Source organism: Misgurnus anguillicaudatus, chromosome 13 (genome assembly GCF_027580225.2).
Source record: "Misgurnus anguillicaudatus chromosome 13, ASM2758022v2, whole genome shotgun sequence".
NCBI lineage: Eukaryota > Metazoa > Chordata > Actinopteri > Cypriniformes > Cobitidae > Misgurnus > Misgurnus anguillicaudatus.
The window spans coordinates 34,573,693-34,862,050 of record NC_073349.2 but is presented as its reverse complement, the minus strand read 5'-3'; the positions used below and the strand labels follow the sequence as shown (position 1 = coordinate 34,862,050).

At 43.3% G+C, this 288,358-nt stretch overlaps 5 protein-coding genes and 1 pseudogene across 7 annotated transcripts; 2 read left to right on the top strand and 4 right to left on the bottom strand.

The window, feature by feature from the left end:
* Positions 1-433: 433 nt before the first annotated feature.
* Positions 434-3,610, bottom strand: LOC129434987 (uncharacterized). Its single transcript, XM_055193528.2, has 9 exons — positions 3,336-3,610; positions 3,022-3,226; positions 2,822-2,929; positions 2,602-2,735; positions 2,323-2,496; positions 2,006-2,208; positions 1,673-1,891; positions 1,242-1,523; positions 434-1,116 (listed from the first exon to the last, which is right to left on the bottom strand). Exons 1-8 carry the CDS (start codon positions 3,593-3,595, stop codon positions 1,348-1,350), a joined length of 1,479 nt encoding a protein of 492 aa, XP_055049503.2. The 5' UTR covers positions 3,596-3,610; the 3' UTR covers positions 434-1,116; positions 1,242-1,347.
* A 408-nt stretch (positions 3,611-4,018) lies between these two features.
* LOC129434989 (uncharacterized) lies at positions 4,019-7,439 on the top strand. The gene is made up of 4 exons (XM_073875679.1): positions 4,019-4,951; positions 5,925-5,969; positions 6,432-6,590; positions 6,666-7,439. The coding sequence occupies exons 1-4, from the start codon at positions 4,936-4,938 to the stop codon at positions 7,436-7,438; spliced, it is 993 nt and encodes a 330-aa protein (XP_073731780.1). The 5' UTR covers positions 4,019-4,935; the 3' UTR covers position 7,439.
* A 6,691-nt stretch (positions 7,440-14,130) lies between these two features.
* Positions 14,131-15,195, bottom strand: LOC141369260 (uncharacterized protein F54H12.2-like). Its single transcript, XM_073874852.1, has one exon. The coding sequence runs from the start codon at positions 15,193-15,195 to the stop codon at positions 14,131-14,133; it is 1,065 nt and encodes a 354-aa protein (XP_073730953.1).
* A 55,372-nt stretch (positions 15,196-70,567) lies between these two features.
* LOC129416684 (uncharacterized) lies at positions 70,568-73,656 on the bottom strand. Of its 3 annotated transcripts, none has more exons than XM_055171049.2 (7): positions 73,410-73,656; positions 73,142-73,316; positions 72,756-73,051; positions 72,513-72,676; positions 72,120-72,374; positions 71,712-72,041; positions 70,568-71,621 (listed from the first exon to the last, which is right to left on the bottom strand). In XM_055171049.2, exons 1-7 carry the CDS (start codon positions 73,516-73,518, stop codon positions 71,076-71,078), a joined length of 1,875 nt encoding a protein of 624 aa, XP_055027024.2. In that variant the 5' UTR covers positions 73,519-73,656; the 3' UTR covers positions 70,568-71,075. The 3 variants fall into 3 exon arrangements, with proteins under 3 accessions (XP_055027024.2, XP_073731778.1, XP_073731779.1); XM_073875677.1 differs by having other exon boundaries at positions 70,568-71,603; XM_073875678.1 differs by lacking the exon at positions 72,120-72,374.
* Positions 73,657-134,789: 61,133 nt separating this feature from the next.
* LOC129434960 (cell division cycle protein 20 homolog) lies at positions 134,790-151,045 on the top strand. Its single transcript, XM_073875676.1, has 11 exons — positions 134,790-134,875; positions 145,779-145,990; positions 146,068-146,207; positions 146,297-146,393; positions 147,617-147,718; positions 147,809-148,005; positions 149,457-149,551; positions 149,637-149,862; positions 149,953-150,078; positions 150,158-150,275; positions 150,385-151,045. The coding sequence occupies exons 2-11, from the start codon at positions 145,801-145,803 to the stop codon at positions 150,543-150,545; spliced, it is 1,452 nt and encodes a 483-aa protein (XP_073731777.1). The 5' UTR covers positions 134,790-134,875; positions 145,779-145,800; the 3' UTR covers positions 150,546-151,045.
* A 1,748-nt stretch (positions 151,046-152,793) lies between these two features.
* On the bottom strand, positions 152,794-227,806 carry LOC141349243 (very long chain fatty acid elongase 1-like; annotated as a pseudogene).
* Between the last annotated feature and the right edge of the window lie 60,552 nt (positions 227,807-288,358).

Genomic DNA, 288,358 nt, shown 5'->3' with positions numbered 1-288,358 from the left:
TTTTGGCCCCTGGGCCTGGCCCCCTTGGGGCCCCCAAGTTATGTTGCCCACTGTCAGTTTATTTTGCCCACTGCCAATTTATGCATTGACCATTTGCCCACTATTTTGCCCATTAGCCCATTAAACTGCCCATCTGCCATTTATGGCTCTTGAGGGCCCCTGGGGGCCAAATGACACGAAGGGCCCCAGGCTCTGGGGGCCCCAAGTGCCAAATTACTCCAAGCCCACTGGGTGCCTCAATTACTTTGTATGTCATTGAGGAACACAACTTTTGGCCCCTGTATAACAATACTACAATTGTGTGTTATACACACACACACACACACACACACACAAAGAGAGAGACCATTGCAATGCACAAAAAGTATACAATTTATTAGGGTAAAACTAGCAGGTGAATTCCTTTTTAGAACACAACTGTATTGTATGAAAAATGTATAACATTTATTAAAGTGCACAACAGAAAAACACACAAATGTAAACAGTGGTAAAAAATTAAGCACAGGTGTTGTAGAGGCCCTCTAAAATATGACATATTTTATATATCATTATGGTTAATTGTTTAAAAAAAAAAATATTTCCAACATAGCCAATATACACACACAAAGGGAGAGACCATTGCTATGCTATTTTAGTGTCCCTGCTAAAAGCTGCTGCTAGTTAAACTTTATAACAACTGTGTTTCAGTAAAAAAGTATTCGATTTATTAGAGTGGGCATCAGAAATACACAAACCATACAAGAAACACACAGAATGGTTTAAGGCTATTAATACTTCTGAGCAAGTTAAACATTAAAGTAATTAAAGCAATTCACAAGCTTAAAACTCTCACTTTTTTAAAGAACACAACTGTATTTTATGAAAAGTGTATAAAATGTATTAAAGTGCAAAACAAAAATACACCAAAAAATTATAAACAGAAGTACAAGAAATTAAGCACAGGTGTTGGCGAGGAAGTGCACGACACATGTCTCTGAAAGACCAAGACCAAGCCTAATCATCCAGCCAGTCCAGGTCCAGGCCCTCTCCACGGAAGGACTTCCGTTTCACTCCGTAGTTGAAACACAACTCTGTGCCCACACTGATGTCCTGCAGTGCCCTGAAGAGAATGGTGTCCTTAGAAATATAGAAATATATATACTTTATTAATAATTTGCAGGAAATTAGTGTGATGGCAGCTTCAAGATACACTCAACACCATACATGCACTTAGAACATAGCCATAAATTAGGTTAAAATACCTTTTCCTCTCCATTCACACGCAGCCTGCAGTGAAAGGGCTTCAGGTTAGGCGCCCTCGCAGAGTGGTTAATCCGCCTGCCCACAGTGTCTGTAGCAGGGTGGCATTCACAGGGGAAGGTCTGGGCATCCACGCACAGGTCTCTCTGTCCAGCCTTGAAGAAAAACAGGTACCCGGTCATTCAGTCCTTCCATCTTGGCCCTCCCTTCAGCCCCTGAGATGACCCTGCCATGGTAGTCACAGACAATGTCGTGCTGGGAGAACTGCCGGGTCGCAACGACTCCTATAAAAAAGAGTTTTATTTTTTGAGTTAATGAATAAACACTACATGTAGACAAACAGTTCATAATTTAAATTCAGGTCTTGATGAAGTTCATGGCTGCTAAAATGAAATTTTACATTATGTCCTGCACAAATGAAAGGTTTCCGTACCTAAACCTTGCTTGGCACCGAAGTCTTTGATGGCCAGGCCTGACCAGGTCTGCTGAGATACACAGCTGAGGATGAACTTGTCATCTTCAACTGCTACCTTCGTGGGTGGCACCCACAGCCGTTCGATGTCCTCCGGCTTAGGACAGTTGACCTTCCAGCCCTCCTGCATGATAAGGCGTGCCACCTTTGCTGCCGAAGGCTTGCGGACTGTGAAATGTGCTGAAAGACAGAATTAAAACATGTTACTCTTGCGAGTCACTTGTAACTGTAAATTAATGGCATAGTTTTGAGTTAATTAGTGACAATGCTCTAATGATGGATTCGGAGACTTACACAGCAGATATTCCTGTCTCTGGGCATACTGGGTGATCCTCCACTTGTCATAAAAAACGCGGTCATCTGGAAAACCAGATTCGACCCGCTTCTTCTTGGATGGTGGCTGACCCTCGATGGAAACAGGAAATCTGGCCACAAACTCAATAAAGTCCTTCTGTGCTGTACCGCTGGAGGTCAAAGATGTCTCATCCACGGAAGTCCTGTAAATGTAAGGAATACAAGGTTTATAATATTACATTTTGCACATGAAATTTAGCAAGATGTCATTCACTTTTTTTGTATGAGTTATGCCCTGGTTGAATAAAGAGACATACCTGGACAATGACTCAAGCAGCAGAGCTGCGTCGACGACATCCTGAGGCTGAAATGCACCAGCGCTGAGGCCCAGGTAATGCTGCAATGCTCCCTGTTGTTGCACCGGGAGCTTTTCTGCAGCCGCCTCAACAGCCCCTCGCACACACTGGGAAGAGAAAGGAGCCAGCTTGTACCTGCAGGGGAAAAAAAGTAAATGTTAATTGTGATGTGACTGTGATGAGGTAAGAAGCACTTAAGTGTATCACACACATGCACATGGACCTGTGTTGGGCACTTACAATTTATGGAACCGATTCATGTCCCGTGAGACACTGTGAACATCCACGCCGGACGACGAGACAAAGAAGGTCTTGCAAAGCTTTTCAGACTGAACGCTCTCAGGCCTGATGGTGGTGAAGTACAGCTCCAAGCACTACAAAAAAGTTATTAGTTATTAAAGTTATTAAATGTAAAACAATGGTGATAAGCCATCAACAGTTCGATCGTTGTAAAACTTACAGCTTGCTCTTCTTGGGTCAGAGCGATCTGCATACTCGAGGTTGTGCCCCTTTGTACGCCAATCACAACCCTGTCACCCAGCTCGGTCCTGTTCACCCACTCTGAATCCTGGAAAATATTGAAAAGGTGTTATTTACACATGCATAAGTGTGCCATTATTACAGCTTAAAGGGTAAACCAGTTAAAATGTATGAACTTACAGTCAAGGCTTCCACAGCTCGTGGACGCTGCATGTGGACAAACACCAACAGCGCCTCGCAGTAGTAACGGTACAGCGTCTTGTGGGTGCTGGAGAGCTCTCTGCCCACCTGGACGTCCCTCTGGATCCTGAGCACGTCTGACTTTGCCACTCGCAAAATCTTCTGGCAGTCTGTTATGGCAGGAGCCCACCTTTTAACGACCCGGCTGTTTGGAGCATAGCAGACAAGACAATTAAAGTTATTGAAAAAATGCTAAGTTAGAAAAGCATTTAAATTAAAGCATTTCAGCTAAAGCATTTAAGTATTGCCCTTACGTTTGAGGAAGATCAGACGGACCAGCAACAGCAGCTTCTTCTTCCAGGTCACCGTCAGACTCAGAGTCCCGGGGCTGGTTCATGATGAAAAAACCACGTCTAAGAAGCTCCTTGACCATGGTGACCCGAGAGCGTCTGTCAGGCAGGAGAACACAGAGCTGGTTGAAGTCCCAGGTCCTGTTGTTGTAGACCCAGTCTCTGCCCGAAGCTTTGGCTCTCTGAACTTCAGCTGCTCTTTCCTCAGGCGTGCTGTTCTTCATGCACACCTTGGCCAGATGAACAGAGAGATGGTCCTGGGGTTTGTGGCACAGCAAGCAGTGCACAAAGGTGCGGTCAACAGACCTTCAAGACAAAATGACATGATATAGATTATTCTCCTTCTTTTACATTTTTAACATTAGATTTTTACTGAGTTTAAAAGAAAAAAAAACAAGTTTTTTATGTTTTTTGTTATCAAAATAAAGCTCACCCTTACGAAAATTATGAATAGTTTTTCAACCATGGTTAGTGTAGTAAAACCATGGTTTTGTTAATTTGTAATCAATACACCAAAAAACATGGTTACTATGCTTTTAACACAATAAAACCATGGTTAGGGCACTTAAAAGGCAACATAAATAGTTATGTTTATACTCTCTAAATGGTTTAGATAAAGGGTTTAGACTATGAGGTCTAACATTCGTTATGGCTGTGCCCTGTGGCTGGTTGGGTTATTTGAACAAAGATGAAATGTTTTCACGCAGATTCACCCCCAATAAATGACGCGCTAATGGTACTCATTCATAATGAGTTAATTAAAAGCAGGCTTTTCAGAACAATGCACAAATGTTCAACTAATAAATCAATGACAAGCTAACGGTCATCTGTAGGTCTTCTAACCTCTACTCATTTGTCACGGTCTCCGTGGATCGCTAGTCTCATCAAGTTTCGACACCCATTGTAAGCCCGCGCCTGTCGTTCCGTGGCACGTTGCTGCCATCTGCCGGGCATCTAATAGCCTAAAATGATCTGTAAATCGCCTTCAGATACCCCCTATGACCGCTACTCAGGCTGGACCGTCATCCTTCTTTGCTGAGTGTGCTTAAAGTCAGCGGGGTACCGCGTACCGCATATGGTTTTAATGTTTAACGCATACATCAGTACCGGCCTTACGGGCAATTGGAAGCCCTTTTTCATTAGTCACGGTCTCCATCGATCACCGATGTCAAGTTTCAACAGACCATTGTATGCCAGAGTCGGTATTTACGCGGTGCGTTGCCGCCATCTATCGGCCATCTAATCGCCTAAAAATTCATCGTTAAATCACACATATTTATTTATTTATTATATTATTAATATTATATTATTTGCCATAGCTACGATCGGCTGTTTTAGTTATACCTATTATAAGAGTCAGGTATATCCATAAACCGCTTTCATTTAACATTTTAAAACTCGTATAATCCAACATTACAAAGCATCCGCCCCTCTGATGCGTCTATGACGTCACCTGCCTATCCTTTGATATAAAAACACAAAGACCCGCTTTCCGGCCTTTTAAAACTACGGGACTACATTGCTTTTTACTACTTTTGGGCCTTTTAAGTCTGCGTCGGCAAAAATGGATCGTTCTACAGGTAAGACAAGTTAATTAAATTTCTGCTGGCGATTTCAACATTTTATTTAGCTTTTTTTTTATTTTAATTTTATTTTCTCATTTCTTATTAATTAAAACACCGCCATACATGTGATTTTCTGATTGTGTTTTTACTACGTCTATGGGTATACAATTAAGTTAAGCTGTCTCTAACTTAATGGCCGACTGAGTTAAACCGGACGTAAACATATGAGCTTTTATTATGGCATATTCCGGCCTTGCTATTAACTTATGTTGTACACTCGAGGGTATATTTGTGAAAACTACGATTTTCTCCCATATCGCTCATCATTTGCAATATCGCTAAAATTATCAGCACACGGGCTATTTTCCGATGTGTGTTTTAATGCTGGCAATATTATAAAATTAAGCTTCTGAAAACTCATGTCTCTTAACTTAGCGTTAGGCTAAGCTAAACCGGCTATGTCGCGCAACAATGACGTAGCATGAGGCTGATGACGCCGATATCATAGGACGCTTGACTATTGCTACAATTTTAGATAAGCTAGTTGTTAACGGTCGTTAATTTTACCGGAAATTGTTTTATTCATTTAGAAATCATTTAGATTTTTGGTGGCAGTCGGTATAGGGCTTCGCTAGCGCGTTAGCCATTTGTTGTGAAGCGGGGCCGCCATGCGGTCGCCATTTTGGAATGAAGCGTGGCTGCCATGCGTAGCGACCATTTTGGAATGAATATTCTCAGTCACAATGTGGTGCTATGGTCAAAGTTGGCCGGTAGAGGGAGACATGGGACTTCATATGCCACCTTTTCATCTTGTAGATGAGCTCGGTGTTAAGCTGCAGGTCGCCCGCTCTGCATATGTAAAAGTCTATATTAAGCTGCCTAGATCTCTTCGCGTCTCTATGCATCGCGAGATATCTCTCTGTAAACCCAACTATATTAATTATATAATTATTTTAAATGTTTTAATGATAACACGCGTGTTTCTTAGGTAACGCTACATGCCACGGCGCCCTTATTGACTTTCAAGGTGTTTGTAAGTATCTAATTGTCTTAATATCTTTTTGCAGAAAATAAAATGTAATTATTTGCAGTAGTCAATTATGCTTGAAAAATCTAATTTAAATCTCTTTTAAAATTCAGAGACTGCTATTTTAATAGTGTAATACTAATTATTTATTTGAAATGGTGACTATACCTCTACACATCAATTTAAATTTTTTATTTATTTATCTTTGCTTATTTTTATTTTATATATTTATTATTATTAAATTATTTTAATTTATTTTAAATTTTAATTTATATTTTTATTTTATTTTTATTTATTTATTTATTTATTTATTTATTTATTTATTTATTTAAATTTACATTTTAAATTTAATTTATAGTTTACATTTTTTAAATTTTTTATTTTTATTTTATTTTTAATTTTTTTTTTTTTTTTTTTTTTTTTTTTTTTTTTTTTTTTAATTTTTATGGTAAAATGCTTGATTATCAGGTTTTGCCGATTCGACCACGGATGATGTTCCCCGCGAACCGAGTGATGATCAGATCATAGACCTGACCATCGAACACGAGGAGGAAGTGATAGAACTTTCAGATCCCTTGTGGGAGGAGGGGTTCAACGGCGACGAGGCAGAGGTCCTACCGCTATACGGTGAGCCATCTTTTGACTCTTTGAATATAAACGGTAGTCACAGCTCACTTATTTCTGTCATGTTTACTCACGCAGAAAACTGTCTTGGGTGTAACGAATGTGAGCCCGGCTGTAGCACCTCGCAGCAGAACGGTTGGGATCGGACATCTGGGGCTAGCGAGCATAGCGCGAATGTTGACGATGATGATGATGAGGCGGACTGGTCCAGGTCGCAGATAAACGCTTGGGATCAAGCCTCGTGGTCCAGCTACAACGGGTTACCGGCTAGTGGTCAACAGACTCCGAACAGTATCCGGCATTCCGTTGACGAAAATAACGAATGGGATCAAGCCTCCTGGTCCAGCTACATCGGGTCACCGGCTAGTGGTCAACAGACACCGAACAGTATCCGGCCTTCCGTTGACGAAAATAACTCGTGGGATCAAGCCTCGTGGTCCAGCTACATCGGGTCACCGGCTAGTGGTCAACAGACTCCGAACAGTATCCAGCCTTCCGATGACGAAAATAACGATGAAAGCTTAGAACAGGTTGAAAATCCTCAACGGTTTCATGAATTTGAGAACAGAATACTGGCTCGAATTGAAGAGCTTAGTAACCAGCTTCATAGCAGATTAGACACTTTCGACCACCAACTACGACAGATTTATGGGCAGCATGATTCTCATGGTGCCGGGCTAGATAGACAACATGCAACCATAGAGGAAATAGCTCATGATTTACGCCACCAAATTCAGGCTGCAGAAAATTCATTCAGGCGTTTGCACGACTTAACATTTGAGCAGATGAGAGAAAGACAGCTAATGTTTGAAGCCGTTTGTGCTATGTTTTTCCCAATATTTTATCCATAGTACAATTTTTATATGATAAACATACCATTTTTACTCTTTTCTATATCCATTGCTATTTTTACGCATGTTTAGCTATTTTTATACCCTCCTGTTTAAGAAATAAGCATTAATCTACCTCAGGTTTTACTGTTTATTCTGTTTTAGCATTTATTTTGTTTTTATCTAGCATATATCTACATCATGTTTTAACATTTATTTTGTTTTTATCTACCTCATGTTTTACCATTTTACCGTTTATCTGCTTTTTGTAACATCTGAAAATTAATGTACAATGGATGATAAAAATTGTTCAGACGTTGCACATGGCAGTCATTCTCTTTCAGATCAGTCACAGAGTACAGCGCCCGAAGAGTCCGGTAGGTCGCCACATCAATTGTTAAATGCTTATGCAAATTCCGAGTCGTCGCAGCAAATCATACATTTTGATTCGGACCCTCAACTACGAGAACTGCTAAATACACTTTACACATACACACACCAAGATGGCGGCGCGCTACCAAGCACCTCAGGTCCATCTACTACCTCAGCTCCCCCTACAGACGCTATCGATCCCATACAGACCCCCCCTTCCGATACGCCGCCGCTGAGCAGAGCCGATATCGAGGCATTGATACGAGATGGCGGAATCGTAAACGACTTTCACGTTTATCCGAGACCTCGTTTCAATAGCGTGGAATTGCAAAGATCGATGAATCTGAGAGAGATTAGAGCCGCAGATTTAGCGTCGTTTCACATACGCCTGCATGACACCATGAACGAATTGGTAACATTCGCTAGACGAATCGGTGGCGACGGTAGTGTAATCAATTTGTCCCTAAGGGGGCCTAGTCTCAAATCCGACGTATCTGTAATTTTATCCCAGGGGAATAATTACGACGTCACGTTATTTACAGATCAAATTGAAAAAATTTTACAAAGCGACGAGCGGCTATTGTGTGACGATATGGTCGAGATAGGCGCTACCGTGGCGATGAACAGACAGGGGGGCGTTCGACGCAAACTTACGGATTTGGCTCTGGACCAGGTGGTCAAAAGAAAAAAGACGAGTTTGTTTTGTCCTATGAATATCTCTAATAATTTGTGCTTCTCTATCTGTCTCGCACATTTTCTCGATCCCGCGCTACCTGAGAGCGAACTGGAAAGACGTGCCGCGGTTATTCAGAACGACGCGGGGTTCTCTATTCAAGACAAGATCAGCCTTTGCGACATAGAGAAGTTTGAAAGACTGTTTGACATCAAAATAGTAGTTTTTTACAGAACGTCCGATGGACCTGTAGAAACATTCGCAAATCAGAGCGAGCCGCATCCAAAAACGTTGCACCTCTATTTACACGACGAACACTTTTACACGATTCTCAATCTAAAGGCGTTCATCGGTTCCGACTACGTATGCGAGTTCTGTTATAAAGGCTACAGCAACCTTAAGCACCATCACTGTAGTCGCGTCTGCAACGTGTGTTTCGACCCCGATTGCCACAAACACCGTGCAAGAACAGTGCATTGCGTCGATTGTTTGCGATTTTGCAAATCCGATTACTGTTACAAAGCTCACAAAAAGATACCCCAGGGTAGAGATCGCGTGCCGTGCGATATGACGAAATACTGTAAATTGTGCAACAGACGGTACGATGTCCCAGGGGCTGTAGATAAGCACCAATGCAAGCCTTTCCAATGCGTCCATTGCGGCGAAGATCTTGGGACCGAGGGGATGCATCAGTGCTTTATTCGCCCTATAAATCCCAAGGATACTAGCGAGAAATACATCTTCTACGATTTTGAAACCCGTTACGAAAACGGAAAACACGTCGCCAACTTTGTATGCGCGATCACTTTTCAAGGTGAGCAATTTGTAGCGGAAGGGCCGTACTGCGTATCGTACCTAATCAACCATTTCAGGCAGCGTCGGTACAAAGGCTACACTTTCATAGCCCACTATGCGTCCAAATTCGATTCTTTTCTCATTTTGGAATATTTTTGCAAAGCGGGGCTTACGTTGGACATCATCATGCAAGGGTGTAAATTAATCTACATGTACGATGATGCGTATGCTCAGAGATATATCGACAGCTACTCTTTCATACCAATGGCTTTGTCTAAGATGCCAGCAGCTCTAAACTTGACTACGACGGAAAAAGGGTACTTTCCCCATCATTTCAACAGGGTGGAAAACGAAAGCTATGTAGGCCCCTACCCAGATAAAAAGTTCTACGGCTACGATAACATGACCGACAAAAACCAGGCAAAGTTTGACGAGTGGTACGCCACCGTTACGGGGAAACTCTTTGACTTTAAGAAAGAGCTTAAAGAGTACGGCGTGAACGACGTGGTCTTATTACGCGAAGGTTGTATGAAATACCGCGAAGCATTCATCGCATGCACCAAGCTCGATCCCTTCAACTTTACAACGCTGGCTAGTTGTTGTATGGGCGTGTTTAAAACGCATTATCTCGACAGTAAGACGTTGGCTCTTACGCACAATAACGCGTACGTTCAAAAGAGTAAGACTTACTCGAACGCTTCGATCGAATGGCTCGAGTATGTTAAAAAGACTCGAAACTTGGACATTCACCATGCCCTGAATCACGGCGAAGTGTCTATCGGCAAATATTACCTGGACGGGTTTGCTGAAATCCAAGGTGCGCGATACGGTTTCGAATTCGCTGGATGCATCCATCACGGGCATTGCTGCCGCTATCCCGAGCATTACACGCATCCCATGTCGGGCGTGCCCTACGCCGTTCTCAGGAGACAGTTTGACGAAAAAGTCGATATTCTGCAGAACGCGTACGGGTTAAAAATTGAGGTAATGTGGGAGTGCGAATGGACTAAAATGAAACGCCACGATCCCTCGGTAAAAGAATTTATGAGCACCTACTCTGCTCCAGAGAGACTGAAGCCCAGGGACGCCCTTTTTGGCGGTCGTACGAACGCCTACAAACTCTATCACAAAACGGCGGAAGGTGAAAAAATAAGCTACGTCGATTTCACCAGCTTGTATCCCTTCTGTCAGTCTACGAAAACCTACCCCATCGGTCACCCCGAAATCATTTTCAATGATTTCGAGCCGATTGAAAACTACTACGGCCTTATTAAGGCCGTCGTGTACCCTCCCCGTAAATTGCTGCACCCCGTACTCCCGTATAGATGCAATGGAAAATAATTTTTTCCGCTGTGTCATACTTGCGCGCATGCTGAAAATCAGACGTCGTGCTGCGGTCACACGGATGAAGAAAGGGCGCTTTCAGGTTGCTGGGTCAGTATTGAGCTTCTGAAGGCCGTCGAGAAGGGATACGTGATCGCTAGGATCGACGAAGTATGCCATTTCCCCCAACGCTCCGATACGTTGTTTCGTGATTACGTGAAAACGTTTTTGCAATTGAAACAACAAGCGTCCGGTTACCCCTCGAACGTCGTCACGGACGCGGACAAAGCAAAGTACATTCGAGATTATTACAAAAAAGAGGGGATTCATCTCGACCCTGAAAAGATCAGTTACAACCCCGCTCAGAGATCCATCAATAAACTACTGCTGAACTCTCTTTGGGGTCGCTTTTCTATGCGCGAGAACCTCCCCAAAACGCTACTCGTGAAAAAACCCGCAGAATTCACCAGAATTGTCTTCAACGGAATCGCAGGGTTGAAATATTTCACGTTCGTCTCGGACGACGTAGCGCTCGTTCAGTTTCAAAAACCCGAAGGCGATTTGTGTAAAACAAACGACATTAACGTGTTCGTAGGGGCATTTACGACCGCTCACGCGCGACTGGAGTTGTACGACCTCATGGATAAACTCGGCGATCGTTTGTTATACTCCGACACAGACAGCGTTATATTCGTTTCTAGGGACGGTGACTGGGATCCTCCGCTGGGGGATTATCTGGGGGAGCTGACGAACGAATTGGACGATGGTGATTTCATAACAGAGTTCTGCTCTAGCGGACCAAAGTCTTACGGCTATCGTACCGCTAAAGGAAAGGTAACCATGAAGGCTAAGGGAATAACATTAAATGCCAAAAATTCTCAAACGATCCGATTAGACACTCTGATTGATCTGGTTGACGGGTATGCTAAATCGCGCGATAACTCGAGTTGCCTCCTGGCACACACTGAAAACATTGTGAGAGATAAAAAGCATCTCACGCTGCACAACAAATCAGTCGTCAAAAGGTTCAGGCCTGTATATACCAAACGAAGACTCTTGGCCGACTTCAACACTCTTCCTTATGGCTACTGATCACAGGGGGACGCGGGAGGCCTCTAATTTTGATTTCAGACTCCAACACCCTTTCTCATGCGTCATCAGTGGCCCATCGAATTCAGGAAAGTCTTTTTTTGTTAAACTGTTGTTGGAAAATGCAACGAATGTGATTTCTAAAAAGATTGACCGCATTGTGTTTTTGTACGATTGTTGGCAACCTCTGTATGATGAACTGCTTAAAATGTACAACATTAAATTTATCGAAGGAATACCGCAGAGTCTGAATGATGATGATTTATTCCCAAATGATCAGAATTCGTTACTCGTGCTAGACGACTGTATGGACGAGGCAAGCGCAAACAAGGAGGTCCAAAAGGTTTTTACTCAGTATGTCCACCATCGAAATCTCAGCGCTATATATATTGTCCAGAATTTATTTGCTCAAGGGAAATCCAGTAGAACCATCAGCTTGAACACCAATTATTTGATTCTGTTTAAAAACCCCCGCGACGCCAATCAGGTCGCGGTGCTGGGACGTCAAATGTATCCCGGTAATGCAAAATATTTTATGGAGTGTTATCACGACGCGACCAGCCAGCCCTTTGGATATTTATTGATAGACTATAAAGCGAAAACTCCTGAACAATATCGTCTCAGAACCGGGTTGCTTTCCGACAGCCAAGTGGTTTCTCTCCCGAAAAAAAGAAGACCGTAATCGATCGTCATGTCTGCCCGACTTTGCAAACATTTGCCCCTGTTGAAGCTGATACATAAGGCTACGCCTAAACAGAGGCTACTTATTTTACAATCGGCGTCCGACGAGCTCATTTTAACGCTGTGCGAAGTAGCTCTTAACATCTTATACGGCACGATTCCTATTAGACCCAAAGACTATTGCAAGCTGAAAAAGAGAAAAGCGGAAATTAAATTGGTAGCCGATAAAAAAATCAGCCTGTCTACCAAGAAGCGCGTTTTCAACCAGAAGGGCGGATTTCTTTTGCCTCTCCTCAGTGTGGCGGTGCCCTTTATTTCCAGCTTAATAGCTTCTAGAACGGGGTGAATATGGAGTATGCTGAGAAAATGTATTTAGTGCCACGCCATCAGCTGGACAAGCTGAAATCTGAAAACGTTCGAGAGAACATTCAGCAAGTTGTCGAAAATGATCTGGACGCTTCCATACGAAACATTTTACTAAGGTCTGATTTGGATCAATATGAGAAAGTCAAACTTTACTCCAACATCCTGACGAGGTATTTAGCGGTTGTTAAACAAGGAGACCAAGAGAGCGCCGCTTTAACGCTGTCCTTACCGCAAACCACCAGCGCCAGCGACGATCACAAAGACGCCAAAGACGATGCAACGATGGACGCGGTTGCTGACGAAGTGGTGAAGAACGTGCCCTCTAGAAGCGTGAAAAACAGTCGCTACATATTAGAAAAAATGACCAAAGCTAAAGATTTGTCTACGTGGAACACATCGGGGGAGTTTGTGTTTAAGGGCCGCGCTATTCCGGGGTCACACATGCTCGATTTGATAAAAAGCGTCACTAACCCCCAAAAGGTCAGAGACGAGCGAAGACCGTTGGGATGGAGCGAGTTTCTACAAGCCTTTGCCGAATTAAACATACCGTTTTCTACAGTTCCGAGTCAACATGTTAGACGAGCGATTCATTCCTTAAGAGGAACGCCTTCGCGGTCTACCTCTACGATAACTCATTCTAAAAAAGCTTTGAAGCGTTTACACGCGTCTACGCCTCGATCCGATGTTTCAGAATTAATGTTTAAATCACCTTCTATCGAACGAAGAACATGGATGGAATTTTAATGTACTATTGCAGAATTTTATAATAAAAACAGTAAACATAGAATGTCTTTGAGTCTTAATTTAAATACGCCATAATCTCATTAATTGAAAAAGCATGCACATGAATTACAAGTCTGGATGCACATATTCATTTTGTCCTTATCATATTTTTCATTCCTACGTAAGCGTTTCACAAAAAGCGAAACCATTCTATCATTTTTAATATAATCATTGCTATAAAACTTCATCACATCGCTATAGTCACGACCTCTGATTAAATGATAGAGAAAAAACACACAGTGCTGGCCGCAAACATCCGTTGTGAGATCTTGAACTTGTCTCCCCGAAAAGAATATATTTGAGCTGTTGAGCGCTAAAAAGTTTTTGATGGTGTATGGGAATCGCTCATCCTCGGGCGGGTTTCCGAAGCTGTCGAAAAAATACGATGAGCCCTCTCGATCGAAATAAACGGCTATCCAGTGTTCGCCCGGCAGCTCCGACGGGTGAGTGTTGATTATAGCCATCGAGGGTAAGATCCTTAGTGGTCTTTCGGGAAGTTGATCGCACGGGAGCACTCCGAGGAAATGAGTGTTACATGAAATTTTGTCCATGATGGCCGTGAGCTGTAAAGTATTCATTTCGCTCAATAATAATCGACCATGACCTGTCTGCGGTTTGAAATTTGTATGATCTAATCAAACACTGCATAAATAATCATGGTGATGGTGCGGGGTAGCGGATTTTTAAATCGTGCTTCCAGCCTGATGTTCCCGGACTTGACCAGCGATAGATGTTGTCCGCACTCTTCGTCGGGGGTGAGATTAAATGCAAACAGCGTGTATCCGGCCAGAAATTCGTCTCTATCGATCGCGAGAGCGTGGTTTTTCAGATGTCTCCCCGTGGACATTACCAGCTGGTAATATTCACGCGCTGCGGAGCCCGATTCGAAATCAGGTTGCAGCGGTTTTGATGGTATTTGTTTACCGTCGACGTAGATGGCTAGAAACTCCAAATCGTAATGATTGAAAGTGAATGGGTTTTTATCATAAGCTCCGGATAAAGCGTCGTTATCAACCATCCCCAGGACGATTGATTTCGGTAGTGTTCCTAAAAACAGATTTTCTTGATTCGAAACGCGCGATCCTGTAGGTAGAGAGATGGTTTTGAGACATACTCTGTCGACAGGGTACTTGGCCGTCGTGCTGAGCAGTGCCTGGGCGTGCCCCAGTCTGACTGATGGCGACACGCTTACTTTCTTGACAAATAGGGATGCCGACAAGATTTTTACTTTGTAGGCCACGTCATCGCTCCTCATCAGACAGAATTCGTCCTTCCCCCTGATCAGGCGTATTTTAACGTCGACGCCATTTATCAGTAATTTTTCTTGAAAGAAAATGTCGCCGTGAATAGGCACTAGCAGCTCTACCGGTTGACTGCCGTGCGAGAAGGTCGATCTCTTTAGCAGTCCCCTGTTTCGCCCAACGGGGTCGTGGACGTCCGTGTGTCCCGCGGTGTCCTTGTAAAACAAACCGGCCGTGAAAAGAGATTCCAGAGTGTCTTTACTGTAGTTCATGAGACACTCTATGATGCATCTGTAAGGGTACGTGCTTGAGCTCTGAGAGATCAAGCGGTCGCCGAGGCTTAAATCCAGCTGTGAAAAAACGGTCGCCCCTGCATAGTTTATTAGCCCTACAGGCGCGGGGTCAGCGATGTCACCGCCGTTAGGTCTCGTGATTTTAAGGCGGAGATAGAGCATCGTGTTATTTAGGTCCAGATAATTTTCACCCGTGCCGGCGATAAAAAAACTCTAGAGGCGCAGAGTCGGATATAGCCGATAAGGGCGGAACCTCTAAATAAGCATTTTTCTCAAGAGACGTCTGCGTCGGCGGAACTGTAAATATATCCAGCTCCGACTTGATACATTCTCCAGACATGTCGTGCAGTAACGCCATGTTAGAATATGGTCTTTAGGGATCTCTTCACCGTTGCACTTCGTTTAGCAGGCTTCTTGCGCTTTCTTTGCGCTACTGAGCGGTTCTTCCGACCGCTATTTGTTTTCTTTATCGAATGACCACGCCTCCTCGCTCCCGGGGGTTTATACAGACGCTTGCGTGCCATAACCATCAGACCGGACCCGTCTTGAGGTTTATCGGTATGAAAGCTCGATAGAGCGTTTGAGACGACGTCCGAAACTATGTGTTTAGCAGCCGTTTTCAGGTGAGGTTTCGCGATGCTGAATCCTTTTTTTAGCAGCGGAACAGCCATTCTGAACAGACCTCTGAAAAGACCTCCTAGACCGGCTCCATACATGACGGTACCTCCGGCATATCCTGGTAGTCCAGACCCTGCCTGGTCACGGTAATAGGCGACGTAATCGTCAGCGTTCATCGCGCGATGATTGTAATAGCTCATTTTCAAAGCACTGATTGTTTAGCCGACAGAAAAACTTTGTTTGTTATATGATCGTGAGCCAGCAGCCCTGATGACTTCAGCGCAGCATTGATCGCTTTAATCACGGTCTGAACATTACCATAGTACCCGGGGTGTATATTTAATTCCTTTGAAACAAGCCATCTCGATAGTTGGTCAACCTTAGGGTTGTCGGGATTTTGGGTCGCATCTATCTTACGGCCTGGGTACATGTTTAGCAAGAAAGCGCCGTCTTCCTGGTTAAAGTTGTACCAGCTTCTAGAGTATTCAATCTCACACAGTCCGACCATCCATCGGCCTTTCAAGTCGATGGGCGTCGCTAGTTTTGTTCTGTAGCTAGATATTCGATTGTCGGGGTAAACTGACAAAGAAGCGTTGCACGGTAGTGCGACGTAGAAGCCGTCGTCGTCCATGCTAGCTTTTGGTTCAAATGGTTTGACGTTTCGCGATCGACACGTTTTAAGCCGGTTGCAAGTCCACCAGAGCTTTTTTGTCTACATAGCTATTAAATTTAGCGGGCCAACCTAGCCATTTGACTAAAACGAGAGTATTTCGGCCTTGTTTTTTCTCGCCTAAAATCTTTTCTACCTTAAACGCCTTGTCTTTGCACACGATAATTTTTTGTAGCTCTTCTTCGTAAAAAACACCGTCGATGATTTCGCCATCATAATCGGAAAGTCTGTAGACCGGAGGCTGTCTCGGCACACGCGCGGCCACGGTGAAATATTCTTCTGTGTAGTTCTGCTCGTAACCTTTGGCGAAAGTGCCTCTGACTTTAGAAATTCTCACAACGTCGCCTAATTTAAATTTAAACGCCCGTGTCTCGTTCTTCATACCGGCGTACAGGTTTTGAAACACCAGGGGTTCGTTTTCCTTATTGACATCGACCGGTCGCATTTTAATACTCGTGTGATAACCGGTGTTGTATCCTTGCGTAATGTCTTGTAAAACATCGATGTATCGCCGTGAATTAGTGGCCGTTAAAAGCCGCCACATCCTGCTTTTCAATGTCCTGTTAAATCTCTCTACGACGCTCGCTTTCAAATCGGTGGCGGTAGCGAAATGGTAAATGTCGTGCTTTTTCATCAAATTTTGAAAATGCTTGTTGAAAAATTCCTTGCCTTGGTCCGTCTGCAATTTCTGTGGAACGCGCCCCTCGTTGAGTATAGATTCAAAGGCTCTAGTGACCTCGGCCCCGCTCTTATTCTTTAGCACACGCGTCCACGCGTATTTACTAAACACGTCTATGCATGTCAGTAAAAATTTTATATTATCATTATCGCCGGAATAAGCGGACATGTCGACGAGATCCGCCTGGAACTGTGTATCCACGCCATAAACGACGACTCTATTGCGTTTGTATTTTATAGGAGCGGTTCTATGTAATGTGTAGGCGTCCTCCCCTGACAGCCACTCTGAAACCTGCTGATCGGTAAGTCGAACGCCCGTGTCCTTTAAAACGGCATCTTTTAAACGTTTTTTACCTCCTAACGATCCGGGGTTAGACGGTGTGTAATATGTTTTCTTCATGAGCTCTGCCATGTTAGCTTATTCCCCGCTCGCAAAGAATGGATGACAAAAGTTTTATGCTTCAGACTTTATTTAAATGATTACATAGGCGTTAAAAACTGGTTACATAAGTATATAAAAGGGGTTACATATGACAGATGTTAAAATAAAAGGTTAGATAAGTATATAAAAGGGTTACATAATGATGATGATGATTACAAATCGAATGGTAACAAGTAGGATAGATAGTGACTTTTGATATGACTTTATATTATATCAAGCCAGTTGAGAAAATGTACGCAAGACATCATGTTTCGGTCGAGCATGTAGTCGACCAGAGTTTCTACAATTTTGTCAATCTCGTGTTTCTCGTCTTTTGAAATCAGGGTCTGACAGATCTCGGATACATATGTACACATAGTCATGATTTCTGTTATACCCATCTCATCTCTACAATTACACACAACGTCCAAAACTTTTTTGAGGCTAGCACAGACCGACGATCGGTCTTTAATGCAGAAGTTACTCATATCGGCCCATGAATTTGACAGTCCTCTCACAACAGTCATTTTTTCCTTGAAATTTGTAAGACGAACGCTTTCCGCGGTCGAATCATTCTTCGTCTCGATAGCCTTATGCATCAAGTCCATCAGCTGCCTTTTGTAATACCCATTAAACAAAGAGGGTATGATGATTCGCGTTCTGCAGAAGTTCCCCATCTTTTGATGGCTACTCTTTAACGGCGTTCGTTTTCCAAAAATCGACGATGTCAAAAATTAGGGCGTCTGTGTCGTCACCCTGCAGGTTTTCTGAGATTTCTTCTAGTTTCGAGATGATGTTCGGTTCGTCTTTTAACTCGTGGAGAATAGCTCCTGCGGCCCCTTGAATAGCCCGAGGATCAGCCTTTAGTCCGCTGCGCTGTAGAGCGTAGTTGACGATGGGATGTAGGATGGGTTGAAACAGCTTGTCCGCAAACTCTCCAAAGTGTGCGTCGAAAAAGTATGAGGGCGGTTCATACAGACAGGAATGGCGACGCTGACTAGGATGGTTTATCTCGCACCCCAGACACTCTTGCTTGATCTTGTTGTTGACGAGGTGGTTTAGCAGCACTCCGATCACTCCTTTAATGATTTTTAATCCGACGTCTGTAAGGCAGCCGTCTGTGCTGTCGAGTGCGTTATCGGTAGCATTAGCGTACAGTTCTTTTAGACGCCTTAGCCCCTCCTCCGAGGGGCGTCTGAATTCTTCAGTAGGTTCGTCGTCGTCGTCATCGGGTAAGTGCTGGTTGGCGTTATCGTCGTAAGAGTCGTCATCGATGTAGAGAGAAGGCTCGGACATGTTATCTGAATAGCTGTGTTGAGACATTGTTGGCGAAGACGGACCACCTACCGCCTTATAGCTGCCGTGACGAATGGGCGTAGTTAATGGGCGGAGACGGACCTAGCGAGTATTGACCGCGCACGCACTTCTCAGGGTGAAACAGCTGTACTTTAACTCTGCAATAACCGTCATGCATGTCGCACCACTTGAACATTTTGTTTATGGTTGAAAAAATGTTTTCCATGCCTCGCAAATCGCGCCACTTGAACAAAAATTGCATCTCATAGAGACTGTGGTGCTCGTCGCGTAGAACTCCCACCAGCGGCTCGCGAAGCTTTGTGTTGTCCTTGCAGAAGAAAAAGTAGATGCAGTCTCCCGGCCTCTTTTTAGAATGGTCGCCCACCACTCTGTACCGTCCTTTGGGTGTTATGGCGTCCCATTCTGCGATGTACAATGGCTCTTCGCGACAATCATTCAGATCTTTCCAGACATTGTTGTAAAACAACGTCCAGTCCTTGTCACCGAAAACTATGCGCGAGTCCAGCCCTGGTGTATATTCACCTTTTTTCTCAGTGTTGTAGAGTATTACAGTACGAGTCTCTTTGTTAAACTTGTAACCGACGACTATGTTACTTTCTAGCAAAATTTCCTCCTCAACGATGTTCTTATTTTCATGAAGAAACTTTGTCAGACAGATATGCCCACGCGGCTTTTTAGGAGCCATACCAAGATGATTCAAGTCAATTTGCCATTCACCCGCCGGTGTACTGAGCGAGCTGCATGGCGTATCCATGGTATCCATGTTTTGTGATTTTCGTAGCTGAGGTATTTTCCCGGCTTTTATTACATCGCGGCCCCGCCTTATATCATTTATGATGGGAGCACGGTATGCGGTTTTAACGATGACCACCTGCGTAAACACTGTTTTTATTGTTTCATCGTAGGAAGACATGATGATTTATTGTCCCCCCGGAGCTAACCCCGGTCATTGATGATTTATCATCGCCTGTCAAAGGTTAGTCCCTCCAGAGGTTAAAGGGGCGTCATCAATCATGTTTGTGTCAAAGGTTACCCCTCCCTAAGGTCAAGGGTCGTCATCAATCATTCGGAGGTCAAAGGTTACCCCTCCCTAAGGTCAAAGGTCATCATCAATCATTCGGGGGTCAAAGGTCACCCCTCCCTAAGGTCAAAGGTCACCCCTCCTGAGGTCAAAGGTCAAAGTCATCAATCATTTTGACAGTATGTGCCGTATATTTACTACTCACAGAGTCCACAATTGAACACCTACGTGGTTGCTCCTCAATCTTCCCCACATCACAAGGGATTCCTTCAATAAAACAAAGCAATGGTTTAATTTTTGGAACATTGTACCCTCACTAAGATTACACTTGTCACGTAAGACTTACCCAACAGCTCCTCGATTAGTTCAGCCTCCCTCCCTTGTTATAGGGGAGGGGGTTCTTTCCATATAATAGTCACATGGTGACAAGTTGATAGAGTCTGGGTTAAAGGGGGGGGGGGGTTGGAGGAGGAGGCGAGAAGGTGGGAAGGAATTCAGAGAAGGGGGAGAAAGACATGGGGAAATCAGGGCTAGTTGAGGTGGCAGGGGGGGAGGTGACAGTGGGGCTGAGGGAAAAGGTGGCAGGTGGGGAGGTGACTGTGGGGCTGAGGGAAAAGTTGGCAGGTGGGGAGATGATTGTGGGGCTGAGGGAAAAGGTGGCAGGTGGGGAGGTGACATTAGGCGTGGCAGGGATTTCACATGGAGGGGGAGATGGAGTGGTGGAGGCAGCGGAGGCAGCGGAGGCAGCGGAGGCATCATTTCGCTCAACTGGAAAAGCAAGAGAGAAACAGATCAGTTTAATTGCATGTGATAGGAGAGTTGTGGAGCAGCATTAAGACATCAGTAAAAAACTAGGACCTACTTCCACTTTCCTGCAGCTCCACCAAGGTCACCAAGGGGATGGCAGGTTTGCTAGATGCCAGCTCCGCCAAGGCCCTCATGGTGACCTCCCACTTCTTCTGCTTGATAATTTTGTTCTTCTCATCGCTCTGAAAAATAACCTTGTTGAGTAACAGTTTCATTGAGCACAAATAATTAATTAAATGTCTAACACAAATTACTTACGGACATATCTTCGTGGCGTTTCATTAGATGGGCTTCGAAACACTTATAAAAGTGGTTGCACAAGGGGCAGGTTTGTCCACCAAGGACAACCCTGCCCCTTGCCAACTTTTGCCACAACTGGCGCTCCTCCAGGTTTTTAATATAATGTGTCACCTGCAGGTGCTGCTTGAAATTTACTATGTGCTTGTGGCACAGTGGGCACTCAGATTTAGGTGTCTGGTAAAGAAAACAAAAGAGAAAGGAAATCACTTGACATTGTCAATTGAGCATGTAAAAGCAGTACAAGGACAGTGTAGATGCGTCTGCCTTAAAAATGCACAGCTAAAAGGTGAAATTCAGCTCACAAGCACATAGTTACAATGCAAAGGCCAGAGGTCAAAGTAAGCTCACCTGGATGCAGGCCTACCACAGACGATGTAAAAGACAAGCGTGAGACTACAAACCCACAGGCTTTAACATCTGAGAGTGTTAAATTTGAATGGCACATGCAAAAGACACAATTATATACTTACACTTGTTTTTTACATCGTCTGTGGTAGGCCCCGCATCCAGGTGAGCTGACTTTGACCTCTGACCTTTGCATTGTGAGACTGCAAATCCACATCTGAGAGTGTTAAATGTGGATGGCACATGCAAAAGACACAAGCACATAGGTACAATGCAAAGGTCAAAGGTCAAAGTCAGTTAACATGGATTCAGGCCTGCCAACGATGCTGTAAAATACAAAAGTAAGACTGCAAACACACATGCATTAACATCTGAGAGTGTTAAATGTGAATGGCACATGCAAAAGACACAAGCACATAGTTAATTGTGGATGGCACATGTACATGCACATTACATGATGTTCTTAGATGATTAATAGTTTGATTTTGCACTAATTATAGTCTTTTTACATTACATTTGAAAGAGATTTAAAAGAGACTTACATGTGGCATGACTCATTCAAATGACCATGTGCTTCTACACAAGTCTGTTACGTCTGCCAGAGGGAGTATATTTACAAACATCTTGCTCAGAGAAACTTTTAACTCTTTCCGGACTCTAGTGCATCAGAAAACCATGCATTTTACATGGGTTTATATATGTAATGTACTTTTCTAATGTCTTATGTGCATTATAATACTTTATGATTAGACATATGACAAAGATTGTGTACACACGCTTTGTGTAATAACATTATTAACATTATTAATGTGTGTCATGTGTGCATAATGTGCATACATTGTTAAAGGTCACAGTGTGCTCACAGGCCCTGTCTGCACATTAACCACATATGACACACAGTGTGAACACAGGCCCTGTCTGCACATTAAGCACATATGACACACAGTGTGAACACAGGCCCTGCATGCACATTGTGCACATATGACACACAGTGTGAACACAGGCCCTGCATGCACATTGTGCACATATGACACACTTTAACCTCTATGACCTAAAGGGTTTAAAGCATTGTTAAAGGTCACAGTGTGCTCATAGGCCCTGTCTGCACATTAACCACATATGACACACAGTGTGAACACAGGCCCTGCATGCACATTAAGCACATATGACACACAGTGTGAACACATGTGCTTAATGTGCAGACAGGGCCTATGACACACAGTGTGAACACAGGCCCTGTCTGCACATTAAGCACATATGACACACAGTGTGAACACAGGCCCTGCATGCACATTAAGCACATATGACACACAGTGTGAACACAGGCCCTGCATGCACATTGTGCACATATGACACACTTTAACCTCTATGACCTAAAGGGTTTAAAGCATTGTTAAAGGTCACAATGTACTTTTCTAATGTCTTATGTGCATTATAATACTTTATGATTAGCACATATGACAAAGATTGTGTACACACGCTTTGTGTAATAACATTATTAACATTATTAATGTGTGTCATGTGTGCATTAATGTGCATACATATGACAGGTCACAGTGTGCAACACAGGCCCTGTCTGCACATTAAGCACATATGACACACAGTGTGAACACAGGCCCTGTCTGCACATTAAGCACATATGACACACAGTGTGAACACAGGCCCTGCATGCACATTAAGCACATATGACACACAGTGTGAACACAGGCCCTGCATGCACATTAAGCACATATGACACACTTTAACCTCTATGACCTAAAGGGTTTAAAGCATTGTTAAAGGTCACAGTGTGCTCACAAGCCCTGTCTGCACATTAAGCACATATGACACACAGTGTGAACACAGGCCCTGCATGCACATTAAGCACATATGACACACAGTGTGAACACAGGCCCTGCATGCACATTAAGCACATATGACACACAGTGTGAACACAGGCCCTGCATGCACATTAAGCACATATGACACACAGTGTGAACACAGGCCCTGTCTGCACATTAAGCACATATGACACACAGTGTGAACACAGGCCCTGCATGCACATTAAGCACATATGACACACAGTGTGAACACAGGCCCTGCATGCACATTAAGCACATATGACACACAGTGTGAACACAGGCCCTGCATGCACATTGTGCACATATGACACACTTTAACCTCTATGACCTAAAGGGTTTAAAGCATTGTTAAAGGTCACAGTGTGCTCATAGGCCCTGTCTGCACATTAACCACATATGACACACAGTGTGCTCATAGGCCCTGTCTGCACATTAAGCACATATGACACACAGTGTGAACACAGGCCCTGTCTGCACATTAAGCACATATGACACACAGTGTGAACACAGGCCCTGCATGCACATTGTGCACATATGACACACTTTAACCTCTATGACCTAAAGGGTTTAAAGCATTGTTAAAGGTCACAGTGTGCTCATAGGCCCTGTCTGCACATTAACCACATATGACACACAGTGTGCTCATAGGCCCTGTCTGCACATTAAGCACATATGACACACAGTGTCAACACAGGCCCTGCATGCACATTAAGCACATATGACACACAGTGTGAACACAGGCCCTGCATGCACATTAAGCACATATGACACACAGTGTGAACACAGGCCCTGCATGCACATTAAGCACATATGACACACAGTGTGAACACAGGCCCTGCATGCACATTGTGCACATATTGTCACAAGCCAGGGGCTGGCCGCTAAAGGTTAAGCCGCGCCCCTTCTAAACTTCCACCTCGAGGAGGTCCCCAAAACCAACCCAATGACCAGACAACAACGAGTACAAGGTAAGTATAAAATATTCTTTATTTATTTAAATAGTTAAAATATACGGGGAGTTGGGGAAAAGGGGAATTAAAACTAAAGTCAGGATCTGTCCTCCAGGGGGGGGGGGGGGTTTGCGTCGGGGAACGGGCTCCCGCCTCTGGTTCCCTCTGCCCGTGGCGCGCTCCTCTTCCTTCCTGGAGGCAGAATGAAATCACAATGAGTGTTGGTATAAACTTTTCCTGTCAGTGTACCTTTAACAGCGCACGGCGGTTCGCCGCCTATCTCCCACGGCTCCTTGCTCGTTGACTCACTCTTCTTCCTTATTCTCTCTCTCTCCACAGACTCTGCTGGGACACAGGGACACAGTGAATCGGTTCCAAGGTTTTCCCTCACCTCTATGCTGGTTACAGCTTCTGGGTAGGTATGGCTCTCTTCACAGCTCAATATCTCAGTGTTCACGCTGGCTCTCTTTCTCTCCACAGACGACTGCTGGGATACAAGGATACAGTGAATCGACTTCAAGGTTTTCTCTCACCTCTGTGCCGGTTACAGCTTCTAGGTAGGTATGGCTCTCTTCACAGCTCAATATCTCAGTGTTCACGCTGGCTCTCTTTCTCTCCACAGACGACTGCTGGGATACAAGGATACAGTGAATCGACTTCAAGGTTTTCTCTCACCTCTGTGCTGGTTACAGCTTTTAGGTAGGTGTGGCTCTCTTCACAGCTCAATATCTCAGTGTTCACGATGGCGCTCTTTCTCTCCACAGACGACTGCTGGGATACAAGGATACAGTGAATCGCCTTCCAGGTTTTCTCTCACCTCTGTGCTGGTTACAGCTTCTAGGTAGGTATGGCTCTCTTCACAGCTCAATATCTCAGAAACGGCTACGGGTGGCGGGCTTAACGCTGGCTAGCTATGCAATGCGTCGATTGGACAGTAGCTTACAATGGGACGCCGGGGACCAAGACCCACTCGGCGAACTTGTTGGTTGACAGAGGGGCGAGGACGTCACACCGGCACACCGGGTCGAGCGCTGCCCTTTCCTCGAGACCCGTTGGTCAATCGAAAACCGGACCGGGGCGCCCTTTCGTCGAGACCTCGGGCCGGCGGATCTCGTTCGCCTCTACTCTGTAGTGATGAAAAAGACACAGATAAAGTAACAACAGCAAATGTAGTACTCACGCACACCGCCACTCGCACAGTTCTTCACCGCCACTCTATAATACCGTCAGACTGAAGCACACTACAGCATAATTGTACATATGTTCTCTAGCGCCGTTTTTCCTCTTCGTCGTCCCGGGACGAGTGGCTGAAGGCAGGATTACGTCAGACGAGACACAGCACTCTCACTGCAATACACAGCATTACACAGCACCACTTCAAGTGAAAATTTCTACATCCAAAAGACTCACCCACCACGCTCAGTGCACACAATGACACCCGCCTTCTTCCACTTTGCTCCGGGCGAGAATAGGGAGATGGTAGACGGCCTAGTGTTTGTTTATTGTCGTCACTGTAGCTGCTTACACAAAAACCCTTCGGCTCACCCACCACGCTGGTACAGGGGTAGGGCCCTCGTTCTCTCTTGAAAACACTCCAAACGATTGTATAAATCAACTGCATATAAAACACCTACTTCAAGTGATGTATTTACTCACAACCTCAGTCTCCCTTCGTCCTAGGTTGACTTCACGCTGTAATGACTCCAGATGTATAAACGAGGCGTTTCCAGCCACCAACACCACTTTTCCACAGGAGTGTACTCACAACAGTAAGGTTTCCTCTTCCTCCGTTTCTCTCACCCAACGTCGGTATCTGTCTAATATTCCACCTATAAGGTCGTCGATATCCTCCTTTGTATAGATCTATAATCCAAGCGAGAGAGAGAGAGAGCAATACAGCGATCCAAAACAGCGTATCCGGCGAGCCCAACTCAGCGCTACGATACACAACCACACACCGCAACAACAACGACCAAGACGGTGATTTACGTTGTTCTAAAATACTCTCCTGGTGTCGCTTTCGTCCAATCACCCGGCGCTCCTCTTAATAATTCCCAGCTGTGTGTAATTTGGCTGATTTCAGCGTTCGCGACGCTACCGGATGTCCGGTGTTTTCTCTTACCGGTCCGGGCGGAAACATCCGGGCGGAACCAAACTTTCCCAATTTTTGGTTCCGCCTAAAAGATCGTCACTCCTGTGACATCCTCCCCCGCCAATGCATTCTAGTCCCTGGAATGCCTCGGCGTTGTCCACTCACCGTACCGGGCAGGGGGGCGTCCTCGGCTCTCCCGTTGGGAGCGTCTCACGGGTGAATCCGGCTCGGCTGGCTCGGGTACTACCTCTGGTTGCATCCGGGCCGCCGGAGGTTCAACCGGCTCAGGTGCCAGCTCAGGCTGTATCTGGGCCACAGGGGGTTCAGCTAGCTCGGGTGCTATCTCCGGCTGTCTCTGGGTGGCCGGGGGTGGCGCTCTCGCGGGTCGACCTGGTACCATAGCCCATCCTTCCATCCAGGGGGCCTCCGGTACTGGCTCGGTGGGCCCCTCCATCACGGCCTCAGGGTAGTTCGGACAGGGGCGAAGCATGTTTCGATGTACCACACGTTCGGGGCCGGGTTTTCCCTCCGGCCGGATGGTGTACACCGGTTGTCCCGACCTCTGCTGCTTGCAGATGACATACGGGATAGCCTCCCAGCGGTCGCTTAACTTGCCTTTTCCTTGCCGCCGGTTATCTCTCGCCAGGACCCTCTCACCTGGTAACAGGGGGGCCTCTCGGGCAGTCCGGTCATACAACCGTTTGTTCCTTTCACCTGCCGTCTGTATTCTCCTTGAAACCTGTTTGTACGCAAAGTGTAAGCGCTGGTGATGGCGCCCCACCCACTCCGTCACGCTCACTTCTTCCCGGTCTGCTGCTACTCCCAAGACCAGGTCAGTGGGCATCCGTACGTGCCTGCCGAACATCAGGTAAGTAGGGGCATACCCCGTCGTGCTATGAACACTGTTGTTATAGGCTTGCAAAAGGTTTGGTAAAGCGCTCACCCAATCGCTCTGCTGTCGTTGGTCTAAGGTCCCCAGTAGCCCCAATAGGGTCTGATTAAACCTCTCACAGCTTCCGTTCCCCTGGGGATGATACGACGTCGTGTGGGTCTTGGTACAACCATACAGCTGGCATAACTCACGGATTACCTTGGATTCAAAATTTGCCCCTTGGTCGGAGTGCAGAAACTCGGGGCATCCAAATGTCTGGAACACATTTCGCCATAGAGCTGTGGCGGTGGTGTTGGCCGTCTGATCGAGCGTCGGGACTGCCCAGGCGTATTTGGTAAATAAGTCAGTAATTACCAGAATGTTTTGATAACGGTCCCGAGGGCGACCCAGCGTCAGGAAGTCCATTGCCATTATATGGAGGGGGGCTTTCGCGTGAATGGGTACCATCGGTGCTCGGGCCTCTCGTCTAGATTTAAACAACATGCACCGGGGGCAAGCTTGAATTAGGTTGTGCACAGACGCCTCCAGTCCCGGCCAGTAGAAGAATCTACGCAGTAGAGATACAGTCCTCTCCTGTCCCTGATGTCCCAACTGGTCATGATAGGCTGAGACCAATGCGTTTACCTGGTCGGCGGGCACTACGATCTGGCACACCTCTTCGCCCACTTTCGGATCACGGGTCTTCCTGCAAAGTACCCCCTCCTGTAGCTCCAGCTTCTCCCACTGTCCCAGCAACTTCTTCCCAGTCTCTGTCTGGGCTAGCCTTTCCGCCGGCGTGGGCCGTTGGCCCTGCTCCACCCACGTCTTCACCTGACGCACGTCCCGGTCCTGGGCCTGCCTTTCCATCCAACGGCGGGGGTCCCACCCCCAGTTCCCTGGTGCGGCTTCCTGCTGGTCTCCTGGCGCCTCTACAGCCCCTATCATGTAGCCCTCCTCTTGGCTATCCTCCCTTCGATACTCCTGGTATCTGGGGCTCTTTACCTCTGGCAGTCTTGAGAGGACGTCCGCGTTCGTATGCTCTCGTCCGGGCCGATACTGCAACTTGTAATCAAAGTTGGCCAGCTGAGCCACCCATCGCTGTTCCACGGCCCCCAGCTTCGCCGTCTGTAAATGTACTAAAGGGTTGTTATCTGTGATGACTGTTACCTTAGCTCCCCAAAGGTAGTCCTTGAACTTTTCGCTCAGGGCCCACTTCAGGGCCAGCAGTTCCAGCTTGAAGGAGCTGTAATTTGCGTCGTTCCTCTCTGCCGGATGAAGGCTCCGGCTCGCATAAGCGATCACCCGCTCTGTTCCCTCTTGTCGTTGGGCCAATACTGCCCCCAATCCCAGGTTGCTCGCATCTGTATATAAGACAAAAGGTTTAGAAAAATCAGCATACGCCAAGATGGGGGCCTGTAACAACTCCTGCTTCAGCCTCTGAAAAGCCATCTCGCACTCACTACCCCAGTTAATAGAGGGCGATCCACGGCCCCGGCTTCGTCCCGTGCCAACCAGCAACTGGTTAAGGGGCTTGGCAATCTTCGAGAAATCCTTAATAAAACGTCTGTAATATCCCACGAATCCCAGAAAGGATCGTACTTGCCTCACAGTCTTAGGCGCATTCCAATCCTTCACTGCAGAGACTTTCTCGGGGTCCACGGCCACCCCTGCTGCGCTGACAACATGGCCCAGAAATTTCACCTCTCGCCGCAGCAGGTGGCATTTGTCCGGCTGCAGCTTCAGCCCGTATCTCTCCATGGCTCGAAAGACTTACTCTAGGTGCCGGAGGTGAGAGTCGAAATCTGGGGAATACACAATCACATCATCCAAGTATACCAGTACTGACTCCATCAACTGACCTCCAAGGCAACGTTGCATCAGGCGTTGGAAGGTGGCCGGAGCGTTGCAAAGCCCGAAAGGCATCCGGTCCCATTCAAATAGTCCAAACGGGGTCGTAAAGGCAGTCTTCTCCCGGTCTACCTCGGCTACTTGCACCTGCCAATATCCACTGGCCAGATCTAGGGTGGAGTACCAGGCTGACTGCGTGAGGCCAGCGAGGGAGTCTTCAATACGTGGCAAAGGGAAAGCATCTTTCTTTGTTACCAGGTTCAACTTGCGATAGTCCACACAGAACCTCCAGGCTCCCGTCTTCTTTTGTACGAGCACAATGGGGGCTGCCCAGGGGCTACTACTCTCTCTGACGATGCCCCGGCTCAACAGGCCCTGCAGAAGTGTACGCACTTCTGCATACAAGGTAGGTGGAATCGGTCGGTACCTCTCCCTGCTGGGCCCTGCATCCCCAGTGGGGATGTGATGTTCCACCACCCGGGTGCACCCATAGTCCTCATCGTGCCTCGCAAACACATGTTGCCACTTTCGAAGGAGTGTCTGTAGTTTCTGGGTCTGTGCCTGTCCCAGGTCATCCCCTTGCAGTGACTCACCCGCCAGATGTCTTGGCACACCTCTCCCCTGGCTACTCGCCGGGGCCTCCATCTGAGTCAGGGCCACCTCGATCACAGTGGGGCACACCTGACGGAAACTGACGTCCCTCTCTTCTCTCACCTGGTGGGGTGTGACCATCGTCAACCGGGCCAGTCGTTGATGTCGGTACAATTGTACTGCATAGGGGTGCTCGTTTCGTACCCTCACAGGGATCCTCCCCCGGTGGACCGCAGCTAATCCTCGTGCTACCTCCACTTGTGGACAATCTGTGTGTGGCTCTACCAACACCCACTCCTCAGGGCTCGCTTCCCGAAGGGGCACTCTTGCCCATACGATAGCCTCACTCCTAGGGGGAATAGACAAAGCAAAACGACACATTACTCTTCCCACTTCCTCCCGATCTCTACGAACCTGGTTCATCTGGACCCGGCGGCAGTCGGCCACTACGCGCTCCCACTTGGGCCTCTCGGTAGGTGAGATCCTTGGACCAGGCCTAGCCCGGAATATCTCCTCCCAGCACTCAGAGAGGACATTCATGCCCAACAGGGCCCTGTGGGCACCCAAACACTTATCTTCAACAATGATCACACCTTTTTGAGGGACAACTACTCCATGCACTTCCAGATCCGTCAGGCGATAGCCAATGTAGGGGATTTCCAGGCCGTTAGCGCCCTTCAAAGTCAGCCAGGGGGCCTCCGCTCCTTGTGTTCCCCCTCGTCCGAATATCTCCTTGGAGAGGCTTTCTGCAAACATCGTTACCTGTGAGCCCGTATCTACCAGGCACTGAATCCACTTGCCACACACTTTTACTACTGCCACCGGGCTATGCCCGATCATCTGTTGCCTTGAACTGTCCCTTCTTCCCGGGTCTTCTCGAGGGGTCCCGGCCACACGACCCACTGTGGCCGGTCGTCCTAAAAACCCCCTTCCGATGCCCTGCGGGGCCCACACTGACGGCTATAATGTCCTGGCTCACCACAACGGTTGCAAATCGGCCGCCCCTGGTCATCCCATTCGAAACGGGGCCGATTGTAGCGGCTTGGGCGTCCAGGTGGCTCTCGGCTCCTCTCCGAGTACACTCGCTCTCGGGGTGCCGGCCTTGGTTCCTCCCGCGCCCTACCTTGGCGTAGCTCTCCCAGGAGGGTCTTAGATATTTCTGACATCTGTTCCCGGACGTCTTTCAAGAGTTCTGCCTTCATAGCCTGCCTCCAATCCGTGCGCTCAGGTGGTGGTGGCACGCTTTCATTTACAGCCGCGCACACTGGGGTCTCACTCACCTCAACCTCGTCGCCCTCCAACGCCAGCGCCTCTTTCCTTAAATCTTCAAATGTGAGGTCGGGATGTCTCCAAAACTGGACCCTCAGACTCTGTCTCACGGGGCCCTCTTTCATCCCCAAAAGGAATTGGTCGCGCAGCAAAGTCTCTCCATCTCCCAATCCGTGATCGCGGCGGGTCTGTTACCGGGTGAACTGCTCTCGCAGTCTCAGGGCAAAAGCTCTAATGGGTTGTCGGGGGCCTTGTTTACTATTAAAAAATTGGGAACGGAGGACGGCTACGGGGGTGTGATCACCATATTGCTCGGTGAGAAACTGGAATATAGTTTGGGCGCTGGTTCGGACAGCTTCAGGGGCGGCCTGTACTTCTCGCCGCGCTTCTCCCTCTAGGTAGTTCAGCACGAACTGGAGCCGCTGGGCTACACTAAGGCCTTGCAGGTCGGCTAGATACTCCAACTGGGCCTTCCATTCTGTAAGTCGTACTCCCGACTCCGTCCCTCCATACTTTTGGACCCAAGGGCTGCCCATAAAGACAGGCACCGCACGGGGTTGGGCTGCGGGCCCCGCGTTGTCGGTCATTGGGCTAGTCTGGTTACTCAACTCGAGGTGGAATCCTGCCGACTACGCCAAATCCTAAGCCAGGGGCTGGCCGCTAATGGTTAAGCCGCGCCCCTTCTAAACTTCCACCTCGAGGAGGTCCCCAAAACCAACCCAATGACCAGACAACAACGAGTACAAGGTAAGTATAAAATATTCTTTATTTATTTAAATAGTTAAAATATACGGGGAGTTGGGGAAAGGGAAATTAAAACTAAAGTCAGGATCTGTCCTCCAGGGGGGGGGGGGGTTTGCGTCGGGGAACGGGCTCCCGCCTCTGGTTCCCTCTGCCCGTGGCGCGCTCCTCTTCCTTCCTGGAGGCAGAATGAAATCACAATGAGTGTTGGTATAAACTTTTCCTGTCAGTGTACCTTTAACAGCGCACGGCGGTTCGCCGCCTATCTCCCACGGCTCCTTGCTCGTTGACTCACTCTTCTTCCTTATTCTCTCTCTCTCCACAGACTCTGCTGGGACACAGGGACACAGTGAATCGGTTCCAAGGTTTTCCCTCACCTCTATGCTGGTTACAGCTTCTGGGTAGGTATGGCTCTCTTCACAGCTCAATATCTCAGTGTTCACGCTGGCTCTCTTTCTCTCCACAGACGACTGCTGGGATACAAGGATACAGTGAATCGACTTCAAGGTTTTCTCTCACCTCTGTGCTGGTTACAGCTTCTAGGTAGGTATGGCTCTCTTCACAGCTCAATATCTCAGTGTTCACGCTGGCTCTCTTTCTCTCCACAGACGACTGCTGGGATACAAGGATACAGTGAATCGACTTCAAGGTTTTCTCTCACCTCTGTGCTGGTTACAGCTTCTAGGTAGGTGTGGCTCTCTTTACAGCTCAATATCTCAGAAACGGCTACGGGTGGCGGGCTTAACGCTGGCTAGCTATGCAATGCGTCGATTGGACAGTAGCTTACAATGGGACGCCGGGGACCAAGACCCACTCGGCGAACTTGTTGGTTGACAGAGGGGCGAGGACGTCACACCGGCACACCGGGTCGAGCGCTGCCCTTTCCTCGAGACCCGTTGGTCAATCGAAAACCGGACCGGGGCGCCCTTTCGTCGAGACCTCGGGCCGGCGGATCTCGTTCGCCTCTACTCTGTAGTGATGAAAAAGACACAGATAAAGTAACAACAGCAAATGTAGTACTCACGCACACCGCCACTCGCACAGTTCTTCACCGCCACTCTATAATACCGTCAGACTGAAGCACACTACAGCATAATCGTACAGATGTTCTCTAGCGCCGTTTTTCCTCTTCGTCGGCCCGGGCCGAGTGCCGGAAGGCAGGATTACGTCAGACAAGACACAGCACTCTCACTGCAATACACAGCATTACACAGCACCACTTCAAGTGAAAATTTCTACATCCAAAAGACTCACCCACCACGCTTAGTGCACACAATGACACCCGCCTTCTTCCACTTTGCTCTGGGCGAGAATAGGGAGATGGTAGACGGCCTAGTGTTTGTTTATTGTCGTCACTGTAGCTGCTTACACAAAAACCCTTCGGCTCACCCACCACGCTGGTACAGGGGTAGGGCCCTCGTTCTCTCTTGAAAACACTCCAAACGATTGTATAAATCAACTGCATATAAAACACCTACTTCAAGTGATGTATTTACTCACAACCTCAGTCTCCCTTCGTCCTAGGTTGACTTCACGCTGTAATGACTCCAGATGTATAAACGAGGCGTTTCCAGCCACCAACACCACTTTTCCACAGGAGTGTACTCACAACAGTAAGGTTTCCTCTTCCTCCGTTTCTCTCACCCAACGTCGGTATCTGTCTAATATTCCACCTATAAGGTCGTCGATATCCTCCTTTGTATAGATCTATAATCCAAGCGAGAGAGAGAGAGAGCAATACAGCGATCCAAAACAGCGTATCCGGCGAGCCCAACTCAGCGCTACGATACACAACCACACACCGCAACAACAACGACCAAGACGGTGATTTACGTTGTTCTAAAATACTCTCCTGGTGTCGCTTTCGTCCAATCACCCGGCGCTCCTCTTAATAATTCCCAGCTGTGTGTAATTTGGCTGATTTCAGCGTTCGCGACGCTACCGGATGTCCGGTGTTTTCTCTTACCGGTCCGGGCGGAAACATCCGGGCGGAACCAAACTTTCCCAATTTTTGGTTCCGCCTAAAAGATTGTCACTCCTGTGACAATATGACACACTTTAACCTCTATGACCTAAAGGGTTTAAAGCATTGTTAAAGGTCACAGTGTGCTCATAGGCCCTGTCTGCACATTAACCACATATGACACACAGTGTGCTCATAGGCCCTGTCTGCACATTAAGCACATATGACACACAGTGTGAACACAGGCCCTGTCTGCACATTAAGCACATATGACACACAGTGTCAACACAGGCCCTGCATGCACATTAAGCACATATGACACACAGTGTGAACACAGGCCCTGCATGCACATTGTGCACATATGACACACTTTAACCTCTATGACCTAAAGGGTTTAAAGCATTGTTAAAGGTCACAGTGTGCTCATAGGCCCTGTCTGCACATTAACCACATATGACACACAGTGTGCTCATAGGCCCTGTCTGCACATTAAGCACATATGACACACAGTGTGAACACAGGCCCTGTCTGCACATTAAGCACATATGACACACAGTGTGAACACAGGCCCTGTCTGCACATTAAGCACATATGACACACAGTGTGAACACAGGCCCTGCATGCACATTAAGCACATATGACACACAGTGTGAACACAGGCCCTGCATGCACATTAAGCACATATGACACACAGTGTGAACACAGGCCCTGCATGCACATTGTGCACATATGACACACTTTAACCTCTATGACCTAAAGGGTTTAAAGCATTGTTAAAGGTCACAGTGTGCTCATAGGCCCTGTCTGCACATTAACCACATATGACACACAGTGTGAACACAGGCCCTAAATGCAGATTAAGCACATATGACACACAGTGTGAACACAGGCCCTGCATGCACATTAAGCACATATGACACACAGTGTGAACACAGGCCCTGTCTGCACATTAAGCACATATGACACACAGTGTGAACACAGGCCCTGTCTGCACATTAAGCACATATGACACACAGTGTGAACACAGGCCCTGCATGCACATTAAGCACATATGACACACAGTGTGAACACAGGCCCTGCATGCACATTGTGCACATATGACACACTTTAACCTCTATGACCTAAAGGGTTTAAAGCATTGTTAAAGGTCACAGTGTGCTCATAGGCCCTGTCTGCACATTAAGCACATATGACACACAGTGTGCTCATAGGCCCTGTCTGCACATTAAGCACATATGACACACAGTGTGAACACAGGCCCTGTCTGCACATTAAGCACATATGACACACAGTGTCAACACAGGCCCTGCATGCACATTAAGCACATATGACACACAGTGTGAACACAGGCCCTGTCTGCACATTAAGCACATATGACACACAGTGTGAACACAGGCCCTGCATGCACATTGTGCACATATGACACACTTTAACCTCTATGACCTAAAGGGTTTAAAGCATTGTTAAAGGTCACAGTGTGCTCATAGGCCCTGTCTGCACATTAACCACATATGACACACAATGTGAACACAGGCCCTGTCTGCACATTAAGCACATATGACACACAGTGTGAACACAGGCCCTGCATGCACATTAAGCACATATGACACACAGTGTGAACACAGGCCCTGCATGCACATTAAGCACATATGACACACAGTGTGAACACAGGCCCTGCATGCACATTAAGCACATATGACACACAGTGTGAACACAGGCCCTGCATGCACATTGTGCACATATGACACACTTTAACCTCTATGACCTAAAGGGTTTAAAGCATTGTTAAAGGTCACAGTGTGCTCATAGGCCCTGTCTGCACATTAACCACATATGACACACAGTGTGAACACAGGCCCTGCATGCACATTAAGCACATATGACACACAGTGTGAACACAGGCCCTGCATGCACATTAAGCACATATGACACACAGTGTCAACACAGGCCCTGCATGCACATTAAGCACATATGACACACAGTGTGAACACAGGCCCTGCATGCACATTGTGCACATATGACACACTTTAACCTCTATGACCTAAAGGGTTTAAAGCATTGTTAAAGGTCACAGTGTGCTCATAGGCCCTGTCTGCACATTAACCACATATGACACACAGTGTGCTCATAGGCCCTGTCTGCACATTAAGCACATATGACACACAGTGTGAACACAGGCCCTGTCTGCACATTAAGCACATATGACACACAGTGTCAACACAGGCCCTGCATGCACATTAAGCACATATGACACACAGTGTGAACACAGGCCCTGCATGCACATTAAGCACATATGACACACAGTGTGAACACAGGCCCTGCATGCACATTAAGCACATATGACACACAGTGTGAACACAGGCCCTGCATGCACATTGTGCACATATGACACACTTTAACCTCTATGACCTAAAGGGTTTAAAGCATTGTTAAAGGTCACAGTGTGCTCATAGGCCCTGTCTGCACATTAACCACATATGACACACAGTGTGCTCATAGGCCCTGTCTGCACATTAAGCACATATGACACACAGTGTGAACACAGGCCCTGCATGCACATTGTGCACATATGACACACAGTGTGAACACAGGCCCTGCATGCACATTAAGCACATATGACACACAGTGTGAACACAGGCCCTGCATGCACATTAAGCACATATGACACACAGTGTGAACACAGGCCCTGCATGCACATTAAGCACATATGACACACAGTGTGAACACAGGCCCTGTCTGCACATTAAGCACATATGACACACAGTGTGAACACAGGCCCTGTCTGCACATTAAGCACATATGACACACAGTGTGAACACAGGCCCTGCATGCACATTGTGCACATATGACACACTTTAACCTCTATGACCTAAAGGGTTTAAAGCATTGTTAAAGGTCACAGTGTGCTCATAGGCCCTGTCTGCACATTAACCACATATGACACACAGTGTGCTCATAGGCCCTGTCTGCACATTAAGCACATATGACACACAGTGTGAACACAGGCCCTGTCTGCACATTAAGCACATATGACACACAGTGTGAACACAGGCCCTGCATGCACATTAAGCACATATGACACACAGTGTGAACACAGGCCCTGCATGCACATTAAGCACATATGACACACAGTGTGAACACAGGCCCTGCATGCACATTAAGCACATATGACACACAGTGTGAACACAGGCCCTGCATGCACATTAAGCACATATGACACACAGTGTGAACACAGGCCCTGTCTGCACATTAAGCACATATGACACACAGTGTGAACACAGGCCCTGCATGCACATTGTGCACATATGACACACTTTAACCTCTATGACCTAAAGGGTTTAAAGCATTGTTAAAGGTCACAGTGTGCTCATAGGCCCTGTCTGCACATTAACCACATATGACACACAGTGTGCTCATAGGCCCTGTCTGCACATTAAGCACATATGACACACAGTGTGAACACAGGCCCTGTCTGCACATTAAGCACATATGACACACAGTGTCAACACAGGCCCTGCATGCACATTAAGCACATATGACACACAGTGTGAACACAGGCCCTGCATGCACATTAAGCACATATGACACACAGTGTGAACACAGGCCCTGCATGCACATTAAGCACATATGACACACAGTGTGAACACAGGCCCTGCATGCACATTGTGCACATATGACACACTTTAACCTCTATGACCTAAAGGGTTTAAAGCATTGTTAAAGGTCACAGTGTGCTCATAGGCCCTGTCTGCACATTAACCACATATGACACACAGTGTGCTCATAGGCCCTGTCTGCACATTAAGCACATATGACACACAGTGTGAACACAGGCCCTGTCTGCACATTAAGCACATATGACACACAGTGTGAACACAGGCCCTGCATGCACATTAAGCACATATGACACACTTTAACCTCTATGACCTAAAGGGTTTAAAGCATTGTTAAAGGTCACAGTGTGCTCATAGGCCCTGTCTGCACATTAACCACATATGACACACAGTGTGCTCATAGGCCCTGTCTGCACATTAAGCACATATGACACACAGTGTGAACACAGGCCCTGCATGCACATTAAGCACATATGACACACAGTGTGAACACAGGCCCTGTCTGCACATTAACCACATATGACACACAGTGTGCTCATAGGCCCTGTCTGCACATTAAGCACATATGACACACAGTGTGAACACAGGCCCTGCATGCACATTGTGCACATATGACACACTTTAACCTCTATGACCTAAAGGGTTTAAAGCATTGTTAAAGGTCACAGTGTGCTCATAGGCCCTGTCTGCACATTAAGCACATATGACACACAGTGTGAACACAGGCCCTGTCTGCACATTAAGCACATATGACACACAGTGTCATATGACACACAGTGTGAACACAGGCCCTGCATGCACATTAAGCACATATGACACACAGTGTGAACACAGGCCCTGCATGCACATTGTGCACATATGACACACTTTAACCTCTATGACCTAAAGGGTTTAAAGCATTGTTAAAGGTCACAGTGTGCTCATAGGCCCTGTCTGCACATTAACCACATATGACACACAGTGTGCTCATAGGCCCTGTCTGCACATTAAGCACATATGACACACAGTGTGAACACAGGCCCTGCATGCACATTAAGCACATATGACACACAGTGTGAACACAGGCCCTGCATGCACATTAAGCACATATGACACACAGTGTGAACACAGGCCCTGTCTGCACATTAAGCACATATGACACACAGTGTCAACACAGGCCCTGTCTGCACATTAAGCACATATGACACACAGTGTGAACACAGGCCCTGCATGCACATTAAGCACATATGACACACAGTGTGAACACAGGCCCTGCATGCACATTAAGCACATATGACACACAGTGTGAACACAGGCCCTGCATGCACATTGTGCACATATGACACACTTTAACCTCTATGACCTAAAGGGTTTAAAGCATTGTTAAAGGTCACAGTGTGCTCATAGGCCCTGTCTGCACATTAACCACATATGACACACAGTGTGAACACAGGCCCTGTCTGCACATTAAGCACATATGACACACAGTGTGAACACAGGCCCTGCATGCACATTAAGCACATATGACACACAGTGTGAACACAGGCCCTGCATGCACATTAAGCACATATGACACACAGTGTGAACACAGGCCCTGTCTGCACATTAAGCACATATGACACACAGTGTCAACACAGGCCCTGTCTGCACATTAAGCACATATGACACACAGTGTCAACACAGGCCCTGCATGCACATTAAGCACATATGACACACAGTGTCAACACAGGCCCTGTCTGCACATTAAGCACATATGACACACAGTGTCAACACAGGCCCTGCATGCACATTAAGCACATATGACACACTTTAACCTCTATGACCTAAAGGGTTTAAAGCATTGTTAAAGGTCACAGTGTGCTCATAGGCCCTGTCTGCACATTAACCACATATGACACACAGTGTGAACACAGGCCCTGCATGCACATTAAGCACATATGACACACAGTGTGAACACAGGCCCTGCATGCACATTAAGCACATATGACACACAGTGTGAACACAGGCCCTGCATGCACATTAAGCACATATGACACACAGTGTGAACACAGGCCCTGTCTGCACATTAAGCACATATGACACACAGTGTGAACACAGGCCCTGTCTGCACATTAAGCACATATGACACACAGTGTGAACACAGGCCCTGCATGCACATTAAGCACATATGACACACAGTGTGAACACAGGCCCTGTCTGCACATTAAGCACATATGACACACAGTGTGAACACAGGCCCTGCATGCACATTGTGCACATATGACACACTTTAACCTCTATGACCTAAAGGGTTTAAAGCATTGTTAAAGGTCACAGTGTGCTCATAGGCCCTGTCTGCACATTAACCACATATGACACACAGTGTGCTCATAGGCCCTGTCTGCACATTAAGCACATATGACACACAGTGTGAACACAGGCCCTGTCTGCACATTAAGCACATATGACACACAGTGTCAACACAGGCCCTGCATGCACATTAAGCACATATGACACACAGTGTGAACACAGGCCCTGTCTGCACATTAAGCACATATGACACACAGTGTGAACACAGGCCCTGCATGCACATTGTGCACATATGACACACTTTAACCTCTATGACCTAAAGGGTTTAAAGCATTGTTAAAGGTCACAGTGTGCTCATAGGCCCTGTCTGCACATTAACCACATATGACACACAATGTGAACACAGGCCCTGTCTGCACATTAAGCACATATGACACACAGTGTGAACACAGGCCCTGCATGCACATTAAGCACATATGACACACAGTGTGAACACAGGCCCTGCATGCACATTAAGCACATATGACACACAGTGTGAACACAGGCCCTGCATGCACATTGTGCACATATGACACACTTTAACCTCTATGACCTAAAGGGTTTAAAGCATTGTTAAAGGTCACAGTGTGCTCACAAGCCCTGTCTGCACATTAACCACATATGACACACAGTGTGAACACAGGCCCTGCATGCACATTAAGCACATATGACACACAGTGTGAACACAGGCCCTGCATGCACATTGTGCACATATGACACACTTTAACCTCTATGACCTAAAGGGTTTAAAGCATTGTTAAAGGTCACAGTGTGCTCATAGGCCCTGTCTGCACATTAACCACATATGACACACAGTGTGCTCATAGGCCCTGTCTGCACATTAAGCACATATGACACACAGTGTGAACACAGGCCCTGCATGCACATTAAGCACATATGACACACAGTGTCAACACAGGCCCTGCATGCACATTAAGCACATATGACACACAGTGTGAACACAGGCCCTGCATGCACATTAAGCACATATGACACACAGTGTGAACACAGGCCCTGCATGCACATTGTGCACATATGACACACTTTAACCTCTATGACCTAAAGGGTTTAAAGCATTGTTAAAGGTCACAGTGTGCTCATAGGCCCTGTCTGCACATTAACCACATATGACACACAGTGTGCTCATAGGCCCTGTCTGCACATTAAGCACATATGACACACAGTGTGAACACAGGCCCTGTCTGCACATTAAGCACATATGACACACAGTGTCAACACAGGCCCTGCATGCACATTAAGCACATATGACACACAGTGTGAACACAGGCCCTGCATGCACATTAAGCACATATGACACACAGTGTGAACACAGGCCCTGCATGCACATTAAGCACATATGACACACAGTGTGAACACAGGCCCTGCTGCACATTAAGCACATATGTGTGAACACAGGCCCTGTCTGCACATTAAGCACATATGACACACAGTGTCAACACAGGCCCTGCATGCACATTGTGCACATATGACACACTTTAACCTCTATGACCTAAAGGGTTTAAAGCATTGTTAAAGGTCACAGTGTGCTCATAGGCCCTGTCTGCACATTAACCACATATGACACACAGTGTGCTCATAGGCCCTGTCTGCACATTAAGCACATATGACACACAGTGTGAACACAGGCCCTGTCTGCACATTAAGCACATATGACACACAGTGTCAACACAGGCCCTGCATGCACATTAAGCACATATGACACACAGTGTGAACACAGGCCCTGCATGCACATTAAGCACATATGACACACAGTGTGAACACAGGCCCTGCATGCACATTAAGCACATATGACACACAGTGTGAACACAGGCCCTGCATGCACATTGTGCACATATGACACACTTTAACCTCTATGACCTAAAGGGTTTAAAGCATTGTTAAAGGTCACAGTGTGCTCATAGGCCCTGTCTGCACATTAACCACATATGACACACAGTGTGCTCATAGGCCCTGTCTGCACATTAAGCACATATGACACACAGTGTGAACACAGGCCCTGTCTGCACATTAAGCACATATGACACACAGTGTGAACACAGGCCCTGCACAGGCCCTGCATGCACATTAAGCACATATGACACACAGTGTGAACACAGGCCCTGCATGCACATTGTGCACATATGACACACTTTAACCTCTATGACCTAAAGGGTTTAAAGCATTGTTAAAGGTCACAGTGTGCTCATAGGCCCTGTCTGCACATTAACCACATATGACACACAGTGTGCTCATAGGCCCTGTCTGCACATTAAGCACATATGACACACAGTGTGAACACAGGCCCTGCATGCACATTAAGCACATATGACACACAGTGTGAACACAGGCCCTGCATGCACATTGTGCACATATGACACACTTTAACCTCTATGACCTAAAGGGTTTAAAGCATTGTTAAAGGTCACAGTGTGCTCATAGGCCCTGTCTGCACATTAACCACATATGACACACAGTGTGCTCATAGGCCCTGTCTGCACATTAAGCACATATGACACACAGTGTGAACACAGGCCCTGTCTGCACATTAAGCACATATGACACACAGTGTGAACACAGGCCCTGTCTGCACATTAAGCACATATGACACACAGTGTGAACACAGGCCCTGTCTGCACATTAAGCACATATGACACACAGTGTGAACACAGGCCCTGTCTGCACATTAAGCACATATGACACACAGTGTGAACACAGGCCCTGCATGCACATTAAGCACATATGACACACAGTGTGAACACAGGCCCTGCATGCACATTAAGCACATATGACACACAGTGTGAACACAGGCCCTGCATGCACACTGTGCACATATGACACACTTTAACCTCTATGACCTAAAGGGTTTAAAGCATTGTTAAAGGTCACAGTGTGCTCATAGGCCCTGTCTGCACATTAACCACATATGACACACAGTGTCAACACAGGCCCTGTCTGCACATTAAGCACATATGACACACAGTGTAAACACAGGCCCTGCATGCACATTAAGCACATATGACACACAGTGTGAACACAGGCCCTGCATGCACATTAAGCACATATGACACACAGTGTGAACACAGGCCCTGTCTGCACATTAAGCACATATGACACACAGTGTGAACACAGGCCCTGCATGCACATTGTGCACATATGACACACTTTAACCTCTATGACCTAAAGGGTTTAAAGCATTGTTAAAGGTCACAGTGTGCTCATAGGCCCTGTCTGCACATTAACCACATATGACACACAGTGTGCTCATAGGCCCTGTCTGCACATTAAGCACATATGACACACAGTGTGAACACAGGCCCTGTCTGCACATTAAGCACATATGACACACAGTGTGAACACAGGCCCTGTCTGCACATTAAGCACATATGACACACAGTGTGAACACAGGCCCTGCATGCACATTAAGCACATATGACACACAGTGTGAACACAGGCCCTGCATGCACATTAAGCACATATGACACACAGTGTGAACACAGGCCCTGTCTGCACATTAAGCACATATGACACACAGTGTGAACACAGGCCCTGCATGCACATTGTGCACATATGACACACTTTAACCTCTATGACCTAAAGGGTTTAAAGCATTGTTAAAGGTCACAGTGTGCTCATAGGCCCTGTCTGCACATTAACCACATATGACACACAGTGTGCTCATAGGCCCTGTCTGCACATTAAGCACATATGACACACAGTGTGAACACAGGCCCTGTCTGCACATTAAGCACATATGACACACAGTGTCAACACAGGCCCTGCATGCACATTAAGCACATATGACACACAGTGTGAACACAGGCCCTGTCTGCACATTAAGCACATATGACACACAGTGTGAACACAGGCCCTGCATGCACATTGTGCACATATGACACACTTTAACCTCTATGACCTAAAGGGTTTAAAGCATTGTTAAAGGTCACAGTGTGCTCATAGGCCCTGTCTGCACATTAACCACATATGACACACAGTGTGAACACAGGCCCTGCATGCACATTAAGCACATATGACACACAGTGTGAACACAGGCCCTGCATGCACATTAAGCACATATGACACACAGTGTGAACACAGGCCCTGCATGCACATTAAGCACATATGACACACAGTGTGAACACAGGCCCTGCATGCACATTGTGCACATATGACACACTTTAACCTCTATGACCTAAAGGGTTTAAAGCATTGTTAAAGGTCACAGTGTGCTCATAGGCCCTGTCTGCACATTAACCACATATGACACACAGTGTGCTCATAGGCCCTGTCTGCACATTAAGCACATATGACACACAGTGTGAACACAGGCCCTGTCTGCACATTAAGCACATATGACACACAGTGTGAACACAGGCCCTGCATGCACATTAAGCACATATGACACACAGTGTGAACACAGGCCCTGCATGCACATTAAGCACATATGACACACAGTGTGAACACAGGCCCTGTCTGCACATTAAGCACATATGACACACAGTGTCAACACAGGCCCTGCATGCACATTGTGCACATATGACACACTTTAACCTCTATGACCTAAAGGGTTTAAAGCATTGTTAAAGGTCACAGTGTGCTCATAGGCCCTGTCTGCACATTAACCACATATGACACACAGTGTGCTCATAGGCCCTGTCTGCACATTAAGCACATATGACACACAGTGTGAACACAGGCCCTGTCTGCACATTAAGCACATATGACACACAGTGTGAACACAGGCCCTGCATGCACATTAAGCACATATGACACACAGTGTGAACACAGGCCCTGCATGCACATTAAGCACATATGACACACAGTGTCAACACAGGCCCTGCATGCACATTAAGCACATATGACACACAGTGTGAACACAGGCCCTGCATGCACATTAAGCACATATGACACACAGTGTGAACACAGGCCCTGCATGCACATTGTGCACATATGACACACTTTAACCTCTATGACCTAAAGGGTTTAAAGCATTGTTAAAGGTCACAGTGTGCTCATAGGCCCTGTCTGCACATTAACCACATATGACACACAGTGTGCTCATAGGCCCTGTCTGCACATTAAGCACATATGACACACAGTGTGAACACAGGCCCTGTCTGCACATTAAGCACATATGACACACAGTGTGAACACAGGCCCTGCATGCACATTAAGCACATATGACACACAGTGTGAACACAGGCCCTGCATGCACATTGTGCACATATGACACACTTTAACCTCTATGACCTAAAGGGTTTAAAGCATTGTTAAAGGTCACAGTGTGCTCACAAGCCCTGTCTGCACATTAACCACATATGACACACAGTGTGAACACAGGCCCTGCATGCACATTAAGCACATATGACACACAGTGTGAACACAGGCCCTGCATGCACATTGTGCACATATGACACACTTTAACCTCTATGACCTAAAGGGTTTAAAGCATTGTTAAAGGTCACAGTGTGCTCATAGGCCCTGTCTGCACATTAACCACATATGACACACAGTGTGCTCATAGGCCCTGTCTGCACATTAAGCACATATGACACACAGTGTGAACACAGGCCCTGTCTGCACATTAAGCACATATGACACACAGTGTGAACACAGGCCCTGCATGCACATTAAGCACATATGACACACAGTGTGAACACAGGCCCTGTCTGCACATTAAGCACATATGACACACAGTGTCAACACAGGCCCTGCATGCACATTAAGCACATATGACACACAGTGTGAACACAGGCCCTGCATGCACATTAAGCACATATGACACACAGTGTGAACACAGGCCCTGTCTGCACATTAAGCACATATGACACACAGTGTGAACACAGGCCCTGCATGCACATTGTGCACATATGACACACTTTAACCTCTATGACCTAAAGGGTTTAAAGCATTGTTAAAGGTCACAGTGTGCTCATAGGCCCTGTCTGCACATTAACCACATATGACACACAGTGTGCTCATAGGCCCTGTCTGCACATTAAGCACATATGACACACAGTGTGAACACAGGCCCTGTCTGCACATTAAGCACATATGACACACAGTGTGAACACAGGCCCTGCATGCACATTAAGCACATATGACACACAGTGTCAACACAGGCCCTGCATGCACATTAAGCACATATGACACACACATTAAGCACATATGACACCCAGTGTGAACACAGGCCCTGCATGCACATTAAGCACATATGACACACAGTGTGAACACAGGCCCTGTCTGCACATTAAGCACATATGACACACAGTGTGAACACAGGCCCTGCATGCACATTAAGCACATATGACACACTTTAACCTCTATGACCTAAAGGGTTTAAAGCATTGTTAAAGGTCACAGTGTGCTCATAGGCCCTGTCTGCACATTAACCACATATGACACACAGTGTGCTCATAGGCCCTGTCTGCACATTAAGCACATATGACACACAGTGTGAACACAGGCCCTGCATGCACATTAAGCACATATGACACACAGTGTGAACACAGGCCCTGCATGCACATTAAGCACATATGACACACAGTGTGAACACAGGCCCTGTCTGCACATTAAGCACATATGACACACAGTGTGAACACAGGCCCTGCATGCACATTGTGCACATATGACACACTTTAACCTCTATGACCTAAAGGGTTTAAAGCATTGTTAAAGGTCACAGTGTGCTCATAGGCCCTGTCTGCACATTAACCACATATGACACACAGTGTGCTCATAGGCCCTGTCTGCACATTAAGCACATATGACACACAGTGTGAACACAGGCCCTGTCTGCACATTAAGCACATATGACACACAGTGTGAACACAGGCCCTGCATGCACATTAAGCACATATGACACACTTTAACCTCTATGACCTAAAGGGTTTAAAGCATTGTTAAAGGTCACAGTGTGCTCATAGGCCCTGTCTGCACATTAACCACATATGACACACAGTGTGCTCATAGGCCCTGTCTGCACATTAAGCACATATGACACACAGTGTGAACACAGGCCCTGCATGCACATTAAGCACATATGACACACAGTGTGAACACAGGCCCTGCATGCACATTAAGCACATATGACACACAGTGTGAACACAGGCCCTGCATGCACATTGTGCACATATGACACACTTTAACCTCTATGACCTAAAGGGTTTAAAGCATTGTTAAAGGTCACAGTGTGCTCATAGGCCCTGTCTGCACATTAACCACATATGACACACAGTGTGCTCATAGGCCCTGTCTGCACATTAAGCACATATGACACACAGTGTGAACACAGGCCCTGTCTGCACATTGTGCACATATGACACACTTTAACCTCTATGACCTAAAGGGTTTAAAGCATTGTTAAAGGTCACAGTGTGCTCATAGGCCCTGTCTGCACATTAACCACATATGACACACAGTGTGCTCATAGGCCCTGTCTGCACATTAAGCACATATGACACACAGTGTGAACACAGGCCCTGCACATTAAGCACATATGACACACAGTGTGAACACAGGCCCTGTCTGCACATTAAGCACATATGACACACAGTGTGAACACAGGCCCTGCATGCACATTAAGCACATATGACACACAGTGTGAACACAGGCCCTGCATGCACATTAAGCACATATGACACACAGTGTGAACACAGGCCCTGCATGCACATTGTGCACATATGACACACTTTAACCTCTATGACCTAAAGGGTTTAAAGCATTGTTAAAGGTCACAGTGTGCTCATAGGCCCTGTCTGCACATTAACCACATATGACACACAGTGTGCTCATAGGCCCTGTCTGCACATTAAGCACATATGACACACAGTGTGAACACAGGCCCTGTCTGCACATTAAGCACATATGACACACAGTGTCAACACAGGCCCTGCATGCACATTAAGCACATATGACACACAGTGTCAACACAGGCCCTGCATGCACATTAAGCACATATGACACACAGTGTGAACACAGGCCCTGCATGCACATTAAGCACATATGACACACTTTAACCTCTATGACCTAAAGGGTTTAAAGCATTGTTAAAGGTCACAGTGTGCTCACAAGCCCTGTCTGCACATTAACCACATATGACACACAGTGTGAACACAGGCCCTGCATGCACATTAAGCACATATGACACACAGTGTGAACACAGGCCCTGCATGCACATTAAGCACATATGACACACAGTGTGAACACAGGCCCTGTCTGCACATTAAGCACATATGACACACAGTGTGAACACAGGCCCTGTCTGCACATTAAGCACATATGACACACAGTGTGAACACAGGCCCTGCATGCACATTAAGCACATATGACACACAGTGTGAACACAGGCCCTGCATGCACATTAAGCACATATGACACACAGTGTGAACACAGGCCCTGCATGCACATTGTGCACATATGACACACTTTAACCTCTATGACCTAAAGGGTTTAAAGCATTGTTAAAGGTCACAGTGTGCTCATAGGCCCTGTCTGCACATTAACCACATATGACACACAGTGTGCTCATAGGCCCTGTCTGCACATTAAGCACATATGACACACAGTGTGAACACAGGCCCTGTCTGCACATTAAGCACATATGACACACAGTGTCAACACAGGCCCTGCATGCACATTAAGCACATATGACACACAGTGTGAACACAGGCCCTGTCTGCACATTAAGCACATATGACACACAGTGTGAACACAGGCCCTGCATGCACATTGTGCACATATGACACACTTTAACCTCTATGACCTAAAGGGTTTAAAGCATTGTTAAAGGTCACAGTGTGCTCATAGGCCCTGTCTGCACATTAACCACATATGACACACAGTGTGAACACAGGCCCTGCATGCACATTAAGCACATATGACACACAGTGTGAACACAGGCCCTGCATGCACATTAAGCACATATGACACACAGTGTCAACACAGGCCCTGCATGCACATTAAGCACATATGACACACAGTGTGAACACAGGCCCTGCATGCACATTGTGCACATATGACACACTTTAACCTCTATGACCTAAAGGGTTTAAAGCATTGTTAAAGGTCACAGTGTGCTCATAGGCCCTGTCTGCACATTAACCACATATGACACACAGTGTGCTCATAGGCCCTGTCTGCACATTAAGCACATATGACACACAGTGTGAACACAGGCCCTGTCTGCACATTAAGCACATATGACACACAGTGTCAACACAGGCCCTGCATGCACATTAAGCACATATGACACACAGTGTGAACACAGGCCCTGCATGCACATTAAGCACATATGACACACAGTGTGAACACAGGCCCTGTCATGCACATTAAGCACATATGACACACAGTGTGAACACAGGCCCTGCATGCACATTGTGCACATATGACACACTTTAACCTCTATGACCTAAAGGGTTTAAAGCATTGTTAAAGGTCACAGTGTGCTCATAGGCCCTGTCTGCACATTAACCACATATGACACACAGTGTGCTCATAGGCCCTGTCTGCACATTAAGCACATATGACACACAGTGTGAACACAGGCCCTGTCTGCACATTAAGCACATATGACACACAGTGTCAACACAGGCCCTGCATGCACATTAAGCACATATGACACACAGTGTGAACACAGGCCCTGCATGCACATTGTGCACATATGACACACAGTGTGAACACAGGCCCTGCATGCACATTAAGCACATATGACACACAGTGTCAACACAGGCCCTGCATGCACATTAAGCACATATGACACACAGTGTGAACACAGGCCCTGCATGCACATTGTGCACATATGACACACTTTAACCTCTATGACCTAAAGGGTTTAAAGCATTGTTAAAGGTCACAGTGTGCTCATAGGCCCTGTCTGCACATTAACCACATATGACACACAGTGTGCTCATAGGCCCTGTCTGCACATTAAGCACATATGACACACAGTGTGAACACAGGCCCTGCATGCACATTAAGCACATATGACACACAGTGTGAACACAGGCCCTGCATGCACATTAAGCACATATGACACACAGTGTGAACACAGGCCCTGCATGCACATTGTGCACATATGACACACTTTAACCTCTATGACCTAAAGGGTTTAAAGCATTGTTAAAGGTCACAGTGTGCTCACAAGCCCTGTCTGCACATTAACCACATATGACACACAGTGTGAACACAGGCCCTGCATGCACATTAAGCACATATGACACACAGTGTGAACACAGGCCCTGCATGCACATTGTGCACATATGACACACTTTAACCTCTATGACCTAAAGGGTTTAAAGCATTGTTAAAGGTCACAGTGTGCTCATAGGCCCTGTCTGCACATTAACCACATATGACACACAGTGTGCTCATAGGCCCTGTCTGCACATTAAGCACATATGACACAATGTGCAGACACCTGTCTGACACACAGTGTGAACACAGGCCCTGTCTGCACATTAAGCACATATGACACACAGTGTCAACACAGGCCCTGCATGCACATTAAGCACATATGACACACAGTGTGAACACAGGCCCTGCATGCACATTAAGCACATATGACACACAGTGTGAACACAGGCCCTGTCATGCACATTAAGCACATATGACACACAGTGTGAACACAGGCCCTGCATGCACATTGTGCACATATGACACACTTTAACCTCTATGACCTAAAGGGTTTAAAGCATTGTTAAAGGTCACAGTGTGCTCATAGGCCCTGTCTGCACATTAACCACATATGACACACAGTGTGCTCATAGGCCCTGTCTGCACATTAAGCACATATGACACACAGTGTGAACACAGGCCCTGTCTGCACATTAAGCACATATGACACACAGTGTGAACACAGGCCCTGCATGCACATTAAGCACATATGACACACAGTGTGAACACAGGCCCTGCATGCACATTAAGCACATATGACAGCACATAGACACACAGTGTGAACACAGGCCCTGTCTGCACATTAAGCACATATGACACACAGTGTGAACACAGGCCCTGCATGCACATTAAGCACATATGACACACAGTGTGAACACAGGCCCTGTCTGCACATTAAGCACATATGACACACAGTGTCAACACAGGCCCTGCATGCACATTGTGCACATATGACACACTTTAACCTCTATGACCTAAAGGGTTTAAAGCATTGTTAAAGGTCACAGTGTGCTCATAGGCCCTGTCTGCACATTAACCACATATGACACACAGTGTGCTCATAGGCCCTGTCTGCACATTAAGCACATATGACACACAGTGTGAACACAGGCCCTGTCTGCACATTAAGCACATATGACACACAGTGTCAACACAGGCCCTGCATGCACATTAAGCACATATGACACACAGTGTGAACACAGGCCCTGCATGCACATTAAGCACATATGACACACAGTGTGAACACAGGCCCTGTCTGCACATTAAGCACATATGACACACAGTGTGAACACAGGCCCTGCATGCACATTGTGCACATATGACACACTTTAACCTCTATGACCTAAAGGGTTTAAAGCATTGTTAAAGGTCACAGTGTGCTCATAGGCCCTGTCTGCACATTAACCACATATGACACACAGTGTGCTCATAGGCCCTGTCTGCACATTAAGCACATATGACACACAGTGTGAACACAGGCCCTGTCTGCACATTAAGCACATATGACACACAGTGTGAACACAGGCCCTGTCTGCACATTAAGCACATATGACACACTTTAACCTCTATGACCTAAAGGGTTTAAAGCATTGTTAAAGGTCACAGTGTGCTCATAGGCCCTGTCTGCACATTAACCACATATGACACACAGTGTGCTCATAGGCCCTGTCTGCACATTAAGCACATATGACACACAGTGTGAACACAGGCCCTGCATGCACATTAAGCACATATGACACACAGTGTGAACACAGGCCCTGCATGCACATTAAGCACATATGACACACAGTGTGAACACAGGCCCTGCATGCACATTAAGCACATATGACACACTTTAACCTCTATGACCTAAAGGGTTTAAAGCATTGTTAAAGGTCACAGTGTGCTCACAAGCCCTGTCTGCACATTAACCACATATGACACACAGTGTGCTCATAGGCCCTGTCTGCACATTAAGCACATATGACACACAGTGTGAACACAGGCCCTGTCTGCACATTAAGCACATATGACACACAGTGTGAACACAGGCCCTGCATGCACATTGTGCACATATGACACACTTTAACCTCTATGACCTAAAGGGTTTAAAGCATTGTTAAAGGTCACAGTGTGCTCATAGGCCCTGTCTGCACATTAACCACATATGACACACAGTGTGCTCATAGGCCCTGTCTGCACATTAAGCACATATGACACACAGTGTGAACACAGGCCCTGTCTGCACATTAAGCACATATGACACACAGTGTGAACACAGGCCCTGCATGCACATTAAGCACATATGACACCCAGTGTGAACACAGTCCCTGTCTGCACAATAAGCACATATGACACACAGTGTGAACACAGGCACTGTCTGCACATTAAGCACATATGACACACAGTGTGAACACAGGCCCTGTCTGCACAATAAGCACAGATGACACCGAGTGTGAACACAGTCCCTGCATGCACATTAAGATCTTATGACACTCATTGTGAACACAGTCGCTGGATGCACATTAATCACATATGACACACAGTGTGAACACAGGCCCTGTCTGCACATTAAGCACATATGACACACAGTGTGAACACAGGCCCTGCATGCACATTGTGCACATATGACACACTTTAACCTCTATGACCTAAAGGGTTTAAAGCATTGTTAAAGGTCACAGTGTGCTCATAGGCCCTGTCTGCACATTAACCACATATGACACACAGTGTGCTCACATTAAGCACATATGACACACAGTGCCAACACAGGCCCTGCATGCACATTAAGCACATATGACACACAGTGTGAACACAGGCCCTGTCTGCACATTAAGCACATATGACACACAGTGTGAACACAGGCCCTGCATGCACATTGTGCACATATGACACACTTTAACCTCTATGACCTAAAGGGTTTAAAGCATTGTTAAAGGTCACAGTGTGCTCATAGGCCCTGTCTGCACATTAACCACATATGACACACAGTGTGCTCATAGGCCCTGTCTGCACATTAAGCACATATGACACACAGTGTGAACACAGGCCCTGTCTGCACATTAAGCACATATGACACACAGTGTGAACACAGGCCCTGCATGCACATTAAGCACATATGACACACAGTGTGAACACAGGCCCTGCATGCACATTAAGCACATATGACACACAGTGTGAACACAGGCCCTGCATGCACATTGTGCACATATGACACACTTTAACCTCTATGACCTAAAGGGTTTAAAGCATTGTTAAAGGTCACAGTGTGCTCATAGGCCCTGTCTGCACATTAACCACATATGACACACAGTGTGCTCATAGGCCCTGTCTGCACATTAAGCACATATGACACACAGTGTGAACACAGGCCCTGCATGCACATTAAGCACATATGACACACAGTGTGAACACAGGCCCTGCATGCACATTAAGCACATATGACACACAGTGTGAACACAGGCCCTGCATGCACATTGTGCACATATGACACACTTTAACCTCTATGACCTAAAGGGTTTAAAGCATTGTTAAAGGTCACAGTGTGCTCATAGGCCCTGTCTGCACATTAACCACATATGACACACAGTGTGCTCATAGGCCCTGTCTGCACATTAAGCACATATGACACACAGTGTGAACACAGGCCCTGTCTGCACATTAAGCACATATGACACACAGTGTGAACACAGGCCCTGTCTGCACATTAAGCACATATGACACACAGTGTGAACACAGGCCCTGCATGCACATTAAGCACATATGACACACAGTGTGAACACAGGCCCTGCATGCACATTAAGCACATATGACACACAGTGTGAACACAGGCCCTGTCTGCACATTAAGCACATATGACACACAGTGTGAACACAGGCCCTGTCTGCACATTAAGCACATATGACACACAGTGTGAACACAGGCCCTGTCTGCACATTAAGCACATATGACACACAGTGTCAACACAGGCCCTGCATGCACATTGTGCACATATGACACACTTTAACCTCTATGACCTAAAGGGTTTAAAGCATTGTTAAAGGTCACAGTGTGCTCATAGGCCCTGTCTGCACATTAACCACATATGACACACAGTGTGCTCATAGGCCCTGTCTGCACATTAAGCACATATGACACACAGTGTGAACACAGGCCCTGTCTGCACATTAAGCACATATGACACACAGTGTGAACACAGGCCCTGCATGCACATTAAGCACATATGACACACAGTGTCAACACAGGCCCTGCATGCACATTAAGCACATATGACACACAGTGTGAACACAGGCCCTGCATGCACATTAAGCACATATGACACACAGTGTCAACACAGGCCCTGCATGCACATTAAGCACATATGACACACAGTGTGAACACAGGCCCTTTCTGCACATTAAGCACATATGACACACAGTGTCAACACAGGCCCTGCATGCACATTAAGCACATATGACACACTTTAACCTCTATGACCTAAAGGGTTTAAAGCATTGTTAAAGGTCACAGTGTGCTCATAGGCCCTGTCTGCACATTAACCACATATGACACACAGTGTGCTCATAGGCCCTGTCTGCACATTAAGCACATATGACACACAGTGTGAACACAGGCCCTGTCTGCACATTAAGCACATATGACACACAGTGTCAACACAGGCCCTGCATGCACATTAAGCACATATGACACACAGTGTGAACACAGGCCCTGCATGCACATTAAGCACATATGACACAGAGTGTGAACACAGGCCCTGTCTGCACATTAAGCACATATGACACACAGTGTGAACACAGGCCCTGCATGCACATTGTGCACATATGACACACTTTAACCTCTATGACCTAAAGGGTTTAAAGCATTGTTAAAGGTCACAGTGTGCTCATAGGCCCTGTCTGCACATTAACCACATATGACACACAGTGTGAACACAGGCCCTGTCTGCACATTAAGCACATATGACACACAGTGTGAACACAGGCCCTGTCTGCACATTAAGCACATATGACACACTTTAACCTCTATGACCTAAAGGGTTTAAAGCATTGTTAAAGGTCACAGTGTGCTCACAAGCCCTGTCTGCACATTAACCACATATGACACACAGTGTGCTCATAGGCCCTGTCTGCACATTAAGCACATATGACACACAGTGTGAACACAGGCCCTGCATGCACATTAAGCACATATGACACACAGTGTGAACACAGGCCCTGCATGCACATTAAGCACATATGACACACAGTGTGAACACAGGCCCTGCATGCACATTAAGCACATATGACACACTTTAACCTCTATGACCTAAAGGGTTTAAAGCATTGTTAAAGGTCACAGTGTGCTCACAAGCCCTGTCTGCACATTAACCACATATGACACACAGTGTGCTCATAGGCCCTGTCTGCACATTAAGCACATATGACACACAGTGTGAACACAGGCCCTGTCTGCACATTAAGCACATATGACACACAGTGTCAACACAGGCCCTGCATGCACATTGTGCACATATGACACACTTTAACCTCTATGACCTAAAGGGTTTAAAGCATTGTTAAAGGTCACAGTGTGCTCATAGGCCCTGTCTGCACATTAAGCACATATGACACACAGTGTCAACACAGGCCCTTCATGCACATTAAGCACATATGACACACAGTGTGAACACAGGCCCTGCATGCACATTAAGCACATATGACACACAGTGTCAACACAGGCCCTGTCTGCACATTAAGCACATATGACACACAGTGTGAACACAGGCCCTGTCTGCACATTAAGCACATATGACACACAGTGTGAACACAGGCCCTGCATGCACATTAAGCACATATGACACACAGTGTGAACACAGGCCCTGCATGCACATTAAGCACATATGACACACAGTGTCAACACAGGCCCTGCATGCACATTGTGCACATATGACACACTTTAACCTCTATGACCTAAAGGGTTTAAAGCATTGTTAAAGGTCACAGTGTGCTCATAGGCCCTGTCTGCACATTAACCACATATGACACACAGTGTGAACACAGGCCCTGCATGCACATTAAGCACATATGACACACAGTGTGAACACAGGCCCTGTCTGCACATTAAGCACATATGACACACAGTGTGAACACAGGCCCTGCATGCACATTAAGCACATATGACACACAGTGTGAACACAGGCCCTGCATGCACATTAAGCACATATGACACACAGTGTGAACACAGGCCCTGCATGCACATTGTGCACATATGACACACTTTAACCTCTATGACCTAAAGGGTTTAAAGCATTGTTAAAGGTCACAGTGTGCTCACAAGCCCTGTCTGCACATTAACCACATATGACACACAGTGTGAACACAGGCCCTGCATGCACATTAAGCACATATGACACACAGTGTGAACACAGGCCCTGTCTGCACATTAAGCACATATGACACACAGTGTGAACACAGGCCCTGTCTGCACATTAAGCACATATGACACACAGTGTGAACACAGGCCCTGTCTGCACATTAAGCACATATGACACACAGTGTGAACACAGGCCCTGCATGCACATTAAGCACATATGACACACAGTGTGAACACAGGCCCTGTCTGCACATTAAGCACATATGACACACAGTGTGAACACAGGCCCTGCATGCACATTGTGCACATATGACACACTTTAACCTCTATGACCTAAAGGGTTTAAAGCATTGTTAAAGGTCACAGTGTGCTCATAGGCCCTGTCTGCACATTAACCACATATGACACACAGTGTGGCCCTGTCTGCACATTAAGCACATATGACACACAGTGTGAACACAGGCCCTGTCTGCACATTAAGCACATATGACACACAGTGCCAACACAGGCCCTGCATGCACATTAACCACATATGACACACAGTGTGAACACAGGCCCTGTCTGCACATTAAGCACATATGACACACAGTGTGAACACAGGCCCTGCATGCACATTGTGCACATATGACACACTTTAACCTCTATGACCTAAAGGGTTTAAAGCATTGTTAAAGGTCACAGTGTGCTCATAGGCCCTGTCTGCACATTAACCACATATGACACACAGTGTGCTCATAGGCCCTGTTTTCACATTAAGCACATATGACACACAGTGTGAGCACAGGCCCTGTCTGCACATTAAGCACATATGACACACAGTGTCAACACAGGCCCTGCATGCACATTAAGCACATATGACACACAGTGTGAACACAGGCCCTGCATGCACATTAAGCACATATGACACACAGTGTCAACACAGGCCCTGCATGCACATTAAGCACATATGACACACAGTGTGAACACAGGCCCTGCATGCACATTGTGCACATATGACACACTTTAACCTCTATGACCTAAAGGGTTTAAAGCATTGTTAAAGGTCACAGTGTGCTCATAGGCCCTGTCTGCACATTAACCACATATGACACACAGTGTGCTCATAGGCCCTGTCTGCACATTAAGCACATATGACACACAGTGTGAGCACAGGCCCTGCATGCACATTAAGCACATATGACACACAGTGTGAACACAGGCCCTGCATGCACATTAAGCACATATGACACACAGTGTGAACACAGGCCCTGCATGCACATTGTGCACATATGACACACTTTAACCTCTATGACCTAAAGGGTTTAAAGCATTGTTAAAGGTCACAGTGTGCTCACAAGCCCTGTCTGCACATTAACCACATATGACACACAGTGTGAACACAGGCCCTGCATGCACATTAAGCACATATGACACACAGTGTGAACACAGGCCCTGCATGCACATTGTGCACATATGACACACTTTAACCTCTATGACCTAAAGGGTTTAAAGCATTGTTAAAGGTCACAGTGTGCTCATAGGCCCTGTCTGCACATTAACCACATATGACACACAGTGTGCTCATAGGCCCTGTCTGCACATTAAGCACATATGACACAATGTGCAGACAGGGCCTGTGTTCACACTGTAAGCACATATGACACACAGTGTGAACACAGGCCCTGTCTGCACATTAAGCACATATGACACACAGTGTCAACACAGGCCCTGCATGCACATTAAGCACATATGACACACAGTGTGAACACAGGCCCTGTCTGCACATTAAGCACATATGACACACAGTGTGAACACAGGCCCTGTCTGCACATTAAGCACATATGACACACAGTGTGAACACAGGCCCTGTCTGCACATTAAGCACATATGACACTCAGTGTCAACACAGGCCCTGCATGCACATTGTGCACATATGACACACTTTAACCTCTATGACCTAAAGGGTTTAAAGCATTGTTAAAGGTCACAGTGTGCTCACAAGCCCTGTCTGCACATTAACCACATATGACACACAGTGTGCTCATAGGCCCTGTCTGCACATTAAGCACATATGACACACAGTGTGAACACAGGCCCTGTCTGCACATTAAGCACATATGACACACAGTGTGAACACAGGCCCTGCATGCACATTGTGCACATATGACACACTTTAACCTCTATGACCTAAAGGGTTTAAAGCATTGTTAAAGGTCACAGTGTGCTCATAGGCCCTGTCTGCACATTAACCACATATGACACACAGTGTGCTCATAGGCCCTGTCTGCACATTAAGCACATATGACACACAGTGTGAACACAGGCCCTTCATGCACATTAAGCACATATGACACACAGTGTGAACACAGGCCCTGCATGCACATTAACCACATATGACACACAGTGTCAACACAGGCCCTGTCTGCACATTAAGCACATATGACACACAGTGTGAACACAGGCCCTGTCTTCACATTAAGCACATATGACACACAGTGTGAACACAGGCCCTGCATGCACATTAAGCACATATGACACACAGTGTCAACACAGGCCCTGCATGCACATTAAGCACATATGACACACAGTGTCAACACAGGCCCTGCATGCACATTGTGCACATATGACACACTTTAACCTCTATGACCTAAAGGGTTTAAAGCATTGTTAAAGGTCACAGTGTGCTCATAGGCCCTGTCTGCACATTAACCACATATGACACACAGTGTGAACACAGGCCCTGCATGCACATTAAGCACATATGACACACAGTGTGAACACAGGCCCTGTCTGCACATTAAGCATATATGACACACAGTGTGAACACAGGCCCTGCATGCACATTAAGCACATATGACACACAGTGTGAACACAGGCCCTGCATGCACATTAAGCACATATGACACACAGTGTGAACACAGGCCCTGCATGCACATTGTGCACATATGACACACTTTAACCTCTATGACCTAAAGGGTTTAAAGCATTGTTAAAGGTCACAGTGTGCTCACAAGCCCTGTCTGCACATTAACCACATATGACACACAGTGTGAACACAGGCCCTGCATGCACATTAAGCACATATGACACACAGTGTGAACACAGGCCCTGTCTGCACATTAAGCAAATATGACACACAGTGTGAACACAGGCCCTGTCTGCACATTAAGCACATATGACACACAGTGTGAACACAGGCCCTGTCTGCACATTAAGCACATATGACACACAGTGTGAACACAGGCCCTGCATGCACATTAAGCACATATGACACACAGTGTGAACACAGGCCCTGCATGCACATTAAGCACATATGACACACAGTGTGAACACAGGCCCTGTCTGCACATTAAGCACATATGACACACAGTGTGAACACAGGCCCTGCATGCACATTGTGCACATATGACACACTTTAACCTCTATGACCTAAAGGGTTTAAAGCATTGTTAAAGGTCACAGTGTGCTCATAGGCCCTGTCTGCACATTAACCACATATGACACACAGTGTGCTCATAGGCCCTGTCTGCACATTAAGCACATATGACACACAGTGTGAACACAGGCCCTGTCTGCACATTAAGCACATATGACACACAGTGCCAACACAGGCCCTGCATGCACATTAACCACATATGACACACAGTGTGAACACAGGCCCTGTCTGCACATTAAGCACATATGACACACAGTGTGAACACAGGCCCTGCATGCACATTGTGCACATATGACACACTTTAACCTCTATGACCTAAAGGGTTTAAAGCATTGTTAAAGGTCACAGTGTGCTCACAAGCCCTGTCTGCACATTAACCACATATGACACACAGTGTGAACACAGGCCCTGCATGCACATTAAGCACATATGACACACAGTGTGAACACAGGCCCTGCATGCACATTAAGCACATATGACACACAGTGTCAACACAGGCCCTGCATGCACATTAAGCACATATGACACACAGTGTGAACACAGGCCCTGCATGCACATTGTGCACATATGACACACTTTAACCTCTATGACCTAAAGGGTTTAAAGCATTGTTAAAGGTCACAGTGTGCTCATAGGCCCTGTCTGCACATTAACCACATATGACACACAGTGTGCTCATAGGCCCTGTTTTCACATTAAGCACATATGACACACAGTGTGAGCACAGGCCCTGTCTGCACATTAAGCACATATGACACACAGTGTCAACACAGGCCCTGCATGCACATTAAGCACATATGACACACAGTGTGAACACAGGCCCTGCATGCACATTGTGCACATATGACACACAGTGTGAGCACAGGCCCTGTCTGCACATTAAGCACATATGACACACAGTGTCAACACAGGCCCTGCATGCACATTGTGCACATATGACACACTTTAACCTCTATGACCTAAAGGGTTTAAAGCATTGTTAAAGGTCACAGTGTGCTCATAGGCCCTGTCTGCACATTAACCACATATGACACACAGTGTGCTCATAGGCCCTGTTTTCACATTAAGCACATATGACACACAGTGTGAGCACAGGCCCTGTCTGCACATTAAGCACATATGACACACAGTGTCAACACAGGCCCTGCATGCACATTAAGCACATATGACACACAGTGTGAACACAGGCCCTGCATGCACATTGTGCACATATGACACACAGTGTGAACACAGGCCCTGCATGCACATTAAGCACATATGACACACAGTGTCAACACAGGCCCTGCATGCACATTAAGCACATATGACACACAGTGTGAACACAGGCCCTGCATGCACATTGTGCACATATGACACACTTTAACCTCTATGACCTAAAGGGTTTAAAGCATTGTTAAAGGTCACAGTGTGCTCATAGGCCCTGTCTGCACATTAACCACATATGACACACAGTGTGCTCATAGGCCCTGTTTTCACATTAAGCACATATGACACACAGTGTGAGCACAGGCCCTGCATGCACATTGTGCACATATGACACACAGTGTGAACACAGGCCCTGCATGCACATTAAGCACATATGACACACAGTGTGAACACAGGCCCTGCATGCACATTGTGCACATATGACACACTTTAACCTCTATGACCTAAAGGGTTTAAAGCATTGTTAAAGGTCACAGTGTGCTCACAAGCCCTGTCTGCACATTAACCACATATGACACACAGTGTGAACACAGGCCCTGCATGCACATTAAGCACATATGACACACAGTGTGAACACAGGCCCTGCATGCACATTAAGCACATATGACACACAGTGTGAACACAGGCCCTGCATGCACATTGTGCACATATGACACACTTTAACCTCTATGACCTAAAGGGTTTAAAGCATTGTTAAAGGTCACAGTGTGCTCATAGGCCCTGTCTGCACATTAACCACATATGACACACAGTGTGCTCATAGGCCCTGTCTGCACATTAAGCACATATGACACAATGTGCAGACAGGGCCTGTGTTCACACTGTAAGCACATATGACACACAGTGTGAACACAGGCCCTGTCTGCACATTAAGCACATATGACACACAGTGTCAACACAGGCCCTGCATGCACATTGTGCACATATGACACACAGTGTGAACACAGGCCCTGTCTGCACATTAAGCACATATGACACACAGTGTGAACACAGGCCCTGTCTGCACATTAAGCACATATGACACTCAGTGTCAACACAGGCGCTGCATGCACATTGTGCACATATGACACACTTTAACCTCTATGACCTAAAGGGTTTAAAGCATTGTTAAAGGTCACAGTGTGCTCATAGGCCCTGTCTGCACATTAACCACATATGACACACAGTGTGCTCATAGGCCCTGTCTGCACATTAAGCACATATGACACACAGTGTGAACACAGGCCCTGCATGCACATTAAGCACATATGACACACAGTGTCAACACAGGCCCTGCATGCACATTAAGCACATATGACACAGTGTGAACACAGGCCCTGCATGCACATTAAGCACATATGACACACAGTGTCAACACAGGCCCTGCATGCACATTAAGCACATATGACACACAGTGTGAACACAGGCCCTTTCTGCACATTAAGCACATATGACACACAGTGTCAACACAGGCCCTGCATGCACATTAAGCACATATGACACACTTTAACCTCTATGACCTAAAGGGTTTAAAGCATTGTTAAAGGTCACAGTGTGCTCATAGGCCCTGTCTGCACATTAACCACATATGACACACAGTGTGCTCATAGGCCCTGTCTGCACATTAAGCACATATGACACACAGTGTCAACACAGGCCCTGTCTGCACATTAAGCACATATGACACACAGTGTGAACACAGGCCCTGCATGCACATTAAGCACATATGACACAGAGTGTGAACACAGGCCCTGTCTGCACATTAAGCACATATGACACACAGTGTGAACACAGGCCCTGCATGCACATTGTGCACATATGACACACTTTAACCTCTATGACCTAAAGGGTTTAAAGCATTGTTAAAGGTCACAGTGTGCTCATAGGCCCTGTCTGCACATTAACCACATATGACACACAGTGTGCTCATAGGCCCTGTCTGCACATTAAGCACATATGACACACAGTGTGAACACAGGCCCTGTCTGCACATTAAGCACATATGACACACAGTGTGAACACAGGCCCTGTCTGCACATTTAAAGCATTGACACACAGTGTGCACAAGCCCTGTCTGCACATTAAGCACATATGACACACTAACATAGGCCCTGTCTGCACATTAAGCACATATGACACACAGTGTGAACACAGGCCCTGCATGCACATTGTGCACATATGACACACAGTGTGAACACAGGCCCTGCATGCACATTAAGCACATATGACACACAGTGTGAACACAGGCCCTGCATGCACATTAAGCACATATGACACACTTTAACCCTGCATATGACACACAGTGCACAAGCCCTGTCTGCACATTAACCACATATGACACACAGTGTCAACACAGGCCCTGTCTGCACAGTAAGCACATATGACACACAGTATAAACACAGGCCCTGCCTGCACATTAAGGTCATATGTCACACAGTGTGAACAAAGGCCCTGACTGCACATTAAGCACATATGACACACAGTGTGAACACAGGCCCTGCATGCACATTAAGCACATATGACACACAGTGTGAACACAGGCCCTGTCTGCACATTGTGCACATATGACACACTTTAACACAGGCCCTGTCTTCACATTAAGCATTGTTAAAGGTCACAGTGTGCTCATAGGCCCTGTCTGCACATTAACCACATATGACACACAGTGTGCTCATAGGCCCTGTCATGCACATTAAGCACATATGACACACAGTGTGAACACAGGCCCTGCATGCACATTGTGCACATATGACACACTTTAACCTCTATGACCTAAAGGGTTTAAAGCATTGTTAAAGGTCACAGTGTGCTCATAGGCCCTGTCTGCACATTAAGCACATATGACACACAGTGTGCAACACAGGCCCTGTCTGCACATTAAGCACATATGACACACAGTGTGAACACAGGCCCTGCATGCACATTAAGCACATATGACACACAGTGTGAACACAGGCCCTGCATGCACATTAAGCACATATGACACACAGTGTCAACACAGGCCCTGCATGCACATTGTGCACATATGACACACTTTAACCTCTATGACCTAAAGGGTTTAAAGCATTGTTAAAGGTCACAGTGTGCTCATAGGCCCTGTCTGCACATTAAGCACATATGACACACAGTGTGAACACAGGCCCTGCATGCACATTAAGCACATATGACACACAGTGTGAACACAGGCCCTGCATGCACATTAAGCACATATGACACACAGTGTGAACACAGGCCCTGCATGCACATTGTGCACATATGACACACAGTGTGAACACAGGCCCTGCATGCACATTAAGCACATATGACACACAGTGTGAACACAGGCCCTGCATGCACATTGTGCACATATGACACACTTTAACCTCTATGACCTAAAGGGTTTAAAGCATTGTTAAAGGTCACAGTGTGCTCACAAGCCCTGTCTGCACATTAACCACATATGACACACAGTGTGAACACAGGCCCTAAATGCAGATTAAGCACATATGACACACAGTGTGAACACAGGCCCTGCATGCACATTAAGCACATATGACACACAGTGTGAACACAGGCCCTGTCTGCACATTAAGCAAATATGACACACAGTGTGAACACAGGCCCTGTCTGCACATTAAGCACATATGACACACAGTGTGAACACAGGCCCTGTCTGCACATTAAGCACATATGACACACAGTGTGAACACAGGCCCTGCATGCACATTAAGCACATATGACACACAGTGTGAACACAGGCCCTGCATGCACATTAAGCACATATGACACACAGTGTGAACACAGGCCCTGTCTGCACATTAAGCACATATGACACACAGTGTGAACACAGGCCCTGCATGCACACTGTGCACATATGACACACTTTAACCTCTATGACCTAAAGGGTTTAAAGCATTGTTAAAGGTCACAGTGTGCTCATAGGCCCTGTCTGCACATTAACCACATATGACACACAGTGTGCTCATAGGCCCTGTCTGCACATTAAGCACATATGACACACAGTGTGAACACAGGCCCTGTCTGCACATTAAGCACATATGACACACAGTGTGAACACAGGCCCTGCATGCACATTGTGCACATATGACACACTTTAACCTCTATGACCTAAAGGGTTTAAAGCATTGTTAAAGGTCACAGTGTGCTCACAAGCCCTGTCTGCACATTAACCACATATGACACACAGTGTGAACACAGGCCCTGCATGCACATTAAGCACATATGACACACAGTGTGAACACAGGCCCTGCATGCACATTAAGCACATATGACACACAGTGTGAACACAGGCCCTGCATGCACATTAAGCACATATGACACACAGTGTGAACACAGGCCCTGCATGCACATTGTGCACATATGACACACTTTAACCTCTATGACCTAAAGGGTTTAAAGCATTGTTAAAGGTCACAGTGTGCTCATAGGCCCTGTCTGCACATTAACCACATATGACACACAGTGTGCTCATAGGCCCTGTCTGCACATTAAGCACATATGACACACAGTGTGAACACAGGCCCTGTCTGCACATTAAGCACATATGACACACAGTGTGAACACAGGCCCTGTCTGCACATTAAGCACATATGACACACAGTGTGAACACAGGCCCTGCATGCACATTAAGCACATATGACACACAGTGTGAACACAGGCCCTGTCTGCACATTAAGCACATATGACACACAGTGTGAACACAGGCCCTGCATGCACATTGTGCACATATGACACACTTTAACCTCTATGACCTAAAGGGTTTAAAGCATTGTTAAAGGTCACAGTGTGCTCATAGGCCCTGTCTGCACATTAACCACATATGACACACAGTGTGCTCATAGGCCCTGTCTGCACATTAAGCACATATGACACACAGTGTGAACACAGGCCCTGCATGCACATTAAGCACATATGACACACAGTGTGAACACAGGCCCTGCATGCACATTGTGCACATATGACACACAGTGTGAACACAGGCCCTGCATGCACATTAAGCACATATGACACACAGTGTGAACACAGGCCCTGCATGCACATTAAGCACATATGACACACAGTGTGAACACAGGCCCTGCATGCACATTGTGCACATATGACACACTTTAACCTCTATGACCTAAAGGGTTTAAAGCATTGTTAAAGGTCACAGTGTGCTCATAGGCCCTGTCTGCACATTAACCACATATGACACACAGTGTGCTCATAGGCCCTGTCTGCACATTAAGCACATATGACACACAGTGTGAACACAGGCCCTGTCTGCACATTAAGCACATATGACACACAGTGTGAACACAGGCCCTGCATGCACATTAAGCACATATGACACACAGTGTGAACACAGGCCCTGCATGCACATTGTGCACATATGACACACTTTAACCTCTATGACCTAAAGGGTTTAAAGCATTGTTAAAGGTCACAGTGTGCTCACAAGCCCTGTCTGCACATTAACCACATATGACACACAGTGTGAACACAGGCCCTGCATGCACATTAAGCACATATGACACACAGTGTGAACACAGGCCCTGCATGCACATTGTGCACATATGACACACTTTAACCTCTATGACCTAAAGGGTTTAAAGCATTGTTAAAGGTCACAGTGTGCTCATAGGCCCTGTCTGCACATTAACCACATATGACACACAGTGTGCTCATAGGCCCTGTCTGCACATTAAGCACATATGACACACAGTGTGAACACAGGCCCTGTCTGCACATTAAGCACATATGACACACAGTGTGAACACAGGCCCTGTCTGCACATTAAGCACATATGACACACAGTGTCAACACAGGCCCTGCATGCACATTAAGCACATATGACACACAGTGTGAACACAGGCCCTGTCTGCACATTAAGCACATATGACACACAGTGTGAACACAGGCCCTGTCTGCACATTAAGCACATATGACACACAGTGTGAACACAGGCCCTGTCTGCACATTAAGCACATATGACACACAGTGTCAACACAGGCCCTGCATGCACATTAAGCACATATGACACACAGTGTGAACACAGGCCCTGCATGCACATTAAGCACATATGACACACAGTGTGAACACAGGCCCTGCATGCACATTAAGCACATATGACACACAGTGTGAACACAGGCCCTGCATGCACATTAAGCACATATGACACACAGTGTGAACACAGGCCCTGCATGCACATTGTGCACATATGACACACTTTAACCTCTATGACCTAAAGGGTTTAAAGCATTGTTAAAGGTCACAGTGTGCTCATAGGCCCTGTCTGCACATTAACCACATATGACACACAGTGTGCTCATAGGCCCTGTCTGCACATTAAGCACATATGACACACAGTGTGAACACAGGCCCTGTCATGCACATTAAGCACATATGACACACAGTGTGAACACAGGCCCTGCATGCACATTAAGCACATATGACACACAGTGTGAACACAGGCCCTGCATGCACATTGTGCACATATGACACACTTTAACCTCTATGACCTAAAGGGTTTAAAGCATTGTTAAAGGTCACAGTGTGCTCACAAGCCCTGTCTGCACATTAACCACATATGACACACAGTGTGAACACAGGCCCTGCATGCACATTAAGCACATATGACACACAGTGTGAACACAGGCCCTGCATGCACATTGTGCACATATGACACACTTTAACCTCTATGACCTAAAGGGTTTAAAGCATTGTTAAAGGTCACAGTGTGCTCATAGCCCTGTCTGCACATTAACCACATATGACACACAGTGTGCTCATAGGCCCTGTCTGCACATTAAGCACATATGACACACAGTGTGAACACAGGCCCTGTCTGCACATTAAGCACATATGACACACAGTGTGAACACAGGCCCTGTCTGCACATTAAGCACATATGACACACAGTGTGAACACAGGCCCTGCATGCACATTAAGCACATATGACACACAGTGTGAACACAGGCCCTGTCTGCACATTAAGCACATATGACACACAGTGTGAACACAGGCCCTGTCTGCACATTAAGCACATATGACACACAGTGTGAACACAGGCCCTGTCTGCACATTAAGCACATATGACACACAGTGTGAACACAGGCCCTGCATGCACATTGTGCACATATGACACACTTTAACCTCTATGACCTAAAGGGTTTAAAGCATTGTTAAAGGTCACAGTGTGCTCATAGGCCCTGTCTGCACATTAACCACATATGACACACAGTGTGCTCATAGGCCCTGTCTGCACATTAAGCACATATGACACACAGTGTGAACACAGGCCCTGTCTGCACATTAAGCACATATGACACACAGTGTGAACACAGGCCCTGCATGCACATTAAGCACATATGACACACAGTGTGAACACAGGCCCTGCATGCACATTAAGCACATATGACACACAGTGTGAACACAGGCCCTGCATGCACATTAAGCACATATGACACACAGTGTGAACACAGGCCCTGTCTGCACATTAAGCACATATGACACACAGTGTGAACACAGGCCCTGCATGCACATTAAGCACATATGACACACTTTAACCTCTATGACCTAAAGGGTTTAAAGCATTGTTAAAGGTCACAGTGTGCTCATAGGCCCTGTCTGCACATTAACCACATATGACACACAGTGTGCTCATAGGCCCTGTCTGCACATTAAGCACATATGACACACAGTGTGAACACAGGCCCTGTCTGCACATTAAGCACATATGACACACAGTGTGAACACAGGCCCTGCATGCACATTAAGCACATATGACACACAGTGTCAACACAGGCCCTGCATGCACATTAAGCACATATGACACAGTGTGAACACAGGCCCTGCATGCACATTAAGCACATATGACACACAGTGTGAACACAGGCCCTGTCTGCACATTAAGCACATATGACACACAGTGTGAACACAGGCCCTGCATGCACATTGTGCACATATGACACACTTTAACCTCTATGACCTAAAGGGTTTAAAGCATTGTTAAAGGTCACAGTGTGCTCATAGGCCCTGTCTGCACATTAACCACATATGACACACAGTGTGCTCATAGGCCCTGTCTGCACATTAAGCACATATGACACACAGTGTGAACACAGGCCCTGTCTGCACATTAAGCACATATGACACACAGTGTGAACACAGGCCCTGCATGCACATTAAGCACATATGACACACAGTGTGAACACAGGCCCTGCATGCACATTAAGCACATATGACACAGAGTGTGAACACAGGCCCTGTCTGCACATTAAGCACATATGACACACAGTGTGAACACAGGCCCTGCATGCACATTGTGCACATATGACACACTTTAACCTCTATGACCTAAAGGGTTTAAAGCATTGTTAAAGGTCACAGTGTGCTCATAGGCCCTGTCTGCACATTAACCACATATGACACACAGTGTGCTCATAGGCCCTGTCTGCACATTAAGCACATATGACACACAGTGTGAACACAGGCCCTGTCTGCACATTAAGCACATATGACACACAGTGTGAACACAGGCCCTGCATGCACATTAAGCACATATGACACACTTTAACCTCTATGACCTAAAGGGTTTAAAGCATTGTTAAAGGTCACAGTGTGCTCACAAGCCCTGTCTGCACATTAACCACATATGACACACAGTGTGCTCATAGGCCCTGTCTGCACATTAAGCACATATGACACACAGTGTGAACACAGGCCCTGCATGCACATTAAGCACATATGACACACAGTGTGAACACAGGCCCTGCATGCACATTAAGCACATATGACACACAGTGTGAACACAGGCCCTGCATGCACATTAAGCACATATGACACACTTTAACCTCTATGACCTAAAGGGTTTAAAGCATTGTTAAAGGTCACAGTGTGCTCACAAGCCCTGTCTGCACATTAACCACATATGACACACAGTGTGAACACAGGCCCTGTCTGCACATTAAGCACATATGACACACAGTGTGAACACAGGCCCTGTCTGCACATTAAGCACATATGACACACAGTGTGAACACAGGCCCTGCATGCACATTGTGCACATATGACACACTTTAACCTCTATGACCTAAAGGGTTTAAAGCATTGTTAAAGGTCACAGTGTGCTCATAGGCCCTGTCTGCACATTAACCACATATGACACACAGTGTGCTCATAGGCCCTGTCTGCACATTAAGCACATATGACACACAGTGTCAACACAGGCCCTTCATGCACATTAAGCACATATGACACACAGTGTGAACACAGGCCCTGCATGCACATTAACCACATATGACACACAGTGTGAACACAGGCCCTGTCTGCACATTAAGCACATATGACACACAGTGTGAACACAGGCCCTGTCTTCACATTAAGCACATATGACACACAGTGTGAACACAGGCCCTGCATGCACATTAAGCACATATGACACACAGTGTGAACACAGGCCCTGCATGCACATTAAGCACATATGACACACAGTGTGAACACAGGCCCTGCATGCACATTGTGCACATATGACACACTTTAACCTCTATGACCTAAAGGGTTTAAAGCATTGTTAAAGGTCACAGTGTGCTCATAGGCCCTGTCTGCACATTAAGCACATATGACACACAGTGTGAACACAGGCCCTGCATGCACATTAAGCACATATGACACACAGTGTGAACACAGGCCCTGTCTGCACATTAAGCATATATGACACACAGTGTGAACACAGGCCCTGCATGCACATTAAGCACATATGACACACAGTGTGAACACTGTCATGTGTGCACAATGTGCATGCAGGGCCTGTGTTCACACTGTGTGTCATATGTGCTTAATGTGCAGGCAGGGCCTATGAGCACACTGTGACCTTTAACAATGCTTTAAACCCTTTAGGTCATAGAGGTTAGAGGTCACAGTGTGCTCATAGGCCCTGCCTGCACATTAAGCACATATGACACACCTTAATGATGCTTTTATCCATTTAGATCATAGAGGTTAAAGGTCACAGTGTGAATAATGCTTTATCTTTGGCATAGTGTTTATTGTTCTACAATTTACCATGTTAATAAATAATAATTAATTTTCAATGCCAATTCATAAGTTAAAGATGAGTTGAAGTTTTTAAGTTTTTAACCCAGGTTTATTATCTAAAGATAGGAATCACACATGAGAGGAATGTTCAAATGAACGGGCCATCATTTATTAAAACCAAAAGTTACCAAACAGCAATTTAAAAGAATAAAGTGGATTCAAATTAAACTATTTACAAGTGAATCAAATGAAAAAAGAACACGAAACATCATAGAACAATTGAACATCTGAACAATTTAAAAACACAACATGAGAACATCGACCATTTAGGCAACATCAGGAACAATTGAACATCTGAACAATTTAAAAACACAACATGAGAACATCGACCATTAAGGCAACATCAGGAACAATTGAACATTTGAACAATTTAAAAACACAACATGAGAACATCGACCATTTAGGCAACATCAGGAACAAATGAACATCTGAACAATTTAAACACAGAAAATGAGAACATCAAACATTTAGGCAACATCAGGAACAATTGAACATCTGAACAATTTAAAAACACAACATGAGAACATCGACCATTTAGGCAACATCAGGAACAATTGAACATTTGAACAATTTAAAAACACAACATGAGAACATCGACCATTTAGGCAACATCAGGAACAAATGAACATCTGAACAATTTAAACACAGAAAATGAGAACATCAAACATTTAGGCAACATCAGGAACAATTGAACATCTGAAGAGTTTAAAAACAGAAAACAAGAACATTGAACATTTAGGCAACATCGGGAACAATTGAACATTTTAAAAACACAACTGTTCCTGTCTGAACATGTCTGAACAAATTTCAAAACACAACAATAACCACCGTTACTTGGCTTTTTTTTTTTTTGGGCTCGAGTCTTTAAGGCCTTTTGGACCTTTGCCTTAGCCTTCGTGGCTTTGGCGACGCCCAGCGGTGTGAAAGTTTTTATTATGCGACGCCTGTAAGACGGACCCTTGATGCTGCTGGACGATTTGGTGTGGGGCGAACGGCGGCTGCTCCCGGTGCTGCCGACCGGGGAGGTCAGGATGGCCCGGCGAGGGAACTTTAGCGGTGTGAGGATCACCATGGGCCTCTTGTTCTTCGGCAGCATTCTCCTTGGTGTGGGCCGGGGTTCCTCCAAGTCCTGGGGTTCCTCCAAGTCCTGTGAAAAAGTAAAGAAATGAAAAGTTAGAATGTTTTGCGATGCCAGAGAGATGAAACGCCATAGGAACATGACATGATCGAAACTCACCTCGTCCTCGTCTAGGAACGACACGCCGGACTCCTGGTAAACAGGCTCCTCCTCGTCCGTAGTGGTGCTCCCAGGACTCGAGGAGCGGCAGGGAGAGCTGCGTTTGTGCTTGGAAGAACAAGGAGCTTCGTCCGCCGCCTTTCTCTTCTTGCTGACCACCTTGTCTGGGGAGATGTCTGGTCCCTCCAATGCCGCCTCGAAAAGGCGGCGGTGATCCATAGCTTGAGAGCAGTTTAGGTTAACCGCGTAGAATTTGTCTGCCGTTGATGTGTTGTGGCACATAAACTTGGAGATTTTCAGCCGCGAGTCCGCCCCGTGGGAGTTCCTTGCCTGTAAAAAAGAAAAGACGGATGTGAAACACGTCAAACTGATCAGACCCAATTGAGCTCCCTAGACCGCTCCACTTACGTGCGTGGCAATGGCGCTCCTGAGGTCCGTGAAAGTGGGGGTTCCCGTCAGCCCCATCTCCTTCCACGCCATCTGGAGGTACTTGTTGAGATTCTTGCACGGGTTCTTTTTGGAGGTGTAGAAAAAGAAGACTGCCTCAGTCCCGCCCACCAGTTTGTCTTTGATGCTCAGCAGCCTCTTAAACCACCCATACTCTTCTTTCACAAGCGCCAGCTGTGCCGGTCCAAAGGCCTGGTTGGTTTTGTGCGTGTTCACCTGAAGGAGATGCAGAGAAATCAGAATGTGATGAAGCAGTCTCTAGGACACGGATAAAGAGAGAGAGAGAGAGAGAGAGAGAGAGAGAGAGAGAGAGAGAGAGAGTGAGAGAGAGACATTATAGGACAGAGCACTCACGTTAATCAGGAACACCTCCCCAGAATGGACGGCTTCCTCCACCTCTTTTATCGTTAAATTCTGGTACACGCCGCATCTGTGACCATAAATGGACCCAAGATAGGCGGTTAGATATCCGTAAAGAAGAAACTGAGTCTTCTGAGAGAAGTCTCTCACCAGCTGGTCTGTGGAAACACACAAGAAAAGCAATGCTCAGGTGATGTTCAAAAGCACAAGACGGTTCGTCTAGGTTAAGTTACTTACCGAAAATCCTCGGGATCGCGGCCTTGGCTAATGCCCTGCACCGGATCAGGGTTTGCTTAGAAATTAGCCGCCCGTCCTTCGACCTCTTCACCGCCATTTGGTGGACTGTGACCTGCCGCTTCAACCCTCGAATTAGAGACCGGACCTCCCGACGGACTCCCACCAGCGCCTTTTTCGAAAGCCGACAGGTCACAGTAGGGGTGTCAACCACGTAGTCTATGAATTGCGCCACGTTTTTTAAGTAGTGGTTTATGGTGGTGTCGACGATGACTTTTTTCCTAAGGCTGTGCACCCACCTGCGGACAGACGGACAGACAGACAGACAGTCAGAAAAGAGAACGCACGGGAGACCCGTCACGTGAACGGAATGTGCAGACCATACTCACCCCCGGATCCTGTCCATGTCGTTCAGGAAGGTCAGAGTGTGGAGCTTTGACCTTCCTTTGGCCATGAAGGACAAAAAATTCTTAATGCGATATATCTTCCCCCCTACGTTTTCCCTCAGCTTAGGGGTCGGTTCGGGACCCTCCTGGTGCCTCCTGTACTCGTTTAGCAGCACGTCTAGACAGAGAGGGAGTGGGGAAAAAGGCAGTTAGCTCAACAGAAAGCACGAATCAAACAATGAGAACAAAATGACAAATCTAAAGGGTTTACTCAAGCATGTCACATGCTCGGGGAAGTGCGGCGGGCTCTCGCTCCTGGCTCGATGAGGTCGGCTGTGATGATGAGGTGCCCTCCGTCGGTGGAGTGGGAGGCACAGCATCCTCGTCCTTGTCCTCGTCCTCCCTCTGGAACGATCGCAGGAGCTGCTTGGTCACCCTCTTTAGCTGGTCGGAGGGATTCTTTCCCCTTTGCCGCTGCAGGGATCTGTAGCGCCGGGACACCTCCCTCAGTGTGCTGGCCAGAGTTTCCACCTGGTTTCTCAGATCTGTGTTCTCCTCAGCCAGCCGAGACACCTTGGTCTTGCAGCCCCGGTTCTCACAGACCTCCTCCTCCTCCTCCTCGGCTGGAACCTCCTTCTCCCCTTCAGAATTGGGCTCGTCCAGATCCAGCGAGGAGGCCATTTGGACCTCCGGGTTGGAGGCCCTCAGCTCGGCCAGGTCCTGCAGGATTTTCTTGCGTTTGCAGGCCGCCATCGCGTTCCTCCGCGCTGTCGCCGACAGCTCGGTGTGGCTCTTCAGGTGCCGGTCCAGCCGATTCGACTCCCGGAAGCATCCCGGAACGGGGCAAACGCCGACCCACACGTTCACCCTGCCCGATTCCAGGGCCAGGAGAAGCTTGCGCTCCGTCACGTTCATAACCTTGTGGGTTACCCGCAGGTGCTGGCTGAGCTGTGCGTAGTCCCTGTGGCACAGGGGACACTGGTCGACGGCCATCGTAAATGTAGTCGTAAGATGGAGATTCAGAGTCGTGACGTTGAGCTAATGGGGATATGGTCAAACCTGAGGGAAAATGGCCAATGCTTTATCTAATGGGAAAGTGGGCAGCAAAACATGGTTCGTGGCCTACGTGGTAAAAAAAAATCATTTTCCTGGCCTACGTGGTGTAAGAATTCATTTCATGGCCTACGTGGTAGAAAAATCCTTTTGTGGCCTACATGGTAACAAAAAATCTGTTTGTGGCCTACGTGGTAACAAAAAGTCCTAACATCTGAGAGTGCAAAGGTCAAAGTAAATGTGGTTAAATGTGAATGAAGCCTGCAAAACACACAAGCACATAGCTACAATGCAAAGGCCAAATGTCAAAGTAAGCTCACATGGATGCAAGGCCTACAATAGATGGTGTAAAAGACAAAACTGAGATTGCAAACACACATGCTTCAACATCTGAGAGTGTTACATTTGAATGAAACCTGACAAACACAAAAGCACATAGCTACAATGCAAAGGCCAAAGGTCAAAGTCAGCTCACATGGATGCAAGGCCTACATCAGATGGTTTAAAAGACTGCAAACACACATGTTTCAACATCTGAAACTGTTAAATGTGAATGAAACCTGCAAAACACACATTAAACCAATTAATTTTCAAAAACGGGTCCACGGTCAAGAACACGTTCACTGACATGTCAACCCCTAAACGTGATAGCACACACCCCAAACAGTGTCTGTCGCATGTCAGGACAGAGGCGGTACTCATACGTCAAGCTCGGCCCTACAGAACCTCCCTGAGACATGCGGGGGATCGCCCACGCGCAATCGGAATAAATTGGACATGGACTTAAAACTAGGGTTAGGGCTAGGGTTGGCAACTCGGCTCGGGTGAACCCCGCACCGATGCAATTATGACACGTAGACGGTGGCGTGCCACATTACGGGAGCGTGGAGTTTCGGACTCGAGCGTCCTTTCTCGCCTGCGCGGGAGATCGCCCGACCCCGATTTATCCCAGTATGCTTTCGCGGCCTTTGCCAATCTTTTCGGCCATAGCGGCGCCTAAACGAGGTCGCAGGATAACGCCGTCGCATGGGGCGCGTCAGGGACTATTGACGATAAACATACTCAAAAATCTTAACGATCGGAGCGCGTCACCGTAGCCGCTACGGAAGAGAATGGCCGTAAATTGAACGCGGGCTTTTTCCGGGAAGGTTCCGCAGGCCCCAAATCGCATGACTCGGCACGTCCCGGGCCACCGGGCGACATATTGACGGCAGGTGTCGAAAAGGGGATGTTGCGACGTTTTAGGCAAAAAACATCAAAAACCTCTTCAAAGTTGTCTTGTGCTCTTACGCACCCAGACCATTTCGACGAGGTTCCGAATCGGAGGGTCGTGCGCTTTCGAATCGCGTGGGAGTGCCGAACGTCGCGCGCCGACCCTTCCTCGCTCCCCGCGTGACATACCGAAAGATCGAGACCGTCGGACTTTTCCTTGCCGTGTCCGTTAAGCCGCTAACGTGCCCGATCCCCATTTACACTTGTTTGCCATTAAGAATGCGTCGACTGACATCTCGACCCCTTAACGTGATCGCACGCACCCCAAACTATGTCCGTCACATGCCAGGACAGAGGCGGTACTCATACGTCAAGCTTGTCCCGACAGAACCCCCCTGAACCGCGCGGGGGAGCGCCCGTGCGCAATCGGAATAAAATGCCATTGAAATGAATTGACTGCCATTGGAGTAGGCCACAAAAAAGATGAATGGGCATAAACTGCACACGGGCACTTTCCCGCAAGGCCTCGGAAAGTCCCCGGGGCCCCGAAAATGAACACTGACAGGCACCCCGGGCCCCCGATCCGTACCCGTGACGCGCAAATGCGTGCATCGAAATGCCGTTGCTGTAGCCCCCCAACAAAACTCCTAATTTCTCCCATGCATGGACTCGGCCAAAATTGCATTTTCACAAAAAGTCTGATTTACGAGTTCGCCTCACTGACAATAAAGAGGGACTGCTAATATGCGTGAGTGGCGTGCTGTCCCGGGGCGAAGGTTCCGAGCTCGGGAAATACCCCCCGAGTTCGGAACGTTCGTCCCTTGGGCGGGGAAGGAGCCCCGGGCCTGGGGCGTGCCCTGACCCGGGTTATCCCCGGTGCTGAGCTAAATGTACGTAGTGAGGCGAAGGGGTGGAGGTGGGTTTGCAATAATGTCCCAGAGAATTGAGGGTAAGGACTCTATGATTATTTATAGAGCTGGTACTAAGTTGTTGTGTTGATTAGTGATTGATAACCAGCCGTGTTCATTGCTTAATCATCGAGAGCCAGCCGTGTTCATTGAGAGCCAGCCAAGTTTATTGATTAGTGATTGAAAGCCAGCCGAGTTCATTGACTGATCAGCTCCTCCCAAACCTTGTTTATATAAAACATCATTTTACGAGTTCGCCTCACTGACAATAAAGAGGGACTGCTAATATGCGTGAGTGGCGTGCTGTCCCGGGGCGAAGGTTCCGAGCTCGGGAAATACCCCCCGAGTTCGGAACGTTCGTCCCTTGACCGGGGAAGGAGCCCCGGGCCTGGGGCGTGCCCTGACCCGGGACATGCGGATGCTGGACATGCGGATGCTGGACATGCGGATGCTGGACATGCGGATGCTGGACATGCGGATGCTGGACATGCGGATGCTGGACATGCGGATGCTGGAGTTTAGGATGCTGGAGTTTAGGATGCTGGAGTTTAGGATGCTGGAGTTTAGGATGCTGGACATGCGGATGCTGGACATGCGGATGCTGGAGTTTAGGATGCTGGACATGCGGATGCTGGACTTTTGGATGCTGGACATGCGGATGCTGGACATGCGGATGCTGGACATGCGGATGCTGGACATGCGGATGCTGGACATGCGGATGCTGGAGTTTAGGATGCTGGACATGCGGATGCTGGAGTTTAGGATGCTGGACATGCGGATGCTGGACATGCGGATCCTGGAGTTTAGGATGCTGGAGTTTAGGATGCTGGACATGCGGATGCTGGACATGCGGATGCTGGAGTTTAGGATGCTGGAGTTTAGGATGCTGGAGTTTAGGATGCTGGAGTTTAGGATGCTGGAGTTTAGGATGCTGGAGTTTAGGATGCTGGACATGCGGATGCTGGACATGCGGATGCTGGACATGCGGATGCTGGACATGCGGATGCTGGACATGCGGATGCTGGACATGCGGATGCTGGACATGCGGATGCTGGAGTTTAGGATGCTGGAGTTTAGGATGCTGGACATGCGGATGCTGGACATGCGGATGCTGGAGTTTAGGATGCTGGAGTTTAGGATGCTGGAGTTTAGGATGCTGGAGTTTAGGATGCTGGAGTTTAGGATGCTGGAGTTTAGGATGCTGGAGTTTAGGATGCTGGAGTTTAGGATGCTGGAGTTTAGGATGCTGGAGTTTAGGATGCTGGAGTTTAGGATGCTGGACATGCGGATGCTGGACATGCGGATGCTGGACATGCGGATGCTGGACATGCGGATGCTGGACATGCGGATGCTGGACATGCGGATGCTGGACATGCGGATGCTGGAGTTTAGGATGCTGGAGTTTAGGATGCTGGAGTTTAGGATGCTGGAGTTTAGGATGCTGGACATGCGGATGCTGGACATGCGGATGCTGGAGTTTAGGATGCTGGAGTTTAGGATGCTGGACATGCGGATGCTGGAGTTTAGGATGCTGGAGTTTAGGATGCTGGAGTTTAGGATGCTGGACATGCGGATGCTGGACATGCGGATGCTGGACATGCGGATGCTGGAGTTTAGGATGCTGGACATGCGGATGCTGGACATGCGGATGCTGGACATGCGGATGCTGGACATGCGGATGCTGGAGTTTAGGATGCTGGACATGCGGATGCTGGAGTTTAGGATGCTGGACATGTGGATGCTGGACATGTGGATGCTGGACATGCGGATGCTGGAGTTTAGGATCCTGGAGTTTAGGATGCTGGACATGCGGATGCTGGACATGCGGATGCTGGAGTTTAGGAGCGTGGACGTTTAGGAGCGTGGACGTTTAGGAGCGTGGACGTTTAGGAGCGTGGACGTTTAGGAGCGTGGACGTTTAGGAGCGTGGACGTTTAGGAGCGTGGACGTTTAGGAGCCGTTACGACCCGTGAGGTCTGTGTGTTGTGTTTGTATTGCTGTGGGTGTTTATCTGTCTTTCTCCCACAGGTGTTCCGGGTTTGACGCGGTGAGAACCTCGCAGCTGAAGCTGATCAGTGGCAATTAGTGGGGTGTATAAGTTGAGCCAGTGAAGTGTCTGGCTGTCTCTCACTCTTTCTGATGCTGGAGTTTAGGATGCTGGACATGCGGATGCTGGACATGCGGATGCTGGACATGCGGATGCTGGACATGCGGATGCTGGAGTTTAGGATGCTGGAGTTTAGGATGCTGGAGTTTAGGATGCTGGACATGCGGATGCTGGAGTTTAGGATGCTGGAGTTTAGGATGCTGGAGTTTAGGATGCTGGACATGCGGATGCTGGACATGCGGATGCTGGACATGCGGATGCTGGAGTTTAGGATGCTGGACATGCGGATGCTGGAGTTTAGGATGCTGGACATGCGGATGCTGGACATGCGGATGCTGGACATGCGGATGCTGGACATGCGGATGCTGGACATGCGGATGCTGGACATGCGGATGCTGGAGTTTAGGATGCTGGACATGCGGATGCTGGACATGCGGAAGCTGGACATGCGGATGCTGGAGTTTAGGATCCTGGAGTTTAGGATGCTGGACATGCGGATGCTGGACATGCGGATGCTGGACATGCGGATGCTGGAGTTTAGGATGCTGGAGTTTAGGATGCTGGAGTTTAGGATGCTGGAGTTTAGGATGCTGGAGTTTAGGATGCTGGAGTTTAGGATGCTGGAGTTTAGGATGCTGGAGTTTAGGATGCTGGACATGCGGATGCTGGACATGCGGATGCTGGACATGCGGATGCTGGACATGCGGATGCTGGACATGCGGATGCTGGACATGCGGATGCTGGACATGCGGATGCTGGACATGCGGATGCTGGACATGCGGATGCTGGACATGCGGATGCTGGACATGCGGATGCTGGACATGCGGATGCTGGAGTTTAGGATGCTGGAGTTTAGGATGCTGGAGTTTAGGATGCTGGACATGCGGATGCTGGAGTTTAGGATGCTGGACATGCGGATGCTGGACATGCGGATGCTGGACATGCGGATGCTGGACATGCGGATGCTGGAGTTTAGGATGCTGGACATGCGGATGCTGGAGTTTAGGATGCTGGACATGCGGATGCTGGACATGCGGATGCTGGAGTTTAGGATCCTGGAGTTTAGGATGCTGGACATGCGGATGCTGGACATGCGGATGCTGGAGTTTAGGATGCTGGAGTTTAGGATGCTGGAGTTTAGGATGCTGGAGTTTAGGATGCTGGAGTTTAGGATGCTGGACATGCGGATGCTGGACATGCGGATGCTGGACATGCGGATGCTGGACATGCGGATGCTGGACATGCGGATGCTGGACATGCGGATGCTGGAGTTTAGGATGCTGGAGTTTAGGATCCTGGAGTTTAGGATGCTGGAAATGCGGATGCTGGAGTTTAGGATGCTGGAGTTTAGGATGCTGGAGTTTAGGATGCTGGACATGCGGATGCTGGAGTTTAGGATGCTGGAGTTTAGGATGCTGGAGTTTAGGATGCTGGAGTTTAGGATGCTGGACATGCGGATGCTGGAGTTTAGGATGCTGGAGTTTAGGATCCTGGAGTTTAGGATGCTGGACATGCGGATGCTGGAGTTTAGGATGCTGGACATGCGGATGCTGGACATGCGGATGCTGGACATGCGGATGCTGGAGTTTAGGATGCTGGAGTTTAGGATGCTGGAGTTTAGGATGCTGGACATGCGGATGCTGGAGTTTAGGATGCTGGAGTTTAGGATGCTGGAGTTTAGGATGCTGGACATGCGGATGCTGGACATGCGGATGCTGGAGTTTAGGATGCTGGACATGCGGATGCTGGACATGCGGATGCTGGACATGCGGATGCTGGACATGCGGATGCTGGACATGCGGATGCTGGACATGCGGATGCTGGACATGCGGATGCTGGACATGCGGATGCTGGAGTTTAGGATGCTGGACATGCGGATGCTGGACATGCGGATGCTGGACATGCGGATGCTGGAGTTTAGGATCCTGGAGTTTAGGATGCTGGACATGCGGATGCTGGACATGCGGATGCTGGAGTTTAGGATGCTGGAGTTTAGGATGCTGGAGTTTAGGATGCTGGAGTTTAGGATGCTGGAGTTTAGGATGCTGGAGTTTAGGATGCTGGACATGCGGATGCTGGACATGCGGATGCTGGACATGCGGATGCTGGACATGCGGATGCTGGACATGCGGATGCTGGACATGCGGATGCTGGACATGCGGATGCTGGACATGCGGATGCTGGACATGCGGATGCTGGAGTTTAGGATGCTGGAGTTTAGGATGCTGGAGTTTAGGATGCTGGAGTTTAGGATGCTGGACATGCGGATGCTGGACATGCGGATGCTGGACATGCGGATGCTGGACATGCGGATGCTGGAGTTTAGGATGCTGGACATGCGGATGCTGGAGTTTAGGATGCTGGACATGCGGATGCTGGAGTTTAGGATCCTGGAGTTTAGGATGCTGGACATGCGGATGCTGGACATGCGGATGCTGGAGTTTAGGATGCTGGAGTTTAGGATGCTGGAGTTTAGGATGCTGGAGTTTAGGATGCTGGAGTTTAGGATGCTGGAGTTTAGGATGCTGGAGTTTAGGATGCTGGAGTTTAGGATGCTGGAGTTTAGGATGCTGGAGTTTAGGATGCTGGAGTTTAGGATGCTGGACATGCGGATGCTGGACATGCGGATGCTGGACATGCGGATGCTGGACATGCGGATGCTGGACATGCGGATGCTGGACATGCGGATGCTGGAGTTTAGGATGCTGGAGTTTAGGATCCTGGAGTTTAGGATGCTGGACATGCGGATGCTGGAGTTTAGGATGCTGGAGTTTAGGATGCTGGAGTTTAGGATGCTGGACATGCGGATGCTGGAGTTTAGGATGCTGGAGTTTAGGATGCTGGAGTTTAGGATGCTGGACATGCGGATGCTGGACATGCGGATGCTGGACATGCGGATGCTGGACATGCGGATGCTGGACATGCGGATGCTGGAGTTTAGGATGCTGGAGTTTAGGATCCTGGAGTTTAGGATGCTGGACATGCGGATGCTGGAGTTTAGGATGCTGGAGTTTAGGATGCTGGAGTTTAGGATGCTGGACATGCGGATGCTGGAGTTTAGGATGCTGGAGTTTAGGATGCTGGAGTTTAGGATGCTGGACATGCGGATGCTGGACATGCGGATGCTGGACATGCGGATGCTGGACATGCGGATGCTGGACATGCGGATGCTGGACATGCGGATGCTGGACATGCGGATGCTGGACATGCGGATGCTGGAGTTTAGGATGCTGGACATGCGGATGCTGGACATGCGGATGCTGGACATGCGGATGCTGGAGTTTAGGATCCTGGAGTTTAGGATGCTGGACATGCGGATGCTGGACATGCGGATGCTGGACATGCGGATGCTGGAGTTTAGGATGCTGGAGTTTAGGATGCTGGAGTTTAGGATGCTGGAGTTTAGGATGCTGGAGTTTAGGATGCTGGAGTTTAGGATGCTGGAGTTTAGGATGCTGGAGTTTAGGATGCTGGACATGCGGATGCTGGACATGCGGATGCTGGACATGCGGATGCTGGACATGCGGATGCTGGACATGCGGATGCTGGACATGCGGATGCTGGACATGCGGATGCTGGACATGCGGATGCTGGACATGCGGATGCTGGACATGCGGATGCTGGAGTTTAGGATGCTGGAGTTTAGGATGCTGGAGTTTAGGATGCTGGACATGCGGATGCTGGACATGCGGATGCTGGAGTTTAGGATGCTGGACATGCGGATGCTGGAGTTTAGGATGCTGGACATGCGGATGCTGGACATGCGGATGCTGGAGTTTAGGATCCTGGAGTTTAGGATGCTGGACATGCGGATGCTGGACATGCGGATGCTGGACATGCGGATGCTGGAGTTTAGGATGCTGGAGTTTAGGATGCTGGAGTTTAGGATGCTGGAGTTTAGGATGCTGGAGTTTAGGATGCTGGAGTTTAGGATGCTGGAGTTTAGGATGCTGGAGTTTAGGATGCTGGAGTTTAGGATGCTGGACATGCGGATGCTGGACATGCGGATGCTGGACATGCGGATGCTGGACATGCGGATGCTGGACATGCGGATGCTGGACATGCGGATGCTGGAGTTTAGGATGCTGGAGTTTAGGATCCTGGAGTTTAGGATGCTGGACATGCGGATGCTGGACATGCGGATGCTGGAGTTTAGGATGCTGGAGTTTAGGATGCTGGAGTTTAGGATGCTGGAGTTTAGGATGCTGGAGTTTAGGATGCTGGAGTTTAGGATGCTGGAGTTTAGGATGCTGGAGTTTAGGATGCTGGACATGCGGATGCTGGACATGCGGATGCTGGACATGCGGATGCTGGACATGCGGATGCTGGACATGCGGATGCTGGACATGCGGATGCTGGACATGCGGATGCTGGACATGCGGATGCTGGACATGCGGATGCTGGACATGCGGATGCTGGAGTTTAGGATGCTGGACATGCGGATGCTGGAGTTTAGGATGCTGGACATGCGGATGCTGGAGTTTAGGATGCTGGAGTTTAGGATGCTGGAGTTTAGGATGCTGGACATGCGGATGCTGGAGTTTAGGATGCTGGAGTTTAGGATGCTGGAGTTTAGGATGCTGGACATGCGGATGCTGGACATGCGGATGCTGGACTTGCGGATGCTGGACTTTTGGATGCTGGACTTTTGGATGCTGGACTTTTGGATGCTGGACATGAGGATGCTGGACATGCGGATGCTGGACATGCGGATGCTGGACATGCGGATGCTGGAGTTTAGGATGCTGGACATGCGGATGCTGGAGTTTAGGATGCTGGACATGCGGATGCTGGAGTTTAGGATCCTGGAGTTTAGGATGCTGGACATGCGGATGCTGGACATGCGGATGCTGGACATGCGGATGCTGGAGTTTAGGATGCTGGAGTTTAGGATGCTGGAGTTTAGGATGCTGGAGTTTAGGATGCTGGACATGCGGATGCTGGACATGCGGATGCTGGAGTTTAGGATGCTGGAGTTTAGGATGCTGGAGTTTAGGATGCTGGAGTTTAGGATGCTGGAGTTTAGGATGCTGGACATGCGGATGCTGGACATGCGGATGCTGGACATGCGGATGCTGGACATGCGGATGCTGGACATGCGGATGCTGGACATGCGGATGCTGGACATGCGGATGCTGGACATGCGGATGCTGGACATGCGGATGCTGGACATTAGGATGCTGGACATTCGGATGCTGGAGTTTAGGATGCTGGAGTTTAGGATGCTGGAGTTTAGGATGCTGGACTTTTGGATGCTGGAGTTTAGGATGCTGGAGTTTAGGATGCTGGAGTTTAGGATGCTGGAGTTTAGGATGCTGGACATGCGGATGCTGGAGTTTAGGATGCTGGACATGCGGATGCTGGAGTTTAGGATGCTGGACATGCGGATGCTGGACATGCGGATGCTGGACATGCGGATGCTGGACATGCGGATGCTGGACATGCGGATGCTGGACATGCGGATGCTGGAGTTTAGGATGCTGGACATGCGGATGCTGGAGTTTAGGATGCTGGACATGCGGATGCTGGACATGCGGATGCTGGAGTTTAGGATCCTGGAGTTTAGGATGCTGGACATGCGGATGCTGGACATGCGGATGCTGGACATGCGGATGCTGGAGTTTAGGATGCTGGAGTTTAGGATGCTGGAGTTTAGGATGCTGGAGTTTAGGATGCTGGAGTTTAGGATGCTGGAGTTTAGGATGCTGGAGTTTAGGATGCTGGACATGCGGATGCTGGACATGCGGATGCTGGACATGCGGATGCTGGACATGCGGATGCTGGACATGCGGATGCTGGACATGCGGATGCTGGACATGCGGATGCTGGACATGCGGATGCTGGACATGCGGATGCTGGACATGCGGATGCTGGACATGCGGATGCTGGAGTTTAGGATGCTGGACATGCGGATGCTGGAGTTTAGGATGCTGGACATGCGGATGCTGGACATGCGGATGCTGGAGTTTAGGATGCTGGAGTTTAGGATGCTGGAGTTTAGGATGCTGGACATGCGGATGCTGGAGTTTAGGATGCTGGAGTTTAGGATGCTGGAGTTTAGGATGCTGGACATGCGGATGCTGGACATGCGGATGCTGGAGTTTAGGCTGCTGGACATGCGGATGCTGGACATGCGGATGCTGGACATGCGGATGCTGGACATGCGGATGCTGGAGTTTAGGATGCTGGACATGCGGATGCTGGAGTTTAGGATGCTGGACATGTGGATGCTGGACATGCGGATGCTGGAGTTTAGGATCCTGGAGTTTAGGATGCTGGACATGCGGATGCTGGACATGCGGATGCTGGAGTTTAGGATGCTGGAGTTTAGGAGCGTGGACGTTTAGGAGCGTGGACGTTTAGGAGCGTGGACGTTTAGGAGCGTGGACGTTTAGGAGCGTGGACGTTTAGGAGCGTGGACGTTTAGGAGCGTGGACGTTTAGGAGCGTGGACGTTTAGGAGCGTGGACGTTTAGGAGCCGTTACGACCCGTGAGGTCTGTGTGTTGTGTTTGTATTGCTGTGGGTGTTTTTCTGTCTTTCTCCCACAGGTGTTCCGGGTTTGACGCGGTGAGAACCTCGCAGCTGAAGCTGATCAGTGGCAATTAGTGGGGTGTATAAGTTGAGCCAGTGAAGTGTCTGGCTGTCTCTCACTCTTTCTGGGCGGCCGCGTGGCACTGTGTGACTTGCTGTGTGAACTACTGTGTGGATAGCTGTGTGGTTAAAGATCTGCTGGGTGCTGATCTTAAGTTTTCCCCGCGCCGCCTGTCTGGGGATTCGGTGGAGGCAGCTGTTGGATCAGTGTTCCCGAATCGATCAGCGGAAAGTGGGCGTGGTGAGCGGCGGGTAATCTCCGTGTGGGTTTTCGGTAGCGCGGCGGGAGCCGTGGAGACCGTATTGTGCTGCACATTTTCTATTCACTATATGTTATTAATAAATGAATATATGAACTTGTCACGTGTTTTGAGTTATCCTTGGTTTTTCCATCCTGGGTATTTATTTATTTGTTAGTCCCGTATCCCTAGACAAATTGGGACGTAACAAAAGTGGGGGCGTGTCCGAGATTTCTTTGGAAAACCAGGATGCTTAATTCATGTTTCATGTTCATGTATGTATGGTGATTCAGTTTATATCATAATGGTTATTATTTATATTTATGTGTAAATATATATATATATATATATATTTTGTGTGTTTATGGCAGTATAATCATTGATCTTACCCCGAGTAAATTTCCACTTGAACTGCTTTCTCAGCTTAGCACAGGGTAGTGTCCAGCTGGGCTGAAACAGCCTTTCCATCGGGCACTAGTTTATTATTTTGCCTTTTTTATTTTTGGAAGTAAATCCTGGGCGGAGACTACGTTCTCCAAAGGGGGCTGGCGTTTCAGGGTTTCGACCGCTGATGTATTGCCTGTAAGTCGCCTCGAGCCCGGCACGCTTCTGAAGATAGATAGGTAAGTTTGGTGAGGCAGGTGTTGAGAGGGTTGTTCTGTGGAAGGAGGCAATTTGACTGTTGGAGGGGTTAATATCAATTATTGGTTTTTTTTAGGGGTTTTTTTTTTTCATGTCAGAGTTTAATTTAAATGCTTTTGTGTTTAATCCAGATTTGAACCAGTTTGATAAATGCAAGAAAACTGAACTCCATGACATCGCAAACCATTATGATATCACTGTATCCAAGTCCCTAAGGAAAGCTGAACTTAAAGCTATAATTTTAAATGGACTTATCAGTAGAGGGGTTATCACATTACCAGTAATAATGAGCAATCTTGACCCAGAGCAGAGTGTGGGAGGGGACCAACTTGGTAATGGGACTCCTACTGGTCAACAGGGGGTACCAGTCGGGAAACCCATAACGATACCCCAATTTGTGCCATTCTCAGTTGAGTCAACTCCTGGTTCTAAGCAGGATGGCCGGTTAAAAGTTCGATTATTGAGGCTTCAGATAGAGAAGGAAGAGAGGGAGAGAGAATCCTTTTTGATAGATGGTGCATGGCCTGTAGAGCAGATGATGTGGCCTCGGTACGTGAGCTGATTTTGCTTGAGGATTTTAAAAACTGTTTGCCAGAACGAACTGCTGTATATCTGGGTGAACAAAAGATTACTTCCCTACAACAGGCAGCTATATTCGCAGATGAGTTTGCGCTTCTGCATAAGCCCACCTTTAATAGGCGTGACGCTCCTTTACGAGTAGGTGCTCAAAAAATTGAACCAGTGGTTCATAAGACCCTTGACAGTCGTCACAGTGTAGCTCCCATTCAAAAGGAAGACAGAGTATGTTTTTTTTGTCGTAAGCCGGGACATTTAATTGTGGAGTGTAGAGCTTGGAAGGGTCAGCAACCCAGTTTAAATCAAAAACAACCAAAGGGGGTGGGATTGATTAACATGTCTTCCCAGCTCCAGGGGCTAGAGACTGTGATCCATGAGACTGACGATTGTTTTAAACCTTTTATCTCTGAAGGTTTTGTTTCTTTGACAGGAAAACCAGAAGACCAGCGACGAGTGAGAATACTGCGGGATACAGCCTGTTCGCAGTCACTAATGCTGGCTGGCACTCTCCCTGTGTGTGACAGTTCTGATGTAAGTGCAGTGGTGAGGGGTATTGAGATGGGTTTCGTACCAGTGCCACTGCACCGGATTTATGTCCAGTGTGATCTAGTGACTGGATTTTTAACAGTGGGCGTACGTACAGGGTTTCCGATAGAGGGCATTGAGTTAATAATTGGGAACGATATCGCTGGGGGAAAGGTGTTTCCTGTCCCGAGGGTGGTTAGTAATCCCCTCTTTGAGCCTGAGCAGGATGAGTTGGGGAAAAGTCATCCTCATATTTTTGTAGCCAGTGTTACTACAAGAGCACAATCTCGTGAAAAGTCCCAGGAAATTAATCTGTCTGACTCAATTCTTGCTTCTATTTTCTCTGACCCTGTGGGCTTTAAGGTGGATGAGGCTGAAAAGGCAGTGGACTCTGTGGGTGAATCGGATCTTGCACCTTTGGCGCTCACTCCCAAGGCTCTGATAGAAGCTCAAAGAAGTGACCCTTCATTGATTAAGTGTTTTGATTTAGTGGTCAAGGATAAAACCGAGTGTAACAGCAGACAACCTTTCTTTTTGGATAACGGGGTACTGATGCGCAGGTGGGTTTCTCAGACTGATGATGCAGGTATAGAATCCGACATCGATTGGAAGGTGGTTTGTCAGGTAGTTGCACCTGTTGATTGTCGACAGCAGATATTGTCATTGGCACATGAGCATTTATGGGCAGGTCATTTGGGCATTAGTAAAACTTACAACCGTGTACTAAAACAGTTCTTTTGGCCAGGCCTAAAAAGTGATGTGACCCGGTTTTGTAAAACCTGCAGGACCTGTCAAATTGTCGGCAAACCGAATCAGTGTGTTCCACCGGCCCCGTTACAGCCCATTCCGGTAGTTGGTGAACCATTCGAACATGTCATTGTTGACTGTGTAGGCCCGTTACCAAAAACCAAAGCCGGTAATCAGTTTCTGCTCACCATGATGTGTCTTGCTAGTCGATTTCCAGAAGCTATTCCGCTACGGAGAATCACAGCCGTATCAGTAACCAAGGCACTAGTTAAATTTTTTATTACAAAGGTGGTACAAACTGACCAGGGAACAAATTTCCTTTCCAAGGTGTTCAAACAAACACTTAGCTCATTGGGAATCACTCACTCCATATCTAGTGCCTATCACCCTGAGTCACAGGGAGTTTTGGAGCGCTGGCACCAAACGTTAAAGTCCATGTTAAAAAAATACTGTCATGAAACGTGTAAAGACTGGGATGAAGGAGTCCCTTTTGTACTTTTTGCTGCTTGTGACACAAAACAGGAGTCTTTAGGGTTTAGCCCAGCCGAGCTTGTGTTTGGCCATAATGTGCGTGGTCCGTTAAAGATGCTGAGAGAAAAGATGATGTATGAGGAGTCTCCCAAAACTAATGTGTTGGATTTTGTTTCCCGGTGTAGAGAGCGGTTACATCGTGCCGTGGAGCTGGCAAGGGAGTCACTTTCTTCCACGCAGACCGGTATGAAGAAGCGATTTGACCAAAAAGCAGTCGACCGGCAGTTTAATGCAGGTGACAAGGTGTTGGTCTTGCTGCCCGTTCCTGGGTCTACCCTCACTGCCAAATTCTCAGGGCCATATGAGGTGGAAAGGAAGGTCTCAGAGACAGATTATATCCTTCGTACACCTGACCGTAGACGAAAAACACGCTTATGTCATGTAAACATGTTGAAGCCTTTTCATTCTAGAGATGTTGATCTGATGGAACCGGTGCAGAGTCCAACAGTGGCAGTGGTGGGAGCTACAACTCTCGTGGATGATTGGTCTGAGCATGATCTAGCAACGCCTTGTGAGGATCACATGTGTGGTAGGCTGGCTAACTCTGAGTTTATGGCTACTTTAGTTCAACAATTGTCTTACTTACCCACATCTCACCAGCAGGATGTGATAGCCTTACTTCGTGCTCATCCCTCCATATTGAATGACGTTACATCCAGTACCACTGTGATGGAGCATGATATAGATGTGGGTGATGCAAGACCTATTAAACAGCATGCTTATCGCTCTCCGATAGCCAAACGAGAAGCAATGCAAAGAGAAGTACAGTATCTGGTAAAACACGGCCTAGCCAAGACTAGTTACAGTCCGTGGAGCTCACCCTGTCTGCTAACGCCTAAGTCTGACGGCACCTTTCGGTTCTGCACTGATTTTAGAAAGGTGAATGCAGTTACTGTGTCTGATTCTTTTCCGCTGCCTCGCATGGATGACTTAATTGATAGGGTTGGCCCAGCTAAATGTATCACAAAGTTAGATTTACTAAAAGGATATTGGCAGGTACCTTTGACCCAGCGTGCTTCAGAGATCTCAGCCTTTGTGACGCCAGATGTGTTTATGCAATATACTGTGATGCCCTTTGGGGTGAAAAATGCTCCTGCCACTTTCCAACGCCTAATGCAACTTGTGCTGGGGGAGATACCCAACTGTAGCATCTATCTTGATGATGTAGTTGTGTACTCTGAAGACTGGGATAGCCATATGTCCAGCTTAAAAAACTGTGTGCCAGCAATTAACTGATGCCTCTCTTACACTGAACTTGGCGAAATGTGAATTTGGTAAAGCTACGGTTACCTACCTTGGTAAACAGGTTGGTCAGGGGCAGGTCCGTCCCTTAGATGCCAAGGTGGCTGCTATTCTTGCTTTACCAATTCCTACTACTAGACGTGAGCTTAGGAGATTTTTAGGTATGGCTGGATATTATAGGTGTTTTTGCCAAAACTTTTCGGTCGTGGTTGCTCCACTTACCAGACTATGTAGCCCTTTGGTACCCTTTCTGTGGGATGATGTGTGTAACCAGGCTTTTGAGGCTGCCAAATCTCTTCTTTGCAGTGCACCTGTGCTGGCGGCACCCAATTTTTCCCAATCTTTTTATTTAGAGGTCGATGCTAGTGCCACTGGGGCTGGAGCGGTGTTGATGCAGAAGGGGGATGAAGACATGTGTAAACCTGTGTGTTATTTTTCAGCTAAATTCAAGAAACACCAGCTGAACTATTCCACCATAGAGAAGGAGACATTGGCCATGCTCCTGGCTCTACAACACTTTGAAGTATACAGGGGTTCAAGTTTCTTGCCAATCACTGTTTACACCGATCATAACCCTCTTGTTTTTCTAGCTCGCATGTACAACAGTAATCAGCGTTTGATGCATTGGGCCCTTCTGGCCCAAGGCTACAATCTTCATATCAAACATAAGAGGGGAGTGGACAACATCTTGGCTGATGCCTTGTCTCGTGGGTAAGACCTCCTCTTTAGTGAGCCTCCGATAATTACAAATTTTGAATTGGGTTTTTGATAGTGGTAGACAAACTATGTAATAGGTTTGTTCTTATGGGTGGGGGTGTTACGACCCGTGAGGTCTGTGTGTTGTGTTTGTATTGCTGTGGGTGTTTTTCTGTCTTTCTCCCACAGGTGTTCCGGGTTTGACGCGGTGAGAACCTCGCAGCTGAAGCTGATCAGTGGCAATTAGTGGGGTGTATAAGTTGAGCCAGTGAAGTGTCTGGCTGTCTCTCACTCTTTCTGGGCGGCCGCGTGGCACTGTGTGACTTGCTGTGTGAACTACTGTGTGGATAGCTGTGTGGTTAAAGATCTGCTGGGTGCTGATCTTAAGTTTTCCCCGCGCCGCCTGTCTGGGGATTCGGTGGAGGCAGCTGTTGGATCAGTGTTCCAGGAGCGTGGGCTTTTAGGAGCGTGGGCTTTTAGGAGCGTGGGCTTTTAGGAGCGTGGGCTTTTAGGAGCGTGGGCTTTTAGGAGCGTGGGCTTTTAGGAGCGTGGGCTTTTAGGAGCGTGGGCTTTTAGGAGCGTGGGCTTTTAGGAGCGTGGGCTTTTAGGAGCGTGGGCTTTTAGGAGCGTGGGCTTTTAGGAGCGTGGGCTTTTAGGAGCGTGGGCTTTTAGGAGCGTGGGCTTTTAGGAGCGTGGGCTTTTAGGAGCGTGGGCTTTTAGGAGCGTGGGCTTTTAGGAGCGTGGGCTTTTAGGAGCGTGGGCTTTTAGGAGCGTGGGCTTTTAGGAGCGTGGGCTTTTAGGAGCGTGGGCTTTTAGGAGCGTGGGCTTTTAGGAGCGTGGGCTTTTAGGAGCGTGGGCTTTTAGGAGCGTGGGCTTTTAGGAGCGTGGGCTTTTAGGAGCGTGGACTTTTAGGAGCGTGGACTTTTAGGAGCGTGGACTTTTAGGAGCGTGGACTTTTAGGAGCGTGGACTTTTAGGAGCGTGGACTTTTAGGAGCGTGGACTTTTAGGAGCGTGGACTTTTAGGAGCGTGGACTTTTAGGAGCGTGGACTTTTAGGAGCGTGGACTTTTAGGAGCGTGGACTTTTAGGAGCGTGGACTTTTAGGAGCGTGGACTTTTAGGAGCGTGGACTTTTAGGAGCGTGGACTTTTAGGAGCGTGGACTTTTAGGAGCGTGGACTTTTAGGAGCGTGGACTTTTAGGAGCGTGGACTTTTAGGAGCGTGGACTTTTAGGAGCGTGGACTTTTAGGAGCGTGGACTTTTAGGAGCGTGGACTTTTAGGAGCGTGGACTTTTAGGAGCGTGGACTTTTAGGAGCGTGGACTTTTAGGAGCGTGGACTTTTAGGAGCGTGGACTTTTAGGAGCGTGGACTTTTAGGAGCGTGGACTTTTAGGAGCGTGGACTTTTAGGAGCGTGGACTTTTAGGAGCGTGGACTTTTAGGAGCGTGGACTTTTAGGAGCGTGGACTTTTAGGAGCGTGGACTTTTAGGAGCGTGGACTTTTAGGAGCGTGGACTTTTAGGAGCGTGGACTTTTAGGAGCGTGGACTTTTAGGAGCGTGGACTTTTAGGAGCGTGGACTTTTAGGAGCGTGGACTTTTAGGAGCGTGGACTTTTAGGAGCGTGGACTTTTAGGAGCGTGGACTTTTAGGAGCGTGGACTTTTAGGAGCGTGGACTTTTAGGAGCGTGGACTTTTAGGAGCGTGGACTTTTAGGAGCGTGGACTTTTAGGAGCGTGGACTTTTAGGAGCGTGGACTTTTAGGAGCGTGGACTTTTAGGAGCGTGGACTTTTAGGAGCGTGGACTTTTAGGAGCGTGGACTTTTAGGAGCGTGGACTTTTAGGAGCGTGGACTTTTAGGAGCGTGGACTTTTAGGAGCGTGGACTTTTAGGAGCGTGGACTTTTAGGAGCGTGGACTTTTAGGAGCGTGGACTTTTAGGAGCGTGGACTTTTAGGAGCGTGGACTTTTAGGAGCGTGGACTTTTAGGAGCGTGGACTTTTAGGAGCGTGGACTTTTAGGAGCGTGGACTTTTAGGAGCGTGGACTTTTAGGAGCGTGGACTTTTAGGAGCGTGGACTTTTAGGAGCGTGGACTTTTAGGAGCGTGGACTTTTAGGAGCGTGGACTTTTAGGAGCGTGGACTTTTAGGAGCGTGGACTTTTAGGAGCGTGGACTTTTAGGAGCGTGGACTTTTAGGAGCGTGGACTTTTAGGAGCGTGGACTTTTAGGAGCGTGGACTTTTAGGAGCGTGGACTTTTAGGAGCGTGGACTTTTAGGAGCGTGGACTTTTAGGAGCGTGGACTTTTAGGAGCGTGGACTTTTAGGAGCGTGGACTTTTAGGAGCGTGGACTTTTAGGAGCGTGGACTTTTAGGAGCGTGGACTTTTAGGAGCGTGGACTTTTAGGAGCGTGGACTTTTAGGAGCGTGGACTTTTAGGAGCGTGGACTTTTAGGAGCGTGGACTTTTAGGAGCGTGGACTTTTAGGAGCGTGGACTTTTAGGAGCGTGGACTTTTAGGAGCGTGGACTTTTAGGAGCGTGGACTTTTAGGAGCGTGGACTTTTAGGAGCGTGGACTTTTAGGAGCGTGGACTTTTAGGAGCGTGGACTTTTAGGAGCGTGGACTTTTAGGAGCGTGGACTTTTAGGAGCGTGGACTTTTAGGAGCGTGGACTTTTAGGAGCGTGGACTTTTAGGAGCGTGGACTTTTAGGAGCGTGGACTTTTAGGAGCGTGGACTTTTAGGAGCGTGGACTTTTAGGAGCGTGGACTTTTAGGAGCGTGGACTTTTAGGAGCGTGGACTTTTAGGAGCGTGGACTTTTAGGAGCGTGGACTTTTAGGAGCGTGGACTTTTAGGAGCGTGGACTTTTAGGAGCGTGGACTTTTAGGAGCGTGGACTTTTAGGAGCGTGGACTTTTAGGAGCGTGGACTTTTAGGAGCGTGGACTTTTAGGAGCGTGGACTTTTAGGAGCGTGGACTTTTAGGAGCGTGGACTTTTAGGAGCGTGGACTTTTAGGAGCGTGGACTTTTAGGAGCGTGGACTTTTAGGAGCGTGGACTTTTAGGAGCGTGGACTTTTAGGAGCGTGGACTTTTAGGAGCGTGGACTTTTAGGAGCGTGGACTTTTAGGAGCGTGGACTTTTAGGAGCGTGGACTTTTAGGAGCGTGGACTTTTAGGAGCGTGGACTTTTAGGAGCGTGGACTTTTAGGAGCGTGGACTTTTAGGAGCGTGGACTTTTAGGAGCGTGGACTTTTAGGAGCGTGGACTTTTAGGAGCGTGGACTTTTAGGAGCGTGGACTTTTAGGAGCGTGGACTTTTAGGAGCGTGGACTTTTAGGAGCGTGGACTTTTAGGAGCGTGGACTTTTAGGAGCGTGGACTTTTAGGAGCGTGGACTTTTAGGAGCGTGGACTTTTAGGAGCGTGGACTTTTAGGAGCGTGGACTTTTAGGAGCGTGGACTTTTAGGAGCGTGGACTTTTAGGAGCGTGGACTTTTAGGAGCGTGGACTTTTAGGAGCGTGGACTTTTAGGAGCGTGGACTTTTAGGAGCGTGGACTTTTAGGAGCGTGGACTTTTAGGAGCGTGGACTTTTAGGAGCGTGGACTTTTAGGAGCGTGGACTTTTAGGAGCGTGGACTTTTAGGAGCGTGGACTTTTAGGAGCGTGGACTTTTAGGAGCGTGGACTTTTAGGAGCGTGGACTTTTAGGAGCGTGGACTTTTAGGAGCGTGGACTTTTAGGAGCGTGGACTTTTAGGAGCGTGGACTTTTAGGAGCGTGGACTTTTAGGAGCGTGGACTTTTAGGAGCGTGGACTTTTAGGAGCGTGGACTTTTAGGAGCGTGGACTTTTAGGAGCGTGGACTTTTAGGAGCGTGGACTTTTAGGAGCGTGGACTTTTAGGAGCGTGGACTTTTAGGAGCGTGGACTTTTAGGAGCGTGGACTTTTAGGAGCGTGGACTTTTAGGAGCGTGGACTTTTAGGAGCGTGGACTTTTAGGAGCGTGGACTTTTAGGAGCGTGGACTTTTAGGAGCGTGGACTTTTAGGAGCGTGGACTTTTAGGAGCGTGGACTTTTAGGAGCGTGGACTTTTAGGAGCGTGGACTTTTAGGAGCGTGGACTTTTAGGAGCGTGGACTTTTAGGAGCGTGGACTTTTAGGAGCGTGGACTTTTAGGAGCGTGGACTTTTAGGAGCGTGGACTTTTAGGAGCGTGGACTTTTAGGAGCGTGGACTTTTAGGAGCGTGGACTTTTAGGAGCGTGGACTTTTAGGAGCGTGGACTTTTAGGAGCGTGGACTTTTAGGAGCGTGGACTTTTAGGAGCGTGGACTTTTAGGAGCGTGGACTTTTAGGAGCGTGGACTTTTAGGAGCGTGGACTTTTAGGAGCGTGGACTTTTAGGAGCGTGGACTTTTAGGAGCGTGGACTTTTAGGAGCGTGGACTTTTAGGAGCGTGGACTTTTAGGAGCGTGGACTTTTAGGAGCGTGGACTTTTAGGAGCGTGGACTTTTAGGAGCGTGGACTTTTAGGAGCGTGGACTTTTAGGAGCGTGGACTTTTAGGAGCGTGGACTTTTAGGAGCGTGGACTTTTAGGAGCGTGGACTTTTAGGAGCGTGGACTTTTAGGAGCGTGGACTTTTAGGAGCGTGGACTTTTAGGAGCGTGGACTTTTAGGAGCGTGGACTTTTAGGAGCGTGGACTTTTAGGAGCGTGGACTTTTAGGAGCGTGGACTTTTAGGAGCGTGGACTTTTAGGAGCGTGGACTTTTAGGAGCGTGGACTTTTAGGAGCGTGGACTTTTAGGAGCGTGGACTTTTAGGAGCGTGGACTTTTAGGAGCGTGGACTTTTAGGAGCGTGGACTTTTAGGAGCGTGGACTTTTAGGAGCGTGGACTTTTAGGAGCGTGGACTTTTAGGAGCGTGGACTTTTAGGAGCGTGGACTTTTAGGAGCGTGGACTTTTAGGAGCGTGGACTTTTAGGAGCGTGGACTTTTAGGAGCGTGGACTTTTAGGAGCGTGGACTTTTAGGAGCGTGGACTTTTAGGAGCGTGGACTTTTAGGAGCGTGGACTTTTAGGAGCGTGGACTTTTAGGAGCGTGGACTTTTAGGAGCGTGGACTTTTAGGAGCGTGGACTTTTAGGAGCGTGGACTTTTAGGAGCGTGGACTTTTAGGAGCGTGGACTTTTAGGAGCGTGGACTTTTAGGAGCGTGGACTTTTAGGAGCGTGGACTTTTAGGAGCGTGGACTTTTAGGAGCGTGGACTTTTAGGAGCGTGGACTTTTAGGAGCGTGGACTTTTAGGAGCGTGGACTTTTAGGAGCGTGGACTTTTAGGAGCGTGGACTTTTAGGAGCGTGGACTTTTAGGAGCGTGGACTTTTAGGAGCGTGGACTTTTAGGAGCGTGGACTTTTAGGAGCGTGGACTTTTAGGAGCGTGGACTTTTAGGAGCGTGGACTTTTAGGAGCGTGGACTTTTAGGAGCGTGGACTTTTAGGAGCGTGGACTTTTAGGAGCGTGGACTTTTAGGAGCGTGGACTTTTAGGAGCGTGGACTTTTAGGAGCGTGGACTTTTAGGAGCGTGGACTTTTAGGAGCGTGGACTTTTAGGAGCGTGGACTTTTAGGAGCGTGGACTTTTAGGAGCGTGGACTTTTAGGAGCGTGGACTTTTAGGAGCGTGGACTTTTAGGAGCGTGGACTTTTAGGAGCGTGGACTTTTAGGAGCGTGGACTTTTAGGAGCGTGGACTTTTAGGAGCGTGGACTTTTAGGAGCGTGGACTTTTAGGAGCGTGGACTTTTAGGAGCGTGGACTTTTAGGAGCGTGGACTTTTAGGAGCGTGGACTTTTAGGAGCGTGGACTTTTAGGAGCGTGGACTTTTAGGAGCGTGGACTTTTAGGAGCGTGGACTTTTAGGAGCGTGGACTTTTAGGAGCGTGGACTTTTAGGAGCGTGGACTTTTAGGAGCGTGGACTTTTAGGAGCGTGGACTTTTAGGAGCGTGGACTTTTAGGAGCGTGGACTTTTAGGAGCGTGGACTTTTAGGAGCGTGGACTTTTAGGAGCGTGGACTTTTAGGAGCGTGGACTTTTAGGAGCGTGGACTTTTAGGAGCGTGGACTTTTAGGAGCGTGGACTTTTAGGAGCGTGGACTTTTAGGAGCGTGGACTTTTAGGAGCGTGGACTTTTAGGAGCGTGGACTTTTAGGAGCGTGGACTTTTAGGAGCGTGGACTTTTAGGAGCGTGGACTTTTAGGAGCGTGGACTTTTAGGAGCGTGGACTTTTAGGAGCGTGGACTTTTAGGAGCGTGGACTTTTAGGAGCGTGGACTTTTAGGAGCGTGGACTTTTAGGAGCGTGGACTTTTAGGAGCGTGGACTTTTAGGAGCGTGGACTTTTAGGAGCGTGGACTTTTAGGAGCGTGGACTTTTAGGAGCGTGGACTTTTAGGAGCGTGGACTTTTAGGAGCGTGGACTTTTAGGAGCGTGGACTTTTAGGAGCGTGGACTTTTAGGAGCGTGGACTTTTAGGAGCGTGGACTTTTAGGAGCGTGGACTTTTAGGAGCGTGGACTTTTAGGAGCGTGGACTTTTAGGAGCGTGGACTTTTAGGAGCGTGGACTTTTAGGAGCGTGGACTTTTAGGAGCGTGGACTTTTAGGAGCGTGGACTTTTAGGAGCGTGGACTTTTAGGAGCGTGGACTTTTAGGAGCGTGGACTTTTAGGAGCGTGGACTTTTAGGAGCGTGGACTTTTAGGAGCGTGGACTTTTAGGAGCGTGGACTTTTAGGAGCGTGGACTTTTAGGAGCGTGGACTTTTAGGAGCGTGGACTTTTAGGAGCGTGGACTTTTAGGAGCGTGGACTTTTAGGAGCGTGGACTTTTAGGAGCGTGGACTTTTAGGAGCGTGGACTTTTAGGAGCGTGGACTTTTAGGAGCGTGGACTTTTAGGAGCGTGGACTTTTAGGAGCGTGGACTTTTAGGAGCGTGGACTTTTAGGAGCGTGGACTTTTAGGAGCGTGGACTTTTAGGAGCGTGGACTTTTAGGAGCGTGGACTTTTAGGAGCGTGGACTTTTAGGAGCGTGGACTTTTAGGAGCGTGGACTTTTAGGAGCGTGGACTTTTAGGAGCGTGGACTTTTAGGAGCGTGGACTTTTAGGAGCGTGGACTTTTAGGAGCGTGGACTTTTAGGAGCGTGGACTTTTAGGAGCGTGGACTTTTAGGAGCGTGGACTTTTAGGAGCGTGGACTTTTAGGAGCGTGGACTTTTAGGAGCGTGGACTTTTAGGAGCGTGGACTTTTAGGAGCGTGGACTTTTAGGAGCGTGGACTTTTAGGAGCGTGGACTTTTAGGAGCGTGGACTTTTAGGAGCGTGGACTTTTAGGAGCGTGGACTTTTAGGAGCGTGGACTTTTAGGAGCGTGGACTTTTAGGAGCGTGGACTTTTAGGAGCGTGGACTTTTAGGAGCGTGGACTTTTAGGAGCGTGGACTTTTAGGAGCGTGGACTTTTAGGAGCGTGGACTTTTAGGAGCGTGGACTTTTAGGAGCGTGGACTTTTAGGAGCGTGGACTTTTAGGAGCGTGGACTTTTAGGAGCGTGGACTTTTAGGAGCGTGGACTTTTAGGAGCGTGGACTTTTAGGAGCGTGGACTTTTAGGAGCGTGGACTTTTAGGAGCGTGGACTTTTAGGAGCGTGGACTTTTAGGAGCGTGGACTTTTAGGAGCGTGGACTTTTAGGAGCGTGGACTTTTAGGAGCGTGGACTTTTAGGAGCGTGGACTTTTAGGAGCGTGGACTTTTAGGAGCGTGGACTTTTAGGAGCGTGGACTTTTAGGAGCGTGGACTTTTAGGAGCGTGGACTTTTAGGAGCGTGGACTTTTAGGAGCGTGGACTTTTAGGAGCGTGGACTTTTAGGAGCGTGGACTTTTAGGAGCGTGGACTTTTAGGAGCGTGGACTTTTAGGAGCGTGGACTTTTAGGAGCGTGGACTTTTAGGAGCGTGGACTTTTAGGAGCGTGGACTTTTAGGAGCGTGGACTTTTAGGAGCGTGGACTTTTAGGAGCGTGGACTTTTAGGAGCGTGGACTTTTAGGAGCGTGGACTTTTAGGAGCGTGGACTTTTAGGAGCGTGGACTTTTAGGAGCGTGGACTTTTAGGAGCGTGGACTTTTAGGAGCGTGGACTTTTAGGAGCGTGGACTTTTAGGAGCGTGGACTTTTAGGAGCGTGGACTTTTAGGAGCGTGGACTTTTAGGAGCGTGGACTTTTAGGAGCGTGGACTTTTAGGAGCGTGGACTTTTAGGAGCGTGGACTTTTAGGAGCGTGGACTTTTAGGAGCGTGGACTTTTAGGAGCGTGGACTTTTAGGAGCGTGGACTTTTAGGAGCGTGGACTTTTAGGAGCGTGGACTTTTAGGAGCGTGGACTTTTAGGAGCGTGGACTTTTAGGAGCGTGGACTTTTAGGAGCGTGGACTTTTAGGAGCGTGGACTTTTAGGAGCGTGGACTTTTAGGAGCGTGGACTTTTAGGAGCGTGGACTTTTAGGAGCGTGGACTTTTAGGAGCGTGGACTTTTAGGAGCGTGGACTTTTAGGAGCGTGGACTTTTAGGAGCGTGGACTTTTAGGAGCGTGGACTTTTAGGAGCGTGGACTTTTAGGAGCGTGGACTTTTAGGAGCGTGGACTTTTAGGAGCGTGGACTTTTAGGAGCGTGGACTTTTAGGAGCGTGGACTTTTAGGAGCGTGGACTTTTAGGAGCGTGGACTTTTAGGAGCGTGGACTTTTAGGAGCGTGGACTTTTAGGAGCGTGGACTTTTAGGAGCGTGGACTTTTAGGAGCGTGGACTTTTAGGAGCGTGGACTTTTAGGAGCGTGGACTTTTAGGAGCGTGGACTTTTAGGAGCGTGGACTTTTAGGAGCGTGGACTTTTAGGAGCGTGGACTTTTAGGAGCGTGGACTTTTAGGAGCGTGGACTTTTAGGAGCGTGGACTTTTAGGAGCGTGGACTTTTAGGAGCGTGGACTTTTAGGAGCGTGGACTTTTAGGAGCGTGGACTTTTAGGAGCGTGGACTTTTAGGAGCGTGGACTTTTAGGAGCGTGGACTTTTAGGAGCGTGGACTTTTAGGAGCGTGGACTTTTAGGAGCGTGGACTTTTAGGAGCGTGGACTTTTAGGAGCGTGGACTTTTAGGAGCGTGGACTTTTAGGAGCGTGGACTTTTAGGAGCGTGGACTTTTAGGAGCGTGGACTTTTAGGAGCGTGGACTTTTAGGAGCGTGGACTTTTAGGAGCGTGGACTTTTAGGAGCGTGGACTTTTAGGAGCGTGGACTTTTAGGAGCGTGGACTTTTAGGAGCGTGGACTTTTAGGAGCGTGGACTTTTAGGAGCGTGGACTTTTAGGAGCGTGGACTTTTAGGAGCGTGGACTTTTAGGAGCGTGGACTTTTAGGAGCGTGGACTTTTAGGAGCGTGGACTTTTAGGAGCGTGGACTTTTAGGAGCGTGGACTTTTAGGAGCGTGGACTTTTAGGAGCGTGGACTTTTAGGAGCGTGGACTTTTAGGAGCGTGGACTTTTAGGAGCGTGGACTTTTAGGAGCGTGGACTTTTAGGAGCGTGGACTTTTAGGAGCGTGGACTTTTAGGAGCGTGGACTTTTAGGAGCGTGGACTTTTAGGAGCGTGGACTTTTAGGAGCGTGGACTTTTAGGAGCGTGGACTTTTAGGAGCGTGGACTTTTAGGAGCGTGGACTTTTAGGAGCGTGGACTTTTAGGAGCGTGGACTTTTAGGAGCGTGGACTTTTAGGAGCGTGGACTTTTAGGAGCGTGGACTTTTAGGAGCGTGGACTTTTAGGAGCGTGGACTTTTAGGAGCGTGGACTTTTAGGAGCGTGGACTTTTAGGAGCGTGGACTTTTAGGAGCGTGGACTTTTAGGAGCGTGGACTTTTAGGAGCGTGGACTTTTAGGAGCGTGGACTTTTAGGAGCGTGGACTTTTAGGAGCGTGGACTTTTAGGAGCGTGGACTTTTAGGAGCGTGGACTTTTAGGAGCGTGGACTTTTAGGAGCGTGGACTTTTAGGAGCGTGGACTTTTAGGAGCGTGGACTTTTAGGAGCGTGGACTTTTAGGAGCGTGGACTTTTAGGAGCGTGGACTTTTAGGAGCGTGGACTTTTAGGAGCGTGGACTTTTAGGAGCGTGGACTTTTAGGAGCGTGGACTTTTAGGAGCGTGGACTTTTAGGAGCGTGGACTTTTAGGAGCGTGGACTTTTAGGAGCGTGGACTTTTAGGAGCGTGGACTTTTAGGAGCGTGGACTTTTAGGAGCGTGGACTTTTAGGAGCGTGGACTTTTAGGAGCGTGGACTTTTAGGAGCGTGGACTTTTAGGAGCGTGGACTTTTAGGAGCGTGGACTTTTAGGAGCGTGGACTTTTAGGAGCGTGGACTTTTAGGAGCGTGGACTTTTAGGAGCGTGGACTTTTAGGAGCGTGGACTTTTAGGAGCGTGGACTTTTAGGAGCGTGGACTTTTAGGAGCGTGGACTTTTAGGAGCGTGGACTTTTAGGAGCGTGGACTTTTAGGAGCGTGGACTTTTAGGAGCGTGGACTTTTAGGAGCGTGGACTTTTAGGAGCGTGGACTTTTAGGAGCGTGGACTTTTAGGAGCGTGGACTTTTAGGAGCGTGGACTTTTAGGAGCGTGGACTTTTAGGAGCGTGGACTTTTAGGAGCGTGGACTTTTAGGAGCGTGGACTTTTAGGAGCGTGGACTTTTAGGAGCGTGGACTTTTAGGAGCGTGGACTTTTAGGAGCGTGGACTTTTAGGAGCGTGGACTTTTAGGAGCGTGGACTTTTAGGAGCGTGGACTTTTAGGAGCGTGGACTTTTAGGAGCGTGGACTTTTAGGAGCGTGGACTTTTAGGAGCGTGGACTTTTAGGAGCGTGGACTTTTAGGAGCGTGGACTTTTAGGAGCGTGGACTTTTAGGAGCGTGGACTTTTAGGAGCGTGGACTTTTAGGAGCGTGGACTTTTAGGAGCGTGGACTTTTAGGAGCGTGGACTTTTAGGAGCGTGGACTTTTAGGAGCGTGGACTTTTAGGAGCGTGGACTTTTAGGAGCGTGGACTTTTAGGAGCGTGGACTTTTAGGAGCGTGGACTTTTAGGAGCGTGGACTTTTAGGAGCGTGGACTTTTAGGAGCGTGGACTTTTAGGAGCGTGGACTTTTAGGAGCGTGGACTTTTAGGAGCGTGGACTTTTAGGAGCGTGGACTTTTAGGAGCGTGGACTTTTAGGAGCGTGGACTTTTAGGAGCGTGGACTTTTAGGAGCGTGGACTTTTAGGAGCGTGGACTTTTAGGAGCGTGGACTTTTAGGAGCGTGGACTTTTAGGAGCGTGGACTTTTAGGAGCGTGGACTTTTAGGAGCGTGGACTTTTAGGAGCGTGGACTTTTAGGAGCGTGGACTTTTAGGAGCGTGGACTTTTAGGAGCGTGGACTTTTAGGAGCGTGGACTTTTAGGAGCGTGGACTTTTAGGAGCGTGGACTTTTAGGAGCGTGGACTTTTAGGAGCGTGGACTTTTAGGAGCGTGGACTTTTAGGAGCGTGGACTTTTAGGAGCGTGGACTTTTAGGAGCGTGGACTTTTAGGAGCGTGGACTTTTAGGAGCGTGGACTTTTAGGAGCGTGGACTTTTAGGAGCGTGGACTTTTAGGAGCGTGGACTTTTAGGAGCGTGGACTTTTAGGAGCGTGGACTTTTAGGAGCGTGGACTTTTAGGAGCGTGGACTTTTAGGAGCGTGGACTTTTAGGAGCGTGGACTTTTAGGAGCGTGGACTTTTAGGAGCGTGGACTTTTAGGAGCGTGGACTTTTAGGAGCGTGGACTTTTAGGAGCGTGGACTTTTAGGAGCGTGGACTTTTAGGAGCGTGGACTTTTAGGAGCGTGGACTTTTAGGAGCGTGGACTTTTAGGAGCGTGGACTTTTAGGAGCGTGGACTTTTAGGAGCGTGGACTTTTAGGAGCGTGGACTTTTAGGAGCGTGGACTTTTAGGAGCGTGGACTTTTAGGAGCGTGGACTTTTAGGAGCGTGGACTTTTAGGAGCGTGGACTTTTAGGAGCGTGGACTTTTAGGAGCGTGGACTTTTAGGAGCGTGGACTTTTAGGAGCGTGGACTTTTAGGAGCGTGGACTTTTAGGAGCGTGGACTTTTAGGAGCGTGGACTTTTAGGAGCGTGGACTTTTAGGAGCGTGGACTTTTAGGAGCGTGGACTTTTAGGAGCGTGGACTTTTAGGAGCGTGGACTTTTAGGAGCGTGGACTTTTAGGAGCGTGGACTTTTAGGAGCGTGGACTTTTAGGAGCGTGGACTTTTAGGAGCGTGGACTTTTAGGAGCGTGGACTTTTAGGAGCGTGGACTTTTAGGAGCGTGGACTTTTAGGAGCGTGGACTTTTAGGAGCGTGGACTTTTAGGAGCGTGGACTTTTAGGAGCGTGGACTTTTAGGAGCGTGGACTTTTAGGAGCGTGGACTTTTAGGAGCGTGGACTTTTAGGAGCGTGGACTTTTAGGAGCGTGGACTTTTAGGAGCGTGGACTTTTAGGAGCGTGGACTTTTAGGAGCGTGGACTTTTAGGAGCGTGGACTTTTAGGAGCGTGGACTTTTAGGAGCGTGGACTTTTAGGAGCGTGGACTTTTAGGAGCGTGGACTTTTAGGAGCGTGGACTTTTAGGAGCGTGGACTTTTAGGAGCGTGGACTTTTAGGAGCGTGGACTTTTAGGAGCGTGGACTTTTAGGAGCGTGGACTTTTAGGAGCGTGGACTTTTAGGAGCGTGGACTTTTAGGAGCGTGGACTTTTAGGAGCGTGGACTTTTAGGAGCGTGGACTTTTAGGAGCGTGGACTTTTAGGAGCGTGGACTTTTAGGAGCGTGGACTTTTAGGAGCGTGGACTTTTAGGAGCGTGGACTTTTAGGAGCGTGGACTTTTAGGAGCGTGGACTTTTAGGAGCGTGGACTTTTAGGAGCGTGGACTTTTAGGAGCGTGGACTTTTAGGAGCGTGGACTTTTAGGAGCGTGGACTTTTAGGAGCGTGGACTTTTAGGAGCGTGGACTTTTAGGAGCGTGGACTTTTAGGAGCGTGGACTTTTAGGAGCGTGGACTTTTAGGAGCGTGGACTTTTAGGAGCGTGGACTTTTAGGAGCGTGGACTTTTAGGAGCGTGGACTTTTAGGAGCGTGGACTTTTAGGAGCGTGGACTTTTAGGAGCGTGGACTTTTAGGAGCGTGGACTTTTAGGAGCGTGGACTTTTAGGAGCGTGGACTTTTAGGAGCGTGGACTTTTAGGAGCGTGGACTTTTAGGAGCGTGGACTTTTAGGAGCGTGGACTTTTAGGAGCGTGGACTTTTAGGAGCGTGGACTTTTAGGAGCGTGGACTTTTAGGAGCGTGGACTTTTAGGAGCGTGGACTTTTAGGAGCGTGGACTTTTAGGAGCGTGGACTTTTAGGAGCGTGGACTTTTAGGAGCGTGGACTTTTAGGAGCGTGGACTTTTAGGAGCGTGGACTTTTAGGAGCGTGGACTTTTAGGAGCGTGGACTTTTAGGAGCGTGGACTTTTAGGAGCGTGGACTTTTAGGAGCGTGGACTTTTAGGAGCGTGGACTTTTAGGAGCGTGGACTTTTAGGAGCGTGGACTTTTAGGAGCGTGGACTTTTAGGAGCGTGGACTTTTAGGAGCGTGGACTTTTAGGAGCGTGGACTTTTAGGAGCGTGGACTTTTAGGAGCGTGGACTTTTAGGAGCGTGGACTTTTAGGAGCGTGGACTTTTAGGAGCGTGGACTTTTAGGAGCGTGGACTTTTAGGAGCGTGGACTTTTAGGAGCGTGGACTTTTAGGAGCGTGGACTTTTAGGAGCGTGGACTTTTAGGAGCGTGGACTTTTAGGAGCGTGGACTTTTAGGAGCGTGGACTTTTAGGAGCGTGGACTTTTAGGAGCGTGGACTTTTAGGAGCGTGGACTTTTAGGAGCGTGGACTTTTAGGAGCGTGGACTTTTAGGAGCGTGGACTTTTAGGAGCGTGGACTTTTAGGAGCGTGGACTTTTAGGAGCGTGGACTTTTAGGAGCGTGGACTTTTAGGAGCGTGGACTTTTAGGAGCGTGGACTTTTAGGAGCGTGGACTTTTAGGAGCGTGGACTTTTAGGAGCGTGGACTTTTAGGAGCGTGGACTTTTAGGAGCGTGGACTTTTAGGAGCGTGGACTTTTAGGAGCGTGGACTTTTAGGAGCGTGGACTTTTAGGAGCGTGGACTTTTAGGAGCGTGGACTTTTAGGAGCGTGGACTTTTAGGAGCGTGGACTTTTAGGAGCGTGGACTTTTAGGAGCGTGGACTTTTAGGAGCGTGGACTTTTAGGAGCGTGGACTTTTAGGAGCGTGGACTTTTAGGAGCGTGGACTTTTAGGAGCGTGGACTTTTAGGAGCGTGGACTTTTAGGAGCGTGGACTTTTAGGAGCGTGGACTTTTAGGAGCGTGGACTTTTAGGAGCGTGGACTTTTAGGAGCGTGGACTTTTAGGAGCGTGGACTTTTAGGAGCGTGGACTTTTAGGAGCGTGGACTTTTAGGAGCGTGGACTTTTAGGAGCGTGGACTTTTAGGAGCGTGGACTTTTAGGAGCGTGGACTTTTAGGAGCGTGGACTTTTAGGAGCGTGGACTTTTAGGAGCGTGGACTTTTAGGAGCGTGGACTTTTAGGAGCGTGGACTTTTAGGAGCGTGGACTTTTAGGAGCGTGGACTTTTAGGAGCGTGGACTTTTAGGAGCGTGGACTTTTAGGAGCGTGGACTTTTAGGAGCGTGGACTTTTAGGAGCGTGGACTTTTAGGAGCGTGGACTTTTAGGAGCGTGGACTTTTAGGAGCGTGGACTTTTAGGAGCGTGGACTTTTAGGAGCGTGGACTTTTAGGAGCGTGGACTTTTAGGAGCGTGGACTTTTAGGAGCGTGGACTTTTAGGAGCGTGGACTTTTAGGAGCGTGGACTTTTAGGAGCGTGGACTTTTAGGAGCGTGGACTTTTAGGAGCGTGGACTTTTAGGAGCGTGGACTTTTAGGAGCGTGGACTTTTAGGAGCGTGGACTTTTAGGAGCGTGGACTTTTAGGAGCGTGGACTTTTAGGAGCGTGGACTTTTAGGAGCGTGGACTTTTAGGAGCGTGGACTTTTAGGAGCGTGGACTTTTAGGAGCGTGGACTTTTAGGAGCGTGGACTTTTAGGAGCGTGGACTTTTAGGAGCGTGGACTTTTAGGAGCGTGGACTTTTAGGAGCGTGGACTTTTAGGAGCGTGGACTTTTAGGAGCGTGGACTTTTAGGAGCGTGGACTTTTAGGAGCGTGGACTTTTAGGAGCGTGGACTTTTAGGAGCGTGGACTTTTAGGAGCGTGGACTTTTAGGAGCGTGGACTTTTAGGAGCGTGGACTTTTAGGAGCGTGGACTTTTAGGAGCGTGGACTTTTAGGAGCGTGGACTTTTAGGAGCGTGGACTTTTAGGAGCGTGGACTTTTAGGAGCGTGGACTTTTAGGAGCGTGGACTTTTAGGAGCGTGGACTTTTAGGAGCGTGGACTTTTAGGAGCGTGGACTTTTAGGAGCGTGGACTTTTAGGAGCGTGGACTTTTAGGAGCGTGGACTTTTAGGAGCGTGGACTTTTAGGAGCGTGGACTTTTAGGAGCGTGGACTTTTAGGAGCGTGGACTTTTAGGAGCGTGGACTTTTAGGAGCGTGGACTTTTAGGAGCGTGGACTTTTAGGAGCGTGGACTTTTAGGAGCGTGGACTTTTAGGAGCGTGGACTTTTAGGAGCGTGGACTTTTAGGAGCGTGGACTTTTAGGAGCGTGGACTTTTAGGAGCGTGGACTTTTAGGAGCGTGGACTTTTAGGAGCGTGGACTTTTAGGAGCGTGGACTTTTAGGAGCGTGGACTTTTAGGAGCGTGGACTTTTAGGAGCGTGGACTTTTAGGAGCGTGGACTTTTAGGAGCGTGGACTTTTAGGAGCGTGGACTTTTAGGAGCGTGGACTTTTAGGAGCGTGGACTTTTAGGAGCGTGGACTTTTAGGAGCGTGGACTTTTAGGAGCGTGGACTTTTAGGAGCGTGGACTTTTAGGAGCGTGGACTTTTAGGAGCGTGGACTTTTAGGAGCGTGGACTTTTAGGAGCGTGGACTTTTAGGAGCGTGGACTTTTAGGAGCGTGGACTTTTAGGAGCGTGGACTTTTAGGAGCGTGGACTTTTAGGAGCGTGGACTTTTAGGAGCGTGGACTTTTAGGAGCGTGGACTTTTAGGAGCGTGGACTTTTAGGAGCGTGGACTTTTAGGAGCGTGGACTTTTAGGAGCGTGGACTTTTAGGAGCGTGGACTTTTAGGAGCGTGGACTTTTAGGAGCGTGGACTTTTAGGAGCGTGGACTTTTAGGAGCGTGGACTTTTAGGAGCGTGGACTTTTAGGAGCGTGGACTTTTAGGAGCGTGGACTTTTAGGAGCGTGGACTTTTAGGAGCGTGGACTTTTAGGAGCGTGGACTTTTAGGAGCGTGGACTTTTAGGAGCGTGGACTTTTAGGAGCGTGGACTTTTAGGAGCGTGGACTTTTAGGAGCGTGGACTTTTAGGAGCGTGGACTTTTAGGAGCGTGGACTTTTAGGAGCGTGGACTTTTAGGAGCGTGGACTTTTAGGAGCGTGGACTTTTAGGAGCGTGGACTTTTAGGAGCGTGGACTTTTAGGAGCGTGGACTTTTAGGAGCGTGGACTTTTAGGAGCGTGGACTTTTAGGAGCGTGGACTTTTAGGAGCGTGGACTTTTAGGAGCGTGGACTTTTAGGAGCGTGGACTTTTAGGAGCGTGGACTTTTAGGAGCGTGGACTTTTAGGAGCGTGGACTTTTAGGAGCGTGGACTTTTAGGAGCGTGGACTTTTAGGAGCGTGGACTTTTAGGAGCGTGGACTTTTAGGAGCGTGGACTTTTAGGAGCGTGGACTTTTAGGAGCGTGGACTTTTAGGAGCGTGGACTTTTAGGAGCGTGGACTTTTAGGAGCGTGGACTTTTAGGAGCGTGGACTTTTAGGAGCGTGGACTTTTAGGAGCGTGGACTTTTAGGAGCGTGGACTTTTAGGAGCGTGGACTTTTAGGAGCGTGGACTTTTAGGAGCGTGGACTTTTAGGAGCGTGGACTTTTAGGAGCGTGGACTTTTAGGAGCGTGGACTTTTAGGAGCGTGGACTTTTAGGAGCGTGGACTTTTAGGAGCGTGGACTTTTAGGAGCGTGGACTTTTAGGAGCGTGGACTTTTAGGAGCGTGGACTTTTAGGAGCGTGGACTTTTAGGAGCGTGGACTTTTAGGAGCGTGGACTTTTAGGAGCGTGGACTTTTAGGAGCGTGGACTTTTAGGAGCGTGGACTTTTAGGAGCGTGGACTTTTAGGAGCGTGGACTTTTAGGAGCGTGGACTTTTAGGAGCGTGGACTTTTAGGAGCGTGGACTTTTAGGAGCGTGGACTTTTAGGAGCGTGGACTTTTAGGAGCGTGGACTTTTAGGAGCGTGGACTTTTAGGAGCGTGGACTTTTAGGAGCGTGGACTTTTAGGAGCGTGGACTTTTAGGAGCGTGGACTTTTAGGAGCGTGGACTTTTAGGAGCGTGGACTTTTAGGAGCGTGGACTTTTAGGAGCGTGGACTTTTAGGAGCGTGGACTTTTAGGAGCGTGGACTTTTAGGAGCGTGGACTTTTAGGAGCGTGGACTTTTAGGAGCGTGGACTTTTAGGAGCGTGGACTTTTAGGAGCGTGGACTTTTAGGAGCGTGGACTTTTAGGAGCGTGGACTTTTAGGAGCGTGGACTTTTAGGAGCGTGGACTTTTAGGAGCGTGGACTTTTAGGAGCGTGGACTTTTAGGAGCGTGGACTTTTAGGAGCGTGGACTTTTAGGAGCGTGGACTTTTAGGAGCGTGGACTTTTAGGAGCGTGGACTTTTAGGAGCGTGGACTTTTAGGAGCGTGGACTTTTAGGAGCGTGGACTTTTAGGAGCGTGGACTTTTAGGAGCGTGGACTTTTAGGAGCGTGGACTTTTAGGAGCGTGGACTTTTAGGAGCGTGGACTTTTAGGAGCGTGGACTTTTAGGAGCGTGGACTTTTAGGAGCGTGGACTTTTAGGAGCGTGGACTTTTAGGAGCGTGGACTTTTAGGAGCGTGGACTTTTAGGAGCGTGGACTTTTAGGAGCGTGGACTTTTAGGAGCGTGGACTTTTAGGAGCGTGGACTTTTAGGAGCGTGGACTTTTAGGAGCGTGGACTTTTAGGAGCGTGGACTTTTAGGAGCGTGGACTTTTAGGAGCGTGGACTTTTAGGAGCGTGGACTTTTAGGAGCGTGGACTTTTAGGAGCGTGGACTTTTAGGAGCGTGGACTTTTAGGAGCGTGGACTTTTAGGAGCGTGGACTTTTAGGAGCGTGGACTTTTAGGAGCGTGGACTTTTAGGAGCGTGGACTTTTAGGAGCGTGGACTTTTAGGAGCGTGGACTTTTAGGAGCGTGGACTTTTAGGAGCGTGGACTTTTAGGAGCGTGGACTTTTAGGAGCGTGGACTTTTAGGAGCGTGGACTTTTAGGAGCGTGGACTTTTAGGAGCGTGGACTTTTAGGAGCGTGGACTTTTAGGAGCGTGGACTTTTAGGAGCGTGGACTTTTAGGAGCGTGGACTTTTAGGAGCGTGGACTTTTAGGAGCGTGGACTTTTAGGAGCGTGGACTTTTAGGAGCGTGGACTTTTAGGAGCGTGGACTTTTAGGAGCGTGGACTTTTAGGAGCGTGGACTTTTAGGAGCGTGGACTTTTAGGAGCGTGGACTTTTAGGAGCGTGGACTTTTAGGAGCGTGGACTTTTAGGAGCGTGGACTTTTAGGAGCGTGGACTTTTAGGAGCGTGGACTTTTAGGAGCGTGGACTTTTAGGAGCGTGGACTTTTAGGAGCGTGGACTTTTAGGAGCGTGGACTTTTAGGAGCGTGGACTTTTAGGAGCGTGGACTTTTAGGAGCGTGGACTTTTAGGAGCGTGGACTTTTAGGAGCGTGGACTTTTAGGAGCGTGGACTTTTAGGAGCGTGGACTTTTAGGAGCGTGGACTTTTAGGAGCGTGGACTTTTAGGAGCGTGGACTTTTAGGAGCGTGGACTTTTAGGAGCGTGGACTTTTAGGAGCGTGGACTTTTAGGAGCGTGGACTTTTAGGAGCGTGGACTTTTAGGAGCGTGGACTTTTAGGAGCGTGGACTTTTAGGAGCGTGGACTTTTAGGAGCGTGGACTTTTAGGAGCGTGGACTTTTAGGAGCGTGGACTTTTAGGAGCGTGGACTTTTAGGAGCGTGGACTTTTAGGAGCGTGGACTTTTAGGAGCGTGGACTTTTAGGAGCGTGGACTTTTAGGAGCGTGGACTTTTAGGAGCGTGGACTTTTAGGAGCGTGGACTTTTAGGAGCGTGGACTTTTAGGAGCGTGGACTTTTAGGAGCGTGGACTTTTAGGAGCGTGGACTTTTAGGAGCGTGGACTTTTAGGAGCGTGGACTTTTAGGAGCGTGGACTTTTAGGAGCGTGGACTTTTAGGAGCGTGGACTTTTAGGAGCGTGGACTTTTAGGAGCGTGGACTTTTAGGAGCGTGGACTTTTAGGAGCGTGGACTTTTAGGAGCGTGGACTTTTAGGAGCGTGGACTTTTAGGAGCGTGGACTTTTAGGAGCGTGGACTTTTAGGAGCGTGGACTTTTAGGAGCGTGGACTTTTAGGAGCGTGGACTTTTAGGAGCGTGGACTTTTAGGAGCGTGGACTTTTAGGAGCGTGGACTTTTAGGAGCGTGGACTTTTAGGAGCGTGGACTTTTAGGAGCGTGGACTTTTAGGAGCGTGGACTTTTAGGAGCGTGGACTTTTAGGAGCGTGGACTTTTAGGAGCGTGGACTTTTAGGAGCGTGGACTTTTAGGAGCGTGGACTTTTAGGAGCGTGGACTTTTAGGAGCGTGGACTTTTAGGAGCGTGGACTTTTAGGAGCGTGGACTTTTAGGAGCGTGGACTTTTAGGAGCGTGGACTTTTAGGAGCGTGGACTTTTAGGAGCGTGGACTTTTAGGAGCGTGGACTTTTAGGAGCGTGGACTTTTAGGAGCGTGGACTTTTAGGAGCGTGGACTTTTAGGAGCGTGGACTTTTAGGAGCGTGGACTTTTAGGAGCGTGGACTTTTAGGAGCGTGGACTTTTAGGAGCGTGGACTTTTAGGAGCGTGGACTTTTAGGAGCGTGGACTTTTAGGAGCGTGGACTTTTAGGAGCGTGGACTTTTAGGAGCGTGGACTTTTAGGAGCGTGGACTTTTAGGAGCGTGGACTTTTAGGAGCGTGGACTTTTAGGAGCGTGGACTTTTAGGAGCGTGGACTTTTAGGAGCGTGGACTTTTAGGAGCGTGGACTTTTAGGAGCGTGGACTTTTAGGAGCGTGGACTTTTAGGAGCGTGGACTTTTAGGAGCGTGGACTTTTAGGAGCGTGGACTTTTAGGAGCGTGGACTTTTAGGAGCGTGGACTTTTAGGAGCGTGGACTTTTAGGAGCGTGGACTTTTAGGAGCGTGGACTTTTAGGAGCGTGGACTTTTAGGAGCGTGGACTTTTAGGAGCGTGGACTTTTAGGAGCGTGGACTTTTAGGAGCGTGGACTTTTAGGAGCGTGGACTTTTAGGAGCGTGGACTTTTAGGAGCGTGGACTTTTAGGAGCGTGGACTTTTAGGAGCGTGGACTTTTAGGAGCGTGGACTTTTAGGAGCGTGGACTTTTAGGAGCGTGGACTTTTAGGAGCGTGGACTTTTAGGAGCGTGGACTTTTAGGAGCGTGGACTTTTAGGAGCGTGGACTTTTAGGAGCGTGGACTTTTAGGAGCGTGGACTTTTAGGAGCGTGGACTTTTAGGAGCGTGGACTTTTAGGAGCGTGGACTTTTAGGAGCGTGGACTTTTAGGAGCGTGGACTTTTAGGAGCGTGGACTTTTAGGAGCGTGGACTTTTAGGAGCGTGGACTTTTAGGAGCGTGGACTTTTAGGAGCGTGGACTTTTAGGAGCGTGGACTTTTAGGAGCGTGGACTTTTAGGAGCGTGGACTTTTAGGAGCGTGGACTTTTAGGAGCGTGGACTTTTAGGAGCGTGGACTTTTAGGAGCGTGGACTTTTAGGAGCGTGGACTTTTAGGAGCGTGGACTTTTAGGAGCGTGGACTTTTAGGAGCGTGGACTTTTAGGAGCGTGGACTTTTAGGAGCGTGGACTTTTAGGAGCGTGGACTTTTAGGAGCGTGGACTTTTAGGAGCGTGGACTTTTAGGAGCGTGGACTTTTAGGAGCGTGGACTTTTAGGAGCGTGGACTTTTAGGAGCGTGGACTTTTAGGAGCGTGGACTTTTAGGAGCGTGGACTTTTAGGAGCGTGGACTTTTAGGAGCGTGGACTTTTAGGAGCGTGGACTTTTAGGAGCGTGGACTTTTAGGAGCGTGGACTTTTAGGAGCGTGGACTTTTAGGAGCGTGGACTTTTAGGAGCGTGGACTTTTAGGAGCGTGGACTTTTAGGAGCGTGGACTTTTAGGAGCGTGGACTTTTAGGAGCGTGGACTTTTAGGAGCGTGGACTTTTAGGAGCGTGGACTTTTAGGAGCGTGGACTTTTAGGAGCGTGGACTTTTAGGAGCGTGGACTTTTAGGAGCGTGGACTTTTAGGAGCGTGGACTTTTAGGAGCGTGGACTTTTAGGAGCGTGGACTTTTAGGAGCGTGGACTTTTAGGAGCGTGGACTTTTAGGAGCGTGGACTTTTAGGAGCGTGGACTTTTAGGAGCGTGGACTTTTAGGAGCGTGGACTTTTAGGAGCGTGGACTTTTAGGAGCGTGGACTTTTAGGAGCGTGGACTTTTAGGAGCGTGGACTTTTAGGAGCGTGGACTTTTAGGAGCGTGGACTTTTAGGAGCGTGGACTTTTAGGAGCGTGGACTTTTAGGAGCGTGGACTTTTAGGAGCGTGGACTTTTAGGAGCGTGGACTTTTAGGAGCGTGGACTTTTAGGAGCGTGGACTTTTAGGAGCGTGGACTTTTAGGAGCGTGGACTTTTAGGAGCGTGGACTTTTAGGAGCGTGGACTTTTAGGAGCGTGGACTTTTAGGAGCGTGGACTTTTAGGAGCGTGGACTTTTAGGAGCGTGGACTTTTAGGAGCGTGGACTTTTAGGAGCGTGGACTTTTAGGAGCGTGGACTTTTAGGAGCGTGGACTTTTAGGAGCGTGGACTTTTAGGAGCGTGGACTTTTAGGAGCGTGGACTTTTAGGAGCGTGGACTTTTAGGAGCGTGGACTTTTAGGAGCGTGGACTTTTAGGAGCGTGGACTTTTAGGAGCGTGGACTTTTAGGAGCGTGGACTTTTAGGAGCGTGGACTTTTAGGAGCGTGGACTTTTAGGAGCGTGGACTTTTAGGAGCGTGGACTTTTAGGAGCGTGGACTTTTAGGAGCGTGGACTTTTAGGAGCGTGGACTTTTAGGAGCGTGGACTTTTAGGAGCGTGGACTTTTAGGAGCGTGGACTTTTAGGAGCGTGGACTTTTAGGAGCGTGGACTTTTAGGAGCGTGGACTTTTAGGAGCGTGGACTTTTAGGAGCGTGGACTTTTAGGAGCGTGGACTTTTAGGAGCGTGGACTTTTAGGAGCGTGGACTTTTAGGAGCGTGGACTTTTAGGAGCGTGGACTTTTAGGAGCGTGGACTTTTAGGAGCGTGGACTTTTAGGAGCGTGGACTTTTAGGAGCGTGGACTTTTAGGAGCGTGGACTTTTAGGAGCGTGGACTTTTAGGAGCGTGGACTTTTAGGAGCGTGGACTTTTAGGAGCGTGGACTTTTAGGAGCGTGGACTTTTAGGAGCGTGGACTTTTAGGAGCGTGGACTTTTAGGAGCGTGGACTTTTAGGAGCGTGGACTTTTAGGAGCGTGGACTTTTAGGAGCGTGGACTTTTAGGAGCGTGGACTTTTAGGAGCGTGGACTTTTAGGAGCGTGGACTTTTAGGAGCGTGGACTTTTAGGAGCGTGGACTTTTAGGAGCGTGGACTTTTAGGAGCGTGGACTTTTAGGAGCGTGGACTTTTAGGAGCGTGGACTTTTAGGAGCGTGGACTTTTAGGAGCGTGGACTTTTAGGAGCGTGGACTTTTAGGAGCGTGGACTTTTAGGAGCGTGGACTTTTAGGAGCGTGGACTTTTAGGAGCGTGGACTTTTAGGAGCGTGGACTTTTAGGAGCGTGGACTTTTAGGAGCGTGGACTTTTAGGAGCGTGGACTTTTAGGAGCGTGGACTTTTAGGAGCGTGGACTTTTAGGAGCGTGGACTTTTAGGAGCGTGGACTTTTAGGAGCGTGGACTTTTAGGAGCGTGGACTTTTAGGAGCGTGGACTTTTAGGAGCGTGGACTTTTAGGAGCGTGGACTTTTAGGAGCGTGGACTTTTAGGAGCGTGGACTTTTAGGAGCGTGGACTTTTAGGAGCGTGGACTTTTAGGAGCGTGGACTTTTAGGAGCGTGGACTTTTAGGAGCGTGGACTTTTAGGAGCGTGGACTTTTAGGAGCGTGGACTTTTAGGAGCGTGGACTTTTAGGAGCGTGGACTTTTAGGAGCGTGGACTTTTAGGAGCGTGGACTTTTAGGAGCGTGGACTTTTAGGAGCGTGGACTTTTAGGAGCGTGGACTTTTAGGAGCGTGGACTTTTAGGAGCGTGGACTTTTAGGAGCGTGGACTTTTAGGAGCGTGGACTTTTAGGAGCGTGGACTTTTAGGAGCGTGGACTTTTAGGAGCGTGGACTTTTAGGAGCGTGGACTTTTAGGAGCGTGGACTTTTAGGAGCGTGGACTTTTAGGAGCGTGGACTTTTAGGAGCGTGGACTTTTAGGAGCGTGGACTTTTAGGAGCGTGGACTTTTAGGAGCGTGGACTTTTAGGAGCGTGGACTTTTAGGAGCGTGGACTTTTAGGAGCGTGGACTTTTAGGAGCGTGGACTTTTAGGAGCGTGGACTTTTAGGAGCGTGGACTTTTAGGAGCGTGGACTTTTAGGAGCGTGGACTTTTAGGAGCGTGGACTTTTAGGAGCGTGGACTTTTAGGAGCGTGGACTTTTAGGAGCGTGGACTTTTAGGAGCGTGGACTTTTAGGAGCGTGGACTTTTAGGAGCGTGGACTTTTAGGAGCGTGGACTTTTAGGAGCGTGGACTTTTAGGAGCGTGGACTTTTAGGAGCGTGGACTTTTAGGAGCGTGGACTTTTAGGAGCGTGGACTTTTAGGAGCGTGGACTTTTAGGAGCGTGGACTTTTAGGAGCGTGGACTTTTAGGAGCGTGGACTTTTAGGAGCGTGGACTTTTAGGAGCGTGGACTTTTAGGAGCGTGGACTTTTAGGAGCGTGGACTTTTAGGAGCGTGGACTTTTAGGAGCGTGGACTTTTAGGAGCGTGGACTTTTAGGAGCGTGGACTTTTAGGAGCGTGGACTTTTAGGAGCGTGGACTTTTAGGAGCGTGGACTTTTAGGAGCGTGGACTTTTAGGAGCGTGGACTTTTAGGAGCGTGGACTTTTAGGAGCGTGGACTTTTAGGAGCGTGGACTTTTAGGAGCGTGGACTTTTAGGAGCGTGGACTTTTAGGAGCGTGGACTTTTAGGAGCGTGGACTTTTAGGAGCGTGGACTTTTAGGAGCGTGGACTTTTAGGAGCGTGGACTTTTAGGAGCGTGGACTTTTAGGAGCGTGGACTTTTAGGAGCGTGGACTTTTAGGAGCGTGGACTTTTAGGAGCGTGGACTTTTAGGAGCGTGGACTTTTAGGAGCGTGGACTTTTAGGAGCGTGGACTTTTAGGAGCGTGGACTTTTAGGAGCGTGGACTTTTAGGAGCGTGGACTTTTAGGAGCGTGGACTTTTAGGAGCGTGGACTTTTAGGAGCGTGGACTTTTAGGAGCGTGGACTTTTAGGAGCGTGGACTTTTAGGAGCGTGGACTTTTAGGAGCGTGGACTTTTAGGAGCGTGGACTTTTAGGAGCGTGGACTTTTAGGAGCGTGGACTTTTAGGAGCGTGGACTTTTAGGAGCGTGGACTTTTAGGAGCGTGGACTTTTAGGAGCGTGGACTTTTAGGAGCGTGGACTTTTAGGAGCGTGGACTTTTAGGAGCGTGGACTTTTAGGAGCGTGGACTTTTAGGAGCGTGGACTTTTAGGAGCGTGGACTTTTAGGAGCGTGGACTTTTAGGAGCGTGGACTTTTAGGAGCGTGGACTTTTAGGAGCGTGGACTTTTAGGAGCGTGGACTTTTAGGAGCGTGGACTTTTAGGAGCGTGGACTTTTAGGAGCGTGGACTTTTAGGAGCGTGGACTTTTAGGAGCGTGGACTTTTAGGAGCGTGGACTTTTAGGAGCGTGGACTTTTAGGAGCGTGGACTTTTAGGAGCGTGGACTTTTAGGAGCGTGGACTTTTAGGAGCGTGGACTTTTAGGAGCGTGGACTTTTAGGAGCGTGGACTTTTAGGAGCGTGGACTTTTAGGAGCGTGGACTTTTAGGAGCGTGGACTTTTAGGAGCGTGGACTTTTAGGAGCGTGGACTTTTAGGAGCGTGGACTTTTAGGAGCGTGGACTTTTAGGAGCGTGGACTTTTAGGAGCGTGGACTTTTAGGAGCGTGGACTTTTAGGAGCGTGGACTTTTAGGAGCGTGGACTTTTAGGAGCGTGGACTTTTAGGAGCGTGGACTTTTAGGAGCGTGGACTTTTAGGAGCGTGGACTTTTAGGAGCGTGGACTTTTAGGAGCGTGGACTTTTAGGAGCGTGGACTTTTAGGAGCGTGGACTTTTAGGAGCGTGGACTTTTAGGAGCGTGGACTTTTAGGAGCGTGGACTTTTAGGAGCGTGGACTTTTAGGAGCGTGGACTTTTAGGAGCGTGGACTTTTAGGAGCGTGGACTTTTAGGAGCGTGGACTTTTAGGAGCGTGGACTTTTAGGAGCGTGGACTTTTAGGAGCGTGGACTTTTAGGAGCGTGGACTTTTAGGAGCGTGGACTTTTAGGAGCGTGGACTTTTAGGAGCGTGGACTTTTAGGAGCGTGGACTTTTAGGAGCGTGGACTTTTAGGAGCGTGGACTTTTAGGAGCGTGGACTTTTAGGAGCGTGGACTTTTAGGAGCGTGGACTTTTAGGAGCGTGGACTTTTAGGAGCGTGGACTTTTAGGAGCGTGGACTTTTAGGAGCGTGGACTTTTAGGAGCGTGGACTTTTAGGAGCGTGGACTTTTAGGAGCGTGGACTTTTAGGAGCGTGGACTTTTAGGAGCGTGGACTTTTAGGAGCGTGGACTTTTAGGAGCGTGGACTTTTAGGAGCGTGGACTTTTAGGAGCGTGGACTTTTAGGAGCGTGGACTTTTAGGAGCGTGGACTTTTAGGAGCGTGGACTTTTAGGAGCGTGGACTTTTAGGAGCGTGGACTTTTAGGAGCGTGGACTTTTAGGAGCGTGGACTTTTAGGAGCGTGGACTTTTAGGAGCGTGGACTTTTAGGAGCGTGGACTTTTAGGAGCGTGGACTTTTAGGAGCGTGGACTTTTAGGAGCGTGGACTTTTAGGAGCGTGGACTTTTAGGAGCGTGGACTTTTAGGAGCGTGGACTTTTAGGAGCGTGGACTTTTAGGAGCGTGGACTTTTAGGAGCGTGGACTTTTAGGAGCGTGGACTTTTAGGAGCGTGGACTTTTAGGAGCGTGGACTTTTAGGAGCGTGGACTTTTAGGAGCGTGGACTTTTAGGAGCGTGGACTTTTAGGAGCGTGGACTTTTAGGAGCGTGGACTTTTAGGAGCGTGGACTTTTAGGAGCGTGGACTTTTAGGAGCGTGGACTTTTAGGAGCGTGGACTTTTAGGAGCGTGGACTTTTAGGAGCGTGGACTTTTAGGAGCGTGGACTTTTAGGAGCGTGGACTTTTAGGAGCGTGGACTTTTAGGAGCGTGGACTTTTAGGAGCGTGGACTTTTAGGAGCGTGGACTTTTAGGAGCGTGGACTTTTAGGAGCGTGGACTTTTAGGAGCGTGGACTTTTAGGAGCGTGGACTTTTAGGAGCGTGGACTTTTAGGAGCGTGGACTTTTAGGAGCGTGGACTTTTAGGAGCGTGGACTTTTAGGAGCGTGGACTTTTAGGAGCGTGGACTTTTAGGAGCGTGGACTTTTAGGAGCGTGGACTTTTAGGAGCGTGGACTTTTAGGAGCGTGGACTTTTAGGAGCGTGGACTTTTAGGAGCGTGGACTTTTAGGAGCGTGGACTTTTAGGAGCGTGGACTTTTAGGAGCGTGGACTTTTAGGAGCGTGGACTTTTAGGAGCGTGGACTTTTAGGAGCGTGGACTTTTAGGAGCGTGGACTTTTAGGAGCGTGGACTTTTAGGAGCGTGGACTTTTAGGAGCGTGGACTTTTAGGAGCGTGGACTTTTAGGAGCGTGGACTTTTAGGAGCGTGGACTTTTAGGAGCGTGGACTTTTAGGAGCGTGGACTTTTAGGAGCGTGGACTTTTAGGAGCGTGGACTTTTAGGAGCGTGGACTTTTAGGAGCGTGGACTTTTAGGAGCGTGGACTTTTAGGAGCGTGGACTTTTAGGAGCGTGGACTTTTAGGAGCGTGGACTTTTAGGAGCGTGGACTTTTAGGAGCGTGGACTTTTAGGAGCGTGGACTTTTAGGAGCGTGGACTTTTAGGAGCGTGGACTTTTAGGAGCGTGGACTTTTAGGAGCGTGGACTTTTAGGAGCGTGGACTTTTAGGAGCGTGGACTTTTAGGAGCGTGGACTTTTAGGAGCGTGGACTTTTAGGAGCGTGGACTTTTAGGAGCGTGGACTTTTAGGAGCGTGGACTTTTAGGAGCGTGGACTTTTAGGAGCGTGGACTTTTAGGAGCGTGGACTTTTAGGAGCGTGGACTTTTAGGAGCGTGGACTTTTAGGAGCGTGGACTTTTAGGAGCGTGGACTTTTAGGAGCGTGGACTTTTAGGAGCGTGGACTTTTAGGAGCGTGGACTTTTAGGAGCGTGGACTTTTAGGAGCGTGGACTTTTAGGAGCGTGGACTTTTAGGAGCGTGGACTTTTAGGAGCGTGGACTTTTAGGAGCGTGGACTTTTAGGAGCGTGGACTTTTAGGAGCGTGGACTTTTAGGAGCGTGGACTTTTAGGAGCGTGGACTTTTAGGAGCGTGGACTTTTAGGAGCGTGGACTTTTAGGAGCGTGGACTTTTAGGAGCGTGGACTTTTAGGAGCGTGGACTTTTAGGAGCGTGGACTTTTAGGAGCGTGGACTTTTAGGAGCGTGGACTTTTAGGAGCGTGGACTTTTAGGAGCGTGGACTTTTAGGAGCGTGGACTTTTAGGAGCGTGGACTTTTAGGAGCGTGGACTTTTAGGAGCGTGGACTTTTAGGAGCGTGGACTTTTAGGAGCGTGGACTTTTAGGAGCGTGGACTTTTAGGAGCGTGGACTTTTAGGAGCGTGGACTTTTAGGAGCGTGGACTTTTAGGAGCGTGGACTTTTAGGAGCGTGGACTTTTAGGAGCGTGGACTTTTAGGAGCGTGGACTTTTAGGAGCGTGGACTTTTAGGAGCGTGGACTTTTAGGAGCGTGGACTTTTAGGAGCGTGGACTTTTAGGAGCGTGGACTTTTAGGAGCGTGGACTTTTAGGAGCGTGGACTTTTAGGAGCGTGGACTTTTAGGAGCGTGGACTTTTAGGAGCGTGGACTTTTAGGAGCGTGGACTTTTAGGAGCGTGGACTTTTAGGAGCGTGGACTTTTAGGAGCGTGGACTTTTAGGAGCGTGGACTTTTAGGAGCGTGGACTTTTAGGAGCGTGGACTTTTAGGAGCGTGGACTTTTAGGAGCGTGGACTTTTAGGAGCGTGGACTTTTAGGAGCGTGGACTTTTAGGAGCGTGGACTTTTAGGAGCGTGGACTTTTAGGAGCGTGGACTTTTAGGAGCGTGGACTTTTAGGAGCGTGGACTTTTAGGAGCGTGGACTTTTAGGAGCGTGGACTTTTAGGAGCGTGGACTTTTAGGAGCGTGGACTTTTAGGAGCGTGGACTTTTAGGAGCGTGGACTTTTAGGAGCGTGGACTTTTAGGAGCGTGGACTTTTAGGAGCGTGGACTTTTAGGAGCGTGGACTTTTAGGAGCGTGGACTTTTAGGAGCGTGGACTTTTAGGAGCGTGGACTTTTAGGAGCGTGGACTTTTAGGAGCGTGGACTTTTAGGAGCGTGGACTTTTAGGAGCGTGGACTTTTAGGAGCGTGGACTTTTAGGAGCGTGGACTTTTAGGAGCGTGGACTTTTAGGAGCGTGGACTTTTAGGAGCGTGGACTTTTAGGAGCGTGGACTTTTAGGAGCGTGGACTTTTAGGAGCGTGGACTTTTAGGAGCGTGGACTTTTAGGAGCGTGGACTTTTAGGAGCGTGGACTTTTAGGAGCGTGGACTTTTAGGAGCGTGGACTTTTAGGAGCGTGGACTTTTAGGAGCGTGGACTTTTAGGAGCGTGGACTTTTAGGAGCGTGGACTTTTAGGAGCGTGGACTTTTAGGAGCGTGGACTTTTAGGAGCGTGGACTTTTAGGAGCGTGGACTTTTAGGAGCGTGGACTTTTAGGAGCGTGGACTTTTAGGAGCGTGGACTTTTAGGAGCGTGGACTTTTAGGAGCGTGGACTTTTAGGAGCGTGGACTTTTAGGAGCGTGGACTTTTAGGAGCGTGGACTTTTAGGAGCGTGGACTTTTAGGAGCGTGGACTTTTAGGAGCGTGGACTTTTAGGAGCGTGGACTTTTAGGAGCGTGGACTTTTAGGAGCGTGGACTTTTAGGAGCGTGGACTTTTAGGAGCGTGGACTTTTAGGAGCGTGGACTTTTAGGAGCGTGGACTTTTAGGAGCGTGGACTTTTAGGAGCGTGGACTTTTAGGAGCGTGGACTTTTAGGAGCGTGGACTTTTAGGAGCGTGGACTTTTAGGAGCGTGGACTTTTAGGAGCGTGGACTTTTAGGAGCGTGGACTTTTAGGAGCGTGGACTTTTAGGAGCGTGGACTTTTAGGAGCGTGGACTTTTAGGAGCGTGGACTTTTAGGAGCGTGGACTTTTAGGAGCGTGGACTTTTAGGAGCGTGGACTTTTAGGAGCGTGGACTTTTAGGAGCGTGGACTTTTAGGAGCGTGGACTTTTAGGAGCGTGGACTTTTAGGAGCGTGGACTTTTAGGAGCGTGGACTTTTAGGAGCGTGGACTTTTAGGAGCGTGGACTTTTAGGAGCGTGGACTTTTAGGAGCGTGGACTTTTAGGAGCGTGGACTTTTAGGAGCGTGGACTTTTAGGAGCGTGGACTTTTAGGAGCGTGGACTTTTAGGAGCGTGGACTTTTAGGAGCGTGGACTTTTAGGAGCGTGGACTTTTAGGAGCGTGGACTTTTAGGAGCGTGGACTTTTAGGAGCGTGGACTTTTAGGAGCGTGGACTTTTAGGAGCGTGGACTTTTAGGAGCGTGGACTTTTAGGAGCGTGGACTTTTAGGAGCGTGGACTTTTAGGAGCGTGGACTTTTAGGAGCGTGGACTTTTAGGAGCGTGGACTTTTAGGAGCGTGGACTTTTAGGAGCGTGGACTTTTAGGAGCGTGGACTTTTAGGAGCGTGGACTTTTAGGAGCGTGGACTTTTAGGAGCGTGGACTTTTAGGAGCGTGGACTTTTAGGAGCGTGGACTTTTAGGAGCGTGGACTTTTAGGAGCGTGGACTTTTAGGAGCGTGGACTTTTAGGAGCGTGGACTTTTAGGAGCGTGGACTTTTAGGAGCGTGGACTTTTAGGAGCGTGGACTTTTAGGAGCGTGGACTTTTAGGAGCGTGGACTTTTAGGAGCGTGGACTTTTAGGAGCGTGGACTTTTAGGAGCGTGGACTTTTAGGAGCGTGGACTTTTAGGAGCGTGGACTTTTAGGAGCGTGGACTTTTAGGAGCGTGGACTTTTAGGAGCGTGGACTTTTAGGAGCGTGGACTTTTAGGAGCGTGGACTTTTAGGAGCGTGGACTTTTAGGAGCGTGGACTTTTAGGAGCGTGGACTTTTAGGAGCGTGGACTTTTAGGAGCGTGGACTTTTAGGAGCGTGGACTTTTAGGAGCGTGGACTTTTAGGAGCGTGGACTTTTAGGAGCGTGGACTTTTAGGAGCGTGGACTTTTAGGAGCGTGGACTTTTAGGAGCGTGGACTTTTAGGAGCGTGGACTTTTAGGAGCGTGGACTTTTAGGAGCGTGGACTTTTAGGAGCGTGGACTTTTAGGAGCGTGGACTTTTAGGAGCGTGGACTTTTAGGAGCGTGGACTTTTAGGAGCGTGGACTTTTAGGAGCGTGGACTTTTAGGAGCGTGGACTTTTAGGAGCGTGGACTTTTAGGAGCGTGGACTTTTAGGAGCGTGGACTTTTAGGAGCGTGGACTTTTAGGAGCGTGGACTTTTAGGAGCGTGGACTTTTAGGAGCGTGGACTTTTAGGAGCGTGGACTTTTAGGAGCGTGGACTTTTAGGAGCGTGGACTTTTAGGAGCGTGGACTTTTAGGAGCGTGGACTTTTAGGAGCGTGGACTTTTAGGAGCGTGGACTTTTAGGAGCGTGGACTTTTAGGAGCGTGGACTTTTAGGAGCGTGGACTTTTAGGAGCGTGGACTTTTAGGAGCGTGGACTTTTAGGAGCGTGGACTTTTAGGAGCGTGGACTTTTAGGAGCGTGGACTTTTAGGAGCGTGGACTTTTAGGAGCGTGGACTTTTAGGAGCGTGGACTTTTAGGAGCGTGGACTTTTAGGAGCGTGGACTTTTAGGAGCGTGGACTTTTAGGAGCGTGGACTTTTAGGAGCGTGGACTTTTAGGAGCGTGGACTTTTAGGAGCGTGGACTTTTAGGAGCGTGGACTTTTAGGAGCGTGGACTTTTAGGAGCGTGGACTTTTAGGAGCGTGGACTTTTAGGAGCGTGGACTTTTAGGAGCGTGGACTTTTAGGAGCGTGGACTTTTAGGAGCGTGGACTTTTAGGAGCGTGGACTTTTAGGAGCGTGGACTTTTAGGAGCGTGGACTTTTAGGAGCGTGGACTTTTAGGAGCGTGGACTTTTAGGAGCGTGGACTTTTAGGAGCGTGGACTTTTAGGAGCGTGGACTTTTAGGAGCGTGGACTTTTAGGAGCGTGGACTTTTAGGAGCGTGGACTTTTAGGAGCGTGGACTTTTAGGAGCGTGGACTTTTAGGAGCGTGGACTTTTAGGAGGACTTTTAGTGGAAACGAGGTTAGTGGAAACGAGGTTAGTGGAAACGAGGTTAGTGGAAACGAGGTTAGTGGAAACGAGGTTACTGGAAACGAGGTTACTGGAAACGAGGTTACTGGAAACGAGGAGGAGGGAACTAAGGTTATTGGAACTAAGGTTATTGGAACTAAGGTTACTGGAAACGAGGTTACTGGAAACGAGGTTACTGGAAACGAGGTTACTGGAAACGAGGTTACTGGAAACGAGGTTACTGGAAACGAGGTTACTGGAAACGAGGTTACTGGAAACGAGGTTACTGTAAATGTGGAGGAGGGAACAATGGCTAGTGGAAATGCAGAGGAGGGAACTATTCAATTCAATTGTATTTATATAGCACTTTTCACAATTGTTAATTGTTTCAAAGCAGCATTACATTAAGAGATGTAGGAAGTGCATATCCAGGTGGAAAACTCCTAGAAGGAGAAAAACTCTTGAGATATACATATCAATTTATATATAAACACACACACACACACACACAACACATTACAAACACACACACACATCGGGGGATGTGTACGTGTAAGCGAATTAAACTGGTTACGCCGGTGGTCATTTGTCAGGCATCGACTGGGCATCATGTTGAAGGACGGTCAGCAGATCAGTGTTGTAATGGCCTTCACAGCAGCAGAAACTGGTTCTGTTTGTCTCATTGTCCTCAGGGTAGAGGACGAGACAGGGAAAGAGAAACAAAATCCTATTAGCGTAGGGGTCGTTCACATGTAATGCAAGTGTCATACAGTATTGTTGTTTAAATTAGCTCAGTTCCAGACAGGCTAACTATTCAGCATTAGTATATTACCCAGATGATTTATGTGAATGCTTTGTTCTAGAGAAACTAAATATTGTGGGATAAGTACATTTACTGGACATTTTATGTGAATGCTTTGTTAAAGTAGTATGTCTTAAATTTAGATTTAAATTGATCGACTGTGTCTGATACTCGAACATTATTTGCCAAGTCATTTCATTTCCAGTATCCGAAATTCCCTACTCTGCATTTCCAGTATTCGCATTTATAAATGAGGAACCAACTGCCCATGGTGGCTGACATGCTAACATCGACGGGGCGGGGGCCTGCCCCAGGCGCAGTTAGTTTTCCAAACACTCAGTTTGAGACATTTGTGCCTCATTTGAGGACTCTTGCTGGCCTCAAGAGGTCCTGAGATCTCACTTTTGTCGGCCATACAAAATGGGTCGTGGACCCTAGAAGTGCACGAGCAACCCAACTCGACTTCCATAGCGGTTGCCGACCCTGTCCCGCCCAAGACGAAGCATCTTCGTCTGTACGACATGGAGGGTCATGGACCCTGGAAGTGCGTGAGCAACCCAACTCTACTTCCATAGCGGATCGGGGCTATGTCCTGCCCAGAGACAAAACACCTTCATACGTCATACAGTGAGGGTTCTTAGACCCTGGAAGTAAACTAGTGACCACACTCAACTTCCATAGCCAATGGCAGCCCTGTCCTGCCTAGAGACAAAGCACAGTTGGCGGCCCTGTACCGCCAGAGACAAAGCACCATTTTTGGTCATAAAGAAAGGGTCTTGGACCCTGGAAGCTGCCCCATTTGACTTCCATAGCGCTTGGCGGCCCTGTCCCGCCTTCCATAGCGATTGGCAGCCCTGTCCCGCCTGAGACGAAGCACCATTGTCGGTTATATAGAGAGGGTCTTGGACCCTGGAAGCTGCCCCATTTGACTTCCAAAGCGGTTGGCAGCCCTGTCCCGCGTTCCATAGTGGTTGACGGCCCTGTCCCGCCAGAGACGAAGCACCATTGTCGGTTATATAGAGAGGGTCTTGGACCCTGGAAGCTGCCCCATTTGACTTCCATAGCGGTTGGCGGCCCTGTCCCGCCTGAGACGAAGCACATTCGTCGGTCATACAATGAAGGTCATGGACCCTGGAAGTGCATAAGCAACCTAGCTTGACTTCATATCAGTTGACGGCCCTGTCCCGCCAGAGACGAAGCACCATTGTCTGTCATATAGAGGGTCTTGGACCCTGGAAGCTGCCCCATTTGACTTCCATAGCGGTTGGCAGCCCTGTCCCGCGTTCCATAGTGGTTGACGGCCCTGTCCCGCCAGAGATGAAGCACCATTGTCGGTTATATAGAGAGGGTCTTGGACCCTGGAAGCTGCCCCATTTGACTTCCAAAGCGGTTGGCAGCCCTGTCCCGCGTTCCATAGTGGTTGACGGCCCTGTCCCGCCAGAGACGAAGCACCATTGTCGGTTATATAGAGAGGGTCTTGGACCCTGGAAGCTGCCCCATTTGACTTCCATAGCGGTTGGCGGCCCTGTCCCGCCTGAGACGAAGCACATTCGTCGGTCATACAATGAAGGTCATGGACCCTGGAAGTGCATAAGCAACCTAGCTTGACTTCATATCAGTTGACGGCCCTGTCCCGCCAGAGACGAAGCACCATTGTCTGTCATATAGAGGGTCTTGGACCCTGGAAGCTGCCCCATTTGACTTCCATAGCGGTTGGCGGCCCTGTCCCGCATTCCATAGTGGTGGGTGGCCCTGTCCCACCTTTCATAGCGGTTGGCGGCCCTGTCCCGCCTGAGACGAAGCACATTCATCGGTCATACAATGAAGGTCATGGACCCTGGAAGTGCACAAGCAACCTAACTTGACGGCCCTGTCCCGCCAGAGATGAAACACCATTGTCCGTCATATAGAGAGGGTCTTGGGCCCTGGAAGCTGCCCCATTTGACTTCCATAGCGGTTGGCGGCCCTGTCCCGCGTTCCATAGTGGTTGACGGCCCTGTCCCGCCAGAGATGAAGCACCATTGTCGGTCATATAGAGAGGGTCTTGGACCCTGAAAGCTGCCCCATTTGACTTCCATAGCGGTTGGCGGCCCTGTCCCGCGTTCCATAGTGGTTGACGGCCCTGTCCCGCCAGAGATGAAGCACCATTGTCGGTTATATAGAGAGGGTCTTGGACCCTGGAAGCTGCCCCATTTGACTTCCATAGCGGTTGGCGGCCCTGTCCCGCATTCCATAGTGGTTGGTGGCCCTGTCCCACCTTTCATAGCGGTTGGCGGCCCTGTCCCGCCTGAGACGAAGCACATTCATCGGTCATACAATGAAGGTCATGGACCCTGGAAGTGCACAAGCAACCTAACTTGACGGCCCTGTCCCGCCAGAGATGAAGCACCATTGTCGGTCATATAGAGAGGGTCTTGGGCCCTGGAAGCTGCCCCATTTGACTTCCATAGCGGTTGGCGGCCCTGTCCCGCGTTCCATAGTGGTTGACGGCCCTGTCCCGCCAGAGATGAAGCACCATTGTCGGTCATATAGAGAGGGTCTTGGACCCTGGAAGCTGCCCCATTTGACTTCCATAGCGGTTGGCGGCCCTGTCCCGCATTCCATAGTGGTTGGTGGCCCTGTCCCACCTTTCATAGCGGTTGACAGCCCTGTCCCGCCTGAGACGAAGCACATTCATCGGTCATACAATGAAGGTAGCCTGCTTGGGCTTAATTTAGCTTCTTCTCCTAGACGTTACATTAGTAATACGCTCGTTCATAATGTCGAGTCATAGCCTCAGCAAATTTGACAGCTTATGCTATTGTGTATTATGTTGTGCTATCTGTCATTCTTCTGTGCTTTTACTGCTTCTATTAATGTAAAGCTGCTTTGAAACAATTGAGTATTGTGAAAAGCGCTATATAAATAAAATTGAATTGAAATTGAATTGAAAAAAAGGTCATGGACCCTGGACACCGGAAGTGCAAAGACGGAAATTTGGGACACTGGAAGTGCGGAGACGGAAATTTGGGACACCGGAAGTGTGGAGACGGAAATTTGGGACACCGGAAGTGCGGAGACGGAAATTTGGGCTGAATGATCTACAGAAACGACTTTGACTTACAACCAACTGAATGTTGTTTTTGGACTTTACCAACGTCATGGGACAATCTCCATAATGTTTAGAACATAGAACAGTAAATCACCTGAGAGGCCCAGTTCAGATCAACCACACCATCTGGAGACTGAACCAAACAGATCCAGAAGACATTTGGTGGTCAGATTGAGAGATGTGTTGTAGCGAGACTTCTCTGTGGACAGACTGGACACCACAAAAAAAAACACAAATTAAAACAAATTGAAAAACAATACATTTATGCATAACAAAATGAATAAAAAGACTTTGATAATATAAACACATTTCAGGGTTAAATTTTAACGTACACGTGTAGTTCTCAGAGCATGTGAGCGGTGCGGAGCGGTGTGACGCTCCGCTAAATATTCCGCTCTACTGTTCAAGCGCTCCACTCAGTCGCTCACCGCCCAAGTAAGCGCTCCGTTAACTTTCCGCTCACGCTCGCAAATAAACCAATTCCCGCTCAGATCCCGCTCCGACATAAAAAAAATATTTAGTAAGCCTAATTGTTTTCTGTACTGACGTTCTTGGATAATTGCATTTAATTAAAGTATTAGCTGATAAATAGCAGTTATGTACAGTTGTGTGTTGGCTATTAGACCTAGTTTAACTGATACGGATATAATTCAAATTAACAATTTGTTTCCACGACATCCACATGTTTTACTAATTCACAATTTTAAGTTATAATAAATGTAATAAGTAATTACGAAATATTATAACAATTCGTTTCCCTTACGAGAAAAAGATTAACAAACTATAATATTATATAAATATATTATTTGAAAAAACTAAAATAAATTGAAGAACAATTTCTTAACAAGAAGGTTTTTAAGTGCGAATTTACATTGCATCGGTAAAAACAGAACACAGTGTCTTAAAGAAATTAAAATTAGACAGTATTTATGAACCTGTAAATGTACAAAACGAATGCAATACAGAATATTTATTTATGGCATTTTCAATAGTATATTAGTAGATAAATTAACATGTATCTATGAAAACGAATAAATCATTATTTTGGCTAAATTAATCTGGATAGATCATTTTAGTCAGACTAAACATTTCATCATTTCAGAACAAGAACAAGCTTAAGTGCTATCTATAACAACTTACATTTTATTCCAAATGTTACATGGTCGAAAATATGTAGAAATATAGCCTATACGAGAAAAAATTACAGAACAAAAATGTTTAGGTCACACGGACCGAACGAAAAGTCGTTAATTAAGCGGACTCTCTGTAAAATAGAGGACGTGCTGAATCAGTCGAGTCGGCAGATTATCAATGTTTATAATGTTCCACGCAGATACTGTTGATAAAAAAATTAAATATCTAAATGTCCAGGTAAGTCAAGTGTTCAGTCAGTTAATACTTAATGCACCGGCGTTTTTGGCAAAACCAAACACAACCAACGAGTAGCCGCTGTAAATACACAAAGAACTATAAATGTATTTATTTTAAGTTGTTTTAATGCTGGTAAGCAATCAGTTATATAATGTACAAATATATTTCGTTAATTAAGCGGACTCTCTGTAAAATAGAGGACGTGCTGAATCAGTCGAGTCGGCAGATTATCAATGTTTATAATGTTCCACGCAGATACTGTTGATTAAAGTTATTTTAATCTTTAAAACTGCATCTAGATGCAGACGACGCTACAGTTATTCTGTCATCTTAGTTTCATTTCTTTCATTTATATATAAGGCTGGTGACTTCATTAAAACAATATTTGAACTCCATAACTTATTGCTAGCCATTTTTACAGATTCTCGAACTAGCAAATTACCAAAGGGCATTCTGGGATGAGCGAGCGGTGCTGAGCGGTGCTGAGCGTATTGAGCGAGCGGAGCGGAATTTTCGGAAATGCGCTCTGCGCTCTGATGGAAATATTACCGCACCGCTCAATGCTCCGCTCCCCCTCCGCACCGCTCACATGCTCTGGTAGTACTTAAAGGTCCCGTTTATTTTGATCCAATTTTTCAAACTTTAGTTGCGTAATGTTGTTGTTAAAGCATAAATAATACCTTAATTATAAAGTTCAACACCAAGCGAAATATTTTCCTTTATAGAATTCCTACCAACGGCCTTCTACTTCCTGACTGAATGTTGTCAATATTAGTGTTTTTGACAAAAATCCTCACACAGGAATACATCAGTCATCAGCTAAGCTCAAACGCTCTTGACAGCAGCTAGCCAGTCACAGCACACTACACAAGCTACATAATCACAACACACTACAGTAGCTACACAACCAGAACACACTACAGTAGCTACACAACCAGAACACACTACTACGGGTGTCATGATTTCGATTTTAAATCGAAATCAATCGAAATTAAGGCACAACCTCAAACTTCGAATTAAAAAAATGGGATCGTCGATGCTGCCACACCCCCATGTCACGTCCGGTCAGCTTGCCAAGTGGGGGAAAAAAACTCAGACAGGGACGGATTGGCAATCTGTACTTTCTGGAAAAGTCCAGACCGGCCGTTCAACGGAGGGCCGTTGCCCGGCCGACAGCAAAAAAAGTCTAATAACGCAATATGAACAGCCAACAGCAGAGGCACTAATACAATCACTTATATGCTGCTACGTGTAAAAAAACAAGGAAGAAGAGCCGTGTTTGGTCCACGGATTCCCGGAATTCACCTGGATTAATCAGTTTGTCCAATAATGGCAGACAGGAAACAGGAAGCTGTCTGAAGTTCAGGAAGTAGTGCAGCTGAGCATTATGTTTAAGTTAATTAATGTGTACAGCTGAAAGCGGTATGCATTTGACACAAAAACTATAAAAAAAAACTCATTCCCCTTACGAAAATTAACCATTTTTTGTGGTAAAAGTTTAGTAACCATGTTTTTTTGGTGTATTTATTATTAGCAAAACCATGTTTATTTTGTGGTAAAACACAGTTAATTGGTTTATCCAATGCTTGCCTATAGTGAAGTTAAAGTGTACCTTATTATGTTGATAGTATATTACAAATGTATACATCTACAATATAAAATGTAACTGAACATACTGCTCTCTCGTAATTTTAAGCCTGCGTTATTTCTCCATAAAATAATATACATTTGTACACCCCATATACTTTCAAAATGTACTTAAAATATACTGTTTCTTAAGAATACTAAACAATGTATTTTAGAAATATACTGTCAGTGCATTATTATAATGATAACTTTAAGCATACCGATAAAGTGTATACCTAAAATACATTTTAAAATAAGTTTAAATTTAGTATACTTTAGAAAAATATACTTAAAGTTTTGTGCAATTTTTAAAGTATAATTTTAGAATATATACTAAAGTATAATTATTTTGAAGTATGTTAAAAGTTTAATTGTAAAAAATACGTGCAAATATGTTGTAAGCATACTTTAAATATGTTTAAAGAAATTACATTTCTTTGTAAGTATATTTGTAATGTACTATTGCAAAGTTAAATATACTTGAAATACAATAGAGTATATTTGTTTTTCACCAGGGTATGGGTGAGTCTTTAAAATCAAGACCATATCTGAGTGGAGGTCCTCTTGCAAAACAAAAACCTTACCCTAATACGTTTAAAAAACACGTCATTTTATAAACATAATCCATTTGGCGCATGCGTGATCAGTTCTGCGTTATTGACTCCTTGTTTAAGAAACTGCAATTGAAAATAGCTTATAAATGAGCACCGTATAATATAGTTGCGAAACAACATCTAAAGTGCATTACAACACCAAATAGTTCAGAATAAACCTATATTATTCAATTCTAATATTGTGAAGATGTTTTATAATAAACGGAGAATTTAGATTTATTATATCAGCTTTAGTAAACTTAAGCTGGGCGTATACGGTGCGAATTCTGACAGTCTGAACGTCAGAGCTCTCACACACAACACGAGTGAGTTTATGCGAAAATAATTTGGAAGCAGTAACACACGACAAGATTTTACTGTAGCCTACTACTTCAATTCTGACAAGCATTTTAGGTGTGTGTGGATGAACTATAGGCTACTTTTCGTTGTGGCAGAAATCAAACAAGAATAGATATTGGCAAAGCTATTGGCTTAAGTGCAGAGAACAGCATGGAATTAATGTTCTTTTGCATTTCGGTTTATGCATTTCGACATTGCAATAGGTCTAGAGGGCTGTGGAGGTGAATGAATTTCCTTGCCAACGATTTTTCGTGACTAACTAGCACAGTTTACAAACCTAATAATAGCAATATATTTACTTTGCACTGTACAATCATGATAAATTATGTAACATTGTTGCTTTTTTGATAAATATGATAGTTTAAAAACAAATATAGTGGGCATTATTTATTTGTAAATGCAGGAAGAGCAAGGTACGCTACACATCTTTTCCCTTTATGATTAAAGTATTTAGACAAGAAATCTAAAGCCAAATATTAATGTACAAAAATAATTTAATATAAAGCACATTGTTAAGGCTTGTTAGCTCAAAAATGTATGGACCGTCGGTCAATACGGTGTCACAATATTAAGCCGTATTTGTGCACCTGTAAATACACAAAATAAATGCCACAAACCTCGCATATTAATATATGGCATTTTTCATAGTATATAAATTAACTATACATATTTTAGTCACAACTATAACTATACAAATATAGCATGAAAACAAATGAATCATTATTTAAATGAAGTTTCAGGGATAGCATATACATTTGCAGTCATTTACATTTTGTCAGAAATTGTCAATTTCATTTCAGAACGAGACATAAAAACGACATAATTTACATTATGCTACATAATGTGTTCCTTTGGTCGAAAATATGTATAATGTATAACACACAAAAAATACCAAATATAAAACGTTTAATATAATAAAATATTAATATAACATCTTAACTCTTGTGTTCGTTGACAATTTATTTCACATTATTATACGTTTTTAAAGTGTAAAACAAAGGCATAGCTTAAATTAAACATGGACATTTTTATTCTCTGTGGACAGCCCTTTTACTATCTATTCATTTATGAAACTGTATACTGTACAGCGACTTTGGCACAGTCTGGATTACACAAAAACTCCGACATCCTTTGCACAACCTGTACTGTATATGTCATGGGTCTCCGCACGAAGTCTAAGAATTTTAATATGTATTACATATCTTTAGTTGGCTTTTTTATGCATGTTTACATTGCAATGATAAAACATTAAAACAAAAGTAAATTTTACGTTAAGCCGTTTAATGCGAAAAAACACCTTTCACCGTCTACTTTAAAACAACACGCAGTCAGAAATCATGTCAATTTACTTGTTTTAATTTTGAGATAGCCAAGATTACTCTATACTCCAAACAGTGGAGGAACTAGAATTTTTTTAATGGGGTGGCCAGGGGGTGGCCAAAGCTACTGTAGGGGGTCCATAGTCCACAAAAGAAAATGACATGTAACCAAGTATCAAGAAAGCATAAATGAATCTTTTGACCGCATTAGATGTAAACAATAAGGGTGAATTTTAAATCTTTCTACTGTATTTCTTACATCTTTACTGTCTGTTAAAGGGATTCACCCATAAATGGGAATTCTGTCATCATTTGCTCAGCCTTGTGTTGTTCTAAACCTGTATTTTATTTTAATAAACACAGAAGAGGATATTTTGATGGATGATGGTGGGCACACAATTAATGGTATATCCATTGAATTCCATTATGTTGTTTTTATTCCTACTATGGAAGTCAATGGTTAACAGCTGTGTGCATGCCATCATTTGTCAAAGTATCTTCTTTTGTGTTCATGAGAAAAAATAAATTCGTACGGGTTTGGAACATCATGGGGATGTAAAATGATGACAGAATTTTCATTTTGTGAACTATCCCTTTAATGAAGCAAAAGATCAGGAAATCTAAACTCCATGATAAACCTTAAACTTACTTCAAATAGCACAACACAAAGGATGTTTCGATTAATCGTTATTTACGAAGATACAGAAGATGCAAAGGTTTTCTTTTTTCTTTTGATATTTAATTAACTTTAATGACAGAGAGACTTCAACAGGTTAGGCTAAGACCGAATGCACCAATCAAATGTTTATTCTTTTAAGACGTACAGTAACCAAATGTTTAGTATGAAAATCACCAAGACAGCTATTTTGACATATGAGCATTTGTCCGTTTAATAAGCCAAAAAGACGCGAATATGAAGTCGTTTAAGCTCTGGCTGTGCACGCGCACTATATGCGCGTCGCGCTTTCAAGTTCAATGTGGCAATCCAGCCGAATTAACAATTATACAGTAGCCTATAAAGATCACGTCAAGAATGAAAACATGGTGCTGGGTTTTGTTGTAAAAAAAATTGGCAATCTTAGACTTTATTCAGTCCACAAGACACACTTCTAGCATATACGGTGAAAATAAATCATGTAGTATTAGCAAAATGCACGACTTCACTTACATCATTTTAAAGATTCCAATCATGTTGACATGACATGTATCTTCTGATGGTATGAAAAGTATTCGTTAAGTTACAGTAATTTTTCTGACGCGTTTTTGAAAAGACGTCACTGATGGAGAGATAACAGAACGCGCGTTATGTATATTTTCTTAATTTTGTGAAAATCACAACATTCAGTTTTATAGACACACAAAAAAATGACACTTGAACGTTTTAAATTATGTATAAATCATATCTGTATGTCCAAAATCAGCAGAGTAATCCAAGTCTCTTTGCGCAGTGATTGAAAAATAAAGAGTTTGCGCCGCGACCGCAGGGAGGGTTAATATTCATAATGTTTGTTTTTAACAATGTACTGCGCTGCCGCACGTCGAAAATAAACACAGCGATTAAGTGAAAGTAGCGCATTAAATTTGGGGTGGCACACGGGGTGGCCAGTGACATGTCAAGGGTGTCCAGTGCCACCCTGGACACCCCTCTGGCTCCGCCACTGACTCCAAATACATTTTTAAAATATACAAAAAGGCCAAACAAATATTTGCTGAAATTTATTTTGAAACGTTTACAAAAACATATTTTACATCGATATATTTTTTGGCGATTTTTGTAAATTTTTAAATATTTTAAAAAGAAATACATTTTAAAGCATTAAATATTTTTAACCCTCCATATATTTCAATCCAAGGAAATATATTCACGTCCATTGAAAGAAAAACTGTTACGAACCTGTAAACGTTTTAAAAAGGTTTAAATTAAATATTTTCAACTTCAAAAATGTACTTTATAAAATTAACTTGCATTTAGCGTATACTTAAAATATATTTTGGCAAAGAATACATTTTGTATACAAATGTATTTGCTTGCTTTGGAAAACCTATTTTGAAATATATGTTGATAAATGAAGGTTAAAACTAAATGGGCTATATTTCCAAATTAAAAAATATATTAAACTGACCTTTACTTTCTACAAAATGTATTTAGTATACATCTAAAATTTATTTTTGGCCACAGAATTTTTTTTTTTTTTTGCCGTATGGGTGTAATGGATCCATCTACACACTCAGACCATTTAAACGAGAGTTTACTCGTCTGTGACTCGTAGAAACGTTTGGTCCGTTTGGAAATATTGCCTTGTGAATGCGAACCGAACCAAAATGAAATTACAACATTGTAGCGATTTAATCCCAGGTTTCGGAACAAAGCAACAGGGTCTTCTTTTCGAGTTTATTGGCCGTCGGCAAATCAAACTTAAATGGTGCACCGGAGTTGTTTTGTGAAATAAAAACAAACTGAACATAAAACATGTTATGTTTAAATACCTGTGATAAGCGTTTGTTGGCGTCTGATCAGTTGGTCTTCCGGACGTGTTTCCTCTTCGGCTGGCCAAACTCGAATGCAACCAGCGGCCCGGCTAAATAGTGCCAGTGTCGTTTCACGCAGGCGCAAAGCAGGTGCAGACCGACGAGTCTATTTTTTTGTCATAAGGGGGAGTACAAAACTGTAGATTATTTAAAATAATCCTACTTCTTTGGACCCTTTTAGACGTAACTTTATATATTTGAACCCTTCAATTTTATATGACTCCATCATTCAAAATAATCTCACCTCTGTGCTCCAAGACCTACCTTTTGCAAGTGCTACCTTTTGCAAGTAGACGTCACACTTACGTCACTACAAGCTGCGCGTGCAATGTGGTGGCAGAAAAACCTTGGAAATGAATTATACACGAGTAAAGGAGCATGATAACTCACTAGAAAATGTATTGTTGTGCTGTCCAGTGTCAGAATATGAATGCTAATATAATATTATTTTATAGAACATCGTGGTCGAAGACACATTTGAAAATAAACGTAGGTGTTTATGGTTGCAATACGCCCTTTAAACGGGCAGACTGGAGTGATGAAATCATCTGGAAATCTTTTAAAAACTAGAATAAAAAATAATTAGAGAAGCTGTCCTTCGACAGAAGACCGGACAGCTTCTCTAATTATTTTCTATTCTAGAATGATGGAGTCATATAAAGTTGAAGGGATTAAATATTCTAACAAGTTACGTCTAAAAGGGTCCAAATAAGTAAGATTATTTTAAATAATCTACAGTTTTGTACTCCCCCCTTATGACAAAAAAATAGACTCGTCGGTCTGCACCTGCTTTGCGCCTGCGTGAAACGACACTGGCACTATTTAGCCGGGCCGCTGGTTGCATTCGAGTTTGGCCAGCCGAAGAGGAAACACGTCCGGAAGACCAACTGATCAGACGCCAACAAACGCTTATCACAGGTATTTAAACATAACGTGTTTTATGTTCAGTTTGTTTTTATTTCACAAAACAACTCCGGTGCACCATTTAAGTTTGATTTGCCGACGTCTCGAAAAGAAGACCCTGTTGCTTTGTTCCGAAACCTGGGATTAAATCGCTACAATGTTGTAATTTCATTTTGGTTCGGTTCGCATTCACAAGGCAATATTTCCAAACGGACCAAACGCTTCTACGAGTCACAGACGAGTAAACTCTCGTTTAAATGGTCTGAGTGTGTAGATGGATCCATTACACCCATACGGCAAAAAAAAAAAAAAAAAATTCTGTGGCCAAAAATATATTTTAAATGTATACTAAATACATTTTGTAGAAAGTAATGGTCAGTTTAATATATTTTTTAATTTGGAAATATAGCCCATTTAGTTTTAACCTTCATTTATCAACATATATTTCAAAATATAGGTTTTCCAAGGTAAGCAAATACATTTGTATACAAAATGTATTCTTTGCCAAAATATATTTTAAGTATACGCTACATGCAAGTTAATTTTATAAAGTACATTTTTGAAGTTGAAAATATTTAATTTAAACCTTTTTAAAACGTTTACAGGTTCGTAACAGTTTTTCTTTCAATGGACGTGAATATATTTCCTTGGATTGAAATATATGGAGGGTTAAAAATATTTAATGCTTTAAAATGTATTTATTTTTAAAATATTTAAAAATTTACAAAAATCGCCAAAAAATATATCGATGTAAAATATGTTTTTGTAAACGTTCCAAAATAAATTTCAGCAAATATTTGTTTGGCCTTTTTGTATATTTTAAAATATATTTGGAGTATAGAGTAATCTTGGCTATCTCAAAATTAAAACAAGTAAATTGACATGATTTCTGACTGCGTGTTGTTTTAAAGTAGACGGTGAAAGGTGTTTTTTCGCATTAAACGGCTTAACGTAAAATTTATTTTTGTTTTAATGTTTTATCATTGCAATGTAAACATGCATAAAAAAGCCAACTAAAGATATGTAATACATATTAAAATTCTTAGACTTCGTGCGGAGACCCATGACATATACAGTACAGGTTGTGCAAAGGATGTCGGAGTTTTTGTGTAATCCAGACTGTGCCAAAGTCGCTGTACAGTATACAGTTTCATAAATGAATAGATAGTAAAAGGGCTGTCCACAGAGAATAAAAATGTCCATGTTTAATTTAAGCTATGCCTTTGTTTTACACTTTAAAAACGTATAATAATGTGAAATAAATTGTCAACGAACACAAGAGTTAAGATGTTATATTAATATTTTATTATATTAAACGTTTTATATTTAGTATTTTTTGTGTGTTATACATTATACATATTTTCGACCAAAGGAACACATTATGTAGCATAATGTAAATTATGTCGTTTTTATGTCTCGTTCTGAAATGAAATTGACAATTTCTGACAAAATGTAAATGACTGCAAATGTATATGCTATCCCTGAAACTTCATTTAAATAATGATTCACTTGTTTTCATACTATATTTGTATAGTTGAATAGTTATAGTTGTGACTAAAATATGTATAGTTAATTTATATACTATGAAAAATGCCATATATTAATATGCGATGTTTATGTGGCATTTATTTTGTGTATTTACAGGTGCACCAATTCGGCTTAATATTGTGACACCGTATTGACCGACGGTCCATACATTTTTGAGCTAACAAGCCTTAACAATGTGCTTTATATTAAATTATTTTTGTAAATTAATATTTGGCTTTAGATTTCTTGTCTAAATACTTTAACCCTCTGGGGTCGGACCCTTTTTGGACACAGTCAGAGGTTCTGAGATGCTCTCACATTTGGTCTTTTTTCAGTTGCTTTAAAACACATTAATGGCTAATATCACATAACACTGTATTCAGCACAAACTGTGCTATAATAATATGTAAGATAAATGTATGTACATGTTTGTATTTTTAAGTAAATGATGTTTATGCGTGGTTAGTAAAAAAAAGAAAACAAAAAGTAGATGAAATAAGGCCAAGGAACACATCCTAAACATTTGTTAACAAGCAAAAAAGTTATCTACTCTTATAGAGTAGAGAATTTGCTACAAAAAGATGTAAAAACCATTTAACCCACTCATTCACGTGAAAAAATACATTGATTTAACTTTTGTAAGACACTTTTTGCTGTGTAAAGGCAATATGCATGGGAGGGTCAATGGTCATGAATATTGATGTGTTTTACACCTGAGGAGACCCAACCCCCTAGTGGCTCAGTGAGGAATGTTGGGACAAAAGAACTGTGACTGTGGGGAGACTTAAAGAGAAAAACTTTTGCTTGAGACTTAAAGAGAAAAACTTTTGCTTGAGACTTAAAGAGAAAAACTTTTGCTTGTAGTTAAAAAAAAAAATAGGTTAAAATAAAGTACAAAAGGCCTTTTTAGTAAAATAAAAGTCTTACAGGGTTGCAAAAAATGCTAACAACATGAACAATACAATAGATTTAAGAAGCTTTATTGTAATTATAAATAAAGAAGCTTAATTGTAATTATAAATAATAAAGTAACAATATGTATACATGTAACAATATTCTATATGACCAGTACAATATGGCTCTAATTAAAAGAAAATGATTCTAAATGTCAGCTGTGAAAGTTTGGTGTGCATCTAAAAATACTTCCAAATATAAAAAATAAGGTATACATTTGTAAACCATCACACACTGTAACTCTTTGGGAATGGAGTTAAATGTTGTCGTGCCATTGTTCAAAACGTGCGAGTACCAGACGAAGTTGGTGTTGCAGACACATTCCTGAAAACATATCTTAATTAATATCATGTATTTTCAAAGTACAAAGCAACACATCAGTATTACTAATATTGAGAACTTTTTTTAATAATTAATAGGGGTGACCCCGAATAGTTGAAGATTCGATGCATCGGAGAAGCCGGATTCGACTACCAATCTCACAGTCGAATCGTTGCAGATGTGTTATGAAATGAGGATCATTCAATTTTGGCCGTATATGGGTGCACACATTATCTGATTTCGCACATAACAGCTTTCTCCCAATATATTGATATACAGCATATTATTATAATGCTGCCAATAATGTGATGTAGCAGCTTTCAATAAATATTTTTAAAATGCGTTAATAAATCCAACAATCCCTGTGACAGGGCTACACGTCCAAAAAGAGGTTCCTATGTTAATAAACCATTGCCTCTTTGTTTCTACATTTAAAAGACGAAGCTGGCAATTCTGGCAATACTTTCGTTTTTTTATTAATTTCTTTATTTTATTTATAAATCACTCTGGTTTATCTGATTTATCTATTTGGCTTGTGTTTTGTTTCCGTGCACTTGAGGCATTTTGCACATTTGTTCTGCACGTTGTTACTTCTGACCTTATTTGATTTAAAAAATGTATTTATTATAAACGTAAATTCTGATATAATTTAAGTCTGTACATTTTGGATTGTTTTTCGTTCTATCGATGTTGCGCTATTGCGTTCTGGCCATGTTTGCGCATGCAATTTTGCCGAACGTGCTATAGGTGCTCTGCGTCTCATATTTAGAATTTCATCAAACTAAACATTACAAAACGGATGTTTTGCGGCGGGCATAAGTTTTAAAATGTATTTAAAACCGAGTGGTTATCTATTATGGTCGGTGTTCACTTTCAAATGATAGCAAAGAGATTCCTGAAATAAATAATATCATCAGGTCTTTCTGTATCTAAAGTGAATACAGAGATGATCAAAGTCAAAGCAAGCAAGCAGGTATTTCTGTGCTAAACAATAACGCGGAGTGTCTATAAAATCATTAATTTCAGTGTTTTTCTTGTTATAAATTAACGTTTAATGAATTGTATGCATTATAGCTTATAGTTTTTATCATTTACAGTAACAATCACAAATTATTTGTCATTTGTCTTTTTTTGGTCATGGCTTTGACGCGCTTAATCTCCGAATTAAATAAAAATACTAAATTGTAGCCGGGGTTTCCAAGGCAGGATCACCTTTGTTATTTTTTAGGTTTACTTCTCAAAATGTTTTTTTGTGTGATGTTCTGTAGATCGTGGCATAAAAATGTTATGAGGAATAATTAAACAAATTTTGCCTTACATTTTACCTTAAAAATATATATATAAATTGTATCACTTTATTTATTTCGGGTTCGTTTCTGCATGCCCCCGTGCGAGTAAATGATGATGAAGCCACGTTACTAAAAAAAAATTAAAAACATTATTTGTATCATGTATTTTCGGAAAATACAGATATGTTTATATATATACATCTTGTATTTTCCAAATTACTACGCAAAACATCAGTAAAAGTCTACTAATAAAACAGAAAAGCCCGCAAATGTGACTTACCCTGTATGAATGTCCGTCGCATTTCTGCAAATGCCCGCTGAAGAGGAGAGTGATGCTGCCACACAAAAGTTTTTAATAATTAATATAATGTATTCTCCACAGTAACAAACTTATAAAGCAATACTAAGGCGGTAAAGCATAGTTGAGATAAGATAATTGGGTACATAGATGCGGTATATCTTTGTTAACGGGCCATTACCGGACATATTTATGGCTAAACATTAACACATTACAAATCTCCGGACACATTTACAGCACATCGATACTACATCGATACATTTACACCCGAACAGATAGTCGCGTAAACAAGACTTTTTGAGGCATAAACACTAGTCAAAATATATTCTAAATAGTGATATTGTTTTATGACATATTGAATATTTACACCATACAATCATACTGTTTAACGCATGACATATCTTCGGGCTCATTTACAGCACAATGTTACACCCGAGCAAATAAAGAAGGCTTATTGATAAGTCGGCATGGACACTATAGTTATAGTAGTGATATTGCTTTATAACATTCACATTACACTTATCAGCATACGGTTTAATGTAAGAACTATAATTTTAATGTTAATACAAATGGCCAATTACGAGACGTTTTTTATAAAGTCATTATGAATATATGCTTGCAAACAGTCAGTATACAGTATATAAAAGTTACACAACATTTCAACAAATGTAGGTAAAACTTACTCTTCAGAAATTATATCCTCAGCTGGATCAAGTCGCTCTTCAAAATACAAACGTTCATCGTCGGAGTCCTTCGTCTGAAGAAACAGTGAACTCTTCTTCCTCGCTGTCCAGGAGCATAGAGCTTCCTCACCTGTAAAGCGTGTCATCTTCCGAACGCGTTCATAAGTGGATGAAACTGTCAAAACTCGCTGCTTCTTAAAGCATTGTTTGTGGGCGTTGATCTTGTTTGCATAGCCCGCATCAGGTAATTTCCATATGAATGACGCGCACAAGGGAAGGTGGGATTACATTAGCGCTAATGAGGTCGAGCCAGAAAAACTGTACCTCTCTTTACTTACATGTCGATCACACAAACAGACAATGAGTTCTTCAGATTTTAATTACATCATGTAAAAGTAGACATTTCATGCTTTCTTTAGACATATGTATCATGTTCGTGTGACAAGTATTGGCGGAGTTATCAGTTCATGTTTGAAACGTGTTTGAGGAAAATGGTCAAGGAGACAGAGATGTCGAAATGCACTCCCTGTTTATTTTCTTTATTTGCCAAAAGCACACAGTTTTGTTGTTATTATGAAGGCACTCACATTAAAGTAGAGACTTCACAGTTTCGAATGATGTATTACATGTATGTGTATGATTATGAATGACGGAGTATTTTAAGTGGATGTCACAGGAAACAGGAAAAAATGCGTCAAAACGCGGCCCCGCGTTTTTGGACCCCAGGGGGTTTAATCATAAAGGGAAAAGACGTGTAGCGTACCTTGCTCTTCCTGCATTTACAAATAAATAATGCCACTTAATTTGTTTTTAAACTATCATATTTATCAAAAAAGCAACAATGTTACATAATTTATCATGATTGTACAGTGCAAAGTAAATATATTGCTATTATTAGGTTTGTAAACTGTGCTAGTTAGTCACGAAAAATCGTTGGCAAGGAAATTCATTCACCTCCACAGCCCTCTAGACCTATTGCAATGTCGAAATGCATAAACCGAAATGCAAAAGAACATTAATTCCATGCTGTTCTCTGCACTTAAGCCAATAGCTTTGCCAATATCTATTCTTGTTTGATTTCTGCCACAACGAAAAGTAGCCTATAGTTCATCCACACACACCTAAAATGCTTGTCAGAATTGAAGTAGTAGGCTACAGTAAAATCTTGTCGTGTGTTACTGCTTCCAAATTATTTTCGCATAAACTCACTCGTGTTGTGTGTGAGAGCTCTGACGTTCAGACTGTCAGAATTCGCACCGTATACGCCCAGCTTAAGTTTACTAAAGCTGATATAATAAATCTAAATTCTCCGTTTATTATAAAACATCTTCACAATATTAGAATTGAATAATATAGGTTTATTCTGAACTATTTGGTGTTGTAATGCACTTTAGATGTTGTTTCGCAACTATATTATACGGTGCTCATTTATAAGCTATTTTCAGTTGCAGTTTCTTAAACAAGGAGTCAATAACGCAGAACTGATCAGGCATGCGCCAAATGGATTATATGTTTATAAAATGACGTGTTTTTTAAACGTATTAGGGTAAGGTTTTTGTTTTGCAAGAGGACCTCCACTCAGATATGGTCTTGATTTTAAAGACTCACCCATACCCTGGTGAAAAACAAATATACTCTATTGTATTTCAAGTATATTTAACTTTGCAATAGTACATTACAAATATACTTACAAAGAAATGTAATTTCTTTAAACATATTTAAAGTGTGCTTTCAACATATTCTTTTCTGAAGCTCGCCAACCGAACATCACGTGATCCAACTCAATAAACTGTATGAAATGTTACAGAACTTTTATAAAGACAAACGTTTGTTTTAGTTGTAAATATAAACACTAGTGCTGGGCAAAGATTAATCGCGATTAATCGCATACAAAATAAAAGTGATTTTTGGCATAATATATGAGTATGTGCTGTGTTTAATTATTATGTATAAATAAATGCACACACATTCATGTATGTATTTTAAAAACATTTACATGTTTATATATATATTTATTTAGATTTTTATATATTCTATATAAAAAAAATGAAAAAAATTATATATAAGTAAAACAATTCTGAAATGAATATATGAATGTGTGTGTGGTTAAATATACACAATAATTAGACACACTACCAGTGGCGGAGCCAGAGGGGTGTCCAGGGTGGCACTGGACACCCTTGACATGTCACTGGCCACCCCGTGTGCCACCCCAAATTTAATGCGCTACTTTCACTTAATCGCTGTGTTTATTTTCGACGTGCGGCAGCGCAGTACATTGTTAAAAACAAACATTATGAATATTAACCCTCCCTGCGGTCGCGGCGCAAACTCTTTATTTTTCAATCACTGCGCAAAGAGACTTGGATTACTCTGCTGATTTTGGACATACAGATATGATTTATACATAATTTAAAACGTTCAAGTGTCATTTTTTTGTGTGTCTATAAAACTGAATGTTGTGCTTTTCACAAAATTAAGAAAATATACATAATGCGCGTTCTGTTATCTCTCCATCAGTGACGTCTTTTCAAAAACGCGTCAGAAAAATTACTGTAACTTAACGAATACTTTTCATACCATCAGAAGATACATGTCATGTCAACATGATTGGAATCTTTAAAATGATGTAAGTGAAGTCGTGCATTTTGCTAATACTACATGATTTATTTTCACCGTATATGCTGGAAGTGTGTCTTGTGGACTGAATAAAGTCTAAGATTGCCAATTTTTTTTACAACAAAACCCAGCACCATGTTTTCATTCTTGACGTGATCTTTATAGGCTACTGTATAATTGTTAATTCGGCTGGATTGCCACATTGAACTTGAAAGCGCGACGCGCATATAGTGCGCGTGCACAGCCAGAGCTTAAACGACTTCATATTCGCGTCTTTTTGGCTTATTAAACGGACAAATGCTCATATGTCAAAATAGCTGTCTTGGTGATTTTCATACTAAACATTTGGTTACTGTACGTCTTAAAAGAATAAACATTTGATTGGTGCATTCGGTCTTAGCCTAACCTGTTGAAGTCTCTCTGTCATTAAAGTTAATTAAATATCAAAAGAAAAAAGAAAACCTTTGCATCTTCTGTATCTTCGTAAATAACGATTAATCGAAACATCCTTTGTGTTGTGCTATTTGAAGTAAGTTTAAGGTTTATCATGGAGTTTAGATTTCCTGATCTTTTGCTTCATTAAAGGGATAGTTCACAAAATGAAAATTCTGTCATCATTTTACATCCTTATGTTGTTCTAAACCTGTACGAATTTATTTTTTCTTATGAACACAAAAGAAGATATTTTGATAAATGATGGTATGCACACAGCTGTTAACCATTGACTTCCATAGTAGGAATAAAAACAACATAATGGAATTCAATGGATATACCATTAATTGTGTGCTTACCATCATTTATCAAAATATCTTCTTTTGTGTTTATTAAAATAAAATACAGGTTTAGAACAACATAAGGTTGAGTAAATGATGACAGAATTTTCATTTATGGGTGAATCCCTTTAACAGACAGTAAAGATGTAAGAAATACAGTAGAAAGATTTAAAATTCACCCTTATTGTTTACATCTAATGCGATCAAAAGATTCATTTATGCTTTCTTGATACATGGTTACATGTCATTTTCTTTTGTGGACTATGGACCCCCTAAAGTAGCTTTGGCCACCCCCTGGCCACCCCATTAAAAAAATTCTAGTTCCGCCACTGTTATAAACGTCAAAGATGTACCTATGACACCAAACCAAACTGTTTGAAAATCGGTAAAAAATTAAGCAAGTTATGGTCATTTAAAAGTACCTGCATCATTAAAACTCAATGCTACGAGTGAGCGAGCGCCCTGACGTAAGATGGCCGCCAAAATGCGGACGTGGCACTCAATTGGCCAGCAGCGCGGACGAGCCATCTAGCCTTTATAGACATATCTATGGTCACATTAGCTACAAAAGTGAACGACACCGAGCGACACGCACTCGCTTGATGGGCGTTCCTTGGCTAGTTTCTCAAAGCGGTATCAAAAGTCACTTTAGAGGTATTGTTAAGTTACAAGAATGGTGATTTTGGATTTAAAAGTATTTATTTCTCGATAAAAGTAACAAAATATATGAGAGAAAATGCCAAACTTATCAGATATATACATAAATACGCAGTTTCCGCCATCTTGAATTATTTTCTCAGACTCGACCACAGACCTACGTCACGCTGCTCCTTCACTCTGATTGGCAGTCGCTTTGTCGCATCGCTCAGCATTTGCATAAAATAGCCTGCTTGTCTATTTTGGCCCCGCCTTGCTCGCGCAGCCGCGAGCTTGTCGCTGGCAAACGGCCACTTCCATTGAAAATGAATGGTAGCCTATCGCTCTGTCTCTGTCGCTTGTAGCTAATGTGACTGTAACGCGCTCGCCGTTGCACTATTTTTTTAACCACCAGGCGGCGACGCGAGCAATAAAGTCAAAAACATACACAAAGAAGAGGATAGAAGTCGTCCGCTGGAACAACCCTACTGTTTTTAACATTAGAGTTTGATATATATAAATATGAGAACATGAATAAAACAACAATCTTTAAATATGTCTTTATTAAACATTATCATTTCATTAACGTTTTTACTAAACAAACAGTACAGACATCTTAAGGTTTATATTTTATTCCTCATCCAGTAGTTCATTCAATACAAATATAAGCCAAACATTCTGATTCATGTAATTCGTGTTTTAAACTGCAAAGTTTCCATACTTTACTTCCAGAGTGTCAGATAAATATATACATTGTTTTGCTTGGATTTATCAAAGAGATACGTCACAGGCTTGCCTGCTCGGACAGAATCGCCTCGAGTTCGGTCATTTTCGGATGCGGAGCCGCGCGGAAAGTTACAAAAAATGCCGTGCACAGCGCCACGCGAAATGCACACTCCGCGTTGACGTCATTTTTGCCGCGCGCACCAACGCGCTCTTGCGGACGCGGCGACCATAAACTAGGGCTGTTTCTCAATATGCGTTCTTCAGCGATCTTGCGTCCTCGTGTCCTCGCTCTACGTCATCATTAACGGTCGAAGTTCATTCCAATTCTCAAGAACGCAAGGACAGAGGACGCATGAAAATACCCGGATGTGTTCTTGATATCGAGGATGCATCGAGTGCAGACTTGCTGAAATCGCTTAACGCCCCAGAAGTCATTGCGGCAAAACTTCCGAGTTCGTTCTTCCAAGGTCGCCTGGCAAGACCGATCTCCACGAGGACGCTAGTCCGTTCTTTATGTTCTTGGAATTGAGAAACAGCCTAGGCTTTATTAGGCGTTGCCTGCCGTCGCCATCTTGGCCGCGCGTCCCCGCGAACTCGCGGAAAACCGAAAATGGGTAAAGAGGCGGGACATGGGTGAAGCTGAGGTGAAACCATGCCCGCCTAGCGCGAGTCTAGTGACAGCAGTGGCTGTTCAACCGACACTCAAGCGGCCACGCCCTTAATTATGCAGTAGTTTAAGGCTTAATATAATCTAAACGGTGAGTTACAAAAAAATTCACCCCCCTCACAGTTGTCATGAAGGGCAAAATTAGCTATAGGCCAAAAACACTTTTTGTACCAGGCTGTAAACATATTATTTTCTACTGTAAAGTTGGCCATTTTTAACATGGGAGTCTATGGGAATTGACTCCCTTTTGGAGCCAGCCTCAAGCGGCCAGTCGATGAATTGCAGTTTAAGTCACTTCCGTGTTGGCTTCATTAGAGAGCTTGGAAGGTTGCCCCTTGGTTTAAGTATAACATTTTTAATGTTACTTCAAACTCGTTTGTGTTCGCCATGTGATCAGACTGTATCTTTTTTACCGATGTTTGTAGAGTGGTCACAACTTTAGCAACAATGGCCCACTTTTGCCTTGAAAACGACATCCACAACATCCTAAGATTGGACATGCCGATTACAACGCCCCCGATGGCGAGGTGGCAGTGGAAAGCCAGCACATCCAACTCTACAAACCCAAACTCTCTATCACCCAACAAGAGTGTAAACAGATCAGTAAGCCTTTCCAAAACACCAAGCAAAACGCCAGGTAAGTGGCACGTGCAGGTTGTACTCAATGTAGTCAATCATCAATTTATTTCCTAAATATTCCCTGCCTTTTAACAGGAAAGAACAGCAAAACCCAAAACACCCCTACAGCAGGGGGAGACCGTTTCATCCCCACAAGAAATAACAAACAGCTGGATGTGGCGAGCTTTCTTATTTCAAAAGCGAATGAGCCGGTTGAAGAGACTCCATCCTTGGCAGTAAGTCACTGTTTTGTTGTTGTAACTTTGAGTTAAATCATGATCACAACAAGACACCTTTAGTGATGCGTATCTTATTGTTCTGACAGACAAATCAAAAAGCTTGGTCTGTGACACTAAATGGGTATGACATTGAGGAAGCAAAAATCTTACATTTCGGAGGCAATCCACTAAATGCCCCTGAGGGTGAGTATTGCATTTTCTTTCAAATGTTTTACCCTACCTTACACTTGTTGGACTTTAAGGCGTCCATTGCATGTTCATAATTAGAGGAAAGGCACAGTATTAAAATTAAACTATTTATTGATCAGATATGAAAAAGTTTTACAGCGCGCTGGGTAGTCTCAAGGCCACAATAGGCAATCGACTAACCACCAGCATTTGGGAAAACAGTTATTTATAAAGTATGTGACGTCGATCTTCTTAAAATCTCCACCCACAAAGGACGTTCCCCTCGTACATCTGACTCCATCACCACACCCAGTTTTAGCCTGCAGGAGAAGATAGACACACACAGACAAAGAAAAAACAAACTGTTCTCCGCTCATCCCTGAGAGCCATGCAGTCTGTCACTTTCTCCCCAGTACTCCTCCACTTCACATATGATTGACTTCACATAGAATATTATAATGCTTTCTTAAAAACAAATCATTAATAAAACATTCATTTATTCGTAAAAATCATAAGCTGTAAAATGAAAGTGTTTATGTAAAACACATTTCAATATCATGACATTTCATTATTCGTAAAATTGGTTATATGAATAAGGCACACATTAACTTCTTTAGATAGATAAACACATTACATCTTTTACTGCAATACTACTTCTAAGCAAAACACTTTAATCATTATTAAAAAAAAACATCTGTTAGGGAAGAAAACACACACACACACAAAGAACAAGCGCAGGAGATTCTGTTCTTCTGCTAATCCCCCCATTAGATTATTTTGTATGCAACCTTCATTTCATTGGTTAATACACATTTATCAAAGACAACATCTTATATTTATTACATCAATTATTCACTGATTAATACTGATTAAGTAAGAAATATATTGCATATTTTATCCTGTGAACATTAAAGCATTGGTTAATAACATGGTTGTCTGTTTGCTTTTCCCCCTCAGACCTCTTTTATCTTGACCATTACCAGATGCACATTCCTAGCTAATCCGCGTTACAGCCTCTACACACACACAAGCTGCTCCCCCTCAGTAACAAAAACACCTCATTTTACATAAAAGCTCAGTGCATATATAAAACACACAGTGTTTGTAGAATAAAATGATTAAAGAAATATAAAATGGAACAAAATTAATTTCCACACACTGTACTATAGGTATTGACTGACACCTAATGGTAACATCGATCTAGAATGAGGACTAAAATTTAAACTTATTTTTTACAGGTTATCAGAATAACACCACACCGGCCTCAGTCAAGAAAAGCAGATGCATCTCTTCAGTTACAGAGCAGATTCTACATGCTCCTGGTTTCAGAAATGACTTCTGTGAGTTAATGGTTTTGTTTAACAGTGAATTGTCTAATTTGTAGATCATTAAATATCACAACCACTGGTTTGTATGCGGTTTACCCACAGATCTGAACCTGATGGACTGGGGAAGGCAAAACCTGTTGGCCATTGGCCTTGCCCACCGTGTGTTTTTGTGGGATGCTGCTGTGGAAGACATCATTTTATTGAAGAAAATGGAAGATGAAAACAATTTCATCTGCTCGGTCTCTTGGAGCAAAGATGGCAATTTCCTGGCTGTTGGGACTAGTGATTGTAAAGTCGAGGTAATTACTGATCTGGGGTCTTATTTATAAAACGTATCCTTACTAAAAGTCTACGTATGCACAAAAGTCAAAAATGGCAAAACAAAAAGCAATGTTCCCTTTTTAAGTCACAGATCACCTGCAAGTGTGCGTACATAGCCCTTTTCACACACAAATTCCGTAAAATACACGGCATATGAATCCTGGATTTTTCCGGAATAGTTAGATTTTTTTTCATTCACACTGCCAGGTTTTTCCGGCATGTGTCGGTCCCGGAAAGACACGTGACCTATTGAAAGTCCCGCCCTCTCTTCTACGCAGCGTCTGAAGTTTGCATATTATATATTATTTCTCCGTCCAAGAACTACTCGCGTGCACTTTTGTTTATGATAAGATTATAAAGGAGCGCGTGACGCACCGTTCTAATGCTGGTGAATGATCTCAGCTTCAGAATGGATATTTGACGAGCTCCCTGATTTCTGCTTTAATACAGTTTTCAGACATTTCTCATCGTGATTATTATATATGCGTTTAAAACCCGCATTTTGAGGAGCTGAACGACTTGTTGGGATGACGTGCGGGTATTTTCGTTTATTATAGCTCAAATGAGCACGTGACGCGATATTCTTTTATGCTGCTGAATGATCTCCGTTTCAACGCAGTAAGTAACGAGCTAACTTGCCTGATATCTGCTTCAGTCCAGTTTGCTGACATTTCTCGTAGTGAATGTTGTAAATCCCTCATTTTAAAGAGTTGAACCAACTTCATGTTGCCATGACACGCGCGTCCTCACTACGGCACGTGCGTCATTGTTTATGGGTCTCATTTATCATTTCCTGATTACTGCGTCAATCTAGTTTGCAACATTTCTCGTGATGAATGTTTATATGCATGTTATCTCGTTGTAAGGAGCTGAACCATAACTTGTGTTGTGATGATGACGCGCGCGTCTTCACTCTCACTTCGACACGCCCATTACGGCATTCTTGCGGCTTCTTGTTCACACAGAGGGTTACTCGCGTATCTTACTAGGTCCTCTTTCCGGCAACGATCCCAGAAGATTAACGGAACGAATTTTTGTTTACACAGACGCTTGTCTGGCAATTTTACGGGTATTTTCTGGGACCCGAGGTCTGTGTGAATGAGGTTCATGAATCATCCTCACATCCCACTCTGCAAGCCCATTCTCCCATCAAATAAGTTTTTTATAGATCACCTTTGCGTGGGAACTTGCGTACAGACTTTTCCAGCCCCATTTTGTGTGTACGCACGCTTTATAAATGAGATCCCTTGTGATTTTACTTTGCTGTTGTTTCAATTGTGGCATCTTTGTAGTGTAAAAAATTAGATAATCGCTCAATCACATTACCTGAAGCATCAGACCAGAAGACCTTTACAAAAAAGCAAGCTAGTCTGCTTTTTCTCTGCAAACCATTAACCTTTATATTGTGTTTGTTCTTTTCCTCCTGTAGTTATGGGATGTGCAATGCCAAAAACGTCTTCGCAGCATGGACGGCCATTCAGCAAGGGTTGGATGCTTGAGTTGGAATCATCACATTTTGTCTAGGTAAGACCAATATCATCTAGTGGTATAAAAATTATACATTTCTTGAAACAAGAATTAAGAACTTCTTGCTCCTTTTTCTCCTTAGTGGCTCTCGATCTGGTATGATTCATCAGCATGATGTCCGTGTAGCTGACCATCACATAGACACATACGGGGGGCACAGTGGGGAAGTTTGTGGCCTTTCTTGGTCCCCTGATGGACAATATTTAGCTAGTGGTGGCACTGACGATACTGGGTTTATTTGGCCAATGACAACTGGATCAGGCAATCAAGTTGTCCGTGCACTAACAGAACACCAAGGAGCAGTCAAGGTAATTTCATTTGATTTAGTCAGCTCTGCAAAAAGTGGTTTGATGTGGATCCCCCTTACCATTTGATCTTTGTTTACTTGTGTTCTTAAGGCTTTGGCATGGTGTCCGTGGCAACCTAACATCCTTGCATCTGGAGGAGGTATAGGTGATCACCATATTCGCATTTGGAATGCCAATAGTGGCTCTTGCATCAGTTCTTTGGATACACCCTCACAGGTAGGCTCCGTTTATGTTTATGATTGTTGTCATAATATAGACTGAATCATTTTAGTAATTTTTTATCCGTTCCTTTCAGATATCATCTCTTGTGTTTTCACCAAATTACAAAGAGCTGGTGTCGGGCCATGGTTTTGGTCATGACAAGGTTATCATTTGGAAGTACCCCTCGCTTACTAAAGTTGCTGAACTTGAAGGCAAGTTTGCTCCCTGCCCAATCTATTGTCACTCTTTATTCAGGGTGATCTTTACAATCACACAACTCTAAAAAGATGAGGAGATAAACAACATTGTTTTCTATTTCAGGACATGAAGACCGAATTCTGAACTTGGCACTGAGTCCAGATGGTTCTACGGTGGCTTCTATAGCTGCTGATGAAACCGTTAGACTCTGGAAGTGTTTTGAAAAGGATCCTGTCAAAAAACCCAAACCTACCAGCAGTATCATTCAGCAACACATTCGATAAATATTAAATGCCTATTTTAAAGCAAAGGTGAAGTAGGGAAGTCTTGATGTTTGATAACTCTGGGAGTTAATACTTTTGCTTTCAAAGGGCTGTGAAATTCTATGTACAACCACAGAGGAACTCTATTTAGTTGTTAGGTGCCCTCAGTTATGTGTCACACACATCAGTAATTTCAGTGAAATGAACCATGCCCTTATTTCTGTTTCAACAGCAGGAAGTGTTTTAAGATTGTATCTTGTTCTGTGCTTATGTTGTAAATGTAAATTGAATTTCTAGAAAACTCTACTCCAAAAGTATGTTTTTAATGACTTGTATTTTTTCCTAATGGAGACATGTCTATTTAACCCTAAAAGTGATTAACTTATGTACAAAAAAATGTCTATTTAACCCTAAAAGTGATTAACTTATGTACAAAAATGTCTATTTAACCCTAAAAGTGATTAACTTATGTACAAAAATGTAAATTTCAAATAAAGTTTTTGTAAGGGACAAAACTTCAATCTAGCACAGGTACCTTTTTTGAGACACCAATTTTTTTTGAAAATTTGCTAATTTTCCAGCTCCCATTGAGTTAAACATTTGATTTTTATTGTTTTTATCCATTCAGCTGATATCAGGTCTGGTGTTACAACTTTTAGCATAGCTTAGCACAATCCATTGAATCTGATTAGACCATTAGCATCGTGCTAAAAAATAACCAGAGTTTAGGTTTTTTCCCTATTTAACTTGACTCTTCTGTAGTTAAATCATTTACTAAGTCTGACAGAAAATTTGAAGGTGTTTTTTTTCTTAGCAGATTTGGCTAGGACTATACTCATTCTGGTACAATAATCAAGGACTTTGCTGCTGTAACATGGCTGCAGCAGGCGTAGTGATATTACGCACTGCCCGAAAATAGTCCTGCCATTGAAAGTTACTAAGGGGACTATTTTCGGCTGCTGCGTAATATCATTGCGCCTGCTGCAAGACATGTTGCAGCTGCAAAGTCCTTGATTATTACGCCAGAATGAGAGTAGTTCCTTGCCATAGAAAATCGCAACTTAACTTTCTGTCAGTCTTACTACACTATGTAACTACAAAAGAGTCAAGTTTTAAATGGGAAAAATATCAAAACTCTTTGGTTACTTTTTTAGCGCGATGCTAATGGTCTAATCGGATTTACTGGATTGGGCTAAGATATGCTAAAAGTGGTAGTGCCAGACCCAAAGATAACCTGAATGGATTCCAAAACGGTAAAAATGTTTAACTGTAGGGGAGCTGAAAAATTTGTGTATTTTTTTTAAAGTGTAATGTGTGCCTTTGATATAATTACTGCCCTTATAAAAGAACAGAGTTGACTTTTCAGTACGTGTACAAATTGGTACACATCGTGATATTTTTGGCTTTAAAACAGGTGTTTTGAAACTGGGTTGAGTCACACCGTTGGATAAGATGGGTTACGGAAAGTCACTTGGCTGTTGAAGAGTGGCACAAAAACAATTTAGTCCAACTAATGATTAGCAGTGACTGATTTTGATATGCTATACCATAAGGTATCTTGACGCTGCAACTAAACATTTCATTAATATATACTGACAAGCATAATAAAAACTACTCCATTATACGAGAGAACATGTGTTGGTCGATCCTGGGAAAGATTATACTCATTTAAGTGAGTTGTAAAACAAAAAGTTTGGAAACCCCTGCTTTAAAGGCAAGGCATGTCATAACCTTCAGATCTGATGATTTATTTAGGTTACAGGCAAAAGAATTCTATGAATGAACAACACTTCACAAATTGATGGGCTATGTAATTTTAATGCCACATTCATGTCAGGCTACACATGCTAATAAATACATCAGGTTATAAAACAATAAGCAACACTGGTGAACAACTTGGGTGCAAACAACTATAAATGCATCCAAATCTATCGTTATAAGAAATGCAAGATATGTTTCACAGTAAAAAAAAAATCATGTCTTGCATTTATAAAAAACACATCACTGGTGAACATTTGCATTGCTCAAAATTTAGATGCTCTGCTGGTCTTTCAAGTCTATTAAACACTATTCATCTTAACTTTGTGTGTGTGAATCAACATTTGCTTCGGCCCCGGTTTCACAAATAGAACATACAAAAACCAAAAATACAGTTTCTTATCAGTTAATAAACGTTTTTATAAGTTATGAACAGAATAAAAAACTGACAATTCATACATTTCCAATAAATTGTGAAGAAATATTTATTTACAGTCAAGTTTGCGTTAGATCTGTACAGTGTGCAAACAACTGGAAGAATCATACGCCAGCAAAAGCCGAGGTCAACATAGACAAGCTGTCGGGTTTCAGAGCGACGCCAACAATGCCGATTTCAGTGGACGAATTCTCTTCATGCACAGTGCTCCCCAGCTTGATGCGATTACATAATCGCATCAAGCTGGTGCGATCATAAAAAATAACAAAAACAAAAATTGCAAATATGTCTCTGGTCTAGCGTGGTGTTCCAGTGGAGTCCCCTATGCTATATTTTCATTGGCCTGTTTAGGCCTGCTTCACTTTCCCATTGTGAGCAAATCCAATAGTGTAGTGCACGGTACCATTTTCCAAGTGTTTGCCATTGGGTACCACCACTGGCTCAGTCAGCGTGGTAGTGCCATTCTGTTTGGGTTTGTCTTCGTTGCTAACAGGTAGCCGCTTGCCCCTTATATAAGCTTGGATCCAGAAATTGGAGAATAGGACAAAGAAAAACATGCCATAGATCCAGATAAGATGGATGAAAATGGGAACTTGGTAGTCACACTTTTCCATGAAGAGATAGGGACAGACACCAGCACAAACTGAATCTGTGGAAAATCAAAAGAGAAATAAGAAGTTTCATTTAAATTATATTTTCTTTGATTTAGTTGTCTTTAATGCAAATTTTGGTCACGTTGGAAATCAAGCAATTCTATCCACATAACAGTATAAGAGTTTATTAAGAGTTAACACTAACCAGCTGGATAGCAGTCATGTATTTTTTCCACCACAGATACTTCTGGAAACGTGGCCCTGCAGCTGCCAGACCGTAGTAGCTGTACATGATGACATGGACGCAGGCGTTCACCAAAGCGTGGAACGAACCCATTCCTCCAACTATCATGTACAAATGATTTTAAGAGGATTTATTAGTATATGACAACAGAGAGGACATCAACTCATATAATTACTTTGAAATCATGCAGGCAAGAAACAAATAGTTTATGTTTTTTTTATATTCTAGTATAACGTACAATATAGTGGCCACTGGCCAAAATAGATTGTGTAGTTGAATATCTACAATATTTGCTTTTAATGCCCCCTCATCGTAGCTTAAACCATTAAAGATGAGGTAAACACATGTTTAGCATGTTAAGCATGTTCAAATTGACACTTTGTAGGTGTGAGCAAAAATGTGTAGTTTTTGGGTGTGTCCTTTTAAATGCAAATGAGCTGAACTCTGCACTAAACGGCAGTGCCGTGGTTGGATAGTGCAGATTAAGTGGCGGTATGATCCCCTTCTGACATCACAATGGGAGCCAAATGTCAATGACCTATTTTGGCACATGCTTGCAGAGAATGGTTTACCAAAGTTACTGGGTCGACCTTTTTTCTCATTTTCTAGGTTGATAGAAGCACTGGGGACCCAATAATAGCACTTAAACATGGGAAAAGTCAGATTTTCATGATATGTCTCCTTTAAAGTAATATTTTATAGTCTGTGCCCTGCCAGTCCTGGACTTAATTCTACATCTGAGCTTCAGTTTATACTCCAAACACACCAATGCAACATGCATACGAAATTTTGAATGCATCTTAAAGATATTTAAATACAGAGCTAAGATGTTAATTGTTCAAAGTTGGCTTAAATCAGAGGTGACCAACCCTGTTCCTGGAGATCTACTCTCCTGCAGAGTTCAGCTCGAACCCCAATCAAACACACCTGAACCTGGCAATCAAGCATTTTAGGGCTACCTAAAAATTAGAGTCAGGTGTGTTGAAGCTGGGTTGGAACTAAAATATGCACGAGGGTAAATCTCCAGGAACAGGGTTGGTCACCCCTGGCTTAAATGTTCAAAGTTGCACTTTGGCTATGAAGAAGTTTTATTTTAATCCCAATCTACATTTATATGATGAATATGAGTTTACCATTATAATCACACCATTATAATCACATGCAATTTGTTTTCCATGAAGTTATGCATTATGTCATGTGTTATGCTGTATGCGGATCAGGAGTTTGTTTGCCATGGGATTGCTATTGGACCAGCTGGGTGTATTCGGGTTTCAGGGTAGTTTAGAGAGCCATCTGGACAGGCAGGCACAAAGGATTTTAGTATTAGCAAAGAGCCAAGGGTCAAATAGGTCAAGGAAAGGAGACACTGGTCTGGTCTGGGGACTGTCATGTGATTCTTCAAGTTACAAGCCTGAACAGAAACGTATTGTTAAAGCATATGGAGGGGAGGGACAAAGACCATATATATTTACCAAGCCTGGCTGAGAGCTTGAGACTGGTTTGAAGATTCCTCCCAGGCCGGCCTGACTGGTCCTGGGAGGTTTAATCAGGCAGGCTCGGCTTATTATTTTGTCCGGAAAATAAAAGTCTATCTCTTGAAATCAGAACCTAAGACTGAAGATTGTTTCATTTGAGGGAAAGGAAAACCACAACATTTGGTGCCGAAACCCGGGATAGAAAAGAGCTGGACAGTCACACCACCTGAGCGAATCTGATGAGCAACACAAACAACGTATGGCCATATACAAGGTAAGCACTTTTTCGCTTATTAATTGTGTTGTTTGCCAGAAATTGCTCCAGGTGGTGAGAAATTTAAGCTCTTCTAAATTTAAGAACCATACATGTGAACTGGGTTTTGATTTCAAGGGTACAATCTAATTAAGGCATGCATGCATGAATCTGTATTAAATTACTTTGGCTTTGATGATCAAGGTGAATTGAAACAGATTTTAAGTTAAGGGAACGCGTAAGAGTTTGTATGCAAGGTTGCATATGCTACGTTTGTCGAGGAAGTGTATAACGTAGAGGTTTAATTTGGTTTAATTTGAAGTTAAAATTTTAAATCATTACGTTGATGGAGGTGCAGTAATGATTGTTTAATTGGTCAATGTAAACAAAAAAGAACACGCAAAAGTCGTCACGTCGGGGAAGTGCACTGACGATTGTGTATTTATTTAATAATTTGTGTTTGAGTGTGTATGTATGCAGCTGCAGAATTTTGTTTGTTAGTGAGAGAAATGTGAACGTGAATCTGGTAAAGCAGACAGGGAGACAGTTTCCCTTAGGCAGTCTCTCTGTGGGCTGTTAAGGGGGGTGTAAGTGCTGTCCTTTGTGTGTATGGGGGATGGCTACTGTGTTAGAGTGGGGAAGAATGAGCCCTAAAAAATAAATAAATAAATAAATAAATGCTAATGGGTTATTACTGAAAAATGGTTGGGTTAACAATTTGGTTTATAAGATATCAAACATACATTTGAAATGTAAGGTTTGGTAAAAACAATTGACACCAGATGGGACATCAAAAGGAGCACAGAACCTGAGACCACAGCTGGCTTTCTCAATGGACAATGCAATCAGGTGGCCACCTACAGAGATGAGCAGTTTTGCTTGTTAAAAGATTGTATTGTTCACCTGAGATGGCTCGGGGTGGTCAAATCACAAGTGCTGGTCAAATCACAAATGCTCTTCCAAATTTAAGAATAAAAAGGGGAAATTAAAGATTACTAGATTAATGATAAGAATAAAGGGTTTCATTTTCAAGAGGAATGTGTGCTAGGACAGATGATGGTTTGTTGTGTGAATGAGTTTTATTGTTTTATTTTTGTCGTTGAGTGGCTTGGATAAAGATTTAATGTTAAGTTGAGAAAATGCTTTAGAAGTTTCGCGAACCTGAGTGTTACCGTGTCGGGGCAGACACGTTGGGGTTCGGAGAGAAGAGTTATTAAAGTCCTGCAGGTCAGGTACGGTCTATGTGTTATTTGTCTTGTTGTTTTGGAAGGCCCGGGCTGATAAGAGATATTGTTTTTGTTTTATTTGTCATGTCGGATTGGTAAATTGTGTAAGTGAATTTTTTTCCACGTTGATGGAGGTGTAGTGGAAAGATGAATTTGGCCAGGTAGTCTAGATAGAGTTGTTTTATTTTATTTGTGTGAGAATTCAATGTGTCTGTGATATACAGAGTCTGTGTGTGTGTGTGAAGGTCTGAGATGGAAAGAGTGGGGGCTGAGTGAGCAGTGGGTGTGTCTTTCTCCTGTGGCTCTAAAGAGCCCACAGAGAGTTGTTGTGTTACAGGAGTGAAGATTGTTCAAAACTATAAAAAAGGGGATAAAGTTTGAAAGTATGTGAATAAGACTAAGAATATGATTATGGATAAGAGGCAGTTATAAATGCTGGGTATTAAAGATTAGAGTTGAAGACATTGTGGTTCTGAGGTATTGTAGTCAAAAACCTTTTTAGTTATTACAGTGAAATATACAGCTAATTCTAGAAATTAAATAATTCGTTTAAATGATTGATTAAAATAAAAAAAATTTTGCTCAATAGGAAAAGATTGCTTGTCCAAAAAAGGACAGATGTTGGTGATGGTATTTGATTCTATTCGATAAAACATTATAAAATATTATAAAGGAAATTTTATTTTAAAGACACATTGGAAATCTAAATAACTATTTGGAGAATATATAAATTGGATAAATAAAAACAATAAGTTTGTGAAGTGGTTAAATGAGAAATAACTATAAAATATAAGGTGTGTTATATTGCAAAGGAAAGATTATGGCAGTCACATTAATGGAAAAATAAGGATTAAACAATTGTTGTGTGGAGAATTAGAAAATAAAATAATTGGAGTTCAAATGAGGAAACATTTGATGTGGCATTGTGTGAGGAGAAATGCAATTAAATAAAAATATAAACTAATGAAAGATAAGAGGAGATCATTAACAGACAAAGAAATGCTCAAAGGGAGAAAGAGAGAGAGAGAGAGAGAGAGAGAGAGAGAGAGAGAAAGGGAGGGGGAAAGCCATAGCTCGAGGGAATTGTGAGATTAAAATCTAGCAGGAAGACAGAAGTAAAGCTTTGAAAAGAAAAAAAACAACAAATTAGAGAAAAAAGTAGAGACCAAGTTATTAAAGGTGGAAATAAAGAGAAAAATAAAAAGGACAGGAAAATTATTAAAAGGTGAATGACACAGATAAATTATACAAAGATAAATTATTACAAAATGGAGAGGAGTCTTCATCTGATTATGGAAGGTGGTCACAAAATAAATTTTATTTTAAATCAAAAGGCAATATTTTGCATGGGTCAAGCTAAAACCTTGTGGGCTGATCATTCTGATCCTTTGACATTCAAGAAAGTGAACAAAAGCTGGCGATGAAAAGACAATGGCAAAAACTGTGTGACATCAAAGTGTTGGAGTTGCAAAGAGAGTAGTAACTCATAAACTGGACTGAGAACACATCCTACAGGAATGGGACTAAAACTGAGCTCAAGCAGTGATGGGGGCACTGCACAATGTTCTGAAACATGTTCAGAAAAAAGACTGAGTGGAGTCCAGAAAGACCCACAGAGACAATAATGTTCTTGGAGGCAAGAAAAACTGGACTATACTTTTTCATTTTCATACGAGCCTTTGAGTGAAAGAGGGGAAAGAGTGAAACAGCCGTTCAATGTTTAGCAAAGGACTTTATAACTGTAGGGACACATACAATCTTTAGGTGAAAATCAGCTAGACAAATTTAAAGGCTGATCAAGAACTTATGTTGTTAGGTGTGACTACCTTTTCTGAAATCAAATCAGACTCCTATTAATCTGACAGGAAGAAATGCATAATGAAAATTGGGGGGGTTTGAATTTGGTATCTACAGAGGAAGTTAGAACTCCAATGATGGTACTAAGCTAAAAAGCAAATATATATGGCATCGAACAGCTATGGCAGAAAGGAAAATAAAATAGATAAAAGAAATAAATTGAAAAAACACCATAGGATACTATAAAAGGTAAACAAGAAAAAGCTGTGAGAATAGAAAAAGAAATAACTAATTATTGTAACAAACATACAATTTAAGGAAATAAATCTAAATTGTATCTAGTCACGATTTAAGAGCAATTAATGACAAGAAAAGATTGATGATCCAAAAAAAAAAAAAAAAAAAAAAAAAATTACATACTTTGCTTACAAGTGTTTCTCCATTTGATAAACATTTTTACTGTGACTTATTATTTGCAGAAGTAGATACTTGCATTTACGTATTTAATTATAAGGGAAAATATTATACAGGTTTAGAATGGATGAACTACTATTCCAACATGCGGAAAGTTAATTTGGTTGATTAATGCTAAAAAGTTGATAAAATGATTGGTTGTCATTGAGTTATAGGCACACAGGAGAACAGTTGATTTGCCAGCATGGGCAAACAGATGTGGAAGCTAAAAAGGGTCTCAGAGTGTCAGGAGATCTTTTTAGATTGTATAAGAAGTGAGAAATCTCAGTCATAAATATTATTATCATAGATGTACATGGGGCAAATAAGTGGAATGAAAATGAATTATTTGATTCATGAGAAGAATAAAGATTTTGAGTTGAGATAAGAAGGGAAAAATTGAAGTGACGGAAGAAAATTTGACTATTATCTACATTCACAAGGGATGGTAGATAAAGATGTATAGAAAAGGAATAATCATCAAAGCCATACTTAACAAAATGTGTGAAAATACTAATCATAACAGAACTTATGTTTTACCTAAACTAACAACCGTACACCTTTAACACTGCATGAAATATTCGCCGATAGACCTATGCGTATTGTAAAAACATCTGGAATTAAGTGTTATATGAACAAACTAATTGTCTATGTATTGAGTTATTTGTGTACAGAAAAAGCTGAAAGGAGTGGAGGAGGAGATGAGAAACATGACTCTTGTGCGAGATGATCTAGCTTATCTGAGGTTTGAGAGGTCGGAGGAGGCCAAACACGGCCACAGGGCGCCTAAATGGGGGAGACAAGATGAGACCAGCTCCAGAATGTCCAAGTGGGAGGAGCAGCCACTGTATAGCAGAGCTCGTAGGAAGGAGAGAAGGAGAAAGAATGCCAATGATATGAAAGAAGAAACATCAAAACCAAATCAAAGTTAAAGCAATTCAAGTATACCGACGGATGGAGAGCAAAGTTTTGAACACCGAGAGGAAAAAGTGAAAAAGAGAAATTGTCAAAAGAAATTGAATTGAAAAAAAAACTAAACTGATTACTACAGAAGATTTGCATTGCTACAGTCAATTAAAAAATGAAGCTGATTACTACAGAAGATTTGCATTGCTACAGTCAATTAAACTTCCTGGCGATGGACTTTTGCCTTAAACGAGGCCCAGTGAAATATCTGCAATAATTTCAAAGGAACAGACTCTGAAAGAAAGACTGAAAACATAGAGACATTGAACAGAGAACTTAAGGTGGACATTTTATGGGAAACATCCCAAAGATAACAATGATACAAATGGGGAATATTTACAGTTAAGGAAATATATTTGCAAAACCAGATTTCAATAATGCAATAACATTTTCAAGTCCACATACTTTGGGGTGATAAATTCAACAAGAATTCTTATGGATTACGAGAAAAAGTTTAAGGTCAACTTATCTGGATAATATTTAGGTCTTTTGGGAAATTCTGAGTTTAAAAATACATCTGGTAGGCCACAATTTGGAAATTTGTGTCAATGGAAGTAAATAACAAAACACTAAAAATAAAAAAGGAAGGATAGATTTCAGAATGGTACAGTAAAAATTCTAAATGGTACAGTAAGATTACAATCAAGAAAATATAAGCCTTATGGAATTATAGACTTAAGGAAATTAAATAGGAAATGTTTTATAACAAGAATTTTGAATGAATCAACTAAGAAACCTCTAGATCTATTATGAAGACATCAAAAAGTATAACTTAAGGTGTAAAAGTGAGAAGAGAAATGCTATTAGAAGAATAATATAATCAAATCAGAGCAACATATACAATGAAGGTATTGGAAGATCAAATAATATCGATTGGAGAATTATTTTGGATTGGTAGAAAAAGAAAATGCTTGACCTCATTATCATTAGGAGGGGGAGGAAAAATACTTAAATATGATGGAGACAAGAAATCACTACAAAAGAAGGGTATTTAGAATCCTTACAAAAGGATGAACACAACAATTAATCATCAATTATATGTAGATTCTGTTGATCAACCAAATGGATACCAAATTAGATTAAGGCATGGGATTAAGCTAAATAAGGAATTTAATAAAGTTTTGTCAGAATAAGAATACAGAATAAATAAATTATGTACAGTACTACAATCAAAAAGTAGATTATTAAGTTTATAAATAAGGCATTAATTTATCTTAGGATAACAACTAGATGCAGCCATTAGAAATACATGATAACATATACTGAATCAATTTTAATTAAAGGTTAGTGGGTAAATGAGGCATTGGTGTCTGGTTAAAGAACCAAATGAAATTTAAAATATGATGGAAAAATTTACTTGAAATCAACAAGAATGTTATCAGGAATTACGTTACAAGACAGTAATGAATTTACAAATAGTAAACGAGAATTCAAGCACCTCTGATGAGGATGGAAAAATTTATTTAAATTGTGATCAAGAATTATTATGGATGATTTACTTAGTTATATTATGGGTTATTTCCATTTACTAGTTTTATTTGAATTAATTACATTCATGCGTGTAATATGCAATCTTTAATTAGTTTATTATTGGTTATTTACATTTAATTGTTTTATTTGGAGTAATTTACTTTCATTTGTGTTGAAATCTTTCTTTACCTAGTTTTATTATTGGTTATTGCTCTTTACTTTGTTTATTTGAATTAACTTACATTTATACTTGTTTATTATACTTAATTTTTGAGTTTTTATGCTTCAATTCAGTATCAATTAGTTATATTTACTTGTTTTGAATTTGAACATTGAATCTATAACATTTAATTTGTGTTTATTATGCATACTTTACTTTTGTTTTATTATTTTTTACTTGGATTCATTAACGTTGACTTTACATTTACGATGCTTTATCATATACTCTACATAGCTAAAACGATAACTGTAAGCGTAGAACCAATTGCGCACAAACTGTTTAGGGCTTAAGTACTTTTACTTTTACATTCAAGTCAAAATGAGAATGGAAAGATGTTTGTCTTAATGTCCATAGTTCGAAGTGCTGTGGCATAATTGGGTAATTGGTAATGTATAGTGGCTTTCTTTAGCCACAAGATAGTAATAAGAAGACACTGAATTATGAAACAGCACTCCGGATTAAAATAAACAGGAAAGGTGAGGCTAAATTAAGCCTCAGAGCGGGGATTATGAAGAAGTTTTATTTTAATCCCAATCTACATTTATATGATGAATATGAGTTTACCATTATAATCACACCATTATAATCACATGCAATTTGTTTTCCATGAAGTTATGCATTATGTCATGTGTTATGCTGTATGCGGATCAGGAGTTTGTTTGCCATGGGATTGCTATTGGACCAGCTGGGTGTATTCGGGTTTCAGGGTAGTTTAGAGAGCCATCTGGACAGGCAGGCACAAAGGATTTTAGTATTAGCAAAGAGCCAAGGGTCAAATAGGTCAAGGAAAGGAGACACTGGTCTGGTCTGGGGACTGTCATGTGATTCTTCAAGTTACAAGCCTGAACAGAAACGTATTGTTAAAGCATATGGAGGGGAGGGACAAAGACCATATATATTTACCAAGCCTGGCTGAGAGCTTGAGACTGGTTTGAAGATTCCTCCCAGGCCGGCCTGACTGGTCCTGGGAGGTTTAATCAGGCAGGCTCGGCTTATTATTTTGTCCGGAAAATAAAAGTCTATCTCTTGAAATCAGAACCTAAGACTGAAGATTGTTTCATTTGAGGGAAAAGAAAACCACAACAGCTACTACTGTACCAATGTCACTATACTATACTGGACACAACTTTTAATGATGCCCTTGTTTTACATTTAGGTACATTCTGACGCTTTCATCCCTTAAGCCCAGGATACACTGCAGGATTTTTGCCTGTCCCAGATGAGAGATAGCCATCGTGAAACAATCGTTGCGATTTCTGTGATCGTGGCTCTTTATCGGTGGTCCTATGTCGTACAGCGAGAGAGGTTCAAAGACGGATGTTTTTCCGGTCTTGCGTCCAAAAATAGTCTACGATAGTTTTCTGACAGTGTCAGAAATTCAGCATGATCAACACCAGTGTGTTTGCTGCCACAACCTACGTACAAGTATTTGTTTACCACTAGCGCATGCTGGTGACGTTGTGCTGATTTGTGACGCAGCCATCGAAGCCTCTGTTGAATAGGTGTCATCATCGCACAGTCTACATGTTTGTCGTAACCCAAGTTTAAACAATCCATGTCGCACAGTGTGATAAGGTAATAATCTTATAGGAGTGCAAAAATCCTGCAGCGTATTCCGGGCTTGAAATGTATATTTCTGGTCATTTGAGTCCTGGAATATCTTTAGGCATAATTTTAACTTTATATATATTTTGGCAGCCGTTTAAAGGCGGGGTGCATGATTTTTAAAAACGACTTTGTAAAAGGAAGTCGGGCCAACTACCAAAACACACTTGTAGCCAATCAGCAGTAAGGGGCGTGTCTATTAACCAACATTGTTGCCTGGTTTGCGTATGTGTTGGGTGGGTCTATCAAAAGAAGGTCCAGATTCTATTGGGGTAGGGGCATGTTTGTTTAAGTGTTTTAAAATATCAAAATTGGCTTTCAGAGATCATGCACCCCGCCTTTAATGACAAATAAAATGTCAATATTTTATCATTTTGTAACTGTTAATGAGGTATTATTTTTTTACTAATGAGAACCAAAATGTGTAATAATGTTTGGCAAAAATGTATGCATATAGGCTATGGGTTAAAAAAAGTTTACAAATGTTATGTAGACTAGCAGAAATGATAGACTTACCAGAAGTAAGAGTGATGCCCCACCACAAAGTCCACGGCATGACAGAATGATGGAATATATGCAGGAACGTCACCTGACTGTGCTTCTTTCTCAACACAAAAAACATCTGCATCACAGACACAGTTCTTGTTAATTGAGGTAAGAAAACAAACACCTTAAAGCAATATACACTTAAGTGGGGAAAAACCTTTTAAAAAATTCTTACCGTATCAAGCAGCTCAACATACTTTGAAAAATAGAACAACCAGGCTGCTCGAGCCATCTGAGGAAACAAGGAAAAACAATTATAGATATTTTACAACAAAGACTTATTAAGTTATTGAAAACGGCTGAGATTCACAAAAAATCTTACTCTGAGAGCCTGAGGGCTGCTGGAGGGGTCACAGAGATCACATCTCCAGGTGTATGTTGTTCCCCAACCAGCCATCAAGAACTGTAACAAAAGGAAATGTTAGACAGATCTGAAAAGTTCTGAGTATTTTTCTCCATTGAAATTCTTTGCTCCTGAGTAGTGCTGCCTCACGATTAGTCGTGACTAATCGTTTGCAGAATAAAAGTTTTTGTTTACATAATGTATATGTGTGTGTACTAATAATAATAATTATCTTTATATAAATACACACACAAACATATATATTTATGTAATAAATATTTATATGTATATATAATATAGATTATATACAATATAGATTATATATAATATAGAAATATAAACATGTATATACACATTCAAATGTTTCACAATTATATACATGCGTGTCTGTGTGTGCATTTATACATAATTATTGTACACAGTACACACACATGTGTTGTGTAAGAGAAGCTTTTGTTCTGCAAACGATTAGTCACGACTAATGGTGAGGCAGCACTTCTCCTGAGCTCCTTCGGAAGGATTATCATTTCCACGGTAACAGATCTGAATTGAGGATATGCGATAGTTTCATGTGCGCGTGCGAAAGAACAAAAAAATTCTGCACATGGTTTCGCGTGAGCACATGAAACTAAACTTTCGATTTTTTTTTACTCCAATGTCACCTTAGGGGCTCGGTACATATTCGGGGCTTACACATCTAAAAAAAAAAAAAGGTATGTAGGAGCCATTTATATTCACCTTTAGTTTGGTTAATTTAGTTAGTGCTTATTTTGGCCACTAGGGGGAGTATTGCACTGGGTGTAGCACGTCACTGGAAAGTAGATATATCTACAGGTGTGGTAATTAGTGAGAAAGGTGTGGATGGTGGGGAACACACGGTTCTTACCGTAGCCGTGAGTCTGCCACAATAATTTATTTATCAGCACAACAGCACTTTATCAATCAACACTGGGCAAAGAATGATTTTATGATACCTCTTTTGATATATTTATAATAAACGGGAACACCACCCAAAGAGAGCTAAAGAGTCTGGACTTCTTTCTGCTACGCGTTGAGAACACCATGCCATCCATGCTAAGGCTTAGAGCAAGGGGTCTTCAACTAAGGGTGTTTTCACATATAGTTCATTTTAAAAGAACCAAACCCAGTTCACTTAAAGTGAACCAGAAAAGGAACTAGCTGAATGTGACCTCAGTCCTTTTGGTGTTCACAATAAAGTGGACTCAAAAGAGGACCCAGTTCTTTTTTGGTCCTCTTCAGAACTGAAGTGATCTCAGACCTTTTCTTGTTCACATCACAACTTCATAAGAACTCAGATCCCAGCTTTCTGTGCAGCAGTTTATTTTGATACAATGTCCAAACGACACGCAAAGCGGACCGGGACCTCATTGATTTCACATATCAAAAAGAAATCGAACCACAAAAGAACCCAAAAGCGAACCGTACTCAGACCACCTCCTGACATGGTCTGAGTTCGGTTCACTTCTGGGTCCTTTTAGGGGGGTCTGAGATCACTTGGTCTGTTCACATATACACCCTGAACTGATCTGAGAGCGTCTGGAGGGCTCAAACGAACTAGGTGTGAAAACACCCTAAAATTGGTGGAGGTCCAGTAAATGAACCCTCCGCACCAGCCGAGGTCCAGACATGTACTGCACGTAAAAACATAAATTGACAGCTTTCGCCAGACTAAAGAAATTAGTGTAAATATTTGTTTTATTAAACAAAATATAGTGTTATCAAGTATATTGAATAATGTTTCTTCATATGTACAGTATTGTTCAAAATAATAGCAGTACAATGTGACTAACCAGAATAATCAAGGTTTTTAGTATATTTTTTATTGCTACGTGGCAAACAAGTTACCAGTAGGTTCAGGAGTTTCTCAGAAAACAAACAAGACCCAGCATTCATGATATGCATGCTCTTAAGGCTGTGCAATTGGGCAATTAGTTGAAAGGGGTGTGTTCAAAAAAACAGCAGTGTGGCATTCAATCACTGAGGTCATCAATTTTGTGAAGAAACAGGTGTGAATCAGGTGGCCCCTATTTAAGGATGAAGCCAACACTTGTTGAACATGCATTTGAAAGCTGAGAAAATGGGTCATTCAAGACATTGTTCAAAAGAACAGCGTACTTTGATTAAAAAGTTGATTGGAGAGGGGAAAACCTATAAAGAGGTGCATAAAATGATAGGCTGTTCAGCTAAAATGATCTCCAATGCCTTAAAATAGAGAGCAAAACCAGAGAGACGTGGAAGAAAACGGAAGACAACCATCAAAATGGATAGAAGAATAACCAGAATGGCAAAGGCTCAGCCAATGATCACCTCCAGGATGATCAAAGACAGTCTGGAGTTACCTGTAAGTACTGTGACAGTTAGAAGACGTCTGTGTGAAGCTAATCTATTTTCAAGAATCCCCTGCAAAGTCCCTCTGTTAAAAAAAGGCATGTGCAGAAGAGGTTACAATTTGCCAAAGAACACATAAACTGGCCTAAAGAGAAATGGAGGAACATTTTGTGGACTGATGAGAGTAAAATTTTTCTTTTTGGGTTCAAGGGCCACAGGCAGTTTGTGAGACGACCCCCAAACTCTGAATTCAAGCCACAGTACACAGTGAAGACAGTGAAGCATGGAGGTGCAAGCATCATGATATGGGCATGTTTCTCCTACTATGGTGTTGGGCCTATTTATCGCATACCAGGGATCATGGATCAGTTTGCATATGTTAAAATACTTGAAGAGGTCATGTTGCCCTATGCTGAAGAGGACATGCCCTTGAAATGGTTGTTTCAACAAGACAATGACCCAAAACACACTAGTAAACGGGCAAAGTCTTGGTTCCAAACCAACAAAATTAATGTTATGGAGTGGCCAGCCCAATCTCCAGACCTTAATCCAATTGAGAACTTGTGGGGTGATATCAAAAATGCTGTAAAACCAAGAAATGTGAATGAATTGTGGAATGTTGTTAAAGAATCATGGAGTGGAATAACAGCTGAGAGGTGCCACAAGTTGGTTGACTCCATGCCACACAGATGTCAAGCAGTTTTAACAAACTGTGGTCATACAACTAAATATTAGTTTAGTGATTCACAGGATTGCTAAATCCCAGAAAAAAAAAATGTTTGTACAAAATAGTTTTGAGTTTGTATAGTCAAAGGTAGACCCTGCTATTGTTTTGAACACACCCCTTTCAACTAATTGCCCAATTGCACAGCCTTAAGAGCGTGCGTATCATGAATGCCTGGTCTTGTTTGTTTTCTGAGAATCTACTGAACCTACTGGTAACTTGTTTGCCACGTAGCAATAAAAAATATACTAAAAACCTTGATTATTCTGGTTAGTCACATTGTACTGCTATTATTTTGAACAAGACTGTATAAGCATAAATAATCCTTCACAAAATGGATTTCATTTTAATACTGTTCTGTTACTGTATGTCCTTTCAGTTGCTTGGTACAAAATATCTAAATTTATCCACTAACAATGTCTGACAAAAATATGAAGGGAACAGTGCAAATGCATTCATCTCTAAATCTGCAAAACACACATTCATTTCCACATAACAACTTAAAAGGAAAACTAAAGTGCTATTTTCTGCTAAACTGAGATTAACAATCATAATCAATGAACACAAACCTCTCTGGCTTAATCAAATCATATCACATGTTACCTTCATTCTCATTTATTGTCTTTACTTAACTAAATGTAAATGTTGAACACTCTCTTCTGTGCTTCAAGTTGCACTGGTAAAAGATCATCATCATATCAGTCAGAAACACAAACAGGCAAAACTAAACTGCCAGTGTTGGAAAAATGAAAAAGTGCAGGAAAACATTTCTCTCTTAATTTGTACTGTTCCTTCAAGTATATAGAAATGTAAATAAGCTCAAATGAAAATTAAATAGGCTGAACTAAGTTGAACTTAAAGACGAAAGCATACAGTCCTAGTTTAAAAAAAAAAACAATGTTCATTGATCATTCTTGACATGTATTTACTTTTGATAATGTTAAGTGTTGAGAATCCTGACTCGCAACTATACGCTGAGCCAAAAATGCAGCATCCACGCACTCCTTTACTATTTCCCCATCTGTAAAGGGCTTCTTATTGCTTTCCTAAAATCCACTGTATTATCAGTGAACACTCGATGACTCGTCAAAGCTCGTTGTTGCAGTGAGTGAGTGAGTGAGTGAGAGAGGACCCGTGTGGGTCGCTCATACTGGGCTTAGTTCATTTAGTTCATTTATTCTTCGCACCCTTACCTCGGACCTGAGGGTAAGTTTCTTCGAAGGTAGTTTCGTAATGGTGTTTAATTTCCCCATTTTGACAACCGCAACAGACTCGCGAGCAGATGAGGCTCTCTGCTTTCTTCCCTGCACACCTGTCTGTGACTGTTCGCGCTGGCGCCGCACTCGGAACCTGTGTCGATGTAGGACCCAAATAGCGCTACTGGGCTGACCATATATGTGCCTGATATAAATTGGATTTTATAATAACGTTAAATAGCATTTGCTATTTATGTAGTTTATTGTCTTAAAAGTCTTTGCGGTCAGGATGGACGCATCTCGCGGTCCGGATTCGGACCGGGGTCCGCCAGTTGGGGACCCCTGGCTTAGAGGTTAGCCTCCACAACGTAAGAACCTTTTCCCGATTGTTTGGATCTGGATATTGAAAGGATCGCTTGTCTCACTGGATTGTTTACCCGTTGAGGAGCCTGGGAGTCTTAATCGAAACATCTGTAAGTCTTCACGTTGTTATCTAGTACAGACTGCAACCACGGAAAGCTGGTGGGTACACTTTCATATTTTCTGCGGATTGAATTGAAAAGTAAACTTGGACCTTTGAAATTAAATTGAAATACTGTTTCAGTGCTGTGGCTTTGTAATATTAGGCTACTTGTGCTGTTAGTTGAAAGTCCTGTGTTGTGAGTTCTATAGGCTGTCTCCGCATAAGTAAGGTTATTGTGCTGTTTCATTGAGCGCTTGAATTTAATGCACTTAAACACACAAAGATGAGTGCAGAGGAAGAACAATTGTTTGACAATGCCAAAGGCACTTTGGTGGCTACAGGTGAAAATAATTCTCCTGATAAACCTAGTTCGGTTGTTGATGACTTAGGGAAACGCACAAGAAAATTAACTGCTAAAGGACTTACAATGCTGTTTGAAAACCTGCAGAAAAACCGTAAATCCCAACTTGTGCAAGTTAATAAAATCAAGCAAAGGATTAATGAGCTTGTAACTGGAAAAGTGACATCTCAAACTGTGTCTGATGTGAAGAAATGTTTAAACAAATATACCATGTTGTGTAAAGAGGTTTTAGAAACTCAAACTACATTGTTGGAAATGCCTATGCCAGACCTTGAATATGACAAACAACAAAATTGGTTTGCACAGAAACTAAACGGAATGAATACATTTGAGAATGATGTGAAGCAATGGTTGGCTTATACTGCTGTGAAAAGGGATGATGAGACTCTTGATGTGCTGTCTATAATAAATTCTGATATAAGGCCTGAAGATAGTATATCCAATGTCAAGTAAAGGGTCAAAACATAAAGGTCGCTCTTCTGTTCATTCAAAGGCTTCCAGTCTTAGTTCTGTACATCTAAAGGCAAAGGCTGAAAGGGCTGCACTTTTACAGTGTGCAGCAGCTTTGAGAAAAATGCATGATCTTGATGCTGAAGAAGCAGCCCTTCAAATTGAAAAGGCAAAACTGAGAAGGAAAAGAGAGCAGCTAGAGGTTGAGGCCAAGTTGGCTGCTGCTACAGCTAAATTGACTGTGTTTGAAAATGTATGTGGTGTTAAAGATGTGGATGAGTATGAAGAGGATAATGGAGAAGATGCTATGAATGCCTATCTGCATGCTCATTTGAAATCACAAACATCAAGTTTATTGAACACAGCTTCTGTCTCGCAACTTCCTAAAACTGTCTGTTTCCAACAGGACCATTCTCTGCCATTGACTGTACGACCTAAAGAAAGGCTGCATATTCCACAAGCCCAGCCTTCAGTAAGATCTAGTAACACTTTGTCCTCAGTGTCATATGTGCCATCTTGTTACAGGTCTGAAGTGCAGGGGAATGCCCCAGGACCCAGATCCACCAACGTTGCACCAGGACTTCAGCCGTCAACTTCACAAGGGAGTACAAGTATGCAATTACAGCCGCGTCCTCATTCCTGTCTTGACAATGTTCAACATCCTACTCTGTATGACCTTATGCAACAGCAAACTAACATCACTGCTCAGCTGGTTCAGAACCAAGCTTTAGCTTCTCTTCCTCCACGGGCTATACCAGAGTTTGCTGGTGATCCACTTAAATATGCTGCCTTCATTAGAGCTTTTGAACAAGCTATTGAAAAGAAAACTACAGATAAACAAGAATGTATTTATTATCTCGATCAATACACCAGAGGGCAGCCAAGATAACTTGTTCAGAGTTGCTATAACATGGTTTCTGGCCAGGGCTATGAGAGAACAAAGAATCTATTGAAGGAACACTTTGGCAACGAAATTAAAATTGCTGTAGCTTATATAGAGAAGGCTATGACATGGCCAACAATGAGAGTCGATGACACTAATGCTCTGCAGTCTTTTTCAATCATATGGAGGAGATGAACATTCCATCTAATCTTCGCCTTATAATGATGAAGTTGCCATATAAACTGAGGGAAAAATGGAGATCTGTTGCCTGCGAGCTACAGGAGCATCGTGGTTACACAGCTATGTTCCCAGATTTTGTGGCCTTCATTGAGCGTCAGGTCAAGATCCTGTCTGACCCTCTCTTTGGTGATCTACAGGGTATGCGGTCAGAACCTTACTTTAAATCTAAGGGCAGACATACTGGAAGAGGCCAAGCTACTGTTGCTGCTATTAATACTGCCTCAAGACCAACTACACCAGCAGCTTGGCACCAACAGGCTAGAGGCCCAGCTTCACAGAAAAACAATGAAGAATTGTGCTGTGTGTGTAAGAGCCAACCTACGCTGGAGAAATGTTTACAGCTTTATGAGATGACGCACAGGGAAAAATTGGATGCTCTGAAAGTAGCCAGAATGTGTTTCAGCTGTCTAAGGAGAGGTCATATGAGCAGAGAATGTGACAAGCCTTCAACATGCGATATCTGTTTACGCAAACATCCAACTGTCCTACACCATGACTCTAAGGCTAAAATACAGGACGTGTCAGTCAACAATGCCCTTGTGTCAATGGAGACATGTGGCCATACTGGGGCCGGAAGTGATGAAAGTGTTCTCTCTATTGTGCCTGTACAGGTGAAGGCTAAGTCCGGGAGCACGATTGTGAACACCTATGCCTTTCTAGACCCTGGAAGTTCAGCCTCTTTCTGTACTCAACATCTCACGAGAAAACTGAATCTTTCAGGAGTCAAGACTAACATTCTTCTTCGTACCCTTGGTCAAGAGAGGTCTGTAGACACATTCTTGCTTACTGGTCTCGAGGTTTCCAACTTGAATGAAGAAAACTTCCTGGACTTACCTGAAGTCTATACTCAGAGGACAATGCCTGTGAGCAGGAATAATATTCTCACTCGACAGGACCTAGAGCGATGGAAATACCTTGAAGGCATTAATTTTCCCAGTCTTGAGGCAGAGGTGGAATTATTGACAGGCACCAATGTGCCAAAGCTCATGGAACCATGGGAAATAATAAATAGCCAAGGTAAAGGACCATATGCTGTAAGGACCCTTCTGGGGTGGGTCGTAAATGGTTCATTGAGAGGTGGTGAGCCGTGTAAGGGCAAGTTTGGCCGGCCTGCCGTCACTGCCAATAGGATCTCAGTCGTCAAGCTACATGACTTATTGGTTGCTCAATACAATCAGGAGTTTAATGAAAAATCAGATGATGTGTGTCTTTCCAGAGAGGATCAAAGGTTCATGCAGATAATGGAGTCCTCAATTCAGCTCGACGAAGGACATTATCGCTTTGACTTGCCTTTTAAGGCTGAAGATGTCATCCTGCCAAATAATTACAGCATTGCAGAGCAGCGTCTCCTAAGTTTTTATAGGAAGTTCAAGAGAAACAAAGATTATCATCAGGAGTACACAGCTTTCCTCTCTGGAGTCATTAAAAAGGGTCATGCTGAGCTTGTTCCACACCAGCAGTTGAGGCGAGCTGACGGCAAGGTGTGGTATATTCCTCATCACGGGGTATATCATCCGAAAAAGAAAACCCGTAGAGTTGTTTTTGACTGTGCTACTGTGTTTAAAGGAATTTCATTTAATTCACAGCTGTTGCAGGGGCCTTACCTCACAAGCACCTTACTCGGCGTACTTACCAGGTTTCGAGAGGAACGTGTAGCACTGATGGCAGACATTCAAGCCATGTTCCATCAGGTGAGGGTGTCTCCAGAACACACAGACTTTTTACACTTCTTGTGGTATCCTGATGGCGATATGAGTCAAGCTCCAAGGCAATACAGGATGAGAGTTCACCTTTTTGGGGCCGTGTCTTCGCCCAGCTGTGCGAATTATGCATTGAGGAGAATTGTGCAAGACTATGAAGACAACTTTGAACCTAGCGTTCTGAACACAATACTTCAAAATTTCTACATGGATGATTGTCTAAAGTCTGTGGCATCAGAGGACAAAGCCATAAAAATGGTGCATGAATTGACTGAAGCTTGTGCAAAGGGAGGATTCCGCCTGTTGAAATGGACAAGCAACAGCAGTTCGGTCTTGGCTAGTATTCCTGAGCTACAGCGTTCTAAGACCACTAGGGGGCTCGCCCTGGATCAAAGGGAAAGTTCTGTTGAAACAGCTCTTGGTCTTCACTGGTGCATAGATGCAGACGTTCTGACCTTTAGGATAGCCATAAAAGAGCGTCCACATACAAGGCGTGGCATATTGTCTGTGGTGTCATCTATCTATGATTCTTTGGGTTTTCTTGCACCATTTACTTTACCTGTTAAAAGAATGCTGCAGGAGATGTGCAGGCTGAACATCAGCTGGGATGCTAGCATACCTCGTGTCTTCTCAGAGCAGTGGTCTAAATGGCTGGCTAGTCTCCATCACATCACTAAATTTACAGTGGAACGGTGCATCAAGCCAAAGGATTTTGGAACACCTACTCATCTGCAGATGCATCACTTTTCCGACGCTAGTGAGTATGGCTACGGTACCGTATCATATCTGAGGATGGAAAATGAGAGAAATCATGTGAGTATTGCTTTTAGTTTGGGCAAGGCCAGGGTCGCTCATTTAAAGCAAACAACGATTCCTTGTCTTGAGTTGACTGCTGCTGTCCTGGCTGTCCGAGTGGACAAGATGCTGAAGAGGGAGTTGCAGCTGGATCTACGCCTATCAGTGTTCTGGACAGATAGCACAACTGTTCTGAAGTATATTGGAAATGAGACCAGAAGATTTCATACGTTCGTGGCAAACAGGGTGGCTGTAATCAGAAATGAAACACATGTTGCACAGTGGAGACACATTGGTACAAGACTGAATCCAGCAGATGAAGCATCTAGAGGTTTAAGTGTTGAAGAATTCCTTGCATGTCAGCGGTGGCTGAAGGGACCAGAATTTCTCTTGAGAAGGGAAGCTGAATGGCCTAAGACTATCATGGAACGACCTTTAATTCCTGTGGATGACCCTAAGGTGAAGAAAGACCTGCTGGTGAATGCCTTTGTCTCCCATAGTCCACTGAATCCAACAAAGGTGTTTTTAAATCACTTTTCAGATTTCAGAAGCTGAGAATGTCTGTGGCATGGATGCTTAGACTTAGAAATGTGCTTTTAACATTGTCACAAAGGAGAAAGGTTCTTGAATCCTGTGAAAGAATTGGTCAGAACAATGGAGGCCGAAGAAACAATCACCTTTATGCCGAGATGCAATGGGAAAAATTGACACTTCGTGGACAGTCGTGCCATTATCGGCTTTTTCCAGCAAGAGAGGTTTTCTGTTGAGATTGCGGTTTTGAAAGATGGAGGAACTATTAAACGAAGCAACGACCTCTACAAGCTGGATCCAGTGTTGGAGGACGGATTGCTGCGGGTAGGAGGAAGGCTCAGTAGGGCTGCTATGCCTGAAGTGGAGAAACATCCTGTCATTCTTTCTAAAGAGCAATATGTGTCCAAACTCCTCTTAAAGCATATTCATCAACAGCTGGGTCATGCAGGTAGAAATCACATGCTGTCCTCTTTTAGAAAGCATTACTGGATTACCCATGCCAATTCTGCCTGCAGGAAGGTCATCTCTGAGTGTGTAGTGTGTCGCCGCCTTCAAGGAAAGATGGGGGAACAGAAAATGGCTGACTTACCAGTAGAGAGGATTGTGCCAGATTTACCTGCTTTCACAAATGTGGGCGTTGACTACTTTGGGCCAATAGAGGTAAAGAAAGGCCGGGGCAGAGTGAATCGCTACGGCGTTCTCTTTACCTGTTTGGCAAGTAGGGCAGTTCATCTCGAAGTTGCTTATGCTTTAGACACTGACTCCTGTATAAATGCCATTCGTTGTTTTATGTGTTGCAGGGGTCAGGTGACACATCTGATATCAGACAATGGCACCAACTTTAAAGGAGCTGAAAGGGAGTTAAGGAAAGCCATTGCTGAATTAAACCATCAGAAGATTCAGCATGCCTTACTGCAGAGTGGTCTAACATGGTCCTTTAACCCTCCAGCTGGGTCTCACCATGGGGGGGTTTGGGAACGGCTTATTCGTCTTGTGAGAAAGGTCCTCTCTTTCACACTCAGACTTCAAATATTGGATGATGAGGGATTTCATACTATTCTTTGCGAAGTTGAAGACATTCTTAATAGTCGTCCCATCACAAAGGCCTCTGATGATGCGAATGACCTTGAAGCCCTTACACCCAATCACATATTGCTTTTAAAGTCAAAGCCTTACTTATCGCCTGGGCTCTTTTGTAAGGATGACCTGTACATGAAGAGAAGATGGAGGCAGGTGCAGTTCTTATCAGACCTCTTTTGGAAGCGCTGGGTGAGGGAATACTTACCGCTACTCCAGGAGAGGCAGAAGTGGACGAGACCAAAAAGAAGCTTTTCCATTGGAGATATTGTGGTTGTAATGGATCCTGTTGCCCCACGAGGGTCTTTGTTGATGGGAAGAATTAAACGGACTTATCCCGACAAGAAAGGCTTTGTCCGCTCAGTTCAGCTGAGGACAAAAACGGGTCAGCTGGACCGGCCTGTAACAAAGATCTGCCTATTGATGGAAGCCGAAATCTCATAGATGAGGACCTTGCTAGATGACCTGAATACAGATGTCCTAGGCTTAAGAGAAGATTTTTTTGTTGTTGTTGCATAATGGCTCCTTTAGTTTAAATTAGAGGATTTGGGTAATTGTGGTTAAAGTAAATAGTCACAAATATGGGGCTGGGGTGTAGGAGCCATTTATATTCACCCTTAGTTTGGTTTATTTAGTTATTGCTTATTTTGGTCACTAGGGGGAGTATTGCACTGGGTGTATCACGTCACTGGAAAGTAGATATATCTACAGGTGTGGTAATTAGTGAGAAAGGTGTGGATGATGGGGAACACACGGTTCTTACCGTAGCCGTGAGTCTGCCACAATAATTTATTTATCAGCACAACAGCACTTTATCAATCAACACTGGGCAAAGAATGATTTTATGATACCACTTTTGATATATTTATAATAAACGGGAACACCACCAGAGAGCAAAAGAGTCTAGACTTCTTTCTGCTACGCGTTGAGAACACCATGCCATCCATGCTAAGGCTTAGAGGTTAGCCTCCACAGGTATTTAAAAGGTTCTTCACAGCGATGCCATAGAATAACCTTTCTTGGTTCCTCAAATAGCCATTCAGTTAAAAGACAAGTTCGGTATTTTACACTTAAAGCCCTGTTTTCAGATTGTTTATGATGAAATAGAATGGTTTTGACTGAAGTTTGGACATATGCGGCTGGCCCGAGAATTTTCTGGTGTTTGTTGTATCACCCCCCCACCTCCACAATGGGTCCAATGGTGCACAGGAACAATCCTCGTTTCATTAAACTTTCGTTTACAAAGACGTGAAACTCACAGAGTGGTCGGGGGTGTTCACTGGTGTGCTCACACGGAAATCGCAGCAAAATATGCATTCCAACAGGTTTTATCGTAGTTTTTGTCAACTCCATTGACTTGCATTAGATGTGCTGTGAGGTACGGTATTACTCCACGCCGGGAACTTTGTTTCTATTCTTGCAATTGGATTAGCACCACCACCTGGGCTGGAGTGTCTATTATTCAAGCTCTAAGCGGAAGAATGTACGGGTGTGAAGCGTTTGGAAAAAAAAGGTCCACAAGTTACCAACGAATGCTAAAACAGCTGTTGGAAAGCATCTTTTGCAGCGATTTTTGTGTGAGCATATCAGTGAACACCCCTGACCACTCGCTGAGTTTCACGTCTTTGTAAATGAAAGTTTAATGCATTTTAGGAAGGATTGTTCCAGTGCACCATTAAACCCTTTGTAGAGGTGTGAGGTGAAACACAAACACCCGAAAATTCTCGGGCCAGCCGCATATGTCGAAATTTCAGTCAAAACCGTTCAATTTCCCCATAAACAATCTGAAAACAGGGCTTTAAGTGTAAAATACCGAACTTGTCCTTTAATCTTTAAAGAACCATTCCTTTCATACATTTTTTAATAGTTCTTTGGAAAAAAATGTATAGAACCAATCAGCCAAACATTTTTCTTCTATAGCATCATAAAGCCCTATTTCTAAGGGTGTATACTATTGTTATTTACCTTAAAAATTTCTATATTACTACATCTGATTGGTTTGATAAAGTGTGTGTTGCAGGTTAACCACCACTGTCGATTAATGGGTACATAAATCACTCAAGATATGTGTATAATTTTTTAAATGTCTCAAAAATGGTCTTAAAGACCACTTTTTTTACGTTTTTGGTATTAACGGTTTTTTTTAACGCAATTCTGCGATGACGTCACGTTGGGGAGAAGTGGAGAAAGACTCAGCCAGAGCCATAGAGATAGATGAGACATTTATTGCTATTTAATACTAACGTATATAATTTGGAAATCATATATACATCGTAGGAAATATATAATGTGTTATACTGCAAAGTTACCTTGCTTATTATTATTTATGATATATGTGGAGATAAATAAAACTTCGCAAATCTGCTGATTTGATCCATTCATGTCCTGACCACCAGGCCAGAGATTTTTAAACATCCTTAATCCACACTTACTAGTCTATCAAATAATATCTCAAATATATTGTTTTGTGAAATAAAAGGATGCTTTGTTATATTGTTTATGCCATTATAACGAATCACACGATCATTTTATGCAGCAGCAGTCAGCAGCTGCAGCATACTCGGATCCGACGGCATACATACTGTAATAAACAGGCGTTCGGCGGCTTTTTACATCACGACAGGCTATGCCATTTGAGGAGGAACCGCTCATTGATCACCGTATTTTTATAAATCCTGTACATGTTTGGACCTGCCGAACATGTTGAGCACCTTTATATACTTTGTTGAGCAGAGAGGCTGCCTGCACAGTTTGACCAGCGGGCTGCGGGAACTGGCGCACATCACGCCGCCAGAAGGTGTTGCTAATATAACTCGAAATGTATAGCTATTATCAGGTCGGCCCACCGGGAAAGTCCCGACTCTCTCGATTGCCATTCCGCTACTGGCTGTAAGAAAGTGAGTGCGTTTGGGTCGCTGGTCCCCGCGAACAGACGTGACGTGCTTCACTCACCTTCCAGGATTAGAGACATGCTGCCAAAACCGTTTGTGCTGAAGATCGAATAAAGTTACACCCATTTCAGGCAGGATCATGGACCCCCTCAAGCCAGCATGCACGAGTATGTTAATTGTTTGTTTACTTTCTACACGAAAATATGCTATCTGGCTGTCTGCCTATCTCTCTATACTAGCCTATCCATCTGTCTGTCTGTCTGTCTGTCTGTCTGTCTGTCTGTCTGTCTGTCTATCTATCTATCTATCTATCTATAATCTGCGCTATCAGAACTGTACTTTACTCGTCTTTCTATAGTCATTCTCAATGCTCTCAAGGCAGCTTTGGTCAATTCTCTCCCCAGCGTGATGTCATACAGTGCGTTGTGAGGGAAAGGAGAATCATTGCAAATTGCTGTACTTTTTCATACTTTTTCGGGTTTTGTGATACCCAACAACATAAAATACAATGGATAACAGTTTAAATGTTTATTATCAACAAGCAAATTGCACAAATTCGTTGAAAAATTTTACCTGCAAAATGCCCTTTAATCATCTAAGATTAGTAGGGATGTCCCGATCAGGTTTTTTTGCCCTCGAGTCCGAGTCATTTGATTTTGAGTATCTGACGATACCGAGTCCCGATCCGATACTTCTATAATACATAAAAAAGAATAGAGAAGAGCGAAAAAACAGAACCAGGATGTTCCTTATGTCATGCCGCACGCATTGCTGTTTCTGTGTGGAGTCAAAAGAGTTTAACTCTGTGCCAGCGCATAACTACAGATGTGTTAAAAAATAATGAGAATATATAGTATATGTACAGGTGTTAAATTGGGATTTGTTTTGTGGGGAGGCTCTGTTAGGAGGGAGGGGTAACATGTTTAATCCTGATGACAGCAAAGCCACTGGTGTGTTTCAATGACATTTTGTACCTCTGATAGGATTTTATAAGTTTCAGTTTTAAAGCTGTGCCACATGTTGACCCAAACTTTAAAACCTGAACTTTAAATTATGCAAATCTATGAGTCTGACACCCTATATGCATTTGTTGCACGTGTCATTATGCACAACTGATCAAACTTTGAAGGAAGTTATAAGACTTAACCTCCTTGACTAATTCTAGGCATAAGATAGACTACCCAAAAAGACTCAATTAACAAGAAAAACAACATACTGATTCAGCAATATATCTTATAAAATAGCAGCCATAGAGATTCCCTAAGCTGGTCAGCAGTTAGTTATAAAATACCTATAGTTAGGTCGTAATTAATTTGTATAATCAAAATACATTATTTTATTAAACTATACAATCAGTTGTAGTCTAGTTAACATATTGTAATGAGATGAGTGACATGGCTATACATACTTTAATACTTTGTTTCTAGACTTCTATTAAGTTTTTTCGACATGGGCACCATTCTTACCTCTCCCTCTATCTCTCATCTCTTCAGTAATGTCAAATGATCCTGCGCGAATGCGCGTTCTTGAGGTTCTGAGTGAGACGCGGAGCTGCGTCTGAGCACATGGTGACAAAAACGATCAACGCGTCGTTTAAATGAGTGGTAAAACCCCGGTTTTGTCGTGGGTTCCTTGCACGCAGGAGTGTGAAGCTTATGAATGAAAGCACGTCAATAGGCTTGTTCGACTTCATGCGGCGCCGCAACAATCGACAGCCGGGTGACGTCAAACTACCGCGAGAGTGATCCGCGAAATCATACGGAGGATTTTGCTTTTAAATCATTCTCGTGGAACTTTGACGTCATCCGGCTGCCGGTTCTTGTGGCGCTGCATGAAGTCGAACAAGCCTATTCTCTTCTCATCAGTTCAAACGCACCAACGCAGCGCGTACACTGGCGCGGAGCAGAGCGAGACCTTAATGGATTTTAAACCCTGCATATGTATCCGAGTCCTGATCGGGAGGTAACGTCCGATTCCGATCGAGTCTGAAACCTCGTGATCGGGGCCGATTTCCGATCAAATGATCGGATCGGGACATCCCTAAAGATTAGTATTTATTTTTGTCTAATATGTGACTGGTGGGATTCTTCTAATGTGAACATCAGTTCTGGTCCAACTATGAAGTCCAATAAGTGTAGTCAAAAATCACACATGCAAACCAATGGAACAGTAACTTACCTCATAAACAATGTAGGCATTGTAGGCCACCATAAAGAAGTTGTAGAAAATCATAGCCGTGTTGAGATGGAATGGTTTGCGATTTGCCATGAATCGTGGCCCTACATGTAGAACAAGGAACACGTATCCCAGCAGAATGACCGTCATTTCAACGGGACTCTGCATCAGTGGATAATCCCGTACTCTGGGATCTAAAGAAAATGAGCGTCTATGGTACATACATCCAATGCATTATGTGGTCAAATCCACTCTCAATTATTTGATTTTTGTACACAGTAAGACTATAAACACGCTCTTACCTGTTCTTTTCAGAAAGTAGTCATAGAACTTCAAAACGTTGGACCCCACCTCTGACAACATCTTGACTTTGTCTTCAGACAACCAAAACACTGGAGAACATAAGTAAATGTGTTGAAGCGAGCAGACAATGGTAAAAGCTATAGACAGAGACTGATGGTAATATGCTGTTATCAACAGAACAGTGTGGATTCAGAGTCAACAATGGCAGCCTAGCAAAGCAAACAGAAAACAGCTGGCCATGTGAATCTGTACCCGGGTGGTACCACATATGAAATGATAAACCATAGCATGACCTGTGTATAGGGTTGCCACCCATGTCTGATAAAAAACCTGGACATATCGATGACCCGGCCAATTGGTTTGCTCACAAGCCCCCCCCCCCCCATAGCATAATATTTCTATAGGCCTATGCAATTATTGGCAACACTTTACAATTCTCTTTTTTTCCAATTCTTATTTGTTAACATTAGTTAATGTATTAACTAACATGAACTAACCGTGAGCAGTACATTTGTTACTGTATTTGTTAATCTTTGATAACGTTAGTAAATAAAAATACAGCTGTTCATGGTTTATTCATGTTAGTTCACAGTGCATTAACTAATGTTAACAAGATTTAAAGAAATGTATTATTAACATTAACAAAGATAAAAAAAATGCTTTATGCTATAAGTGCAGTTTATTATTAGTTCATGTGTTAACTAATGAACCTTATTGTAAAGTGTTACTCAATAATTTGTTCATTATGTTAAAATATGTAAATCAGGTTTACAATTTATTAATGCTGCTTATACTATTTATGTAAACTGTTTTTATTTATATTCCATTGCAACTTTAAACAGGTCTAAATAGCAACTAGCAAATATGCACATGAACTCACCTGAACATGTATTTTACAATCATTTAACCCACCATGGGAAAAGCTGAAGTCACTGTTACAAACTCTACACCATGCAAGATTTTAACTCTTTTAAGACAGGGATACACTTTCGTGTAGTCTGGTGTAAAATCTAAAATGTGTCTTATATTTTCGCTTTTGGGGCACTCTCCGTCTGCCATGGCGCTCCTGTTTCTAGATACACTGATTAGTTTGGTTCGGGAGAAGAGATAAAAGCCCGCCCACACTGACAATTGATTGGTTGATGTCCTGAAACAGGCCAATCAGGATGCTCTCTGTCTTACATGCGCTAAATGAGGCAAACACACACACACAGACGCAAGGTCTCCCTTTCTGCAGTGTGCGCTCTAAATTTCATATTAACATAGCTTTTCAAAAACCGGGACATTCAGTTCCCGGGACAGGTTTTTAAAAAGAAGGACAATCCCGGTAAAACCGGGACAGGTGGCAACCCTACCTGTGTATCTTGACTAAACTGCAACTACAATGAGCAAATGCTGCCAATTTTCATATATCGTTGTTAAGCCATTCACAACTGTTTTTGTATAAATAATAACTCAATTTATTATTACGAAGTCTATAACTAAAAAATTTGATTTAACTTATCTGAAAGCAGATGTTTCTATGCTCGCAGACACACAGAACGTCTAGACACACATGCATAACAGACCTATAAAAACCTTACGTCCTTCTCTGTTTTTGTGCGAGTAAATGTGGCAGAGACGTGATCAGATATGATGACAAAAGCACACTTGAAGCTGACACTTCGCTGCCTATCTGTCTACAGATCTCATGCGATGCCATCTTCTTATCAAAAGACTAAAGTATGACCAAAGAGAGACAAAAGGCTCAAAAACGCATGTTTAGATGTGCAAATTGAACTTAAAACTGGGTGTTATGTAATGATGAAACTGTTCTGTTGCCTACTGTGGTACTACAAGGCCTCTAATGACTAATAGTTCAACAGTTCAGAGCAAGTTAAACAGGTGAGGTGGAGAAAGGCAGATATCTCACTGTCCCGTCATAAATTCAGATGAACCAACTAGACAGGAACTGCTAATATAAACATGAACCCAAATGAATCTCAAATAACTTAAGCAGAAAAAACATAAACAGGATCACAAAAAAATCTCAGAGTATATTTTGCTCAGAGCCAAGCAGGTAGCCTACATTAAAGTTGAAGAACAATTTCAACAAGTCAGACTTATTAGTGTTCCCATTCAAAGCACCTCAAGCCTATATCTCACTTTCCTAAGTCACGCCTAAAATGCCTGCTAAATTTAAACTATACAGTGAGCTGACAACTTGACAAGCTTACCTGTTGTCTTTCTTTTGACTCAAACTCTCTAATTGCAGCCAAAAGAAATGAATGAAACAAAATGATATGAATACTGCCCCACAGGGGCAAATAAATGAAGGTTGGACTTTCTTCCTCTCTGTGTCCCAACCAGGGGCGTAGGCAGAAATTGTATTTTGGGCGGGCCGGGGCAAAAGTGAGTGGGCCAATAGTTTATCCTAGAATAAAATGACTTGAATAATAATTAAACCTTAGAGTAGAAAAAAGAATAGACAATCTGCAAAAACAGTGACATCTTTCCTTTGCAATTTTCGGAGAAGGCAATAATAAAACACTGTCTAAACATGTTCAACCAACACATAGCTCAATAAAGGCTGGACAAACCAGGCCAGGCAGTCTTATTTAGGCTAGTCAGTATTGCAAAAACAGTTCACCTGAAATAAAGTAGGCTAAAAGTAACAAGAAATTGAAATAATGAAAACTCTCAGCAGAGCACAGTTTGAAATAAATAACAACACACTGCCTAATTTATATTAAATCAACCATATACAGTGCAATCAGCCTGGTGGAAATTAAGCTTTTGTGCCAAAAAATAGCAACTCGTTTAAATTAAACAATGTAACTTAACCTATAAGGCATACATCTATACACAACACACCACTTAGTTAAATCACTTCCCGAGCAAAAATCAAGGAAATGAGTTAAACAACAGGCTTACCTTTGTTGTTTTCTTTCTACAAGACGCAAACGCCTGGGTTTAATGTTGAAAACAGAAATGATCTCATTATAGTCCAAAGAGTCACAGAGTTATTTTTCAAAAAACAAAAGGCACAGGTTTTTGAGGCGAGTAGTACTCGTGGATTCAAATTGGGTTGTACGTGGTTCATCAATTGCCGTTAGATCGGCGGGTCAACCTGTGTCAGTCTGACCGGGAGAGCGCACTGGAACTGCCGCCAGGGAGCAAGCGGCAACCAGCGCCACCCGCGCGCCTGACTAGCCGCCTTGTGGGTTGATGAGTCTGAAGAACTGGGCTGGTAGGACTCGGCAGATGGAGGCAGTGGCGTATCGTCTTCCTCAACTCTTGCTTTTTTAAATAACACATTAAAGAAACTTTAGCCATTATTGTGGCAATTTTAAAATTAGCTAAAAATGCAGTTAGCAAAGTTAGCTGGCTGGCTGCAGAGCCCGTCGCTCCCCACAGAGTCTACCTGTTAGAACCCTTAGCAACCAATTACGTTCCGAAGGCTTACTACAACTTGCTTTAACAACTTCATTTTATTTAGAAAGCAAATTATACACACCCCGGTCAACAATAAATCCGGATTATATTAATATATTTTCTTAAATACATTTGAATAATAAAAATAAACAAAAAAAAATGTATTTTGATTAAACTTGCCTGGGCGGGCCAGGGAGTTATGTGGGCGGGCCAGTGCCGCCCTGGCCCATTACTGGCTACGCCCCTGGTCCCAACTACCAAAAGTTCCTCTCCTAAGCCAGCTCTCCTGAAACAGAGGAAGATAAAATGTAATCCGGTGGGAGCTTTGGCAAGGCAATGACGCGCCTGCATGGAGAAGTGTTACTCACTGTCCTACATAAACGTGAGCTGTGGATCATTCTAAAGAGAGACAACACCCGCCTGGTTTCAGGATTGCATTCATCTGTCAGGAACCGCCCTCTGGGATATCATTTATGCAAGGCATCACTATTATTATTCTCCATACTTATTTATTTATTCTTATATCTGGACACTTTTTCGGCGCGTAACTCGTCCCGCACGTTTTGTCATAGACCAATGAAACAGGGCTCAAAACGACCAGCTTATTGAGGACACGTCTGCTATGACTTTTATAAGCGATCGGGTGCAAGATTTTCGAAAGGGGGGCGAAAAACCACCCAAAAAATCCCATTGACTTAACATTGCGGCCAACTTTGATGGGTCATAGCTCCGCTCGAGGATTTTATAGAAACATGTGGGTTACAACATTTGGAGAGGGTGGTAGTCTCTGTAAGAACATACATGACATTGGGGTGTAAGTTGTACCCCTGGGGTGTAAGAGGCGCCCGAAAATTCCCATTGACTTATAATGGGGCAGGAAACATGCCCATATAAGGGAATAAAACAGTTCCATATGGAATATCTTTGCTGTACAGTGTCGTAGAGATAAGTGGGTGGGCTCATTTTACTCGGGCATCCAATCAGTCTCTCAGGATCATCCGACACCTATTAAGCCACGCCCCTAGCAACGATTTTGGGCACCCTAGCAACATCTCCCATAGACTGCCATTATAAAATGCCCAGATGGATATCTTTGCGCCACAGTGTCATAGAGACATGGGGGTGGGCTCATTTTACTCAGGCATCCAATCAGTCTCTTAGGATCCTTACATAGGTATTAAGCCACACCCCTAGCAACCACTTTTGAGCACCCTAGCAACATAAAATTCAAACAGTTATATCTCGGCATCCGAACATCGTACAGACACGGGGGTTGGACCATTTGACTCGTGACTCAGAGTGTAATCACTATGGGATGCCAATTTTTTCCCTAGCAACCAAATACAGTACCCTAGCAACAGAGTAAACAAAGCCTTATATCTCCGCATCAGAACATCGTAGAGACATGGGGGTTGGAACGTTTTACTTGTGACTTGGAGTGTAATCACTAGTGGATGCCAATTTTTCCCCTAGCAACCAAATACAGTACCCTAGCAACAGAGTAAACAAAGCCTTATATCTCCGCACCAGAACATCGTAGAGACATGGGGGTTGGACCGTTTTACTTGTGACTTGGAGTGTAATCACTAGTGGATGCCAATTTTTCCCTAGCAACCAACTACAGGACCCTAGCAACAGACTACACAAAGCATTAGATCTCAGCATCAGAACATCGTAGAGACATGGGGGTTGGACCGTTTTACTTGTGACTTGGAGTGTAATCACTAGTGGATGCCAATTTTTTCCCTAGCAACCAAATACAGTACCCTAGCAACCAAATAAACAAAGCCTTATATCTCCGCATCAGAACATCGTAGAGACACGGGGGTTGGATTGTTTTACTTGTGACTCGGAGTGTAATCACTAGTGGATGCCAATTTTTCCCTAGCAACCAAATACAGTACCCTAGCAACAGAGTAAACAAAACCTTATATCTCCGCACCAGAACATCGTAGAGACATGGGGGTTGGACCGTTTTACTTGTGACTTGGAGTGTAATCACTAGTGGATGCCAATTTTTCCCTAGCAACCAAATACAGTACCCTAGCAACCAAATAAACAAAGCATTATATCTCAGCATCAGAACATCGTAGAGACATGGGGGTTGGACCGTTTTACTTGTGACTTGGAGTGTAATCACTAGTGGATGCTGTTTTTTTTCCCTAGCAACCAAATACAGTACCCTAGCAACAGAGTAAACAAAGCCTTATATCTCCGCATCAGAACATCGTAGAGACACGGGGGTTGGACCGGTTGACTCGTGACTCGGAGGGTTATCACTAGTGGATGCCATTTTTTTCCCTAGCAACCCAATACAGTACCCTAGCAACAGAGTAAACAAAGCCTTATATCTCCGCATCAGAACATCGTAGACGTAGAGACACGGGGGTTGGACCGTTTGACTCGTGACTCGTCGGGTAATCACCAGTGGATGCCAATTTTTTCCCTTTTATGATGCCAACTTTTGACAGACTTTCGGTCTGATCTGACGAGGTGTGCTATATCTTTTTTAACTGATGGGACCTTCCGAATTCCTAAACGGGGCGCTCAAACACCCCAAAATTTCCATTGACTTAACATTGAAACAAACTTTGACGGGTCATAGCTGCGAGTGAGAAACTTGTAGAAACTTGTGGCTTACCACATTTAAGGAGGCTGACAGGTATGGAAGCATATGGGTAGCTAAATTCAATTTAGAATGTAATATGCAAAATGACAATGCAATATGTAAAATGACAATGCATTTCTGTATTTAAGTTTACATTTTCCATGCATGTATGTGCAATCCTTGGTGCAAAATAGAAATGAAAATGTTATACTTAAATTTAAATTTTCCATTTTCTACAGCCCTGTAAATACATATTTTAATGCTTTAGAAGTTGCAAAATTAAAATGGAAATGTATTACCCGAACTGATACAATGTGTTTCACATTTTCAAGCAAAAACTGTAGCAAAATTATCATTCAAATGCAAATCTCTCCAAATGCATCCACATCCACGGGTGGGAAACATGGGATTGCATTTTCATTTACACAGCGTGCAATGGATGTAGCAAAATTAAATTGGAAATGTATTCGCTGGATTGATTAGATGTGCTTTACAAAATTCAAATGAAAATGCAATCCGAGTTGACCACGCCCCCGCCCTGCGAATCACTGCGTCAAGGCGGGGCCAACAACTCCCATTGCCTGGCCTCTCACGTGGGAAACATGGCGGCTGCAGGGCTGATTGAGAGTGTTATATTCGCTGACCGAAGCATAAACAGAGAAATATTAGTATTTATGGATAATATTACGTGTCTGTAGGTGACAGAACTACAGCGTTGTTTGATCCTCTCATCGAATAGTTTGCATTATTATTCACCTCGCACTGTGGCTGCCTTCGAATTCAAATAGCCTAACTTTACGGATGTTTCTACCGCGAACATTTCATCACAGTTCAAATAAACACTGACTGTTACATGTATGTGAATGTATTTTTACGTAAAAACATTGTTCATTTTTTTATGATTTTAAAATACAGATAATGATGTTATAACCTCACACGGAGCGAATGATAAAAGGTATAGGCTATAGGCTATAACAGACTACTACTTTTTTTAGTTTGACATGTTTTTGTAGAAGAAGAATAAACATTATCTTTAACAATTATGCAATAATGGATTATCATCTAACAAGAATAACCATGGTTTTACTACAGTAAGGTTTAAGGTTTTTTAAGCTGTTGGGTGGTTGGTTTTTCTAAACCATCTTGTTGAAACCATGATTTTGGCTTTAACTATAGAAAACTATAATTAATGTTTGTAAGGATCTAAGAAGGAGTCATTGCTTGTTTTACTGTTTGCAGCAATCCGGTTCATAAGAGCACCGCATATAATTGTTTTCTAAGTTTCGTTTCATTCTCCGTGTCTGTCTCGGTTAGCTCTCCTGTTTTATCGATAAAAAGAGGCTAATTTCTCATGATGCGGAGCACGACTAAATAACACGCGAGCAAGTGAAATCAGAAAACCCAGAGGCGTTAAATCTCGAACAAGGTTACTGCAAACCGAATGGCCAAAACAATTAGAAATACATACAAAAAAATTTCAGGAATAGGGGAGACCGGGGCTGGTTGTCTCATGGCACTGTGGTACAATTTTGATATTAATTTGTTAGCCTTTAATAACTTACTCATTTGCACTTGAAATTTTGCTGAGCAGACACAAAACATTGACGTTAGGAGACAATTTTTAATTTTTATGGGTCAGAGTAAATTTTCATGTTGGTGTTGTTTTTGTGTTGAGATCTTGTAGGATATTAGTCATTCAAAAACAAAACACTAATTAAAAAGCTAAAAGTAGTAGCTTTATTTTGAGTCATCTTTTAGTGATCAAGTTAAAGCCGTGTGGCAGCTAGCTTAGCATGTTCGTCAAGAAGTCAGTTGGGGATGGTTGTCACACATAGCTTGCGGGGTTGGTTGTCACATAAGAATATTGGACATGTAGACCTTTTAAGACTGTTTGTCTGATTATTTGTTTTTGTTTGCTGTTGAAATAAATAAAGCATTAAATAAAGAGGTTTTAACACTAAAAATTATTTATTTTTATTTCTCAACACAGTAGACAATAGGCTTTATGCCCAGCTGCACTACTTTCTGAACTTCAGCCAGCTTTTTGTTTCCTGTCTGCCATTATTGGACAAACTGATTAATCCAGGAGTGACTGACCTCAGTAGTCACAACAACAATAATCAGACACACCTGGATTAATCAGTTTGTCCAATAATGGCAGACAGGAAACAAGAAGCTGGCTGAAGTTCATAGTGCAGCTGGGCATAAAGCCTATTCAAGTAACTGATCACCCACTTTAATCCCTTTGTTTAAACATAATGGGCATTAATAACAACTATCATAGGGGTGGATTCATATTAAAACTTATTTGCAGTTTCTAGCTTAAAAAAATAAGAAGTTACACATTATCTTTTCAGATCCCAATTTATCATTGAAATCCTATTGAACCTCTATAGGGACAACCAACCCCATACCCTGTGACAACCAACCCAGTGATGGGGTTGGTTGTCACATTGTGTCAGAGTGTCTTTGATGGTTAATTACTTCCTGTTACAATACATTCTAAAAGTAATTAAAACTGCAAGCAGTGATTGAAGGGCCCTCGCACACCTGACACCGCCACGCCGTGGCATGAGAAGAATTAAAGGGAACAGTAGTAAATAGGCATTTAAGCATGTAAACATAGGTGAACCATTTAAAAGTGTAGTATAATGTGCCACATTTCCTGTTGCTAATTACAAATGACAGCGAGGTAGCATCGTGTAAGATAGCATGAGAGAGAGAGAGTGAGTGAGCGAGTGTGTGTGTGTGTGTGTATGAGTGACTACATGTAAATATTGGCACGTAGATGTGTTCTGTCCAGGACTCTTATCAATCATGTGAAGTTTGGGACAAATCTGACATTGCATTATCATTGTAAACATGTTACTTCCTGTTACCAGCTGGTGGCGCTATGACCGTAACTGACTATTGGCATCATAAGTGACTATCAGTGATGGGAGTAACGCGTTACTGTAACTCCACTATTTTTTTAAATCAAGTAACGCAATTACAATTACTGAAATTTAAATTAGTTCGTTACGCGCGTTACTCTATTTTGTAAAAAATAGACAAGACATATCTGACGTCGCAGGACCGTAGTTGGCGGCGCAATGATTTATTACACTTCATCATAGCTGACAGTGCATATAGAATGAACATGAAAAATCTAAACGGGACAACATACCTTTGTTTAAAAATTTTGCGCAAGTCATAATCCATCTGGTCTCATGTTTGTAAATTATCTTCACCAAGCAATCGCAGTATGACATCAACTTGCATTTGTAGTCCACAAAGGTAATAAATCTAAGAAATGATCATATATTCTTAGATGTTTACATCGGCTTCATGGAAGAGAACGATCCGCGATTGTTGTTTCCACTAAAATATTCACACTGCGGTGTACACCCGTGTTAAAACTCCATAGTATGTGTGAGCTCGCTTTTAGTTTTAGTTTCAGTCTCTCCGTATCCGAACAAAAAATCCACTCGCTCTGTGTCCATCTGACAAAACAATCCACTCGCTCTGTGTCCGTCCGACAAAACAATCCACGTAGCCTACTCCGTTTTCTGAGTAAATATCTTCCTTTAATATATGACCAAAGAGCGCAGTCCCTGTGACAAGCTTCACAAGCTGTGTTCCAATTCAAGTGCTGCACCCTACTAAGCATGCAATAAAAGGTGAGCACTTGCCCATTCAAGGCGCTCAGAAGTTCGCGAAGAGAACTGAAATGAGACGGTCTAACCTTCGGAGGACCCATAATTTGCCTCATCTGCTGCACATGCATCGTGCCTGTCAGCAGGACACAGCGGAGACGTTTCTAACTTATTAAAATAAATATGAAATCAGAAAAATTATAATTTATTTTAGAAAATTTGACATGTTGACACAATTGTCTCCAAATTTTTAAAGAGACTACACAATTTTAACACATTTTATATTTTTGTAAACATGCAGAATATTTGTCTAAATGGTCTAAATGATATACATAAATAAACTAAGTTTAAATATTAAGATAATTTCTAACAAAAATATTCAAAGGTTGAATCTAAAGCAAAATAGGCTCCTACAGTATGTGATATATTAGAGTCTTACGTGTAAAATAGCCCATCCATATCATTTTACTGTTTGACTGTTCAGTACTGTTCATATTTACATTTAAAAAGCAGACATAAAAGTAACTTAAAAGTTACTTTTCTAAGTAACTAATTACTTTTGATATACAGTAACCGGTAGAGTAATTCAGTTACTTTTAAAAGAAGTAATTAGTAACTGTAACTAATTACTAATTTTTTAGTAACTTGCCCAACACTGGTGACTATTGACATGTAGATGTGTTCAGTCCAGGACTCTTATTAATCATGTGAAGTTAGGGAAAGATCTGACATTGGATAATCATTGTAAACATGTCACTTCCTGTTGACAGCTGGTGGCGCTATAACCATAAGTGACTATTGACATGTAGATGTGTTCAGTCCAGGACTCTTATTAATCATGTGAAGTTTGGGACAGATCAGACATTGGATAATCATTGTAAACATGTCACTTCCTGTTGCCAGCTGGTGGCGCTATAACCATAAGTGACTATTGACATGTAGATGTGTTCACTCCAGGACTCTTATTAATCATGTGAAGTTTGGGACAGATCAGACATTGGATAATCATTGTAAACATGTCACTTCCTGTTGCCAGCTGGTGGCGCTATAACCATAAGTGACTAATGACATTTAGATGTGTTCACTCCAGGACTCTTATTAATCATGTGAAGTTTGGGACAGATCAGACATTGGATAATCATTGTAAACATGTCACTTCCTGTTGCCAGCTGGTGGCGCTATAACCATAAGTGACTATTGACATGTAGATGTGTTCAGTCCAGGACTCTTATTAATCATGTGAAGTTAGGGAAAGATCGGACATTGCATAATCAGTGTAAACATGTCACTTCCTGTTGCCAGCTGGTGGCGCTATAACCATAAGTGACTATTGACATGTAGATGTGTTCAGGTCAGGACTCTTAGCAATCATGTGAAGTTTGGGACAGATCGGACACTGTATGCCTGAGTTCCAGCAACCTGTTTCATAGCGAAACATCAAACTTTGGCTGGCCGAAATAGACACAAATTTTAATATAGAATCAAATCCTTCGCAATTTAGCATCACAAAGGCCTTAAGATGAGACTCGCCAAATATGATGATGATCCGACGAAAACTGTAGGAGGAGTTAGTTAAAGTATGACTGCTGGAAATGAGAAAAACTGAGCCAAAATCTGAGAAATAATTCAAAATAGCTGACTTCCTGTTTGGTTTAGGGCATTGCTCCAAGATACTTTTTTGTAGGGCTTGTAATAATACATGAGCATACCGAAATTCGTACATGTAAGTTAAACACAGTCCAAGGGCTGCTTCATTCAATATTTGAAAGTGGTGCTAAAACATGTTCCTTCAGGTTGCCAGCTGGTGGCGCTATGGCTATAAAGGAAAATTGTTATGTAGATGTGTTCAGGTCAGGACTCTTAGCAATCATGTGAAATTTGGGACAGATCGGACACTGTATGCATGAGTTTCAGCAACTTCCTGTTTCATTGGAAAACATCAAACTTTGTCGGGCCAGAACCGACACAAATTTTTACGTAGAGTCAAATCCTTCGCAATTTAGCATCACAAAGGCCTTAAGATGACACTCACCAAATATGAAGATGATCCGACGAAAACTGTAGGAGGAGTTAGTTAAAGTATGACACCTGGAAATGACAAAAACTGCGCCCAAATCACAAAAATAACTCAGAATAGCTGACTTCCTGTTTGGTTTACGGCTTCGCTCCAAGAGACTTTTTTGTAGGTCTTGTCATGCTACAGACGCGTACCAAATTTCGTAATTGTACGTCAAACACAGTCCGAGGGCTGCTTCGTTGAAAATTTGTAGGTGGCGCTATAGAGCCATTTTCTCACGCCTAATTCTAAAGCATACACCACATGTAAATTTTCATCACTCTTGACATCTGTGCAAAATTTCATGAGTTTTCGAGTATGTTTAGGCCCTCTAAAGTCCCGCTGAAGTCGGAGAAAAAGAAAAAAAATAATAAATATAGCTGCAAGCAGCGATGGCGGGCCCTCGCACGTTATTTTACCGCTACACGGTGCCTTCGAGAAAACGATGCACGGTAGGCAAGTGCATCAAGTGGGTAAATATCAGTGGACTATTTCATGTTGCTACTGACCCATTTAGGTACAGTAGGTAAAAGAAACCCCATATTTTAGACAAACGGGGGCGCTAGTCAGCCACCAAATAGACACGCCTTTATCTGACGTTTTTGTCAACACTTAACAGACGAAAACTCTGATGTGTGTGCCAAATTTAAAGTTCAACTAAGCACGCCAAGAGCCTTAAACATGCCTGAAATTAAAGTAAAGTTTGACGTGTTGCCATGGGAACAGCGTTCGAGATGTCAAAAATTCCTTCGCAATTTATCATCTCCATTGTCTCAGCATCATGTTGACCCCGTTTGGTGTCAATCGCATGAATATCTTAGAAGGAGTATTGAAAAGTTCACTGCATGCAACTGAAGGGCTTAAATATGCCTTTAAAATGAAAGTAAAGTTTGACGCGTTGTCATGGGAACAACGTTCAAGATATCAAAAATCCCTTCGCAATTTATCATCCACAATGTTTCAGCATCATGTTGACCACTTTTGGTGTCAATCGCATGAATATCCTAGAAGGAGTATTTAAAAGAACATTGGATGGAACTGTCAAAAAAATCCACCTTTGTGACTGACACACTTCCTTGCGCCTGGTGGTGGCGCTATACCCGGGAGTCACAATAGGCACATCGATGCGATCTGAATCTTTAGACGAACAAACACCCCGCGTGTCATCACAATATGACATTTTTTGCCTTAGATATTAGACACTTCCTGTTTCTCTGATTTCGCCATGAATTTGTCGCCTCGCCATGACAAAACCGTTCGAGATATCAAAAATCCCTTCGCAATTTAGCAAGTACAATGTCTCAGCTTCATGATCACCACGTTTGGTGTCAATCCCATTAATCCACTAGGAGGAGTATTTAAAAGTTCACCGCATGCATTTTTTAAACAATCCAAAATGGCCGACTTCCTGTTGGGCGGAGCTAATATGTTAGAGTACGAAAGTTGTTCGGGTCGATGAGCTCTATATGCGTACCAACTTTCGTACATGTGCGTACATGTTTGTCTGATCTGTGCACCAATGTTTTTTTTTTCATTACAGGGGGCGCTACAGAGCCCCCCTGCCACGCCCGTGTTCCAGCCTTTGGTTTTCTGCGATGACGGACGACTCTGACGTCTGTGCCAAATTTCAAGAGTTTTCGAGTATGTTAAGGCACTCAAAATTCCCAAAAGTGTTGAAAAAAATAATAAAAAAAAAAAAAAAAAAAAAAAAAATAATAATAAAAATAATAATCCGAGCAAAATCAATAGGGCTTCGCACCTTTCGGTGCAGGCCATTCTGGCCTGCTCCTCGGTGCTCGGGCCCTAATTAAAGCTGCAAGCAGCGATGGAAGGGCCCTCGCACGCATGTGCACCGCTACCCTATGGCATTAGTAAAGCAGTGTACCAGGGGGATATTAATTAAAGTGGGTAAATATAGGTGGATATTCAAAGAAAAATGTATTTGCCACACCGCCTGTGTGCAGGAGGTGGCGCTATGACTGTACCTGATTATTGTTATATTGACGTGTTCAGGCCGGGACCCTTATGAAACGTGTGAAGTCTAGAGCAGATCAAATAATGTATGCCTGAATTACAACATCTTCCTCTTTCATGGTGAAACATCACACTTTGCCAGGCTGCCACGGACACGCCCTTCAACGAAAAGTCAAGATCTTCGCAATTTATTATCACAAAGGGCTTAAGATCAGTCTGACCAAATATGATGATGATGTGATTAAATCTCTAAGAGCAGTAAATCACAGCGTGAAACATGGCATTTCCTGCTGCCTCTAGGTGGCGCTATGACTGAAGCTGAATATTGGCATTGAAATGTGTTCAGGCCAAGACTCTTATCAAACGTGTGAAGTGTGGGTCAGATTGGACATTGTATGCCTGAGTTAGAACCGCTTCCTGTTTCATGGCGAAAACGCTGAACTTTGTCAGGCCGCCACGGACACACCCTCCAACGAAAAGTCAAAAGCTCCGCAATTTAACATCGCAAAAGCCTTTAGATCAGATTGACCAAATATGATGATGATCGGATTAAATCTCTAGGAGGAGTTCGTTAAAGTACGATGCTTGGAAATGTCAAAAAATGACAGAGAAAATTCAAAATGGCTGACTTCCTGTGGGGTTTAGAGCTTAGCTCCAAGAGACTTTTTTGTAGGTCTTGGGGTGATAGATGATCCTACCAAATTTCTAATCTGTAAGTTTTTCGTAGTGGGGGGGCTGTTCTATTGAAATTTTGCAGGTGGCGCTATCGAGCCATTTCTACACGCCCACTTCTGACGCCTATACTACATGTAAATTTTTGCCACTTCTGACGCGTGTGCAAATTTTCATGAGTTTTCGGGTATGATTAGGCCTTCAAAAATGCGATTCATTTCGGAAAATAATAATAATAATAAATATAGCTGCAAGCAGCGATGGCGGGCCCTCGCACGTTTGTTTACCGCTACACGGTGCCTCCGAGAAAACGATGCACGGTGGGCAAGTGCATCAAGTGGGTAAATATCATGCTGCTACTGACCCATTTAGGTACTGTAGGTAAAAGAAACCCCACATTTTAGACAAACGGGGGCGCTAGTGAGCCACTAAATAGACACGCCTTTATCTGACGTTTTTGTCAACACTTAACAGCCGACAAATCTGATGTGTGTGCCAAATTTAAAGTTAATCTAAGCACGCCAAGAGCCTTAAATATGCCTGACATAAAAATAAAGTTTGACACGTTGCCATGGGAACAGCCTTAGAGATGTCAAAAATTCCTTCGCAATTTAGCGTCTACAATGTCTCAGCATCATGTTGACAACTTCTGGTGTGAATTGCATTATTTCCCTAGAAGGAGTATTAAAAAGAACATTGCATGCGACTGTCAGGCTTAAATAAGCCTTTAAAATGAAAGTAAAAAGTTTGACGCGTTGCCATGGGAACAGCGTTTGAGATATCAAAAATCCCTTCACTTTTTTATCATCTCCAATGTCTCGGCATCATGTTGACCACGTTTGGTGTCAATCGCATGAATATCCTAGAAGGAGTATTGAAAAGTTCACTGCATGGGCTTAAATATGCCTTTAAAATGAAAGTAAAGTTTGACGCGTTGTCATGGGAACAACGTTTGAGATATCAAAAATCCCTTCGCAATTTATCATCTACTATGTCTTGGCATCATGTTGACCACTTTTGGTGTCAATCGCATAAACATTTTAGGACGAGTATTTAAAAGAACATCACATGGAACTGTCAAAAAAATCAACCTTTGTGACTGCAACACTTCCTGGCGCCTGGTGGTGGCGCTATACCCGAGACTTACAATAGGCACATCGATGCGATCGGAATCTTCAGACGAACAAACACCCCGCGTGTCATCACTATAAGACATTTTTTGCCTTAGATATTAGACACTTCCTGTTTCTCTGATTTCACCATGACTTTGCCGCTTCGCCATGGCAACACCGTTCGAGATATCAAAAATCCCTTCGCAATTTAGCAAGTCCAATGTCTTGACATCATGATCACCACATTTGGTGTCATTTGCATGAATCCCCTAGGAGGAGTATTCAAAAGTTCACCGCATGCATTTTTTAAACAATCCAAAATGGCGGACTTCCTGTTGGGCGGAGCTAAAATGTTAGAGGGCGAAAGTTGTTCGGGTCGATGAGATCTATATGCGTACCAACTTTCGTAAATATGCGTACATGTTTGCCCGATCTGTGCACTCCTGTTTGTTTTTGCATTACAGGGGGCGCTACAGAGCCCCCGTGCCACGCCCGTGTTCCAGCCTTTGGCTTTCGGCGATCACGGACGACTCTGATGTCTGTGCCAAATTTCAAGAGTTTTCGAGTATGTTAAGGCCCCCAAAATGTCCAAAAGTGTTGAAAAAAATAAAAAAAATAAAAAAAATAATAAAAAGAATAATCCGAGCAAAAACAATAGGGCTTCGCACCTTTCGGTGCAGGCCATTCTGGCCTGCTCCTCGGTGCTCGGGCCCTAATTAAAACTGCAAGCAGTGATGGAAGGGCCCTCGCACGCATGTGCACCGCCACTCTATGGCCTTAGTAAAGCAATAAACCAGGGGGATTGAAATTTCAGTGGGTAAATATAGGTGGATATTCAAAGGAACTTTGAAGTGCCACAGCTCTTTTTGTGCAGCAGGTGGCGCTATGCTTGTAATTGATCGTTGTAACATTGATGTGTTGAGGCCAGGACCCTTGTCAAACGTATGATGTCTGTGACAGGTCGGACATTGCATGCCTGAGTTACAACAGCTTTCTCATGGCGAAACATCAAACTTTGACAGGCCACCATCGACACACCCCTTTAACGAAATGTCAAGATCCTCACAATTTATCATTGTGAAGTCCCTAAGTTCAGACTGACCAAATATGATGATGATCTGAATACATTTAGATGAGCAGTAAATCACAGTGTTAAACATGTCACTTTCTGCTTCCAGCATGTGGCGCTATAACTTTTACTGAATATTGCCATGTTGATGTGTTCAGGACAGGACAATTATCAAACTTGTGAAGCGTGGGTCAGATTGGACATTTTAAATCCGAGTTAGAACAACTTCCTGTTTCTTTGAGAAACACAGAAATTTGGCAAGCTGCCACGGACACACCCTCCATTGAAATGTCAAGATCTCCGCAATTTAGCATTGCAAAGCCCTTTAAATGACACACACAAAATATGATGATTATCTGATTAAATTTATAGGAGGAGTTTGTTAAAATACGAAGGCAAGAAATGGCAAAATTTGCACTCAAATTACAGAGAAAATTCAAAATGGCTGACTTCCTGTGGGGTTTACAGCTTTGCTCCAAGAGACTTTTTTGTAGGTCTTGGGGTGATACATGATCCTACCGCATTTCGTATCTGTACGATTAACGTTGTGGGGGGGCTGCTCTATTGAATTTTTGTAGGTGGCGCTATAGAGCCATTTTAACACCCCAAGTTCTGAAGCCTATATCACATGAAAATATTTGCCACCTTTGACATGTGTGCAACGTTTCATGACTTTTTGAGCTTATTTAGGCTGTCAAAAATGTGATTCATTTAGCAATACTTTGCGAGGCCGCAACGGACACGCCCTTTAATGAAAAGTCAAGGTCGTTGCTTTTTATCATCACACAAGGTCTTGAGATTAGACTGATGAAATATGATGTTGATATGGTTAAATCTCTAAGAGCAGCAAGTCACAGCATTAAACATGGCATTTCCTGCTGCCTCTAGGTGGCGCTATGACTGTTACTAAATTAAGCCATGTTGATGTGTTCAGGCCAGGACTCTTATCAAACGTGTGAAGTCGGGGGCAGATCGGACAATGTATGCCTGAATTACAACAGCTTCCTGTTTCATGTTGAAACATCACACTTTGACAGGCCGCCACGGACACGCCCTTCAACGAAAAGTCAAGATCTTCCCAATTTATCATCGCAAAGGGCTTAAGAACAGTCTGACCAGATATGATGATGATTTGATTAAATCTCTAAGAGCAGTAAATCCCAGCGTAAAACATGGTATTTTCTACTACCTCTAGGTGGCGCTATGACTGAAGCTGAATATTGGCATTGAAATGTGTTCAGGCCAAGACCCTTATCAAACATGTGAAGCGTGGGGCAGATTGGACATTGTATGCCTGAGTTAGAACAACTTCCTGTTTCATGGCGAAAACGCTGAAATTTGTCAGGCTGCCACGGACACACCCTCCAATGAAAAGTCAAAAGCTCCGCAATTTAACATCGCAAAGGCCTTTAGATGATACTGACCAAATATGATGAGCATCGAATTATATCTCTGGGAGGAGTTCGTTAAAGTACGACGCTTGGAAATGTCAAAAAATGACAGAGAAAATTAAAAATGGCTGACTTCCTGTGGGGTTTAGAGCTTAGTTCCAAGAGACTTTTTTGTAGGTCTTGGGGTCATAGATGATCCTACTAAATTTCGTATCTATATGTTTTTCGTAGCGGGGGGGCTGTTCTCTTGAAATTTTGCAGGTGGCGCTATCGAGCCATTTCTACACGCCCACTTCTGACGCCTATACCACATGTAAATTTTCACCACTTCTGACGCGTGTGCAAAATTTCATGAGTTTTCGGGCATGTTTAGGCCTTCAAAAATGCGATTCATTTCAGAAAATAATAATAATAATAAACGAAGCAAAAACAATAGGGCTTTGCACCCACGGTGCAGGCCATTCTGGCCTGCTCCTCGGTGCTCGGGCCCTAATAAACGAAGCAAAAACAATAGGGCTTTGCACCCACGGTGCAGGCCATTCTGGCCTGCTCCTCGGTGCTCGGGCCCTAATTAAAGCTGCAAGCAGCGATGGAAGGGCCCTCGCATGCACGTGCACCGCTACCCTATGGCATTAGTAAAGCAGTGAACCAGGGGCATACAAATTAAAGTGGGTAAATATAGGTGGATATTCAAAGGAAAATTGATGTGCCACACCGCCTGTGTGCAGCAGGTGGCGCTATGACTGTACCTGATTATTATTTTATTGACGTGTTCAGGACGGGACCCTTAACAAACGTGTGAAGTCTGGGGCAGGTCGAACAATGTATGTCTGAATTACAACAGCTTCCTATTTCATGGTGAAACACCACACTTTGCCAGGCTGCCACGGACACGCCCTTAAACAAAAAGTCAAGATCTTCACAATTTATCACCACAAAGGGCTTAACATCAATCTGACCAAATATGATGATGATTTGATTAAATCTCTAAGAGCAGCAAATCATAGCGTAAAACATGGTATTTCCTGCTACCTCTAGGTGGCGCTATGACTGATGTTGAATATTGGCATTGAAATGTGTTCAGGCAAAGACTCTTATCAAACGTGTGAAGTGTGGGGCAGATTGAACATTGTATGCCTTAGTTATAACAACTTCCTGTTTCATGGCGAAAACGCTGAACTTTGTCAGGCCGCCACGGACACACCCTAAAACGAAAAGTCAAAAGCTCCGCAATTTAACATCGCAAAGGCCTTTAGATGATACTGACCAAATATGATGATGATCTGATAAAATCTCTAGGAGGAGTTCGTTAAAGTACGAAGGCTGGAAATGACAAAATTTGCACAGAAATCACAGCGAATAATCAAAATGGCTGACTTCCTGTGGGGTTTAGAGCTTCGCTCCAAGAGACTTTTTTGTAGGTCTTGGGGGGATAGATGACCCTACCAAATCTCGTATCTGTAGGTTTTTCATAGTGGCGGGGCTGTTCTCTTGAAATTTTGCAGGTGGCGCTATTGAGCCATTTCTAAACGCCCACTTCTGGCGGCTATGCCACATGTAAATTTTCGCCACTTCTGACGTGTGTGCAATGTTTTATGACTTTTTGAGCTTGTTTAGCCTGTCAAAATGCGTTTCATTTAGCGATACTTTGCGAGGCCGCCACGGACACGCCCTTTGATGAAAAGTCAAGGTCGTTGGTTTTTATCATCACACAAGGTCTTGAGATTACACTGGTGAAATATGATGTTGATATGTTTAAATATCTAAGAGCAGTAAGTCACAGCTTAAAACATGGTATTTCCTGCTGCCTCTAGGTGGCGCTATGACTATTACGGAATTATGCCATGTTTATGTGTTCAGGCCAGGACCCTTATCAAACGTGTGAAGTCGGGGGCAGATCGGACAATGTATGCCTGAATTACAACAACTTCATGTTTCATAGCGAAACATCACACTTTGCCAGGCCGCCACGGACACGCCCTCCAACAAAAAGTCAAGATCTTCACAATTTATCATCGCAAAGGGCTTAAGATCAGTCTGACCAGATATGATGATGATTTGATTAAATCTCTAAGAGCAGTAAATCACGGCGTAAAACATGGCATTTCCTGCTACCTCTAGGTGGCGCTATGACTGAAGCTGAATTTTGGCATGGAAATGTGTTCAGGGCAAGACCCTTATCAAACGTGTGAAGTGTGGGGAAGATTGAACATTGTATGCCTTAGTTATAACAACTTCCTGTTTCATGGCGAAAACACTGAACTTTGTCAGGCCGCCACGGACACGCCCTCCAACGAAAAGTCAAAAGCTCCGCAATTTAACATCGCAAAGGCCTTTAGATGATACTGACCAAATATGATGATGATCAGATTAAATCTCTAGGAGGAGTTCTTTAAAGTACGAAGCCTGGAAATGCCAAAATTTGCACAGAAATCACAGCGAAAATTCAAAATGGCCAACTTCCTGTGGGTTTTAGAGCCTGGTTCCAAGGGACTTTTTTGTAGGTCTTGGGGTGATAGACGATCCTACCAAATTTCGTATCTGTACGTTTTTCGTAGCGGGAGGGTTGTTCTTTTGAAATTTTGCAGGTGGCGCTATCGAGCCATTTCTACACGCCCACTTCTGACGCCTATACCACATGTAAATTTTCGTCAATTCCGACGCGTGTGCAACGTTTCATGAGTTTTCGAGCATGTTTAGGCCCTCAAAAATGCGATTCATTTCGGAGAAGAAAAAGCAGAAGAATCTGAGCAAAAACAATAGGGCTTTGCACCTACGGTGCAGGCCATTCTGGCCTGCTCCTCGGTGCTCAGGCCCTAATTAAAGCTGCAAGCAGCGATGGAAGGGCCCTCGCACGGATGTGCACCGCCACCCTATGGCATTAGTTAAGCAGTGAACCAGGGGGATATGAATTAAAGTGGGTAAATATAGGTTGATATTCAAAGGACAAAAAATGTGCCACACCACCTGTGTGCAGCAGGTGGCGCTATAACTGTACCTGATTATTGTTATATTGACGTGTTCAGGCCGGGACCCTTATCAAACGTGTGAAGTCTGGAGCAGATTGGATAATGTATGCCTGAATTACAATAGCTTCCTGTTTCATGTCAAAACATCACACTTTGCCAGGCCGCCACGGACACGCCCTTCAACGAAAAGTCAAGATCTTCGCAATTTATCACGGCAAAGGGCTTAACATCAGTCTGACCAAATATGATGATGATTTGATTAAATCTCTAAGCGCAGTAAATCACAGCGTAAAACATGGCATTTCCTGCTACCTCTAGGTGGCGCTATGACTGAAGCTGAATATTGGCATTAAAATGTGTTCAGGTCGAGACTCTTATCAAACATGTGAAGCGTGGGGCAGATTGGACATTGTATGCCTGAGTTATAACAACTTCCTGTTTCATCGCGAAAATGCCTAACTTTGTCAGGCCGCCACGGACACACCCTCCAACGAAAAGTCAAGATCTCCGCAATTTAACATCACAAAGGCCTTTAGATGAGATTGACCAAATATGATGATGATCGGATTAAATCTCTAGGAGGAGTTCGTTAAAGTACGACGCTTGGAAATGTAAAAAAATGACAGAGAAAATTAAAAATGGCTGACTTCCTGTGGGGTTTAGAGCTTAGTTCCAAGAGACTTTTTTGTAGGTCTTGGGGGGATAGATGATCCTACCAAAATTCGTATCTGTACGTTTTTCGTAGCGGGGGGGCTGTTCTCTTGAAATTTTGCAGGTGGCGCTATCGAGCCATTTCTACACGCCCACTTCTGACGCCTATACCACATGTAAATTTTCACCACTTCTGACGCGTGTGCAAAATTCATGAGTTTTTGAGCATGTTTAGGCCTTCAAAAATGCGATTCATTTCGGAAAATAATAATAATAATAATAATAAACGAAGCAAAAACAATAGGGCTTTGCACCCACGGTGCAGGCCATTCTGGCCTGCTCCTCGGTGCTCGGGCCCTAATTAAAACTGCAAGCAGTGATGGAAGGGCCCTCGCACTCATGTGCACCGCCACTCTATGGCCTTAATAAAGCAATAAACCAGGGGGATTGAAATTTCCGTGGATAAATATAGGTGGATATTCAAAGGAACTTTGAAGTGCCACTACTCCTTTATGCAGCAGGTGGCGCTATGATTGTAATTGATTGTTGTAACATTGATGTGTTGAGGCCAGGACCCTTGTCAAACATATGATGTCTGTGACAGGTCGGACATTGCATGTCTGAGTTACAACAGCTTTCTCATGGCGAAAAATCAAACTTTGACAGGCCACAACGGACACGCCCCTTTAACGAAATGTCAAGATCTTCACAATTTATCATTGTAAAGTCCCTAAGTTCAGACTGACCAAATATGATGATGATCTGAATACATTTCAATGAGCAGTAAATCACAGTGTAAAACATGTCATTTCCTGATTCCAGGAGGTGGCGCTATAACTTTTACTGAATATTGCCATGTTGATGTGTTCAGGACAGGACAATTATCAAACTTGTGAAGCGTGGGTCAGATTGGACATTTTAAACCTGAGTTGGAACAACTTCCTGTTTCATTGAGAAACAGAAATTTGGCAAGCCGCCACATACACACCTTCCATTGAAATGTCAAGATCTCCGCAATTTAGCATTGCAAAGCCCTTTAGATGACACTCACCAAATATGATGATTATCTGATTAAATTTATAGGAGGAGTTTGTTAAAATACGAAGGCCAGAAATGGCAAAATTTGCACTCAAATTACAGAGAAAATTCAAAATGGCTGACTTCCTGTGGGGCTTAGAGCTTAGCTCCAAGAGACTTTTTTGTAGGTCTTGGGGTGATACATGTTCCAACCGCATTTCGTATCTGTGCGATTAACGTAGCGGGGGGGCTGCTCTATTGAATTTTTGTAGGTGGCGCTATAGAGCCATTTTAACACCCCAAGTTCTGAAGCCTATATCACATGAAAATATTCACCACTTTTGACACGTGTGCAACGTTTCATGACTTTTTGAGCTCGTTTAGGCTGTCAAAAATGGGATTCATTTAGCGATACTTTGCGAGGCCGCAACGGACACGCCTTTTAATGAAAAGTCAAGGTCGTTGCTATTTATCATCACACAAGGTCTTGAGATTAGACTGATGAAATATGATGTTGATATGGTTAAATCTCTAAGAGCAGTAAGTCACAGCATAAAATGTGGTATTTCCTGCTGCCTCTAGGTGGCGCTATGACTGATACTGAATTATGCCATGTTGATGTGTTCAGGCCGGGACCCTTATGAAACGTGTGAAGTTGGGGGCAGATCGGACTATGCATGTCTGAATTACAACAGCTTCCTGTTTCATGGTGAAACATCACACTTTGCCAGGCCGCCACGGACACGCCCTTCAACGAAAAGTCAAGATCTTTGCAATTTATCACCGCAACAGGCTTAACATCAGTCAGACCAAATATGATGATGATTTGATTAAATCTCTAAGAGCAGTAAATCACAGCGTAAAACATGGTATTTCCTCCTACCTCTAGGTGGCGCTATGAGTGAAGTTGAATATTGGCATTGAAATGTGTTCAGGCCAAGACCCTTATCAAACGTTTGAAGCGTGGGGCAGATTGGACATTGTATGCCTGAGTTAGAGCCACTTCCTGTTTCATGGCGAAAATGCAGAAATTTGTCAGGCCGCCACGGACACACCCTCTGACGAAAAGTCAAGATCTCCGCATTTTAACATCGCAAAGGCCTTTAGATGAGATTGACCAAATATGACGATGATCGGATTAAATATGTAGGAGGAGTTCGTTAAAGTATGAAGCCTGGAAATGACCAAATTTGCACAAAAATCAAGGCAAAAATTCAAAATGGCGGACTTCCTGTTGGGTTTAGAGCTTAGCTCCAAGAGACTTTTTTGTAGGTCTTGGGGTGATAGATGATCCTACCAAATTTCGTATCTGTACGTTTTTCGTAGCGGGGGGGCTGTTCTCTTGAATTTTTGCAGGTGGCGCTATCGAGCCATTTCTACACGCCCACTTCTGGCGCCTATGCCACATGTAAATTTTCGCCACTCCTGACATGTGTGCAAAATTTCATGAGTTTTCGAGCATGTTTCGCCCCTCAAAAATGCGATTCACTTTGGAGAAGAAGAAGAATAAATAATAATTAAAGCTGCAAGCAGCGATGGAAGGGCCCTCGCACGCATGTGCACCGCCACCCTATGGCATTAGTAAAGCAGTAAACCAGGGGGGTATGAATTAAAGTGGGTAAATACAGGTGGATATGCAAAGGGAAACTGATGTTCCACACCGCCTGTGTGCAGCAGGCGGCGCTATGACGGTACCTGATTATTGTTATATTGACGTGTTCAGGCCGGGACCCTTATCAAACGTGTGAAGTCTGAAGCAGATCGGCTAATGTATGCCTGAATTACAACAGCTTCCTGTTTCATGTCAAAACATCTCACTTTGCCAGGCCGCCACGGACACGCACTTCAACGAAAAGTCAAGATCTTCGCAATTTATCACGGCAAAGGGCTTAACATCAGTCTGACCAAATATGATGATGATTTGATTAAATCTCTAAGAGTAGTATATCACAGCGTAAAACATGGCATTTCCTGCTACCTCTAGGTGGCGCTAGGACTGAAGCTGAATATTGGCATTGAAATGTGTTCAGGCCGAGACTCTTATCAAACATGTGAAGTGTGGGGCAGATTGGACATTGTATGCCTTAGTTAGAACAACTTCCTGTTTCATGGCGAAAACGCTGAATTTTGTCAGGCCGCCACGGACACACCCTCCAACGAAAAGTCAAAAGCTCCGCAATTTAACATCGCAAAGGCCTTTAGATCAGATTGACCAAATATGATGACGATCTGATAAAATCTCTAGGAGGAGTTCGTTAAAGTACGAAGGCTGGAAATGACAAAATTTGCACAGAAATCACAGCGAAAAATCAAAATGGCCGACTTCCTGTGGGGTTTAGAGCTTCGCTCCAAGAGACTTTTTTGTAGGTCTTGGGGTGATACATGATCCTACCAAATTTCGTATCTGTACGTTTTTCGTAGTGGGGGGGCTGTTCTTTTGAAATCTTGCAGGTGGCGCTATTGAGCCATTTCTACACGCCCACTTCTGGCGCCTATGCCACATGTACATTTTCGCCACTTCTGACGTGTTTGCAAAATTTCATGAGTTTTCGAGTATGTTTAGGCCCTCAAAAATGCGATTCACTTTGGAGAAGAAACGGAATAATAATAATAATAATAATAATAATAATAAACCGAGCAAAAACAATAGGGTCCTCACACTGGTGTGCTCGGGCCCTAATTAAAGCTGCAAGCAGCGATGGAAGGGCCCTCGCACGCATGTGCACCGCTACCCTATGGCATTAGTAAAGCAGTGAACCAGGGGGATATGAATTAAAGTGGGTAAAATAGGTGGATATTCAAAGGAAAATTGATGTGCAGTAGGTGGCGCTATGACTGTACCTTATTATTGTTATATTGACGTGTTCAGGCCGGGACCCTTATCAAACTTGTGAAGTCGGGGGCAGATCGAACAATATATGCCTGAATTACAACAGCTTCCTGTTTCATGTCAAAACATCACACTTTGCCAGGCCGCCACGGACCCGCCCTTAAACGAAAAGTCAAGATCTTCGCAATTTATCACCGCAAAGGGCTTAACATCAATCTGACCAAATATGATGATGATTTGATTAAATCTCTAAGAGCAGTAAATCACAGTGTAAAACATGGTATTTCCTGCTACCTCTAGGTGGCGCTATGAGTGAAGCTCAATATTGGCATTGAAATGTCTTCAGGCCAAGACCCTTATCAAACGTATGAAGCGTGGGGCAGATTGTACATTGTATGACTGAGTTAGAGCCACTTCCTTTTTCATGGCGAAAATCGCTGAACTTTGTCAGGCCGCCACGGACACACCCTCTGATGAAAAGTCAAAAGCTCCGCAATTTAACATCGCAAAGGCCTTAAGATGAGATTGACCAAATATGATGACGATCTGATAAAATCTGTAGGAGGAGTTCGTTAAAGTACGAAGCCTGGAAATTACAAAATTTCCACAGAAATCACAGCGAAAAATCTAAATGGCCGACTTCCTGTGGGGTTTAGAGCTTTGCTCCAAGAAACTTTTTTGTAGGTCTTGGGGTGATAGATGACCCTACCAAATATCGTATCTGTAGGTTTTTCATAGCGACGGGGCTGTTCTCTTGAAATTTTGCAGGTGGCGCTTTGGAGCCATTTCTACACGCCCACTTCTGGCGCCTATGCCACATGTAAATTTTCGCCACTTCTGGCGAGTGTGCAACGTTTTATGACTTTTTGAGCTTGTTTCGCCCCTCAAAAATGTGATTCATTTAGCAATACTTTGTGAGGCCGCCACGGACACGCCCTTTAATGAAAAGTCAAGGTCGTTGCTTTTCATCATCACACAAGGTCTTGAGATTACACTGGTGAAATATGATGTTGATATGTTTAAATATCTAAGAGCAGTAAGTCACAGCGTAAAACATGGTATTTCCTGCTGCCTCTAGGTGGCGCTATGACTGTTACTGAATTATGCCATGTCTATGTGTTCAGGCTGGGACCCTTATCAAATGTGTGAAGTTGGGGGCAGATCGGACAATGTATGCCTGAATTACAACAGCTTCCTGTTTCATGGTGAAACATCACACTTTGCCAGGCCGCCACGGACACACCCTTCAACGAAAAGTCAAGATCTTTGCAATTTATCATCGCAAAGGGCTTTAGATCAGTCTGACCAGATATGATGATGATTTGATTAAATCTCTAAGAGCAGTAAATCCCAGCGTAAAACATGGTATTTTCTCCTACCTCTAGGTGGCACTATGACTGAAGCTGAATATTGGCATTGAAATGTGTTCAGGTCAAGACTCTTATCAAACATGTGAAGCGTGGGGCAGATTGGACATTGTATGCCTGAGTTAGAACAACTTCCTGTTTCATGGCGAAAACGCTGAAATTTGTCAGGCTGCCACAGACACACCCTCCAACGAAAAGTCAAAAGCTCCGCAATTTAACATCGCAAAGGCCTTTAGATGATACTGACCAAATATAATGATGATCGGATTAAATCTCTGGGAGGAGTTCGTTAAAGTACGACGCTTGGAAATTTCAAAAAATGACAGAGAAAATTCAAAATGGCGGACTTCCTGTGGGGTTTAGAGCTTAGTTCCAAGAGACTTTTTTGTAGGTCTTGAGGTGATAGATGATCCTACTAAATTTCGTATCTGTACGTTTTTCGTAGCAGGGGGGCTGTTCTTTTGAAATTTTGCAGGTGGCGCTATCGAGCCATTTCTACACGCCCATTTCCAGCGCCTATACCACATGTAAATTTTCACCAATTCTGACGCGTGTGCAAAATTTCATGAGTTTTTGAGCATGTTTAGGCTGTCAAAAATGCGATTCATTTCGGAAAATAATAATAATTAAAGCTGCAAGCAGCGATGGAAGGGCCCTCGCACGCATGTGCACCGCTACCCTATGGCATTAGTAAAACAGTAAACCAGGGGGGTATAAATTAAAGTGGGTAAATACAGGTGGATATTCAAAGGGAAAATGATGTGCCACACCGCCTGTGTGCAGCAGGTGGCGCTATGATGGTACCTGATTATTGTTATATTGACGTGTTCAGGCCGGGACCCTTATCAAGCGTGTGAAGTCTGGAGCAGATCGGATAATGTATGCCTGAATTACAACAGCTTCCTGTTTCATGTCAAAACATCACACTTTGCCAGGCCGCCACGGACACGCCCTTCAACGAAAAGTCAAGATCTTCGCAATTTATCACGGCAAAGGGCTTAACATCAGTCTGACCAAATATGATGATGATTTTATTAAATCTCTAAGAGCAGTAAATCACAACGCAAAACATGGCATTTCCTGCTACCTCTAGGTGGCGCTATGACTGAAGCTGAATATTGGCATTGAAATGTGTTCAGGCCAAGACCCTTATCAAACATGTGAAGCATGTGGGGCAGATTGGACATTGTATCCCTGAGTTATAACAACTTCCTGTTTCATGGCGAAAATGCCTAACTTTGTCAGGCCGCCACGGACACACCCTCCAACGAAAAGTCAAGATCTCCGCAATTTAACATCACAAAGGCCTTTAGATGAGATTGACCAAATATGATGATGATCGGATTAAATCTCTAGGAGGAGTTCGTTAAAGTACGACGCTTGGCAATGTGAAAAAATGACAGAGAAAATTCAAAATGGCTGACTTCCTGTGGGGTTAAGAGCTTAGTTCCAAGAGACTTTTTTGTAGGTCTTGGGGTGATAGACGATCCTACCAAAATTCGTATCTGTATGTTTTTCGTAGCGGGGGGGCTGTTCTTTTGAAATTTTGCAGGTGGCGCTATCGAGCCATTTCAACACGCCCACTTCTGCCGCCTATACCACATGTAAATTTTCACCACTTCTGATGGGTGTGCAAAATTTCATGAGTTTTTGAGCATGTTTAGGCCTTCAAAAATGCGATTCATTTCGGAAAATAATAATAATAATAATAATAATAATAATAATAATAATAATAATAAACGAATCAAAAACAATAGGGCTTTGCACCCACGGTGCAGGCCATTCTGGCCTGCTCCTCGGTGCTCGGGCCCTAATAATAAACGAAGCAAAAACAATAGGGCTTTGCACCCACGGTGCAGGCCATTCTGGCCTGCTCCTCGGTGCTCGGGCCCTAATTAAAGCTGCAAGCAGCGATGGAAGGGCCCTCGCACGCATGTGCACCGCCACCCTATGGCATTAGTTAAGCAGTGAACCAGGGGGATATGAATTAAAGTGGGTAAATATAGGTGGATATTCAAAGGACAAAAAATGTGCCACACCGCTTGTGTGCAACAGGTGGCGCTATGACTGTACCTGATTATTGTTATATTGACGTGTTCAGGCCGGGACCCTTATCAAACTTGTGAAGTCGGGGGCAGATCGGATAATGTATGCCTGAATTACAACAGCTTCCTGTTTCATGGCGAAATATCACACTTTGCCAGGCTGCCACAGACACACCCTTCAACGAAAAGTCAAGATCTTCGCAATTTATCACGGCAAAGGGCTTAACATCAGTCTGACCAAATATGATGATGATTTGATTAAATCTCTAAGAGCAGTAAATCACAGCGTAACACATGGCATTTCCTGCTACCTCTAGGTGGCGCTATGACTGAAGTTGAATATTGGCATTAAAATGTGTTCAGGTCAAGACTCTTATCAAACATGTGAAGCGTGGGGCAGATTGGACATTGTATGCCTGATTTATAACAACTTCCTGTTTCATGGCGAAAATGTCGAACTTTGTCAGGCCGCCACGGACACAGCCTCCCACGAAAAGTCAAGATCTCCGCAATTTAGCATCGCAAAGGCCTTTAGATGAGACTGACCAAATATGTTAATGATCGGATTAAATCGCTAGGAGGAGTTCGTTAAAGTACGAGGCTTGGAAATGTCAAAAAATGACAGAGAAAATTTAAAATGGCCGACTTCCTGTGGGGTTTAGAGCTTCACTCCAAGAGACTTTTTTGTAGGTCTTGGGGTGCTAGATGATCCTACCAAATTTCGTATCTGTATGTTTTTCGTAGTGGGGGGGCTGTTCTCTTGAAATTTTGCAGGTGGCGCTATCGAGCCATTTCTACACGCCCACTTCTGACGTCTATACTTCATGTAAATTTTCGCCACTTCTGACGTGTGTGCAAAATTTCATGAGTTTTCGGGTATGTTTAGGCCCTCAAAAATGCGATCCATTTCGGAGAAGAAGAAGAAGAAGAAGAAGAAGAAGAAGAAAAATAATAATAATTAAAGCTGCAAGCAGCGATGGAAGGGCCCTCGCACACATGTGCACCGCCACCCTATGGCATTAGTAAAGCAGTGAACCAGGGGGATATGAATTAAAGTGGGTACATATAGGTGGCTATTCAAAGAAAAATTGATGTGCCACACCACCTGTGTGCAGCAGGTGGCGCTATGACGGTACCTGATTATTGTTATATTGACGTGTTCAGGCCGGGACCCTTATCAAACGTGTGAAGTCTGGAGCAGATCAAACAATGTATGCCTGAATTACAACAGCTTCCTGTTTCATGGTGAAACATTACACTTTGCCAGGCTGCCACGGACACGCCCTTCAACGAAAAGTCAAGATCTTCGCAATTTATCATTTAGTTACAACAACTTCCTGTTTTATGGCGAAAAACCAACATTTGGCAGGCTGCCACAGACACACCTTCCAATGAAAACTCAAGATCTCCGCAATTTAGCATAGCAAAGGCCTTTAGATGACACGAACGAAATATGGTTTTAATCTAATGAAATCTGTAGGAAGAGTTTATTAAAGTCCGAAGCCCAGAAATAGCAAAATTTGCACTCAAATTAAAGAGGAAATTTAAAATGGCTGACTTCCTGTGGGGTAAAGAGCTTGGCTCCAAGAGACTTTTTTGTATGTCTTGGGGTGATACATGATCCTACCACATGTCGTATCTGTACGTTTAATGTAGCGGGGGGGCTGCTCTCTTGAGTTTTTGTAGGTGGCGCTATAGAGCCATTTTTACCTCCCCCCAGTTCTGAACCCTATATCACATGAACATTTTCACCACCTTTGACATGTGTGCAACGTTTCATGACTTTTTGAGCTTGTTTAGGCTGTCAAAAATGCGATGAATTTAACAATGTTTTGCGAGGCCGCCACGGACACGCCCTTTAACGAAAAGTCAAGGCCTTCGCTATTTATCATCACACAAGGTCTTGAGATTAGACTGATGAAATATGATGTTGATATAATCAAATCTCCAAGAGCAGTAAGTCACAGCATAAAAGGTTGTATTTTCTGCTGCCTCTAGGTGGCGCTATGACTGTTACTGAATTATTCCATGTTTATGTGTTCAGGCCGGGAACTTTATCAAACGTGTGAAGTTAGGGGCAGATCGGACCATGTATGTCTGAATTACAACAGCTTCCTGTTTCATGGTGAAACATCACACTTTGGCAGGACGCCACGGACACACCCTCCAACGAAAAGTCAAGATCTTTGCAATTTATAACCGCAAAGGGCTTAACATCAGTCTGACCAAATATGATGATGATTTGATTAAATCTCTAAGAGTAGTAAATCACAGCATAAAACATGGTATTTCCTCCTACCTCTAGGTGGCGCTATGAGTGAAGCTGAATATTGGCATTGAAATGTGTTCAGGCCAAGACCCTTATCAAACGTGTGAAGCGTGGGGCAGATTGGACATTGTATGCCTGAGTTAGAGCCACTTCCTGCTTCATGGCGAAAATGCCGAAATTTGTCAGGCCGCCACGGACACACCCTCCAACGAAAAGTCAAGATCTCCGCAATTTAACATTGCAAAGGCCTTTAGATGAGACTGACCAAATATGACGATGATCGGATTAAATCTGTAGGAGGAGTTCGTTAAAGTACAAAGCCTGGAAATGCCAAAATTTGGTCAGAAATCACAGTGAAAATTCAAAATGGCCGACTTCCTGTGGGGTTTACAGCTTTGCTCCAAGAGACTTTTTTGTAGGTCTTGGGGTGATAGATGATCCTACCAAATTTCGTATCTGTACGTTTTTCGTAGCGGGGGGGCTGTTATCTTGAAATTTTGCAGGTGGCGCTATCGAGCCATTTCTACACGCCCACTTCTGGCGCCTATGCCACATGTAAATTTTCGCCACTTCTGACATGTGTGCAAAATTTCATGAGTTTTCGAGCATGTTTCGCCCCTCAAAAATGCGATTCACTTTGGAGAAGAAGAAGAATAAATAATAATAATAAACGGAGCAAAAACAATAGGGTCCTCACACCCCGGTGTGCTCGGGCCCTAATAATAATAATAATAATAATAATAATAATAATAATAATAATAATAAACCGAGCAAAAACAATAGGGTCCTCGCACCCCGGTGTGCTCGGGCCCTAATAACTCCTTGAAGAACAATAGGGTCCTCACACCCCGGTGTGCTCGGGCCCTAAAAAGTATACACATTTAAAGCCAAGACTCCAAAGTTTCATTTCATGTAGGAATTACTGCTGAAAGATTTTTTGAAGATGAGCAATTCATGCATGAGTAAAAATTGTGACAACCAACCCCGGTCTCCCCTACTTCTTTACATAAAATAACACAGGTGAAGCGATAACGCATTAAATGACGATTCAATATTATGCCTTAAACCTGCAGTGACACGTAAAAAACTTAAATAGATTTTTTTCTTTCGAATAATTAGTCTTGCACACCCGGACATCAGCATATTGACCCGATCAGACCAAAGTACACTTAACTTTCTGTACCTTATACACTTTCATAGCAGAAGTGTAGTGAAGGGTAGGCTGTATTCTGACCTGTGGCCAGTGACGTCGTCTTATCTTATTCAATACTTTTAATGTTCTTATTTATTTATATCCACAAAAGTTATTAACAAAACATAGATTAAAATTAAGAAACAAATTAAATGAAATGAAATTCGTTTTAGAGAAGCAAACAAAACATATGAAGTAAAATTACGTTTAATTGTGGTGGAGATGGTCGTTTAACAGCAAACAGTAAAACAATTAATGACCCTTACCAAAATGAACCGTTTTACCTTAAAGCAAAATAAAAAAAAACATGTTTACAACAGATTTTCTACAACCATAGTTAAACCTTACTGTAGTAAAACCATGGTTATTCTTGTTAAATGAAAATCCATGCATTATTGTTAAAGAACAGAATTTGACTGGAACAGATAATGATTCTTCTTCTTTATAAAACATGTCAAACTAAAAAGGTATTTATGTCGAAGTTCAGTCTGTCTACCTTTTTTCATTCCGTGAGGGGTTTTAACGCCGTTTTCTGTATTTTAAAATAATTAAAAAAGATTTGAACAATGTTTTCAACGTATAAATACATACATGTAACAGTCAGGGTTTATTTGAACTGTGATGAAATGTTCACGGAAGAAACATCTGTAGGCCCTCGGTGGTCAAAAAAAAAAAAAACTAGAGTAATACAAACCGTAATCAATCTGCCCAATTTTTTTTTACAATAATAAAATCATGGCTAATTATAAGGAACTATACAAAATACCTGTTTGGAAGACAGTGATGCGCACCTAACAGAGCGAAGGCAGAGACAAACATGCTCATAAACAGGAAGTAATAAATGGAATTATGTGTGCATCTTTGAATACTGTAAAACATGGGTCTTCAACCGGGGGTCCGCGGACCCCAGGGGGTCCGTGACGGAACTGCAGGGGGTCCGCCAAATGATGTTTGACCACAAGCTATTTTTTGCTAAAAACGTAAAATACCGTACATGTACAAAAAACGTTACATGTCCCCTTTAAATTGTGCACGTGCGTGACCGCGAATGCGCGCGTTTAGTTTAGCAAGCGGACCAAAATTAAATATCTGAAGATTAAAAATGTACACTCAGGAAGCAGCAGTAGCAGCAGAAAAGGCATCATAAAACAGGTAAATCTTATAGGCATGTGTGTCTTTCTTTCAGAAAGTTATTTTAGAATCAGTGCGACATTGTCTCATCTGAGTTATATTTCTGAAATTGGACGGCTGTTTCACGCGGTTCAGATTTAAAGCGCTAACTCAACAGGCAAATGACGCCACACCGCGTCTGCATTATAAACTTTGACAAAACTATCGCTCGCATTTAAAAATGTATTAAACGCGCACCGTCATGGTGCTTTGTGCAAGATTCATAGTCAGGTTGAAATCCGCCTCTCAAAAAGTTGCCCCAAAGAGATGCGCGCAGACTCGATGCATGTTTTCTTCTGAGTCTGATATGAAGCTATGCAGAAAATTAACCTGCTTTACTCAAACTCATGACAATGATGATACACGAGAAAGGCAACAAACCTCTGAATTATAAAGTAGCACAACCTCTATCCCCACCAGAATAGAGAGTCTTTGTGACATTCACCATCAGTCATCTTTATAAACTGAAAGCCCAGGTTCAGGTGAATTCACAATAAAATGAAAATCTATTACACTGCAAATACCTTAAAATAATATTATATTATATTATTATTATTATTATTATTATTATTATTATTATTATTATTATCATTATTATTATATTCATATAAAAACTAAATCTACCTTATCAAAAAAAATTATGCATGTACAACAACAGCATAATAGTGCCAATGTACTGTCTTAATATATGGCTGTGTGACGATATGGTTTGTTTCTATTTATAAAACAGTTCCAGTCCTTGATTCTGATTGGTCAATAGTTGTACTTTACTCCACTTTGCGTTGTGCCTAATACAAAAAGGCAGCCCCTTGTACCTTACTGATTATTTAAATATCAGTTTTACACATTAAGTATCAGGGGGTCCTTGCTCCATGCCTCTCTCATCTAAGGGGTCCCCGACCCAAAAAACGTTGAAGACCCCTGCTGTAAATCATATATACGTAGGAAATATAATGTGGTATACTTCAAAGTTACACTGCTAATTTTTATTTATGATATGTGGCGATAAATAAACCTTTGCAAATCTGCTGATTTCCATTCATTTCCTGACCACCAGGCTATTTTAAATATCATTAATCCACACTTACTAGTCTATCAAATAATATCTAAAGTATATTGTTTTGTGAAAAAAAGATGATTTGTTGTATTCTTTTTGCGCTTTTCCACAGGAAGTGTCACGATATTTTTATTTTCAAAAGCAGCGGTCAGCAGCTGCAGCGCACTGAAAACGGAGTGTGAAAGCACAAAGCGGCTGCTTGACAAATCTAACCGCATACATACTGCAATAAACACATCAAAGGCCAACAGGCTATGCTATTTGTTGAGGGGTCGTTCACTTATCCCCATATTTTTGTAAATCCTAGACATATTGGACCTGCCGAACGGGTTGAGCACTTTTATATACTGTGTTGAGCAGAAAGGCTGCACAGTTTGACCAGCGGGAATCGGCCGCACATCAGGCTGCCAGATTGTGTTGCTAACTCGCAATGCATAACTATTATCAGACCGGAGTTCGCAGCCTCAAAACACTGCCAGTCCACCGGGAAAAGTCCCGACTCTCCCGATTGCCACTCCGCTACTTGAATGCGAAGGCACGAAAGGCAGCCACAGGACAGTGCGAGGAGAACGACCAAACAGATGTCAGCGTCTGATAATGCAAACAATTCGAGGAAAGGATCAAACAACGCTGTAGTTCTGTAGTCACCTACAGACACGTAATAATCTCCATAAATACTAAAATTTCTCTGTTTATGCTTCGGTCAGCGAATATAACACTCTCAATCAGCCCTGCAGCCGCCATGTTTCCCACGTGAGAGGCCATGCAATGGGACTCATGGGAGTTGTTGGCCCCGCCTTGACGCAAAGATTCACAGGACGGGGGCGTGGTCAACTCGTAATGCATTTTCAATTGAATTTTGCTACACCCATTGCACGCTGTGTAAATGAAAATGCAATCCCAAGTTTCCCACCTGTAAATCAGATTCAGATTCATTCTTTATTGTCCCCGTTAGAGGAAATTTGTTTTCACAGATTGTACCCATCACATTCAACACATAATACACACATATAACACCAACAGGTTACACATTTAATGAATTAAGAGCTTTTATGGTTACAGGAACAAAACTTTTTCCCAGACGCGTTTTTTTGTATGGTAGCTGTCTGTATCTACGGCCTGAAGGAAGGAGAGTAAAACATGAATTGAGAGGGTGACTAAGATTTTGTATTATGGTACGTGCTCTACGAATGATAGCAGTGTCAATTAGAACTGACAAGTTTGAAATAGTGAGACCAATTATTTTTGAGGAAGTGTTGGTGATTCTAAGGAGCTTATTTCTGTTGGTGAGAGAAAGCATAGTATAATAGCAAATGGCACAGTACAGAAGGATTGGTTCAAGGATGCTTCTGTACAAAAGAAGCAGAAGATGTGGTTTAACTGAGAGAGTCCTGAGTTTACGGATGACAAATAGTCTTTGTTGACAGCGTCTCTGAATGTCCATGATGTGATAGTCAAAATTAAGTTTGTTGTCCAAGTTAACACCAAGATATCTGAAATTGCTGACAATTTCTACAAACTGACCATTGATGGAGATTGGGCAGTGAGGGGTGAGAATTTTTTTCCGTGTGTCAATAATAATTTCCTTTGTCTTCATGACGTTGAGATGGAGATGATTGTTTATACACCACTGAGTAAAATAGGCAACAGATTGATGATATGCATCACCTGATTCGGTACCAGTAAGGAGAGCAAGTATGGCTGTGTCATCGAAATATTTGAAATATTTTGTAATATGGAAAGGGCTACAGCAGTCGTTAGTATACAATGTGTATAAAAAGGGGCGTCGTAGAGTGTCGTAGAGACATGGGGGTGGGCTCATTTTACTCAGGCATCCAATTAGTCTCTTAGGATCACCCCAGAGCTATTAAGCCACGCCCCTAGCAACAATTTTGGGTACCCTAGCAACATCTCCCATAGACTACCATTATAAAAAGCCCAGATGGATATCTTTGCACCAGAGTGTCATAGAGACATAGAGGTGGGCTCATTTTACTCAGGCATCCAATCAATCTCTTAGGATTCTTATTGAGGTATTAAGCCACACCCCTAGAAACCAAATATGAACACCCTAGCAACATAATAAACAAAGCCTTATATCTCTGGATCTGAACATCATAGAGACATGGGGGTTGGGTCTTTGGGTCATGTTAGCTTCATGCTAGTCTCGCGTAGCCAGACCTATAATACTGAAGGTCTGGTGTTTTTCGCTGCTTTTTCTGGACAAACCCCGCCTACGAGCTGTTTGACCAACATGTAAAACAACCAATCACAGTTTGTTTCATCTAGCGTCACGTTTCGGACTCCCCGCAATAACGAGCCGGCTGGCAACAAGTCAGTTATTGAAATAACCAGCCGCAACCAAATAGTATCTAAATAAACAACATTACTCACCATAGAACAACGTTGTGCACTTCATCAACAGCTACACCAATGAGATGCTCCCGTTAAACGTCTGTTTGAAGCATATCTCTCCACTTTTAAACACATACAAGCAATTCAGGAGAACCAAACTTTTTGACTCCACTAACTGCCTCAAGCAAAACTCTTGGACGTCTTTTAGAGAGTCGATGCCGCGAACTTTGCATATTTTTGAGAATTCAATGTTTAGCTGATCATGATAACTGGTCATTATTATCCACGTGAACACGACTGATTCTCTTCCTATATATAGCTCTATATCATCACGGCTGTGATTAGGCCAGAGGCACGAGGCCGAGTGCCTGAGGCAATCACAGCAGCTGTGATCGTCAGAGTGAGAGTCAGAGTGAGCGTCGTGCATCAGAGCTCCGTCGAGTTTATCATCCAAATCCTATTTTCTGACTACCTTGTTCCTATTTATATAATATAACATATTCGTTTATCTCAAGAATACTTTACCGTGACGACTATTGAGCAGTACTACCACGTGAAACGATTTATCACTGCTAAACACCCAGTGTTAGCATATAGCCCGCTAGCATCAACAAACAGCCGATCTAATGGCGGACTCATCCACTGTATGCTATTCAGACCTGTCCTCACCTGAGCGGGAAGCTGTGGAGCAGTTGATACCCGGTTATCGCAGATCCTACGCGAAGTACAGCGCCCAGTTCACCCAGGCTCCAGACATCCACAAGCGACCGAGAAGTGCAAAAAGCGGACACCCTACGCGGTGCAGCTTCACGGACCGCGCTCGAGGGAACGGAGACGCCATCGCCCAGAATGAAAGCGATCGGGAAGCCGTGGAGGAGCCGCTGCCCGGCCGTCGCAGATTCAGCTTGCCTCACATCACACTGGCTACAGACGTCCGCAGGCGATCGGGGCGTGCTGCGAGTGAGCTTCCCTCGCGTTGTAGCTTCACGGACCGCGTCCAGGTGACCGAAGACGCCATCACCCAACATGAAAGCGGTAAGACTCCGCTTGTTATTGTAACCTGCATTACTTGCCACATGTACAGTTTAGCTTCTTCAATCAGCACAGAGGGGTTTACTTGTGCTAAGTGTATTGAAGTAGTAAGGCTGACGGAGAAGATTGCAGAACTAGAAGCGCGCATCCAAACGCTAGTTGATGACAGCAATACCGCTAATGCTACAAACGCTAATACCGCTAATTCTACAAACGCTAATACCGCTAATGCTACAAACGCTAATACCGCTAATGCTACAAACGCTAATACCGCTAATGCTACAAACGTTAATACCGCTAATGCTACAAACGCTAATACCGCTAATGCTACAAACACTGTTTCGGGTGCGCCTAGTGTTAAACGTAATACACATAGCTCGGTTCCATCATCTGAGTCAAGGGGGCCGACTAACTGGGTGACTGTCAGGCGGCAAAGTCGTTTCCGGTGCCCACCCAAGACCCCCCTGGTAATTTCAAACAGGTTCGATATTCTAAGCAACACACCGACTGAGACGTCTGTTAAAAGTGCCTTGGTCATTGGAGATTCGATACTTAGGAACGCAAACATTGAGGCACCAGCCACCATAGTTGATTGTATACCGGGAGCCAGGTCTTCAGACATTAGATCAAAACTTAAAGTGCTGGCTAATGCTAAGCGTAAGTTTTCTAAAATTGTTATTCACGCCGGCACGAATGACACCAGACTCCGCCAGTCGGAGATCACCAAAGATAATATTAAAGAGATATGTGAAATTGCTAAAACAATGTCAGACAATGTAAAATGCTCTGGTCCCCTCCCCGCCTACCGGGGGGATGAAACTTACAGTAGATTATTGTCTCTTCACGACTGGATGTCAAAATGGTGCCCTCAGCATAACGTAGGGTTTATAGACAATTGGAAGCATTTTCGGGGGAGACCTGACCTGCTAAAGAGAGATGGCCTCCATCCATCTCAGGAAGGAAGTGCGATTCTCTCTATAAATCTGACCAATAGTCTTACTTCGAATACAGTCTGACTATCCAGGGTACAAGTCAGACAACAGACGGATCGGCTTAACCGTCCATCTGTTAGCTGCCGTGATATGTCAAGATCACTTATATCCCAGCACTTCGAGTCAATCTTACCAGAATATCAACACATTTCAACTGTATCTGTTCCCCGAACAAATAAATACAGAGCACCGCTTGCCACATCTGGTACAAATCTGATTAATATAAAATTAGACAACAATACTTCAACAGATGAACCTCGAATGTTAAAATTCGGCCTTCTTAACATTAGATCGCTTACCAATAAAGAACCTATTGTCAATGAAATAGTTACAGACCAAAACTTAGATGCACTCTGTTTAACAGAAACCTGGCTTAAAGCAGACGACTACATTAGTTTAAACGAATCCACCCCACAAGACTATTATTATAAACACGAACCTCGATTAAAGGGGAGAGGGGGTGGTGTAGCTACAATATACAACAAAATTTTTAAAGTAAACCAAAAATCTGAAGTAAAATTTAAATCATTCGAACTAATGTTGTTAAATATGGAAATAACCGATCGTAACCACAAACAGCTCTCTTTTGCCTTAGCTACAATATATAGACCTCCGGGCCACCATGCAGATTTCCTTAAAGAAATAGCAGATTTCCTGTCTGAGCTTGTAGTCACTGTAGATAAAGCTCTTATCGTTGGTGATTTTAATATTCATGTGGATAACCCAAAAGATGCATTAGGACGTGCATTTATGGATGTTCTAAATTCTCTCAATATTAGACAAAACGTGACAGGGCCAACGCATACTCGTAAGCACACATTAGACTTAATTCTGTCACTCGGGCTCAATATTAATGACATCAAAATATCACCTCAGAGTGATGCAGTTTCTGACCATTACCTTGTGTCATACACTGTACTTCTAGATAGGATCAGTCAATCCACAACATGCTACAGATTAGCCAGAACAATAATTTCCACCACTAAAGATAGATTTATTAGCACTCTTCCAGACCTGTCCCAAATTAAACATGTAGCAGATAACTCTGACGATCTAGATATTGTAATAGAAAACCTAAACAATGTCTGTTCTAACACATTTGATGCCGTTGCTCCCATTCGAAAAAAGAGAATCAAAGAAAAACCGCCAGCTCCATGGTATGATCATCACACCGCAGCACTCAAAAAGGCAACTAGGAAAATGGAAAGAAATTATAGAAGCACAAAGTTAGAGGTATGGCGTGCAGCATGGAAAGAGAGTGTTAAACAATACAGACAGGCTATTAAAACCGCCAGATCTACCTATCTTAGCAGGCTTATAAATGAGAATCATAATAACCCTCGTTTCCTCTTCAGCACGGTTGCAAAACTGATTAGAAATAAAGAACAAACAGAAACCAATAGTAAACTTCAACACAATAGTAACGACTTCATGAACTTCTTTTCTAACAAAATTACGTCTATAATGGAAAACATCGTAGCTACCCAGGCAGCCACCACTCAACCCGTTAGTTCACTTAACACTAGACTACCATACGAACATCTTGATTCATTTAAACCTACTACAATAGATGAGCTCTCTAGACTAGTTACATCATCCAAATCATCATCCTGTATATTAGACCCCGTTCCCACAAAACTGCTTAAAGAGGTATTCCCTGTAGTGTCAACCCCGGTTCTAAATATCTTTAACTCATCGCTAGAAATAGGATACGTTCCAACAGCTTTCAAACTAGCAGTTATTAAACCGCTGATTAAAAAACCACAGCTTGATCAGGGAGAGATTAATAACTTTAGACCAATCTCAAATCTCCCTTTTCTTTCGAAAATATTAGAAAAGGTAGTGGCAAGCCAGTTACGCACATTCTTGACAAATAATAGTACATATGAAAAGTTCCAATCAGGATTCAGGCCCCACCATAGCACAGAGACAGCGTTGCTTAGAGTTACAAATGACCTCCTATTAACATCCGATCGTGGTGAAATCTCAATTCTTATATTATTAGACCTTAGTGCAGCCTTTGACACAATAGATCATACAATCTTACTCAATAGACTAGAAAACTATGTTGGTATCAGTGGTCAGGCGCTAGCCTGGTTTAGGTCGTATCTAACCAATCGCTATCACTTTGTTTATATAAACGAGGAAGAGTCATATCACTCCCTGGTTAAATACGGTGTACCGCAGGGATCGGTTTTAGGTCCTATCCTGTTCTCGTTATACATGTTACCTCTAGGAGACATTATCAGGAAACATAACATAAGTTTTCACTGCTATGCGGATGATACCCAGCTTTACATCTCCTCACATCCCAGCGAAACACACACAGACTGCCTTAGCGATGTTAGTGACTGGATGGCACATAACTTTCTTAAGCTGAACTCCAATAAGACAGAGATACTTATTATTGAACCGAATCGCTACAAACATAATATGTCAGATTACAAGTTAAACATAGATGGCTGCACTGTGGTGCCATCTTCCACGGTTAGGAACTTAGGTGTGATGTTCGACAGCAACTTATCCTTCGATAGTCATATCGCCAACGTCTGCCGCACAGCATTCTTCCATCTTAGAAATATCTCGAAAATACGCCATATACTGTCCACATCTGACGCAGAGAAGCTTATCCATGCTTTTATGACCTCTAGAATAGACTATTGTAACTCGCTACTCGGGGGATGCCATGCAAATCAAGTAAACAAGCTTCAGCTAGTTCAAAACGCTTCCGCAAGGGTACTTACTCGATCTAAAAAGTATGACCACATAAGCCCAATTCTGGCATCTTTACACTGGCTACCAGTTAAATATCGCATACAATTTAAAATATCACTAATCACCTACAAAGCTTTAAATGGCCTAGCACCCTCATATCTTAGAGAATTACTATCAGAATACAATCCATCACGCACACTACGGTCGCAAAACTCTGGTCTCTTGATTATCCCTAGACTATCAAAAGTGTCTAAAAGTGGAAGGTCATTTTCCTACTTAGCCCCTAAGCTCTGGAATGATTTACCAACCGATGTCCGAGAATCAGACACGGTCGATAATTTTAAATCTAGACTTAAAACTTTTCTCTTCAACAAAGCATTCGCATAATTTGTCTAGTAAAAGTACTTAACTCGAAATAGTTATCTGTACGGAACAAAGCACTCGCGGTCATAACACAGACCAACCAAATAAATAAATAAAAATCTTATCTTAACCTATAGTCGGATTGCGATTTTGGAACTTTCGTGTTCTTGTGAATAGTATGCCATATACAAACCCGTTTGCCACTGAACCTGCATTAACGACGACAGTGGGGCCTCCAGCCTTAGTCAAACGGGTTGGCACGTATGGTTGGGTTGTGATTTTGGCGCTTTCTTTGTATTGCAAATAGTATGCCATACAGACCCGTTTGCCACTGAACCTGCATTAACGACGACAGTGGGGCTTTTGGCCTTAGTCAAACGGGTTGGCACGTATGGTTGGGTTGTGATTTTGGCGCTTTCTTTCTATTGCGAATAGTATGCCATACAGACCCGTTTGCCACTGAACCTGCATTAACGACGACAGTGGGGCCTCCAGCCTTAGTCAAACGGGTTGACACGTATGGTCAGGTTGCGATGTTGGCGTTTTTTCGTGATCTTGTAAATAGTATGCAATATAGACCCGTTTGCCACTGAACCTGCATTAACGACGACAGTGGGGTTACGGCCTTAGTCAAACGGGTCGACAGGTTTCATTTTCTCTTAAAAATCGGAAGGTGACCCTTAGTTACCATATATACCGTCGCAGTGGGCCCCCAATTTGCAAAATCCTCAACTGTGGATAATATAATTATGCTGCAATAGTTAGTCTGTCTGAAACTAAGATGATTCAACCACATCACTGTGTGACACTTGCATTACATGTGAACGGCCCCTACGCTAATATGATTTTGTTTTTCTCTCCCTGTCTCGTCCCTGGGTCCCATTGACCCTGAGGACAATGGGACAAACAGACCCAGTTCCGGTAGATGTGAAAGTCGGCACACCTCTGATCTACTGGTCGTCCTTCAATGTGATGCCCAGCTGATGCCTGACCAACGACCACCGGCAGGACCCGCTTAATATCCGCTTAATATCCGCTTAATCTCTGCTTAATCTCTGCTTAAGCTCCTTATCCGTTAATATGTGTGTATATACATGTATATCTCCCAAGGGTTTTTCCCTCCTAGGACTTTTATTTTTATTTCCTCGACTTAACAACCCGGGGTTTTTGTTTTTTTTCTCCTAGGGGGTTTTTTACCCCGGGGAGGTAGCATGCTTGGGCTTAACTTAGCTTCTTCTTCTCGACGTTACATTAGTAATATGCTCGCTCATAATGTCTCGTCATAGCCGCAGCAAATTTGACTGCTTATGCTATTGTGTATTATGTTATGCTATCTGTCGTTTTACTGTGCTTTTACTGCTTTTATTAATGTAAAGCTGCTTTGAAACAATTGAGTATTGTGAAAAGCGCTATATAAATAAAATTGAATTGAATTGAATTGAATTAAATCATGCTACCTTCATACTTAAACAACCAGATAGCCTACTAAACTAAACTTCTGTCCTCAAACTTTAATATCTAGTTTTATCCTGTGACTGTATAAGTGATAACATTTTATATCCTTCATCCTTCTGAGTGACGGTAGCTACAACTTCCATTTTATCTTTTTCATTTGAGCTGTTAATATTAGTCTCAGGTGGCTGTTGAAATTCCACATATTGTTGTAACATATCAGCAGAATTACATTGTTCAACATCTGACAGAGTTGTATTTTTACAAGAGACATCTGGTTCTACTTGAGTGTTTACACAATTTGCAGCTGTTGGGTTTATGAATGATACATAGATCAAATTGTTCCTGGTCACTTATTTGAAGACACCCTTGGAACAAAAGCAGGAGCCTCTCTATCAAGTCTTCTAAATGAAAAAAGGTCAACATCACTGCTGTACCTGTGCTGTCATCAGCAGTCATGCCTTCTGGTGTTCGGCAGTGAGAATCAAAATAACCAAACCTTCCTGAACGATCTCTGAACAGAGCAACACAGTATTCTCCACATAGGAACAGCATATCTCTAACACCACTTATAAGACATTGCAGAGTATTCTCAAGATTTTCATACCCACTTAAAGCAGGTCTATCATTCAGAAATCCAAACCTCTGGGGATGTTTAATAATGTTATACCAGCACAAGTTTGTTTCAATTTGGTTTGGTAGCTCATCAAAATTTAAAAAACTATCCACAAAATGTCCTTTGCTCTGGAGTGATTGTTTGACACTAGTGTAGACTGCATCACCTTTCTGTAAAATACAATCTAGATCGAAACTGTGTAGATCATTATGCTCATTATGTGCTGCTAGGAACATTAAAGAGTTGCATGTACACTGGCGGCCTCTGGAGTAAATGTTGTACCTTGGATCGCTTTGACAAAGAGATGCTACAACAGACCATATGGGTTGGCATCAATCATACCTGATTAGGGCTGTGCCGGTTTCAGAATTGGTGATGACGGTTATGACGTGAGTCAAATGTGACGGTTCATCACATAACCGTCTGGGGGGGGGGTTGCTTGTTTAAATGCTCGTGGATTGACGAGAAAGTGTCATTTTACCATAAAATCATGAATGTGATGCCAAGTGTGTTTTAAACAGTAATGATGAGAAATTTAACAGAAAGCAATTAAATATTTAAAAAACACACTGTTGCCAGAAGACTGAGCTGTCACTCTCTGCCCAGCATAAATGAATCCTCTATCTATCATTATCCTAATAATCTTCAAAGAAACAGATTTGTGCCATGGGCTTTTGATGTCTTGTGTCTATATCTGTCATTACACGGACCAGAACAGCACGAAAACAATGTGGATTAAAAAGCGTCTTTAAGAGGTTTTGCTCATAAATGCATGTAAAATAAAGTAATGTGAACTTGAGATTGTCATACTGTTATTAAACTGCGCCATATGCGCTGCAAACGCAGCCATGTAAAAGCACAATGGCCACGCGCGGCAAACGCTCTCCGAATACGCGCTGCTCAGTGCTCATGCTTGCGATGTGAAACCAGCATTTGAATAAACTAAACACTGATTAGCTACTTGCTCAACGTTTATTTACAATTAACAGCAAGACAACTAGCAGTGAATGTGCTTTCAGGAGAGTTAGTAGATTAACATGGGAGGATTTGAACTTGAAAAGCGGGGCGGAGCCTTTCCGCTGTTAAAACATCTTATGGTCGTTCATGTTTATTTGATTCTATAAATTAAATAGAAGGAAGAGATGATTTGAAAGGTGAGACTTTGTTTAATATGTTTAATCTCAAAAGTAACCAATAAGTGCCCTGGTCTCTCCTGTATGTCAGCGCGTTGTCAGTGTCTGCTCCGCTCTGTATTTTTCATTGTGTGACGTGATAACATGGTGGGGCGTGTAACACAGACTGTTGACAATTGTTTTTAATTAGTATTTAAACATTCTTTATGATATATATTTTTTATATTTTAATAACACGGTTTTGTCGGTTATAGAGTTCTAATGACGGTGTTCAACTATAACCGTCGGTCTCACGGTTATATAATAACCGTCACACCCCTATACCTGATACAGAGTTGGTACGGTTGTTGGTGCCAAATGAAACTTCTAGCTGTCTGCGCTGTTTCTGAGATTCACTTCTCTTTCCCTTCCTTGGCATGGTGAAGTTTCAATACTGACAATTAAGCAAATATGTAGTTTAGTAATAGATACAACTATTATTATATTATATTTACTGATACTTTATATATAGAACACACAGATAATGCGTATAAAATCATATATATATATATATATATATATATATATATATATATATATATATATATATTAGGGCTGTCAAAATTAACGCGTTAATAACGCGTTAACGCAAATTCATTTTAACGCCACTAATTTTATTAACGGAGATTAACGCAACGCGCAATTTCTGTTTGACCCTTGGTCCAGCCCATAGTTGAATGAACAGAGACGCAGACAAATATGACTCTCTCTAAATGAGAGTTTTCATAGAAATAAGAACATTAACCAAATCCAATGCTCTAAATGCTCGTTGGACATCTGATATGATCTTTATATATACGTCTGAGAGGTGTAACCGTCCTCCTAATGCTTAATCTAATACAAAAATGCGTCTCAATTCATTTTGGTTTCGCTTTTATGCATGCCTTATAAAATAGACTGCAGGACTTGCTTGATGTTAGAATAGTCATTAAGAGAGATAAAGTTCGGTACCTGATTAATGTTAAAGAGTTATTAAGAGCGACAAGACTCAAAAGCGACCCCATCACACTGATATCTGAAGCGCGTGCACACAGACGCGCGAGTGCGCGACCCGGATTTATAGACATCTACACAAAATTACTGTTTTACAAATATCTGCTTTGATAAGAATTCACGCAGGTAGGCTCTATAATCTGTTATGTTTTAAGTAAATGTTTGGTTAACTGTTGGGTAAAACTATCTGATGTGTAACATTATATTAGATCACTTAGATTTTAAGCAGTCTGTCTCAATGTCAATCAAACAAAATGAAAAAAAGTTGAACATACATTGATGATGTTTTTGCTTTGTGTGTGCTAAATCTATTAGTTTTACCAGTGATTTTAAGGTATTGATGTGGTAATATAATGTATGGATGTGGAAATTTTTGTGGTAATTTGACTCTTTCAACTTCAAACACGTGTAGTTCTGTCATATTTTGTTATATTTCAACAAATCATGCATTGTTCTATGTTTTAATAGAGAATGTCAAAATATGAACAACAATTTTTTTTAAATTTGCTAATTTCGACTCAACTTGCCAGCACAGGTCACAAATGATGCAGCAGCAAACAAAAATGGAGAAAGAAAAATCTTCTGAAAGGAAAATTCATATACAAAACAATGGCTGGTGATTCTGTTAAAATGTAAACAGGCTGTTGTTAACATACATTTTTATATACATCTATATGTGTATATATGATTAGAATATTAAAAACCTGAAAAGTGTTACATTAGGGTAAATTTTGAATGGATAAAAATGTGCGATTAATTTGCGATTAATCGCAGTTAACTCATGAAATCATGCGATTAATCTAGATTAATTTTTTTAATCTATTGACAGCCATAATATATATATATATATATATATATCTGTATATATATATAAAATCAAGGACAAGAGAACATTATATAAGAGAAACTAAACAAGATAACGAGGAGGGAACAGGTGATGGGAATAAGTAATAATTAACAATAAGCAGGAGGACGAGGGGGCGGGGACAAATGACAAGACACCGGAGGCACATGCCAAACACAAAAACAAGGCATGAACCTCCACACAAGGCCAGAGACTGCCAGAACTCTGCCACCATGACAAAATACAAATATAACAAGACTTCAAGGCAGAGTCCTGACACTGGCGAAATCCAGAAATTTTCCTTTCAGTCTATCTGAATCTGAAATCTGTGGAATCTGAAACTTTTCTTACCTGGGTCTGATGTTTAAGCTTTTTACAGTCAAGCTTTTTACAGTCACGCTTTTCAGAATCAAGCTTTTTTCGAGTTTTTCCAAATAGCTTTTGGGGTTTTAACCTCTCGACGCGCACTAGTTCGTGCACGGAAAAACGTCAGTTTTTTTAATGCTGCTAACACTATATATATAGCCTACTGTGTACAAACAAACAATAATAATAACATTGCTATACATCGTTTAAAAGGTCTAAGGTTTAGCATCAGTGTATGGTGTCCGTTTTGAGATACAATTGCTCTAGCATCATAAATATAGTATTTTGTTACAGAAGTCCAGATGACAACATGCATAAAATAAGCTAACTCCTTACCTTTGTGCTGGTATAAGGAACGCGAATCGAATCCAGTCTGTTTCAGATGTGTGAATGACCCATAAAAACTCTCTTTAACAAAGTACATCCAATGACCGTTTTTGTCCACAAATGCGTATAATCCGTGAAATATTGATATATTGTCCATTGTTTACATCAGATTTCACATGCACGTCTTGTAATAGACTATTTACATCGTAACACTTGTATATGAGATAACACTAGCGTTCAAAACCAGCGCTCAAACTTGTTTGTACAAGTAGGCGGGAGTATAATACATAATATCCAAACAGCGCTGTCAAATATCGTGACGTCATCTGACTCACGCGTTCCTCCAATGACTTCATGGAAAATATTGATAGACAGAACGTGTAGCCAATTAGATAATGAATTCAACGATCTTTGTGTGAAGCTTTATTTCCTGGTGTGGATACGGCATTTTATACACTTATATAAGGATAAACAATAAAAAGAACGAACGTGTATGCATGTAAACAAAAGACTTTTATTTTGTGGCTGACTGGCACTTAGAAAAGGCACTAGTCTTACAAAAACTCTTGCAAGAACCTCATTTTTGGGTCTATTGACTTCAAAAGTGAAACATAACTTCTTTAGACTTGTGGCTTTGGCATCATTGCATTTCTAGGTTCCACAGATATATTTATCATTAAGATTTTTAGTGTTAAAAAAGATGTTATGCAAAAAATTTTTTATTACAATGTACTTCAGCCTCTCTAACTTTTTTAATTTTTATCTTAAAATTATTTTGAAACATGGAAAATAGGGCCCTATAATTTCCGCGATCACGGAATCGCGGACGGAATCGCGGAATTGGCTAATTAACACGGAATCTAGTATGAACGCGTAATTTCGCGGAATTTTACATATTTTGAATAAAATTATGTTTTTGTGTGGGAGACGAACGTATGTCTGGGGGAAATGCAGACCGGGGGAAGTAAATCTGGGCGACACGCCCCCTCCCGTCGTTTCAGACCTCCTCCAAAACACTGAAACCATGGCGAAGCGGCTCTCCACGACTCAGCTTTCGTCAGCGAAAAAATTAAGAAATTCGACGCTAAGCACTTAGTTCCGAGCAGGTCTCACATGACTTTTATGTGACCGGAGAACTGTTAGTTGGGAAGTTTACTCAACACTCTGTTCACGGTGAGCGCAGAAAGATACATGCACTCTCTCATCCATGTCTGTCTCACTGTACCTCTCTCATGTGCACGCGCTCATGCATCTGTCCGAAGTGCGAACACAAATCCTCATGCATTTGTTCAGTTTTATGCATTTCAAGCGAGCTGAGGCAAACTAACTATCCCTCGCATTTAAAATATAATCATCTGCATCATGGCGCCGCTCTCTGTCTCTCTTTCGCTCGCACGTGCAAAGAGCTGCATGCTCATGCTTTCCTAAGTCAGATCACTATCCTGTGTATGTTTCTAAAGTTATATGCATTTCAAGCGATTGTGTATAAAATATGGATCGCGTTCCGCTGGATTGATGTGTTTAAGGCACTTCTGAAGGCACCACTGCTTTGACACCTTGTTGTAGCCTCCTGCAACAACACTAAAAAACCAATGCATTGAATTGAGTTGTGTGTGCGCGTGCGCGCGCGTGTGTATGTGCGTGTGTAAATGCATCTTTTATAGTCATTAAGTAATTCTGTTATCCAGTTTTTCCCCCAAATCATTTACATTTTAATCATTAACATTAAAAGGGACACTCTTTTTATGACTAAAATAAAAGTAAAGGGTAAAAAATATAATTGCCAAAAATTAAAACGGATAAAACGGAATTTGCAAAAATTAAAACGGAGAAAACGGAATTTGGGAAAAAATAAAACGGAATTTGGGAAAAAATAAAACGGATTTTATAGGGCCCTAGGAAAACGAAGCTCAAAGTGTCTTCTATCTAATGATACCATAGTTATGCTTGTACTCTAAATAGTTTAGTAAAAACAGCCCTTTTAGTGAAAGTAGGTATTTTCATGGTTTGGGGCCAGAATGGGGGTGCTTTTCAAGAGGTTAACTGAGGCTCTGTAATTTTTTTTAAAATTTAATTAATGTACGGTACATAAAATAATTTGTAAATGTATACATGGATAGTTTCTTGACTATGTTTGTGTTAATAGCCTACACACGCTGGCTGTTGAGGCATTTTGCACTTCCAGATATCTATGTGCACTTTTGTTCCTTTGCATATGAATTTAAGAAATTATCTTTAATTTATTAGTGTTTATAACATTCGTTTTAACAAAAAATATGCTGTGCATGATTTGTTTATATTATTGGGGCTTTGTGCTGCGCCCTCTTGTGGGCTATTGGGAGTATTTTCTCCAAGATAAAGTAGCTCTTTATAATTCGAATTTTATTATTTTTCAAGGACGAATTTAGAATGTTCTTGTTCAGCCATTTTGACAGCCCTACAAAGCAGTAACCAGTGCAGCAAGCAGTGCAGCAGCATTTGAGGATAGCAGCCAGTTTCTTTTTGGTTTAGGAAGAGAAAGAATAAAATAGGTGAGAGGAAGAGCGAGATTAAATTTTGAGCTAAAATGAATAGATAGGACAGGACAGGACAGTAAAAGACACTACAGAATGCACACACTCTCACACAGACAGAGAGAGAGAGAGAGAGAGACAGAGAGAGAGACAGAGAATTTTTTTTTTGAATTTTCAAAAAACCTTTATTACAAATCAATACATTTTCATAACCTCAAATCAGAAACAACAAAGGAAAGAAAAAAAATATATATAATAATAGTAAAAGAAAAAACAAAAAATTAAGCCAATGTAACCGGTCCTAATCTGACCGCTGCTACAGTAGTAAACTCTGCGTTGTGTATGTATCAACAAAGGATTGGACAACAGGCAGCTCGGCTGAACCAGAGGTTTATTCACTGTGGATATTGAAACCGAAATATCATCAGCATCAGGCATGAAATTTATCTTGTGCATCTCCTCTCTCCAGCACACACAGAGCGAACTGAATCATGTCCAAAACATGTCAATATATATAGCATTTGAATTAACATAACATTTAACAAATTACATTAATGTGAATTGATAGCCAAATTACACATTCAATCACCCACATGAATGCTAACACCAGCATAAACATTTCTCAATGCATCACATTTGCTTTACTGAATTTAAGATTACAATAAATTAAACACAAATGTAAAACAGATAAACAAAATACATTCACAAGACATACCTGTGGATATTGAAACCGAAATAATATCAGCATCAGGCATGAAATTTATCTTGTGCATCTCCTACACAACATAAAACACATTAAAGGGCCTGCATTACCTAAAACACAGCCAACCCATCTAACATGCCTAATATATTTCTTGATGTATGCCATCCACACTTAAAATCAAGATTAAAACATTGTATGTCCCCTTATAACACATATTACTTGAACATTTCAACATATTTTTATATATTGTGCAAATTACTATTAACTTTAAAGACAAGCACAAAACCCTTACCTCTCTCCAGCACACACAGAGCGAACTGAAGAGCAGCGCCAAAACAGCGTCAACTATACACAGGGTAAGTGTCAAAGTAAAAGTCCCCAAAATAATATTTCTCAAACTCTCAAATATTGCACAAATAACCAAAAAGTAAAGCAAATAAATTAACAGAAGGATTTTAGCGGAAAATTAAAATGTTTACATTTCAAATAATTAAACCTGTTACATTCACCCCTTCTGGATTTCGCTAAAATCCACACTGGACTCCAAACAAACAATTAACTGGTACAGGTTTCAAATGACTCATTTATCAGTTCAACTTGTGAGTTACCTGCTAACAGGTTAGGGAAAACTCAAGGGTGATCAGTCCTTAATTTCCCATAGAACAATATGATGCCTTGTACACCATAGCATTACCTGACCTTTACATTTAACTTTTAAGCCCCCAATGTCTTTTCATAACAGATAACAAAAAAAACAAGATTACTCTTCAAAATAGAGAGAGAAATGACACAGATCTTCTCTTTAAGTGGCTTCCCACCCCATGAATAAAAGGAGGTTTCTGAACCATTGATTTGATTAGTCTGTTCACTTTCCTAACAGCTCTGCCTGCTCGTGTTCTAATGCCCTGAGTGTCAGCTGGAACTGGGGCTTGTGTAACAGTCTCATCTGGAATTTGAGCAATACGGTTATCCTGGTCAGCAGTCAGAACCCCCAGTTGAGCCTCTGCACTACAGTCTGGATAACTAGCAGGGGAGGTTGAAACAGGAGCTGAATCACATTGTGGTGGGCTCAGATTAACAGACTTTTCAGCTTGCATCTGATCACTAGACATTTCTCCATCTAGGTTCGGCTTGTCTGAGTCCACTTCATCTGCCTCATTTACTGTCTTTGACTACAACATCATCAGGCATGTCATTAACCCACTCACAGATTCTGTCGTCAACCTCTTCGGGTGAGAAATCCTGTGCACAGAACTCGCTCTCAGTGTCATGGGAATCAACCTCAGAATCTCCAACAGTAGACAAGGTATTCTCAGCATCACATGGCTCGACAGGTAAGAAACTAATGTCCAATATCAGATTTCTGTGTACCACTTTCACATTTTCTTTTTCATCCACTAGCTTGTAAACATGTGTCTGCAGATTTCTGTCTTGCACAGTATACACAGCAGGGTCCCACTTATCAGCCAATTTCTGTTTTCCTCTTTCTCCTTTGTTTGCTATAAGCACACGGTCTCCGATATTGAGGCAAGTTCCCTTGACCTTTCTGTTGTAACCTTTGGCCTGTCGGCTTTGTTCTTTTTCAGAATGCTTTTGTGCAATCTCTGCTGCCTCGTGAAGATGGGACATCAGCGACTTGAGGTAAGTACTGTGATCGACTACCACAGGGTCATGCAGCACTTGTCTGAACATAATATCAACCGGGAGTCTTGGCACACGACCGAACATTAACTGAAACGGTGCATATCCTGTCGTCTCATGAACTGTGGCATTGTATATAAATGTCAGAGTTTGTATTTGTTCAGGCCATTTGTGTTTCTCTTTCAAGGGTAACGTGCGGAGCATGTTTCCTAGGGTTCGGTTAAACCTCTCGGTCCCTCCGTTGCCCATAGGGTGATAGGCGGTGGTGTGAGACTTTGCAACACCTGACAGTCTTAACAGTTCCGCTAAGAGAGCGCTCTCGAAGTTGGCCCCTTGATCGATGTGGATACGACTTGGGAAACCATAGACACAGAACACACGATCCCACAATTTTTTTGCGACTTGTTTTGCTGACTGGTTTGCACAGGGGAAAGCGTGGGCCAGCTTTGTGAAATGGTCTGTTATGACAAGCACGTCTACAGAGCGTTTCTTTGCATCTTCAGCAGTCCAGAAATCTAGACAAACTAGCTCCATGGGCATAGAGGTCTTAATGCTTTCTAGCGGAGCTCTAGCAGATGGTTCTGGAGTCTTAGCTAAAATGCATCTTTGACATTGTCTGATGTATTCACACACATCTCGTCCCATTCCTGGCCAGAAAAAGCGTTGACGGGTGAGATAAACTGTTCGTGCTTGCCCCTGATGACCTGCAAGATCGTGTACACCACTGAGAGCCTTTCCCTTGAGACTGGAAGGTAAGATTAGTTGGTACCGTTTTTTCTTACTGTAGGGGTCTCGTGTGACTCTATACAGTATGCCATCTTGGATCTTTAACTTGTCCCATTGTCTAAAAAGCGTCAGGACTCTGGAACTCATTTTGGTTTTCTCTCGCCTTGATGGTTGACGTTTCAAATTTACAAAGGACATGACTTTCGAAATGACTGGATCAGTCTCCTGGCTTTCTCGAATTTCATCTGCAGAGATTACAGGGAGAGCATCCAACCCAGCTGGTACTGAATCTCGAAAGGACTGAACTAGCTGCACAGCTCTTGCTTGGGATGTCTCTTCCCAGTGATCATGTAAGCCTAAGCAAGCTTTAACAGTAGACAAATCAAGAGGCATGTCAGAACAAGATTGGAGACAGACTTGTAGGTTCTGAAAACCCTGGCGAAAGACATCCTGAATGCCATCTCCAATGATCTTTTCGGCTTCAGCAATCAAGTCACGATAACGTTCAGTCATCAACCTGTTACTCACGGTTTTAACGAAGGGGTCCCTGCTCAAGGTATCAGCCACAATATTCTTCTTCCCTGCTATATGCCTCAACTCAAAGGTATAAGCTGCCAGCTTGGATACCCAACGCTGCTCACATGCATCAAGTCTGGCTTTGGTCAGGATATAAGTGAGCGGATTGTTGTCGGTCCAAATGGTAAATAAATGACCTTTCAACCAGTGGCTGAATTTCTCGCACACACTCCACTTGAGCGCCAAGAACTCGAGCTTGTGGATTGGATAATTCTTCTGTGAGCTGCTTAAGGTCTTGCTGGCGAATGCAATAGGGCGAGCTTGTTCTTCACCTGCAGGAACTTGAGATAATACAGCCCCTAGCCCATCCATTGAAGCATCGATTGCCAATATAAACGGGCGGGTAAAGTCAGGATGTGCTAATACCACACTATGCAGCAATCTCTCCTTAAGATTACTCACTGCATTGTCACATTCCACTGTCCAATCGGTAGGCTTGAGCTTTCTGTAAGTCCCTGCTTTGGCATCCCCTTTGGTTCCTCTCTTTTTCCTCTGTCCAGCTGTCAGTGTGAAGAGTGGCTTTGCTAAAGAAGAACATCCCGGAATAAAATGTTGATAATAGAATATCATACCAAGGACTGATTTAATCCTTCGAACTGACGGAGTACATCCGTCATCTTCCATGAAATCAGATTTAGACAATTTCGAAATGACTTCGACCTTGGCAGGATCAGCAGACACCCCATTACAGTCTATAATGTGACCCAAAAACTTGACAGATGCCCGAAGTAGATGGCATTTCTTTGGGCTCAGCTTCAGATTGTACTGTCTCAGACGACTGAATACAACTTCCAGCCTTTCCAGTGCCTTCTGTTCATTTGGGGCGAATACAAGCAAGTCGTCCAGGTAACACAACAAACTGCTGAAATTCATGTCCCCAAAGATGCTCATCATCATGCGCATGAAGGAGGCAGGGCTATTGCACAAGCCCTGCGGCATCCGGTTATATTCATGCAACCCCACAGGAGTCGTGAATGCAGTGTACTTCTTGTCATCCTCAGCCTTAGGGATGTTATAAAACCCTGATGTCAGGTCCATGGTACTGAAGAGGACATTTCCTCCAAGAGCAGCTAAACAGTCAGACTGGTGTGGGAGTGGGTGTGCATCTTTTATTGTTCTCGCATTTAACCAACGGAAGTCCGTACATATCCTCAAACTGCCATCCTTTTTCCACACTAGCACTAAAGGGGAAGCATATTCACTCACAGACTTCCTGATTATCCCCTGTTCTTCCATCTGGGACAGGACCTGTCGCAACTTTTGGTAATGTGCAGGTGGCACTCTGCGATAAGGGAGACGGAAACGGACGCTCATCCATGAGTCGAATACGATGAACAAATCCTTTAACTTCTCCACAATCCAATGCATGCTTAGAGAACACGTCGTTGTATCTCTCAATTAACTGCACAAGCTTCTCCTTGGTTGAAGGACTGATCGAACAAGATTCAATATCAAGATCAGCAAGGCCCACAGCTTCCAGTCTCTGGTTAAAATCGGGTGGCATATCTGACGAACGCTGACCCTCCTTTTCAGGCACTTCAACTCTTCCCAACCCTTGGAGAAGTTCAAAATCTTCAACAGCAATGCAAGGAGATATGTCTGCTAATATACGATTTCTCTTGAGAGTGACTGGCTTGTCAGAGAGGTTGGTGACTTTGACAGGAACCCAGCGATCCCCCCATAATGGTGTGACAACACGGCCAACCATAATGTTTTCTAACATAGACCTTGAAGTTGTTGGTTCCACCACTACTGTACTGCCAGGGGACATGGGAGCATTCTTCGGCAACTTTCCCCACACTAAATGCTCTTGCTTGGCTTGAAGAGTAACACACTGTTGTAACTTTACTGTTCCTACTTTGTCTGGCAACTCTGAACCCTTCCAGCGACATGTGTTGGCCATTACATCAAGGAACTGCTCACATCATGTAGCTGGTTCTACAAAGTGACTAGAAACGAGCCTCCAGTAATCACTGCTTTCCTTCATGCGATGTGCAAGGAACTTAATTACATTGGTACCAATAATCAGATCATCTCGTTGACCAGGTACGACGAGGACAGGCACTAAGCAGCATACTCCGTAAACCTTCAACTCCACCTCATACATGCATTTCGGCTTTGTAGCTTTCCCCCGCATCCTACTTATATGACTTCCTGCTTAAACGGCGTAGGTGCAGGTAGCACGTTCTCACTTAGCATCTTTTTCTCCACTTCATCACTAAAAGTGCAAGCCATGGAGCCTGTATCTAGCATCCCCTTCATTACAAACTTATTGTTCACACTGACTGGCGCATAGAACAAATCATCAAAGACTTCGACCGTCTGGACATTCTGTGCTATCACATTGACCCCAGCTGGAGCTTGTGCGCATACATTCTCATAAAATTGATGGAAATCAACACTTTCTAGGGGTTGTTCAATTTTGCTCACGCATCCCCCTTCCAAGCGTGAGCCATCTAGTTTAAATCTGACTGGTTGTGGATTGTTGCAGGACTGGGTCTGAATCTATCACTCACACAGTCTCTTTTATTATGTCCAGGCTGAAAGCATGCAAAACAAAGGTGTTCTCGCCGACAGTGGGTTACAGTAGAATGATCACAGGATTTACAGACTCTACAGGGCTTACTCTGTGGCTGCCGAAATGGTGATGGCTGAACAATGCTCTGGGTGTTTTGTGACAGTGCACGATCTAAAAGGCTTACCAAAGTTCTCATACAATTGTTGTCACTTTGTGCAGTACACACATTATTGACTCTGCCCTTGCCATCGAGTTCTGTGGTGGAGCTGTACTCCACTGCATCATCCTCACTGGAAGTCTGAACGTGAGCTGTGGCATGCCTTGAAGCAGCAAGGCGCTTCGGCCTGACAGACATTTGCTCTTTCATATCTCCTTGGTACCGGTCAAGCTGTTCTTGAATCTCCTCAGCAGTCCATTTTTCTGGGGCTTTGAATCTGAACACAGCTGCTAGTGTAGAGTCAGGGCAGTACTTCACAAACATCATAGCCGCTTCTTGACACGGGTTATCCATCTGTCGTCCAAGTCTTTTTAGAGCCTCTTCTGTAACGTCTGCTGCTTTATTTAGCCGAATCCAGTACTCAACAGGATCCTCCCCTGCCAACGGTACAGTGCCGTAGAAATCGGCCAAGGGCATGCATGAATATTTTGTATCACTGAAATGCTGTTTCAGAATGTCAATAATAACCTTTGGGTTCTCAGCTGGTTTCAGGGCTGAATTACAACGAAGTGTTACTCTGACTACGTCTTTAGCTTTTCCCATAAGCCTGCATAGGATCTCTTGATGTTGTTCTGATAATGGTATCCCTCTCTTCCGCAGATATGTGTCCATCATCTCCTCCCATTCATGCACACCAAGTTTGTCAGACCCATCACCACAATATACTGGGGGTTCTTTTGCTTCGGACTGCATGACCAACTTCACTCCAGTCAGGTTTAGTGAGGGTATGTCTGAGAATGTTTGACTGACATTTAAACCCTGTCTCTGTGCATTTATGTTCTCACTTGCCCTAGGACTAGTATCTTTCTGAGATGCCAACATGGTTTGTCCCACTTGTTGAGCAATGTGAGCTATCAACCCCTGCCAATTAGGATCAGTTAGGTCTGGAACAGCTAAGGGCAAGGTGTTAGCTGCAGGGCTGAACCCATGGTCAACTAAACGTGTAGAGCATAATAAAGGTGTTTGGTTAACACTGCTCCGACGTACATTTGGAGTAGTTGGAGTATCACCAAAAAACTTCCCCCTCCCAAGACCTAACCCAGTCATTGTCTCATCAATCTCATCCTCTTTTTGATTAAATGCCATGTTCAGTTACACATGTAAATATATGACAATGAAACAATATATCTGATATTATAGCTGAAATTGTAAATTAAAGTTTTGTCTATTAATGAAAAACCAATAGAATTCTCTTGGAAAATCAATTATCGTGAAATTATATAATCAGATATGAAAACATAGGATTCAAAATGAGATTTGTCAATGTCCAATTGCATTAATGCAAAACCCACAGTCTTTTGCTGATGAAAACGTAAACCTTAATACAGCGTCCCTCGGTGACCCAACTGATGTAGATCCTTCAGATGAAGATCCAAAAGTGACTGACCTTCATCCGGGTCACGGCACCAATGTAACCGGTCCTAATCTGACCGCTGCTACAGTAGTAAACTCTGCGTTGTGTATGTATCAACAAAGGATTGGACAACAGGCAGCTCGGCTGAACCAGAGGTTTATTCACTGTGGATATTGAAACCGAAATATCATCAGCATCAGGCATGAAATTTATCTTGTGCATCTCCTCTCTCCAGCACACACAGAGCGAACTGAATCATGTCCAAAACATGTCAATATATATAGCATTTGAATTAACATAACATTTAACAAATTACATTAATGTGAATTGATAGCCAAATTACACATTCAATCACCCCCATGAATGCTAACACCAGCATAAACATTTCTCAATGCATCACATTTGCTTTACTGAATTTAAGATTACAATAAATTAAACACAAATGTAAAACAGATAAACAAAATACATTCACAAGACATACCTGTGGATATTGAAACCGAAATATCATCAGCATCAGGCATGAAATTTATCTTGTGCATCTCCTACACAACATAAAACACATTAAAGGGCCTGCATTACCTAAAACACAGCCAACCCATCTAACATGCCTAATATATTTCTTGATGTATGCCATCCACACTTAAAATCAAGATTAAAACATTGTATGTCCCCTTATAACACATATTACTTGAACATTTCAACATATTTTTATACATTGTGCAAATTACTATTAACTTTAAAGACGAGCACAAAACCCTTACCTCTCTCCAGCACACACAGAGCGAACTGAAGAGCAGCGCCAAAACAGCGTCAACTATACACAGGGTAAGTGTCAAAATAAAAGTCCCCACAATAATATTTCTCAAACTCTCAAATATTGCACAAATAACCAAAAAGTAAAACAAATAAATTAACAGAAGGATTTTAGCGTAAAGTTAAAATGTTTACATTTCAAATAATTAAACCTGTTACACCAACATAGGAGCAAAAACCAAATCATCTTCAATAACCATACACAGAGCTCCTCCATAACACCAAATCAATCCAAAGGAAAGAAGATCATTCATTGCTTTAAAATATCTAAAGTCAATAAGGATCCTAGATTTAACTGAGTTAAAAAAAACTGATAATATATCATAACTCATATCTCGCTCAATTTTGTGCTATTATAAACAGCCATTTTAGCCTGAAAAAGTTCACAAGTTGACATTTAAAACGCTTTTGCCGAACATATCTAAAACCACAAATAAAAATCCTATTAGAAAAAGTCTCACCAAAACACAGAAATAAATTCTGTAAAACAGTAAACAAAGGCTCAAGTCTAAAACATTGCAAGAATGCATGAAAAACAGTTTCTCTCTGCCGACAAAATGGACAATCGTGACTAACATCAGGGTTTAAAATAGAGATAAAAGCATTTACTGCAATTGCACCCTGTAAAATTCTCCACTGTAAATCTCTAAGATTATATTTCTGATCTCATTAAACAATATACAGCTGTCAGATCATTAAGATCTTGTGATCAGTCACTTTTATCTGTCCCTCAATATCGCTGCAAATCAAAAGGTGACAGGGCTTTTTCTGTAGCCGCCCCAAAGCTCTGGAACAGTTTACCTGTGGGTATTAGGACTTCTCCAACACTGGGTGTTTTTAAAACTAGTTTAAAGACTTACTTTTACACATTAGCATTCGAATGATGTTGGGTATGTATGAGGCTGTTTACACTTGGCATTGACATGTGTTTTCGTCGATCGGATCACAAGTGGACGAGAGAGACACATTACGTTTACACCTGGTATTTAAATCCGTCTCTTTTGTCCACTTTCGACCGCTTCTGTGCTGAATACTATGAGGGGGTGGTCTGTGAGACGGTGGGCGAGTCTCTCTGCTGTCATTCAAACCTGAGCGGGAGTAATTATGAGTTTATATGGACGCGATCTAATATAATGTCAGTGTCCACTGCTTGTTTAGCAAGTAAACATGCTGCACAGTGTTTTGTACATGAGTATGTAAGAGCTTTCTTTGAATTTTCACCGCAATTGATGAAATAGGATCGCGCAACTTTCACCCGCTTTCAAAACGAAACTACGGAGATCAGCCGCTTAGTTTTATCAATGAAAGGCTAAAAATAGCGCTGTTCACCGAATGTTCACGCCAGAAGTCAAAAAAGACGTAAAACTTGTGTTTAATACCTCAGATTAGATAAATGGGCGGAGAGAAGGCGGTCGCGTGTGGCTGTTCGAACGCATTCAACCACATGCGCGTTCCGCAACTCCAAAGCGATCCGATCGAAAGTGGTTTCGACCACCTCTGGAGGTGGTTGAAAGTGGTCGAAAGTGGACGAGCTCAAAACGTTTTGAACACCGTTTACACCTGGCATTAACTTCGTCCACTTGTGATCCGATCGACGAAAACACATCTTAATACCAAGTGTAAACAGCCTCTATATGTAGTTGTGTATGGGTGCGGGGGTGTGTATCTGTATGTCTGTATATGTATGGGTACCTAATTGTGTGCATGTACAAATCTCTTTATATACATGTGCACATCTTTTTATAACTTGGCACTTCCAACTACTGTATGTATTTACAACTTTGTCTGATTGTCTTGATATTTAATTTTATCCTCATTCTTGTTTTTATTCCTTTCTATTTCTATTTCTTTTATTTTATTTATTTATTTTACTCTTTCATTGTAAAGCACTTTGGATCAACTACAGTTGTGTTAAATCTGTGCTATATAAATAAACTTTGACTTGACTTGACTTGACTTGACTTCTTAATTAATGGTGACTTGTACAACACTCTCCATTCAGGGTTTTCACCCTCTTTTAAATTTAAAACAATGCGCCAAGGAGTATCCGCTTTACCATTTAAAAACATTCTGTTCAGAGATTTGACACAACTTCTATACAATTCTTTCCCAGAATCTGGCTTCGACCCAATTAACATCACATCCTTACAGTACAAAAACACACCTTTACAATCCTTTAACTTTGGAAATAATTGTAAATCAGGAAAAGGATCATGGCAGTTTGGAGTAATTAACCCCTTAAAAAAGTCCTCCAACAAATGGATTTCTTCAGCTGTAAGAGCAGCACTCCATAATTCAAGAAGTTTAGCCACTGTACGTTTTGAGCGAATGCCCAGCTGATCAGCAACTAAGTCAACACTTTTAAAACCTTCTCCAGCTAAATGTAGTAGACGCCCAAGAGTTGTTATTTTAGACGAAAGAAGAATTCCATCGAGTGCAGGACAAGGTCCCTCATGAGATATATCCAAGCGCGAACCACAAATTAAAGGTTCTTGTAATAACCAGTGTAGAGAATGTATGCTGCAGGGTCTCTGCACAGTGAACAAGGCCCAAACCTTAAAAACATTACGATAAAACATTGGTAGCTTGGATAAGTCAATTTTTTTAGGGTCCAACCAGAACAAAGACTTGTCCATTTCCAGACCTTCAAAAGACCGCAAAATCAGAAAAGCAATAGACTTCCAGTTCGAGTCTGCTGGTCCAGTCAAAAGTCTCTGCACAAATTGAAGTCGAAAAGCTGCAACCCTACTCTGCAAATGCATGAGTCCATGACCACCCTCCTCTTTGGGTAAATACAAAACTGCTTTTTGAACCCAATGCATTTTGTCCCAAAAAAATCAACCAAAATTGACTGAATTTTAAACAAAAAATTAGGTGGAGGATCTACACACACCAACCGATGCCAGAGAGAGGACCCTAAGAAATTATTAATAATTAAAATGCGTCCCCTATAAGACATTTTTGGGAGTAAAAATTTCCATTTATCAGGGGTGCAAACTCATCAGGGGTGAAAAAGGTGACGAAGACACAAGCGTTCATATATATATATATATTGTATGACATACAAACATACATATTATAATTTGTAATTTATTTATTGTAAATATTATTAATTTTAGCATTTTAATTTGATTTTAGCATTTAAATTTAAATCAAATTTGAAACTGTTAGCAACATCAATTACTAACACCAATTACTGTAATGACCTAAACAAGAATTAATAAATGCTTATATACAATATAATGTTCATTCTTCGTTCATAATGCATTTAGTAATGTGAACAAATACAACCTTTTTGTAAAGTGTTACAGAAATTTGCATTTTTATTATTATTTAGTAGTACACACATAAACAAATAATTTAGTTTTTTTTCTGTTCTACAGTCATAGCTCTAATAGAATATGAACCCTGAACGAGCAACTCGAATCAAACTCGTGTAAAATTCGACGTACAAATGTTATTAATGGTAGAAAAGTGATTTAGTTAAAAGCAGTGAGAGATTTTCTCTCAATACTGTTTGATTAACATGAGTGACAGACAGGAGCAAAATTAGGTAACTTCCCCTTTAAGACTGAAGTCCGACTCCGGATCTAATATACTGTTTCAGATGTGTTTTCTCTTTTAGTTGTTTACTTTCTCTTAAGCCCTGAATTGTCGTGTTTATGAGGACACTTGCAAAAACCGGGAATTTTGACGCATGTGTGTATTAAAGGCTAATACAACGGCAAAAATACTCACAAGCTTGATGAGAAGCGGATACGCGGCTTCCACGCTCCTCTCAAACAGAAACAGGTATATAGCGCATATAGCACTGTTGTTTGTGTTTCAACGGCTTAAAATCACTTAATTTAAAACTGCGGTGTACAAATGTTAAGCTTTTATGACCACACGCACAGCAACGTGACGTGGGCGCGTCACCTCGAATGAGAAAATACTACGAGTTAAGTTTGTGCGCTCAATCTGCAGACTGCTTAAACTTCGGCAGCAAATGAGATGACTATCAATTGTAAAACATAACCCGCCAAAGTGACATCATTACCACAATAGCTGGACATGATTTTCATAATTTCATTTACTGCTACCCTGTCGCAGACCCCCCTCACCCCTCATTTTCAAAAACTCATCGCATCTAGACGAATCACAAGAATGACCTATTTTGGATCAAAAACGGCGAATTTCGCCGAAAGGTGACAAGTTTGCACCCCTGATTTATCCATGCGACCTTTAATTCTTTCTACAGCCCCTTCAAAATTCATCTGTACAATCGTTTCATTACCTAAATATACTCCAAGATATTTAAAACCATCCCTAGTCCATGTTAACCCATCTGGAAGAACTGGTTCTCCATTTAACCATCTCCCAAGCAAAAGGGCTTCACTTTTAACCCAATTTACTTTAGTAGAAGAACACACTTTGAAATCTCTTAACAATTTAAAAAGCAAATCCACATCTTTCTGACAACTAATAAAAATAACAACATCATCAGCATATGCCGATACTTTAAACACATTTAAACATTTTGGAATATGCAAACCATGCAAATCAGTTCTTACCTCATTTAAAAATGTCTCAATTGCTAGGGCATACAGCATACCTGACAAGGCACACCCTTGCCTAACACCTCTAAAAACCTTAAAAGGAGCGCATAAGTCACCATTAATTTTTAAAATACTCTCGACGTCACTGTACAAAACCTTGATCATAGAAATAAACTTAGAACTGAAGCCAAATGCCTCTAACACATTCCATAAATAATTATGCTCGACTCGATCAAAAGCCTTTTCTTGGTCAAGTGACAATAAACCAATATCTAAGTCGAGACTCTTACCAAAATCTAAAACATCCCTAATAAAAGATATGTTATCAAAAATTCGTCTACCAGGTACACAATAGGTCTGGTCAGGATGGATCACCTGCTCCAAAACTTCTCTGAGTCTATTAGCCAACGCCTTAGAGAGCAACTTGTAGTCGTTACACAACAAACTGACTGGTCTCCAATTCTTAATGTCATATAAATCTCCCTTCTTTGGCAGCAAGGTGAGAATCGCTCTACGGAAACTTGTGGGTAGCCGCCCCCGGCTAGGCTTTCCTAGAGCACCTCTAATAAATCGGGCCCGACTTCCAGCCAAAACGACTTATAAAAGTCGATTGACAACCCGTCGATTCCCGGTGCTTTCCCACATTCCATGTCTCCAAGAGCTTTTTCCAACTCCTCCAGAGTTAAGACTTTGCTGAGACCAGCATTAGCTTCTTCAGATAGCTGAGGCAAGTTTTCGAGGAAGACAGTATCAGTTTGTTCATGCAAGAGCTCATTTTTATACAGTTCCTCATAGAAACTGACTGCTCTTTTCCGAATATCAGAGGGGTCTGACAACAGAACTCCCTCATCAGAACGTAGGGCATGTATGAACTAGGGATTGTTAGATTTTCTTGAATTTGGCTGCTCAGTCTTTCATGGCTCGCCAACGTATTAGAATGTATCTAATACGTAAAATAATAAGCAGGACCAAGTGCATGTGGGGAAAAGAGATTTAATGAAGGTTCTTATGTAGCATTGTTCTTCAGGAGCGATGTTGTCGTGTCAACCTTCTACATTCTTAACCCAAAGTTCTGTCTGTGGGACAGAACTTTATACATGATAACAAAAGGCCTACAAACAATAGAAACCTGTTAGGACCTCCTACAGTAGATTGGTCTATCGAGCAGTCTAAACTGAGGAATGGTGATTCTTTGTTATTCACACTGATTAGTTTCTATAGGCCATTTGGTTCACACCTTCACTGCAGACATATATGTTAATTACATCAGGGCACAGTTGCAATGTTACACATCAGACATGATAGCATTAGCGTAGCGGTGCGCAAGTTCTACCAGGAAACTCGAATGTTACGTCATTCATTTCACAAGGTGCAATCAATCACCCCTGATACTGAGAGTATATAAACCTCGTACTCACCTGTCTTTGCGTTCGCAGATACTGATGCCAGCATTTACACGCTCGATGTCCAGTGAATATGCTAATGCTAACTAAAGCGTTAGTTACCCGAATTACGCCGATTCAAATGTTGAGTGATTTTATCGGGCATTCGAACTGGTTTCCTGGGATTTTATTATCTCGTTTCGTTTCACCTGCAACATCGCGAGGAGCTCTCACAAAAGGTTAAAGACTTAAAAAGGGAAGTCTGCAAGCTTCCTTAAGTGTGTAACCCTGCAGTACACAGAGAAGGATACCACATGCGTTTCTTTTTATGAACAGTGCAGGAACATTTGGATGATCTGTAAAGTGTAATATTAATATTGACTGTCGCACACTCTGAACGCCCGCAGCAGATGTCAGTAATCATCATTGATTGGCGAAGCGCTGCACCTGCACGGGTTTGGAAGAATGCCGAAGCTTGTTATCTCCCTCATCACAGGATCTTTGTCTTTCGTCTACAATACCAAATGCTCCGCTTATCACTGGTTTTAAACCGTACGCGAATGTTTTGTGAAGCAAAGACATGGAATCGACTTGGATGAACGACTATTGCTCGCGAAACTTTAACACATTAAATACGGCGTGTATGCTAGTGATGGGCAGTCCGGCTCGTTCCATTGATTCGGTTCTTTCGGCTCAAGCGCTGGCTCTACATTTGAGTGATGGCAGTCCGGCTCTTTTCATAGATTCGGTTCTTCTGGCTCGGCTCCCTTAGAAGAGCCGGCTCCCCTGCATGCGTCTGAAGATTCGGCTCTGCTCGTTCGCTACAAAGAATCAGCTCTTAGAGCCGCTCATCGCGAGCGACCTATCACTAGTGTATGCAGTGCATGACATGCTGCAAACAGGCAAATGACGCGGTCTAATGTTCGTGTGTTTCATTGGAATAAGGAATGCGCAAAGTATACGAGCTTCATCTGAACTGTCCCTTTCAGTGTTTCCCTAAAACATCAATAATATAAGGTACTATTTATTCATGTAACAGGTCTTGCAACGTCCTACCTGCTACGGTACTACAATGCAAGTTGCTTAATGCTTAACAGTATTCATGCAAACTGTTTATATCAAATGCAAATATTCACGTTAGATCTTCACTCACCTGATCCTAATTACAGACTTTAAGGATACGGGGATACGCTATTTTCGAACTTTAAATCTTATGGTAATAGTTTTCAAGCACACATTTTGTTGCTGAGCAAATCGTAAGTGTGTGTGTGGTCGAATGGCAATAGTAATGCATATTGTCAATTTCATTGAGCACGGGGTTCAGCATAAATGTTTCCATCTAAAGCTTTGTGCTTTAAGATCTTCAGTTATGCACATGTATAAAGTACGAGAATGCATCAACTTTTAATTGTACTTTTCAAATGAGACTTTATTCCAGATCTCAGTCAACTTCTTATCCGAGCTCGGTTGCGTTGAACATCCCATCTATTTATCTGGATTATCTTCTCCTACGGTAAGCTATCTTATTCATTATACTGGATTGGCTGATAGTGCACAGTACATGCTTTTACAACCGAAAGATGACTATGTTACAGGTAATATGGAGACGGAGCTGAGGTTGTGTAGTGTATTTAATACAATTAAAACGTGCATTTGTGTTATTCCTGAGGGCTTGCCGTTGTTTTGATCGGTGTGCACTGCATTCTGCGGATGTCTCAACAAAAGTTGAGCCTGTACACCATTTTGAGTGTGTTTGTTAGGCAGTAGACTTCAGTTGAAAAACGCGCGCCTTGCTGCTTAAGAACACAACAGCTTGCTTCAGTTTGAACCATTTAAGCGCATTGTGCTTTGTTTGCGATGCAGGCACCCAGAGCATGCGCATGGGTAGGCTACAGCGGATGTCTGGACACTGGTTTGAAGATGTAATAATGTGACTGCTAGCTTTTATATCACAGCACGTAATCCCAATTTAAAGTGCTGTTGAACGTTGGTAACGTATGTTTCGCCCGAAATGGTGGTGCCACCAGCTATAAACACAGAATACAAACACAATTTCCTTGTTTTAACATGGAACCCAATGGAAATAATGTCTAAATATTTCTTCAAGTGGTGTTATGTTTGAATATGGTGGTGTTCGATTATCTTATATGTTTCAACTATTGAATTTCAATTGTATCATGCTGTTTTAATGACGTCCAACATGACTGGAGAATTGGAATGCAAATAACTTGTTTCTAATTTAATTCTATGTTCTGTTTAAAGCCTGGAATACACTACAGGATTTTTGCACTCCGACAAGATTGTAACAGCAAATGCATTGTGCGGTGATCATGCTGAATTTCTGACACTGTCAGAAAACTATTGTAGCCTATCTTGGACACAAGACCAGGAAAACGTCCATCTTTGAACTTTTCCCATGCACTGTACAACACTTTACCACCGAAGAGCCACGATCATAGAAATCGTGATGATTGTTTCACGATGCAAATCTTCGTCTGGGAAAGCAAAAAATCATGCAGTTATGATTCTAAATGATAACTTTACAAGGAACTTTGTCTGGAATTAGGTGCATACAATCCACTTACTCTGCATCCTCAAGTAAATAGCGAAACATGCATCAACTTTCCATATAACCACATTACACCGGCTGCTAGGATTTAAAACATTATAACAGCGCGGCTGCATACATGAGGCAAGCTATTTTAAAACTATATACATGTTTTTACTCAGACTACGGACATGCAGTTCTATAAGTGCTTTATTTTCAGTGCCTGCATTACCATCAGGCCTCCTTATCGACTTCCAGGAACTCTTATTACAAACGGCTGCAAGGATTTGGCATGCATAATTGCTACATGTACAAGAAATTTGCTTTCGTTAGTATTTGGCCGTGCACACTTGCCGCGTGCACGCAGGTTGTCACGTTTCACGTCCGCAGTCGTGTATGGTGCGGCTTCGATCGTTGCTGGATCGCCAGTGTGGCGGAGGATCTTTCAACAAATAATTTAGAACTTCTTAAGTGCATATCATGTAAGACTATTTGCACAAAATTGTTACGTTTAATCATGCTATTATGGTTAGTCAAAATTTAAGCTGTAAACTTTCATCTAGAAGGCTATTACGTTCGGAGTACGTCCATCTATCAACTGCATAACCCTACTGGTACCGCGCCTCAGTTTTTGGGGGGTCTTAATTTACATCGTAAACGGAGAATTGTATATAATCATCTGTGTGTCATGGCCAAGCAAGCAAGACAAGGCAATGGGTTATTTCTTAAAACCAAAAGTGCACAAAGCAGAACCAGAATGAAGACCAGAATACAGGACCTAAAAGTGATTGACAGCTAACATAATCGACAAAGGACAACTGAAACACAAGGACTGTATATATTCACGTTGGGTAAACAAGATATCAAGACACACCTGGAAAACAATCTAGAACAAGGACCAAATAACTACAAGAACTACAGTCATGGATGACATTACAGAACTTCAAATAAAGAGTACAAGACTGGGGAAACCCAAGTCACGACAGACACTGTGCAATCTTTAGCATCAGTCAGATTTGTTTGTAACCTTCTAATCTTCTCCCTACTTTTATAATGACAATATAAAAGCATGTATACGTCAATTGTCTCTCTTCATCAGGAGCCGCGCTCCTAATTTTACCGTATGCAGGAAAACACTATTACATTCAATTCAATTATGGTAAGCAATAATCAAGGTATGTTTAAGCAAATTACTGGTGATGGTGGTGTATTTAACCTTGCTAAATCATGGCCTTTGCCATTTATATAATTTCTTAATCTGGCATATCGTTGCCTTTCAAAGGTCTACGCGGCCATTTCTCATTAGGCATATCGTTGCTTTCTATTGCCTACGCGGCCAAACTCTGTCTGGCATATCGTTGCCTGCTATGGCCTACGCGGCCTATCTCTCTGGCAGATCGTTGCCTTCAAAAGCCTACGCGGCATTTTTCTACTAGGCATATTGTTGCCTTCTACGGCCTACGCGGCCAATCTCTATATGGTATATCGCTGTTTGCTATGGCCTACGCGGCCTATTTCTCTGGCATATCGTTGCCTTCCAAAGGCCTACGCGGCCTTTTCCCACTAGGCATATCGTTGCTTTCTGTGGCCTGTGCGGCCTATCTCTGTCTGGCATATCGTTGCCTTCTAAAGCCTATGTGGCTTTTCCCACTAGGCATATCGTTGCCTTCTACGGCCTATGCGGCCTATCTCTCCAGCCTATCTCTCTGGGGCATATCGCTGCCTTCTATGGCCTAAGCGGTAATCCCATGGCCTCTTATGGCATCCTTCAATGTCAGTAGATAACAATTTCTCTTATCTGTTTCAGGAACCTCAAAGAAACACTGGTGGGTACCGATCATTGCGATCAATTTTTGGGGATTAGATTCTGGCCTGTCTTCATCTTCAGACAGGAACCGCAAGAATCCGTGACCCCCGGATTTGAACTATGGTCGGGGCCTATGCCAAAGAACTATACTGTGTTACATTCTAACCTTGGTTGCTAACTACTGTTAAATAAACTCATATATCAAGTCTTAACCTATCTTCGAGTCTTTCTGGTAGAAATGATAGCATTAGCGTAGCGGTGCGCAAGTTCTACCAGGAAACTCGAATGTTACGTCATTCATTTCACAAGGTGCAATCAATCACCCCTGATACTGAGAGTATATAAACCTCGTACTCACCTGTCTTTGCGTTCGCAGATACTGATGCCAGCATTTACAAACCCACCCTCCCTACCACCATCACCAGGTTGGTTCCGTCCATACTCAAGGGGGATTAGATTCTGGCCTGTCTTCATCTTCAGACAGGAACCGCAAGAATCCGTGACCCCCGGATTTGAACTATGGTCGGGGCCTATGCCAAAGAACTATACTGTGTTACATTCTAACCTTGGTTGCTAACTACTGTTAAATAAACTCATATATCAAGTCTTAACCTATCTTCGAGTCTTTCTGGTAGAAATTGATTACACATGAAAGAAATATACACAAAATCCTTCAATCCCCCATTTGATCATATTTTGATCACACAAAAAATTAAAATAAAAGATTTTGTAAATCATGCACACATTCAGTATACAGGTTCTTGCTTGCGATCACTGAAAAAGGTTTCAATGCAAAAATGGATGCATTTCTTTGTGAAAATGCATGAGTCCTTTTTAAACTTTCATTTAAAAGTTGTAATCATGTGGACTTGACGGATGTGGTTGCGTTTTGGTCTCTTTGCACTCTGCTGAGTCCTGCACGTTATTTGCAAGTTAGAGTAATGTGGAAATGGCGGACATGGATGTGCTCTGTGGATCTTCCCAGGTTTCTGCTTGGTGGTTGGTGCAATATGGTGAAGGTGCCAAACATCAGAGGACTTTGCTTATTCTCTGAAACACTGGAACACCGGAACACCTGCAATCACACACAAGAGAAAAGGGGAACGTATCTTGCCAAAGAAAACAGATTATTCACAAACAACTTCTACCTGCAATTAAAACTGTCCCTATTTAATGTTGGCAGGACACTACAGTGTTTACCAGTGGTGGTATGTGTACCTCTTCATCCTCAGACGACATGCTAGAGCCTAAAAACTCTAGTCCCGCAATATATGGACTCTAATAAACACTACTGCCATCTATCCCTCATCTCTAGGCAGACTAATTAATTTTCTAATAGAACTTGCTCTTCAGGATCTTATACTGCCAGGCTGAGTCGTTCAGAGTCATTCTGGACTTGGCTGTCATTTAGATGAGCTTTAAGCATGTCTTCTGTTCTGAGTATGGGCATGGGCCTGTCTGTGACATTTTTTTAAAGGGCTTAATCCAGGTTTCTTATGGGCGTAATTGCTGTCTTGCTTATCATCCCTCTGTTTTGCTGAACCTTTCATCAACAACGGGACATAGGTGTGAATAGTTGATTTAGCCTCTATCTAAATCACCACTTTCACAGTGATCATGTGGTAGCTCTCTTAGCAGAGCCATTCGTTGTTGATTTTCAGTAACTTGTTGTTCAGTAACTTGCTTGTTGCAGTTGCTAGTTTCTTTAGTTAATGTCCTTGTTATAAAACAGTCTTTTGATTCCATTTGTTTGCAAATCAAATTCAGCAACTTCTCAATCTGGTTTAACAGATGTTCTTTATCTTTCTTTTCATTTTCCTGTTGTTCAGCTAATGCTCGAACCTTAGCCTTCTCGGCTTTAATCTCACATTGTAGTTTGTCCATCTCACACTTCTGCAGGTGCTGTTGAATTTGTTTGAGCAAAATCACAGACCATCCATCTTTCCTGGTGTTTGTCCTTAAGCGCTGTATCTTTCCATAAGCCCTTTTGATGTCTGGCAAAGCCCACTGTCCACTCTCTGAGTGTATTTCCTACAGATGTCATCATGGCATGTCCTTATCTCCAGTCTTTTGTCCAAATATGCATTCAGATTTTCCATCATCTGATCAATGGTTACATTTGGAGGTTCTGTTCCATGCCTTTCTGTAGTTGGTCTCGGGTAAAGCCGAAAGTATACTAGGGACGTCCGCGTATGCGCGCCGTCCGCATGACGTCATTTTCGTCATCAGGAGTGTCCGCGGCCGGCCGCGCGGACCGTCCGCGTGCAGCCCAAAATTTGAGACCGCGCGGACAGTGCGCGTACAGTCCGCGTACGACAGCGCATGCGCGTGAAAATATTTAGACAGAACACTCCACTATAAACAATTATACAAAGGAAATAGACAGCATTTGCACACACACTATCGTTTTTCTTCTTTAACTTTTACTTCTTCAAAGAACAGAAAGCTGTGGAGCATGTTTGTTTGATTCCTGACTTTGTTGTCTTGTTGTGTGTTCTAAACTGTGTTTGCAATGGTGGATCAGTTACTTTTCTTCACCTATCCTAATGTTTTAATGTACTGTAAATGTCTCCAAATCAGTGCTGCCCTGACAGCCTGTTAGACTAATAATTTGAATAAGAAATCATTTGTATTGGGTATAGTGTCGAACGCGGCCATCCGCGTGTAGCCGCGGGGACTATACTCGGAAAGCTGCGGAAAAAAAGTATACCCGGGCCTTAAGATCCACCATTGTTTTTCATAATAGACTCAGCCATGGCCAGTACAGGAGAAGTGCCCTCAGAGGTGTGAAAACAAAATAAAAGGTGTTAGATCTGTTAAAGGTGCTTATTCAGACTGACCATTTGGAGTATACAGTCAAACCCATTTAAACATACATTTCTAAAATGTACTCTTAATAACAATAATTAGTTTGCGCTAACTTATTGTTTTGTTCTTAATACAACAATTAAGAATAAAATGCATCTACAGTTTGCACACCAATAAACATTAGACTTTACAGTTTAAACTCAAATTCTTTCTGAATCCTACTTCAGAATGTTTGTCACTCAGAACTTTCCATATCTTTCAATGGAAGGCAAATTGACTTAAAGTTCCATAATTTTGGTTCTAGACCATATTTTTCTAACCTTGTTAGAATCTAACCAAATAGTGGCTACTGATTAGCACCCAGTCAAGAATCCTAAAATCTTGCAGCAATATCAGTCCCAAACTATTTCTGTGACTTCTACATTTTCTGGATGAATGGACTAAATTGTTCTTTAACAATTCCTACAGACATTTAGAAAAAGGACCAAGCTTCTACTTCTACAATCTCTAGATGAACGGACTAAATTGTTTCTAAACAATTCCTACAGACATTTAGAGAAAGGGCCAAGCTTCTACTTCTACAATCTCTATATGAACGGACCAAATTGTTTCTAAACAATTCCTACAGACATTTAGAGAAAGGACCAAGCTTCTACTTTTACAATCTCTATATGAACAGACTAAATTGTTTCTAAACAATTCCTACAGACATTTAGAGAAAGGACCAAGCTTCTACTTCTACAATCTCTAGATAAACGGACTAAATTGTTTCTAAACAATTCCTACAGACATTTAGAGAAAGGGCCAAGCTTCTACTTCTACAATCTCTATATGAACGGACTAAATTGTTTCTAAACAATTCCTACAAACATTTAGAGAAAGGACCAAGCTTCTACTTCTACAATCTCTAGATGAACGGACTAAATTGTTTCTTAACAATTCCTACAGACATTTAGAGAAAGGACCAAGTCTGAAATGATTAACAATGCTACACTATGAACATTGGTCTGCTTAATTTCTTAAGTAGTTCTTTAAAAGAGCTGATAAGTTTCACTCACCAAATGAAGATTTTTAAGACAAAGTCATCAAGAAGGTTGCTTCCACAAACAGAGTCCACAAACATAGTCGATTTGTCTTCAATAATCTTCAGAAAGTAGAATCTTCAAAATTCTTCAGTTCTCGTCTTGTTGCAGTCATGAGTGCTCTTCTTATCTGTCTCTCCTGGCTGGCTCGCCAAATTGTTAGATTTTCTTGAATTTGGCTGCTCAGTCTTTCATGGCTCGCCAACGTATTAGAATGTATCTAATACATAAAATAATAAGCAGGACCAAGTGCATGCGGGGAAAAGAGATTTAATGAAGGTTCTTATGTAGCATAGTTCTTCAGGAGCGATGTTGTCGTGTCAACCTTCTACATTCTTAACCCAAAGTTCTGTCTGTGGGACAGAACTTTATACATGATAACAAAAGGCCTACAAACAATAGAAACCTGTTAGGACGTCCTACAGGAGATTGGTCTATCGAGCAGTCTACACTGAGGAATGGTGATTCTTTGTTATTCACACTGATCAGTTTCTATAGGCCATTTGGTTCACACCTTCACTGCAGACATATATGTTAATTACATCAGGGCACAGTTGCAATGTTACACATCAGACATTGATTACACATGAAAGAAATATACACAAAATCCTTCAGGATCGACCGATATGGATTTTTTTGTGCCGATGCCGATACCGATTTTTTTCCATCAGCCTTAGCCGATGACCGATACAGGCTGCCGATTTTCTTTAGCCGATATTTGGAGCCGATACTGCTTTTTCTTATTCAGTTTATATCATAAAAATGACACAATGATAAAACCAAATGTTACAGCTCTTAATTTAAAAAAGGAACATTTACTGAACTATATTTAACAAATAGTAAAAAAAAGGTGAGGTAGAAAATTCAGTGCTGCTTAAAATACATAAATAAAATAATAATTACACCATTGCACACAGTAGCAGCAACCAAGCAGCATAACAAGGCGAACACTTTACTTTATCCATGAAAGTAACCAACTATTTACAACCTATTTAATGCTTAGGTCTTAAGTTTTAGTGCACTTAACTTAATCTCTTGTAGAGCAAATATCTTTAATAAGAAGACAAGGAATAAGGAAGAAGACAGCAATACTGATCAAAAAACAACTTAAAAAGAATTCTGATTAACATGCCAATTGCCCCACTTCTGTACCTCACACACTCTAGTGCCCTATAATAAATGCGAGGGATAGTTAGTTTGCCTCAGCTCGCTTAAAACGCTTAAAACTGAACAAATACATGAGGATTTGTGTACAGACTTCGGTCAGATAGTAGAGCGCGTGCACGTGGGAGAGGTGCAGTGAGACATGGATGAGAGAGTGCATGTATCTTTGCGCTCCCAGTGAACGGAAATGTTGACAAAACTTACAAAACAACACTTCTCTGGTCACATAAAAGTCATGTGGGAACTGTTTGGAACTAAGTGCTTTGGGTCGAATTTCTTAATTTTTTCGCTGACGAAAATTCCGCGAAACTCCGCGTTAACAACCATAAACGTATGCAACCATGAACTGCGCTCTCCACAATGACGAGAAACTATCAGCAATGGATATTGATTTTTAGCCTTTTACTACTACATATATTTATGGAGATGAGGATTAAAAACCCACACTGTCCAGCTATGATCAGCTGTTCGGCTGATCACATGACCTGCGTTCGCTTGCGGCATTATGAGCACGCGTCGCATCCAAACATCAGACTGGTGGTCGCTGAATAAAACTCCTATAAATACCACAAAATCACGGAACAACGTCAGCATTATTTAATCCAATGACCAGTGTTCGTAACAGCTGCCGTATGCATACGGTTAGCCTAAAAGCTATTTGAAGCTCCCTAAATACAATGGCAAGCAGTTTTATAGGCATTCACGTTTTCCATTAGGACCACCAAACTTTCTTAGCTATGGTTGCACGCACATATAGAGCAACGTGTTAACACTTTCAAAGTATATAGCAATATTTCAGTCAAACAGTTAAAAGAGGCTTTGAAGTTTAAAACTTACAAGGCTTGGAGCGCTCCGCTCTGCTAGTGGGGGGATGGGCAATGCACGGGCTGCAGGCAGCCTCCAGCAACACAGAGCTGCCTGTGGGCGCCTGTCTGTAATTAATGCCGGGGAAAAACTATCGGCGAACGCAAGCCGCGAATCGGCCGATGCCGATACACCTAAAACCTGCTAAAATCGGCCCGATGTATCGGCCGGCCGATATATCGGTCGATCACTAGTATGAACCTCTTTTGCCCATTTTTTTTCTCCAAATTAAAGAAAAATTTAGACGGTGCATCCATCAATTCAGCACTCTGGAAGCGTGATCTAACCAGAGCTCCTTGTGCAACTGTGTCTAGCAATTTTCCTTAAACATTTTTCTTCTTATTAAAAGAGTCAATGTAAGTCAAATTACCTGTACTATCAGCAAGGATCTGAAGCTCTACTAGTTCTTTCTCAACTGTTTTCATTAAACGGGTTATGTCTCTGGTGACGTTGAGAGTATATTGTTGGCACAACTGTTTAATTTGCACCTTTGCAACATCCCACCACTGTTGTAAACACTGAAATGAAGATTTTGTGGCTCTAAAATTTTTCCAAAATTCTTTAAAGGGGGGGTTTAATGGTATTTCAAGCATTCTGACTTATTAACACAGTTATAGAGTTGTTTCCTCATGCTAAACGTAGGCAAAGTGTCAAAAATGCAGTTGGGCGTGTTTCAGAGTATTTCTGTGCCGAATGCACTTCGCCAGGGTTCGTACAAGTTTCGGCTAATTTTTTTCGATTACGGTTCTAACTGACGTTTCAGGGGTTTTCGATACGTATCACTTCTTTATATGGGCTTCCGCCGGAAAACTTCCCCCGGAAAACCCCGCCCAGCCGTCAGTCAGCGGGAGACGCTAGAGCTTGCTAACAGCTTATCACGCCACTCAGCCTTGTTTAATTTCAAAAGTCAACAATGGCACAAGAAGAAGTGTGTTTTTGGATGTAAGGAGAAGACATCCAGCCTTATGGAAACAATGGATATAGTTTATTATCCGGATTAGCAGCGGAGTTTTGCGTGTGCGTTTGATGCGGTGGATTTTCAGAACCGGGTCATGACGAGTTACACGTGGTAAGTAAGACTTCTGTCTTATGTTGGAAATAGGCGCGTGTATATTATATAAATCACACGAACATGTAGTGAATCATAAGTTAAAACAGTGTTGTATAGTGTTGTATGACTCGTACTTGCTCCTCCCGTGTTATAACTCCTCCTTCTTCATTTTTTCGTACGTTATCGGAAAGATTCGTTAAATCTAATCTTTCTTTTATAAATCTGATTAAACTAAAGACTCTTCAGAGATATAAAGGATGTCATACTACTCCATATGTACTCCAGATTAATATCAGAAATGCAGAAACAGCGTGTGTTACGTGAGCTTTAAACACATCTTTGAAATGCTTGTCACATAATAAATTACTATTAAAATGCCAGTAGGCACTTTTTGGCTTTAGAGAACTCAGTGATACAGCACACTGTAACAAACTATGATCAGAAAAAAACACTGGACAAATTGAACAATTTCTAAAAAGATTAAGCTGGTGCTTAAAAACATAAAACCTATCCAACCTTGCCAGTGAAATTAATCCATCATACGCATGAGCCCAAGTATATTGCCTTTGAAAACCATGAACATTTCTCCAAACATCAACAATCTCATGAGTTTTTACTAATTGAATAAGACGTTTCTGTGAGGCCATGTGTGGTTCAACATGATTCCTATCAAGGATACTCTCTGTACAATTAAAATCCCCCCCTAAAAATAAATAATACTCAGGATCACAATTACATAACACACTACTCAGAGTATCTAGAAAAATCATTCTTTCCAGAGCATTGACTGGGACATACACACAGATAAAAATAAAAGAATAATTTTCATACTGAGCAACAACTTTCAAAAGCCTGCCTTTTACAATCTCATCAACCTAATAAGAACAGGGAAAAAAACTCTTAGAAAGCAAAATGGCAACCCCACCACTGGTTGAAGTCAAGTGGCTTAAAATAGATAACCCATCAAATTCTCTAGCCCAGACAGTACTATTCACTACATCACTGTGTGTTTCTTGAGCAAACAGTACATCAATTTTCTTTTGTTTCATTAACTCGTATAACTGAAATCTTTTATCAATATCTCTGGCCCCATTCACTTTTAAAGAAGCCACATGAAATTCTCCCATAAAGAAAAAAGAAAAAAAATTAAAAAGAAAAAAACAAAACAAACAAAACCAAAAAAGAAAAAGAAAAAGGGAGATGAAATCTATGTGCTGTCATTACTAGCATTGAGCCTTGATTGAGAGTTAAGTTTGGCAATAATTTTCTTTAGCCGAAACACTTCCTGTTTAGTAAAAACACCATCACTCTTAAAAACTTTTGCCTTTTCAATAAACTGCAAAACATCAGGGAAATATTCCTCAATTCGAACTTTCCTGGCGTTTTTGTCACTTTAAAGCTGTAGTCTACGATGTTGAAAATCAGCCGAGAAAGCCTGAGACGGTTAGTAAGTTTTAAAAAACTCATCCCGCCCCTCTGTGCTACCTGATCCCTCCCACCGGGAAACAAGCTGAACAACGTCACTCATTCAAGCTGTGATAACCGGTAGTAAACATCAGAACAGAGATTTACCGAGCAGTAAACACATTAGGGCTGTCACTTTTCGTTCGAAAATCGATTGCACAATCGATCGGACCAACCAAAAAAAGTTTCGAAAACGAAAATAGGTAATCGATTTTACCAAATATGTACACTATTAATTTTTAAAGAATTAAACAATTAAAAATATAGACGTAATAAAACTCACAAACAAGCAGAAAAATAAAATGAAGAATTCCGAAAGTGCAGTAGGCGTTGCGAAAGCTAGACAGAAAATACCCAGCAATTTTACGCACCTATAGTTTCACGCTTTCAATCCCTGCATCTAGTGTTTTTCAAAGAAAATGGAGGACAAACTCAATGAACCTGCGCAACACGAGAGAGCGACGAAACAGACCTTACATGAGCCACCATTGCCAGCTGACAGCGAACCGCTTTTGTGGTGGAAGATTGACAGTACGACATACCCCCACCTTGCGCAGCTGGCAACGGAATACCCGAGTTTCCCTGGGACATCAGTGCGGTCGGAGCGCGTCTTCTCAACAGATGGACATATAGTGAATAAAAAACGCTCTGGACCCCGAAAATGTTCATGATCAACTTGTTTTCCTCACCAATAATTTGTAATGGCCCTAGCCTTTTTGTGCATTTCATTATGCCTGCCTAGTGCCGCCTAAGTGTCGGTTACGTTTAATAAAAAAATACACAGCATGTTCTCAACTTCAAGTAAGTCTATTTAAAGTTTCGTTTTTGTTTGAAATGGATTGAATCATTATTTAAAATAATTTTTGAATTGCCTAAATCATAAATGCAGCCGGTTTGAAGCCTGCAGTAATGTTTTTTATTTATGTTATGGCAGCAGTCCACTCTGCATATTTTTTTCGAGAATGTTGCACTACTGTTGCTGTTTGTTTTTCTGCACGAAACTTAATGACAAAAAATAAGAAATATTGCTGACTTGTGCGTTTCCAGCGCTCTCTTCACGTTTGTCCGTTATTTGGCGTTGAAAATGGAAACGTCTTTTTAGACATGGAAAATCGATTTTACAATCGATTCAATGAACACTTATATATTAAAAATCGAAAATGATTTTTTCACAAAAGTGACAGCCCTAAAACACATAAAGCCTTGAAGGAATGAACAATTACAATTATGATTGTAATTGACGTTGTTTACTTTCACAACAACGTTTGGCATACGTTTCCCCTCCTGAGCTTCAAGAAATGATTTTGTAAATATAATTACTTTGACCCGTGATACGCGATGCTAAACGGCTAACATTCCAATGCAGACCGGCAGCATTAGCATGATGTTGTCAGACTCAATTCAATTCAATTCAATTCAATTTTATTTATATAGCGCTTTTCACAAGTGTTAATTGTTGCAAAGCAGCTTTACATGAGAAGATGTAGAGGAGAACACAGAAAATCAATAGATAATATAAGAAGTAGAGAAAGCGGTTAAACTGTACAAGCGAGCATATTAATAAAGTAACGTATACTGTAAAGTGCTAAATTAAGCCAAAGTTGGCTGACTCTCCCTGGGATTAAAAACCCTCTAGGAAAAAAAACCCAATGGGAAAAAGTCCTAGAAGGACAAAAACCCTTGGGAGGAATTAATATATATTTATATATATATATATATATAGAAACGGTAGGGATAGGAGGCGGGTAAGCGAATTAAACTGGTTTAGCCGGTGGTCGTTGGTCGGGCATCGGCTGGTCATCACGTTGAAGGACAGCCAGTGGATCAGTGATGCAATGATCTTCACAGCAACCGGAACTGGGTCTGTTTGTCTCATGGTCCTCGTGGTTGAGGACGAGACAGGGAGAGAAAAACAGAATTCTATTAGCGTAGGGGCCGTTCGCATGCAATGCAAGTGTCAAACATTATAGTGGTTCAAGTCGGCTCGGTTCCAGACAGGCTAACTATTGCGGCATAAGTATATTACCCATATGAGGTATGTGAGTGCTTTGTTCTGGACAAACTAACTACTGCGGGAAATGTACATTTACTGGACATTTTATGTGAATGCTTTGTTAAAGAAGAATGTCTTAAGTCTAGATTTAAATTGATCGACTGTGTCTGATACTCGAACATTGTTTGGTAAATCATTCCAGAGCTTAGGGGCTAAGTAGGAAAAGGATCTACCACCTTTAGACACTTTTGATATTCTAGGGATAATTAAGTGACCAGAATTTTGTGAGCGCAGTTTACGTGATGGATTGTATTCTGATAGTAGTTCTTTAATATACGAAGGCGCTAGGTCATTTAAGGCTTTGTAGGTGATTAGTAATATTTTAAATTGTATACGATATTTAACTGGTAGCCAGTGTAAAGATGCCAGAATTGGACTGATGTGGTCATACTTTTTAGATCGAGTAAGCACTCTTGCGGCGGCGTTTTGAACCAGCTGTAGCTTGTTTACCTGATTTGCATGGCATCCCCCGAGTAACGAGTTACAATAGTCTATTCTAGAGGTCATAAAAGCATGTATAAGCTTTTCTGCGTCTGATGCAGACAGCATATGGCGTATTTTTGAGATATTTCTAAGATAGAAGAATGCTGTGCGGCAGATGTTGGCGATATGACTATCAAAAGATAGATTGCTGTCGAACATTACGCCTAAATTCTTAACCGTGGAAGATGGCACCACCGTGCAGCCATCTATGGGCAACTTGTAATCTGACATATTATTGAACCGAATCGCTACAAACATAATAAGTATCTCTGTTTTATTGGAGTTTAGCATAAGAAAGTTTTGTGCCATCCAGTCCCTAATATCACTAATGCAGTCTGTTAGCTTAGAAAACTGGTGGGTTTCGCTAGGATGCGACGAGATGTAAAGCTGGGTATCATCCACATAGCAGTGAAAACTTTTGTTATGTTTCCTGATAATGTCTCCTAGAGGTAACATATATAACGAGAATAGGATAGGGCCTAAAACTGATCCCTGAGGTATGCCGTATTTAACGGGGGAGTGATATGACTCTTCCTCATTTACATAAACAAAGTGATATCGATTGGTTAGATACGATCTGAACCAGGCTAACGTCTGACCACTGATGCCAACATAGTTTTCTAGTCTATTGAGTAAGATTGTGTGATCTATTGTGTCAAAGGCCGCACCAAGGTCCAGTAACACAAGGATCGAGACTTCACCACGATCGGATGTTAATAGGAGGTCGTTTGTAACTCTAAGCAGCGCTGTCTCTGTGCTATGGTGGGGCCTGAATCCTGATTGGAACTTTTCATATGTATTATTATTTTCTACGAATGTGCGCAGCTGGCTTGCCACTACTTTTTCGCATCAGGTAGAAAGAAAAGGTAGATTTGACCTTGGACTAAAGTTATTAAGATCTCCCTGGTCAAGGTTTTGCTTTTTAATGAGCGGTCTAATAACTGCTAGTTTGAAAGCTGTTGGAACGTATCCTAATTCTAGAGATGAGTTAAAGATATTAAGTACAGTGTCTGCCACTACATGAAATACCTCTTTTAGTAATTTTGTGGGAACGGGGTCTAGTATACAGGACGATGATTTGGATGACGTTACTAGTTTAGAGAGCTCTTCTATTGTAGTAGGATTAAATGACTCAAGATGTTCGTTTGGTAATCTAGTGGAAAATGTACTATTGGGTAGAGTGATGGCTGCTTGCATAGTTTCTATGTTTTCCCTAATAAACATAATTTTGTTAGTAAAGAAGTTCATGAAGTCGTCACTATTGTGTTGGAGTTTACTATTGGTTTCTGTTTGTTCTTTGTTTCTAGTCAGTTTCGCAACTGTGCTAAATAGAAAACGAGGGTTGTTATGATTTTCTTTAATAAGCGTACTGAGATAGGTAGATCTGGCAGTTTTAATAGCCTGTCTGTAGTGTTGAACACTCTCTTTCCATGCTGAACGCCATACCTCTAACTTTGTGCTTCGGTAGTTTCTTTCCATTTTTCTAAGGGCTGCAGTATGATGGTCATACCATGGAGCTGGCGGTTTTTCTTTGATTCTCTTTTTTCGAATGGGAGCAACGGCATCCAACGTGCTAGAGCAGACGTTGTTCAGGTTTTCTATTATAATATCTAGATCTTCACGATTATCTGCTACATGTTTCATTTGGGACAGGTCTGGAAGAGTGCTAATAAAGCTATCTTTAGTGGTGGAAATTATTGTTCTGGCTAATCTGTAGCATGTTGTAGACTGAGCGGTCCTATCTAGAAGTATTGTGCATGACACAAGGCAATGGTCTGAAACGGCATCGCTCTGGGGTGATATTTCGATGTCATTAATATTGAGTCCGAGTGACAGAATTAAGTCTAGTGTGTGATTACGAGTATGCGTGGGCCCTGACACATTTTGTTTAATGCCGAGAGAATTTAGAACATCCATAAACGCACGTCCTAATGCATCTTTTGGATTATCCACATGGATATTAAAATCACCAACGATAAGAGCTTTATCTACAGTGACTGTAAGCTCAGATAGGAAGTCTGCTATTTCTTTAAGAAAATCTGTGTGGTGGCCTGGAGGCCTATATATGGTAGCTAAAATGAACGAAAGTCGTTTGTTGTTGCGATCAGTTATTTCCATATTTAACAGTATTATTTCAAACGAATTAAATTTTAGGTTGGATTTATGGTTTACTTTGAATATTTTATTGTATATTGTAGCTACACCACCCCCTCTCCCTATTAGACGAGGAACATGTTTATAATAATAGTCTTGTGGGGTGGATTCGTTTAAACTGGTGTAATCGTCTGCTTTAAGCCAGGTTTCTGTTAAACAGAGTGCATCTAAGTTTTGGTCAGTAATTATTTCATTGATAATTGGTTCTTTGTTGGTAAGTGATCTAATGTTAAGAAGGCCGAATTTTAACATTTGAGTTTCATCTGTTAATGTATTATGTTCTAGTTTTATGTTAATAAGATTTGTGCGAGACGAGGTAAACGGTGCTCTGTATTAGAGATGCGCGGTTGGCGGTTACAGCCGCGGACTCCGCGGATAAACCGCGGATCGGGCGGATGACGTGACGAAATATAATATTTTAATTAAATTCGGGCGGGTGGCGGATCGACTGCTTGTTATTAGCTGTGTCCTTCAAAGCATGCGACTTTAAAAGGTGAGCACTCTGTCTTTCAAGGTGGCAGGCTCAGAAGTTCGCGAAGAGAACTGAAATGAGACGGTCTAGCCTTCTGAGGACCCATAATTTGGGTCACCTGTTGCACGCGCCCACAGTAGCGCCCATCGCGCCTGTCAGCAATAAACAGCGGAGACATTTCTGACTTATTAAAATAAATATGTAATCAGAAAAATATGAATTTTAGAAAATATGACACATTGATGTAGATTAAACTATTCAACAACAGTATATCAAATAATCAACCTTAGAAATATACGCAACATAAACCGAATAATATTAACACAAAACATAACTTATAAAACAGTGACAAGAAAAAGTTTTCTAAATACACTTTTATTTAATAAAGGTTTTAATTGTTTGGGATAGCCTCGGCTGTTAAGGATCCATTCGTTCTATCATTAACAGCGCAGAGAAATGAGGACGCATTTTGACACAGCTCTTATCAACCCCGGCGAAGGAGGTACGTGGCAAACTAAAAAAAAAAGAGAATTAAAAACAAAATAAAATAAAAGGTCAGAAAAGGGTTGCCTGGAATAAGTTTTACAAAGTGGTAAATCAGGATGACAGTGCAGACTATGTAATTTGTGCGTTAAATTAAGGCTATTTATTTATTTATTTTTGTTCCATGTCATGTGCACCGATCGGAGACTGGTCTTTATGATTTAAAAAGAAAGCATTCAAGTGAACAGTACTAAACGAACTTGAAGCAAAAATAAATTTCAGCAAATGCAAACTTCAATCAAACATAGTAAGAGGTGATAGCTTTAGCCTACAGAAATGCTTTAATTTTTAAATGTGTGCGAGGTCCGTGCACGTCCTCCGCTAGCAACACAGAAATTGATGAAATTGCTAAAAGCGCAAGCGGCTAAACGAGCATTAAATATTAATGACGTTGAGTTTATTGTTTTTATTAATTTATATTCACAAAACTTATCAACAAAACATCGATTAAAATTAAAAGACAAATTATCTGAAACGAAATTCATTTTAAAGTAGAAAACAAAACTTAAATTAAACTCGAAAATAATGTCTGACCCATTACAATTCTCCCTTCATATTGGCCTTTACAACGCCCTTATATGGCGTTTAAAATTACAGTCTATCTTTCGTATAAGCATAAGCTAACTAAATTTAAACAAAACATAAACACATTACAACAATATTCAAACCCAACAATACTCAAACATAAATATAAAATAGACATTATCTATGATGATACATGTTAAAACAATCCGATATAGCGTGTATAATAGCTGGTTGGTAGATGTTTACTATTTTTGTCAAAACCTCCGTTGCAAACCTCCATTTACCTGAATAAAATAATTTTTACTTTGAAAATTATGCGCTGTCACGTTAACATCAGCTGTTCGTTTACATAAGACTCCATCTAACATAGCCTGACTTCACTGCTTATATTTCTAGGGCTTTCTAGTCTCGCGGCTGTCATCAGCAGCGGCTGTCATCAGCAGCGCCTTGCATCGCCCAGTCAGCGGATGGCGGGCGGGTGCGGTTTTGAAAACTGGTCAGAAACGTTGGTGCGGATGGATGGCGGACGGATGATGAGTTTTGTGATGCGGTTGCGGATGAAATAATAGCCCATCCGCGCATCTCTACTCTGTATTTATTTGTTCTAGGAACAGACACAGTCGAGATGTGTTGGTACTCTGTTAAAAAAGGCTCTATGTGCTGGGATATATGTGATCTTGACATGTCAAGGCAGCTAACAGACTGATGGGTAAGCCGATCTGTCTGTTTCCTGACCTGGGCCCTGGATAGTCAGACAATATCAAAAGTAAGACTATTGGTCAGATTTCTAGAGAGTATAGCACTTCCTTCCGGAGACGGATGGAGGCCATCTCTCTTTAGCAGGTCAGGTCTTCCCCGGAAATGCTTCCAATTGTCTATAAACCCTACGTTATGCTGAGGGCACCACTTTGACATCCAGCCATGAAGAGACACTAATCTACTGTAAGTTTCATCCCCCCGGTAGGCGGGGAGGGGACCAGAGCAAATTACATTGTCTGACATTGTTTTTGCAATTTCACACACCTCTTTAATAGTATCTTTGGTGATCTCCGACTGGCGGAGTCTGGTGTCATTCGTGCCGGCGTGAATAACAATCTTAGAAAACTTACGGTTAGCATTAGCCAGCACTTTAAGTTTGGATCTAATGTCAGACGCTCTGGCTCCTGGTATACAATCGACTATGGTGGCTGGTGCCTCAATGCCAACGTTCCTGAGTATAGAATCTCCAATAACTAGGGCACCTTTAACAGATGTCTCAGCCGGTGTATTGCTGAGTGGAGAAAATCTGTTTGATATTAAAACAGGAACGTGATTTGGATGCCGAATGCGACTAGGCCGCCTGACAGTCACCCAGTTAGTCAGCCGCCTTGACTCTGAAGTCGGAACCGAGCCATGTGTATTACGTTTAACACTAGGCGCACCCGAAACAGTGTTTGTAACATTAACATTAGCGGTCTTACTGTCCTCAACTAGCGTTCGGATGCGCGCTTCTAGTTCTGCAACCTTCTCCGTCAGCCTTACTACTTCAATACACTTAGCACATGTAAACCCCTCTATGCTGACGGAAGAAGCTAAACTGTACATGTGGCAAGTAGTGCAGGTTACAATGACAAGCGGAGTCTTACCGTTTTCATGCTGGGCGATGGCGTCTCCGTTCGCCAGACAGCGGTCCGTGAAGCTGCATCGAGATGGGTGCTCGCTCGTTGCGTGCCTCGGTCGTCTCCGGGTGCCTGGAGCCAGGGTGATGTGAGGCATGCTGTACCGCCTGGTGCTAATGCCGGGACACAACTCCTCCACAGCTTCCCGCTCTGGTGAGGAAAGGTCTGAAAAACATACATCGGATGAGTCCGCCATTAGATCGAAAAAGGCAGATTTACAGTAAACAGACAGTGAGCAAGTGCTAACTTCAACCGGCACGTTTGTTTATGCTAGTGGGCTATATGCTAGCACTAGGTGTTTACTAGTGATAGATCGTTTTACTTATTAATACTGTTCAAAAAATCGTCACGGTAAAGTATTCCTAAGATAAACTAGTACGTTATATTATATAGATAGGAACGAGATAGTAAGAAAATAGGATTTAGATTATGAACTCGACGGAGCTCCAATGCACGGAGCAGCGTTTCCTCGTTTGCTAATGCTACCGGGCTATATGCTAATACTGGGTGTTTAAATCGTTTCACTTATTGAAACTGTTGAATAATCGTCACGGTAAGGTATTCCTAAGATGAACTAGTAAGTTATATTATATAGATAGGAACAAGATAGTAAGAAAGTAAGATTTAGATGATGAACTCGGCGGAGCTCCGATAGCAGTGTTGCCACTCTTGCGTGTCTCTCTTGCGTGTCTCTCTTGCGTCTCTCTCTTGCGTCTCTCTCTTGCGTCACATGAAGATATCTATGTAACACCACACACAATCTTTGTAAATATAATTACATTGACCCGCGATACGCGATGCTAAACGGCTAAGTTTCCAATGCCGACCGGCAGCATTAGCATGATGTTGCCAGACTCACAAAAAGATATCTATGTAACACCTCACACAATCTTTGTAAATATAATTACATTGGCCCGTGATACGCGATGCTAAACGGCTAACATTCCAATGCCGACCGGCAGCATGTTGTCAGACTCATAAAAAGGTATTTATGTAACACCTCGCACAATAAAAGTATAAATAGATGCGTACCTGTTCAACAAAAAGTCCACCGTGTTGGCGTCGGTTTTTAGCCCCAAATCTCCCTGAAGCTGAATTCCTCCAACGGTCAATGGCGGACCCTATATTGATTCTACTTAGAGTCCGGCGTTTTTCAATTTTTTTTTACCTCTGCTCTTTCTTTTACAGACTTCCTTTTTCTTCCGACCTTTACTGTAGGGACAAGAAGCTTGCTGCTGTCGGTTAGTTTTTTTCCATGAGTGAGATGTTGCTGCTTCGCTAGCTAACATACACTGACACACATTTCATGGCACAGGCAGGAGAGGGGCGGGGTGGTGTGCGATGGGGTGGAGACGCGAGCGCGAGGTGGATTTTCAAGTGTACGGGGATTTGATGAGAGCAGTTAACCAATGTAAGCTGTCCGGCCGGACAGTTTACATTTGTCAACTTATCTGGCGTCGTACACCCAATAGACTGAATGGATTTTTTTATTTCTTTTTTCTCTTCATATTGTTAGGATTTAACTGTAGAACCATAACCAGCATCAAAACGAGGTTATTAATAATGAACAATCTTTGAAATCGTAGACCATAGCTTTAAGAAAGGATTTTACATCCTCCACAGTATAAGTTCGACTTGAAAAACCACCCGGAGGTAAACTACAAGAAGCATCAGAAGCACTCAGCACTCAGAAGCATCACTCTCACTCCCTGTGTCAGAGTGACTCACGTCACAATTATCTGATTTTTTAGCTTGTTTACCAACATTTTGCTGTTTTAATCTTCTCTTTTGTGGTGCTTTAAAAGCAACATCATCTGAATCCATAATAGAAAACTGATCTTCCCCTATATAAGAAGGAATTTGCTCTCCAGCTATGACAGGATTACCATGGTTTTGCGATTCATTCCTCTGAACCGACACTGACAAATCAGTCCTCTCAGAATCTCCGTCTATCTTTGCGTCATCCGCAGCCTCCTTTCCCTCATCATTAGACATTTCAGTTGACATTGCGACTGTTACAGGTGCTTTTAGTGGCGCTTTATGACGTAAACTTGTGCTTGGAGCCTCGGCAGTAGTATTAACATTCTGCCTCTCATCATCGCGCGCAACGTTGACATCTTCGCCATTAACCGGTAACCGGTTTTTATCCGGTTGATTTACTCTACCCGGACAAGCGCGGATCAAATGACCCGATTCCCCGCAACCAAAGCATTTCATGTTATTTGTGGTAACAAAGATAACATAATTGAATTCGTCCTGACGAAAATTTAAAGCCAGGTCAAGTTCATCCAAGTTATCTTGCAAAATCATATAAACATAACGCCTGAATGACACAACGTGTTTCAACAGCGGAGACTTACAACCGATTGGAATCATTTTTATCGGAGAAACAAGTTTGCCATAGCGAGAGAGCATTCCAGATAGAACTTCATTTGGTATGAAAGGTGGCACATTGGATAGAGTTACTTTTTTCGAGGGAGTAGAGAGAGGGAGCACTGGGGTAAAAATACCACTAATCACTACAGCATTTTCTACTATCTGATTCACTAAATCAACAGTTTTTAAAAACAGCCCAACCGCACTGTTTATACGGGATGCAGACAGGATATTTTCAGTACCAATCACTTCACCTACAGCCAGACTACATTCTTCCACACCCACACCTGTGTCTATTTTAACACCATGACGCCGTGTCAGGAAACCAAAGTTTCCGCTATCTGGGGCAGCCATGCTCCTGATACGAAACCCGGAGCAAACGCTCCGATAAGTTATAAACTACTAATCCTCCCAATCTAAATGAACATAAACAATATTCAAGAATAGGAAAGAAAAGATAGTAAATGTAGCACTCACACCTGCACCGCAAACACCAAACGCTCACTCAACGCTCCGCCCACTCAACGCATGCGCACAGAGAGAGAGAGAGAGAGAGAGAGAGAGAGAGAGAGAGAGAGAGAGAGAGAATTTCAAAACATCTTTAATGTTCTTTCTCCAACATTATCTAGAAACAAAACATTACCTACATTCGAAAAAATACAACAGCAATACCAAAAAACAGTCAAGTACTAATACATTATCAGATCACAATAAAATAGGTGCAAAACACAAGGTTTCATCTAAAACCTCACACAAAGCCCCTTTAACACACCAAATCATCTCAAAAGAAACTAAATCATTCATGGCTATATAGTAATGAAAATCAACTAAAATTCTAGATTTAATCAAATAAAAAACACTACATCTAAAACACAGTTTGTATCTTGTTCAATTTTCCTCTTTCTAGTATCATAAATTGCCATCTTAGCTTGACCTAGTACAAAGTTCAGCAACTGACACCTAAAACGATGTCTCCGAGTATACTTAAAACCACAAATGAAAATTTCCAATGAAAAAGATTCATCAAAAAATAAAAACAAATTTTGCAACACATTAAATAAAGGCGTAAAACAATGCATAAAAGCATGAAAAACTGTTTCCCTCTGAGAACAAAAGGGGCAACCATGAGTAATATCCGGTTCTATTTCATATCGGTCAACACGCCACAGTATGGGTCATCCTCTTTGAGAGGGTGAGCTGTTAGGAGACAGAATAGCAAATTAACCACTCCCCGCTACGTGCGTGCAATCAGCCCCAGTCTACATATACAGGTGCACGCACACCGGCACTTTCTCTTTTTGCCTCCTGAAGACGGTAGCTGAAGCAAGACGTGAAGGTTTTTCATCTAGATTATTGCTAAGTAGGCCTCTGCTCTCGAGAGGGAGTAAGTCGCTGTTTAAAAACGTGTTTTTTGTTACGATTACTGATTATAGGTTATATAGCCGCCGTATTATATCGGATTTGAGCCAGTGTGTCACACGTTTTACACGTGGCATCTGGTGGCGTGACGGTAGTGCGTTTGGCTTGAGTTCAGTAAGTCGCGGGTTCGTATCCCATGTGGAGCAAGTTTTTGATTTTTTGTGTGAGTTGAAAAAAGTTACCTGAATAGATATCTTTATTGATATATTGTTTCTATACATACTTATTTGGTATTTATATGCCTCTGTGAGCCTCTTTGTCTGTGAGGACAAAAGCTACTTGAAAAATATTTTTTATTGATAGTTGTTTTGTTTTGATACATATTTGGTAGTTATATGGATTGGGAGCCTCTTTGTCTGTGAGGACAAAAGCTACCTGAATAAATATCTTTATTGATAAATTGTTTTTTGATTTTATACATACTTATTGAGTAGTTATAGGTTTCTGGGAGCCTCTTTGTCTGTGAGGACAAAAGCTACCTAAGTGAAACCCTCCTAAACACGCGCACAAGCTCTGAGCTGGTGACATGTCGGAGGAAGAGAGCATTCCCCCCAGTGGCCAGGCAATGCAAGCCGAAGGTGAAGTCCCTGTGCAGAAGGCTGCTGGGTTAAAGCGCACCCACAAACGCAAACATGTGGAACAAGATGTGCAGAGTTTGCGGCGTCAATTGGAGGAAGTACAAGGTGCATTGCATGGCCTCCTGGAGGACCGAGAGCGAGCTTGGGGGCCAGCAGGTTGGAGCGAGCCGGTGGCTAGGCGCCGACGTCTCAGCCCTGATGAGCTGTCATTGGCAGCCTCAGGTGTCTTAGTTTCCCATGACAGCCTTACTCCAGACCGTGAGGTCTCTGATGACCCTGGTGATCGCTCTGAGTCTGAGGTCAGTGAGGTTACCTCACAGAACTCTGAGCCAGCTCCTTTAGATCCGTCAGACAGAGCTGTAATTGTGAGAGCGGCAGATCGTGCTAAGTTGCCGCCTCTGACCTCCGCTACGGGGGCTTCTGTCTTTGACAGAGGTCCGCGTCGACCCAAGTCTGAAGGGCTTCCAATCCTGCCTGATTTTATGGCAGAGTTGCACTCTTCCTGGAAAGCCCCAAGCTCAAGCCCACTGCCCAGAACACAGCTGGCTTCCTTGGCTGGGGCTGCAACCTGGGGGCTGGCTGCGGCTCCTGTGGTGGGGCCTGCCTTTGCGATGCTGGCAGGAGCAACAGCTAAGGCTGGCAAGGATGCAGTTCATCCAAACAAGCGCTGCAGGGCTGTTGATTCCCAACTGCGGAAGGCTTATCAGGCCTCAGCATTGGCTGGCAGGCTGTCATGCACCAACTCCCTTCTGCTGGTGTATTTGGAGGGGCTGCTGCAAGATATGGCATCCTCTGCCCCAGGGGGTGAGATTACAGAGATGCTGCGAGTAATGGACATACTGCTTCGAGGAACCAGTGCTCATGCTCAGGCTTTGGGTCAGTCCATGGCTTCGATGGTCCAGGCACGACGTCAGGTCTGGCTTTCTCAGGCCAATATAACAGACCAGGACTGCATGGCAGTGGTTGCGGCTCCGGTGGTGCCAGGTGAGGTCTTTGGGCCACCTTCAGAAGGGACCCTGGAACAGTCAAGGAGAGCGAGGGAGCTGACTTGCTCAGTACATTTGGCAGGCAGAGCACGGCGCTCTGGGTCAGCGAGCCCCTGGTTTCGTTCGGCTCCTCAGGCCTGGAATGGTCCACCCCGTGCACCAGCTCAGACTGACACAGCAGGCCCAAGCCACGCTGCCTATCGTCCCTTTCGCCAACAGAGGGGTGGCCGGCCTGCAAGCGGTCGGCTACCTGGACGGGCATCGCGTCGCTGACGGTTGCCAGCCTCCGACATCACGTTTCACACCCCAACACCTTGCTCATTGGCGCCAGTGTACTCCTTGCCCTTGGGTGCTCAGCACCCTGAAGTCGGGGTACAGGCTGCAGTTCAAAACCAGACCCCTATGTTTTCACAAGGTTGTCCCTACTGTCTTGAAGGGCAATGCCGAGCACGATTCCCTGTCAAAGGAAGTTTCTGTTCTCTTGGAAAAAGGAGCGGTAACACTTCTGCCTTCAGACAAGATAAGGCAGGGGTATTACTTCACTTATTTCCTCATTCCGAAGAAGGATGGGGGCTTGCGCCCCATTCTCAATCTGAGGAGGTTCAATCGACACTTACAGCGCCTCCCCTTCAGGATGCTGCGTCTGTCTACAGTCCTCACTTTTGTTCAGCACGGAGATTGGTTCACAACAGTGGACCTACGGGATGCTTACTTCCACATCCCAATCCACAGACATCACAGAAAGTACCTCCGGTTTTTCTTTCAAGGGGCAGCATACCAGTACAATGTTCTCCCTTTTGGTCTGTCTCTGGCGCCTCGCACCTTCACCAAATGCATGGATGCGGCTCTCATCCCGCTCTGGCGCCAGGGACTTCGCATCCTGAACTATCTGGACGACTGGTTGATTTGTGCCCCAACCAGGGAGCAGGCAGAGATCGACACAGGGGTGGTGTTAGCACACCTCCTCAAGTTGGGCTTGGCATTAAACAGGGAAAAGAGTGTGCTGGTTCCCTGCACCACAGTAGAGTACCTGGGTCTGGTGCTAAATTCCACCACAATGAGAGCCTGGCTGTCTCCTCGGAGGCAGCTTGTGTTGAGGAAGAGCTTGTCCCAACTTCTAAGAGAAATGCAAACATCTGTGAAGTCTGGTTGGAGGCTGCTTGGCCTAATGGCAGCAGCAGCTCAGGTTGTGCCACTAGGCTTGCTTCATATGAGGCCGCTACAACAGTGGTTCTCGAGGAACAAGGTGAACCCCTACGAGGACGGCCAACGTGTTCTGCAGCTGAATGCAGGTTGTGTTCCAGGTATACACTGGTGGCCGGCTGCCCTAGACCTACAGGAGGGTGTACCTCTGGGCCAGCAGAGTTCAAGAGAAACCGTGACTACGGATGCCTCCAGTCTGGGCTGGGGAGCCATGTGGCGGGTCTGCCCAGTCCAAGGTCTGTGGGAACCCATGTGGCAGGGGGCTCACGTAAATCTGCTGGAGCTCGAGGCTGTGCGTCGAGCCTTGGTGCATTTCCGACCAAGTCTGCAGGCAGGGGATGTCCTGGTTCGGACAGACAGTTCGACAGTGGTGTCGTACATCAACCACCAGGGGGGATACGTTCGGTGTCCCTCCATCAGAGGGCTTACAAACTCCTTCGGTGGGCTCATGCGCACAACCTGTCCTTGCGGGCAGTCTATCTGCCAGGAATGGACAATGTGGCAGCAGACCTTCTGTCCAGGGGGGGGGGGGGGCTGAGGCCAGGAGAATGGCGGCTGCACCCAGACATTGTGCAGGAGATCTGGGCGAGGTATGGACAGGCGTCAGTAGACCTGTTTGCGTCTCAGGAAACGACGCACTGCCCTCTCTGGTACTCCATGACAGGTCCCAAAGGGACATTGGGGATAGATGCCCTAGCGAACGAGTGGCCTCGAGTCCTTCTCTATGCCGTCCCTCCGTTTCCGTTACTCCCAGCAGTGCTGGCCAAGATACGGAGGTTGCAAGCCAGGGTGCTGCTTGTGGCACCAGACTGGCCAAATCGGTCATGGATGCCAGATCTGGTGGCTCTGCTTGCAGGATCTCAGTGGTGTCTTCCCCTCAGGCAGGATATGTTAACACAGGGTCGCGGACAGCTCTGCCACCCGAACCCAGGCCTACTCAGACTGCATGTTTGGCCATTACACGGAGTCAGCCAGGCACTCTGGACAAGAATGTCTTAACTACTTTGCAGGCAGCAAGGGCACCCTCCACCAGGGCCCTCTATGCTGGTAGGTGGGAGAGGTTTGTTCGCTGGTGTCATCCCAGTGGTGTGGACCCAGTCTCGTGTGGCGTGCCAGTTATCTTGTCTTTTCTTCAGTCTCTTTTAGAAGATGGTCTGAAGGAATCTACCTTAAGAGGATATGTGGCAGCCATATTCAATTCAATTCAATTCAATTTTATTTATATAGCGCTTTTCACAATTTGGTAATTGTATCAAAGCAGCTTTACATAATAGATGCAGTGAAAAGCACAGAAAATCGACAGATAGCACAACATAATAAACGAGAGCACAAGCAGTTAAATTTGCTACGGCTATAAATCAACATTATAAGCAAACGTATTACTAATGTAACGTATAGAAGTTAAGCCCAAAAAGGCTGCCTCCCCGGGTTGAAAAACCCCCTAGGAGAAAAAAACCCCGGAATTTTAGCCGGGGAAGTAAAAAAAGTCATAGGAGGAAAAAACCCTTGGGAGGTATATATATATATATATACACATTGAAACGGAAGGAGATTAAGCGGAGATGAAGCGGGTTCTGCCAGTGGTCTTTGGTCAGGCATCAGCTGGACATAACGTTGAAGAACAGCTAGTAGATCAGTTGTGTGCCGACTTTCACATGTACCGGAACTGGATCTGTTTGTCTCGTCCTCGGGATCAAGGACGAGACAGGGAGAGAGACACAAAATCTTATTAGCGTAGGGGCCGTTCACATAGAAAACAAGTGTCACACAGTAATGTGGTTTTAGTCAGCTCGGTTCCGGACAGGCTAACTATTGCTGGTTAAGTGAATTACATATAGTTAATGATTTTAGAAACGGAAACAGAACTCGTTTGACTAAGGCCAGAGGTCCCACTGCCGTCGTTAATGCTAACGTACAGTGGCAAACGGTTCTGTATGACATACTATTTTAAGGTCATGGGAAAAGGCCAAAATTGCAAGCCGGCCATATTTGGCAGTTAAGACTCAATCGAAAACCAATTCAAAGTTTCAGCATATTACTAAAGAGTATTAATGAGATTTACCATGCTTTGAAGTGTTGACGAAAAAAAAGGTTTTAATTTATTCATTAATTTATTTATTTATTAGGTTGTACAAGCTAGCTATTAGGAGATAAGTACCATTGTTAAAACAACTATTTGAAAGCCTTGTTAAAGAGAAAAGTTTTAAGTCTAGATTTAAAGTTATCTACTGTCTCTGATTTTCGGACGTCGGTTGGTAAATCATTCCATAGCTTAGGGGCTAAGTAGGAAAAGGATCTGCCACCTTTAGACACTTTTGATATTTTAGGGATAATTAAGAGGCCAGAATTTTGTGACCGCAATGCACGTGATGGATTGTATTCTGATAATAATTCTCTAAGATATGAGGGTGCTAGGCCATTTAAGGCTTTGTAGGTGATTAGCAATATTTTAAATTGTATACGATATTTAACTGGTAGCCAGTGTAAAGATGCCAGAATTGGGCTTATGCGGTCATACTTCTTAGTTCGAGTAAGAACTCTTGCAGAAGCGTTTTGAACTAGCTGAAGCTTGTTGACCTGTTTTGCATGGCATCCTCCGAGTAACGAGTTACAATAGTCTATTCTAGAGGTCATAAAAGCGTGGATAAGCTTCTCTGCATCTGGTGCAGACAACATATGGCGTATTTTTGAGATATTTCTAAGGTGGAAGAATGCTGTGCGGCAGACATTGGAGATATGGCTGTCGAAGGATAAACTGCTGTCGAACATCACACCTAAATTCTTAACCGTGGAGGTTGGCACCACAGTGCAGCCATTTATGGGCAACTTGTAATCTGTCATATTATATTTGTAGCGATTCGGTTCGATAACAAGTATCTCTGTCTTATTGGAGTTTAGCATAAGAAAGTTATGTGACATCCAGTCACTTATATCGCTGATATCGCGCATATCAAATGGCCATGATGCTTTGAATGGGTTGTCAGTGGGCTCACAGCCTCTTGTTAGCCAGTTCCTCAGAGGAGCACGGAGGCTAAGTCCATCGCGTTCCTGTATAGTCCCTTCCTGGGATCTACAGGTAGTATTGGAAGCGGTGTCACAGGCTCCCTTTGAACCATTGTCTGAGGTGGATTTGGAGTTCCTTACGCTTAAGACAGTGTTCCTCCTAGCCATCACATCAGCTAGACGGGTCAGTGAACTGCATGCCTTATCAGTCCATCCTGCATGTCTGCGGCTTGGGGAAAGCGGTTCTCCCATCTCCCTATTGCCAAACCCGGCTTTTTTGCCCAAGGTTCTTCCACGATCTTTTGTTTCAAGACCTTTGATTCTGGATCCCTTTCACCCTCCTCCCCATGACTCTCCTGATACTGCTAGGTTGCACCTTGTTTGCCCTGTCCGGGCACTGCGGGCCTATGTCCATCGCACTGCAGCTGTCAGACAAACAGATCAGCTGTTTTTGTGTTATGGGGGGTCAAACCGTGGTCAGGCAGTCTCTAAACAGCGCCTGGCTCGCTGGGTGGTGAAGACTATTGAATTGGCCTATAGTAAGAAGGGGCTGGCCCTACCTACAGGGGTTGTGGCTCACTGCACCCGGGGGATGGCGGCCTCTTGGGCCTTGTTTAAGGGGGCTTTCTTGGAAGACATCTGTACTGCAGCTGGCTGGAGGTCTTCATTGACATTTGCACGGTTTTACCGCCTCAATGTGGCCTCTACTGTAGCTGCCTCTGTCCTACAGACTGGGAGCCAACTGTGATTTTGTCTGTGGCCTTTTTACTTTCAGTTTCTACAAGGTGTTCGACACCTGGTGATTTGTTTGATCTGGTTTTCAATAAAGACCTATGTGAAGTGAATATATGTCTTTTGTCATTTTTCTACTGAATGGTTCCCCGCTAATTCCCCCTCGTGACTTTATTTGGTACACTGTTGACCCATACTGTGGCGTGTTGACCGATATGAAATAGAACGGAGGGTTACGCAGGTAACCCAGGTTCTGTGAATGAAGGTCAACACGCCACACTGCGTGGTCACTCGGGGAGTGGCATGATGCTTGATGGCAAAAAGAGAAAGTGCCGGCATGCGTGCACCTGTATATGTAGACTGGGGCTGATTGCACGCACGTAGCGGGGAGTGGTTAATTTGCTATTCTGTCTCCTAACAGCTCACCCTCTCAAAGAGGATGACCCATACTGTGGCGTGTTGACCTTCATTCACAGAACCTGGGTTACCTGCGTAACCCTCCGATTTAAAACTGAGATACCGTAAAACTTCAAATAATAGCCGAGTCCCAAATAGACGCCTGTCTCTTTTAGACGCCTGGTGTGACGACAGGTTTGGGTAAATAAACGCCTGTCTCAAATAAAGGCCTGGTCTGTTTTTTTAGTTTCGGGTTGTAATTAATCTTCTAAAACCCGTCAGATAGTCTGTTTAAGACAGTTCTATGGTGCAGATTGAACACGCTAGTTTTTTTTGCTTACCGGTAGATGTCACGTGACAGACGCAGTCGTTCCGTTACTCATCACTATGACAACACAACACGCTTCGTCGCCAGGATTGAGGTGATGATGACAGTAGCGAAGTGGCAATCGAGAGAGTCTGGACTTTTCCCGCTGGGCCGGTAGTGTTTTGAGGCCGCTGATAATAGCCGGGCTTTCAGTCTTTTGTCATGCATGCACTCCCGCCACACATTGTATTTCTCACGCGGAAACACTATTTATCATATTTAATATGCTGCAGCGCCCAAAATGTATCTGGCCGCACTGCTCTCTCTCTATCAAGCCCGTCTTCCCTAGAGTTCTAGTCGAGCGAGCCAATACAAAAAAAAGAAAGAGGCTACACAATAGCCAATCAGAAAATAGCACTGTTGTATCTGGGTAAGATTTCACGCAACAACCAATAAAAAAACATTACCTTGTTTGCTTTATTTATACTGCCAATAATTTAAGACTGTTGTTATTACACGAACTAATTTGTTTAAACACATTCAAATTAAAAATAAAACGTAATATGTGGTAACCTCCTGCTGTCATTCTGGAACAATTAAATTAAAAGCCTGTCTCTTATAGACGCCTGTCTCTTTTAGACGCCTGGTGTGATGATAGGTTTGGGAAAATAAAAGCCCGGGCTATTATTTGAAGTTTTACGGTAAAAGCATTGACCGCAATTGCGCCATGTAAAATTCTCCATTGCAAATCTCCCACTTTTTTGGTTAATGGTGACTTATATAATATTCTCCATTCTGGTTTTGTGTCTTCCTTTTAATGAAGGATAGTACGCCAAGGTGTATCAATTTTACCATCTAAAAACTTTCTATTTAGAGATTTAACACAGATCTTATACAATGTTCTTCCAGAGGCTGAAACATCCCCTAGAAACAATAGAGTCTAAACATTTAAAAATGGCCCTTTACACTCATCCAGATCTGGTAATAACCACATGATGGGAAAAGGGTCTTCACAGATTAAATGAGCTAAACCCCTCGAGTAGTTCTCCAACAGTTCGTATTCCTCAGAATTAAGAACAGACTTCCATTTCTCAAGTAATTTTGCCATCTGGCGTGTTGACTTTATTCCTAGATGCTTAGCAACTAGGTCAACATTTCCAAAGTCTGCTCCAGTTAATTGTATAAGATGACCGATGGTTATTACTCCAGAATTTAGAAGAATCTTATCAAGAGCAGGAAAAAATCCATTGTTCGTGATATCCAAACGTGAGCCATAAACCAAAGGTTCCTGAAATAGTAATGCAACATCACTGTACTGGCTAAGTCTCTGCACTTTAAACAAAGACCAAACTTTAAAAAGATTCCTGTAAAACACAGGCAGTGTTAGAGTTCTCAACGGGTTCGGGTCAAAAATATAAGCAACTGAGTCGGGTCGGGTCGGACCTCGGGCTTAATCTTTTACGCTCGCGAAAAAAAGTATTAATCATCACTGCTGTTCACCGTAAAGAAAGTCTGGTCTGGCTGCTGCAACATGCATCACAGAGAGGGGCGGGGGATAGCAATAAGCTCCAGGGTGGATCAGCAACGGATCCAGACTGGAGCTGCTGGCTTCAGAACGGATCCGTTGCGGATCCGCTTCAGAGCAGATCCGTTGCGGATCCACCCCAGAGCTTATTGCTATCACTGCATGCACGCCTGTTGCCTGGAGAAGAAGAGATGGAGAAAAGTAAACTTGCCGCAGGTGAATTAATTTTTATGCATATTTATATAGCCTATATTTAAAGTTTATTGTTTCAGTTGTTTGTATTGTTATAAGGCGTGAACATTAAAGCTTGGTTTGAATTTCCGTCTGCTGGTCATGATAATAGCCTAACGTTACGTGTATGAGAAAAAAAAAGGCAGGGGGGGAGTCGGCGGCGTCGGGCCGCGGGTCGGGTTCGGACAGATAATTCACATTGATGTGTCGGGTTACATCGGGTCCGGGCTTTAAAAGCCACGGGCCGGGTCGGGTCAGGTTGTAATTTTCAGGCCCGTTGAGAACTCTAGGCAGTGTTGTAAGGTCCGACTTATGGAGTTTTAACCAAAACAAAGGCTTGTCCAAGTTCATCTGCTTAAAACGTCTTAAAATGGCGAAAGCTACAGCTATCCAGTTAGATTCCATTGATCCAGTAAGTAGCCTCTGTACAAGCTGCAATCGAAAAGCCGCTATTCTGCTTTGCAGATCCATAAGTCCATGACCTCCCTCTTCTTTGGGTAGGTACAAAACAGCTTTTGGTACCCAGTGCAGTTTATTCCAAAAGAAATCAATCAATATTGATTGAATTTTTGCCAGAAAGTCAACTGGAGGGTCGACACAAATTAACTGATGCCATAGGGATGATGCTATCAAATTATTAATTATCAAAATACGCCCTTTGTACGATATTTTGGGGAGTAAAATTTTCCACCTTTCAAGTCGACCCTTGACTTTTTCAATTACTCCTTCAAAGTTTTTCTGTACAATCGTGTCATTTCCTAGGAAAACTCCAAGGTACTTAAAGCCATCCTTTGTCCAAGTTAGTCCATCTGGCAGGCTAGGTTCTCCATCTGACCAATTCCCAACCAGTATGGCTTCACTTTTAGTCCAATTTACATTAGTAGACGAGATCATTTTAAAATCTCTTAAAGTTTTTAACAACACGTCTATATCTCTTTGACCACTTATTAAAACAACAACATCATCAGCATATGCAGATAATTTAAAAACATTTGTACAATTAGGAAACCTCAGTCCACACAAATCATTTCTTAACTTATTTAAAAAGGCTCTATTGCTAAAGAATACAACATACCAGATAAAGCGCACCCCTGTCTAATACCTCTATAGACTTTAAAAGGAGCGCATAAGTCACCATTAACCTTTAAAATACTTTCAACGTCACTGTACAAAACCTTTATCATTGCAATAAACTTTGAGTTAAAACCAAAAGCAGCTAAAACATTCCATAAATAATCATTTTCAACTCGGTCAAAAGCCTTTTCTTGGTCTATTGACACTAGACCAAAATCCAAGTTAAGATTATTACAAATATTTATTATATCCCTAATAAAAGAAATATTGTCAGAAATTCTTCTACTTGGTATACAATATGTCTGATCAGGATGAACAACTTGCTCTATAGCTTCACTCAATCTGTTAGCCAAAGTTTTAGAGAGTATTTTATAATCACTGGATAATAAACTCTGAGGTTTGGTGCTGTTTGATAGATCCCCGCAAAAGTTCATCGTGATCGATATCGTGATCAGTAATTATCGCGAATAACCAATCGCGATCTGCAAGTTGAGTTTGTTCCATTATACACAATGCCACCCAAGAAAAACCAACAGAACGAAGAAGAGATGGAAGAGATTAAACAGTCTCTTAACTTCATGTCTGGTGAGATTAGCAAGGTGGCTAACCAACAGTCCAAATTGATGGGACTATTGGAGGAAGTGAGAGAGCTGAAACTAGCGATTAAGGAAAAGGACAAACGAATTGCTGATCTAGAGCGACGCGTCGATGATTTGGAACTAGGGATGTCAATTTATGCAATTTCCCATATTCGATGATCATTTAAATTAACGATCAATCAATCGAATAATCGTTAACAGTAATAGTGCAATAAGCCTTCACTGCAGTGGCATATAGCCAATGACATACAAGTGTGCATAAAAACGACAGCTTCCTCACGCGAATTAAAATATTTTATTTTGTCTAAATAACATGCTAGTGGGATTGTAAAATGAGTCAATGTAGTTGTTGTTTTGATAAAATCATCAATTTAAACTTATCTCGTAATGAAATATAATGACTAATAGACACAGTAAACTCCGCCTCATATGGGCACTCTGCAACAGACGCATGAAAGTCCATGTCAAAATAACAGTTTTATTATCATCAAGTGTTTTTTATCAAGTTGTTTACCTCGCTTTCCGAGTCGTTGATACACTGTTTGTAATTATATCCAAGAAGCACACGAGGGGCACTTTTCTCGTCGTCACCTCAGCTTAGACGTACTTTCAGCAAAGAAGCTTATATTACGGAGATGGCAACCTTCCATTAGAAAACACGCAGCGCCTCAGCCAGTCAATAATGATGATCAGTGATATATGTTGCGGGCATTCAGGGTGTAAGGACAGTCAGTTACAGTTTACATTTGACAGTTTCTTGCCATAATTTAAGATGACATTTTAATCTGTTCATTAAAAACGGCTTCTGGTCTCGTTCTCTGTATATAGCAGCGTTGCTATGCTAATCTTGCAGGCTTCCCCGAAGAGGGTCTTTGCAATGCTTTCAGTATCCTAAACGTATTTGCATTTTCTGCGTCGGACCCTGTCAGATCCACTGCGGATGTAATTTCGTTGCGTTGGCAGCCAGCCAGCCTCGTCTCACATGACGTTAAAAAGCACATGCGTGTGCTTGGCATCGAGCATTGTTGTGATCATAGCTAGTAGTTTAACTTTTGCGCGCTCGCTTAATTTTTTTTTCTCCGACTGTATGTGTTTTGCGCAGGCGCCGCACACACGTGCATGATTTTGTTTCCAACAATCGTTAAGTTTTATCGAGTAAATTCTTATCGACAATTAATCGAAGATCGATTAATTGTTAACATCCCTATTTGGAACAATATTCGCGGATGGATGATTTAATCATAAGTGGGCTTACAACAAGACATCAAACCTTTGCTGGTGTTGTATCCGGAGAGAAAGGAGAGGATGCCAAAATGAGCGAACAATACTCGCTGGAAAGAGAGGTTGTCCAGTTCTTTCAAAGTAAAAATATGGAAATACAAACCAACGCGATATCAACTTGTCATAAGCTGCCCACAAAGGACAGGAAAACTAAACCGGTGATTGTCATACGATTCGCTAACAGACAAGCCAAAACAGAACTACTAAGACAAGGAAGGAAACTACGTGGGTCAGATGTGTACTTGAATGAACACTTAACGGAAAAAAAAAACGCCGATATAGCAAGGCATGCACGGATCCTAAAAAAACAGAACAAAATACAAGCTACCTGGACTAGGAACTGCAAGGTATGGATTAAGTTAAATGGGTCACCCGAGGAAGCAAGCAACATTGTGGTAAGAGAACTCGGTGAACTGGATAGATATAAATAACGATTACAGCTGGATATGTTAACGAATGGGACATAGTCAAAGGACAAGTACATCTTCACTAAATAAATTAAACTTGAACATTGTATGGATCATGAAAGCATAGAACTGAGAACATTTAACTATATGGAGCATAAGTTACAAGAAATGGAAAATGAAATTGATCCTGAGAATAACTTTTTCCACAATATAAAGATAAATTGCAAATACTACACTGATGAACAATTTAAATCTAAGGTAAAAATTAACGAAGTATCCATAATACACTTTAACAGTAGGAGTTTAAATTCAAACTTCTCAAAAATTATACAGTGTTTACAACAAATTGAACAAAAAATAACAGTTATAGCAATCTCTGAGACTTGGCTTACTGATGATCAAGCTGTGATGTATGAAATAGAAGGATATGAGATGTTCTTTGTGAACAGAAGGAAAAAAAGGGAGGGGGAGTTGCTCTGTACATTGATTCTAATTACAGGAGCAGAATTGTGGGAAGTATGTCATTTGTTAAAGACAACATTATGGAGTGTGTTACTGTAGAAATTGAGAGAGAGCGAGAAAAAAATATTATTATAAGCTGTGTATACAGAACTCCGGGTTCTTGTGTTGAAACATTTACAGAAGCATTAGTGGGGTTGTATGACAGTCTGAACAATAAGAAAATGTGTTTTGTCTGTGGAGACTTTAACATAGATCTATTGAACCCACTCCATCATAATGCAATAACCGAATTTACTAATGCAATGTATAGCATGAGCTTATTCCCCACCATTATACATCCAAGCAGAATTACGACACAGAGTGCAACTTTAATAGACAATATATTTACCAATATTATTGATAGGAAAATATTAAGTGGACTTCTTATTAACGATTTGAGTGATCATTTGCCGGTGTTTGCAACCATACCATGCTGTAAGGTTCCTTATAGAGACATACAAGTTAAATTAATAAGACATAAAACCAAGAGGGCAATAAACAATTTCAAAGAAGATCTTATAAATCAAGATTGGAAGGAAGTTTATGTTGAAGATATAGATGAAGCCTATGATAAATTTATATCTATATTAACAACTTTTTATGACAAAAACTGTCCTGTAAAGGAAATGGGGAAACAGAAATTTGCAGAAAAACCATGGTTAACAAAGGCAATCCAAAAATCATGCAGGCGGAAAAATATATTATATAAGCTTTTTATTAAAAAAAGAACTAAAGAAGCAGAGCAAGCATATAGGTTATATAAGAATAAATTGATTAATATTATAAGAAACAGTACTAGAGAGTACTATAGCAAATCATTGGATAATAATAGAAATAACATAACAAAAACATGGAAAATCTTAAATGGAATAGTAAGAAACAAAGTTGGAAGGACAGGATGCCCAGTCTATTTTATGACAAAGAATAATGTAAACATAAGTGATAAGGAACAAATTGCTAATGAATTTAATGAGTTTTTTGTAAATGTTGGTCCCAGTCTGGCTGGGGAGATTGAAGACATTGGAAGTAGAAGTAAAGCATTAAGAGAGACGGGTAAGGTGAATAAGCAATCAATGTTTATAAGAGGAACAAATGGGAAAGAAATAATTGACATTGTTAAATCATTTAAAAATAAGAAGTCAACTGATTGGAACGATATGGATATGTCTGTAGTTAAACATATTATTGAGTGTATTGACAAACCACTGGAACATCTATGTAACTTGTCCCTACAAAAAGGTTTATTTCCTAAACAAAATGAAAATAGCTAAGGTTATACCCATATATAAAACTGGAGATAGACATAGTTTTTCAAATTATAGGCCTGTTTCTTTGCTTTCACAGTTTTCAAAAATATTGGAAAAATTATTCTACATAAGATTAAATGATTTTGTTATAAAATACAACATAATAAGCAATCAACAATATGGGTTTAGAAGTAACAGAACAACCTCACATGCATTAATAGAATTGGTGGAGAAAATATCTAATGCAATAGAAAATAAACAATACACAGTTGGGGTTTTTTTAGATCTTAAAAAAGCATTCGACACTGTCGACCATGACATCTTACTAGAAAAACTAAAAAAATATGGAGTAAGAGGAGTGGCACACTCTTGGATAAGTAATTACTTAAAGGAAAGGTATCAATATGTACAAATAGACAATTGCAAGTCACAAATGTTGCAGGTGACATGTGGGGTTCCCCAAGGCTCAGTGCTGGGCCCATTGCTTTTTTTGTTATATATTAATGATATATGTGAGGTTTCCAAAGTATTACAATTTATATTATTTGCTGATGATACAAATGTATTTTGTTCTGGTGATAATCTGAAACAACTTTTGGATACAATGGAAAAAGAAATGGTATTGCTAAAAGACTGGTTTGATTTGAATAAATTAACATTAAATACAAGCAAAACGAAATTTATTGTGTTTGGTAATCGTTTATCAAACACAATAAGTAAATTAATGATTAATGAAGTTGAAATAGAAAGGGTGTCAACAATTAAATTTCTTGGGGTGGTTATTAGGCTTGCCGCGATGGTCGGTGAAACGGTGATAACCGGTGCTTCAGCCTCTCACCGGTTAGATCACTTGCCCACCGCGACACCGTCTTTCACCGTCGTTTTGATATTTTCATGTAATTAAATCATTTAGTTTCGTTAGAGAGAGCAAACACTTACAACTGAATGTGTCTGCTGACTGAATTTAGTGGAGCTGAACGCGCGTCACGTCACAGAGCATTAGGTGTCAGATTTCATTTATTCCTGTCGGAGTGTGCGAGGCAAGCTGACTGACCAGACGAAGACAGAAGCCGCGCCCGCGTGCGTACTCGTTTATGTTATAATATACATATATGATGTTTGATATAACCGAGATCGTTTTGTTCGTGTGTTTTTCATCAAGAAAAATAATAAACCCATCATTCAAGCAGCGCTTTATTGAGAAGTAGCCGGTTGCTCTGCTTGGGACTGACGGGTTCTGTCAGAATTACCTGGGCACATTGACTCAAGCACTAATTAAACTAGTAGCTGTTGCACTCACATTGCACGCAAATTCATACGCGATTTAACGCAGCGTACGCAAGCACTGCATTTAAACAGTTGCGTAATTCAAAAGTGAAAATAAAATGTGCACGTCTGCATGCGCATTTATAAGCTCCTCCCACTCAGTGAAACCGGGATCACCGGGTTTGTGACGCGCTGATTAACCGGTGAGAAAATTCTGTCACCGCGGCAACCCTAGTGGTTATAGACAATAACCTAAATTGGAAGCTCCATATATCTTATATTAAGAATAAGATTTCAAAGTCTGTTGCAATATTATATAAAGTTAAAGATTTCTTAAATGAAACATCACTATATACACTGTATTGTTCCCTAGTGCTTCCATACATTAATTATTGTGTGGAAGTATGGGGAAATACTTATAAAACAAATATCAATCCAATATTTCAACTGCAAAAGAGAGCAATACGAATCGTGAAAAAAACCAACTATAGGGAGCCAACTGTCACGACCGGTTAAACACCGGGAAGTGGAAAACAAAGAAGAACCCAAACGCAGACCCGAACTACAAAAATAAACTATGATTTTATTAGAACAGAACATAAATACCCACGAGGGGGTAAAACAGAATATAAACTAAACACTGGTAAGACACGTAGCAAAAACTGGAACAAACTGGAACTTGTAACAGAGCACACGAAGGACATGAAACTCTGACATACAACAACGCACGCACACCACACAGAGAACACGAGGGCATAGACAGCACCTCAATGGGGAACAGGTGAACATAATTAATCACTTAAGACACGAGTACGTAAGGGAGTAGGGTAAAAGTGACAAGACACTGGGAACACGTGTCACACATACATGATGTGAAAACACACGTGTTCCCACATAAACACAATGCTGCCATAGTCTTGCCCTCTAACATCCCACCTGGATAATAACCAAGGTCAGGCAAGACCATGACAGCCACAAAACACTGGGAACACGTGTCACACAGACATGATGTGAAACACACGTGTTCCCACGTAAATACAATGCTGCCATGGTCTTGCCCTCTAACATCCAACCTGGATCATAACCAAGGTCAGGCAAGACCATGACAGCCACAAAACACTGGGAACATGTGGAAGCCACACAACTATATGCCTCCACATGCTCCCACACAGAACATAGTACTGTCATGGTCTTGCCAGATACACTCAGACCTGAGTCTGGTACAAAAGCTCTGGCAAGCCCATGACACCAACAAACTCCCTATTTATTGAATTAAAGGCTCTAAAGCTCAAAGAATTAGTAGAACTAAAAACATTACAAATCATGTATAAAGCAAAAAAACAACAATTGCCAGAAAGTATCCAAGGGTTGTTTACAGTAAGAGAATGTCAACATGACTTAAGAGGATATTGTGTATATCAAAAGAAACAAGTGAGGACCAACGCAAAATACCATTGCCTGTCGGTAAAAGGTGTAAATCTATGGAACAACTGTGATGATGAATTAAAAAAATGTGGGACACTTAGTAAATTAAAGAAATTATTTAAAAATAATGCACTGAAACTATATGAAACTAGTTAAAGAGTGATAACTGAACAAGTTGCTTTGTTGAATTTTGGATTATGAAACTGTATGCATATGCAACATTAATGTTTATAATTTTATCAGTATTTCATTGATAACATGGTATAGGGTAATACATTTTTTTTATCTTATTTTTTTATTTTTATGTTGTTAAAATATGATGTTTGAAAAGGGTAGGCATTATAAGCAAGGGCTTCTGCCTACACCTGTTTCAGACTGAAGAATATATTTGGTTGCTTGTTAGCTCAACTGTGTTGACTGTCAGTCTGAAATAAAATAAAATCAAATCATTCATAAACTCACCGGTCTCCAATTTTTAATATCATTTAAATCTCCTTTTTTCGGCAACAGGGTAATTACTGCTCTACGGCAACTTGTGGGTAACCACCCACTAGCAAAACATTCATTAAGTACATCCAGTAAATCTGGACCCAACTCTTGCCAAAAAGCTTTATAAAAATCAACCGATAAACCGTCTATTCCAGGAGATTTACCACAATCCATTTTTTGAAGGGCTTTTTCCAGTTCACCAAGGGTTAAAGCTTTACTAAGTTCAAAATTAACTTCTTCAGAAATCTGTGGCAAGTTGTTTAAAAAATCATTATCAACATTAAAACCTACTAATTCACTTTTATATAAATCCTTATAAAACTCAACAGCCCTCTTTCGAATATCAATAGGATTAGACAACAGTATACCACTCTCTGAGCGTAAGGCATGAATAAACCTTTTTTGTCCATTCTTTTTCTCCAAATTAAAGAAGAATTTTGAGGGAGCATCCATTAATTCAATGCTCTGGAATCGTGACCTGACGAGAGCTCCTTGTGTAGTAATTTCTAGCAGCTCAGCTAAAGAGCTTTTCTTCTTTTGAATGGTTTTAAAATCAGTTGTATTATCTGATATCTCATCTTGTGTTTGAAGCTCTACTAATTCTTTTTCTAACTTTTTCATAGAGCAGGTAATGTCCCTAGTGACGTTGTAAGTATATTGTTGACACAATTGTTTAACTTGCACTTTTGCTAGGTTCCACCATTGTTGTAATGACAAAAAAGATGATTTTGTAGTTTTAACATTTTTCCAAAAATTAGTGCTGCCACTAACGACTAATTTTCTAACGACTAATCTTTCGACTAATTTTTCGAATAGTTGACTATTCTAAACGACTAATTAAAAAAAACTCAAGTGTTTGTTATTTCATTGTGTCCATTTTATTTTGAACCCACCGATGTCATAATATGAATAACTTAAATGTTACCAAATAAAAAATTACAATGTAAACAATATAAATAATAATAAAAACTTCCAGTGCAAAGTAGATCCTTAACAGAAATATTAAATGTTTCACTTCTACTCTTTGATCTTATATTGCATTTTAACACAACTGAATGCTATTTTACATATTATCTGTTCTGTTGTAGCCTATAATAGTGACTAAACATGACCCATCACCTCGTTTTTTATCCAACCAGCTGTTCCTTTAACTGCTGCTAAAATCCTGATTTAGATATGCAAAAATCACCATACATTTACATTGTAGCTTTACTGCTGTTGCTCTTCTCATAATTGTTGTTGTGTTTTGAGCCATTTCTTGATTTTAAATGCGAGTGATATAGCGCAGACAATTCGGTGCAAATTCAGAAATATAAGAGAATACACTGTTGTTGTTACATAGACTACAGAACACGTCATACAGCATCATAGGGAGGGAGAACGCTCGCACACAGACTCACACTACTTCTAATCTTTCTTCAAGTCATGTTAACTCGATCAGTCGTCTTTGTCAGAGACATCTGTGAATGTTGACGTTTACGCAAAAAAGAAAGTACATTAAAAACACTGCCACCTTTTCACTGTCACGTAATGCTGAATTTACACCAAACGCGTTTTGGGCGTCAAAATCGCGTCTACCGCGCCTAGTTTGCCGCTTGAACACTTTGAATGCATTCGCGCGTGTAGAGCGGAGTAGACGCGCGGAAAAAGCAAGCATTTGACGCGCGTCCGAAGCAAAATCCGCTTCTTGTGGGAGGGGCAACTGCTGTGCGAGTGTCTGTTTGCAAGATGACTGATGTTGATTGTGCATTTATCAAGAGAGTTACCAGTTTTTATTGGGTAACCTTACTAAAGGGGGGAAATAAACGGCACGGGTCGATAAACGTCACGTGACTCAAAAGTGAAGTGTGTATTACAACTTACCAGGTTGCCCAAAGTCCTTAC

Coding starts and splice junctions, on each gene's coding strand:
- LOC129434987 (XM_055193528.2), bottom strand. CDS start 3,595: ATGAAGAACAGCACGCCTGAGGAAAGAGCAGCTGAAGTTCAGAGAGCC. Junction 2,736..2,821: donor TGACCCAAGAAGAGCAAGCT/GTAAGTTTTACA, acceptor ACTTTTTTGTAG/TGCTTGGAGCTGTACTTCAC. Junction 2,209..2,322: donor CTGCTTGAGTCATTGTCCAG/GTATGTCTCTTT, acceptor TTACATTTACAG/GACTTCCGTGGATGAGACAT.
- LOC129434960 (XM_073875676.1), top strand. CDS start 145,801: ATGGCCCACTTTTGCCTTGAAAACGACATCCACAACATCCTAAGATTG. Junction 145,991..146,067: donor AACACCAAGCAAAACGCCAG/GTAAGTGGCACG, acceptor GCCTTTTAACAG/GAAAGAACAGCAAAACCCAA. Junction 149,552..149,636: donor AATCATCACATTTTGTCTAG/GTAAGACCAATA, acceptor TTTTCTCCTTAG/TGGCTCTCGATCTGGTATGA.
- LOC129416684 (XM_055171049.2), bottom strand. CDS start 73,518: ATGCTGTGCCTCCCACTCCACCGACGGAGGGCACCTCATCATCACAGC. Junction 73,317..73,409: donor CGAGCATGTGACATGCTTGA/GTAAACCCTTTA, acceptor CTCTCTGTCTAG/ACGTGCTGCTAAACGAGTAC. Junction 73,052..73,141: donor GACATGGACAGGATCCGGGG/GTGAGTATGGTC, acceptor GTCTGTCCGCAG/GTGGGTGCACAGCCTTAGGA.
- LOC129434989 (XM_073875679.1), top strand. Junction 5,970..6,431: donor TATTGACTTTCAAGGTGTTT/GTAAGTATCTAA, acceptor CTTGATTATCAG/GTTTTGCCGATTCGACCACG. Junction 6,591..6,665: donor AGAGGTCCTACCGCTATACG/GTGAGCCATCTT, acceptor TTACTCACGCAG/AAAACTGTCTTGGGTGTAAC.
- LOC141369260 (XM_073874852.1), bottom strand. CDS start 15,195: ATGCTCTATCTCCGCCTTAAAATCACGAGACCTAACGGCGGTGACATC.